Raw genomic sequence first — 288358 nt, forward strand, 5'->3', positions numbered from 1 at the left:
CAACAACAAAAAAAAGTAACACTTCTCAACAGAGGCTATCCAAAGGGCCAATAACCATATAAAAATCTGCTCAACATCACAAGAAAATTTTAAAAGTGATACAACTACATAGTCAGTAGAATGACAAAATTGAGAGAAAGAAAAGAAAAAATTGGTAAGAATGTAGAGCAACCAAAATAGCATAAGCAGATAACATTCTACATTCTTTTGGCACAAATATTCCAGGTTTAATGGTTTGCACCACTGTTGAGCGGGATCTACTAAAATTACACAAATGTCTACTCTGTGATCCAGCAATTCAGGCCTGTGTGTGTGTGTGTGTGTGTGTGTGTGTGTGTGTGTGTGTGTGTGTATGTGTGTGTGTGTGTATATATATATATAAATATATATGCCCAGCTGAATGCATGCACATGTTCATGAAAAAACTTGTATAGCATGTACATAGCATTCAAAAATAACACAAAATAGGAAAAAACCTAAATGTCTATTGATAGGAGAATAATTAATATGTGGAATCCTTACATAATAGAGTAACATACAGTAATGAATAAGCAAACAACAACCTCATGCAAAAATATGATGAAACTTATAAATTCATAGTGAATGGTGGGGAGAAAAAAAAACATAGACTAAAAAATCCTTAACACAGCCAGGCACCAGTTGCTCATGCCTGTAATCCTAACTACTCAGGAGGCTGAGATCTGAGGATTGCAGTTCAAGGCTAACCCAGGCAGAAAAGTCCATAAGACTCTTATTTCCAATAAACCACCAGAAAACTGGAGGTGGTGCTATGGCTCAAGTGGTTGAGTGCTTGCCTTGAGCTGAAGAGCTCAGGGACAGTGCCCAGGCCCAGAGTTCAAGCCCCATAACTGACAAAAAAGAAAAGAAAATAAAAAAATCTTTAACACAGCCTCATGCTGGTGGCTCATATTCTATAATCCCAGCTACTGAAAAGTCTAAGGTCTAATGATCTAGGTTTGAAGCCAGCCAGAGCAGAAAAGCTCATGGGTTTCTTATCTCCACCTAACCAACAAAAAGCTGGAAGTGGATCTGTGGCTCAAGTGGTAGAGTGCCAGTCTTGAGCAAAAAGCCAAGGAAGAATGACAGGCTCTGAATTCAAGCCCGAGTACTGGCGCACACACAAAAGCTATAAGAACTAACAAGTTTAGTGATATCATAGAATACAAAGTTAGCATTTTTAAACCTACAATATTTTTATTTACCAAAATAAAACTGAAACAGAAAATTGTTTTAAAAATTTAGTCAGAAAAGCTGCCCAGGGTGGATGGAGTCTCACCCACAGGTTCCTCATTTGGAACAAAGTGTCTTCTGGGTTTGATGCCCTGTATCTGAGCTTTAAAGTTGTATTACAGACACCCTGACCTAGGAGGTAAGAGGACAAAGGCTGAGCTCTTCTATACAACTCTTCATTATCTTGTGTTGTTGTTGTACCTTTTTTATGTTGTGCTAGAGAACTGCAAGAAAAAAAAGAGAGGAGACCTGCCCTCCAGCCCCTCCAGTGTCTACCACAAGAAACTGGAAAACTACTTGAGCTGTATGAATACAATGGGATTCCTATTCAGCAGTAAAATAAACTTCTAGTAGGTACAGAGATGAACACCCAGATGTTATACTAAGTGAAAAAAGCATGGCACGTTATATTTTATGTGTATGAAGTTCTGAAAAAGATTAATCAAATATATAGCATCAGGGAAGAAGGGAGGGAGGGAAGGAAGGAAGGAACACAACTAGGCCTTAGAATGAGTTTTAGAAAAGAAAAACACAAAAGTCTTCACCTATCATGGTCACAGAGCTGACCCCACCCAGGAAATCCTGTGATGTCCTATGTATAGCTCTGTCAGTAGAGGAATCACATGCATGGAGTGGAAGTGATCTGTTTATGTGTCTGCTGCCCCTCCCAGGCATTGGAACAGGGGGACTAGAACTGTACCTGACATACCACAGACCTTCATTGGGCGCAGAGAAGAACTGGAGCTCAAGAGAAGAACTACAGCCAAGCCAAGCTCAAGGCACTCTACCACTTTGAGCCACAGCTCCACTTGTGGTTTTCTGGTGGTTAATTAGAAATAAGAGTCTCATGGACTTTCCTGCCTGGGCTGGTTTTGAACCCCAGTCTTCAGATCTTAGCCTCTAGGATTCCAGGTATAAGCCACCAGCACCTAGCTATATGATGCATCTTGAATTGTGTCACTCCTTCCATATTTTCACCCCCCTTCAACCCAACCCTTCCCTTATTTTCCTTCATTTTGTGGTATCTACAATGAATCATTGGCTGCATTCTCTCCCCTTCCCTCTTTCCCCTTTCATTCATTTACTTCTCTCCCCTTGACTCCACTTACCTCTTGCAAGTACCCATTTCCTGGTACTTATTTGTTAGGATTTGATTTCATCTTTCTAAAAAATTATACTATTTGAGCTCTCCATAGAGCCTATTATACTTCAGTTAATTTATGTGTAACTTCTTGCACGCCGCCCAGTGTGTTTACTTATAGATTTATAGGTACATTCCAGAAATGAGGAAAAGCATGCAAGGTTTGCTTCTCTGGGTTTAGCTTACTTCATTCACTTAATAAAATGTTTTCCAAGACTTTCCATTTCCTTACAAATGGTACAATATCATTCTTTCTAATGGATGCATAAAATTGCATTGTGTGCAGCCTCTTCTTAACCTGATGAGAAAAGACATTGTGAGAGTAGATTTTCTGAACTTTTGGGGGAAGTCTTAGTCTGACTCTACTATCTACCTCTCACTACCTTCCTAATGGGACATGCAGAGTATCTGCTTCTTTTTTTTTTTCTTTCTTTTTTTTTTTTTGCCAGTTGTGGGGCCTGAACTCTGGGCCTGGGAGGCTGTCCCTCAGCTCTTCAGCTCAAGGCTAGCACTCTACCACTTGAGCCACAGCACCACTTCTGGCTTTTTCTGCTTATGTGGTGCTGAGGAATCGAACCCAGGGCCTCACGCATGCAAGGCAAACACTCTACCACTGAGCCACCTTCCCAGCCCAAAAGTATCTGCTTCTGATTCAACTCTTCCTGCTCCACCCAATCTCAGCCTGGCCTCAGGCTCTGGAACGCTTGGAAAAACTCTGTGCCCAACTCTCCATCATTCAGCAGCTTTTCTACCCTATCTACTCACAGAGATATATTTCTATACAGAACATTAAATGCCACTCTGGAGTATTTGTTAACACTGCTGCCTGCTCCCTCTTGGGTCTTAAAAGGACATGGGACCTTGAGGTCTTTGAAGACAAAGGTGTGTCTTCTCTGTTTCTGAATCTCCAGATCTCAGCCACAGGAATCCTCAGTAAATAGCTATTGAATGGGTGTGCAGATGTCAAAATTCCATCCTCTTCAGGGGACAAGTTCCTGACTTTTAATAGATAAGGTGGCATCCCAAGAACACTATAACCAGAAGTGGAGTTGTGGCTCAAGTGGTAAGGCACCAGTCTTGAGTGAAAAAAGTTCAAAATTGGCAATGTTTCCTACCAAATGTATTTCACTTTTGCACCATTATTCAATTGAAAATCTTCCTGGAGCCATTAGGAAGTGGAAGTATGACTCCAACTGGTAGAGCACTAGCCTTTAGCAAAAAAGCTCAGGGTCAGCGCCCAGGCTGCTCTGAGTTCAAGACCCAAGATTGGTGCGCACGCACACACGCGCGCGTGCGCGCACACACACACACACACATTAAAAAAGAGAACCATCATAGGTCTGACTATATTTCAAAACAAATTATGTTAGTAAATCCCTATGGCTAACAATCAATCATTACCCCAACTAAGATGATGCTATTTTATCAGCTAAGTCCAAAACCTCAGTGGCTCAGCTGGGGATGTTGCTCAGTGGCAGAGCACTTGTCTGGTATGTGTGAGACACTGAGTTCCAGCCCCAGCACAGAAACAACAAAAAAGTCTAATGACTCAATACAGTAGAACTTTATTGTTCATCCATGTGAAGCCTAGATAGGGTTCCTGCTCACAGGATGGCTCCTTCTAGGTCCTAGATTTGCCCTGCCCTACAGTCTTGGCATACTCTGCATTTTGTGCCCCACTGCTGAATGAGCTGTTGTAGGTTCACTTGCCACAGCAATGTGGTTAATTGTTCCAGTTCCTGTTCTTTGTCCTGGTTTAATGGATCACATGGTGTGTGAGCCAAGCAAAGGGGCTGAGCTTGAGTTTGCCTTGTAACTTGTGAAGCTTCTCAGTTAAGTCTTGCCAAGACTACTGAGTCTCTAGCCTCCAGCCTATTAAGATCAAGGTATCACAGGCAGATGTGAAAAGCAGACATTGTTCCAGTCAGGTCATCTCAGCAGCTCCCTGATAATCTTTACATCCCATAGAACCCTATCACTTTTGGTTTTAATCCTGAAGACATATACATATACATATAACACCATCTGTCCTACAGGAAGCAAGCCAATAAAGGTAATGGATGGAAAATTACTTCTTCAGATTGTGCCAATGACAAACAGAAGATACAGTTTTCAGACCATCACTGTATCTTTTTTCTCTCCTAAATTGCATACCACTTGGAGCCAAACTGTGCACTGATGCTGAAGACATAGAAAATGTTTCTTCACATAGACTCTATTGCCATTTTTGTCTAGTAGCTATAATACAAAGCCTTCATTTTTATATATAACATTTTAAGAGCACTAGGAAAGTGTTCTTATGTGTGAACACATAAATAAACCATGGCTTTAGAGCAAAGAAAAATAAGTGGGGTTGGAGGCATGGCTCAATTGGTAGAACATTAACCTATGAGATAAAGTACCAGGCACCAAGTTTGTCTTTGTCTCAGACCTAAAAATAAACAACAAAAAGACATCCTACTAATTTACATGTCAAATAGAATTCACATTCAAGTAAGGACCTAAATAGACAACTAATCAGTGATACTACTTTCAGTCCAGTCCTCAGACCCAAATCTCAGACCCAATCTGGATGCAGATCTTTCCCACCCTCAAGAGGTGAGTTGTCCCTAAACTCGTGAACATCTGTACAAAGCCAGGGCATTTCAGTATCTCCTCACATCCTGAGAGCAAGTGGAAGTTATCCAGTCATTCCTTAACTGTGTCACATAGAGCATTAGCTGAGATTGCTAAGGGACAATACCCAGGCTCTGAGTTCAAGCCTCAGTTCAAGACACACACACACACACACACACACACACACACACACACACACACACAGAAAGTGGGTAGATTGTTCCCACTTTTAACTGCTTTCCCCATAAATTTTTCTTAGTAATAGTAGGTTTAAAAATTAATGAACAAAATTAATATTGATAGATACTAAGAAAATAATGACTATCTGTTTGACAGCCTATTTTTCTTTGTGTGACTCATGCATATATTCGTACCATGCAGCTAGAATTTCTATGAGTTCTTCTTTCCTATTTTGACAGAGGGCATTAATTGTATCAGTGGTTCACATTTCTTGTCATTGATCATCATGGCTTCCTGGGAATTCCTTTCTGGACACGTTTGATCTCTAGCACCAACCATCACCTTTCTTCCCTCTCTCTGCCTGTGGACTTCTTCCCACTTACTACCCATCAAGTAAACTGATGTCCCATCAGATAGGGAAAAGGCTGTGTGACACAATTCATATCTGATCATTAGCACCAGAAGGGCCTTTAGTTTCCTTTTGGCAGGAGAGCAAACAGGCTTTGATGTGAAGGTTGAGTCTAGCCTTTCTGTAACAGCTGCTAGAAAACTGGGTTGGGAAGAGTTTTGAAGCCATCTCCAGGATCTGCTGAGGAAGTTCTGACTAATTAGCCACTAATTTGAAAGTTCTAACTAATTAGAAGGTATAGAAGTGTGCACACATGCTGTATATCCACTATTCCATGCCTAGGAAATATCCTTAAATAAAAATTGCTAGTATTTATTGGGCAACTGTGGCAAGTGCTTCACCCAGATGATCGCATTTCTTTCTCCCACTGGCTGAGTTAGGGATGGTCATTATCAGATGAGAAAACCTGGGCAGACAGAGGCTCAAGGGTGATTTAGACTATACAGAGGCTGTCCAGCAGAGCGCCACATTCTTGGTTCTATACCAGTGATTCTCAAAGCACAGCCCCTGGATCGGCAGACTCAGCCTCACCAGAGGCCTTCTTAGAAAGTAAATTTTCCAGCACTGCCCCACCCTCCAGACTTGCGGAATCAGAAGCAGTAGAGATGGGGCCCTGCGATCTGAAGTACATTCAAGTTTTTCAACTGTTGTGCTGCCTTTTACTCCCTTTCTGTCTCCATCCTTCAGTCTTCCACCTGGTAGAAAGGAAGTATATGACTGGGTGTGGCAACTGCCCCATTGCAGAGGGCAGAGAGGGCAGGATTGATAACCTACTGCTCTCCTAAGTTCACAAGACTCTCTCTCTCTCTCTTTCTCTCTCTCTCTCTCTCTCTCTCTCTCTTACACACACACACACACACATACACACACGCGCACACACACACACACACACACACACACACACACACACACACACCCCTGCTTGGAATCTAGAGAGTGTGGGGACAAAGGTTTCTGGTTTATGACCTGTTCTGCCACACTCCATGCTAGACAGGGGCCTCAGGGGAGTTTCTGCTCCCATTTGAAATATAAACCCAATAGACATTAAGCCTGAAGTTGTTTTGAATAAATACTTTTTTCCCTTCGTTTCAGGTACTGCTTGTACTTTGCATCTATTCCATTCATTCATTCACTGAAATTTGCTGAATATGTCCCTATGCTACCCCCCCAAGTTCAGTGCTGAGATTAACAAAGGCATGGAGCTTCTTTTAGGAAGTCAATGAAAATCTCTCCTTCACCCCTGGCTGTCAGCCCTCTAAGGCTCTCCTAAGAGGTCTTCCAATCTCCAAAAAGAATCAATGCTGGCCCAATAAGCAGCCCCCAGGTCCATGCCCTAAGATGCTTGAATTTGGTACAGTTGTCCCAGATGTTGGGTGTGGGGTTCATGAGAAAGTTATAACTAGGCTTTCAGTGCAGGGCTGGGGCTAGCCCAGGGAGAAGGAAGGAGGCCACCAGCCCAGAAACATGGTCTCAAAGTCCTCTTAGATGCTCCAGGTCCCACATCCTTCCCAAGGGAGGGATGAAAGGAATGAATGAAGTGGGCCAACACTCTCTCAATGATTTATACAGTGTGACTTGATTCTCATACCCCATGGAGCAACACAACAGGCTAGAGTGTTGGTCCCATTTGTCTGATAGCGATGAAGGAAGGCTGAGTCTCCTCCAAGATTCCACAGCTAAGAATCAGATCTCAGCCATTGCAACATAGAGGCCTGGAAGGCTCAGCATGATGGGTCTCTTATAAATACATCTCCATTCCTGGGCCTGTTCATGAGCTCTAAGCCAGAAACCTTTAACTTGCTTCAGCCTTTCCTGGCCTGTTTTCTGTTGCTATATTACCTGAGACTGTGTAATTGATAAAGAGAAGACATTTCTTTCTTATTGTTTTAGAGACTTAGGAAGCCCAAGACCATCTGAGCCTTTGGGAAGATTTGCTGAGGGTACAAAATTTCTACCACAGTGGTGGTGGTGATGATGATGTATGCTGAGACACAGATGCACAGACTCTTCTGAGAAACCTAAATGATAGTGAGTAATTTATTAACTGAGGAACAACTCAGAGAACTACCTGTGAGTTGGTCACACACACACACACACACACACACACACACACACACACACACACACACACACACACACACACACACACACACCTTTTTCTGCTGATTTTGGAGTTTGAACTCAGAGCCTAAGAACTATCCCTTGCTTTTTTCACTCAAGGCTGGCATTCTACCACTTGAGCCACAGCTCTACTTCAGGCTTTCTGGTGGTTAGTTGGAGGTAAGAATCTCATGGACTTCCCTGCTATGGGCTGGCTTCGAACCATAATCAGTAGATCTCAACTTCCTGAGTAGCTAGGATTGCAGGTGTGAGCCAGACAAGTCCCCTTGACAAAGGAGAACTCTGTGGTTTCTAAGAAAGCTAAGTGCTGGCTGGAGTGTCACTCAGTGGGAAAGTACATGCTCAACAGGCTGAGGTTCTGATCCCAGCACTACATACATAAAGAATTCTCATGAGAGAATGCTGATGTTTTCCTGCCCAAGATCAAAGTTTTGGCCATTAGCAGAGCATAAGCGAGTTGCCTCTGCCTTTTTCTCTTCAAATTGCCTAGACAGCTGCTTCTCAATAGCTGGAGAAAAGTTAGTGATGATTTTATTCTTTCAGACAAGCAAAGTCACATACCAGGACAAAGGAATAGTGCTCACAGTTAGTGGCTCAAATAGAGAACTAGAATTTCCAGTGTTTGAAGTTCTGGAATTAATTAAATCATGAGCAATTATTGAAAAGAGAATGACACTGGTGGTTCATGCCTGTAATTCTGGTTAGCCACATACTGAAATTTTGATGATCCAAGTTCAAAACTAGCCAGGCAGACAAACCCAAGAGACTCTTATCTCCAATTAATCAGCTAAATAAATAAATAAATAAAGGAACTTGAACTGTGGCTCCAGTGGTAAAGTGCCAACCTTGAGCAAAAATCTCTAGGTGAGAACATGAGGCCCTGAATCCAAGTCCCACTACTGGGGGGGAAAGAAGGAAGGAAAAAAGAAAAGAAGAGAAGAGAAAGAAGGAAGGAAGAAGAGCCTTTGGGGAGTCTGATAGAATTCATGAGCTAGATGGAGATTAGATTGTAATCTCAGGCAAAGGCCAGCAGAGGGCGATGTTGGAGTATTTTGAGATCCAGGGGTTGGCAGTTTGCATACAACTTGGAAAACCGTTACTCCCAGCAGAGACCATTCTGCTGATGCCATTGAGTTTGAGAGGAAGTGTGGCCAATACTTCCTGCCTTGCTGCCAGCACTACCAGTCCTGCCAGCCTGCCCCAGAAGGTATCTCTAAAGTGGCAACAGAGAAATACCTGCTTTCAAAGGTTGATATGAAGACATTCTGGAATACTTAGCACAGTATCTAATGCCAACAAATATTATTTATCATCATGTTCCTTAGCATGGACCCACACATTATCTGATTGCACACAAATCCATCCTCTAGTCTTTTCCCCTGACCCCTTTGGAAACCAACAATCAATCAGTAATGGAGAAAAGGCTTTCTTGAGGCCTGGAGGCCTGCTGCCTTGTACAGCCGTAGAGTTGAAGTCACACAAATATCAACCTGGGTACTAAGTTAACTCAACAATGACTTCTGGAGCCAGGCATCGGGGGCTCACACCTGTAATCCTAGCTACTCAGGAGGTTGCAATCTGAGAATCGCAGTTCAAAGCCAGCCTGAGCAAGAGAATCCGTGACACTGTTATCTCCAATTAACCACCAGGAAACCAGAAGTGGTGCTGTGGCTCAAGTGGTAGAGCACTAGCCTTGAGCTGAAATGCTGAGGGGACAGTGCCCAGGCCCAGAGTTCAAGCTCCATGATCAACAAATTAAAAAAAAAAAAAAACTTACCCTCTGCAGTGGGTTCCAGACTTATACAGTTTTTGGGGGGTGCTAGCCCTGGGTGTTGTCCTTAAACTTTTGTGCTCAATCATCATAATTACTTTTGTATATATGGTGCTGAGGATGGAACCCAAGCATATACTCTGCTAGGCATCTTAATCTGTCTTCTTTTTTATTTTCTGATCTCTGGGTGTATCTTCTTAGTAGGATATATGGAACTTTTTAGATCATACAGATAATTCTTCACATGATAGAACACAAAAGAATTCATCAATGGGAGGAATGGGGGACTCTGAAGTGACCCAAAGGTTCATCACTAAGGTGATAAACAAAATGCCAGGGGCTGGAGAGGTGGCTCAGTGGTAGAGCGCTTGCTTTGCATGCCTGAGGCCCTGGGTTTGATTCCTCAGCACCACATAAGCAAAAAGAAAAAAAGCCAAAAGTAGCGCTGTGTTTCAAGTGGTAAAGCACTAGCCTTGAGCTGAAGAGCTGAGGGACAGCGCCCAGGACCAGAGTTCAGGCCCCACAACCGGACACCCCCCACCCAAAAAAAAATGTCAGTGGCACATGCTTATAATCCTCGCTACTCAGAGAGCTGAGATCTAAGAATCACCATTTGATACCAGAGGGAGCAGGAAAGTCCATGAGACTCCTATCTCCCAAGAATCACCCAGAAACCAAAGTAGAGGTGTAGCTCAAATGGCAAAGTGTTAGCCTTAAGAAAAAAAGTCTAACAACAACAACAAAACTAAAGGACAGTACCCATGCCTCGAGCTCAAACCCCAGTATTGGGGAAAAAAATTAAATTAAAAATTGTGGTGGATGAATAGTAGGGACAAATGCAGCAGTGTGCAGTAATGGACTAGATCAACAGCTTGCAAACTTTTTCTTACTGTGCACCCCAAATCGATTAATCTACCTTTGAAAAAAATTTCATAAAAATTTATTTAATTTTGCATGAGCCACTATTCATTATATACATTTATTTTAAATGTTATGTGATAGTTATAGAATTTATGGGGTACAGTACAGTATTATAATTCATATGCAATATGAAATTATCAGACTAAGGTAATTGACATAACCATGGTTATGCCCCTACTATTCCAGTTTCACTAATTACAGCGGGGTCTGTCATTTGTCAACCTCTGAATTAGATCTACTATTGCATTAACTAGGGTGTAAGAAACAGAATAAGATTTATAGAACAATTTTTAGCATATTTAGGAAAGCAAAAGCTACACACACACACACACACCAAGGATTCATTTATAGATAAAGCTTTACAGTAAACACATTGAACACATTGAACAGATGAAGAGAAAAGGAAAATAAACTCCAGAGGATTCTGAAAGCAAGGATTGCATCAGTGTGCCAGGATCTGAGAAGAATGGTTAGTCGGCAGGGTCCAACAGTACAGAAAGATGGAGCAGCGCCAACTCGTTTGTTGTTGAGAACCAGGAAAATACTGAGAAACTACTTTGAAGCTGAAAATGGTGTGTTTATAATCTTTTAAAAAGATAAACAAGCGGGGGAGGGAGGATGGGAAGGGATGGGAAGGGTAAACAAAGGAGGACGCTACAATGCTTGATAAGAAATGTACTCACTATCTTGCCCATGTAATTGTAACCCCTCTGTACAGTATTTTCACAATAAAAAAAAGAAAGAAAGAAAACCTCAGTGGAATTATTGACATCACAACAGTTAATTAAAAGAGATTATCTAAAGAAATAATTTGTCTTTACTATTAAAAATAAAAGATTATTTTGCTCAAAAAAAAAAATAAACAAAATCAGTTCCTAGGGGCCAGAGAGGCACTGGGATTGACAGTGGTTGTCTAGCACCAGAGTACAAATTACTTAACTAATTAAATAAAATAAAGGGGCTGGGAAGATGGCTCAGTGGTAGAGCGCTTGCCTTGCATGCATGAGGCCCTGGGTTCGATTCCTCAGCACCACATAAGCAGAAAAAGCCAGAAGTAGCACTGTGGCTCAAGTGGTAGAGCACTAGCCTTGAGCTGAAGAGCTGAGGGACAGCGCCCAGGCCCAGAGTTCAAGCCCTACGACCAGCAAAAAAAAAAAAAAAAAAAAAGAGGTCAAGGTCAAATACCTTTCCATGCAAAATTGGAAAAGAAGAGTATCACCAGAGTCATAGGTGGTACTGAAATCAGGGTTTTAGGCCCCAGGCACAAAATCTAGGAATGCCAACATGCCACTTACCCCCATAGCTAAATCAAAAGACATGGGTTTCTGGCTGCTGGTGGCTTACATCTGTAATCATAGCTACTTAGGAGGCTGAGATTTGAAGATATCAGTTTGAAGCCAGCCTGGGAAAGAAAGTCTGTGAGATTTTTATCTCCATTGAACCACCAAAGAAAACAGAAGTGGAGCTGTGGCTCAAGTGGTAGAGGGCTAGCCTTGAGCACAAAAGGTTCAGGGATAGTGCCCAGGTCCTGAGTCCAAATCCCAGGACTGGCAATAAAAATTTTTAAAAGACATGGTGAAAGTCAGATAAAGGAGATTTACTACATGGAGGACAGCACTCAGCACACACTCAGCCATCTTTTGGGGTACAGGCATTGGCTCCAGGTTAAATAGGGAGAATTGGGGAGAGTAGATGAGGAAAGTCTGCATACTTAAAACAGCCCTAGGTCACAGAGATGACCTGGATGGCCATTAGCTCAGTTTTTGTCCTTAGAGGAGTTCTGGAGAAGTTATTACTTTATTACTGGAATAGGATAGCAACAAGTGGTATTCTAAGGCTTGGGCTGTTTTCTTTAAGACGCTTATAAGAAGACATTGCTTATTTGAGGGGAAGTTTGCCTTCCACACAAAGTGGTTATCACTGAATTGTCTCCTCCTAGAAACAAGTTTACAAAAGGACTGCAGCATAGAATAGCTCAGATCAGAGGGCACAGATCAGACCGATGGGGGAAGCAGTGGTTAATTCTCAGGCCTAGCAAAAACATCTTTTATGTTATCTCTTACAATAGCAGCTACAAAAAAAGGAGGTGGGGGGAAGATTACAAATTTGCAGTGAGGAAAGCCAAGCAGGGAGGCTGGCCAGTGTTCCCACGTGGTGCCAATGGGAAGGAGAAGGTACTCAGGACACAGTGCCCCCAAGGAAGTACTTAAAAAGGAGCTGTTAAGTAAACAGGGATTAAAAAAAAAAAAAAAAGAGTGTCAGGCACCAGTGGCTCATGCCTGTAATCCTAGCTACTCAGGAGGCTGAGATATGAGGATGGGGTTCAAAACCAGCCCAGGCAGGAAAGTCCGTGAGACTCTTATCTCCAATTAGCCACCAGAAAACTGGAAGTGGCGCTGTGGCTCAAGTGGTAGAGCACTTGCCTTGAGCTGAAGAGCTGAGGGACAGTGCCCAGGCCCAGAGTTCAAGCCCCATGACAAAAAAAAAAGGCGCCTCTAACGTGTGGCAGATTACAAGTGTCCTAGCAAGGTGCTTCTTGTTTCCATAGTGCCTAGGGCTCCTGCTCCATGGCTGCTTCTTCCCTTAAAGCTGTTTCCACTCAAACCCTTCTTCCCATAATGCCCTGGGTTCATCAAGCTCACAAGCAGGAAGCAGAAAGCCTAAAGGAGGAGATATGGGAGGAGCTTGTCCTATAAAGCTATCCTCCTAGACTCCTTTTTGGACACCCCCTCCCCCCCCAAAAATGGAGAGTCCTGGCTTTCCTTTCACATCCACATAAACTTACTCTGTTTACCTTAACCACATTCTTGCCTTTTAGCCTTTTTTTTTCTTTTAATCCTGGGGCTTGAACTCAGCCTGGGCATACCATCCTTGAGTTTCTTTTTACCACAACTCCATTTCCAGCTCACTTGTACTCTCTCTTGTTAGGTTTTTAAAAAGAGGTAGCCAAGTAAGAACAGCACCAGCACGCACATGGTATTCAGGTAAGGGGTAGGTTTATTCAGTAGACCTGCTGGGACCAGGCAAGGTTGGCACTCCATGTGGCTGGGAAAGGCCTGGGAATGAGAGAGAGCTGGGAAGAGAGGAAAGAGCTAGAAAAGAGCAGAGAGAGAGGTAAGAACAGCAGCACTCACGTGGTATTCAGGTAAGGGGTAGGTTTATTCAGTAGACCTGCTGGGACCAGGCAAGGTTGGCACTCCATGTGGCTGGGAAAGGCCTGGGAATGAGAGAGAGCTGGGAAGAGAGGAAAGAGCTAGAAAAGAGCAGAGAGAGAGGTAAGAACAGCAGCACTCACGTGGTATTCAGGTAAGGGGTAGGTTTATTCAGTAGACCTGCTGGGACCAGGCAAGGTTGGCACTCCACGTGGCTGGGAAAGAGAGAGGAAAGAGCTGGAGCAGAGAGAGAGCAGAGAGAGCTAGAAAAGAAGAGCAAGAAAAGAGCAGCAAGAGAGCGTCTGGGCCTGGGCTAGGCCTTATGTAGGGTATGGGCGGGGAAAGGTGTGGCCACATCAAATTCAGATGTGACCTCAGCGGATGCAGATGTGACCTCTTCCAGGTGTCCCAGTTGCCTAGGTAACGCAGGTACTGGGTAGAGACTTTGCTGCGAGGAGGGTGGAGTCTGCTAGACATCCAGGAGTGGACCTTACATCTCTTCTCTCTCTCTCTCTCTCTCTCTCTCTCTCTCTCTCTCTCTCTCTCTCTCTCTCTCTCTCTCTCTCTCTTTCTCTCTCTGTCACACACACACCTTCCTTCCTTCCTTCCTTCCTTCCTTCCTTCCTTCCTTCTTGGTTAATTGGAGTGTCACAAAGTTCCCTTCCCAGGCTGGCTTTGAACCAAGATCCTCAGATCTCATCAATTCTTTAATGAGACCAAGTCATTCTCTAGATGGTATAGATCACTCTGTCAAAGTGGCCTGCTGCTGCTACAAGACAGCCATAATCCCTGCTGCCCTCATGATGCTGCCTTTCCACTCCAGCCCTTTTCCAGACAAAGTTGGGCCCCTAGCCCACAGAATCCAGCCCTCAGGCTGCCTGGATACCTTTATATTCCTGATTTCTGAGATTCTCTCAAGAATCAGAACCCAGAAGTAGAGAAAGCTTTTACCATTGGAGCTGAGGGCTGCTTCAGAAGAGGCAGGAGTGGAGTCTGGACAGGAAAGGCTAGGGTCCATTGCCAGCAGGCTGGAGTTCTGAGGAACCGAAACGGTGGCTAGGAGCAGGATGGGCAGAGGCAGACATTGAATGTGTGGCTGAGTCATTCTCTCTCTCTCTCTCTCTCTCTCTCTCTCTCTCTCTCTCTCTCTCTCTCTCTCTCTCTCTCACACACACACACACACACACACACACACACACACACACACACACACACACACACACACACGAGTAAAGCTTGGTTTGCATACTATGCTCCTCAACCAGCTATGATGACATATCCCTGTACTCCTGGCTACTTGGGAAGCTGAGGTAGAAGAAAACACAAATTTCAAGTCAGAGTTTGAAAGTAAGCAAGGTCCTGTCTCAAAGTTAAACACACAAAAAGAGGAGCTAAAGAGTATAGCTTAGTGGTAAGACACTTGCCTAGCCTGGACCAGAAGCTGGATTCAAATTTCAGGACTGTTGAAACAGTCTATACTCTTGTAAGCACCAGGCCAGCAACCAGAGAAGTGAGTAGACAAAATGAGGGGTAAGAAGCATGGGACCACAGGACATAGTTCTCCAAAGGCAGCCAGCCCAGTAGAGCTGTGGCTGTCACTTCAGGGCTAAAGGGTGGTCTTCAGGGCTCCAACTGGTCTCAACTTTGTTAGGTTTTTAAAAAGAGGTAGCTGAGTAAGAACAGCACCAACCACGTGGTATTCAGGTAAGGGGTAGGTTTATTCAGTAGACCTGCTGGGACCAGGCAAGGTTGGCACTCCACGTGGCTGGGAAAGAGAGAGGAGAGAGAAAAGAGCTAGAAAAGAGCAGAGAGAGCTAGAAAAGAGCAGAGAGAGAGAGAGAGAGAGAGAGAGAGAGAGAGAGAGAGAGAGAGAGAGAGAGAGAGAGAGAGAGAGAGAGAGAGAGAGAGAGAGAGAGAGAGAGAGAGAGAGAGAGAGAGAGAGAGAGAGAGAGAGAGAGCATCTGGGCTTGGGCTAGGCCTTATCTAGGGTATGGGCGGGGAAAGGTGTGGCCACATCAAATTCAGATGTGACCTCAGCAGATGCAGATGTGACCTCTTCCAGGTGTGCCAGTTGCCTAGGTAACACAGGTACTGGGCGGAGACTTTGCTGTGAGGAGGGTGGAGTCTGCTCACCATCGAGGAGCGGACCTTACAAACTTATTCATTCATTCATTTACTTATTTATTTGAAACAGAGCAAGTTTATTCAAGAGGGACAGAAGAATAGCAAAGCAGACTCTCCAAGGAGAGGGGAAACCCAGAGGTGGAGATCCCCTCATTTTTAAAAAAGAAGCTAAAAATTAACCATTTATTATTAAACCTTCCATTTGAGTTGATATTTTTTCTTACTTTTAGTTAGATACTTTTTTTCCTCACCAGTACTGAGGCTTGAACTCAGAGCACTTTGGCTCAGCTTGCTTGTTCATGGCTGAGGCACTACCACTTGAACCATGCCTCCGGTACTAGTTAAATTCACTTTTGTGGCTCAGAGGGATGACACATGCCCATAGTTCCAGCTTCTCAGCTCCTGAGAAGCTGAGGCAGGAGGACCACTTGAGACCTGGAACTCCAGACCATAAATAAATAATATCACTTTTGTTTTTTCCAGTCCTGGAGCTCAAACTCAGAGCCTGGGCACTGCCCCTGACCTTCTTTGCTCAAGGTTAGCACTCTACCACTTGAGCCACAGTGCCACTATCAGCTTTTTTTTTTTTTTGTCGGTTATGGGACTTGAACTCTGGGCCTGGGCGCTGTCCCTCAGCTCTTCAGCTCAAGGCGAGCACTCTACCACTTGAGCTACAGCACCACTTCTGGTATTCTGGTGGTTTATTGGAGATAGGATTCTCACAGTCTTTTCTGCCCAGGCTAGCTTTGAACCACGATCCTCAGATCTCAGCCTCCTGCGTAGCTAGAATTACAGGCGTGAGCCATCAGCGCTCGCCACTTTCAGCTTTTTCTATGTATGTGGTACTGAGGAATCTAACCCAGGGCTTCATGCATGCTAGGCAAGCCACATTCTCAGCCCCAACATTAACTTTTTAAGAAATTGCTGGGCACTGGTCATCTGTAATCCTAGCTAGCTACTCAGGAGGCTAAGATCTGAGGATGATGGTTTGAAGCCAGCCAGACCAGAGAAACTCAAGAGACTCTTATCTCTGCTTAATCAGCAAAAACCAGAAGTGAAGGTATGGCTAATGTGGTAGAATGTTAGCCTTGAGCAAAAAAGCCAAGCAAGAGTTTGAAGACCTGAGTTCATGTCCTAGTACCAGCACAAAAATAAACAAAATTTAAGACTGGGGATGTGCTTAGTGGTAGAGCACTTGTCTCTTATCTAGCATGCTCAAGCCTTGGGATTCATCTCCATTAAATAAATAAATAGGAATGAATAAGTGGTTTTAAAGCAAATCGTTAAAAAAAAATAACTATACTAACTAGTTAGAAATTTAGGAGAAAGAAAAATCCTTACCCTATAAAATAGAACAAATTCTAAAGCTAGGATTAGTGCTCAGTGGTAGAGCACAGGCTTAGCAGGCTCTGGATTCAATCTCTAGCACTATATTCAATAAATAAAATTAGCTAGGTGCCCTGGCATGCTGTGTGGTTACAGCTACTGGGGAGGCTGAGGTGGGAAGATTTCTTGAGCTCAGGAGTTTGAGATCAGCCAAAGCAACACCAAGAGACCCTATCTTAAAACAACTAAGGCTGGGAATGTGACAGTGGTAGAGTGATTGCCTAGCATGCATGAGGTCTGGGGTTCGATTCCTCATTGTCATATAAACAAAAAATAATTTATAAAATTAAAAACAATTAAATATATAAACATGAAAAATAAAACCAAAATAAACAGGGGATGTAGCTCAGTGGTAAAGCACATGCCTACCAAGCATGAAGCCCTGGGTTTGATCTCTAGTACCATAGAGAACCAAACAAGCAGGCCTACAAGGGAGGAGGTAGGTAGCCAACATGAAGATTCATGGAGTCCAGGCTCAAGGCCCAATGGCTGCCCCCAACATCTTGGAGACCATCTTTCCCCTTGGCAGTGAAGTCCCTGGAAATCCCAATCTCCCTTGCTCCTTAACAGCTCCTCCTGCCCACATCCTTGTGTGGGGGAAAAGCAGTCTTTTCTGTCAAACCAAAGTGCTTCTGTCTTATAGGCTGGTTTTTTGTATTCATATTGTAAGGTTCATTCCTGGATGGCGAACAGACCCCACCCAGTACCTGCATTACCTAGGCAACTGGGACACCTGGAAGAGGTCACATCTGCATCCGCTGAGGTCACATCTGCATCTGATGTGGCCACACCGTTCTCCTACCTGGTCCCACCTCTTACCTGGTCCCACTTCCCTTTACCTGGACACACCTTCTCCCCCCCCCCCCCCACACCCTCCAGCTCCTACCCTATATAAGCCCTAACTGAGGGCTGGCTAGATGTTCTCTTTTGCCAGCCGTGTGGAGTGCCAACCTGGCCTGGTCCCAGCAGGTCTACTGAATAAACCTACCCCTTACCTGAATACCATGTGCATGGTGCTGTTCTTACTTGACTACCTCTTTTTAAAAACCTAACATAAATGGTGCCGGGACCCGGGAAGGGCTTAAAGTCAGGATAGGTGGGATTCCTCTCCAGTTTTTTTTCCTCTTTTTTTCTTTTTTGTTTGTTTTTCCCTTTTTACTCTGAGGAATACACACAGTTCTGATGGCCTTTTGTGAACCCGTCTGTCTGCTGCAGATACAGCTCATCGATACCATTGCTGGCCTTCACATCCACGTCCACACCACTTCTCTACTCTGGTGAGTGAAACTACTCTCTATGGCTCTCTGTTGCTCAGTCTCTGTCCAGACGTGGAGCCATGCCAGAGAGCTCCTGCGGCCTTTAGCTGAAAGGCAGGTCATCTCCGAAGCTGAGGACGCTTGGTTTGGGGGGCTTGGCCATTTCTCTCTAGAGAGCTCTGGGGGAAGTCAGGACGCCGCTTCTGCCTGGTCAGCTCTCCTTCACTCACCAGACTGACTCTCCTACACACTTAATGGGGTGCTGCAAGTCAATTTTTATGCCATTCTCAGTTTTAAACAGTTTTTGCCACTGCAATGTAAATGGACAGAAGTCTGTTTACTTTCAGGCTCTTTGCTCTCTCTCTCTCTCTCTCTCTCTCTCTCTCTCTCTCTCTCTCTCTCTCTCTCTCTCTCTCTCTCTCTCTCTCTCTCTCTGCCAATCATGTTGAACTTTCCCTATCTCTCTCTTTCTCTTTTGTACAACATTTTGGCTTGTTCCCTGAAGAGTGTGATGCAGGCTGGGTCCCAGAAATCCTCCACCCCCCAGATTCCCTCTCAAAGGCTAGCCATTCTAGATTTGAAAATTGTCAGAGTTTCCATTTGTTCAGGTTTCCGTCAATGCCTCATGAGACTTCTCCAGACTTCGTCCAAGAGACTTGCCTTGTCCAGACTTCATCTAAGGACTCAACACTCAAGTGACAGCTGCTGCCTGCTGCCTTCTCCCAGAGTGGACCACATCTCAGCCTTTTACCCCTACTGTCGACACCCCTTGCCAGCAGGAAGTAGACAGAGAGAATCTTCGCCCTTTTTCATAATTATCAAAAGGCTGGAATGTAAGGTTCATTCCTGGATGGCGAACAGACCCTGCCCAATACCTGCGTTACCTAGGCAACTGGGACACCTGGAAGAGGTCACATCGGCATCCACTGAGGTCACATCTGAATCTGATGTGGCCACACCTTTCTCCCACCTGGTCCCACTTCTCTTTACCTGGACACACCTTTCCCCGCCTCTACCCTATATAAGGCCTAACCCAGGGCCAGATGCTCTCTTTTGTCAGCTGCGTGAAGTATCAACCTGGCCTGGTCCCAGCAGGTCTACTGAATAAACCTACCCCTTACCTGAATACCACGTGGGTGGTGCTGTTCATAACTTGGCTACCTCTTTTTAAAAACTTAACACATATTTCCTGGAATTATTTGCTTTTTGACTTCAGTTTTAAGTATTATCTGTGACAGCAGCCATGTGAGGAATGTGAATCTTGTGTCTTAGGAGTTAAGAGAATAAGTTGGAATGACCAGGTGTGCTGCTTGTGACCGGCTAGCATGGCATCACAGGAGTTAGAATAAGACTGCAACTACCAAATGTGCTGCGTTTTAGAAAGAGAAATCTTTATGAATGGAATCAAAAGGAATAAGACCCCCTCTTTGAGTGGGAAATTTCCATGGACCTCATCAACCTCCTCTAACTGTATCTGCCACTTACCCTGCCCCCAGCCCCACTCCAGCCAGTTGTGATGAAAAAAAAAAAATTGCAAACGTTTGAAAAAAAGTTAAAGAATAGCCCCCTTTCGAATCTTGGTAACCAATTATACTTAGACTGTGAGCCTAATTCCTTGACAAGGAGGAGGGACAGTTTGGACTGGGATCAAAACCTAGCAAACTGCTCTGTCCAATGTGCCTGCCTAGCTCTGGGTAGAGTATTGCACTCTTTTGCACAAAAGTAAATTGCCTCGATGAAATCTCTTGTATTTCTTGTGTGTCTATTCATTTCTGACACTGGAGAATCACTATGTATTTCTAACACTTGGACTCAACCCTAGTACATACAAATCTAATAAGTCAGATGGGCTATTTCCCAGGCTCCTCTAGAGCCCTGTCTCCACCATTCAAATTCCTGGCCATCACACTTGCCTACCAACCAGCGCCAAGCTTTGTTTTGCTTCCTGGGCACTTTGATCTCTGCAGGGTTTCTTGAGAAGGAAGAACAAGACACATTCCTGGGCATGATGAGCTGGCAGTCAGCATTACATAATGAGTGACCCTGGGCCAAGAGATCCGGTGTCTCTGAGGGTGCTGATAAGTCAAGTGTCCAAGTATGCAAATAAAAAAAGTACTAGAATTCCCCCATCAGGATGGGAGGATTTGGGGCCCTGAGGGGCTAAAAATCTCAAGGATTTGAAAGGAGGATTTGAAACTAGTTGCTGGTGGCTCATTCCTGTAATCAGTGCTACTCAGGAGGCTGAAATCTGAGGATAATGGTTCAAAGCCAGCCAGGGCAGGAAAGTCCATGATACTCTCATCCCCAATTAACCAGCAAAAAGCTGGATGTGTGGTGTAGCACCAGCCTTGAGTGAAAAAACCAAGAGAGCCTGAGATGCTGAGCTCAAGCCTCAGTACTGGCACTGGAAGAAAAAAAAGAAAATGAAGTATTGGACTTAAAAAAACTGAGGACCCTACAGGAAAACACACACAGACAGACACACACACGCACGCACACACACACACACACACACACACACACACACACACACACACACACACACAACTCCCCCTTAGTGATCCCATCCATCTACATTATTTTCATCACTTCTAAATACAGTTTCCTTCATACCACCTAAAATGTAGAGGAAATTTTATTATATAGAAATAGTTGGGAAAGCTATTTAGTCCCTGATTGGTTCATTCCTTAATTCAAGTGCAAATAGCCCCTACCCCAACCCCCATCATCAGAAGCAGGTGTCTGAGATGGGGGCTCCCTGGCTGACACACATGTGGCCCCAACTCCAGCTGGGGAAGAAGCACTGAAAAGCCACAGGGCAGAGTCTGGGAGTCCCCACAGATTCTAATCCCAGCAGAATGTAGTAAACAGGGTCTGTGTTGCAATCACCAGCTGGCTGGGCAGTTGGGAAGTTGAGGAGGTCAGAATGTAGGGCTGGGCTAAGGGTAGAAGAGGCAAAGGGCACCAAGAAGCCTGAGCCAGGGAAGAAAAGGAACCTGCCAGTGGGAGAGGGCAGAGAGAAGAAGAAGACTCCAGGGAGATGAGGGAAGGCCAGGGCATGGTGTGTGTGTGTGTGGGGGGGGAATATGTGGGTGGGGGGCTGTTCTCCAAGTTCACACAATAGGAGAATGCTGCACAGCTCAGAAGTGCAAGGCACAGGTGGCAGCCAGGATTATTCCCCTGTGTCTCTAGTGTCTGTCCTACTGTACCCCGCAACCAGAAGCCCCTGTCCCCTCCTACCCTCTCTACATAAAATAATACAGTTTTGAAAAGAAATTTTTTTAAAAATCCAGGCACTGGTAGCTTGTACCTATAACCCTAGCTATTCAGGAGGCTGAGATCTGAATAGTACAGTTTGAAGTTAGCCAGGGCAGAAAAGACTGTGAAACTCCTATATCCAATTAGCCAGCAAAATGGTGCAAGTAGAGATATGGATTAAGTGGCAGAGTACCTGCCTTGGGTGAAAAAGCCACATGAGCCCATGGGGTCCTAAGTTCAAGCCCCAGAACCTGAGTGTGCATGTGTGCGTGCGTGCGTGTGAGCACACACACATACTCATAAGAAATGAAAAGACTTTATCTTATATATATATATATATATATATATATATATGTTTTTATTGTGAAAATACTGTACAGAGGTGTTACAATTACATGAGCAAGGTAATGAGTACATTTCTTATCAAGCATTGTTGCCTCCTCCTTTGTTTTTCCCCATCATCCCTGCCCCTCCCATCTCCACAACTACGATACCCCCCTCCCCCCCCATGCTGCCCCCCCCTTCCAAAAGACTTTATCTTGAGTCACCTGATTGACCAAGGCTCAAGAACTCAGACTCAAGAAACCTTGTCGAATTTCTCTGTGGAAGTAGTTACATGCACATGAACTTTGATAGTCACTGAACTAAAAAAAATAATAAATCAGTTCATTTACCTATTAGATTGCTCGGAACCCTTCTAGAGGCTTTAGCTGTTTTGTTTTGGCTGTCTGGAGGGTTGGGTGGAGGCTAGGAGTCCACCAACCTTAGTTATGCACTGGGAGGGATTTTACTTGGTAGTCCTGAGCCAGGTCCTGAATCAGGTTGGACTCGGAGGTTGATAGTAAATGACTATTGAAAGGATTACAGATAAAGATAACTTTGGCTTAAATAAAAAAAAAAAAAAAAAACTTGTTCCTTGATTTTTTACTTCTGCCCTTTATTATTTTATTTTTATTTAGTGAAAGTGATAGTAAAGTTTATTCAGAAAAGAATGTATGTTAATAGCCTGAGAACAGGTCATCTCTAGGGAAAGATCTTATTTTTGTTTTGGAGGGACAGGATCTTATTATATAGCCCACCTTGGCTTTGAACTGATTACAGGCATATACCACTATACTTGACTAACTTTGTCTCTTGATTTACATTACACCTCTCCACACTCAGAATCAGCTAAGGTCAAATGGTCTGCAGGAGCTTTAGTATGGACATAGCTGCTTCCAAAAACTACATTTCATCCCCTCTACACACACACACACACACACACACACACACACACACACACATACACACACACACACACACATACACACACACACACACACACACACACACACACACCTCACTCCTAAAGGAGAAACCAGTAGCCAGGCCAAGGTGTTCCTTCCCAGACTAAGGTTCTGTATGAATGGGGCCATTCCCTGGCTCACTGGGGGAAGAGACCACCATACTCTGAGCCTCCCAAGAAAGTGGACAGTCAGGACCATAAATCGTTGGGACCAGATAGATAGAACCATCTATTGACACCTGATATACATATTCTTATAGCATTCCTCAACACCAACAGGGCAGTTTCTCTCTAGTGGATAGAAAAGAGGCTCACAGAGGGAAATGTGCATTCAACACTTGGCCATCAATGAACAAACCTTACTGACCAGACACCACTGCAGGGGCTAGCCAGAGGGCAGTGAAAAAGGGACAAAGTCCAGCTCTTATAAACCTTAGTGTACTTAGTGAGGGAAAAAGAAAGCCAGGTGTGATGGCACATACCTGTAGCCCAGCACGAAGGAAACTGAGGCAGGAGGGTGGAAAACTGGAAGCTAGACTGGGATTTTTTTTTTCCCTCTGGCATGGGGCTTGAACTCTGGGCCTGGGTGCTGTCCCTCAGCTCTTCAGCTCAAGGCTAGAGCTCTACCACTTGAGCCACAGCAACACTTCTGGTTTTCTGGTGGTTCATTGGAGATAAGAGTTTCACAGACTTCCTGCCCAGGCTGGCTTTGAATTGTGATCCTCAGATCTTAGCCTCCTGAGTAGCTACAGTTACTGGCATGAGCCACCGGTACCAGCTTGACTGGGATTTTTAGTGAGACCCACTTGTGGAAGGAAGGAAGGGAAGGAAGAAGGGAGAAAGAGAAGCAAAAAGGGAAGGAGGGAAGTAAGAAGAAAGTGAAGGAAGGAAGGAAGGAAGGAAGGAAGGAAGGAAGGAAGGAAGGAAGGAAGGAAGGAAGGAAGGAAGGAAGGAAGGAAAAATCCAAGAAAAAAATAATTTTGAAATGTCAAGTAAGAAGAGGGGTATAGCTCAACGGTAGAGTGTTTGCCTAGTTTGCTCAAGGCCTGGGTTTGATACTCCGAACACTGAGAGGGCATGTGTGTGGAGGATTAGAGAGGGTAGAGACATCAATGAGACCCTGAAGAAGCACTGCAGATGCCAGCGAAGGCCTGTCACACAAGGGCTCATTGCAGAAGCTTCCACAGCAGAGGTAGTTCCCAACCCAGCCTGAGCAGGCCAGTGCGGCTAGAGCCCAATGGAAGACACCTGAAACACCAGAAGAGTGAGAATAGAGGTGGTCTTGCAGGCACCGGCCAGAGCGAAGGGCCTACCACAGGCAGAGGCAAGGCAGCTGGAGAGCGTAGAGAAAAGACATATGGGGGAGAAGCAGAAGGTATAGAACCTGAACTGAGGAGGCCATGAGTGAAACAGAAATGAAAGATTTCATCCTCAGACTCAAGTTGTTACCCCACAAGGACTCTGTTTTTCATCTTTGTCCTTCTCTGGCCTAGACAATAGTGAGTACATAGTAAGTAAATGATCAATCCATGTATTCAATGAATATTTATTGAGCACCTGCTGTGTGCCTGGCTCTGATGTAAACAGTGAACGTGGCAAAGTCCTTGGTGTCTTAGCATTGTTAAAAAATTATGGATCTGGGCTTATTGACAGATTCCTGTAGTCTCTGTTAACAAGGAGACTGAGGCAGGAGGATCACTTGAGTCTGCAAGTTCAAAATATAGCCTGGGTTACATATTGAGATCCTCTTTGAAAAAAAAAAAAACTAGCATGGTGGCACATACCTGCAATTCCTTAAGTGGGCCCAAGAATTAACTACTAATGGGGAAAAAAAAACTTGACATCACTGCCTCCATTGTCTGTCTCGGTGCTAAGCTTTTCTCTCTGTAGTCAATTTTCAATCACCAATGGTTCTGAGAAAGACAGAGTTGATCTATAACATCTTTATGATAAGGCACCAAAAATACCTCTAAAGGAACAGGACCCTGCTCAAAACAAGAACTAAAATAATGATCGATCAACCAAGTCATTATATACAGGCCTATTTCTCTCCTTCTGCCCCCAGCCCAGCCAGGCACCAGTGGCTTATGCCTGTAATCCTAGCTACTCAGGAAGCTGAGATCTGAGGATCATGATTCAAAGCTAGCCCAGGTAGAAAAGTGTGTGAGACATGAATCTCCAAATAGACTACTCCCAGCTTGAGCTGTGGGCTCAAGCGGTAGGGCACTAGCCTTGAGCAAAAGGGACAGGGCTTAGACCCTAAATTCAAGCCCCAGGACTAGCACAGACACACAGGCACACTCGCGCGCGCTCGCACACACACACACACACACACACACACACACACACACACACACACGAACACATACCCCTAAAGTGCATGCCTATACCCCTGAAGATGGCTGAAGATGTACTGAAGTGCTGTGTTCCCATGATATATCCATGCCATGTAATAAATCTCCTCTCTTTACCCTTCACCATGTCTCTTTTTTTGGCATACAGGTGGAATGGCTGGTCCTGACATATGGAACTCCTGGCATTTGGGCCTCAAGTTTAAAACTCTAGTAAAAAGAATGAAGGAAATAAAGAGCAATAAAAAGGGAAGGGGAGGGTTAAGAGGGGAAGAGAGGGGAGGAGCAGAGAAGGGAGAAGAAAAGAGGGGAGGGGATAGGAGGAGAGGGGATCACGTGGGGGCCCTTGTTTTGGCTAAGCTCTTGAACTAGACACCAGAGAACAGACCAGGCTAAAGTCAAAATGGAGTCACCTATGCTAAAGTTCCATGTCACCTGGCTAAAATGAAGCTGCTTTTCTTAGAAAAAAATATTAAAAGAAATAACCAAATTTCCCAAAGTGGCAATTTCAGATTGTGTAACAATGAAGTTCCCTAGCCTTAATCCTTTCAGATAGACCTTAACTTGAAGTAACCCGGCATTAACCAATCAGTTATTTTTCTATCATTCTTCTCCATAGCACCTCACAAGGAAAAGAAACAGAAATGACCAGCCTTCTTTTTGTTTATTTGTTTCTGCTCTCTTCAAACCCTTTTTCTGTCTGTAACACCAATCTCTTCTGCTCAGCTCAATTGGAACTCAAGTTCTGTGGTATAGAATTCAGTTCTGATTTATGGAATGAAGTGTTATCCAATTCCAGAAAGTAAAATAAAGAATTAAGATCATTAAAGAATTAAGACCATTAAACTGTAGTACTTTTTAGATGGACAGAACTTCCAGCGTTAGAAGAAGAGGAGGGAGCTAGATGGAAAGGGGGGAGGGTAAAGAATTCAGGGGAACATTGTAGATGTGATGGTCTTGGTATGCTTCTCTGATCAAGTGACATTTGAATCCAGAATTCCAAGGACTAATGGACATAATGGTGAATCTTAGATGTGGCTGTCTGTTGTTAAGGATTGAAACCCAGAGCTGCACATCCACTAGTCAAGCATTATACCACTGAACTGTACTCCCAGGATAGCTGTATCATGAGGTAAAACTTTTCTGGCAGAGGAGAAAGTTCAAAGACTGAGAGGTGAGAGAACGCTGTGGGCTGACTACTGAAACCAGGGCAGTGTGTTCTGGCCACCTTGGAACTCTTAGAGTAGATTGACCTATATCATCAGACAGGAATGGTCAGAGGTGAGACATGGGGACCACTTCTTCCCTTTCTGTCAGTTCTCTTTCCCCCAAGTCTAGCTAGGAACGTAAGTAGGAATGGAAGAGGGACACACTGGAGAAAAAGCAGAAGAAATCAAAAATAGTCCAGTTCAGCCATGGACTCAGCCCCATCACTCATGCTGTTTTTGTTTGCACAGGTGGGGGCCCACCCTAACATCCCACCCCACCTCCAACCCAGCCACAGACACCTGAAATACTTTCTTCCAGGGATATTCATTTGTGAGCAGATGGCTTCCGCTGAGGAGAGTATTGTGGGTTCCCAAGCCCACAGTCTGAGGATCTTAGCACACACTTCACCCAGAATCCAGCCCTGTGTCTAGCACTTCCTGATGGCCATGGCCACTCACTTCCTCCTTATTTTCCTGAAGGCCTTTCTACTTCTTCAGCCTTCTTGATGACAATGCATATTTACTTTAAGTTCTACTGATTCCAAATTTTTCTGTTCATACGAACAAAGCAATCTATCCCCAAACATGTCCTACCTACCACACATGAAATCTTAGAAGGCACCAGGACATTGAGGAAAGGGGAGAAGTTGGGAGGGGGAAGATTGATGAAAGGGGTGGCAATGATTAAGATTCATTGTATTCATATACTGCTTTTTTGAATGGCAACTAAAGATTTTTTTTTTTTCCTTTTTAGAAAGCATAAGGTGCAGGCTGATTATCTGACAGTTCTTTCTGATGTTCATTATAGGCACTGGGCTTCCTTCCATTAGATGAGATGCTGCAAACTAGGTTCTCCCACAAGGCATCCCAGGCCCCTGGAATGAAGGGACCCCCAACAAAGCCAGGTCCTCCTTCCTGAGAGGCTGGTAGCAGAGGAGGGAGGACCTCTTATTTCCAGCCACCAGAATTTAGGGAGCAGGTGAGTGTGACTACTGAGAAAAGGGGATGGGGCAGGCTGAGCTGGCTAGATCTGGTCAGCTACCCTACACCTTATGTTGGTAGTTCTGGCCTCTAACCCCACAGTATTAATATCTCATCCTCACCTACTGTTTCAGAAATAGAACAACCATCCACGTGGTATTAATACACAATGAGTGTGTGAGAATGTGTGCTGGTACTGGGCTTGAATTCAGGGCCTCCCCTCAAGGTTGGAGCTCTACCACTTGAGCCACAGCTCCACATCCACTTTTTGGTGATTCATTAGAGATAAGAGTCAGAGACTTTCCTTTCCAGGCTGGCTTTGAACCTCAATCCTCAGATCTATCTTGATCTCCTAATCAGCTAGGATTATAGGCATGAATCTCCCGGAGTCTGGCTACAATGAGTTTTTGGCTAGAACTCCTGAACTCCATTCTGGATTAGGGAAGGCTCGGCAAGACCCTCCAGTGTTGGGCCTCCATCTTCCATCTGCCCAGTGCACAAGGGGCCCTCAGACAGTGATAGATTCTGATGAACTTGAGAGTGGAGGTTGAATGCACCGCTCTCACTTCCTGTCTCTCTCCCACGACTGAGGACAGGGTCGTGCAGTCACGGAATAGCTGCCTGCCCCAAAGGAGCCAGGTGACTGAATGTCAGACCTTTCCCTGGAGAGCTGAACGGCAATGGCAACTCTGCCTCCCCCTCCCCAGCCTCCCCCATGCTGGGGATGGAAGCTAGGCCCTTCAGCCTTGCTAGGCAAGCTCCGGCCCGGTGCCCCTAAGCCCCACAAGCACCTAAGCCCCACAAGCACCTTGGGCTGGGCGGGTTGTCCCATTCCCCTGAGGGCCTAGAACACTGCTCAGGGACACTTACAAGAGGCCAGGCACGGTCTGTCACTTTATCTCACTTATTAAACCTGCAGCCCAAGGTCACACACCGCGAGCAGTGAAGGTGGGAGCCTTCCAGACCCGGTCCGTCCTCCCACCCCACTGGGGTGGCCCCCAGTCCGGATGGAATCTGCGCCCCAGAAGTTAGCTCCGTTCTCCAGCTAGGGCTGGGCGGGGTGGGGGGGGCGGAAGGCCGGGGAGGGGGCAGGGAGGTGTCATCCCTCGGGATGGGGGGAGGGGCTGACTCCGTGACGCCAGAGCCGTCCCGGGGTCAGGGCCAGGCCCTAAGCCCCCGCCCCCGTGCCGCCCCACCCCGCCCCCCTCAGCCCCGGGCGGACGGCGGGAGGCGCGCGCGGCTCCGCGGCGGCAGCGACCGGAGCAGCATGACGGCCATCGCCGCGCAGGTAGCTCGGGGGGGGGGGGGCGTGGGGTGCCCGGCCGGGGCGCTGTCCACCGTGGAGGGTGGGAGACGGGGACCCCGCACCCTCCGAGACCCAGCCTGCACCCGGGGCGCCGGGGCCCCTCCGTGCCCAGCCCCTCCTCCGGCCCCTGCTTGGAACCCTCGGGTTCCCGGGAGGGTGCGCGGGGGAGCATCCCGGGGCGCCCGCCTCCCCCGCCCCGCTGCCGCTCTCCTGGAGCCGGCTCCCCCGGAGGCTCAGCACCACCCCCCCAGCGTGGCCCCGGAGGACTTGGATGCTTCTCAGCGACCTGTTGGTCTGGACTGCCTTTAAAATAAACGAGGTGTCGGAGTGGCGACGGCGGACCCGCGGCCGGCGGGCGCCCCGGCCAAGGCGGCCGGGCTTATGTAACCGACGCGCCGCCGGGAAGCGCCGGCTTCCGGGCCCGGGGGCTGGGAAGACCGCGCCCCACAAACAGCTTTGGAGGTGCCGAGCGGGCGGAGTCGCTGGGGGTCCGGACGCCCCCGAGGAAAGGCTCTCCCCGCGCGGGGACGGGGGTGATGTTGGCGGGAACCTGCACCTTCCTGCCCGGCGGAAGCGCCGCGCGCGCGAGCCGCGCGTCCGCCACCCGCCGCCCCGCCGCCCCGCCGCCCCACCCGTCTGGCCGCTTCACCCACGGGCCAAGCGCCTGTCCCGCCCGGTGCCCGAGGCAGGAGAGGCCCCTCCACCACGCCTTCAGATATTCGGAGCCCTTAATAATACTGATAATGTTAGGTACTCTTCTGTCCGTCTGTTATCATTATTATTAATCACTACTATTGCTACTATTATTTTAATCATTATTGTTCTGAGATGCAGTCTTCCTACTTCGCGCACATTGATCTAACGCCTAGGCTCAAGGGATCCTCCTGCCTCAGCCTCTCTCTAAGTAGCTGGGATGGTGTATCTGACACTACACCAATGAGCCATCATGCCCAACTTTACCCATTTCATAGATGAGGTAACTGAGGCCTGAAGTCACTTGCCCACTCACGGTCAGCCAAGTGACAGAATCAAGATTGAGACCCCAGATTCATATCTCCAAAGCCACCTAATCTTTCCCTGCACAACCCTTTTCAGCCCAGAGCCAGAGGCTAGGGTGGGGCAGGAATATCCCTCTTTGTCCCAGACTGAGCTCCGGTGTAGGGCTAGGGAGATAGGGGACTTGGAATTTAGGCCCCGGGTGTGGTCTCTGCCTCAGGGAGGGACACCTGTAAACCCGGAGTAGATAAGGGAGGTGAGTCTTAAATTAAGGGGTGGGAAAGCTTCAAGGTTTTTTTCTGGGGAGGAGAAGGAATTTGTGGCTCAAGAAGGGGAAGAAGTGAACAGGGCTGGGAGAGTTGAATTGCCCCTACAGGAAGGACTTTCCCTAGCACTTTGGCAATAACTTAATTCCCTACCACATTAGGAGATAGGTACCCCTCACTACTGCTAGGTGAGGGGAGGGTGTTAAAAATAAGAGCTGAGAGGCTGGGGATGTGGCATAGTGGTAGAGTGCATGCCTAGTATGCATGAAGCCCTGGGTTCGATTCCTCAGTACCACATACACAGAAAAAGCTGTAAGTGGCACTGGGGCTGAAGTGGTAGAGTGCTAGCCTTGAACAAAAGAAGCTCAAGGACAGTGCCCAGGTCCTGAGTTCAAGCTCTACAACTGGCAAAAACACACAATAATAAGAGCCAAAAACAAGACTGGCTCATGCCAGCAGGGTGGTCCAGACAGATTGAAAAGGGCAGGGGCCTGACTCTTCAGCACATAGTCTTAGCAGTGAAGAGGATGTCCTGACTCAGGCCTGGCAAGGGAGTGTTGGGGAGCAATGTTAGGGATGGGGATGAGCAGGCACCCAAGGTTTTCTCCTTGAGGATGCTGTTGGCCAAGGGGAGCAGGTGAGATCCTGGTTTATGGGACCGACAGAAAGGATCAAGCCATTGCATTCAGTAGCCTTAGAGCATCAAAGAATCTTTGTTTCGTCATCAATAGGGGTCATTCAAGGTCACAGATGAGAAGGAAAACTATAAAGCAGTGCTCTTAGTGGATTTAAGTGATTGCCTTAAAATCATTTTCCACTGAGCTGTTCCTCCCTACCTCTCTGTCCCCCTGAAGATGATTTCAGGCCCTGGTCACTGAAAGGTGACCAAAGAAAGCCCTGGCAGAATAGGGACAAGGTGTCCAGTGGTTTGGAAGGAAGACAACAGTCTGTATCATTGTTACTGATATTATTAATCACTCCTGAGAACTGAGGGCTGCCCATTTGTCATGCATCTTTTATGTATAAGGTCTCATTTAACCCCTGGAGTTTCATAGGTGGTCAGAGAAGCCCTGTTTTGGTGCAGGAGTGGGGAGGGAGGGGAAGGTGAAATGAGATCAGCTTTCTTTTCTTTCAGATCTCAGTGTGATGTCTTTGGACCTGGAGATTAAAGTCCAGTCTGGGCCTTGGATGGGCAGGGCTGAGGAAGGGACAGGATGTACCTGTTTGTCAGTGTTGTGATGTGTAGGGGCAAAAGGTTTCTGGGTCCTGTGATCCTATAACTTGTCTTCTGAGGCCAGGACTGTCCCAACCTCTGACCATATCTCTGGGGATTTCCTTGCTACGTGCTTTGCGGACACGACTTTCAAACTGGTGTTACAAACTTCATTTATATTTATTTATTTTTATTTTGCACTAGTACTCAGGCATAAACTCAGGGCCTTCCTTTCTCCTTTAGCTTTTTTTTTTTTATTCCCTTTTCAAGGATTGTACTCTATCACTTGAACCATACTTCTATAAGTCTTTTTGCTGGTAAACTGAAGATACAGGTCTCTTAGGTTTGTCTGCCACAGCTAGTTTGGAATCTGATCCTTAGGTCTTGTCCTACTGAGTAGCTAGGATTGCAAGAGTTAGCCACTGGCATGGCTAACTTCATTTATAGATGAGAAAAGTTGGCAAATAGGTTAGGAACTCACCTGAGGACAAAGGCCTCCTTGGTTTGTAGTGGAGATGAAGATGCACTATTTTCTGCTTCCTTTGCTTCATTTCTTACCTATAGATCCTCCTTTTCCCCCCCTCATACAATGCAATGAAAACTCCTAGACCTCCATGCCTCCAGCTGGTAGTGGGTCTGTTGTAGCAGAAGTGAGGAGGGGGACTGAAGTGTCCCACTCAGCTTTTCCCACCACCTTCCCCAGTGCTGAAGCTTTCTAGGAATCTGGGCACCACTTGACAGCACAGCCCACACTCCTGTCTGAGTGCTGCTGCCTAGGTAGGTATTCTTGGTGTCATGCCAGCACCTGAGCGGAGATGTAGATCCAAGGTATGCCTAGCCTTTTGGCCAGTGATCTGGGCTCATATCCTTTCTTCTTCAGTAACACTGAGCTCTAACACAAAGGCTATATGGAAAAGGCCTCAGTCAGCATTTCCTAGCTGACTGGATTCCACCCGTGATTCTACTGTCTGAGCAGCTGTCACAAACTTTACTCAGTTTGAGCAAGGGATCTTGGACAAGTCACTTGTCTTCCGTATAACTCAGTTTTCTCATTATACCACCCCCTATGTGGAGCTTTCTCCTCTACCAACCTTAAAGGTTTAAGAAGAGAATGAGCAGGGCTCTCGCTGGTGGCTCATGCCTATAACCGTCACTACTCAGCAGGCTGAGATCAGAGGATCATGGTTTGAAGTCAGCTCAAGCAGGAAAAATTGTGAGACTCTTTATTTCCAATTAGCCACCAAAAATCTGGAAGTAGAGCTGTGGTTCAAGTGGTAGAACCCCAGCCTTGAACAAAAAGATTAAGGAGAGTACAAGGTCCTGAATTCAACCCAAGGTACAGGCAGAAGGAGGAGGAAAAGAATGCTACTTAAACAAGCTTCCTTGTTCTTGGGTCCTTGGGATTGAAATGAAAGTAACTTGAATGTGTGGAAATGTAGGCAGGCAGCCTAAGGAGAACCTGCTTAGTCTCTAGTGCAAGGCTCTGCCTTTCGACCCACAGAAAAGGAGAAAGTCACCTTTGTAATCCTCCTTTGCACTCAGTGTAGGGAGCTCCCATAGTCCTTGATCTCAATTACCCTAGTTCCCTAGTAGCCACTGTTGCATTAGAACTGTTGCGTTTACCTCTCAAACCAGGGTATAACTGTTTCTTGTATATACACTATAAAGGGAGTACTTTAATTTACAACTAAGCAGGAGACTCCATTTACAGGAAGCTTCAGATGGAAATGACAGGTTGCAAACCTGACCTTCCATTTATCTCATGGCTCTTCCTCAGTACCTACTGAATGCAAAGGTCTGACACTGTGCCAAGTACTATCTAGATATAGGAGCCTTGCTCTCCTAGAGGACTTGGTCCAAGAAAAGCAGCTATCATGTCATTCCAAATTGCAGGCAAAATGGTATGTAGAAGCTGGGCACCTACCTATAATCCTAGCTACTCAAGAGGCTGAGATCTGAGGATCAGGGTTCAAAACCAACCTAGGCAGGAAAGTCTGTGAGACTCTTCAATTAAGCACACACACTCACACACAAAAACCAGAAGTGGAGCTGTGGCTCAGGTAGCTGAATGCTAATCTTGAGCAAAAAAACAAAAACCCTCAGGGACAGCACCCAGGCCCTGAGTTCAAGCCTCAAGACTAGTACACACATGCTCATATGTGCACACTCACACATACACACCACAGGTACAGAAAGCAAAACAGGGGTCTCTGTTGGAAAATACAAGCAGAGGACCCACTTTAGGTTGAGTAGGCCATAAATAACTAAAATGGTAACTTTAAACAGACCTAAATAATGGAGAAAAGGATTGCTGGACTTGGTGTTACACACTTATAATCCTCCCTACTTGAGAGGTAGAGATAGGAGGATAGAGGATTGAAGTCCAAAAGTGCAACAGCCTAGATTAAAAAAAAAACTAAAGTGCAAAAGTACTTGAAGCATGGTTCAAGTGGTAGAGCTCCTGCTTAGCAAGCGCAATGCCCTGAATTCAATTCCCCAGTACCGCAAAACCAAAAAAAAAAAAAAAGAGAGTCCTCCAAACTTGGTTAGGCAGGTGGCCAGAGCTGTAAGAGAAGAAAGGTCCAGACATGAAACTATACAGCAGGGGCTAATATGGGGCCTGAGCCAGGTGGTAGGGAGAGAACAGGGAGGCAAAGCTGGAGAGGGAGGCAGACAAATCTTGCAGTGCTTGTGGCAGTGGCAATGTGTCTGCCTCAGTGTCCTAGTTCCTTTGCTTAGTGGATTGGATTGAGAGCAGAGCCTGGATGACATCTCAGGTCTGAGACAGAACCTCACTGGAAAACTAGCAGGGTTAGGGTGCTCAGCACTGCAGGCTGAACACCAAGGTGACTTTGCCAGGCCTAGAAACTGCTGGTGCAGACACTTTGCCTTAGCAGGTGTGGGTGGGGTAGAGCCGGAGCAAGGCTGAAGGGCAAGGTACAAACCTGGATTTTCAGTACTCAGGAAAACAAGATAATGTCTTGCAGTCCTAGAGCAACTATAGAAAGCATATAAACAAGTGGGCTGGGGTGGAAATAAAACTGGTGGTTGTGTCCTGGGGCCTTTACAAGGCCTAGTACGTCTCCAGGCTCTGTTCAGCCCCAGAGCCCTGCCTTCCAGGCACTGTTGTTATGTATACAATGAAGCTAAGGTAGACTGTTTGCTTCAGGTCACTAAAGCCAGACAAGGTTTGCTGGCTAATTTGAGCTTTCCATCCATTGTGGAGAACATAAAGAATGGTAAGAGAATAATCAGTTCCTAGTAAGCACCGGACACTCACTGCAAATGGGGCTATAATGGAGGATACAGGTAGAAAGGTGGGTCAGCATAGGGGTGGAGAGATGACCAGTTCCAGGCTTCCTGTGAGATGGAAGCAGAAAATAGGGCAGCGGGGAGTTGGAAGGCATGTTTGGGGGTCTTTCCTAGAGAAGTGTGACACAGGCTCTCACCGATCCTGCTTCCCATGGTGTCTTTCAGGCTCACAGGGCATTGGCCCTCAAGAGGCCCCACCGGTCCTTCTTTGAATCCTTTATCCGGACCCTCATCATTGCATGTACCGCCTTGGCTGTTGTCCTTTCTTCCATCTCCATCTGCGATGGCTACTGGCTGCTGGATGACAACCGCCTCTTTGGGCTGTGGCACTTCTGCACCATTACCAACCAAAGTGGACCACAATGCCTCAGAGACTTGAGCCAGGCCCATGTGCCAGGACTGGCCATAGGCCTAGGCCTCGCCCGCAGTGTGGCCGCCATGGCTGTGGTGGCTGCCATCTTTGGCTTGGAGCTCCTCATGGTGTCTCAGGTGTGTGAGGATATCTACTCGCGCCGCAAGTGGACCATCGGTTCCTTCCTCCTCCTGGTCGCCTTCATCCTCTCCTCTGGGGGGCTCCTGAGTTTCGTGATTCTCCTCTGGAATCAGGTCACGTTTGTTGGCTTCACCCTGATGTTCTGGTGTGAGTTCACGGCCTCCTTCCTCTTCTTCCTCAATGCTATCAGTGGTCTTCATATCAACAGCCTCAGCCAGCCCTGGGACCAGCCAAGGAAATTCTAGTCCCCACCCCCAACACCCCACTCAGGGACCTTGGCTTCTACAAGAAAGTGTAATCAAGATGGTACCTCTCCAACTTGTGACCTCCATCTGGGATTGAGTGAAACTGTGACTTTGAAGCTTTCTTCTTAGCCACTAAGCTCTGGGTGGTCGACTTGAAACGGTCCAGGGGCTTCTGTGGAGCTAGGAGTGTTCCTGTAGCCACAATCTACAGAGGTTTAGTCAAATTATTAGGGTGTTGTTTCTAAAAGAAGAACACATTTTAAAACTCCTTTCTTGAGTTTTCTTCCTTGGAGTAGAATGGATTTGAAAGCAGACTTGTTTACAGGTAACCAGGCCAGCCACACTCCAGTACAGTTCACACCTGTTTCATTGACTCTGTAGTGGGCTATGGGCTCCTGAGGGTGCCAAGAATGGATTATCCTCCTCCAGACCAGGGACCAATCAGTGCCTCAGATTTCCACACTTGAAGGAATGCCTGCTGGCACATTTTCCTGACTTAGCAAGATTCTTTTAAATATCTTGCTCATAGGTTTTCAAATCATTTGGCTTGAGTTCTCTCTTGCTCTTTATGAGATAACCCCAGCTTCTACCAGCAGATCCAGATCCTTCCTTGAGCCCTCGTTCCATTGGGGCCTGGCTCATTTTTAATACCAGGCCAGGGTGTGTACACACAGGAGCACGTGCATATCTATCTTTTGTAAGGGTTAGATGGCCTCAGGGTACCAATTTTGATCCTAGAACACATTACTAGGAGCACGTATCTGGACCTGCTGAACTCCCCTGGGGGTGATGGGAACTGGCAGACCTTGGATAATGATTAACAGCCATCCTGGGGATGAGGGTTGGTGAAGGGAGTTGGGCAGGTGGAGATTTCCATCCTCACTGCAGATCTATAGTCATTCATCATACTGTCATATTTCCAGTAATTTTTCTGCCCAGAAATAGATACATTTTTTTAGTCTCTGTGCTTTTTCACTGAACATTCCTTCCTGGACTGGCCATATATATCTACCTGATTTTTTTTTCTTGAGATGGTATCTTGATATGTTAGGTAGGTTGGTCATTAACTCCCAGTCTCCTCACATAGCTGAGCTTGTAGATATGTGCCACTATGCCCAAATCCTCTTTATCTCCTCCCAGGTGTAGAGTCATGAGGTTAAGGTTGCCAACATGGAGCCACCAAGATGCAGAGAGTTCCTGGGGATGACCTGAGAAGGTTTTTTTCCCCCACATGGTGGTAGGGTTTGAACCCAGAGCCGTGTGTATGTTGGGCACGTCCACTACCACTGAGCCATATCCCCTCCTGAGAAGTTGTGAGGGTTGCTTGGTCCATATAGGCTATATCTTAGGTGGGAAGGGGGCCAGCAGAAGTCTGTAAAGTACAAAGGGGTAAGCCTTGTCTGCAGCCAGTAGACAGGAAAGATAAGAGATAAGGTCACTCAATCTGGACCTGAACTGCCCTCCCTTAAGCAAGATACTTTTTTCTCTAAGCTGAGTATCTCTGCTTCTCTACAGAATGCTTTTGTTTTTGTAAAAGGGTGTAAGTTGTGTGTGTGTGTGTGTGTGTGTGTGTGTGTGTGTGTGTGTGTGTGTGTGTGTGTGTGTGCGCGCGCGCGCATACATACGCATGTGCATATGTGTGTCAGTACTGGGGCTTTAAATTCAGGATCTAGGAACTGTCCCTTAAATTTTTTTGCTCAAGGCTGTCACTCTACCACTTGAGCTACAACTCCATTTCTAGCCTTTTGGTAGGTAATTTGAGATATAAATCTCATGGACTTGCCTCTCTGGGCTGATTTCAAACCATGATTCTAAAATCTCAGACTCCTGAGTAGCTAGAATTACAGGCATGAGCCACTGATGCCAAGCAAAAGGGTAAGTATTTAGCCCTCTTTTATTCTCCATTGGAGCTAGGGAGCACAGATACTCCAGGGAACGCACAGCCAGGGTGAAGGGTAAGATTCATAGTTCTGAGGAGCTTAGTAGGGAGGGGAGACAGACCCCTGTCCTTTCTAGCCTGGAAGCATGTGTATTTTACAGTAAGGACTCTGGACAAACTGTCACCTCTTTACTGAGTAGCTTGGCAAGTCCTGGGGCCTTGATGAAGCTGTTTTGTTTTTGTTTTTGTTTGGTTGGTTGTGGGGCCTGAACTCTGGGCTTGGGCACTGTCCCTCAGCTCTTCAGCTCAAGGTAGCGCTCCACCACTTGAGCCACAGCACCACTTGTGGCTTTTTTTCTGCTTATGTGGTGCTGAGGAATCAAACCCTGGGCCTCATGCATGCAAGGCAAGCGCTCTACCACTGAGCCAGCTTCCCAGCCAGTGGAAGCATGCAGTACTTCCTGCTATACCACCTTCTCCTTGCCGCCCCCACATCCCACATGCCTCACACCATGCAGGGATTCTACAAAAGGCTAGGGTCCCCATGACTGCATCAGATCAGTTTAAAACCTTGGGCCTTGAAAGCTCTGGGGAGAGCTACTACACCAGTGAATTGCAGGGCTGACAGATGGCATGTGCCTGAGGCCTTGAATTCTCACGGTGTCTGAAACGTGAGCTGAGGGCCGAGAGTTGCCTCCCTCCTGCAGGAAGTGAGCCCAAGTATTTTTCCTCCTCTTGTGTTCCAGAGCAAAAAGACTTGACAAAGACAGACCAAATCTCTTCCCAGGCACCATTTATTCTTCTGCCCACCATGGAGCTCCTACACTGCCCTTCCCAGAAGAGCACTATACACGAAGTCCTGGGCCCTTGTCCTCCCCATGCTGCCCCCAAGTTCCTTCTGCTTGCTTCTGAGGAGTCCTGCACTTGAGGGGAGGGATGCATGCAGTCACTGGAGAGCACAGGGTGGCTGCTGTTGGGAAGATACCTGTCCTGCAGCATGCCTGGCCCTCCCAGCTCCTGGCTTGACCTCTGACCCTAGGCAGTCCTGCCGCAGTCTCAGATGACACTGGCCCTGCAGGTGCTTTGACTCTTGGTGCCATGGATGGGGCCATTGCTGAAGGAGGAGCTGAGGGCCACGGGGCGCAGCGGGAACTCTTGCAGGTGCCACTGTCGCCACTTCTTCTGAACTTCCAGCTGCACCTGTCCAAGATCAGGTGTCAGCATCAGCCAGTAGGCAAGGGCAGGCCTGATACCATTGCTCAGCTGGCCCCTGCTTTCCCTCAGCAACAGCGCACTCTGACTGACAATTTCTATCCCTGTGTGCTGTTGGTACCAAGGGCCCGCTGTACCTTGGGCACTTGGACCTGCCATCTAGTCACATGCATCCCAAAGAAAGGAGTTGGCTTTATTTTCCAAGCTGCCAAGCTCCAAACATCCACATACAACATCTTGGTAGCCAGGACAACTGGGTACTCATTCCAAAGAAGACATCCAGGCCAGCTCAGAATTCATGTGGGGTGCTGGAGAGTGGTTTTATGGACATTTCCTTCACAATCTCTAACTGGAACAGCCACATTTATGAGGCTAGGCTTGATGCTTGACTAATTTCCACGTGAGTGCTGTAAATCAGAGTGTCCACCTGCTACAGAGGCTTCATTTATGTGCCATACAGTGATGGTTTCTGTGTGCCTACAGTTGGGTGATATTACCCAAAAGCTCTGCAAAATCAGAGTTCTGCCCGGTGCCAGTGGCTCTCGCCTATAATCCCAGCTACTCAGGAGGCCGAGATCACAGTTTGAAGTCAGACCAGACAGGAAATTCTGTGAGACTGTTATCTCCAATAATCTACTCAAAAATCTGGAAGTGGGACTGTGGCTCAAATGGCAGAATGCTAGCCCTAAGCACAAAGAGGCCCAGGCCCTGAGTTCAAACCCCAGCACTGGAAAAAAAAAAAAAATCAAGAGTCCTCTAAGAGAGTGCATAATCCCCAGGGAGTTGTCAACCTATTTGGAGACCTGAGAAGACTGAGCTACTGTCAGTACTTCTGAATCTTCTTATGGGAAGACAGGTCAAGTGTTGTGCAGAGACCCAGTCACACATGGAGTGTATAGCACTGCTGTCAGGAACATGGGCTGAAGTTGAGGCCTAAGCTCTTTCCCCATGTTTCCTGAACTTAACTATGGATAACAGTTCCCCAAATGAGGTTAAAAATACTTTCTAACCAGGTGCCAGTGGCTCAGGCCTATAATCCTAGCTAGTCCAGAGGCTGGGATCTGAGGATCATGGTTTGAGGCCAACCTGGGCAGGAATGTCTATGCGATATCTCCAATTTGCTACCAAGAAGTTGAAAGAGGAGTCGCTCAAGTGATAAAGCACCAGTCTTAAAGAAAAAAGCTAAGGGAGATCACTCAGTTCCTAAGTTCAAACTCAGGAACAAAAGAACAAAACCAAACCAAAAAACTGGGCATGGTGGTACATGCTATTAGGCTGTACAGGCTATTAGGGAGGTAGAGGTTATAGGATCTTTATGTATTTTTTTGTTTTTTTCTTTTCTTTTTTTTTTTTTTTTTTGGTCAGTCATGGGACTTGAACCCTGGGCCTGGGTGCTGTCCTTGAGCTCTTCAGCTCAAGGCTTGGGCTCTACCACTTGAGCCACAGTGTCACTTCTGTTTTCTGGTGGTTAATTGGAGATCAGAGTCTCACCAGGACTTTTTCTGCCCTGGGCTGGCTCTGAACCACAATCCTCAGATCTCAGCCTCCTGAGTAGCTAGGATTATAAGCATGAGCCACCGGCACCTGGTTGGTTGTTTTTCTTTTTTGTTGTGTTTTAAAATTTTTTCTTGTAGTGTGTATGTGTGGGTCCTGGGGCTTGAACTCAGGGCCTGAACAGTGTCCCTAATCTTTTGTACTCATAGCTAGTACTCTACCATTCGAGCCACAGCTGCACTTCTGGCTTTTTTGGTGCTTAATTGGAGACAAGAGTTTCACAGACTTCCTGCCAAGGCTGGTTTCTAAGCATGATTCTCAGATTCCAGCCTCCTGAGTAGCTAGGATTATAGGCCTGAGCCACAGTTTAAAAGTCAATGTCATGCCTTTCATCATTCTTCCCCATCCCTCCAAACTCTACCCCTTTCCTCAATTTCTTCATTCTGTAGGATGTACAGAGTTTTATGACTGCCTCCCACCCCCACTTCCTCTCTTCATTGACTTCCCACCTCCTCTAGACCCCATCCCCTCTCCCACATTCAAGTACAGAGGCTGGCCCCTAGGACAAAAGTGCTAGGCCTTCTGAAAAAATAAAGCAGAAAGGATTGGGGGTCGTGGCTAGAGTGGTATAGGACCTGCCCTAAGTGAGAGGCCTTGAGTGCAAACCTCAGTTACAGCTAGTCAACAAGAACAAGAACAAAAACTACTTTCAGAAGCCCCAGCCAGTTTTGCTGAATCAGGATAGGGGCAGCATCTGATGCACACTACCAGCTAACTTTGCTGCTCCTGCTGAGCTTAGACTCCCAAGAGTGCTGCTCAGCCTTTCCCCCAAAGACCCCCCCCCCCCCCCACTGTCCTCTCCAAGAAGCTCTTGCATCTAGACCAGTGGCACCCCAGGACACTCACCTCGCTGTTGAGGAAGCAGTAAAGGATGGCCACGACCAGCCCCTGCCAGAAAGAGCCCAGATTAGTGGAGGTGCTTGGCATCCCTCCCTGGCAGTTGGCCCTAGACTCCTTCCCCTAATCCATTCCTGTAATGTTCTCTAATGGATACTCCAGGTTCCCATGCCCCGTTCTGAACCTCATGAGGTGCTACCTCTTCTGTTCCGTTAGTGCTCTGTACCTATGCTGTCCACCAGAGACTGAGTCTCATTCCCTGTCCCTGATGTTGAGCACAGGGCCACAAACACATGTCATGGTCGTGGGGTAGTTACTGCTGACTAGGACCCCCTGCGTGGGGACCTGACGGGTCATCCAGCGAGGCAGGCCATGGGAACACACTGGGTAATGGTGCCCCTCCCATGTGTCCCCAACCCCACTGTGCGACGCAAGGCCAGTCCAAGAGGAGCCTCTGGACCCAGCATGCTATCATTTTCAAGATAAGCTGCAAGTCTGGAGAGCTGTAAGCATTATGGATGGCTAATTGCACTGAAGAACAAATACGTGGTCAGAACAAACCAGGTCCAGCCGAGCCTGGGTTAGGGCCTGGCCTCACTGCCTCAAGCACAGGGAGGTGTAGCCCTGTGCTCAGAGTCTCAAGTTCCCCAGCCTGGTGAGGTCTTTGCCTGCCAAATGCTTCTGCTCTGGTCTTTGAGCATAATGGTTCCAGGACCCTGGCATGGAGCTCTGCCAGAGGTGCCGCTCCAGTCACAGGTTTCTGAGTGGAGCCGAAGAGCCTAGAGAGGCACAAGAAGTGAAGGGGTCCACCCTGCCCCCCTCCACTCAGGCCTTTCTTACAGGCCTACCTGCAGGTAGTCGGGTGTTGGCCATCCTTCCCACTTAGAGGCTGGTGTGTGCGGCTCCACCTTCTCTCTAGTCCCGCCCCGCTGTGCACTTCGCTCCTTATCACATTGTAAAGAACTCCAAGGGCAACGAACTGCCCTGTGCCCGTGTAAGTGGACAATATATACAACTGTTCAGGAATATTGGCTTTTTGCTAATTCTTAACCTTTTGGAGCTGGGGCTAGAATCCAGGATCTCATACATGCTAAGCATGAGCTCCACCACTGAGCTCCAACCCCATTTCTCGACACTGGCATTTTAATGAGTTAGTGGTAAAACTAGAAGAGACTTCAGGCATCAATGAGTGCTATGAAGGACAAGGACTCCTTGAATGGCAGTCGTGCCTACACAGGGCTGTGGTTCCCAAATTGTGCAGCAAGTTGGGAATTTTAGAATTCTCTTTGCCTTGTACTCTACTCCTAAATCCAAAGGGAGGGAGCATCAGTAGTTTATCTTTTTGTTTTTCTTTCTGTCTCTTTCTTTCCTTCCTTCTTTCCTTCCTTCTTCCTTCCTTTCTTTCTTTCTTTCTTTTTCTTTCTCTCTTTCCTTTCTTCCTTCCTTCCTTCCTTCCTTCCTTCCTTCCTTCCTTCCTTCCTTCCTTTCTTTCTTTCTTTCTTTCTTTTTGTCAGACTTTGAAATGAGTCAAACTTGGATTTTCAGCAGAGCTTGACCTTAGTATGGGATTCTGAGTTTCTGTTTTGCTCAGTTCTCACCAAAGGGTCAGGCATTGTGATACTCGACTATCATCCCTGCATTTGAGAAGCTCAGCCCAACGGGATCAAAAGTTCAAGACCGACCTAGGTAAGACACTGTCTTAAAAGAAAACACTTTACTAAGCCCTGAGTGAGAGGTAGGTACCCCACTTATAGGAAGGGACCATTGTCAGGTTTTCCAGCAAGACTAGAGCTGTGCATTGTTGTAGCTAGCTGTCAGTGTGACACTGCTACCTGTGTCTCAGCCCAGGATCATCTACTCTAGCTGTCCTGGGGCCCAAGAACACATTCTCATTGTTCAGGGGGAGGGCAGGAGCTTTCGCTGAGGAAGCTGTGGCCCAAGCACATTTAGGGCAAGCCTCCCTCAAGCAAGCAAACTTACTAAATCTGAGTTACATGGCCGTGAAAAATGGAGATGGCAGGATTTTAAAGCCATGAAGAAAAAATTATGTGGGACATGTAGAGAATTAATGAGTATAAAAAATGATCACATCATGGTCCCAGTTGATGATGTATGTGTGTGTGTTCTCTAGGATCAAACCTAGGCCATGTTCATACTTGGCAAGCACTCTAACACTGAGCTTTTTTCCCTTTTGCTTTTTCTTTCTTTCTCCCTTTCCTTTCCCTTCCTCCTTCCCTCCCTCTCTCCCTCTCTCCCTCTCCCTCTCTCTCTCCCTCTCTATATTTCTTTCTTTCTTTCTTTCTTTCCCTCTCTCTCTCTTCCTTTCTTCCTATTGTATTTATTTTTCTCTTTTAAAATTTAACTTTCCCAGTTATCTACAATAAGCAAGCATTATTTATATAATCAGGAAGAGTTAATGCATTTCATTATATTCTCTAACTCAGGACCTTATACTTGCCAGGCAAATACTCTTCCACTGGACTAAATCCCTAATCAAGTTAATGCATTTCAATTTTTTTTAAATTTAATTTTATTTGTGAACATACTGTACAGAGGGGTTACAATTACATGGGCAGGATAATGCGTACATTTCTTACCAAGCATTGCAGCCTCCTCCTTTGGTTTACCCTTCACATCCCTTCCCAGCCTCCCCCCTCTCCTCAATTTTTTTTTTTTAAGTACATGATAGCCAGCTACCAGTGGCTCCTGTTTATAATCCTTACTACTCAGGAGTCTGAGATCACAAGGATAGTAGTTCAAGGCCAACCCAGGTAGAAAAAGTCTACTGGACTACATCTCCAAATAATCAGCAAAAATCAGAGCTAGAGGCATGTTTCAAGCAGCAGAATGCCAGTCCAGCAGCAAGCTGAGCAAGCATGAGATCCTGATTTCAAACCTCAATACTGACCAAGAACTAAAAAAGAAGATGAAAAGTATAGGATTGTTACAGACAGTGCTGTGATTGTGTGTTCTTTAGTCCTTTGGCTGTTGTTTGTTGTTTGCCTGGTACTTGAACTCGGCCTGGGCGCTGTCCCTGAGATTCTTTTGCTCAAGGCTAACACTCTACCACTTGAACCACAACTTCTCTCCGGCTTTTTCTGTGATTAATTTGAGATAAGAATCTCACAGACTTTCCTGCCTGAGCTGGCTTCAAACTGTGATCCCCAGATCTCAGGTTCCTATATTACAGGCATGAGTCACTAGTGCCCGGCAGGCCCTTGACTTTTTAATGATTGAGATAGTCTTACCATGCTCACCAGTATAATTCTACTACTCACTTATATGGGTGGAAGAGATTTTTCACATATAATGTAAAATATGTATATTGTGCCTCTGTGTATTTTATTCATACATGTCCATATATACACAAGAACATACATGTATAATACTGTAATGATTTTTTCAACACTAACAAAATGTGTTTGCTTTTCTCTTGACATTCTCCCAGAGAGAAGTCATGTGGCCTTTGCTTGGATAGTCTATGGCCCTAACTTAGAAGGTCAGAAAGCCCTCGCTCAGGTGGCAAAGCAGATATGAATTTCCAAGCACTCTCCATGGTCACTGCCTGGTTTTCCAGGTCAAGTCCTTCCTCCAGCCTGGACCTCAAATCCTTCAGCTGCTGCATGGGCCATGATGAGCCCAGCTTCCTCAAATGCTACATGAGGCAAAGGAAAAGTCATAAAGACCTGGGTGTCTCCTGCCTATAATCCTAGCTACTCAGAAAGCAGAGATTGGGGGGCTGGGAAGGTGGCTCAGTGGTAGAGCACTTGCCTTGCATGCATGAGGCCCTGGGTTTGATTCCTCAGCACCACATAAGCAGGAGAAAAAAAAAAAGCCGAAAGTGGTGCTATGGCTCAAGTGGTAGCGTGCTAGCCTTGAGCTGAAGAGCTGATGGACAGCACCCAGGCCCAGAGTTCAGGCCCCACGACCGCCCCCCGCCCCCCCAAAAAAGAAAGCAGAGATAGGGAGGATCTAAGTTTGAAGCTAGCTAGGGCAAAAAGTGAGCAAGATCTCATCTCAAGAAAAAAGCCTGGAGCCTGACTTATGCCTGTAATCCTAGCTACTCAGGAGGCTAAAATCTGAGGATCATGATTCAAAGCCAGACTGGGCAGGAAAGTCCATGATATTCTTATCTCCAATTAAACACCAGAAAACCAAAAGTAGAGCCTTGGCTCCAAGTGGTGGAGCACTATCCTTGAGCAAAAGCGCTCAGGGAGAGCACACAGGCCCAAGCAAAAAGGAAAAAAGGAAAATGCCTGGTTTAGTGGTGTGCACCATCTCAGCTATGTGGGAAGCTGTGGGAAGAAGGTTGCAGCCTAGGCTGGACCCAGACCAAACAAGGTAGGATTCTAGCAAAAAAAAAAAAAAAAAAAAAAAAAAAAACCTAAAGCAAAAAGGGGTTGGGACATGACTCAACTGGTACCTGCCTAGCAAGCAAGAAGTCCTAAGTTTAAAACCCAGTACTGCCATAAGAAAGGAAAAAAAGAATTATGGGTAACATAGGCAAGAGGCTGGGTTCTCTGAACGTGAGGAGCTAGCAGGGAGTCTCTGGACACAGTAGGCAGCCTGGGTTAAGTCTGCAGGAATGGGGAGGAGTGGGGGAGGGACAAGTCTTGAAACAAGTCTTGTGTCTTTGCTTTGGTTACTAGGGAGATTAAATCCAGATTTATGACCCACCTGTCTGTGGTACTTAATCAGATTGACTTCTGCACAGGCATCAATCTGGCTTTTATTCTTTTTTTTTTTTTTTGATTCACTAAATCTTCAGCTACTGTTTGTTTATTTGTTTGTGTAAGGGGAGGATGTCCATGTTCTTCCTGAAAGAATCACAATTTGGGGGGAGGAAATAGCTATGAATAAATAATATAACACTCCACGGTTTTGAAGATTTCTAATACTCCCTCCTGTCTGAACAGGTTTTTCATAGTTTTTGTTTCAACCTCACAACATCCTGGTGAATTAATAGGTATACATATATATATATATATATATATATATATATATATATATGTACACACACACACATATATACACACACACATACATTCTTATATCAAGGTACTGAGGTTTGAACTCACATCTGTCCTCTGCCACCTGAGACCTGCATCAAGCCTGGCCTTTCCACTGATTATTTTGGAGTTCTAATCTCACAGACTTTAATGCCATGGCCAACTTCAAACCTTGATCCTTTAGATATCAGCCTCCTAAGAAGCTAGGACTATAGGCATGAGTCACTGGTTCTCTCTCTCTCTCATATTTGTATTTGTAATAAGTTGCAACTGCTCATAGTTTTAAAAGTAAAGTCATTCTGGTTAGAAACCCTACCAACCTCTTGACACCAGGCCCCAGTTTCCTTTTCCTCTGGGCAAATGTACCTTCTCTTAACTGATTCTAGAAGCTGTTGTTGCTACTGCTTGTAGTAGTGGTGGTGATGATGATGATAGTAGACAATGTATCTTTGATCATTTTTTCTGAGCATCACAGTAAGAAGACAAGGATTTGCTCTCTTTCAAATGTCCTCCCCTAAGCCTTGCCTTCCTATGCTCTTCCAGGACACATTTGTGGTATTGTGACAATTTGACATGCAACATGGTGTGGCTGTCCCAGTCTCTAGATTTCATCTCCCGCCCCCATTTAACTGATGGGAACTGTGGGCCCACTCAGGTCCCAGTCACATAGTACAAGCAGGTCCTGCCCCGTGTCCCTTGGATTTCTGCCAAATGACGCAAAACCCTTTCCAAGTCCCTGATTTCTCCCCGTGGTACAGAGAGCTCCTCTTTTCCTTACCTGGAAGGAGCCCAGGGCCAGTTCAAAGAACAGCTGGACCTCCATAGCATCCTCAGGGGAGAAGGCGAAGACGATGTAGTGGATGCCGAACAGGGGGATGAGCAGGAGTGTGGACTTGGCCAGGCGCCTGGGGACACAGACACACCAGAAGCTCTACATCCCTCTAACCCTCTCTCCTCATCTAAGGGGAAAATTCAGGGCCTCTTGCTTAGCAGCAATGTGTCCAAACACTGGGGGGCTTCAGTTTTTTGTTTTCCTGTCTTAATTAATTTGTTTATTTATTTTTGAGTGTGTAGCAGGATTGAAGCCAGGGCTAGGCAAGCACTCTACCATTGAGCTACATCCCAGCCTGTTTGCATTTTATTTCATAGATTCTTAACTCCCATACACCTACCATCTAGACCTGACACTCACCAAGCCATGACCAGTCCTCAAAGTTTCTGATCGCCTATCTCTAAGTAATGCAGTATAAAAAATATCCATGCAAGGAATTTGTTTATAAATTAGATTCCTTCCTTCCTTCCTTCCTTCCTTCCTTCCTTCCTTCCTTCCTTCCTTCCTTCCTTCCTTCTTTCCTTCCTTCCTTTGCCAGTCCTAGGGCTTGAACCCAGGGCTTGGGTACTGTCCCTGAGCTTCTTTTGGTTAAGGCTAGTACTCTACCACTTGAGCCACAGTGCCACTTCCAGACTTTTCTGCTTATATGGAACTGAGAAATTGAACCCAGGGCTTCATGCATACTAGGCAAGCACTCTACCACTAAGCCACATTCCCAGCCCAACTCTGTGTCTAACAATGATCAAAGTTAGCTTTCTTATTAGATAATTGTAAGATGGGTGCCAGTGGCTCAAGCCTGTAATCCTAGCTACTCAGGTGGCTGAGATCTGAGGATCTCTGAAGCCATCCTGAGCAGAATAGTCTGAGACTCTTATTTGCAATTAACCACCAAAAAATTAAAATGGAGCTGTACTAGCCCTTAGCACAGGACCAACACACAGGCCCTGAATTCAAGACTAAGGAACAATATACATATGCATGCACACACATGCACCCCCTCCCCCCTCACACAACTATAAGGAGGAGTGCTTGTATTGTCTTCTTGGATTAAGGTAACCAAATTTAGTAAATAAGAACCCAGAGAGGCTGAGAAGGTGGCTTAGTGGTAGAGGCCCTGGGTTCAATTCCTCAGCACCACATAAACAGAAAAAGCCAGAAGTGGCGCTGTGGCTCAAGTGGTAGGTAGCTCGCCTTGAGCTGAAGAGCTCAGGGACAGCACCCAGGCCCAGAATTCAAGCCCCATGACTGACAAAAACAAACAAACAAAAAAACAACTCGGAGAGGGATGGGGATATGGCTTAGTGGCAGAGTGTTTGCCTAGCATGCATGAGGCCCTGGGTTCGATTCCTCAGTACCACATAAACAGAAAAAGCCAGAAGTGGCACTGTGACTCAAGTGGTAGAGTGTTAGCCTTGAGCAAAAGAGGCCCTGAGTTCAAGCTCCAGGACTGGCAAAAAAAAAAAGAACCCAGGGAGAGGAGGAGGTAAGGGGGCATGGAAATGGAGGGACAAATGGTAAACAAATGCAGCAGTGATACTCACTAGACACTATGTGGAAAATTAACACTCCAAGTTGTGGGTTGGGGATAGGAGGGAAAAACAGAAATGTACTCTTTATATCTCACTTATGAAGTGGTAACCTCTCAGTTTATCACCATTTTTTGTGTTTTTGTTTTTTGTTTTTTTTGTTGGTTGTGTGTCAAACTCGGCCTGGGCACTGTCCCTGAGCCTCAGTTTACTTGCTTGGCTGGTGCTCTATCACTTGAGCCACAGCACCACTTCCAGTTTTCTGGTGGTTGATTGGAGATAAGAGTCTCACGGACTTTTCTGCCCAGGCTGGCTTTGAACCGTGATCCTTAGAACTCAACCTCCTGAGTAGCTAGGATTACAGGCGTGAGCCACTGGGGCCTGGCTGTATATCACCTTTATAATAACAATAAAAATATTTACAAAAAATCCTAACCAATCAAACAAACAAAATAGAAACCAAGTGTTGCAATAGCTCATGCCTGTATTCCTAGGTTCTGTAGAGACCACTATCTAACGATCTCAGTTTGAAGGTAGCTCAGGCAGAAAAATCTGTGGCACTCTATCTCCAATTAACCAGCAAAAATCCAGAATGAAGATGTGGCTCAAATGGCAGCACCAGACAAACAAGTAAAGTGAGCTCTGAATGCAAGCTCTGGATTCAGCCCCCCAAAATGAAGGAAGATGAAGGTGGAGGTGTGCCTCACGTAGCAGAGCATCCGTCTTGAATGGGAACAATACAGGGTGCTCAGCAAAAAATAAATTAAAAAAATACAGGGGCCAGTTATGTCTGAATTTCAGATATATACCAGATAATTGGGTTAGGGGACTAAGTCCTGAAAAACTATTTGTTGTTTACCCTGAATTCAAATGTACCTACACAATGTGTACTTTATCTTCACTGTCTGGAGACGAAATGGAGATGATCCATAGATGCAGTGAGGAATGACACAGACAAACTCTACCAATGACCACTTCTCAAAAAGGCATCATAGAGAGAGCCTGTGTAGAGCCTTAATTTGTCTTTAACATCTGTTACAGGCTGAATTGTATCCCCTTCAAATTTGTATGTTGAAGCCAAGTTCCTAGTATTTTAGAATGTGAATGCAGCCATTAAAGAGATTAAGTTTCAAGGCCTGTGTGAGGCACCAAACCAACCTACCAGGGTCATTTCTTTTTTTCTCTGGGGCTTGACCTCAGGGCCCATCCTTGCACTTTGTTTACTTAAAGCTAGCACTCTACCATTTGAACCACAGCTCTTCTTCTGACTTTTTGGTGGTTAATTGGAAATCAGAATCTCATAGAATTTCCTGCCAGGACTGGCTTTGAATAAAAATTTTCAGGTCTCAGTCTCCTATAGGCATGAGCTACAGTCTCCTGAATAGCTAGGATTATAGGCATGAGCTACAGGCATCCAGCTACCAGTCTTTATAAGGAAAGGAAGTGTGGACACAGAGGTATGAAGGGTGCCAGTGCTCAGGGAAAAGAACATATGGGGTCATAAGGAGAAGGTGGCCACCTACACATGCAGGAGAGAGATCTCAGAGGCACACCAACCCTGTTCTTAGCCTTCCAGCCTCCAGAACCAGGATAGAAAAAAAATTTCTATTGTCTACACCCCTAGTCTGCAGCATTTTGTTAAGACCACCTAAGGAAGGGGACACATCACTCTTGAACATCTTAAAGGTTTCAAATATTTTGTTTGTTTGGTGCTGTTACTAGGGCTTGAACTCAGGCCTCAAAATCTTGGTTAGCTTTATCACTCAAGGCTGGTACTCTCCCAATCGAGCTACACCCCCACTTTCAGCTTTTTGCTGGTTAATTGGAGACAAGAGTCTCTGATATATGTCTGTGAGCACTGGTTTCTCAGATCTTGATTTTAACCTTTATCTGAGATCTTAATCTCAGCCTCCAGGGTAGCTAGAATTACAGATGTGAGCTCCAGGAAGCAGGTGATTTTAAGTGTTTTTGAATCACACACTCGCCTTGAACATATGATGAAAGTCCGGGTCATTTTCCCCTAAATACTACACAGATTTGACCAGATTTGGATCAAATCCTGCAGCCCATGCAGACCCCACAAGGGTCCAGCCTCTACCCACATGCTTCCCATCAGAGGCTTCGTAATTTCTCTATCCCATCATAATCAGATACACTCCCCCACCATCCCAATTACAATGTAAAACTGGGCCTCCCTTTTCCAATTTTAACTGGCAATCAATCATTGAGCAAACAGTAGGTGCTCAGTGAATGTATGCTGACTGATGACTGGCTGTTTTAGCATCTCTAGGTCTTTGCCTGATACTTACTTGTACTGGTTCATTTCACTTCCTCTTGTTTCTTGGGTTCTAAGTTTTCTCATTAGGATTCTTAGAATGTTTATAAAGAAGATGAAATTGATCTGTAAAATACAAGGCAGAAGAGGGGTTGAAGGTCTCTTGCTTTCCCTGATATCTTGTGGACTTTGGGGTGGGAAAGATATTGTGGAAACCACATGGAGGACAGCCCATTCCAGCTGGGGCTCCTGCCTCAGAGCCCCGGTGAAACAAACCGTTCAGAGCCATGGCTGGAAACCGCAGCCATCTTACCCCCAGCCAAGGAAGCTCAAGGGTTTGCTCACTTGGCAAGCAGATTACTGATTCTTCAGGCTTGCAGGGTTTTGTGAATCTTGTAGGCTGAGATTGGGAGACACACCATTTGAAGTCAGCCCATACAAAAAGTTCTCAATTATTACATCTCAATAGAAAATGATGGGCATCATGATGTGTGTCTGTCATCCCAGCTAGACAGTAGTTGAAAGTGTAAATAGAAGTACTGAGGTCCAGGCTGGTTTAAGCAAAAAGTTAGATCCTATCTTAAAAATAACCAGAGCAGCTGGGTGCCGGTGGCTCATGCCTGTATTCCTAGTTACTCAGGAGGCTGAGATCTGAGGATCACGGTTCAAAGCCAGCCCGTGAGAAACTCCAAGAGACTCTTATCTCAAATTAACCACTAGAAAACCGGAAGTGGTGCTGTGGCTCAAGTGGTAGAATGCTTGCCTTGATCTGAAGAGCACACAGACAGCACCCAGGCCCAGAATTCAAGCCCCATGACCGACAAAAACAAAAAACAAAAAAACAAAAACAAAAAACAGAGCAGTACAGGCTGGAGATATGGTTCAAGTGGTAGAGTACCTGCCTAATAATTATTAAGCCCTGAGTTCAAACCCTAGTAACTGCTTTTAAAGCATGTAGGCATGAACTTAAGATTTTATATATCTTTTCTTTCTCTTCCTCTTACCCACTACCTTCCTGTTAATTATTTTCCTCCCTTTGACACAGGGCTTGTGAATCTCAGTCTGGCCTCCTGCCTTAGCTTTCTAAGTGCTGGGATTATAGGCATGTATCAACACATCTGGCTGTCCTTTTAAATTTTTTCCTTGAGCTTTTAAGAAAGTTAAAAACTGTTACTATAAAGTTGATGTATAGAGGGATTATAGTTACATAAGTCAGGCACTGGCTGTCCTTTTAAAAAATACATTTTGAGCCAGGCTTTGATGGCTCATGTTTGTAATCCTAACTATTCAGAAAGCCGAGATCTAAGGATTGATGTTTGTCTTTTTCTTTTTTTTTTGGTACTGGGGATCGAACCCAGGACGTTGCACTTGCTAGGCAAGTGCTTTGCCACTGAGCTACATCCCAGCCCTAAGGATTGATGTTTGAAGCCAGCCAGGGGAGAAAAGTCTCTGAGACTCTTATCTCTGATAAACTACTCAGAAAAAGCCAGAAGTGGTGCTGTGGCTCGAATGGTAGAGTGCTAGCCTTGAGCATAAAGAGGCTCAGGAACAGCACTCAGGCCCTGAGTTCAAGCCCCAGGACTGGCAACACACACACACACACACACACACACACACACACACACACACACACACACACACACACACACACACACACACACACACACACACACACACACACACTTGTGCCTGGTGCCTATGGCACATGCCTGTAATCCTAGCTACTTGGAAGGCTGAAATCTGAGGATCACAGTTCAAAGCCAGCCCAGGCAGGAAAGTCCAAGAGATTCTTATCTCCAATAAACTAAAAACAAACAAAACTGGAAGTGGAGCTGTGGCTCAAGTGGTAAGAGTGCTAGCCTTGAACAAAAAGAAAGTCAGAGACAGTACCAGGCCCTGAGGATCAGCACAGACACACTGAAATATATTTTGTAATATGTATTTTGTGGGAAACTAGAAGAGAGGCTCTTGAAAGCTCCAAATACATTTTGATTCGTGTATACAGTACACATGAATTGTATGCATGGTGAAATAGTACACTGATCCCTGCTAATATGTACAATGAACACCGATCAGATCAATCAAATAAAACAAACACAACTTCTACTTTGTAGCCTTTTGCATGAATTCTAGTGTTTCGTTTTGTTTTTTCTTTTAGAGGAACTCAGGCCAGGTGGGGCTGTATAGTTTTAGGACTCTGCAGGGGATAGTCCCAGAAAAGAGATGCAGGAGTAACTGCAGCATGGGAGGGTCAGGGGCTCCTGACCTCTGCTCTTCTCCCACCCCCAAGCCAGTCAGTCAATTTGTAATGGGCACTTCCTGTCAACTCATTCCTCAGCCTTGGGCACAGAGATGTTAGTTCCAGCCAAAGAGCTAGACCTCTCCTCTGTGTGTCCCTCTAATCTGCCCCCCACTCTGTTCCTTTCTACACAGCTGGGCTATAGGACTCTTCACCCTGGTTTCAGAACAGACTCCACTAAGGCCTTAACAAAGCTCAGGCTCAGGTCCCTCCCCAGAGCACAGAACTCTCATCTCTACCGATTCATATATGTTTTGTTTTATTTTGTTTTTTCCTGTCGGCTCAGCTCAAGGCTAGCACTCTTCCACTTTGAGCCACTGCTCCACTTCCAGTTTTCTGGTGATTAATAGGATATAAGAGTCTCACAGACTTTCCTGCTTCATCTGGCTTTGAACCATGATCCTCAGATCTCAGCCTCCAGAGTAGCTAGGATTATATGCTTGGGCCTTTGGGGCACGGCCTATCCAAGACCTTTTGTGCTCAAAGCTAGCGTTCTACACTTGAAGTCCAGCTCCACTTACAGGTTTGTGGTAATTAATTGGAGATAAAAGTCTCAGACTTTCCTGCTTCCTCTGGCTTTGAACCATGATCCTCAGATCTCAACCTCCTGAGTAGCTAGGATTATAGGCGTGAGCCACCAGTGCCCTGACTATCAATATTTTTTTATTCATTTATTAATTTTGTGCTAAATTGAGGCTTGAACTCAGCCCCTTGCACTCTTTTACCTTTTCATTCAAAGCTGTCACTCTACCACCTGAGCCACACCTCCACTTCTGGCTTTTTGCTGGTTACCCGGAGATAAGAATCTTAATGAGCCTTTTTGCCTTGACTGGCTTCAAACACAATCCTCAGATCTCAGGCTCCTGAGTAGTTAGGATTATAGGTATGAGCAGTGGGCACCCAGCTTCCTATCAACATATTGAAAGCTTCCAGGGAATGGAATTGGCATACAGGGTTGAGTAATCTCTATGCCGGGGTCATTCTTGCATCTGTTTCCTGAGCTTGTCCCCTTCAGTGTTTTAAAACCATAGTCCCACTTGGCTGTTAACCATTCCTCACCATCCCACTGTCCCTTCAGGTTAAGAGCTGAGATTTTCCAGGTGCTAGGGACTCATACCTGTAATACAAGCTATGCAGGAAGCTGAGATCTGAGAACTGTAGCTCAAAGCCAGTCAGAGCAGGAAAGTCCGTGAGACTCTTATCTTCAATTAACCATCAAAAAAAGCCAGACGTGGGGCTGGGAAGGTGGCTCAGTGGTAGAGCCCTGAGGCCCTGGGTTCGATTCCTCAGCACCACATAAGCAAAGAGAAAAAAGCCGGAAGTGGCATTGTGGCTCAAGCGCTGGAGCGCTAGCCTTGAGCTGAAGAGCTGAGGACAGCGCCCAGGCCCAGAGTTCAGGTGCCACAACCGGACCAAAAAAAAAAAAAAAAAAAAAAAAAAGCCAGACGTGGAGATGTGGCTCAAGTGGTAAAGCACTAGCCTTGAACAAAAAAGCTCAGGTACAACAACCAGGCCCAGAGTTCAAGCCCCAGGACCAGCACCCTTCCCCCCTGAAAAAAGATCAGAGATTCCAGGACCACCTGCAAGCCTGTGGCTTATCCCTCCTGGCACTTTTGTCCCATAGGCTACCAGCTCAGCAGAAGATGGCCACTTACCAGGATGGAGAGGATCACAGGACCTCGAATGACCCACCAGATGGTTGCATTGGCATTGATGTCCCAACACCTATGGGAAAGGGACAGACAGGCATTGTTAGGAGGGGAGAAAGAGGCTGACCAGCAGACTCTGAGGTTCCCTGAAACAACCCTCAAATGAGGGCCTCATGTCTGTAGCCCTGAGTCCCCACCTTCAGTTCGCCATTAGAACCTGCCCCTTGCTGGTGCTCAGAGCACTCTTGGGCTGAGGGTTCTGTCACTTGATGTTGCATCTGAGGGAGCCTCAGAGCTCAGGTACCTAATCCCAAAGCCAGCTGCTGTCAGGATTCACTTGGTCACACGGTGGCAGACTCAGTTGCCAACCCAGGTAGACATCAGCCAGTAAGATTTCTGGGTGACTGGAGCATGACCTAGATATCTGGGACATGGATCAGGTGTGGTGGTTACCTGGTCACGAAGAGCACATGCCTGGTCCAAGGCAGCCGCAGCTCTGTTCCAGATGGTTTTTGGCACAAAGTATTAGTATTTTACTAATAGATTTTTTTTCTAGAAAGACTGAAAATTCCAACTTAAAACAATAATTATTTTAATTTCTTTAAAAGACAGAGTCCTGCTATGCTACCCCTACTGGACTGAAACCTCTGAGCTCAAATCTTCTTGCCTGTGCTTCCTGAGCAGCTGGGACTCCAGGCATGTGCCACCACAACCAGCCAGGATTTCTTTCTAATTGAATTAGCCCATGTGAAAAATTAAATGGGGATAAGTTTGGCCCAAAAGGCCCATTCAAGCCTCCTCGGCACTAGTCTACTTATTAACCTGCTGTGACATTCTACCCTTGAGAAATGGACTTCATCAATCACACTAACTCGCCACTTCCTTGGTTTCTTTCAAAGTGCTCAGCACCTGGCTCCTGTAGAGAAGGTTAGAGCTCAGGTTTGTCTCTCTCATTGAGGCACAAGAGTTGAGAATGCTTGCCACTGCCCTTGCCTGTCTGGCTCTGCAGGGCTTTTCCACCTTGGAAGGGTAGGGGACAACCGGCTGCTCCTTCCCTGTACTTCCTCCACCGGCAGCACCTGCCTCAGGTGCTATCTGGCATTGGATGTAAGCATGGCTAATCCAGTGGGCAAAGCAGTCAGGGAGTACAGAAATCAAGGTGTGGCTCATTGGCCGACTCATCCACCTGGAGACTTACCCAGGGGGCTCCAGACACCTCACCTATCACCTCTAATTTGAGTGACAGACATTTCCCAAGAAGCCCCCATAGAAGTATCTATGCTGTTTGAAGAAATGGATGATGCCAAACATAGTCAGCCCTCAGGACCCACAGGGGGTGGTTCCAGACCCCTTTGTGGATACCTAAATCCACAGATGTTCAAGTGCTTCAATGCCAAATACATATCACCTATGCACCATAAACTAGAATTTATCTCTGAATGACTTATAAAGGTTATGTAATGCTGGCTATATTGTATTGCATAGGCAAAAATAACAGGGGGTAGGCCTGTACATGTTCCATACAGATTTTTTTTTTTGGTGTTAGGTTACCAGACCCCATCAGGCCTTAAAATTTGCCATTCTCCTGTCTCAGCCTCCCAAATGCAGAGACATTTTAAACAAGATTTATTTTCCATTTGAGGTTGGTTAAATTTGTGTGTGCAGAGCCAGTGCTACAAAGAGCCAACTACATGCTCTTGTTACCTTTCAACAGCTTACCCAACATCTTCCAGAAAGTACCTGGTGAGAGCCCATAATGCAACAAAAATGGCCGGAGAACCTGAGGGGCAGAAATGGTAGGAGATCTTCAACATATATACAAGTATTGGGATTATGGGTTACCCCAGCCCAGGTACTAAGCAGGTGCCAGGCTTGGTTTCCATGGAAACACTTTTGCCATCCTGTATCACCATGGAGCTGCATGTTTCAAAGGTGCTGGAAGCTAAGACTTAGTGGAAAAGCCACTGGGGGTTAGGTCTGGGCCGGAATCCAGAGGACCTCTGAGGACAATGAGAGAAGAGACAAGATCCCCCTCCCCAGGCAGGTCCTTGGAGCCATGGAGGCAGTACTGGTGCTACCCTCTTGAAATGCAAAGTACACACGTTTATGGGGTTTGGCGTAGGAAACCAGTTGGTGGAAGAAATATTGATTTTATTAAGCTATTGGTTTGTAAAAGCTCAGCAATCACTGCTATATTTATCTAGAAACACAGTTTGGACTAGAGAAGAGAAACTACCACTGAATTTAAAAGATAGAAGACCATCTCCTAATTTGTGGTTAAATGTGGCAAATTGAACTTACACATTTATTTCTATATTCCCTCCATCGAACATGCTATATTTATCTAGAAACACAGTTTGGACTAGAGAAGAGAAACTACCACTGAATTTAAAAGATAGAAGACCATCTCCTAATTTGTGGTTAAATGTGGCAAATTGAACTTACACATTTATTTCTATATTCCCTCCATCGAACATGACAGTAAAGAAATAGAAATGGGGAGTGGAGGCTAAGGGGCAGAGTACTTGACTAGCATGCGTGACATCCTGGGTTCCATCTCCAGCAAACAACAAAGAAATGGTATAAGGCTATAAGCACAAACACTGGGAAGGAAACAGATAAGGGACTAGATGGCAACACATTCAGGAACATTGGCAGCTGGCAGACTATTATATTATCCTAACTGCTCAGAAGGCTGAGATCTGAGGATCATAGTTTGAAGTCAGCCTGGGTAGCCAAATCAGAGAGACTCTTATCTCCATCTAACCAGCAAAAATACTGAAATTGGAGCTGTGGCTCAAGTGGTAGACTGCCAAATTTGGTCAAAGAAACTAAGCAAGAGAGTGAGGTCCTGAATTCAAGCCCTGGTACTGGTAGACAAGAAAGAAAAAGCAAGGCAAGAAGGAAGGAAAGGAAGAGGGAAGGAAGGAAGGAAGGGAGGGAGGAAGGGAGGGAGGGAGGGAAAGAGGGAGGGAAAGGGAAGAAAGCTGGCAGAGGGGTGGTAACTGACATCCCAGGGTGGAGAAAGCAGAGATGCAAGGGCCACATGGGGCAGTGCTGCTTTGAATAGGTAGGGGGAGGGTAGGGGGGGAGTTTAAGGGCCAGTCACCATGTTCCTTAAGAGGTAGGAAACAATGGGACTAAGATGAAGGATGGTTGAAAGTGTAAATAAGAAGCAGATAGCCACTCTTGGTGGCCAACACTACCCTTAGGAGACCAAAGATGTATCTGTGTATCCCAACCGAGCTTATTTCCTAGGGGAACTGAGACAGGGAGGGTTTGTCTGGGCTTCCAGCCAAGTAGAGGGAAGAAGTGGGTGCTAGCATGACCACTGGGTGAAGTTCCAGCCAGTACTGCAGGCATTTGCCACACAAGGCTACTGAGCACCTGCCATATGGCTGGTCTCAGCTCAGGTGTGCTGAAGTGCAAGACAGATCTAAGATTTTTGAAGATTTAGTATTAATAAAGGAATATAAATATCATTCACTGAATACACATTGAAATGGTACTATTTTGCTTATACTGTTACACAAAACATATTACTTTTTACTATTTCTTTTCTATGTTTACTGTGCCTACTGAAATTTACTTACTTTTTAAAATTTCATTTAAAAACATGGAGTAGTGAAGATAGAACCTAGAGCCTCACATGTGCTAGCCAAGTGTGCTATAACTGAGCCACACCTCTAACTCTATGTTATTATTTTTGGGGGGGGGGGTCCGGTCGTGGGGCCTGAACTCTGGGCCTGGGCGCTGTCCCTCAGCTCTTCAGCTCAAGACTAGCACTCTACCACTTGAGCCACAGCACCACTTCCGGCTTTTTTCTTTTTGCTTATGTGGTGCTGAGGAATCGAACCCAGGGCCTCAGGCATGCAAGGCAAGCACTCTACCACTGAGCCACCTTCCCAGACCTATGTTATTATTTTTATTAAGACATGAGAATTCACTATATTGCCAGGATGGTCTCAAATTCTGGGTTCAAGTGATCCTCCTGCTTCTGACCCAAGGAGCTAGAACTAGAGGTGCACACCAGGCCTTTTAAATTAGACATGAGGCTCACATTCTGTATCTAATGGATATTCGGCTGCATGCCGGATAGTTAGAGCTCTAGCCCACTCTAATGGCTGAGTCTATCTCTACTCCAGACTCTTACTCCCGAACTCCAGGCAGGAGATTGGAAGATTCTATTTGGAGGTACAGACAAAGGGCCTAGAGTTAGCAATATTGGGACACCCTCCTCCTCTAATCCACTGGCCACTTCCAGGCCAGCTCCCTTGTGACAGGGCCCTCTCCCCAGAACTTTTGATTGGCTCTGAAAAGACTCATTCTTAAATATGGACAGACAGCTAAGGTCACTGACATCTGATTACATAAAAGACTAGGAACAAAACAGAGAAGAGGAACTAAGAGGAAACCAAGTGGGGAACAGAGGGAACTTGAACAAAACAACTCTAGGGAATATCATCAAAGAGACAGACATGATTGCGTTTATATGATACAGACAGGAAGCTGTGAACCAGGAGCAGTCAGAGAGTAAGAAAGAAGGCATGGACTATAGATGACCAAATCAAAAATTCAGTCAGTGAGTTGAAAAAATAAAGACTAGGAATCTCCCAGAAAGTAAAACAAACAAATAGAAAATAGTGGAATGTAAAGTAGGAAATTAGAACACTAGGGGTTTATTCCAGGATGTGCACCTTCTGACAAAAAGAAATTTTGGATAGGAAAGAATAATAACTGAAGGGAAACAAATGATCCTGCAGATAACACAGGAATGCTTCTAAGAAAGGAGGATTTGAATTTGCAGATGAATGGGCCACCATGGGAAAAAAAAAAGATCTCCATTGGCCCACATCCCTGTGACATTTCAAAACAGAGAAGATTCCATGTTTTTAATTAATTAACTAGTTTTTGGTGCTAGGAGTTAGACTCTGGCTTTGCATATGCTAGATAAATGCTCTGTCAGTAAGCCACACCTTCAGCTCTGGCATCTGATATGTAAAAAGTTAGTAAAAGGTTCAAGAATTGCATGCATTTCCCACAACTTCAGATGCCAAAACACAAGGCTTTCAAAATTCTGAGGGAAAATGTTTTTCAACCTGATGTTCTATGCACCAGTAAATGACAACTTAGAGGTAAAAGTGGAATAAAGATATTTTCAGATATGCAATATGAAAAAATGTTCCTTCCAGGGTCCTCTGTGTCAGACATGTCCTGGAGGATGTGCTCCAACAAAGAAGTAAACCAAAGAAGGAGTCAAGAAGTAAACAAGTTTAGCTGTGCTGTCAACTTTGGAAAAAGTATCCCAGTTTACCATGTTGAGTTGGCATTGTACAGAAAGTAATAGTCATATTGGTCTAGAAACATTAAACTTAATTTTTCTATTTGTACAGGGGTAAATGCACTGTATTAAATATGTAAGATCTTATCTACATGGGTTTGATTATAGAAACTAATAAAGTATTCTCTAAATAAAAAACAGAAGAACATAGGAGTTGTAGAGAGGGATGAGGAGAATTCTGATTGATGTGGGCTTTGAGCTTAGTAAGTGATGCTCCAAATTGGGCACTGTTCTGATAATATCAGTTGTATAATGCAAATCCTAGAACTCTGGGACTGCTAGTGATTGCAGATGACCATTAAGCTCCACAAGGCCCTGTGGGCTGAGGTTATGTACTAGTCAAACTGACAAGGTTCAGAAGCAGGATACTGTAGTCTGTTCTGCCAGCTAAGGTGGCTCTCTGCTCATCTGATGGAAGACAAGACCCTAGGATATAAGGATTTAGAAAAGCAGAAGAGTCAGTGGAAGGCATTCCTAGCATGGAGCTTGTCAATTAAAAGCACCTGGAAAAACCAAATGAAGCTAATGACTGGGGCCCATGACTATTTCTCTGTAAGCCTTTGAGTCACTCACAGGAACTTTCTGCCAAGAGCTTAAATGTGTGGAGATGGATGGATAGATGAATGGATGGACATGGTTATAAGTGGATGCATGTATGGATAAATGGATGGAAGGGAGTGGACATATAGATAGTGGTTGACATATAGATAGTGGTTGATCAGACTGGTGTGTACACAAATAGGGTGGATGGATAGAGGATGGATGGACAGATGTTAATTGATGAATGCATGATATGCAATACTATTTAGGGTGGAGTTCGTTTTCTCTTCGAATTAAATAATTAAGAAGGCAAGAAAGTGTTTAAAGGAAACTGAGGACATTCATTTAAGAGTGAAAGGAGAACTGGGAGCAGGTGGCTCATTCATACCTGTACTCCTACCTACTCAGGAGGCCGAGATGTGAAAGCATATGGTTCTAATCCAGCCCAGGCAGGAATGTCTATGAGACTCTTATCTATAATTAACCACCAAAAAGCCAGAAGTAGAGTTGTGTCTCAAGTGGTAGAATGCTAGCCTTGAATGAGAAAGTTCAGGGACAGCACCCAAGCCCTGAGTTTAAGCCCTAGAACCTACACACACACACACACACACACACACACACACACACACACACACACACACACACACACACACACACACACACACTCATAAGGAAAGAAGGAAAAAGGTAGTAACAAAACAGTCCTTCCAAAGAGTGGGGAAACCCAAGGTAGGTATAGACAATCTTTTTGTCTGGGCCTGCCATATATATGACCTTCCTTCCCCTTCCTCTTGAGGGAGTGCATTTTCAGTTTGATTGATTATAACCAGTATCCATGCACGCTGGAGTCTTTTCTGATTGGACGTCCCTCCTGGCTGCCTGAGCCTGGACGTTCCCTTCTGATCCCCCAATCCCTTGGAGCACAAGCTTATCTTCTTCCACCTTTCCTTTTGTAAAGTGCATGTGTCAGAGTATTGGAACCTGCATGGCCTGATGGGAACAAAGCTTTTTGTGTCATTGTTTCCTGCCATATTAGCTGCTTTCCCAGTTGCTATTTTCTACCCCTAATTGCATATCAGCTAACTTTCTCTCAGGCAGATATATGGATATTTGTTGATAGTAGAGTAGGAGTTAAAGGGCTTTGGATATCAATAGGCCTTGGTTTGAGGCCTGTGTATAGTGTGAGTTGTATATATTGTCTCTTCTCTGAGCTCTCTGAGGGACTTGTAATCTATACAGTGCTAAATTCAGTGCCTGGCACATAGTAAGTTCAAAAAATGAGAGTTGTTGATATTTTCCTTGACCAGAAAGGAGGCTGTCTTACAATGGTTTCCTCTCTTTCATAGAAAACTAGTTCCTGATGGCCTTTGGGAAGCCATGTGGTTTGAGTGACTTGCACAAATCAGCCTTCTGTCAGGTTTCTGTAATTGGTTCAAGGATGTATATGTGATTTAAGTGGTCCAATCAGAAGGAGCCTCAAGTTGCAGGGAATGCTACCTTGTTTGTTTCTCCTTTCCCCCAGTGCTGGGGATCAAATCTCAGGCATCTTGTTTTTCTTATTGGGTCTCGGCACCAAGAAAACTGTATTCTGATGGCTGTTGCTGGCAGACAAATGGGAGCCCCAGCCCCAGGATAAAGCTGATGTTACAAAAAGCAAAGTACAGACAGAAAGAAACAGTGTTAAGCTGATAGATGATTCCTCTTGGAGAAAGTGAGTGATCTCTAGATTTGTCAGTTACTGGGCCAATTAGTACTTTATCTTATTTTTTTACTCTTTGGTACAGTACTTTTCACAGCATGAACTCAGGATCTTCAGCTCTCCCGTAACTTTTTTGCTCAAGGCTGTCACTCTATCACTTGAGCCACAGCTCTACTTAGGAGTTTTTTGCTGTTTAATTGGAGATTGAGTCTCTTGTCCATCTGGGTTGTCTTGGAACCATAAACCTCAGATCTCAGCTTCTGGAGTATCTAGGATTACAGGCATGAGCCACCAGATCCCAGCCAATTTCCCTTATCTTTAAAGCATATCTGAGCCAGAATTTCTATCCCAGCAGTTGAGAATATCTTGCTCCAGAAAGGAAACCAGAAAGAGGACACATACATGGATTGTCTGGAAGATAAAACATTCAGTGTTGGTTTAGAACCAAATTATAAAAGGCTTTAGATGTCAGAAATTGCACCTAAATTTTAGCTATTCCTAACCATTTGGTAGATAAGAAAATTGAGGCCTGAAGGGTTCAACATCAGGCAACTTGTGGAGCTTCTGACCCTCAACTGGATGCTCCTTCCTATACATCTAAGAGTATTACACCATGGAGAAACATACCCCATCCAAGGGTGACAAATCCTTGCAGGCACTTCTTTTCTGAGAAGAAGGAAATGGCCAGGAGTGTGTGAAGGTAGAGGCCTTCCACCAGCAACCAGGCATAGTTGGCCATGATGCAGTACTGGAAGAAGATCATGACCAGTTTACAGCCCACCTGGACAGAAAGAGGCAGGTAAGCCCAGACTCGGTGATGGGGGTGAGCCCCAAAGAAAGCAATCAGATGCAACAGGAGGCAGGAGGCAGACCACAGAGACCTCTGGTAATACGAGGAGGGGCCAGAAGATAAGTCTCCTGACATTCAACCTGTGTCTCTTATTCCATCCTGGAGAGACATAGATCCTATTAGAAGCACTTCTCAGTCTCACTCAGAAACACCACACAGACACATGGGTACATGGGTGCATGGGCACTTGTTTCCCCACCTCCTCCCTGAACCAGGAGCACTACAAACAAATGTGAGAGTGGTAGGAAGTGACAAGCACTTTGGCTATACCAATCTAAAAAACAAAACAAACTCCTCAATTTCTCAGCTTCCTTTGTGGTTATGTGTGATCAGATGACATAGCCAATATTTTTCCTTTGACCTACCTTCTTGCCCAGTACATGAAAGGAACCTAGAGCTGGAGCAGCCATATTTGCAATCATGTGATGTAAAATCTGCAGTCAAAGGTCTATATTACATTTATGGAAGAGTAGAAAGAGGGGAAGGTTATGTCCTCTACAATACCTCACTGTTTACTTCTAGATTCCTATCTGGGGGCTGCTTATATGAGCAACTATCCTTATCTGTGGAAAACACTGATGAATTACTCTCTGTTATTTGCAGCAAAAGAGATTCCCCAGATGACACAGAGTTAATGTAGTGGGCTAGGGGTCACCTGGGCATTTGAATTTAGCAAACTGCACAAATCTGTATATACAGTCATACTGGCACAAGCTCTTGTTTGTTTGTTTAAGTCAATCCCAATCCTTTTCAAACTTGGTCATCTCACTTAAAAAAACAAAAATCAACCTCAATCTTCTCCAGTCTTGCTCATCTGTCTACAGCTAGGAGCTGACAGGAGTCTGCGAAAGAGGAGTCTCATTTCGGCTCTACTGCTAGAGTGGCTAATTCATTCCTGGACGCTGGAGTTAAAGACAGCCCCACCACTTCCCAACAAATACATGACTCTGGCTTTGTGTTCTGAGCGGAATCTCCCAGAACTTCCAGCCTTGGCCCCTTTCCCCATCCCCAGCAGGAACCTGGGGGAAGGGCAACCATGTTACACGCTCTCCAGAGTTGGGCTGGGGAAGGGAAGGCAGGCCCGATGGTACCCCAGGACACCCAGGCCTGTTACCCGGTGGGGATCGCAATAGGTGACGTCATCCGAGGAGAAGAGCACAGCATCCTTGATGAAGTTGGACAGGGCCCTCAGGATGAAGGACACGAACAGGTGCATGTGGATGTAGTTGCGGGTGCAGTGCAGCCTCCTGCTGGGGAGAATGCAGGGCTGCCATGCCACAGTGGGAGAGGCTGACGCGCAGCCAGGACCATGCATGCGCAGTTAGTGCACTAGCGCAAAGGAGGCCCTGTCAGTCGCTGCAGGTCATGCCTCTCTGTTAGCAGAGAGCTCACCAGGGCCCCAGGGGTCCACAAGCGTTCTAGGGGCCCAGAGCATTCTGTGGAATACTATGGTTTGGAAATAACTGGCAAGGGTTGTAGGGACAACATATATTCTGTCCTAACCTACAGTCCTAATCTCCAGCCCCAGAAAGTTTCCTATATGTGTAAGACCCGATGTTACTTGTTCCCCTTCTTCTGGCACTAGGAACATGACTTTTTATGAAGAATCCTTCCAGTTCCAGATAAGGATCGACTCCACCTTCCTTGCTCTCAGGACACACTTGACCAATCAGACTGCTCCATCCCTGGTCATAAGGATTGGCTCAGAAATGGGTATGTGGTCTAAGGTGGACCTAGACTCAGAGACGAAGAGGATTTTTGCTCTGTTTTGCTGAGCTGTTAGAATGTGCTCCTGAGGCTGGTGGTGGTTGATATCTCTTCCATCCCTGCAGAGAGGCAGGCCGAAAATGGTGCCAATGCAGAGCAGAATAAAAGAGAGTGCCAGACCCAATGAGCATCTAGCCATGCCTAAAGCAGGCATCCCGACTGTGTCAAATACACAAGTCAGAGCATCTTTGTTTTCTAAAGCTGTTTCATAGTGGAATGCTGTCTCTTGCAATTGAGACTGACTAGTCTACCTGTAAACGGGAGGTGATACCTATTATATATTTTCATTATCATACAATAATACCTAGTATATAGAAATAATGCATGTAAAGCAACTGGGTGCACTGGGGCCTCGGGAATGTTTAGTAACTGTTGAATGAACAAAGGAACAAATATGGGAATGAATGCTGCCACAGGAACTTCCCTGTTGCACCACAGATAAGCTTTACATGGAGAGATGACAAAGCAACTCACCCAGACTTTCCTCTTTCTCTCCTGAACAATTAAGATGAGACCTAAAGCCAGTGCCCAGGGAGGGTTGTGGAGATGGAGAGCTACCAGCATATTCTCACCGGAAAGCACACAGGATGCTGAGGGCGGCCAGGAGCATCACCAGGGAGGAACTGTAGCCCACTGTGTACATGACCTTCAACTTCAGCAGATACTCGTGCTGCAGAGGAAGACACAGATCAGCCCCACCTGGCCATGGCTAGCTCTTCTATGCCTCAGTGAACCCATTCAGGCAGTATGAGCCCACCAGCCCTGTATTCTGTTCCCATACCAAAGGTGTGAATTCACACACTCAACACATCATAACCCCTTGGCTTTAGTAAAGTTCTTAGGGATCATCCAATGCCCACTTAGGTTTCTCCATCCTATGTGCAAGTCCCTAACTCACTTTCTGAATTCAAGTCTTTGCTTATGCATATCTCTAGAGACTCCCTACCTCTTGAGAAAGGTCATTTGGTGTACAACAGCACAAAGTATTAGATTTTTCTGGTGTGAAGTTAAAACCAGCTACCTTCTATACTGTATCTGGTGATAATTTTATGTTTTCTGGAGCCACTTACAATGAGCTGGATTTGTTACCAAGATTATATAGAAGCCTATAGTTTTCCAACTCATCTTTGGATTCATTTTCTATGCCTTTAGCCTCCTTCCACAGTCCTCTACCATCACATTCGGCTCCAATCTGTCAATGTTCTTCAAGAAGACTCCCAGAGCCTCGTAGCTGAAAAGCTCTAGGCATGTTCACTGACCAGGAAGAAGACGTGGGGGCCTTCACCTTCCTTCTGCAAAATGGGGATAATTAATCTACCCTACTGGGTTTGCTGGAAGAATCAATAAGATATCAAGCTATCTAGGCAAAGCCTGACATTCAGATCTCTTCTAATCGGGTGATGAACTCTACCATCCACCCTGTACCCGTAAGAGCTGGTATGAAGTCTGAGATCTGAGGTAGCTGCTAAACTCTGTGGCCTGCTCTCAGTTACACTGATGGAGTGCTGTGAGCAGCTGGCCATGCTGGAATGTTGAGAGTGTTGTGACCAGTCTGGGTGTGTTATTTTAAGAGACACATTAATAAGCCAGACACTTCTGGAGGACAGTGATTGTGTCATCTGAGCAAGGCATGAAAAGTTCAGGTATGTTGTACTCAGAGGGGAAAACAACTTAGGGATGAAAAACATTGGTATGACTGACATGGAGACAAAAGGTCAAGATTTTGTGTAGGAGCCTCAGTGGGGAGAAGTTATATGAAAGTAAGTAGATGTTGACACAGAGAAACCAAAGTTTCTTTGGCGGCAAGAGGTGACCTTCAACATGATGGCTGCTATAGGACACTGGCCTGACTCCTTTCCAAGAAGGCAGGAGCCACTTCTCAGGGAGGAAGGGATTAGACCTTAAGGGAAGTGACTTGCCTTAGGTTAATTAGATTCCTAGACTAATTAGATTAGATTCCTAGATTCCGTAGATAAATGGTCCCTAGAATTTCACACACCAAAGACGTGTGAGGTTTCCGAAAGCTGGGGGCCAACATGTCATCTTCTAATCTTGCCATATCCAAGATGAGCTCCATAGCGGGCAACACCAGTATCATCCTGGGGGTGCTTACCGCAGCCTGTAGGCATCTGAGGGGACTGGGGTGGACATACAAGGTGTACACAGGCAGGTGTGGCTGAGGTCACTGCCACCAGATGACCTCAGCCCAACTCTCCAGACTGCCTTCTGTCTGGAGGGTCTGATCCAGGAAGAGTCCTGCTCCCAGGAGTCCTCGTGTGACCCTTGGCCCTTCAGCTCTTGACATCTTCAGCTGTCCATTGCACCCCCCTTTTCATCCCCCCTCACCGAGAACTTGGGACCCAAGAGCCCCCCTGCCTATCTCTATTATAAACCTTGGCTGTGCCACCCCTGTCTCAAATCAGTTGGCAGCAAGAGTTTCCTGTAAGGGGCAGACAGTAAACATTTTAGGCTTTGGGTGCCATGCAGTCTGTTTCGCAACTACTCTGTCCTTGTCATCCAAAAGCAGTGGCAGGGTACAAATGAGCTTGGCTGTGTTCTGATAAAACTTTATTTACAAAAAACCAGGATGGACCTGGCAAAAAGGCTATAATGTAGTAGGCGTAACTAAGGATGCTGAACAGAAAAAGTGCACCTCCTAGGAAACACCCTCCTTAATGGGAAGGCAGCAGAAGACGAGAACAGAAAACTGGTTCTTTCAGAGGCTAACCTTGGTTGAAGCCCCATGTCTGCTACTTTATATGCATGTTCCTTCCCTCCTCCAATCCTCAGTTTCCTCATCTGCAAAATGGAACTTCTCCACGAACATATGAGCTTTTGTTCAATTATGTTCAAGAACTTTCAGGCTTATTTTGATATCTAATGTCATCCTCCATCAAGCAGCTGACCCGCTACAGACATTCCGAACAACAAATGCTTTGGGGAGGGGTAGAGGGTGCTGAGGATTGAACCTAGGGCCTTGGGCACAACAGCAAACATTGATCAAGCACTTTGGGGCTGCCTGACATCGTGCTGGGCACTGGAGAGCCTGGAAATAATTAACATTCCTTCTGATTTGTCACTGCAGGAACCCTACACCTAGATTCAGACTTGGCCTATAATAAGTGCTCAGTAAATGTTTGTTAAGTAGACAAATTCCTTTGAGGAGCTCACATTTAGGAAGAGGGATGGAGCCACACAGCAGACACTGGACATTTGAACATGACATGACAGGTCATAGTCAGGGGCCAGCTCCCAGTATAGGAGACCCTTTCTTGGGGAGGGGAAGTGAAGGCTGGACCACAGTGAAATGCTGAAAGCTATATACAATTCTGTGAGGAAAAGAGAGGAGGGAAAGTGGTGTTGGGACAGGAGGCCCTTGTGGGAGGAAGGATGCAGAGTATATGTGAGCTCTGAGAGACTGGGCTGTCCTGGGAAGGGACATACTTGGGCTGGACCTTGACAGGGACCCCTCCGGGGAGCATCTGGAAATCCTGAAGAAGAGCCACTCACCTTGAGATCAGAGTGAGTTTCCTCTTTTGGACTAGACCTGTCCCGCACCCAGCTCTGTCATTGCTTGTTAGAGCCGGAGGCTTTGTGGGCACACATTTATTGAGAAATCTCTATAGCCAGGAATACATTTCTGCATATCCATAAATCAACTCACTCAGGTTTCTTGACCAGCCTGTGTGGACAACACTATAACCCTCATTTCCAAGATCAAGAAACATTGGGCACCAATGACTCATGCCTATAATCCTAGCTGTGCAGGAGGCTGAGATCTGAGGATCACTAAGCCAGCCCTGGAAAGGAAAGTTTATGAGACTTATCTCTAATTAACCAGCAAAAAGCCAAAAGTAGATCTGTGGTTCAGGTGGTAGAGTGCTAGCCTTGAGCAGAAAAATCTCAGGGACAACTTTCAAGCCCTGAGTTCAAACTCCAGGACACAGACATACACAATCACACACACACACACACACACACACACACACACACACACACACACACACACACACACATACACACACACACACACAAATATATACATATGCGCTGAGGCACAGAGCAATTAGGTCCTCCCCAGCCCTACTGAGATCAAGTCTGGATTTCTTTTTTTCTTGTCGGTGCTGGGGCTTGAACTCTAGGCCTGGGTGCTGTCTCTCAGCTCTTCAGCTCACTTGAGCCACAGCGACACTTCTGGTTTTCTGGTAGTTACTTGGAGATAAGAATCTCACAGACTTTCCTGCTTGGGCTGGCTTTGAACCGTGATTCTCAGATCTCAACCTCCTGAGTAGCTAGGATTACAGGCTTGAGCCACTGGCACTGGGCAAAATTCTTTTATTTTTTAATATATATTTTTTATTTTAAAGATAAAGAGGGGTTACAGTTACATGAGTAAGGTGATGGGTACATTTCCTATCAAGCATTGTTACCCCCTCCTTTGTTTTTCCCTTACCATCCCTTTCCTCCCCACCTCCCCAAATCCTCCCTCCCCTTCCCCAACTCTGATTCATCAGCCTGGCTCTGAACACTTAGCATCCAATGGCACTTCTTCCAGTGTCTTGAGTAAATCCCTACAGTCTTGCAGTGTTATTTGACCCTGCTCATAAGGCCTGGGGTCCTCTTTCACTTCCTAGTTGATAGACCCAGGCCATGAAGCAGACCATTGAACTCCAGGTGGCCAGGGCAGGTGTGGGGCTGAGGGCAGCCCTCCAGATCCTTAGCTTTGATCCTGGCTTCCCATTCTCCTTAAGACCTCCCCAGCCCCCACCTACCCCCCTCCCAGCCCAGAATCAGCTTACCCGTTTATCATTGGAGGAATCATTCACGTTGACCCCACAGGCTAGGTCAGGCCTGGGGAAGGTTTCTGACCAGCCATCTTGGGTGCAGTTTCGGAACAGGGACCCTGTGGGTGTCAAGGTCCTGCACATGAACACTGACATCGGGCTGAAAATCCATGGTAACATGCAAAAAAAAATCCATGGTAACATGCAAACACCTCACCCATTTGGTGGATGGGGAAAGTGAGGCATACAGTACCTACATAACTTGCCTAAGACCCCTCAGTAGGAACTGGGGAAGGAGGATTCAAACTCTGGAATTCAGACTCCAGGGCCCTTACTCTCCCTCAGAGGTGGTATACTAATCCCCTTTCTTATTCTCTTGACCCCAGGTCCTGCCACCATGTAACAGGAGGGAACTGTGTGAGAAAAAGCATTCTTTTCTGTCAAACTAAAATGTATTTGGTATTGTGGACTGATCACTCCTGGAATTATTTATTTACTCCAGTTGTTAACTGTACTGCTTGTTACCAGCTATCCATGTTGGGTGTGTTAAAGAACTTAAAAATAGGGCTGGGAAGGTGGCTCAGTGGTAGAGCGCTTGCCTTGCATGCATGAGGCCCTGGGTTCGATTCCTCAGCACCACATAAACAGAAAAAGCCGGAAGTGGCGCTGTGGCTCAAGCGGTAGAGTGCTCTCCTTGAGCTGAAGAGCTGAGGGACAGTGCCTAGGCCCAGAGTTCAGGTCCATGACCGGTTAAAAAAAAAAAAAAGTTAAAAATAATAAACTGTAATTGCTAAGTGAAAAAAGAAAAGAAAAGTAAACCTTTGACAGGAATTAAAGAATGGCCCCCTTTCTAACCTTGGCAATGTATTACACTTAGCCTGTGAGCCTAACTCCTTGATAAGGAGGAAAGAGAATTTGGATTGGGAGAAAAGCCTAGCAACTGCCTTGCATGGACTGCCTGCTTAATTGTAGGTAGAGTAATGTCACCGCACCCTTTTGTGCGAAAATCAATTAATTGCCTTGATTGAAATCTCCTATATCTCTTGTATGTACATTCATTTCTGACGCCAGAGAACCATGCATTTCTAACACCTGGAACATCAGGGTGGTTGGTTAGGATGTGGCCACTCATACAATGAGCGCTGGTCAGGCTCTGTGGTTATAGCCCAGCTCCAAGGAAGTTTTCTTTTATCCCCAACCTCACACCCTGCTCACCTGGCCTTTTAGAAGCCATCAGAGTGAGGGCCACCAAGATGGACCCTCCCAGACAGCTGCCTTTCACAGATGGATGGAATTATTAGTCCTTTAGCCATGACAACAAGCTCTCTGTGGAGACAGCTGCTATTCTGGCTGCCAGTCCCAGCTTGGGGCTGCAGGCTGACCCTTCTTATCCCATGGGAAGTGGGTATCCTGCCCCCAGGCCTAGCCCAGAGGGCCCCCCCACCTCCTTGGAATTGCTGGACAGAAAGCCAATGAGTGGGACCCCTGCTGAGCTTCTGGTAGAGAAGAGGGAAGATATGCCCATTGCAGCTATGTGTGTTTGTGCATACTTGTACATATGCACATGTGTGAACACATGCTTATGAGCACATTACTGGGGATCTCATTCATTCAGGGCCTCTATGCTGAGCCCTTAATGGAGCTTTTAAAGCCAGAGCCAAAAACATGGAAAGGAAGCTGCCAGGCAGGAAGGAAGGCTTGCAGGCCTGAATGGCTTGTTGTATTCTGTGCTCCGAGCTGCCAAGGAAAGCCAGGATCTGGCTCCCCAGTGCTGGCCAGTATGCCAACCATCACAAGGTGAGGGCACAATCATTGAGTCCCTGTGGATGGAAATCCTGCTTGAGGGTCCCTGACAGCCTCAGCTGAACCTGGTTTGCTCTTTTCCCATGGCCCCATGAAGCTAGGCTGCCTGCCACTCAGAATTCAAGGATAAATGGGTTCCACTGAGCTGGAGAGGCCCAGCTAGATGGCTGTTCTAGAACCAACCATTGAGCTCAGCACTTTATGTTTGGGTTCTGATCCAGCCACCATAGTGCCTCAGTGAGGGGAGGGATGCCTGCTATACAGACCAGAAAACTAGTTTTGGACTCAGTGCCAAGCTAGCATGTATCCCATTGCTTTGGTCCTTCTACCTGGCCCTTTTGTGTGGTCCTAGAGGTGGTTTCTAGTTCTGGGATACTGTCCTTTGGACTCTGGAGATGCCCAGCCTCTGAAGGCTTGGGGGTGCCTGGAGTACAGGCTTAGAAGCAGCCAGATCAGAATTTGAAGTCCAGAGCTAGCTCTTGGCTATATGACCGCACATGCATGTGTCTCAGTACCGTAATAGGAAGTACCCTCCAGGGGAGAGGGAACAGGACACAGGCACAGGACATGTCCAGGTGGTGCCAGCACAGAATGTCACAGTATTAGACCAGGGCACATATTCCCCTTGGCCTTTCCAAAAGGGGGAGGAAATGGGTAAGTCATGGAGTCTTGAAGTTCAAGGGAGGAACCGGAAGTTATCAGACAGCGCATGCCCAGAGGACAGCTCTGTGTGGGCTCAGCCAGCACAGCCTATCTGTCTGTCAGTCTGAGGCTTCTCTTCATAGACCCAGCACTATCCCCAAGCGATCTGCATGTGACCTAGGCTTGTACCCAGAGCTGCTGCTAGGACAGAGCCCCAACTAAGGGAGCCACATTGCAGGACTGCCTGAGGTAGGGGGTTTCAGGGGTGTTTTCGACCCCCCCCAGTTCCCCTAGATTTCATTCCTAATAGGTAAGAGGTCCTTATACAGAGACCTACCTCCTCCACACACCTCGCTCCTCCCCCTTCCCCCATCAGTGCCTGCTCCCAGGGAGCTCTGAAACACACCAAGTGTGTTTGTGTATGCATAGACACACAAATTAGGAAGGAACTATCCAAGACTTTCATCTGGTTCTCAGATCTCTTGGTCCGGAAAGCTAAATGACCCATTGCTACTAAGCCAGAGAGAAAAAAGGTCCAGGGTAACCAACGCTGCCCAGAAATGTGTTCTTTTAAAATAAGGAATTCTAGAAGACCAAGTATCCTTTTAAGAATCAAAGGAATGTCTCCTAGGGGAATTTTCTAGGCCTGGCATGAGAACTATCCAGGGCAGAATGCAGCCGGCAGTTTCTCCAGTCACAGGGACGTCGATCTGGCCCAACCCATATGGGAGTGGGAGTGGGGTGGGGGTGAGGGTGGGGTGCCTGGGAAATCATTTATTTATGAATCACTTCTAGAATTTATTTCTTTTCGCTCAAAACGAAAGTTCCACGCCAGGTGCCAGTGACTCATACCTATAATCCTAGCTACTCAGTATGCTGAGATCTGAGGATTAGGGTTCAGTCAGTGCCAGCAGGACAGTACAGGAAGCATGGCTCAGTGTAGATATGCAATCCTGTAGCGACACCATGTGGTAAGAAGATGAAACTGCTGCAGAACAAGGCATAGGGAGCCCAGATGTCCATCCTCAAGGCACTCAGACAAAGACTTGTTCAGTGGGTTTTAATCATTTCAAGGATGAGGGTCTTAATAGGGGAAAAAATGGGCTTCTAGTTAGTGATGCCGGAAGAAGTTCAGAAGTGGAGAGAGACATGACAGGCTGGCACACAGGTCAGCCTGGGGCCACATGTGCTAGCTCCTCCTGCACGGTCTGCGAGGATAGGAGGGGTTGAAGAAGAAGGCAGCTTTGTTCCACCAGGAACTCCGGGCCATCATGTGCTGCCTTCCTTCCACAGAGACAAGAGCAACAGAGCCAACCAACTACAAACTGAAACATCCAAAACTGTGAATCAAAATAAACCTTTCCTCTTTGGGTTGAAACTTTTGCCACAGTAATAGAAAGTTGATTAACATAGTCTCCATGGTCACCCTTCCTTGCCTGGCTTTGGAAGACTGATGGGCCCTGGGGTCAAATCACCCATTCTTTGATTTGTTCTTGTTTGAGTGCCTCATTGGTTGACTGTTCCTGCCCTGCTTGGGTGATGGAGAAAGCATCAGAGCCAGGCCAAAGCAAGGACCCCATTGAGAGCAGGGGCTATTGAACCTTCCTTACCTTCTGTCAGGATCACCCTGACTATAGGGCTAGAGATATACTTGGACCATGACCTCAAAGACAGAGCACCATATCTGAAAGTAGAAATCAAACTTGATTCTTAGTTTCTCCATCTATTTCTGTGAGTGTTAGGTAAACCTCTCTTAGTGTCAATTTTTACTACTAACTTTGTTTGTGTTTGATATTGGGTAGACCAGGTCTCATTATGTTCCTGCCTCAGCCTCATGAGTGTTGCGATTACAGGTGTGCACTACCCCACCTGACTATTTTTATTGCTTTTGTTTTTGTTTGCCAGTCCTGGGGCTTGAACTCAGGGCCTGGGCACTGTCCCTGAGCCTCTCTGTCCTCAAAGCTAGTGCTCTACCACTTGAGCTACAGTGCCACTTCTGGCTTTTTCTGCCTTTGTGGTACTGAGGAATTGAACCTAGGGCTTCATGCATGTGAGGCAAGCACTCTACTACTAAGCCACCTCCCCAGCTCCTATTTTTATTACTCTACAGAGTTGGAGGGCTAGTAGGTGAGGAGAAAAGGTATGTGACATGAAGGGATATTGTGATGACTTGAATGAGCTCATGTGAAGATCCCTGGCATGTGGTCAGCCTTTAACCAAATTAGTAAATTAAGAAAATCCTCACCAACTGCAGCTGACCTCAGATAAGGAGTCGCCATGAGGTCAGGATTCTCGAAAGATCACAGTTTATATCAGAAGGGCCTGGAGGAAGTGAGCCTTCTGAAGGTGAGCTGCTTGGTAGCCTCCAGAAATGGAGGAGGGGTGTTTAGAGCAAGGCTGAGAGGGCAGACACATGGGAGGGGGCAGGGAGAAACAATTACAGCCCTGATCTCTGTGTGTGTGTGTGTGTGTGTGTGTGTGTGTGTGTGTGTGTGTGTGTGTGTGTGTGTGTGTGTGTGTGTGTACGCGCGCACGCCAGTACTGGGGTTTGAACACCAGACCTGGATGTTGTCCCTTAGATTCTGCACTCAAGGCAGCTCTACCACTTGAGCTATAATACCTCCACTTCTGGTTTGGGGGAGGTTAATTGGAGATGAGTCTTATAGACTTTTCTACCCGGGCTGGCTTCATACAGTGATCCTAAGATCTCAGCTTCCTGAGTTGCCAGCTCCTGGCAGGGCTAGTTGATTTTTGTTTTTGTTTTTGACACCTTCTCCAGGACATTACCTCCTACCCCCTTCCTGTGGACCCTGAGAATTGAGCCTCCCACATGCCCAAGCAAGTCTCACCCCAATTATTTCACCCCCTGTGTGTCCCTACATCCTGGTCTCCTGCCTCTGGGCTGAGCCAGCATCCAGGGACTTCCCAGGGGGGCTCTCTTCAGGCCCTGGGCCTGGGTACCGTTTCTGCCGGTGAGCATCTGGAAGAATCTGGGGCACTCCACTTCCACAATCTGTCCTGGTGCAGATGAGGGCCAGCAGCTCATGTTGTCCCACAGCCCCTCACAGCCTGTGGGAAGAACCACAGCACAAGACTGAGACGAGGCACGAGCCACGGGCAGCCCTTCCCCCACCGCTTCCCACCTGCTTCTCCCCCAGGTCTCATCAGATAATTCCTAAGTCCAACTGAGGACTGACTTCTCAAACGTCAACTTTTTGTTTGTTTGCAGAACTTGAGCTCAGGAGCCAATGTTGTCTAGTGAATGCACTTATTGTTTGTCTCTTCTGGGCCTGGGACTGTGACATTAAATGGTAGAGATGGAGAAACAAAGTCTCTCATGGAGGCTCACAAAGGCCTCAAGTTATGTTAAATAACTTATAGTACTGGGACTCACTCCTGGCTGTTCCAATCATGGTGCACCCTGGATCAAGGACTCAGGGCACCCCCAACGTGTACACAAACAGGCCTACGTGCAGGGAGTCCCAGGGAATTGGTCTGGGTGGGCCCCAGCCAATATCATGTGAAGCTTTTCAAGTAATTCTAAAATGATGAGAAGACTTGTCCCATTCATCTTGAACTTCAGATTCTCTTTGGGGGCTCAGACCAGAGGTGGAGACTGAGAGTGGGTGTTTCTCACCAGTTCCTGCATGGTTTGGCTGCCACTGGTGCCGGACCACACTGCCCGGCCCACTAGATCAGTCACCACGGCAGCTCACAGTGCTCTCCTTGAAAGAGCTCACAATGGCCCAGGAGAATAGACTCAGAATAAAAGTCATAAAAAATGAAAAATGCCCAGCAGCCAATAAACTCCTTTCCATTTGTTTCTTTTCTATTTTTAAAGTCCCCAGCAGAGCATCTGTCCCAAAGCAAACACACAGCACCCTCAACTTCCTATCTCCAGCTTTGGGGGACAGAAAGAGGGCTCTACAGGCAGGTTTAAGGAAGGAGGAAGGGTGACCTGGGTGATCAGGGTGGCATCTTGGCTATTTCCACATTGCCCCAGCCTAGCCCATGCCTGGCACACAGTCTTCTGCCAGCTGGGAATTCATCCCATGTTCACCCTCCAGACCCTCCATTTCTCATCAAGCTCAGATGCCCTCACAGTATCCTTGAGGCTGTTTCTGGAGCAGTGGGACCGACTGCCATGATGGGGCCAGGCTGGACTGGGCCATGGAGATGACAGGTGCTTTTCCACGCTGCTCCTGTTACCTGCTGAGGGTGAGACCAGCAGGGAGCCTGCAGCTCTTCCTGCCCTTGCCCCAACAGTGACATGTCCTCCTGTAAGTCACTCTTTCCTCCACCTGGGGACCCTCACAGCTATCTCCCAGGTACCTCTCCACCCTCTCCACCTATCCTTCTCTTCTTCAAGACCCCGTAGTGGTTCAGGACAGACTCTGCACAGCAGCCTGTCTGCAGCTTCATTGCACCTCCTTTTACCTCCCTCCATCCTCATCTGCCAGCCCCAGGCCAGCCATGGGTATGCCTGGGATGCTGTCCTCGGCTTCTCCATTGACCTGATGTGTAGACTTAGGTCCAGAAGACAACTGCTCTCCCTTGTGACTGCTGCACTGCACACAGCAGCGGTGGTTGGGCAGAGACTGAGCTCACTCAAGTCCTCTAGGGCTTCAAAGGCATTTAAACCCATGCTGCAGGCACAGCTGGAGCCTGGGGCCATTGACCTCTAAAGCAGGGAGCATAAGCCACTCCAGAACGCACAGACTGGGGAGGAGTGAGCTCCCCATCACTGAAGATATTCAAACAAGACTGGGAGAAAAGTCAGGTGCTGGATGGAAGCTGGAATACAAGGAATGAAGGATCTTCCTAATCCTGGGACTGAAGCAGCTGTGTCCTCCGAATAGTCTGTGCATCTCCCACCCAGCTCCTGAGCACCAGGGGACTGGAAGCTAAGTCCTCCCTTCCCGGTGACTAGATGACCTGTAACCCTCTCAGGAAAGTCCCCATGTGCACCTCAATCCCCCACACCCCTGGCATCTCTCTGTCTCTGTCTCTCTGTCTCTGTCTCTGTCTCTCTGTCTCTGTCTCTGTCTCTGTCTCTCTGTCTCTCTGTCTCTCTGTCTCTCTCTGTCTCTCTCTCTGTCTCTCTGTCTCTCTGTCTCTCTGTCTCTCTCTGTCTCTCTCTGTCTCTCTGTCTCTGTCTCTCTTTCTCTGTCTCTCTCTGTCTCTCTCTGTCTCTCTCTGTCTCTCTGTCTCTGTCTCTGTCTCTGTCTCTGTCTCTGTCTCTCTCTCTCTCTCTCTCTCTCTCCCTCCTCTCTAATGGAAAATTCTTCTTGGGAAGGTCAAGGTTATCAGTCACTCAGTCATTCCCAACTCAGTGGTAATGAGTTTTATTAGACTGGATTATGAACTATAAAATGGTCAAGATTTTAAAGCTGAAGATCTGGGCTGAGTCCTGGTGATATGGGCAATCTTAGGCCTCTCAGAGATTTAGTGGCTCATCTAGAAAATGGGGAGGGTAATAGTGCTGATGGTACAATTTTTTTTTTTGGGTCCGGGCGTGGGGCCTGAACTCTGGGCCTGGGCGCTGTCCCTCAGCTCTTCAGTTCAAGGCTAGTGCTCTACCACTTGAGCCACAGCGCCACTTCCGGCTTTTTTCTTTTTGCTTATGTGGTGCTGAGGAATTGAACCCAGGGCCTCATGCATGCAAGGCAAGCACTCTACCACTGAGCCACCTTCCCAGCCCCGGTACAATTATGTTTTGTTGTGGCTTATTTTTGTTGTTGGTGGTGGGTGTTTTGTTTTTTTGGTCTTGAACTCTGGGCTTGGGTGCTCTCCCTCAGTTCTTCAGCTCAAGGCAAGTGCTCTACCACTTGAGCCACAGCACCACTTCTGGTTTTCTGGTGGTTACTTGGCAATAAGAGTCATGGACTTTCCTGCCCAGGATGGCTTTGAACCGCAATCCTCAGATCTCAGCCTCCTGAGTAGCTAGGATTACAGGCGTAAGCCTCCAGTGCTCAGCAATGGTACAATTATTTTAAACACTAAAAACTTTGCAAGCATGGTACTCAGTAGACACTAATGAGGAAAATGAACTATGCAACTTGTGCACAGGGATGGGAGGAGGAAACTGGGAGAAAGAGAAGGAAGGGGTGACATTGTCCAAAGAGAAATGTACATGATCATTACCTGACTTATGAAATGGTAACCCCTCTGAACATGTTAATAATAACAATAAAAGTATATTTTGAAAAAGAAATAAAAGCTGCCTGAAATGTTATATAAATTAAGTTTACTTCTACAGAATGAGTCAAGGTCCGTTGGGCTAGGAGGGGTTGGGCAGAGGAGAGCCGTGGGCAGTTGAGGGTCCCAGGTAAGGGAAGAGAGAGGTATGGCAGCACCAGAGTATGAGGAGCTGTGGGATCCAGCAGGAGCCAGCATGTGTGAAGTGCTGATGCCCACATACCGTGGATGACGCTAGAGACCCTTGCTCCCAAAGAGGGAAACAGGCAGAGAGGAAGGGTTATACATTGTATTTTGATGCCCAGAATTGGAACTCCAATTTGCAATTAGCAATTTGCCAGGAGCTGGGAGAGGAAAGGAAGGGGAGCAGATCCTTAGTGGACTTGGAGCTTTATTGAGGGGTGATGAGAATGTTTTGGAAGTAGAGAGAGGGAGTGTTTGCATAGCATTGTGGGTGCACAACCATCATGGGATTGATTGTGCTTACAAACGTGTGGGTGCGCTCGTGTGCACACGCACGAGTGCCTGTGGTACTGGCTCTTGAATTCAAGGCTTTACATTCTGGCTTAGCTTTTTAGCTCAAGGCTGGCACTCTGTCACTTGAGCTACCCCTCCACTTCTGGCATTTTACTGGTTAACTGCAGTTAAGTCTCTTGATTTGTCTGCCTAGGTTGGCTTTGAATTTCAGTCTTCATATCTCAGCCTCCTGAGGAGCTAGGCTTACAGGCATGAGCCATTGGCACCTGGCTGGGTTTGTACTTTTTTTTGGTCTTGGGGCTTGAACTCTGGGCCTGGGTGCCGTCCCTTAGCTTCTTTTGCTCAAGGCTAGTGCTCTACTACTTATGACTTTTTCTGTTTATGTGGTACTGAGGAATAGAATCCAGGGCTTCACACATGCTAGGCAAACACTCTACCACTAAGCCAAACTCCCAGCCCAAGATTGTACATGTTTAAGTGGCTGATTTAAGGTTGTATGAATTTTACCCAATGAACAAAGTTCAAAATCATTTAGGCCTGTTTCCTGCTACTCAGGCTTGGATTGGGCAGAGCCAAGAAGAAACAGGGCTGGTGTGCTCTCACTTGAAGGTGAGGGCACCGAGCCTCAGGCAGGACCAGAGTCTTGCTGGAAATCACATAGTACCTAAGTGATAGCATAGGACACAAGCCCAGGGCTCAGTCTGCAAGACTGCCACCACCCTTCTTCCAGAACAATCTTTCCCTAGGGAGAGCCAGAGCCCTTCTGTCAGCCGGCTGTGAGGAGGGTAGTAGCTTCTATAAACAGAGTAATAAATATCCCCTTGAGCAAGCCATGCAGCTATTAGGGTGACCCTGAAATGTTCCCACAAAAGCCTGGAATGGCCTTGGCCAGTGAGCCCAGAATAGCTGAAGAGTTAATTTTTTATCTGTGAATGGCACTTCCTGCAACTTGTCTGGCTTTCCAACATTAACCTCCTCCCCAGGGAGGACAAGCAGTTTAGCCATTAACCCTGGCTCCCCGGGGGTGAGACCCCCACCCCTCCATGGATCAGGGCCAATGGAGGACCCTTTGGCTGAGCTCCCAGGGGACCCGCTGGGTGCCAGGCCTGGGTGAGGAGCACAGGGCTGAACTTGATCCCAGAACCTCTGTTTCAACTCCTCCAGGGTCATGTGTAAGACTCAGGACATGGTCCTGATGAAGATCTCCCCAACTGCTCTGCCTGCATTTCCTGACCACCCCCCCCCCACATACACACAAAAGGAAAAGCCCCTGTAAGAGTTGCAGGAATTGAGTCTACTCCTTGCATCGTGGAAGTCTGGAGGGCACCTGAAGTTTGTAGGAGACCCCAGCCAGCAGGATCAAGTCAGAGGCTGAGTCCCGATGCATAGAGCTGGCTCAATGCTCTTGTGGGCGGTCCAAGGAGAACCGGGGCTTCATCTCTGCCTGCCTGAGAGCAGCTGGGGGCATTCACCGGTGGAGCCTTGGCTGCCTCCAAAGCCATGCTTAACTCTCACTCTTCCCTGGACACCAGATCTCTTGCTTTCTCCTTGCTTTCTTCCTGCTCTCCATTGAGTTTCTGCACTTTATTAATTCAGTAAGTCAGTCAACAAACACCCAGTGCTTGGCCTGTACAGGCTCACTGTCAAGCACTGGAAAAGAAGAGAGAAGCAGCCCCACTTCTATCTGTGGTCCCGTAGGGACAGTCAGGCAAACTTATCTTCACAGTGCAGTGCAGAGATGCCAGGAGGAACGGAGGGTCTTACAGGAATCAGAGGTCAGCTAGACCAGAGGAGTGATAGGCATGCAGGGCATGGTTTCTGGAGGTGTCTAAAATGGCCAGTTATTGGCAAACTGGAGAAGAGAGGGAATGGTGTTTTGGCAGAGAGATTCATACGTGCAAAGGCCAAAGGCATAGAAGGAAAGGGTAGAATTGAGAAACTGCAAGCCATCAACTGAGTGGTGGTGTCTGCTTTCATTTAGAACGAAATAGAATAGCAGAGAGACGCATGCTTTCTTTCTCTTTCTCTTTCTCTCTTTTTCTTTCTCTCTTTCCCTTCCTTCCTTCCTTCCTTCCTTCCTTTCTTTCTTTCTTTCTTTCTTTCTTTCTTTCTTTCTTTCTTTCTTTCTTTCTTTCTTTCTTTCTTTCTTTCTTTCTTTCTTTCTTTCTTTCTTTCTTTCTTTCTTGGTCATGGGGCTTGAACTCTGGGCCAGGCGCTGTCCCTCAGCTCTTCAGTTCAAGGCTAGCGCTCTACTATTTGAGCCACAGCACCACTTCCAGCTTTTTCTGTTTATGTGGTGCTGAGGGATCAAACTCAGGGCCTCATGTATGTGAGGCAAGCACTCTACCACTGAGCCACTTTCCAAGCCCAAGGATTTTTTTTTGCCAGTCCTGGGGCTTGAACTCAGAGCTTGGGCACTATCCCTGAGCTTTTGCTCAAAGATAGCACTCTACCACTTGAGCCACAGTGCCACTTCCAGCTTTTTCTGTTTATGTGGTACTGAGGAATTGAGCCCAGGGCTTCATGTATGCTAAGCAAGCACTCTACCACTAAGCCACATTCCCATTCCAGTAAGATACTTTCAACAATCACATTTTTTTTCTATTTGATTTGAGAAAGAACTGGAAATGGAAGTTGTTTTCCACTCTACAGGCGCCCTACCACTTGAGCCATGCCTCTAACCCTGTTTTTTTGTATAGACTTGAATTCAGAGCCTTGAATTCTTTCTTGGCCTTTTCACTCAAGGTTGGCCCTCTACCACTTGAGCTGCATTTTTGCTAGTGAATTGAAGACAGAGTCTCACAGACTTTTCTGCTTCTAACTGTGATCCTCCAGGTCTCAGCCTCCTGAATAGCTGAGACTGACAAATGTGAACCACTAGTGGTTGGCAAACAACCAGATCTTAAAATAGCCACCCCTCTCTTCTTGGTGTGACCTGAAGTTTTTCCACCATTTCTCCAGAAGCTCAGCCATCTAGGCCTTCTCTCTCAGAGCAGCCTATCATCAGAGTTTTGGAAGGAAGAAGGCAGCTGTACCCTACACCAGCTTTGAAGATGTCTTACTTCCTCACATGGTAGACACAGCCTTTGCGGAGCAAGAGACCTAGGCAAATCATACACTCTCAACTGTGCCCCTAAGCATGTGAGAGTACATAGAGCCTTTGAGCCAATAGGGGGAAAGGAAGGCTCAAAGGCAAGGAGAGTCTGTCCCAATGGCTTCTGCAACGTCCCCCCCCCCCCCCCCCCCCCCCGCCAATCTGGCTTCTTTTGGCTAGGAGTGCCAGTGCTGGAGCCTCTCCCTTTCCCTCCCCACCCCCTCTCTCTGCACAGCCTCAGCCTCTTCTGCATCCAATACACACAGACAACACTCCCAGCCTCTAGCCCAGTGTGGAGAACTCAATTCCGTGTGTCTAAACCTAGACTTCTGGTTTGAGTCAAGGCTTCAACCTGCAAGTCTCCTGGGAAGAAAAAAAAAGAAAAAAAGTTGACTTCTCCCTTCACAGTGCTTAACCTCAGGACTGAGAAGGAAGGATGGGTACCCTAGCAGAGGACCTATGCCAGGCAGCTGGAGGCTGGAGGAAGATAGCTTCAGGGGGAAAGCCATTGGTGTTCAGATGTAGAGGTGATGCTTAGTGATGCTCCAGGCTCAAGAGCTAGCATGAGGCAGCATCTATAAGGCAACCTATATGAAGGACCAATGTGAGAAGGGCTCTTTTTTTTCTTTTTCTTTCTTTCTTTCTTTCTTTCTTTCTTTCTTTCTTTCTTTCTTTCTTTCTTTCTTTCTTTCATCCTTTGTGGGGCCTGAACTCTGTGCCTGGGCACTGTCCCTCAGCTCTTCAGCTCAAGGCTAGCGCTCTACCACTTGAGCCACAGCACCACTTCCGGCTTTTTTCTGCCTATGTGGTGCTGAGGAATTGAACCCAGGGCCTCATGCATGCAAGGCAAGCACTCTACCTTCCCAGCCTTTCTTTTTTTTTCAGAGATTAGATCACCACTGCCAGGAAAGGGGAAAGGAAAAGAAAAGGGAAAGTGTGTATCTCCCCAAAACCTGGATTCACAGAATAGCACAGAGGGATTGTATATTGCACATGTCCCTCTGCGTCAGAGTGACTTCTGGCTGATATTTCATAGGTCCCAGGGTTTCTTCAGGGTTTACAAGATACAGGTAGCTCTGAAAAATCATCCTTTTATCACTACTATTTTCATAAGAACTGAAATGTTTTTACCTCTCCAGGCCTAGTGCTGTGACTGGGAAATCTGCATGGTTGCAAGAATCTAGTACAGGACTGGGTATGTGGCTTAGTGCTTGCCTAGCATGCATGAAACCCTGGGTTCAATTCCTTAGTACCACATATACAGAAAAAGTTATAAGTGGTGCTGTGGCTCAAGTGGTAAAGTGCTAGCCTTGAGCAAAAGAAACTCAGGGACAATGCCCAGGCCCTGAGTTCAAGCCCCAGGACTAGCAAAAAAAAAAAAAATCTAAAATAGCCTCAGTCACTTCAACAGATTTGATCCATTTCATGGAGTAGTGGAAATGTCCACCTTGTTATGTTGAAGATATGAAGAGATATTTTCAGCTTCCCAAAGGGAAGACTTGGGAAGCTACCTCTTCTACTTCAATGGGGGGAATATTAGTTCCTAATCTATAATTAATTTGGATACAAGATAATATTTGACTTCTAGAGTCTGATTTTTAAGATAGGGTCTCATTTTTTCCCAAGCCAACCTTGACCACGATCCTCCTATTTACACTTCCCTCCATACTGGGAAGAGGGGCACATGCCATGACATCCACCTATTGGTTGAGGTAAGAGTCTCTCAAACTTTTTTGCAGGAGCTGGCCTCAAACCATTACCCTCCAGATATCAGCTCCATGAGTAGCTTAAATTACAGGTGTAAGCCACTGTGCCTAGTTTACCACATATTATTTTACCCTACCAGCTGGTAAGGTAGCAAGACTTTATAAGTGCTTACAACAAAATATCATTTATTTCAATTGATCCAAACAAATGTATCTTTTTTGTTAATCTTGAAGATTTGTTCATAAAGACAAATTTGGGGGACATACCAAGATATCTATACTCATTCACTCATTCCATACATCAATTTCAACTAGAAAACAAGCAAAAAGCTTCTCTGTTTTACTTATAAGATGTCAATTTCTAGTCACCCTGTATGTTTATGAAAAAAATAACAGCCTTCTATATTCAGAAGATATTAATGAATTTGTTTACTATTGAGTCATCTTTCTAATGATGATAGTTTGGTTACAGTTTATGCCTTTTTTTAAAGAAAACTTTGTATAAAACTCTGTGTAAAAGAAAATGTCTCACTCTCTTTACATCTGTCCATATAAAAGTACTCTCATCCATCCACTGCTGTATTCTGACCTGTTTAAAACCAATTTTTGTGCTTGTGGAAAACCTGGTCTCTTGGGACTTAAAAGTGAATTAAAACTGCTCATAAGTAAACAAAATTGGATATTAAGTTCTTGTGCTCATTTTAGCAACAGTAATAAATTATTTAATTTCAGTGAAAAAAAAGTAACTGAACTTCTCTCCCTGAAATGTCTGATTGTCCTTTATTTCTTGGCACTAGAACTTGAACTCAGGGCCTAGATGCTGTTGCTTAGCTTTTTCACTCAAAGCTACCACCTTACTATTTGCACCACAGCTTAAACTTCAGCTTTTTGCTGGTTAACTGCAAATAAGAATCACAAGGTCTTTCCTGCCCAGGCTGGCTTCAAACCCTGATGCTCAGAGCTCAGCTTACTGAATAGTCAGGATTACAGGCGTAAGCCACTGATGTCCCCCTTACCCTTTATTTCCTCCTCCAGTTGCTAAAGGTAAACATGTGGCTGGAGACATATCGTATTCTCCCTCCTTTACCTCGTCCCCACCAGTTCATCCCTGAGTCTGCCCAATATTGCCACCTAACAGCCTGCTTCCCTCCCCTACCTGCACCTATTTTCTTGGTCCTGATTTTCCCAGTGCCTGCAACCTCACTGTGTACTGAGGCCCTATAGCTCCTGTAGCCCCTATCCAGGCTTACCTGTGCCCCAGCCCCCTGCACTAGACGTGAAGGTCTGTGAATGTTGCTTCCTGCCCCCACCTCTGACCACTGGAGAATGGTGGCTATATCCTCCAGCGCCTTTGCTTCAAGGGGCCTGTGGATGCAGTTCCTTCTACTCACAAGCCTCAGGGATAGGTTTGCTTCCTTCCTGCTCAATCTCAGTTGTTTGTTGTTGTTATTGTTGTTTGTTTTTGTTTGTACAGGTACTGGGGCTTGAACACAGGGCCTTGAGCTCTCTCTTGGCTTTTTTTTTAAATTCAAGATTGTGCTTTATCCTTTGAGCCACAGCCCCACTTTCAGCTTTTTTTGCTGGTTGATTGGAAATAAAAGTCTCAAGAACTTACCTGCCTGGCTTGGCTTTGAGCTGTGATCCTCAATCTTAAGTGTTCTGAGTAGCCAGTATTACAGGCCTGTACCACCAGCACCTGGTTCTCAGTCTCAGTTATTATACTCCTGATGATTACCTGTTTCTGGGGACCCACAAAAAGACACCCTAGCTAGTCCCAGTGATGGCTTGCTCCCAGTGGGTCCCCGAACTTCTTCTTGTCCTCCAATCAGGGGTCCTCACTGTGGTGAGGGCAATCTTTCCCTCACGCAGACAATCACAGTACTAGACTCAGAGGCTCTCCAGGGCTCTCTATCTCCCTTTTAAGATAAAAATCCTCCAAGTGACCGAGGAGATCCTGTGTGCTGTGGCCTTGTGGCTGCCTCACATCTGTTCCTGGTAGCAACCAGGGCCACTCAGATCTGGGTTCAAATACCACCTTCTTCCCCAGTCTCAGGCAGAACACACACTCCTTATTTATCTCATTGTCATTTTGTATAGACTCGTAATTAACTGAGGCATGTCTCTCTCCTGCCCATAGTCAGAAGAACTAAAGCATACTCCTTATGGTCCAGCCTTCTCTTCCTTCTCCGGGAGCTGGCTGTTATAAGGCAACTACATGCATAGCTAAAAATCCCACCTTCAGCTGGAAGCCAATAGCTCAAGCCTTTAATCCTAACTACTCAGAAGACTGAGATCTGAGGATCATGGTTTGAAGTCAGCTCTAGCAAGAACGTTCATGAGGCTCCTATCTCCATTTTTAAAAAGCTGCAAGTGGAGATGTGGCTCAAGTAGTAGAGCATCAGCCTTGAGCAAAAAAGCTCAGGGATAGTGTTTACTTAGGCCCTGAATTCAATCCCTAGGAATCCCCTTCCTTCCTCCCCTACACAAATAATTTTACCCTCCAGCCTCCATTGTAGACAGGATGGTCCGGAGAGGAGAGGTAGAACCAGAAGCCTCCTGGACTTGCAGGAAAGCTTGGTCCCTCAGGATGCCTTATCATCCTTCTTGATGCACAGAGACTGTCCTCTCCTCCCTGGAGGTGCAGCAGCCATTGTATCACCAAGAAGTCAAAAGCCACACATGAAATTAAAGGGCAGGGAAATCTGAAATATCTGACAGCTTGGAACTTTACACCAGCTCTGGGCTTTTTTTTTTTTTTTTGCAGCACACAACCAAGAAACCCCTATTTGGTGAAGGATCTGCTCCCAAGCATTCCTAAGCGATGGGTGGGGTCTGGGCTGGCTCACTTGCCTCATGTTCTGTCCTCTAACATCTTCACCTGATACCAGCAAACATGAAATCAGTGTTATCTGAATGAATGCTTTTAATTCCATAGTCATCTCTTAAAATAGACACAGGGATAGAGGCCTTAGCAATAGAGACATTAGCGATTTGTTGAAGATCACAAAGCCATCTAAAAGACTGGGTTTCTTTATTTGTCCCTTTACGTCCCTTTGTCTTTTTAAGTTGAAGTCAAATAATATATTTTAAAGTCAACCATGAACCATGTAACTCATACAATTCAGTGGCATTTGGCTCATACATAATCTAATGCTATACAGCAATCACCTCCATCACATTTTGAGATATTTTCACACCCCAAAAGGAAGCCCTGGATGCATCTTGCAGTCTCTCCCCCGCTGACCCCAGACAATCCCAGTCAACTACAAATCCAATTCCTGTGCTAGTGGATTTACCTAATCTGGACATTGCACTGAAGTAGAATCAACATGTGGTGGCCTTTTGTGTCTGGCTTGTTTCACTTGGCACCAAGGTTTACCTATGTTGTCATGTGCATTAGTATTTCATCTCTTTTTAAGGTTGAATCACAAGCCATTGTGTGCAATGATCCCATTCAAGGTGTTCATTCATCCTTCATGGACGTTTTAGATTGTTCCCACCTCTTACCTGAGATAACATGCCTGCTGTGAACTTTTGGATACCAATGTTGGAATTCTTGCGGAGTGTCTTAATTCTATACTCTTAGCTGAGAATGGCAAGGAGGAGAACTTAAGAAAGGGAATGATTTTATCCTTCGTGCTTTTTTGAGGGGTGGGGGTGCTAGGGATTGAACCCAAGACTTTCCACTCGCTAAGAAAGTGCCCTACTGCTTGAGCTATGTCCCCAATTCTTTCGTTCTTAATTTGTTTTTGATATAGTGCCTCACTAACTTTCCGCCTGGACTTGAACTCATGACCCTTCTACCTCAGCCTCTTCAATAAATAGCTTGAACTGCAAGAGAGTATCGCCAAATCCAGCTTTCTATGTTGAGGTGGGTCTTGAAATCTGTTTTTGCTCACACTGGCCTGGAACCACAGTTTTCATGATCTCAGCCTCCAGTAGAGTTGTGATGACAGGCATGAGCCACTGGTACCTGGCTTTTACATACTTTATCTCATCTATTGTTAGAATTCTCATCCATTCTATAGATTAGGAGAGGGAAGGTTAAATCATCTGCCTGCAGTCATTCACAAGTATGAGACCTCAAGTTTTCCAAGCCCCACACTGAGTCCTCCTCCCACCCTCATCTAAATCATGAAGGCAAGAGCATGCATGTGAGGCATATGACCTCACAGTTTCTACAAACTCTCACCTTTTGCACATGAAGAAGCTGGTGGTAAGAAAACACTGGCTAGCTAGGTACCAGTGACTCACACCTATAATCCTAGCTACTGTAGAGACTGAGATCTGAGGATCACAGTTTGAAGCCAGCATGGGCAGGAAAGTCCATGAGATTCTTACCTCCAATTAAACAGCAAAAAGCCAGAAATGGGGCTGTGGCTCAAGTGGTAGGGCACTAGGAAAAGCTAAGGGATAGAACCCAAGCCCTGAATTCAAGTCTGAGTACTGACATAAAAGAGAAGAGCGGATGGAAAGGGAGAAGGGAGAAAGAGAGAGAGGAAAGGTGAGAAAAGAGGGGAAAGAAGAGAGGAAGAAAGGAGGGGAAAGGGGAGAAAGGGAGGAGAGAAAGGGAGAGGAATGGTCTGGCTCTCTACACAGGTCCAAGACAGGAGTGGAGATGCTAGCTCCTTCCTCTGTATAGACCATTTATGGCCCCAGGTGATTGAGTGAGCAGTACTGGATTTTCCCCCAATCTCCAACCCACCCTGGCCTTGAATTCATGCTCCCTCATCCCATGGCACTGGACACGATCCACTTGCAGAATGCACCTGCGTTGAGGCGGGCCTCATACCTGGCACTGGCAGCTCCATGCTCGCATCCTCTCTGTCTCTGGAGAGCTCCTGCAGGCACTGGGTCTGCTCCTCCTGCATCACATGTAGCACATCACACAGGCGGGGCAGGGCTCCAACCTGTAAGCCCAAGCCAAGGGTGTCACCATTGCTACTCATCAATCAGATTAGCTCACGGGGATTCAAACACGAGGAAGGCAGAATCCAAGGAGTTTGGGGGCAGCTATCATGCTCACATGACCTGTAGTCTGTCCACTATAAAGCTTGCTCTTAGGTTTATCAAGAGTCTCAAGTTCAAAAAGTAGTTTGTTTCTTGGGCACCTTATTATGAGTTTATAAGACGTATTTTATTGCAGTCCAGCTGTGCAGCCATCTTAGTTTTTGAAAGCTTGTTTTTGAGTCAGGCAAGTTCATTGGACCCCACACTCAGCCGCTGGTGTTCCACTGAAGAAAGCCCAGACAATGGGACCACAAGGATGAAGGGGACGGGGTGAGAAGAGGGGCTGGCTCACATCCTAGCATCCTCGCTCTTCCCAAGTTACACTCACTGCACAGCTCTCCTACTTCATTGGTGCCAGAGACTCAATAAATATATGAATAAATGAATGAGCAACTGAATGGACAAAGGAATGAATTCCCACTCTTGCTACAGATATGAGTATGTAATTTTAATATTATGGAGCCCTTCGTAATACATTAGTTCATACAGTACTTTTTTGTTTTTAATTTCTTATTGTTATTATAAAGGAGTTACAGTTACATAAGTCAGGTAAAGCATACATTTCTTTTTGGACAATGCTACCCCTTGCCTTACTTTCCCAGTTTTCCCCTCCCATCCTGACATACGAGTTGTATAGTTCATCTAGTTTCACATAGTGACTAGTGACTGTCACTGCTTCATTTTTTTCACCATTTGTCCCTCCATTTCTGTGTCCCCCCTTATCCTCCCAAAGACAGATTGAACAAACAAACAAGACACAAAGAAAACAAAAACAACAAAGGGAAAAAACCTCTTGTTTCCATTTTCTGGTGTTCATTTGGATAAATAATATATAATCAGAGGCACAAAGGCATTGTGTCTTAGAATAGGCTCCTTTGGTCTTAAACTGTGTGTGAATGCTTCAAGTCTTGAGTTCATACAATGTTCTTATATATGCAGAGAAGAAAACTGAGTTTTATGGTGATGGGAATGTAACCAGGGTAGCATGCTCAGAATCATGAGTGGTCTATCTAGGCTGGTTTTGAACCATGATCCTAAGATCTCAGCATCTTGAGTATTCAGGACTATAGATGCCCAGTTAGATACAATCTTTTTAATGCATATAAGCACCCTATATCAGGAAATGTATTATTTGGCCAATTAGCTCTACTTCCGAAAGCCATCTGATATGTGGAGAAGGCTTTTAAGAGCAACTTTATTGATTGATTGATTGATTGATTGATCTATTGCTCGTCCTGGGGTTTGAACTCAGGGCTGGGGTGCTGTCCCTGAGTTTCTTTTGTTCAAGACTAGCACTCTACCACTTAAACCACAGCATCAGTCTTTTTCTGAGTAGCTTATTGAAGATAAGAATCTCATGGACTTTGCTGTCCTGGCTGGCCTTGAACTGTGGTCCTCAGATCTCAGCCTCCTGAGTAGCTAGGATTACAGGTGTGAGCCACCAACCAGCACCTGGCTAAGTTTGTATTTAACAGGAGGAATAAAGACAGGCTTCTATGTCAAGAAAATGGGTCAGATATATATTTTATTACTTGAAATAAACACAAACACAATCCTAGATATTACAAAAAACAATAAGAAGATTTGGAAAGGTGAATCTGAGAAGGCAGGTTAGCTAGAGTCCTCAGGGCTGGAGACTGATAATCTAGTGACTTCTGCCTTGTATGTCATAGCACTGGAGCTGAAGAAGCCAACCTTAAGGAACAGCCACAAGGTACAAACCAAAAAAGCCCCAACCAAAGCCTGCTCTCACTAGCCAAAGACAAGACAGAGCTCTTGCCAAGACAGAAGACTTTTCCATACAATCTTCTTACTCCAGCCAAACATCCTTCCTCCCCAAAAAGGCCAAGAGGGAATCCAGAACATCCCTTTTTCCCCCAAGAGCAGGACTTGAACTGGATCTCTGAAGCTTTCACTCATTGGCTGGCACTCTACCATCTAGCCACGCCTCCCAACCTTTTCACCAGCTATAACATGGAACTTAAGCCTTGGTGATGTTAGGGGTAATGTGTATGTTTCATGGGGCCTACAAACACTGGCCAGGGCAGAGTTAGAGAGGTCAAATGGGCAGCTAGAACTTTCATCCTGTTCTGTGGTCATGAAGTGTCAGTGGCTTGTAGTGTCAGTGGAGATGATTTTCTGCCCCAACAGAAGCAATGATGTGCTCCTCAGCCCTGAGGATGGTGTCAGAGGAGGCCTCATAAAGATCTAGGACTTTCTTGTGGCCATGAACCTTGCAGTGTCGATGGAGACCATGTTGGCACTCTCCCCCTCCCCCACCACCTGTAACTACCAGCACCCTTGCAGGTATCAGATGACTCAGAATAAGAAGCTAAACTTCTATTTCTATCTCACAGTAAGTACACAGCACCCACCCACCCCTCCAACTGTCAAAAAATTAAACAAGAGTTTAAAATAAAAACCAATCTCAAAATGTAACATTCATCATACTGAGAGCTAGCAGGACTTCAGATGTGTAGAAATACAAGAAAGATCCCAGTGCTGATGGTTCATGCCCATAATTACAGATACTCAAAGGCTGAAATCAAAAGGATTGTGGCTTGAAGCCAGCCTGAGAAAGAAAAGAAGCCACGAAAGTGCTTCTATGAAACATCTAGCAAAATGCTGGAAGCATGGCTCAAGGAGTAGATTGCTAGTCAAGTAAGCAAGCCAAGCAAGCATGAAGCCCTGAGTTCAAACCCCAGTGTCTCAAAAAGAAATGAAAAGAAAAAAGAAGTAAGGGTAAAGGAAGGAGGGAAGGATGGAGAGAAGAAAAAAGGAAGGAAGGAAGGAAGAAAAAAGGAAGGAAGGAAGGAAGGAAGGAAAGAAAAAAGGAAGGGAGATAGGGAGAGAGGGAGGGAGGGAGGGAAGGTAGGAAGGAAGAAAGGAAGGAAGAAAGGAAGGAGAAAGAGAGATTTCAGCAGAATCAGTGAGTAAAGTTAGAGAAGAATCAAATTGAAAATGACAACAATTAAAATTATATGCTAGAATTGAAAAAGACAATAATCAAAATTAAAAGCTCAGTATATAGGTTTAACAACAGAATGGGAGTAGATGGGAGACACAGTAAGAATTAGTGGGACAGAAGGCAAAATAGTAGAAATTATTCAATCTGAACAACAGAGGGAAAAAACTTAATATAAAAAATAAAAGATTTCCCCTCTATACGGTATTTTCACAATAAAAAAATAAATAATAAAAATAAAAGATTTTTTTAGGAACTTGTGGGAGATATATAAAAATCTAATGTTTACCCCTTAAGAATTTCAGAAGAGAAAGATGGTGCTGCTAAAAACATGTTCTAAGAAATGGCTAAAAAATCCCAAATCTAGAAAGACACATATATTTAGGTTCAACAAGCTGAAAAATCACCAAAAAGATTAAATCTAAAGAAATTAAAAGCTCAGAAAACAAACATGAAACACTAAATATCAGAATTAAGCCATTGTACATCAACAATAACACTAAGTATAAATGGTCAAAATATATCAAGTAAGGGCTGGGAAGTTGGCTCAGTGGTAGAGCACTTGCCTTGCATGCCTGAGGCCCTGGGTTCGATTCCTCAGCACCACATAAGCAAAAAGAAAAAAGCCGGAAGTGGCACTGTGGCTCAAGTGGTAGAGCGCTAGCCTTGAGCTGAAGAGCTGAGGGACAGCACCCAGGCCCAGAGTTCAGGCCTCATGACTGGACCCCTCCCCCCCGCCAAAAAAAATATATCAAATAAAAGAGATATGGTGCATAATAGTTTAAAACACAAACTATGGGTGTCTACATGAAACTTAAATGGCAAAATATTTAACTAAAATTATACATAAGCAGCTAAAAGCCTTAAAAAAAGATAAGTAATCCAGATGTTGACCAAAGAAATCAAGTGTGACTATATTAATATAAAATAAGGGTGTAGAGCCAAAACAATAACTATACATAGCAAAGGACATTGCATAATTTAAATAGACAATAAAAACCACACAGCAATCTTAAATGTACATGCACTAAAAATAAAGCTTCACAATATGGGAAGCAAAAACTGATAAAGAGACAAATATACAACCTTTGTTTCTTCACTGCTTTCTTAACAAGTGGTAGAACTACTATGCAGAAAATCAGCAAGAGTATAGAAAAATACGATCAACCAACACAATACACTCAACATTTACAGAATAATTCATCCAAGAACAGAATACACATTTTTATCATGTGCATGTGGAATATCTACCAAAAAGAATATATTTTATGCCATAAGATGAATCATGACCAATTTAAAAGAGCTAAAATCATATAGGAATCAATGACAGAAAGAAAACAAACAGTACAGTCTCCAAACATTTGGAATTAAGCAACAAGTTTCTAATCAAAGCACAAATTCAGTATGAGAATCAATCAACATAAGCCACCATATTAGCAGGCAAAGAAGAAAAGTCACATTATGTAGAAAAATTGTTTACCCATTCAACAAAGTTCAATACCTTCTTGTGGGAAAAAAAACCCAAACATTCAGACAATAGAAATAGAGGGGAACTTTTCTCAAATTGGTAAAGAACATTTTCAAAAATTTGCTAAACCTTTCAATGTTGACCAACTGACTGTTTTTCCTTTAGGCTGGCATGAAGGTAAGGATGTATGCTTTCACAATTTTCATTATAGTACCAGAAGTTCTAGCCAGCACAATAAAACAAGAAAAATAAATAAAGGCATAGAGATTATAAAAATGGAGCACAATTTCTACATGATTACCTATGTAGCAACCATTGGAATCAACAAAAAAAAATCTCCTAGGACACAGAAAAATGTTCAGCTAAGGTCTTAGATTGTAAGCTTATTTAGCTTATACAAGTGAGTGCATAGACACCAAATTATCACTACAAAGCTTCTTTGTTTTAGCCCACTTTGTGCCACTCCAGCAAATACCTGAGAAAAATCAACATATAAAGAGAAAGGGTTGGTTTTGGTTTATGGTCCTGGCTGTTTTTGATCACGAATGATTGGGCATTTATTGCTTTGGGTTGGTGACAATACCTCATGGCAGGAACACATCATGGAGCAACCCATTCACTTCATGACAAGGAATGAAGAGAAGGAGGAAGATATGGAATCTTCTGGCCACCCCTAGTGATCAGAAGACCTCCGTCTTGGACTACTTAAAGCTTTGCCACCTCACAATAGCACAAAGTTGGAGACTAAGCCTTGTAACACATGAGATTCTGGGAAACATTCCAGATCCAAACTAGACAATACTTAGAATCATTTACTTTTTAGGTAGAAATCTAGCAAATGTACAGATTTATGTGTTAAAACTTATATAATGCATATGAAAGAACTCAAACACCCAAATAAATACAGGGACATTCAGATGCTTCTCAACTTGCATTCTCTTATAAACCTTTTGTAAATGAAATGACTAGAATTCAAACTACAGTAATGCATTCAACCTACTGAGCACCCCGGCTCAGCTACACAATGCACACTAGAATATTAGCTGTTTGTTCTGATGACAACTGGGAGCTAAAACTCATTGCCACAGTCCAGTGTCACCAGAAAGGATAGTACTACCTAAGGCAAGCCTGGGAAAAGATCTAGATTTGAATCCCAATGTTTGCTACCACTTTCACACCTATGTAACGCCAGACATCAAAAATCTAATCACCCTAACTGGAGGACTATCTGTCTAAGGCCAGAAGTAGAACTTCTGGATTATAGAGTAATGCCCTACTTAATTTTTTGGAATCCCCAAAGCACTTTCAACATCAGTTATACCATTTCATAGTAGGGTTCCAATTTCTTCCTGTTCTTAACTACATTTGTTATTTTTCTGTTGTGTTTGTTATTTTACATTGGCCAGCCTGGTGTGTACAGTGGGTCATTCAATAGTTCTCTTAGCTGTATCTTTCCAATGAAATGTACTAAAGCAAGGTCATTACTTCCTTTACATGGGTCCACCACCATACAATGGTATTCTGCTGAAAGACGGGGCCTGAGGTTCCCAAGGGATGATCAGAGGAGAAGGATGTCCCTTGGGATGGTTGGGAGTGGCTAGATACAGCATGCTGCTCAGAGGAACAACGTACCTGAAAGATACCTTGTTGGGAAGATGTAAAATAGGTTATCTAAATTAACCTAGAGAAGGGGAGGAGAGGTCAATACATGTGGATACACACATATTCATTTATGCACACATTTTATATACTCACTAAAAGTATTAAGGAGAACAACTCAAAATTCAGTGGAGAAAAAATAAATAGAAGAATCAATAACTTTATGTAAAATATTTCTCTAAAATAAGAGCAGTTCATTTAAAAGATTCATTTATTTTATTTTATTGTTTGTTTATTGTACTATGCTTTAAACTCAAAGCCTTCAAGTCTCTCTTGGCTTTTTCACTCAAGGCTGACATTCTTCCACGTGTGACTTATTTTCTGGTTAATTGGAGATAAGAGCTCCATTTTGGGCTTTTGTTGTTGTTGTTAATTGAAGATAAAAGTGCCACAGACTTTTTTGCCCAGGCTTGCTTCAAACCTGATCCTCAGATCTCAGCCTCCTGAGTAGCAAGGGATACAGGTGTAAGCCACCAGTGTCAAGATCTGTCTCTCTCTGTCTTTGTCTCTCTGTCTCTCTGTCTCTCTCACATACATACACACACTCTGAACTTGTGTTAGTATATTTGTTTCCATTTATTTGTACAAGTGCCAAAGAGCTGTACCAGCTCTCCAAAGGCAATCAATTCCAGCTCCTTTTAGTTGTCTTTTTTCTTTTTTTAATCTTCACATTTCAAAATTAGGCTTTAGATTGAACTTTCTTGGTTAATTGAAGATAAAGATTTAGATGTTTTAAAGTATCCTTATAGATTATATGCACTTGTCTTCATTCAATTTTTAGTGAAACAAATGTTCAGTATTTAGAATGGCTTCTTTTGACTATGCAATATTGTTGGCTGCTGAATCGCATCACATAAAATGACTATGTCTTGTACGTTTTTTTTTCCTGCATGCTATTTTATTTGATTCGTTTCTGCATATCTGTGGCTGATTTTTCAAATATTCCCAGCACTGACAGAACACTCTAAGTCTTATTTTCTTTTCTTCTGGGCACCTTTCCCCCAGGGTCTTCCTTCTCCCTGCTCAACCTGCACTCTCTCAGCTGGTTAGTTCTGGGTGCCCTCTACCCTCATCTCCCACCTGGAGTCCTGTTTTCTAGGTTCCATGTCCTTTTCCTAGGTTTGCACTCTGGCTTTACAGAAACCCAGAATTCTCTAGCAACTCTCTAAGAAAGTATGCACATGGCAAAATTGGTTAACTACTTTTAGAAAACTAAAGCTAGATCCTTATATATCACCCTGCACCAGAATCAACTCCAAATGGATCAAAGACCTCGGAGTCAAAGTAGACACTCTGAAAACATGACAGGATGGAATAGGAGAAACCCTAGGTCTCCTTGGCACAGGCCAAAATTTTCTTAATAGAGACCCAGAAACACAACAAATCAAAGAAAGGTTGAACAAATGGGATTGCATAAAATTGCAGAGCTTCTGCATGGCAAAGGACATAGCTAGCAAGATCAATAGAAAGCCCACGGATTGGGAGATCTTCACTAGCCATACAACAGACAAGGGTCTCATATCTAAAATATACCTTGAACTCAAAAAATTAAATCTCCCTACAACAAATCTTCAAAGAAACAACTGCCTAATAAATAAGTGGGCCAAAGACTTAAAGAGAAACTTCTCTGAAGAGGAAAGAAGGATGGCCAATAGACACATGAAGAAACGCTCAACCTCTCTAGCCATAAAAGAAATGCAAATCAAAACAACATTGAAATACCACCTCACCCCAGTTAGAATGGCTATCATCAAGAACTCTAATAACAACAGATGCTGGAGGGGATGTGGACAGAAAGGAACCTTACTGCATTGTTGGTGGGAGTGTAAACTCGTTCAACCACTTTGGAAAGTAGTATGGATGTTCCTCAAAAGACTCCACATTGAGCTCCCCTATGACCCAGCAATCCCACTTTTGAGCATCTACCCAAATGTTCACAAACAAGACCACACTAAAGCTACCAGCACGACTATGTTTATTGCAGCCTTATTTACCATAGCTAAGATATGGAACCAACCCAGATGCCCCTCAGTAGATGAATGGATCAAGAAAATGTGGTATATATACACAATGGAATTCTGTGCCTCCATCAGAAAGAATGACATTGCACCATTTGTTAGGAAATGGAAAGACTTGGAAAAAATTATATTAAGTGAAGTAAGCCAGGCCCAAAGAAACATAGGTCCCATGGTTTCCCTTATTTGCAATATCTAGTATATGTCTGAGTCAAGCAGAAAAGGTCAGTTAATTTGATGTTAGGGAAATGAACCCTAAGATATGTATTCAAATGATTTTTTTTCTTTTATGCGATTGTTTCTAACACATTTATAAGATTATTTCTTTGTTGCTTTGTATGTCCCTCCCCCACGGTATAACCCCTGCTTTCACTGTATTTGATGTTGTTATAATTTGTGGAGGGGAAGGGAAAAAACAAATCATTTAAATAGGGATACAGGTGGACCCATTGCAACAATGAGACGTACAAGCCGTTATGTCAAAAACGAACTTTACAACTTTGGGGGGGAGGAGGGTTGGGTGGGGGAGTGAGGAGTGGACAGGATGGGAAGGGGAAACAAAGGAGGAGGCTACAATGCTCGATAAGAAATGTACTCATTATCTTGCCCAGGTAATTGTAACCCCTCTGTACAGTATTTTCACAATAAAAAAAAAGAAAGCATGCACAGTGACAACCTTTTGAATCTTTGCTGAAGATTAATTTGATTAATGTGAAACTATTTATTTGGATAGAGAATTCTAGGTTGAAATCATTTTTATCCCCAGTTTTGGAGGCATTACTCCCCTTTCTTCCTATGCAGTTTATAACATAGCCAATTGTGATTCCAAACTTTTTTTTTTGCTGTGCTAACACTCAGGGTCTGGGTGCTTGCTGTCTGAGGGCTTCTTTTGCTTAAGACTAGCATTCCTTGAGCCACATTTCTGCTTCTGGCTTTTTTGTTGTTGTTGGTAGTTTTAGTGAAGATAAGTCTTAAAGACATTCCTGCCCAGAATGGCTTCAAACTATGACCCTCAGATCTCAGCCTCCTCTGAGTAGCTAGGCTTATAGACTTGAGCCACCAGCACCTGCTCTGATTCCAAATCTTTTACATATAATTTTTAAATTTTCCCTTTAGAACTATTTAGGATTTTTCTTGGTTTTTAGTTTCTTCAGAATGTCTTATGGAAATGATTTTTTATTTGTTCACTGGTTGGCTATTTAGTGACCAATATGGGCTTACATTTCTGGGAATTTAAAAGGTATTGTTATTCTATTATTCTATTATTTTCTCCCTTCATCTTTTATCTATTGACCTAGATGCATGTTGGTTGAATAATCAACAATTTAGACTGATCTTCCAACTCTATTATCTTTTCCTGTTATTAAATTAATGGTACTTTTTTATTGTGAAAATACTGTACAGAGGGGTTACAATTACATGGGCAAGATAATGAGTACATTTCTTATCAAACATTGTAGCCTCCTCCTTTGTTTCCCCTTCCCATCCCATCCTCCCCCCACCCCCCCCACCCAATTCTCATCCCCCCCCCACCAAAGTTGTAAAGTTCATTTTCGACATAACGACTTGTACATCTCATTGTTGTAATGGGTCCACCTGTATCCCTATTTAAATGATTTGTTTTTCCCCTTCCCCTCCACAAATTATACCTACATCAAATATATGAAAGCAGGGGTTATACTGTAGGGGAGAGTAATGGTACTTTTTATCTTTATCTGCTGTCAAATTAGTGGTATTTTTTTCTTTGTAATCTTCTGTCTAGGAGCTCTCTTACCTGTGGAACTAAATGTTACCTTTGAAGATAAATGATAACTTTTTCATGCCAGTCCAGGGGCCTAATTGCTACCTCTGAGTTTTATTTACTCATGCTCGTTCTCTGCCACTTGAGCCACTGCTACACTTTTGGATTTTTTTTTGGTGCTTAATTGGAGATAGGAGTCTCATGGACTTTTCTGTGCAATTGGCTTCAAGCTGCAATCCTCAGATCTTAGCCTTCTGAGTAGGTAGGATTACAAGTATGGGCCACTGGCACCCAGGTAATGGTCAACTTTTATACATTCAGCTTCCAAGAAGCCATTGTCATTCTCAGATTTCCTGTTAATATTCTTGTTTGTTGCCTGATAGTTCTATGATTAACATTCATCATCCAAGTTTTAGGGTATTTTTACAGTTGGTAGACATATTTTAAGAGGTATATTCAGTTTATGAGCTAACAGACCCTTTCTATGAAGAAGTCTCCAGCTCTGTGCTGGTTGATTTATGCTGTGTGGCCTCATTTTACAGATTGGGCCCAAGGAGAATGCCTGATCCTGTTTGGGATAATCTATGGCCTTTAGGTTATCTAGTACTGCAATGGGAAGCAAAGTCAATGTCTCCTATTCATAAAACATGCACACCTGGGAGCTACAGGCCATCCATAGAATGTGCTTTAGAAAACAACAGAATAATCCACTCCACAGAGGCAGAGAATAAGGGAGGAAGCAGGTCATAGAGTTCTGTTAGCTATGACAATGTTGATTTGGGGCTCCTAAATCTAAAATGCCAACATGCAGGATGACACATAATAAGAATAAAATTCTGAAGAACGTGAAGGGACTTAATGTCATTTTTTTTCTCTTCAAACTTCATAATGCAGCTCTCTGCCTTCCAACTGGAGACAGGAAAGAAATTGTTCCAGGGAGGATAAAGGAAACAATCCTATGGTTTCTCTTTACAGAGTGAAAAGTAAGAAGATGGAATTTGCTATGGTTTTTCTCAGCTCAAAACACAAAATGTCAGCCAATATTTATTATACCACTGCATACCTCAGCAGCCTGCCCAGCACTGAATCACAGAGGCATATGGGAAATTGTTCCTGCCCGTGAAGCTTAGCGCCCAGTGTCCAAAAGGGTGCAGAGAAGCCAATGGCCAGTGTGTGATGTAAGTGCCCTAAGAGAGAAAGAATTGGGTGGGAAGGCCTCTAGGGGAGGGTGTGGGGCCGGGGTGAGAGGCAAGAAAGGTGATTCTTGAGAGACAGCTGGGGAGAGCATAATGCATCCAGATAAAATGGGGGTAAGGAGCAAGGGCTTGAAGGACCAGCATGTAGGAAGTTGTGGATATAATAATCAGTAGGGACTCTGGCAATGGGGACCCCCCAGGAGGTGACTCCACCCTTTAGAAGTGAGGACTCTCATGCCTAAGAGCAATGTCTCATGAACAGATATCATGAGATATCACATGGAAGAGGCAAAACCCTGAAGCAACAGACAGTAGACTGAATGTGAGGAGAGTGGAAGGGACTCTGACCCCCATGCGTCAGATTTGGGTTACTTGATAACTTTGAAAATAGTGAAAGCACACCTATAATCTTAGCTTCTCAGGAGGCTGAGATGTGAGGATGAACATTCAAAACCAGCCAGGGCAGGAAAGTCCAGGAGAGTCTAATCTCCAGTGAATCAGTAAAAAAGCCAAAAGTGGAACTGTGGTTCAAGTCGTAGAATACCAGACTTGAGCAAAAAAGTGAAAGGACAGTGCCCAGGCCTTGAGTTCAAGCATCAGTACTGGCTTACATGCCTCCTCCCACATATACACAAGATAAAAGAAAATAATGACCCAGGTGTTGGTGGCTCATGACTATAATCCTAGCTACTCAGGAGTCTGAGATCTGAAGATCACAGTTCAAAGCCAGTCCAAGCAGGAAAGTCTGTGAGACTCTTCTCTCCAATTACCCACCAGAAAAGCAGAAGTGGTACTGTGGCTGAAAGTGGTAGAGCACTAGCCTTGAGCAAAAGAACTCAGGGACAGCCACCCAGGCCTGAGTTCAAGCCCTATGACCACCCCTTCCCCCCCCCAAAAAAAGAAAAGAATGAAATAGGACAAGTGAGAGAGATTGAACTAACTAAAGGAAGTTTGGATGGTCGGGATAACAGTACTGCAAGCAAAGTGAGGCAGGTGAGGAGCCAAAGATAGAGTTGGGAGAGTGGGCCTTGTGGAGCTGAGAAGATGCAGTGTGAGGAGAAGCAGAGAGGTGAACAGAAGCCAGGAGTCCATGTGCCGCAGAAGTCAAGGGAGGATAGTACATCAGGTGGGAACACCCAGCATTGAGTGCCTGTGACAGGCTGGGGTGCCAGGGCCCTCTGCCAAGGACAGCAGGTGTATGACTCCTAGATTCATGTTAGTATTCATAATGTCCCTTCTCTGAACCAAACTGGGTGGTGCTATGGCTAAAGTGAGTCCCAAAGCTCACATGCTTGGAACCTAATCCCTGTGCAATAATGCAGATGAGTGGGATGATTTAGAGACTAGGCGGGTTCTACTTGTCTCATGCTCTTCTGCTTCCCACCAGGAGATAGCACAATATGAAGGCTCTCAGTCTCAGACTTCCCAGCTTCCAAAACAGAACTACAAGAAATCAATCCCTATTCTGTAAAAACTATCCTGTCTCAGATATTCTGTTACAGCTGCACAGAAGAGTCTAAGGCACATAAATGCTTGTATTTTTTTTCCTTTTCTCATTGCTGTGACAAAATACCAGACACCAATTAAAGGAGGAAAGATTTCTTTTCACTCAACAGTTTCAGAAATTTTGATCCATTATGGTGAGGAGGGCAATGCAAAGCAATTTAAATCATGTGGCCAGGAAGCAGAGAAAAGGAGAATACAGGGAAAGATACAGACCCACTTCCTCCAACTAGCCTCACATCCTTACCAGTTCCCAACAAGGCCATCATATTATGAAGCATTCAAGGAATTAACCCATCCATTAGGTCAAGTTCCTCCTGACCTAATAAATCATCTCTGGAAATGCTCTCGCAGACACATACAGAGGCATATTTATTGATACTGTAGGGGTTTCTTAATCAAGTTGATAATGAAGGTTGGCCATCACATTGTCCTAGGTAGGACCAGGACTGAGAAATGTCCAGTGTGTATAAATGGCAGACTGCTATGGGAAAAGTTATTCAACATCATCAATCCTTAGGGAAATGAAAATCAAAACCGCAATGAGATTACCATTTTGTATGGTTATTAGAAAAAAGACAAGAAATAACAAGTGCTAGAGAGAATGTGGAGAAAAGAGAACACTTCTACACTGTGATGACATGTACATTGTTGCAGCCACTATGAAAATGACCCATAAGTTCCTCAAAAACTTAAAAATAGAACTGCAATGTGATGCAGAAATCTCACTGCTGGATCTACTTGAGGTAAATGAAGTCAGCACCATTCCACCATGATATCTGCATTCTTACATTCATTACAGCAGTGTTTACCATAGTCAAGATATGGAATCAATGTAAGTGTCCATCTACAAAGGAATGGATTAAAGAATGGTATAAAACAATGGAATATTGTTTGGCTTTATAAAAGAAGGAAAGTTTGCTGGGGGAGATGGGAAGGGATGGGAAGGGGAAACAAAGGAGGAGGCAACAATGCTTGATAAGAAATGTACTCATTACCTTGCCCATGTAATTGTAACCCCTCTGTACGGTATTTTCACAATAATAATAATAGTAATAGTAATAGTAATAGTAATAAAACAGAAAAGAAAAGCTCAATGACAACACCCAAGCCCTGAGTTTAAGCTCCAGGACAAAAAATAAAAGTATCAACATTGCAACAATGACAAGTGATCAAGTTTAGAGGGGAGTGTACAGCATGATGAGTACAGTTAATAGTACTCTATCATGTACTGGATATTTGTAGAGAGTAGATTTCAAGGACTTTCTACAACACACAGCACTAATGAGAGACTCACTCTGTGAGTGATAGACAGGAGTCAGGCTGCAGTGTGAGAGAATGTGAGACCATGAGCATGAACTTGTCTTCCAAGAGCCAGCTACCAGGGGGCAGATGTGGGGCTCTGGCAGGAAGGATAGACAGAGCTGAGGGAGAGTCGTCTACCAGATCCCTGTTGTGGAATTGAACGAGCTGATGCATTTGATGAGAAAAAGGTAAATATTGGATAAGATGGCTGTCAATGTGTCATCTGAAGAAGGAAAGCCCTGAGGATGGGTATGGGATAATGCCATAACTTGAAAATGGTGCGTAGACAGAATGTTTGTGTCCCATCTCCCAGCTAGACTCAGGAATTGAAACTCCAATCCTCAATGGGGCTATATTTGGAGAAAGAGCCTCTCATGAGGAAATTAAAGCTAAATAACATTATAGAAGCCTGATCCTAAAGGATTCATGCCTTTACAAGAAACAGATCCCAGCAATTCTCTTGTCACACTACTCAGAGGTGCTCACGGGAAAGGCTGGCGAGGACAGAGCGACTGCCTATCAGCCAGAAAGCCATCCATTGAGTCCTCAACAGAAACTAGCCCCTGCTAAACCTTGATCTAGACTTCCAGTCTTCAGAACTAAGAGAACATAAGCCTGTATTGTTTAAGCTAGTCTATGGCATTTTGTTATGACAGCCCAGCTGCTCAGGATGGATGGGAAGGAAGAGAATGGAGAAGACAATGTAGACACATCCATCAGGGCAGGTTGTTGATTAGAGGAAGTTTATCCATAGTTCTTTGATTCTCAGGAAATGAGAGGAAATTCCATTTGCTGCAAATGAGCATACAAGTGGCAGGTCAGGAATGTGAAAAGACAGGTAGCCACCAGGCACACCTCAGAGAGCCATGTGCCCAGAATAGTCTCATTTCCTCAAGTTTGCACAGTACTGAGCAGCCTTGTGTTTATAATAAAAACAGCATAGATAGGATTTGAGTGTTGTGGGTGTACCTTGGGCTGAAGGACATCCCCAAGCCTGGGTGAATGTCAGTGAGAGAACTCCCAGCATTCTAAAGGGATGGAGGCTGGTAGCCACCGGCGGGGCCACTGGAGGGGGTGGCCATACTCATGGAGCTCTAATCTTAGGGAATACACTTTCAAAAAGGTATTCTTAGCCCGGTCCAGTGACTCAAGCCTATAATCATAGTTATTCGAGAGGTGAAGATCCAGAGATCACTGTTCAACATTAGCCCAGATGTACAGAAGTTTGCAAGACTCCATCTCAATCAGTGGCTGGACACAGTGGTGCACATCTGTCACTCAAGCAACAGAAAGAAGCACAAATAATAGAACTGTAGTCTAGGCTATTTCAGGGAATACATGAAGGCTCTGTCTTGATAATAACCTGTATACAAAGACTGGGAGCTTGGATCAAGTGGTAGACTGCCTGCTTAGAAAGCATGGAGGCTTGACTTCTCTTAAAGTGACAAAAGACCCAGGAAAATCAACTTACAAAGAAGAAAGATTTATTTTGGCTCAAAGATCCAGAGATTTCACTCTACAGTCACTTGACCTTGCTGCTTTGGGCCTATAGCAGCACAGCACATGCTGGTGGGAGCCTATGGCAGAGGAGGCTGAATAATATCTCATGGTAGCTAAGGGGAAGGGGCTGGGATTCCAATATTCCCTTCAAAGTTTTCTCTCCGTGACCTCATTCCTCTCATTTGACCCCCAATTCTTAACGATTTCTCCATGCCCAAGTGCCACAAGCTGGAGACTATACCTTCAACACACTGGGCCTTTGCAGGACATTCAAGATGCAAATTATAGCAATCTGTTTCCATCTTTGGACTCAGATTCCCTGTCACCAACACCACTGCTCCAAATCTAACATGTAACAAATTCCTGATGATGTATCTCCTCAATGTTCAAGATTGTGGCTCTACCTACTCAGGGGCGATTTTGTCTTCTGCCCACAGAATATTTGGCCATGTCTACAGACATTTTCTATTATCACAACTTTGGAGAGAGTCTTCTGACTTCTAGTGGATGGAGGCCCATGGATGCTATGAGGCCTTGTACAGTGCATAGGACAAACTCTTCCCCCAACAGAGAATTGTTTAGCTCAATTGTCAACATTTTCAAAGTTAAGACAAATATGCTTGAAGGAAAACTGCCCATTTGAGTTCAAACTTAATGAGTTCAATGGGGTGAGTGTGGCAGTTTGCATGAAGCTATGGATTAAAAGGCCGTGGGCGACTCTTTTTTCTATTGCATGCACATTTGTGTACAATTTGAAAGAATGATTGCCTTCAGGTATGGTCCTTCATTACTTGTTGCTGTGGGCCACAGTTTAACACAGTTTCCATGGATGCAATCATCATTTCACTCATCTATCATTCATTCAAAGTTTCTTTTTCTTTATTTAATTTTTTATTGTTATTATAAAGGTGATGTACAAAGGTTACATTACATGAGTCAGGTAAAGAGTACATTTCTTTTTTCTTTTTCTTGTCTTTTCTTCCTTTCTTTCTTCTTTCTTTCTTTTGTTGGTCATGGGGTTTGAACTCAGAGCCTGGGTACTGTCTCTGAGCTCTTTCACTCAAGGCTAGTGCTCTACCACTTTGAGCCACAGTGCTACTTCTGGCTTTCTGGTGGTTAATTGGAGTTAAGAGTCTCATGGACTAACCTCCCCAGGCTGGCTTTGAACCTTGATCCTCAGATCTCAGCCTCCTGAATAGCTAGGATTACAGGCATGAGCCACCAGCGTCCAGCAAGAGTGCATTTCTTTTTGGACAACATCACCCTTTGCACCACTATCTCCCAGTTTTTCCCCTCCCAATCTCCCAGTTTTTCTCTCCTATTCTCACCCAGTCACTGTCTAGTGAATACCACTGCTGCATTTGTGTACCCTTTACCCCTCCATTTCTGTTCCCTGCCTTACCCACCTAAAGACAGATAAACAAATAAGACAAAAAGAAAAGACAAGAAAAACAAAACCAAAAAAGCTCTCTTGTTTCCATTTCCTGGAGTTCATTTCAATAAATATTATTTTATATGATCAGATGCACATAGACATTGCCATTTCTGTGTGCCTCTCTAAGCGTATCTTCTTTTGATCTCACTGTGTGTGAATGCCTCAAATCCTGTATAATTTATCATGTCCCCATGTATTTTAGGTCTAGCTTACCCATATGAGAGAAACAGGCACCATTTGTCTCTGAAGCTCAGAGTTTCTTATGGAAGTCATCAGAATACTTCACCTCCTTTTGCCATTACTGTATTTTGGTGTTCACTTGAACAGAACCCTCTGACATCTCCAAGTATGGAGAAGCAGAAATGTGAGGGAGAGAAATAAGTGACTTGATATCTATCCCTGCAAGTAGGCAGATGCCTATGGTCTCCTTCAACAGGACACCAAATAAATTTTTAAAAATCTTTGATAGCATCAAGATTCAGTATTTGGCTGTGTATAAGTAGCTCACACTCACAAGGCTGAATTCTAAGGATCACAGTTTGAAGTCAGTCCCAGGAGAAAAGTCTATGTGACTCTTATCTCCAATTAACCAGTAAAAAGCCAGAAGTGGAGGCATGGCTCAAGCAGTAGAACACCAGTCTGAGTGAAAAAGCCAAGTGAGAGTATAAGGCTCTGAATACACACACACACACACACACACACACACACACACACACACACACACACACACACACACACACACATTTAATATCTTACCATCCAGAATCACAGAATGAAGCATCCAGAAGGAAACCACAGCTTCAGCAGCTGAGGAATACTTCAACCAAACTATCAATGCTGCTGTAAATCTATTAAAGGAGTTTGCTACCATGAAGTCTGAAGACACATGCCCACAGGTCAAACCCCATAAAATAACATGGAGAGCTGTCCCCCAACAATACAATATAATACATAAGTATATGAAATATATAAGATCATATAGTTCAGGTTATATCATTATATAGTCATATGGTTCAGATACTAACACACTTATCATCCATGAGCATGTAAGTACCTAAGTATATGATAAGTAAATAAAAGGAACCTGACAAGCAGAGCTAGTCAAAGCTCTCATGCTGAATTGTTGATGTCAGAGATGTCCTCTCTGTGTGTCTCAATCTGCTCATTTATAATATGAGAGAATCAAACCATACTACAATGAAGCATCCTTCTAAAACACAGTGACAACTTGAGCTAAGCAAACTCATTTTCCCCTGTACTTCCTGAGTCCCCTTGGCATAGAAACACAAGTTCAACCTGAGTTCTGAAGCCTAGGAATGAGTAAGAGAGTCTTAAGATTACTGTAAATACCTAAGAAGAAGGCTGGGAGGTACCTAGGGAAGGAGCTATTGCTCCTCCCCCTCTAGCCATAGAATAACACACTGTATACAAATACAAAGCTGTATTTGGCCTTGAACCAGCCCAGCATCTTGCATAGTGCAGGAAGTTCAGACTAAAGAGTGTGTGTTCGTACTCTAACACCTTGCAAAACAGCCCTGCCACTGATGAGAAGAGGCTTTTGGGTACTGTGGGAGCTGGGCTTGAGCCCCCAAAGTGCACCTTTCCAAGCTATGGCTGTGGAATGCCTTGGAGCTGCAGAAAGAGGGGCAACCATGAGTGTCCGCAAGCTCATTATCCAGGAGCAACTTTTTTCCTTAAGATCAAACTGGGGCAGGCTAAGGGCAAACACAGCTGCCAGGTAACAGGAAGAACTTGCCCAGGATAGACTTGGAAGACTCAAAATTGGCTCCCCAAGCACTTTTTCCTGAAGGCTGCTCAAAAGAATGCAGAACTTGGGGACCAGTTTGGAATGCGAATGGGATGAGATGGGTCTGGTTCTGAGGTGAGATGCCGCCTCCCACCCAGCCTTGACCCCTTCCCTGTTCCTTCCATCCTACCAGTCTTGTGTAGCAAGCACAAAGCCCAGGGGAAGCCCAGCATTCCTGACTTCCTATGGGAAAGAAAGACAAATCACCCACCCTGTGACCTCTTTTCTCTTCCAGTCTCTTCCTGGTTTGTGGGGAACAGCTTCTCCCAGGAGCCCACAGACATACACATGCAGACATCAGGAAGACAAATCCCACAGGAGCGGGGGTGGGGACTTGCACACTGTCCCATCAGAGACCCAGACGCTCAGCCAGAGCTCTCTGAGATTTCCCCATCTGCAGCCCCGTGCGTGCGTGTGAAAATGTCAAGACTTGGGGACAGACGGATGTGAGTCCCCAAGCTCTTTTTCGGACAAGAAGCAAGATCCACATCGCTACCACCACCATCACCCCTCTTTGGATCCTTAGGCTTCTTTGTCTGCACACGACAAGGGTGACACGAGAGTGATTCGGAGGTTTCAATGAAACCCTGGAGGGCCGGGGTGCCCAGCACGCTAGGCGCTGCCAGGGATGGCTCCACAGTTTCCGTCCATGAGGGACCCAGAGGCGCAGCTGGAGGAAGAGCAGAGGCAGAGGGCAAAGCATCTACCCCAGAGCTGCCTCCGCCCGGTGCCCCTGGTGCCCACGATGGCTTTTCCCCCTTTGAGGTCCCCCCCACCCCTATTCCCCGCAAGGAGCTGATAGAGATCACTGTTGAGGGCAGAGCGGGACTCTCCTCTGCGGAATTTCTGCGCTCCCCAACCAATCCACCCCATCCCGCATAGGATCCTAAAGGAGCGAGACCCTTGGGCACCAGTCCGGGGAAGGTGTGGGACTCACCGTGCGTGCGGCGCCGGAGAGCAGCACCAGTAGCAGCACCGGCACCCGCAGCGGCGGCGGGCAGGGGCGCATGGTGCGCCTCGCTCCTCCCCGACGGTCGCTCGCTTCTACGCTCTGCCTGCACTGTAATTCAGCGTCCAGCGCGGCACCCCAGGCTCTGGGCGGCCCCCGATCCCCGAGCAGCCATAGCTAGACACCCCCCGACCCGCTGAGGTCTTCAAACGGCAGTACTTCCCGGACCAGGTGCTATGGTAAGGACTCAGCTCGGTCTGCGCGCCGCCACCCAGTCCCCTATGGGGGTGATGAGGGGGGGAGGCGGAGGCAGAGGCGGAGCTGGCAGGGAAGTGGGGGTGAGGGCCCTGGAGAGGACAACAAACATCAGGCGCTGCCCAGCCTTCAGGGCTGCAACCCCTACCCCCACCCCGAAGTTCACAAGAGCATTTCCTTGGCTCTGGATCCTAGGGACCCAAGCCACAGCAGCTCGCGGGGTCCAGAGCAGCTTATTTATTTCAAGATAGGGTCTCCACTTAGCCTAGAGCTGACCTCGAATTCATGATCCTCCAAGATGCTGGGATTACAGAAAGGTGTGGGCCACCTGTTTGAGCCTCAGTATCCATTCACGTTCCTAATAATGTATCGAATGCAACCTAATCGGTAACCGAAAGACCCAGGGACTCAGTAAGCGCCCACCCACTGTGTGTGTTCTCACCGGGAGGGGGTGGTGTGGGGTGTGACAACGACCTTGAACTTGCTGATTTCCACTTTGCCTTTCTTCATCATTCAAGTTACACTCACTTATTCCAGAAATTTCCTGTCACCTACCCTCCATACCAGGAAGCCTTTGGTGATCAGGTGAGATCAAGAGGGTCTCGGTATACCCAGGCATTTTGGAGCTGTGCCTATGAAGAATTACCAGTGAAGCTCAGTGACACTTGTTTTCCCTGGGACGCTCTGTAGTAAATACCAGGCAGATATTCGCCTAGCCTGCTTAGCCTGCATGCCTCTCGGTGTTCCCTTATCCCGGAAGTTTGCTCTTACCTCCTTAGTGCAAGGTCCCCCAAATGGCTTTTCTTTTATTGGAGGCGGGGGGGGGGGTGCTGGGACCTTCCTATGTGAGTGTTCCACCACTTAAACCACTCTTCTAGCCCTTTGTGCATTAGTTATTTTTTGAATAGGGTCTCCCATTTTTACCCAGTGACTCCCATCCTAAAGTTAAACGCTTCTCTTAGCTAGGATGACAGGTCCACACCACTGGTGCTGCGTATTTCATTGGTTGAGAAGGAGTCTCACCAACTTCCCCCCCCCCCCCCCCCCCGGCTGGCCAGGAACCATGATCCCCACCTCTCCACCACCCAAGTAGCAAGGATTATAGGCATGAACCACCATGCCTGGATCTTGTAGATCCTTTTTTTTTCTGTCTCGCTCTGATGTCCACTCCCTTCCCTCTTGCCTCTCCACGTTTCTGCCCTCTCTCCTAGGCTCTTTGAGTACATCAGCTCATCAAATTCCCCCAGGTGATGTCCACCAAAAGGAGTGTGGAGGATGGCGGAAGACCCACTACGTGGCTGCCTGCTTGTAACTTGGACCCAGAGCTTAGCGCTTGAGCCTTGTAAGGGGTCTCTGATCAGGCTGTTAAGCAGTGGTATTAAAGTGGCTCCTCAGCAGCCTTCCTTCCCAGAAGAAATTTGTTAAGTAAGGTTGGAAAATCGCTGCAGAAATGGAGGGCTGATTTTGGAGCATCCTCATAAACACCATCTTAAAATGGGAACACAACAGGTGTTGGATCACATTTGGAGAACTGGCATGAGTTCCGCCCTCCTCTCTCCTGCTTTTGACAGTCTCCTTCCTACAAAGAACTACTGTGGGTCAGACTGTGATGGATGGTGAAGTGTTATACTGAACAGCAACCATCCCTAGATGGCACTACTTGATGAAGATAAGATTATGGAAGAACAAATGGGACCATAAATACTGCGATGCCCTTGGGAGGTAAGAAATCTTCTAAGCTTCATTATAACCCTACAAAGAGGGGGCATCTCTGTGATCTTAATTTCCTACATTGGCTTCTAATCTCTTTCTCTTAATCCCACTACACAGGAAAGTCATAGCCATCAGAACACTATTAAGTCACTAGGTTCTCCTAACAGTATTTTAAATATTATCCAGGGATGGGAGTATTTATGTCAGTTTTAGGGTGAATTTCTCCAGTGGCTTTATGTAGACACTCTAGAGAGGTAGACAGTAAAGGTAAGTACAAAAATTGAATTAAAAATGTTCTTGGTACCAAAAGGGTAAGACATCTTTGCTCCTTTCCTTTTGCCTTCAATATATTTTTAGGAGACATACACCCCAGATGTGTCTCTTTTAAGAGAATCTTAAGATGTGAATCTTATCTTAAGATATGTGACTCTTTTACAATTTCTTATCAGTTGTGCATGCTCAGAGGGCCATTCCCCTTGAGAGCATCTCCTTAAAATGTGGGTAGAGAAGGAGGGTTTATAAGGACAAGTTTGATGTTTACCATTTATGAAATGGGTTCATTCTTTGTTGAGAGGATTCACCATTGGCTTGAGATATTACCTCTTTCTCTCTCCTTCCCCCCTCTCTCTGTCTAAATTATGTTGCTCTTTTTATTTTCCGACAGCAATAAACCCTTGTTGGAGAACTAATGTTCACTGAGCACCTGCTCAGTTCTGGATGCTGTGCTAAGATGATAGAGGTCTGAGAAGTTGTCTTGGCAACCTCAGCTCCATACACAAAGTCCACATGGTAGCATTCTACCCCTTGGAAGCCCCAGTGTCACCACATAATAAATCAACCTTTTATTATTTATTGTATTTGTGAACAACAGCAGAATGTAAAGTGGGTCACATCTCAAATTGTAGTAAATCTTACGAGAACACACAATAAAAGCTTAGTGGATCCATACATCTGTTGACTCCTGTCAGTCCACATGCATGCAGTTCAAATGCATATGAATAACAACAATTGTATAAAAATTTGTCTTACAAGTTCCTTGACAATTGTTGTTTCTGCCTGTTCATCTTCCATTTCTCCTTCTGATATAAGACCTGTCCCTGCTCCACTTTCATGTCACAGGAGAAGGAAAGTTTTTGGTTGGGGCTTTCATAAGGAGTCCAGACCTGGGCAATGAGAGTCACCATGTACCAATCAACTAATCACATTGATTGGCTCCGGAATGAGTATATGACTGACCCTGAACCAATAGGAGTGGCACCAGCAAACCCTGTGTGTTACCATTACCACCAAACTAATAGCAAAGATGGTGATCTTTTCCATGGCATGCGGAGATCTTGCTGAGAATAAAGCTATCTTGCACTGAAAATAGGTGGAGAGAGGCGAAACCTGAACATTAACATCCACCATCTCAATATAGTCAAGCTGAAGCCTGTCACCCCCACTTCTTTTCTCTCTGTCTGCCTGTCTGTCTGTCTACCTGTCTGTCTTTTTGTTGTCTGTCTGTCTGTCTGTCTGTCTGTCTGTCTGTCTGTCTGTCTGTCTGTCTGCCTCTCTCTCTCTCTCTCTCTCTCTCTCTCTCTCTCTCTCTCTCTCTCTCTCTCACACACACACACACACACACACACACACACACACACACGCACACACACACACTTTAACAATTTCCATCCTATGACTGGAATTGCTTCTGAGGAAGGAAGGCTTCCTTTAGGAAATGCTATCTGCATTTCTGGGACTAGTTTGGGATAGTGGGAGGAAGGAGAGCACTGGGAAGGGAGATATTGGTTCTTTTGGGTGTTTGAGTCTAAGGTCTTCATCAAATGACCACGCAAGTGGTGCTCTGCCCCTTTGGGAATGGAATAAACCACACACGAGACCAGCCCATCCTTGAATGTCAGCTTTCCTGAGAGCAGAGCTAATGTATTATTGATGAGCCATAAATAATGGGGTAAGTGATTTGCTATTCAGTCCTGAAGTACAAAGGTGTAACACTGACATTTTAATGAGGTTTTTATGGCCCAAGCTTACTGTTTATACTCTGAAAACATGGAAAGCTTTCTCAAGAAAGTTCCCCTTTACTTTTCATATTTTCCTCCTCTATTTGTCAGCATCCTTTTAAATACAGATATGAAACATTATAGTTAAAACAGCAAATAAAAAGAAACAAAACTTTATCTGAAGAACAGTGTTGCTTACAAGGGCTTATCTTCACTGGACAAAGCATAGAAAAATCAGGTGTACGCTAGTCTCCCAGAAGTTTCCCCCATTCCTTCCCGGTCAGACATTTGACATAAAGCAAAGGATGGATTCAAGTCCTGACTTAGCTACCCATTAACCTTGTGATCTTGGTCAAGTTACTTGAGTTCACTCAGCCTCAGTTTCCTCATTTGTGTAATAGGGAAATTAATATTCCTCTTTTAGCATTAGCATGAAGTTGAGAATAATTCAATACACTTAAGTTGTTGGCCACAAACCTTGTTCAGGCTCCCACCTGACAGTAACCATGTGGCACTAACTAAAAAAGATGGTTTTCTCCAGTGGAAGCCGGGAGTTGGAATACACTTTCCTTATACTTTTTCATGTCTGACTTCTTATCCCAGAAATACACTTTTGTGTGTGTGTCAGCCCTGGGGCTTGAAATCAGGGCCTTGAGCTCCCTTGGCTTTTTTGTTCAAGGCTGGTACCATTTGAGCCACAGCTCTACTTCCATCTTTTTGTTGGTTAGTGGAGATAAGAGTTTAATGAGCTGTTTAACAAAATGAATACCAAGAAGTAGAAATGTGTTTTGAGGGGAGAAAGGGGAGAGGCACACAAATGGAGGGAGGGAAGAAGAGTGAGCAAATGCAGTCATAAATTCAGTTTACATTATATAAAATGAATTATGTAACAAGGATAGAGACAGAAGGGGGAAATGGGGGAGAACAAAGGAAGGAGGAATATTAATCAAGATGCTCTGTTCTCATTCGTTAACTTGTGGAACTGTAACTTCTTTATATAACTAATTTATACTAAAAGTTTTTAAAGAAAAGAATCTCATGGACTTTTCTGGCCCAGGCTGGCTTCCAGTCATGATCCTCAGATTTCGACTTCCTATTTAGCTAGGATTACAGGCATGAGCACCAGCACCAGGCAAACTATTTTTATTTTTATATTATTGTTTCAAGTGACCTGGTTGGAAATAATTTGTTACGAAATAATAGTCAGCACAGCATGTTTAATATTTTTATTAGCTCACTCTAGTTATATGAGGAGTCTGTTGTAATATTTCCTTACAAGTACACAATGTATCCTATCAACCTCATCCCATCTATTGATTTCCCCATTCCACTCTCTCCTTCCTAAAACAATTTCCTTGTTCTATTTTCATACATGCTAACAGCTGCTTCAGCCATATTCATTCCCATTCACCTCTTTGTTAGCCTTCCCTCTCCCATCGTCCTCAACAGAGCCTGTTCCACTTTGCTGTCCATCATTTTTCCATTTTTTAATGTGTGTTAATTACACCAAGAGGTTCCACTATGGGGTTTCAGACATACATGTACTAAACTAGATTCTCAAATTAGTAATTTCTCTACTAGTTTCCCAAACCCCTACTGATCAACGTATTTCATTGATTCTTTTTGTGTGTGTGTGTTCAGGTCCTGGGGCTTGAACTCGAGACCTAAGCACTGTCAATGAGCAATTTTGCAAGGCTAGCACTCTACCACTTGAGTCATAGCTCCACTTCCAGCTTTGTGTGTATATGTGTGTGTGCACACACTTGACTGTAGATACGTGTTTTATAAACTTTCCTGCTTGTGCTAGCTTTGAAAGCATTTTGGTTCTCAGCTCCTGAGTAGCTAGGATTACAGGCATGAACAACTGGTGTTCTGCTCATTAAGCCTTCTGTTTTGTTTTTGTTTTTCGTCAGTTGTGGGGCTTGAACTCTGGGCTTGGGCGCTGTCCCTGCACTCTTCAGCTCAAGGCGAGCGCTCTACTCCTTGAGCCACAGCACCACTTCCGGTTTTCTAGTGGTTTATTGGAGATAAGAATCTCACGGACTTTCCTGCCTGGGCTGGCTTTGAACCATGATCCTTAGATCTCAGCCTCCTGAGTAAGCTAGGATTACAGGCGTGAGCCATGGGCGCCCGGCTTCATTAAGCCTTCTGATAGCATAGGTTTTTTTTATTCTGTAAAACAAAAACAATCAACAACACAGCCAAATGACAAGCTGTGAAAAACTATAATGGTTATCACAGAAAAAAAGGTATGTCCTGAGATCTCAGGACATTGGTTCAAAGCCAGCCCAGGCAGAAAAGTCTGTGAGACTCTTAACTCCAATTAATCAGCAAGAAGACAGAGTGGAGTTATGGATTAAGTAGTAGAGTACCAGCCCAGACTGGAAAAAGCCAAGCAGGAGCACAAGACCCTGAGTTCATGCCTCAGTATAGCGCGCGCACACACACACACACACACAGAGAGAGAGAGAGAGAGAGAGAGAGAGAGAGAGAGAGAGAGAGAGAGAGAGATTGATGTCCCTAATATGTAAAAAGTTCCAATTCAATAAGAAAAAGAACAAAAATCTAATTGGAAAAAATAGCTAAAGGTATGGACTCACAGTGGATGAACCACAAATGTCTCCTATACAAATGGAACCAGGCTCATTGCTGCTTCTCTTGAGAAAGGTGAAAAACAAAGGCACCATTGACATACTACATTTTACCTACCACATCAACAAAAACACAAAAGTAATGCAATATACTTGTAGGTAAGCTACAAAGAAACAAAAAATTATGTATGTATTACAATTAGGAGTAGAAAATATTGCAACGCTCAGAGAGGATACTTTGACAAGTCATAAATACCACAAATTCTCCAAATAAAAGTATTTGACTAATGCACTTACACTCTTAGGACTTTTCATAAAGATACTTCACACATATGTGAATGGATATATGTATAGTGTTGAAGAAATGATATATACATGTGTGTGAATAGCATTACTTATAATAGCACATGATCAAAAGCAATTTAAATATCCAGCAATAGAGACTGGGTAATTCAATGATCAAATTTTATACATACATAGAAAACAATAAGGTGGCACCTTATATACAGATACAGAACAATCACCCAGATATATTTTTAAATAAAAAAGAAGTAAGATAAGAAATTTGGGTTCTAAAGAAGGTCTTGAAAATGAAATTGCTTGTATCTGAGTAAAACATATCTTTAAATGATAAATATGAATTTGGCAACAGTTACCTCTGGGAAAGGGAATTTGATGACTAAAGGGCAGAATCAGGGGGTTTTTATTTTATTCTTTGAATTATAAATAATGACTATATTAGCCATATCCCAAGAACATATACACACATATTACTTCAAATGAAGAGGTTTTGGGACACAATCACTTGTCTACAGTGTTCACACTGATGTATACTCAGTGGTGAATGGGTCAGTCAGCCAGCATTGTACATAGTGGAGGGAGACACATGTCAAAGACACAAACCTAGCAGCTGTGATTGCAATGTGTATTCCTAAATTTCACATATTAAGAGCATGTCCCAAGGTAATGGAATTAGGAAATAGAGCCTTTAGAGATAAAAATAGGTAAAAATGGAATTAGGAAGTAGAGCCTGTAGGGATATAAATAGATGAAAAGGGCAGAGCCCCCATGAATAGATTAGTACCCTAATAAAAGAGGAACAGAGGGCTCTCTACCCTTCCTTCCAGCATGTGAAGATGCAGAGGGGAAGGAAGTCTCATCTGTGAACCTAGAAGTGAAATCTTACCAGACATGGAGTGTGCTGGTGTCAAGCTTGTGCTTCACAGCCTCCAGAGCTGTGAGAAATACACTGCTGTTGTTTTCTTTTGTTTTGTTTTTGCCAGTCCTGGGGCTTGAACTCAGGGCCTGGGTACTAGCCCTGAGCTTCATTTGTTCAAGGCTAGCACTCTACCACTTGAGCTACAGCGCCCCTTCTGGCTTTTTCTGTGTATGTGGTGCTGAGGAATCAAACCCAGGGCTTCATGCATGCTAGGCAAGCACTCTAACACTAAACCACATTCCCAGCCCAACTACTGTCGTTTTTAAGCCACTCAGGTATTTTGTGACAGAAGCATGAACTAAGCTATGAAGGGAGAGAACACAGTTCTGCGAAAGCAGAGCCTGACTTAGAAGGAAAAAAGCCCCTATGAGGCAGGAATCCTTTCACTAACTAGGAATTAGTCAAGTTTCAAGTAATTAATTGCTGCAGTAGAGGTTAGAACCAGAAACCATCTTATATCACACAAATCAGAAATTAAGATGGGACTTGATTAGGCAGTAAAAGTAGTCAGTTCCAAGGGAAGGGGATAAGACCCCTACTTTTCCCCATGAGTAGTATCAGAGGATCTGCAGCCCCTCTAATTCACCCAGCCAGGCAAGGGGGGGGATGGACCCAGGGTAGCAAAATGAGGACAAGATGGAAGGGAGGGCCAGCAGCCAGCCCTGAAAATGTGTTAAAAAGGTTCTGGACTTTATGCTCTGTATAATGTGAAGCCACTGAGGAAGTTTAAATGAGCAATTTAATGAATGGCTCCTCCTGTATTACTGAAGCTTGTAACAAGCTATGGTAGCTGTGCCTGTATGGTCACACTTGGTTCATTGCATTCGCTTGGTAGAACTGGACTACCTTTGAGTCCTGCCCATCGTGAATGCTAAGTAGAAAAAATGTGTGGAATGCACACATGAGTGAATTAAGTAATTGGTGATCTGAAAGCCATAACTATAGGGCACCCATTGGTTCTATGAGTCTCTAACTTTAATGTGCCTATGAATCTACTGGAAAATCTTATTAAAACACAGTTTCTGATTCAATAGATCTTGGATAAATCTCACATCCATAGCAAGCTCCCAATGGCCTCAGCTCACACTTCCAGGAGTGATGATTTAGAAATCAGTGTCTAGGGGCTGGGAAGGTGGCTCAGTGGTAGAGCGCTTGCCTTGCATGCATGAGGCCCTGGGTTTGATTCCTCAGCACCACATAAGCAAAAAGAAAAAAGCTGGAAGTGGTGCTGTGGCTCAAGGGGTAGAGTGCTAGTCTTGAGCTGAAGAGCTGAGGGACAGCGCCCAGGCCCAGAGTTCAGGCCCCACTTGAGCCATAGGAAACCACCGGTTTCCTGGTGGTTTATTGGAAATAAGAGTCTCATGGACTTTGCTTCTTGGGCTGGCTTTGAACCACTATCCTCAGATTTCATTCTCCTTAGTAGCTAGGATTACAAGTGTGAGCCACCAATAATAATAATAGAGCTACCTGCTCTATTTAGATATTCTAAGGAGATGGATGTATTATTTCTCTCTGATGGGAAATACTTATAGATGTGACCTGATACCCATTAACTAGTGTACAGAAACAAATATCTCATGATTTGAGCTGGGGTGGCAAAGTTTGGAACTACAAGAAACATGATATGCCTGTTCTCTGAAATCTACAACTTTGTTGGGACAACAAAACAAAAAGAACAGAAGCAGTGCATTAGATAATCAAATGAATCTTTTCACTCCCTTAGCCAACAGTCACTGAGTAATCACTATGTACAAAGAACTGGGTCAAGGGCTGTAAGAAATCCAACATAAGGTACAGTGCCCTTCCCCTAAGAATTTGCAGTTTAAGACACATACACAAATAATTATGGGTGCAGCCTGTAAAGAGATAAGCATTAGAAAGATATAAAGCAGGTGGAACAAATGGTTATGGAAGTCAGGAGCCAGAAAAAGAGTCCTTCTGGCATGCAAGGTTTGAAGAGGGAGGTAGGTGAATCTTAATTACTGCTAGCATTGAAAGATGAGGAGGAGGCCAACACCAGTAGCTCATACCTGTAACTCTAGATACTCAGAGATCTGAGTTTGAAGCCAGCCCAGGCAGACAAATCTATCAGACTCTTATCTCCAATCAACCAGCAAAAAGCCAGAAGGAGGAGTGGCTGGAGTGGTAGAATGCCAGCCTTGAATGGAAAAAGCCAGGCAAGAGTGCAAGGCCTTGAGATCAAGTCTCAATACCAAAATAAAGGAGAAAGAAACAAAGAGAGGAAAGAAAAAAGGAAAAAAGAAAGGGTAGGTAATGAAAATAGTGAAGAAGGAGGGATTCAAGAATTTGAAGATGGACAAAATAAACATTTCCAGTTAGTAGGCAGAATACATCCAGCACCAGAGATGATCATGTAGGAAGGCAGGGAGCCTCACTGGGTACCTGTGATAATCCCTTAACATAGAACCATAAATAAATAGTCAAGTCATATAGGAAGGAGAGAGATAAAAATAATTCCTGAGAAGAGTGAAGTTTGAGGCAGCTTTGTAAAGACACATGTCCATGGATTAGCAGTGTGGAATGCAAGAATGAGAGACAGGAAACAAGCCAGCTTTCAATCTTATAACCCATAAATTTCAGCATCAAGGACAGAAATTGTTTCTTCAGTGGAGAAATTAAAGAAACTATAACAGCAAATAGTGGAAGTTGTTTATTGATTTGCCTAAAAAGCATGCCAATTTATTTCAATGTGTGGGGTTTACTTGATCTGAATTTTGATTCAAACTGGCACATTGGGGGAGGGGCAGCAGGAGGATGGGCCATATTTTGGAGACAATCGAGTATAGTAGTGGATTTTTAAATATGATAAGATATGATTATGATTTTAAAGACTTCTTTTTTTGGCGGGGGGGGGGGTCCGGTCATGGGGCGTGAACTCTGGGCCTGGGTGCTGTCCCTCAGCTCTTCAGCTCAAGGCTTGCGCTCTAACACTTGAGCCACAGCGCTACTTCTTCCTTTTTGCTTATGTGGTGCTGAGGAATCAAACCCAGGGCCTCTGGCATGCAAGGCAAGCGCTCTACTACTGAGCCACCTTCCCAGCCCTTAAAGACTTCTCTTAAGGGAGTCTTTATGTATTAGAGGCATATCCTGAAGTATTTACGGATATAATAATGTCTGGAATTCTCTTCAAAATAATACAGTGAAGAACAGGTAGAGATAAAACAAGATTACTCATGATCTGAACATGGTTGAATGCGGATGCTGAGGTTTATTCTACCTTTCTATGTATTTTATGAAACTTACTATAAAAGTATTAACAACAACAACAAAGCAGGCTCTAGGGGTAAGGAAGCTCAGAGATAGTGCCCAGACCCTGAGTTCAAGCCCCAGGGCTGGCAAAAGAAAAAAGCAGGTGTTGGGGCGTGAGCTCTGGGGTTGGCCCCCACTGCAGTGGTAAGGTCCCACCCCTACCATCCTCCTTTCTGCCGTGTTCTGCTCTTGCAGGTTACCAGTTTAGGGCATCTCCCGATTTTCCTCTTCTCCTCCGGAAATCTACTAGTTTCCCACACTATAAGATGTTCTTTCTATTCTTCCACAGCTCCCCAAGACTGTCCGAGGCCCCAGAGTTACCCACAACCTGCTGTCCCCAAACCGCGGCCACCAGTTTCCCCCCACGCCCTGGGGGCATTTGGTCGCGTCCGACAGCTCTCCCGGAGAGCGCGTCTGTGTCGCCATGGCAACGCCCTGAGCGGGTGCGGGCGCCCGCCGAATCCCGCCCGGGAACCCTCTGTAGGAGTCCCCGGACTGGGTCTGGGGCGGCCCTAGGTGGACTACGTGTCTACCACCGAGCTGCTGAGAATCTTGAGCCCCAGGCAAGTGTCCAGCCGAAAATCAGCCAGGGCCAGGTTGGACAAAAGGTCGGGCTCCAAAGGGTCAAACGAAGATGCAGTGATGGATGGTTGTGGGGTCGACCCCCAACTCTTGGCAAGGGATGGGGTGACAGGTCACTGAAGGAAAGAGGCCTTCTGGCTAGGGAGAGACTCGGTAGAGGACAGACAAGACAGAGACTAAAGGTATGGGGGGGAGGGGACGGTGGTGACAAAGTTCAATGGTGTGGGCGAGCTGGTATGAAAACTGTTTAGCTGCAGTACTGGACTGGAGTACAGGCAGAGATTGTGTGAGACTAGGAAAGGGAGGACCTACAAGGTGACTTTGGGGGCAGGATGTGAATCAAGCAGGTGAGGTAAGTGGAGTTGGCAGCCTTTGGCCATACTAGGGAGAAGGGATGCCAGGGAGAAGGGGTCAGCAGAAATTTGTTTCAGAAAGTGATTGTAGAACATTTTCTGCAATGTATTCATTCTATTTCCCTTAACAGTGCAGACACATGAAAAAATGAAACACAAACATTCACACATTCGATTTCAACCCCCTTGCGCGCACACACACACATAGTTAATAGTTATGGAAGCTAAGGAAATGTGGAACTTGTAAAATGTTATTACTAGACAATAAATTATAGGGGCTGGTGAGTAATAGAAGCAATAATTACTAAAGAAGGTTAAGGGTGTTGGGATCAACTTCATGAGGAGCATGGAATTTTAAATGAGTATCAAGGGAAAGCAAGTCTGACCCATAGTATGACTTCCTAGAGCCACAAAGGTCCTAGGAATGTCCCCAGGCCTTTGTAGCCTCCCTACAACTCCCCTTTAGTAGCAGAGTACTAGGGAAGGGGACATAAATGCCAGTGTCCTGAAAAATTATTCCATATATTAAAGAGATCTTCAAATACCTCTAAGAAACAGATTTAGATTACTTCAACATTTTTTGGTGCTTATTTGACTAGGCAAGTCTTTATTTTTCCTTTTACATACCTAAGAAACATCTCAGGAGAACATTTTGGGGAAAGCTGTTAAAGGACAATGCCACTGGGGTGGGTTATGATGTGTGGCATAAAAAGTTAATGGAAGAGCCATGAATCTTTGTGTGGAGAGGAATGGCCAGCAGACAAGAGGTAGGAAGGACTTGAACCACAGTATAATAGGCAGAATTGAGCAAGCATATGCATGTGGTTTCTCATAAATGATTTTGCTGTGCTCTCTTCTCCCTAGGAAATAAACTTTGGCTCTAGAAAGAAGATTCCATTTTCCATAATAAAATGGCAGCAGTGAAAAACCCTAGCCAACAGCAAAAGAATGCAGAAGAACCCTGTAGTAACCTATCACCCATCCTTTTGAAGAGATTGGTGGAGGAGCCCAAGAGAAGAGGAGAAGTTCCTAATCACCTCCTGGAATCCAGTAAGTAGTTAGAAAACAGATTTTGTGAACAGCTCCCATCCTCCCAAGGGATCCAACTCCAGAAGGCAGAATGGAAAAGTTGATGCTGATTTGTCTATATCATTTTATAGGTTCCTAATAGGTTTTTGTTGTTTTGTTTTGTTTTTGTGCCAGTACTGAGACTTGAACTCAGGGTCTTGGCAGTGTCCTTTAGTTTTTTCACTCCAGGCTGGTGCTCTACAACTTGAGTCACAGCTCTACTTCCAACTTTTTGGTTAATTGGAGATAAGAGTCTCATGGACTGACCTACCTGGGATGGCTCCGAACCATGCACAATCCGTAGCTCTCAGCCTCCAGAGTAGCTAGGATTGAAGGTGTAAATCACTGGTGCCTTATAATTACAAACAATAGTTCTATTTAGATCTAGCCACTTAAATGATGTATTTTTTATATTTTTTTGTTGTAAAGATACTGTACAGAGTGGTTACAGTTACATGAGTAAGGTAATGAGTACATTTCCTATGGAGCATTATTACTCCCTCCTTTGTTTTTCCCCTACCATCCTTTTCCTCCCCACTTCTCCAACTTCTCTCCCCAACCCTCCCACCCCCCAACCCCTGCCAAAGTTGTAAAGTTCATTTCAATATAGTGTCTTGAACATCTCATTGTTACAATGTGTCATCCTATATCTTTTTTTTTTTTTTGTCAGTCATGGGGCTTGAACTCTGGGCCTGGGCGCTGTCCCTCAGCTCTTCAGCTCAAGGCAAGCACTCTATCCTTGAGCCATAGCACCACTTCTGGTTTTCTGAGTGGTTTATTGGAGATAAGAGTCTCATGGCCTTTCCTGCCCCGACTGGCTTTGAACCCCAATCCTCAGATCCCAGCCTCCTGAGTAGCTAGGATTAGAGGTGTGAGCCACCACACCCATCTTACATCTTAGAAATGTTTTATTTTGGTGACTCTTGTCATCCTAAGATGTGTTAAGTAAAAATTGTATACTTGATCATTTGGGTGTTAGAAGGAAAATAATAGTTTTATATCTACTCTGTAACCTTAAAACAAAAGTCATTCTTTTTTTTTTTTTACTTTAAAAAGTTATCCTTGGGGCTTGGAATGTGGCTTAGTGGTAGATTGTCTAGCATGCATGAAGCTCTGGGTTCCATTCCTCAGTACCACATAACCAGAAAAGGCCAGAAGTGGTGCTGTGGCTCAAGTGGTAGAGTGCTCAGGGACAGTGCTCAGGCCCTGAGTTCAAACCCCACAACTGGTAGATAGATAGATAAATAGATAGATAGATAGATAGATAGATAGATAGATAGATAGATAGATAGATAGATATAGATATAGACATATATCTATAGATATATCTATCTTTAAGTACTTGTACAAAGGGGCTTTAATGCAGCATATCAGTTTGAGTACAATGGATCTTGATCAGTGTTATACCTTCCATTGTTCTCTCCTATCTCTCCCAACCACAAATTCTTTCAGCATATAAAAATCACTAAATAATGGTCATTTAAATCACTTTAAAGAAATGCTATATAATAATCTACAGAGATCATCAGTCCCCTGACCCACCACCCTCTAGCCCTTTAATTTGGCCCCAAGTTGATAGCAGTGACTGCTATCAGCAGTTATTGCAAAGGAAATATCACAGTACTTTCACGCCCACTTCAGATGTGTCACGATCATGATGAATTGTGGGGTGGGGGTCTCTGTGGCTCACAGGACTTAGATGCAGCCAAAGACAAATGGTTATCATTTTGGGGAATTAGACATTCCAAGGGCAGCAGTTTAGTATTCAGAATCAGGCACATACAGGCCTGATTTCTTCTCCCAGCTATGAGGAAGTTGTTTAGCTGTGACCCTCACTCTCCTACTCCTCATAGTGGAAATAATAGTTCATAGCACTAATGTGAGGATTATAAACAAACATTTGCAGTGCTCCACCTGACACAAAGCAGAAAGCATGCAAATGAAAATGAGACAAGTTCCAGAGCCTTCTCCACCTGTCTCTGCCCTGCCCAAATAAAGATCTGAGCAAAGTTTTATAGGTTGAACCCTTATATGAGCTCAGCTATTTTAATATTGCTCTTAAAACCTTTTTTTTAAACCACTCATATTATAACAAAATAATCCAAGGCTTTACTGTCCACAATGATACTCAGAGCTTTAAGATGTCTCTATATCACCTTGTAATGTGGTCTAGGCAAGATCAAATAATAAAAGTTAAACAGATAGTAATAAAATGCAACATTTGGTATTTGGATACTGTGAACTGGGTATTCATTACACACAGTAAATAATCTTAGTGTTAGAGCAAAGACAAAGTGTGTGGTCTTTACCAGTTGGTATTTTATTATAAAATCATGTACCACATGAATGAAGAGTGAGTTATTTTAATAACTAATAAGTATGCTATAGATTTTTGTGGTGATGGGAGCGTCTCCCCAGGAGTGCTCAGAAGTAGAGGGAGAAGCATTCAGTTCAGTTAAAGTTCAGTTTAAGTTCATAATTAATCCTACTGACAGCTGTATCCAGTGTCTGAAATTTTGTTGTGCTTAAAATGCCCTAAATGAAAGACAGTCCATGTTAAGAGAGCCTTCATTAATTTAATATTCCCTCTGGTGTCTCATGATATACTTATCTCCCTTGCTTTTACAGAGGTTTATGCCAAGCTTGTGAACAATAAGATCATCCAAGCGAAGCCTGGCATAGTACATTTTGGAGGCTATCAAGTAGGAAAAAAGCACAAGCAGATTCTGGTAGGTGCTTTTTTTGTCTGTTTAACTGTTTAGGGTTTTTGAGATAGTCATACTAGTAGCCTAGGCTGGCCTTGAACGTGCAACCTCCTGCCTCAAGCTCTCTGAGCATCAAGATTATAGGCCTGGAACACCTCACCTGGCCCTCTGATGGGTACTTTGGAAGGGGGATAGTTAATCATGGTCATGAAATGAGATGTCTTTGCACTCATAATGAGATGTCTTTGTACTCATAAACAGCTCAAGTTCTAGATCAGAAGTTTAAGAAAATCTAAAGCTACATCAGTGTCCTCGGACACGTTTTCTTCCACTGTCAAAGGCTCCTCCCAATAGTCTTTCTAAATACTTTGCCCTATGGTGGGGCTGGGGACTGATCCAATTTGATCCTTATTGTAGCTCTGTGCCGTTTGTATCTCTTAGAGATGAAGGAGAAAGGATTCCAGCACATAGAGCACATAGAGCTACCGAGTGATCATGACAGAATTTGACTCTTGGGTTACCTTCCTCCAAACCACTCTGGTTTTACCACCACCAGGAAAAGGGGTGTCTCTTTCCTAGGTGTTCTAGCTCAGACCCTTTTAACCTATTTGGATCAGATACCAATACCTGAATCAATCGTTCTGGTAAGGGAGGATTTGCAGAGGTCTGCCAGGTAAAGGTAGCTCTTCTAAGCAGGATCTAGGATAGAAGAAAAAGTGGGACTTCAAGCAGCCAGGCTACAGGAGGTTTTCCGTAGAACTAGATGAAGGACCAGACCTGCCTGGGTCTTCTTCCTTGAACTGAATGCTGACCAGCCTGTCTCTCATGGTCCTACTTGTGCTTATCTATGTGAAAACATGCCCAAGCCTTTACATTAGCTCCCCTACCTCAGTGACCTCATGCAGTCTCCCAAAGTCACACTGGACAGTACATCCCAGAATTTCTCCGTAATGGGCTCTGGATCTGAGCTACACTAGCATCTGAGCCAAACTAGCATCTGAGCCAAGTTGGGGTGGGAAAGTCTTCACCTTGTGTGCATGTGTGCGTACGCGCTCGCGCGTGTGTGTATGGAAGCTTAAACTTAGGGCCTTACACTCTTGCTTGGCTTTTGTGCTTAAGATTGGCGCGCTACCACTTGAGGCACAACTAAATTTCTGGCTTTTTGGTGATTAATTGGAGCTAAGAGTCTCTTAGATTTATCTGCCTGGGCTTTGAATCTCAATCCTTATATCTTAGGCTCCTGAGTAGCTAGGATTACAGACCTGGTTATAGCACTGGTTCCCAGCATCACATGGGCTTTTGGGATTGTCTTTGTGTGTAACAAGATGTGTGTGTGTGTGTGTGTGTGTGTGTGTGTGTGTGTGTGTGTGTGTGTGTGTGTGTGTGTGTGTGTGTGATGCTCTTCTGACCCAGCCTGATTCAGGACACTGAATCAGAGTCACTTTAGGACATTGACAAATGGTGAAACTATCAGGGAGTGAAGGATAGTTTCTATGAGGCCATCCTCAGTAAAGGGAACAGTGTCCACAAGGCCCTGCACAATGAAGTGGGTAGAGAGAAACAGCTCCTAGGAAGCTTTCATTCTTAGGAAGTGGATGAGGGTTTAAAAGTATGGTTAGGAAAATGTATATACAAGATGCAGAACACCGGAATCAAATACAGTGACATCAGGGGTTGTACTATGGGGGAAGAACATACAAAGAAACAAAAATATTACATAGTATATTTTAAGTATATTAAAAAGAACCACAACAAAGATAAAACCTTTTGTGTCCCTATCTTGAGGTTCATTTCACTTAGCATCAGGTTATATGGTCATATGTACATAACTTTTGACCTCTTCTGCTTGTCCTAGACATATAGTAGTTATTGCAGGTAAGGGAAACCATGGGACCTATGTTTCTTTGAGTCTGGCTTGCTTCACTTAATGTAATTTTTTCCAAGTCTTTTCATGTCCTAACAAATGGGGCAGCGTCATTCTTTCTGATGGAGGCATAGAATTCATATATCTATCTCTATCTATCTATCTATCTATCTATCTATCTATCTATCTATCTATCTATCTATATATATATATATATCACATTTTCTTGATCCATTCATCTACTGAGGGGCAGGGGTTGGTTCCATATCTTAGCTATGGTAAATAATGCAGCAATATATATGGTTGTGTTGGTATGGCCTTGTTTGTGATAATTTGGATAAATGCCTAAAAGTGGGATTGCTGGGTCATAGGGGAGCTCTATGTGGAGTCTTTTGAGGAACCTCCATAGTGCTTTCCAAAGTGGTTGAACAAGTTTACACTCTCACCAACAATGCAGTAGGGTTCCCTTTTGGCCACATCCCCTCCAGCATCCGTTGTTATTAGGTTTCTTGATTATAGCCATTTTAACTGGGTTGAGGTAGAATCTCAATGTTGTTTTGATTTGCATTTCTTTTATGGCTAGAGAAGTTAAGCATTTCTTCATTCCAGTGTCCTGCATCTTGTATATACATTTTTCTAATTTGGGGAGGGGAAGGGAAATAACAAAATGCTGAAATAAGGATACAGGATGACCCATTGGAATAATGAGATGTACAAGACAGTATCTTGAAAATGAACTTTACAACTTTGGGGGGGTGGAGGGATTGGCAGGAGGGGAAGGAGGAGTTGGGGAGGTGGGGAGGGAAGGGATGGTAGGGGAAAAACAAAGGAGGGTATAGCAATGCTGGATAGGAAATGGACTCATTACCTTGCTCATGTAACTGTAACCCCTCTGCACAGTATATTTACAATAATGTATATAAAGAACAAAAAAAGCGCTTAAAAAAAGCATGGTTAGGAACTTTCCCCACCAACCAGCAAAAACAGCTTTCTAGAATCTACTTTTTCTTGATGAAGTTTGCAGGCTGGGTCCTAGTGGGATAAATCTAAAATATTTATTAATAATAATCACTTAATGTTTACAAGCTAAGTAAATATAAAAGGCTAAGATAAGATTTTACTGCTAGCTCTTGACTATTATTTATCGAAATGTAAGTCACATCCCACAAAGTCTCCCATTTATAACATAAATACAATTCAGTGATTTTACTAGATTTATAGGTTTGTGCAAATACTGCCAAGATAAAAGTTCAAAATATTTTTTGGGGGAGGGAGGTGTTGGGGAGGTGAGGAGGAAGGGATAGTAGGGGAATTACAAAGGAGGGAGTAACAATGCTTGATAGGAAATGTACTCATTGTCTTATTCATGTAACTGTAACCTCTCTGTACAGCATCTTTATAATAAAAATATTTTAAAAATTGAAAAAAAACTCAGTAAAATAAAAATTTATCATTCCCAAAATAATCCCTACACCTAGTATCAGTCACTCTCCATACCCTCATGACACACTAGGCAACTGCAGGTACTTCCTGTCTCTATGGATTTACTGATTCTGGAAGTGCACACAGCATGTTGTCTGTTGTGACTGGCTTCACACAGCGCAGTGTTTTTCATGTTCATACACCATGTAGAGTAAGCTAGTACTCTATCCCTTTTAAAACTGAATACTATTCCACAGACTACATCTTGTTTATCTGCTCATCAGCTGGTATACATATAGGTTATTTCTATTTGGGGGCTATTATTAAATAACAACACCACGACCACTCATGCACATGCATGTATGTGTGGACATATTTTTAATTTGCTTGGAAGTATGAAATTATCATAATACATGGAATAAGTGCTATTAAAAACCATAAATTTAGGCTATATAAATTAGAAATTTATTCTCTCACAGTTCTGGAGGCTAGAGTCCAAAATCAAGGTGCAGGCTGTACTCCTTCCAGAGGTTCTTGTGGAGATTCTCCCAGTTTTGGGTGGTCCTGGGTGTTCTTGGCTTGTGATGGCATCACTCTAATCTCTGCCTCCATCTTTACATGGTATTTTCTTGTTTACCTATGTTGTCTCTTTATTATTATTATTTTTTGCCAGTTCTGGGGCCTAAACTCAGGGCCTGAGCACAGTTCCTGAGCTTCTTTTACTCAAGGATAGCACTCTACCACTAGATCCACAGCACCACTTCCAGCCTTCTCTGTTTATATGGTACTAAGTAATCGAACAAAGGGCTTCATGCATGCTAGGCAAGCAGTCTACCACTAAGCCACACTCCTAGCCCCTGTCTTCTCTTTTGCTTTAAAATGAATACTTGTCATTACACTTAGGGCCCCCTCAGGTAACCCAAAATGACCCCATCCTAAGATCCTTAATTTAATATCTAGAAAGACCTTTTATCCAATAAGATCACATTCACATGAGCCATAGATGAGAATGGGAACATATCTTTTTGAAGCCACTATGTAGCTCAATCAAGCTTTATTTGCATTTCTATAGTGACTAATGGTATACTTTTTCATGAGTTCACTAGCTGTGAACTGGCCAAAACACATGAACTGACTTCACACAGCCACTTGAGAACCAATTCTATGAAATACTGTTAGCTTAGGAGCACAAGAGTACTTACTGCCCTTTCTAAATTTGAGTTCTTCCTTCATATCAGTTACTTGCATGAAATGTGATAATTTATATGAAAACATCTGCAGTTAAACCTTTCCTTGAGAAGAGGTAGTGTTAAAGGAGGAAACACTGGCCATTTTGAGCCAGGCACTCAAACAGCTTAGCTGCTCACGAGACTGAGATCTGAGATCTGAGATCTGAGATCTGGTTTATAACCAGCCAAGACAAGAAAGCCCATGAGACTTTTATCTCCAATTAACTACCAGAAAACCAGAAATGGTACTGTGGCTCAAAGTGGTAGAACACTAGCCTTGAGCAAAAAAGCTTAGGGACAGTGCCCAGGCCTGATTCCAAGCCCCACAACCAACCAAAAACAAACAAAAAGGACTGGCCATTTCCTTAAAGAAATGTTTATTCAAATCCCTTGTCACTTATCATATGTGTGACTTACAAGTATCTTATACCTGTCCTAATTCTCTAGACAGTATCAAATATTTATTTTAATAAAGTCCAATTTACCCATTTGTTCTTGTTATTTGTGCTTTTAATAACAAATTCAAGGTCATAATGATTTACACCTGTGTTTTCTTCTATGAATTGTAAACCTTCTCAGTAGACATGATATAAAAAATAAACTATGCAACTTGTGGGCAGGGATAGGAAGGGGAAGATGGAGGAAAGTGAAGGAAAAGGTAACATTGTCCAAAAGGGAAACACACTTATGAAATGGTAACACCTCTGTACAAAACTTTAATAATAACAACAAAATTCTATTTTGAAAAAGAGTCTTATCCTTTTAGTTTTTAACTTTAGTTTTGTAGTTCTCTTTAAGTTTTTGTGTATTGTGTAAGATGAAGGTTAATTCCAATCATTTTCATGTGCCAGTATTTTTTGGTTGAAAACTAGTTTTTCCCTATTAAGTGTTTTTGACAGTCTTAGTAAAAACATCAATGGACTGTAAGTGTAAGAGTTTCTTTCTGGGCTCTCATTTCTGCTTCACTTATGTGCACATTTGTCCTGATGGCATTGTAACACTTGATTATTCTCAGTAAGTTTGAAAACTAAAAGTTGCAAGTGCTCCAACCTTGCTTTTCTTTCTCAAGATCATTTTGACTATTCTGCAATTGTGCCAGGAGTTGCATTGAATCAATTTGGGGAGTATCATAATATTAAGCCACAAATGTCATTTATTACACTTGTTTTATTGCCTTTCTCACTAACTCTGGGCTATTTCCCACTTGTATAGGGTAGGAGCCTAACCTATTTTAAAGTAGACTTTCCCTAGAGTCACAGAAGGCCTATTTGGCTTGCTAAGATCTTCTAAAGAATGTTAAGAAATATTGCCATTCTCTCTATGGATGGCATTTATCAGAGTTAATAATTAACTAGTAACTTAAAAAACTACCATACCAATCAAACTAGCAAATAAAGAAAAAACTAAACAACATGGCTGGCATTCTATTTACTTTTGCTAAGTACAATGTCAATGGTTCCAATAATGTTACCAAGTTAAAAATTCTTTGCCCTCTATGATTTTAATCGTGTTAATACTAGTTTTTCCTAGTATTCATCTCCAATGGAACATTTTTTATTAGTTTCTCTCTAGTGGGGCTCTACTGTCTGGTGTATGTTACCATGTTTTGGGTTTTCTTTTAATTCCACAGGGCATCCACCATGTGGCAAAAAGTGAAAGCAACATGGGGAATGTTAAAGTGAACAAAAAGTCCTTTAAATCGTTACACATACACACACACATACACACACACACATACACACACACACATACACACACACACACACACACACACACACACACACACACACACACACACACACACACACCCCAAACAACTCAAACATGATACCAGACAAGCAAGGTGGTATAAAGAAATGAGAAGAAAATGCTCTCTAAAAAATGCCTTGCCACTCACACAGGAAAATATAAAAATGGGAGTGTAGAAGAGAAACCAGGTAGCATAGCCCACAAGCAAAATGAGAGAAATTCAGGGCACAGAGGAGGACATGGAAAGAGGTTCTAGATGAGCAAACACATAGTGAACTTGGAGGCCACTCGTTTAGGTTGGCTGTAGGACTAGGGGAAAGCTGGGAAGTGTGGCCTGGGATAAGCCCAACCTGAACATAATTCAGATACTAAAGGAAGTTAAGGATGAGTTTTTAAACAGAACAATGATAGACTCAAGAACATTCAATCAGTTTTGTGGAATTTTACACATGGTTGAGGTTCACACCCTTTGTGTGTGTGCGTGCACGTGCACGTGCACGCGCACACACATGGGCATGTACACCCATCCTGAGGCTTGAACTGAGGCTCTGTGTGCTGTCCCTTCACTTTTGTTTCAATGCTAACACTCTACTACTTGAGCCACAGATCCACTTCTGGCTTTTTGTTCATTAATTAGAGATAAGAGTCTCATAGCTATTCTTGCTGGTTTGGCTTCAAACCTTGATCCTCAGATCTCAGCCTCTCGGGTAGCTAGGCCTACAAGTGTTGCCACCCGTGCCCAACTCAACCTTTTCTTCCATTGTTGTCCTTAAAGGAGACATTAATGAAAAGAATGAAACATGAAAGAATGCAATTTTCTGAGGTAGTTAAGTTTTGAAGGTCCCACATCACTGTAATATTTGAGATTGTTTTGCCCTCTCAGAAATCAATTTTCAGTTCCCCTGTGGAGTCTTACTGGCCTTGAGAATGTTAGGGAAACACAGGAAGGAGTATGACTTAGTTATTGAACAGATACAAAGCCTCTGTTCTGCCTCACTCTGCTGAGAACAGAAGCCAAGTCTGCCGCTCATATCATTCCTTTGTACCTTGCACAATGTCTAACACACAGAAGGCACTCAGCAAATACTTGTGAAAGAATCACACTGAACTTACTTGCCGAGACTGGACTAACTTGGTAGAGACTAACTTGGTATGAGTGCCAAGTAATACAGTGTAAAGTCTAAATGGCCACACATTTCTATCAGGCATTAAAACAGAAATAGATAAATGTACACAATGACTTCATCGTAATAATATTATAGGAAGTATTGAGAAAGCCAGTCTCCTATTTCTACCAACAAAGTTAAGAGGAAGCCCAAGGCTATTTCCTGGAGGTTCTTGCCAAACAAGGGGAAAAATACAACAACTCTGCTTTTATCTTGGTTTCACCACAGGAAACTATGTAAATTGCCCAGGGATGGGATGATTGAATGTGTGTTTAAAACCACAACAAACTGTTTATTAATGTTTGAAATTGATCCAGATCTTGCATTCATGTTGAAATCTGTGCTTCGATTTACTTTCAAATTTGAATGAATGCTCCTCCATTTTCTCAAAACAGAGACTCCTTACATTCTCCCTCTCCTTGCTGTGGAAAGATGTTGTCTGGGAAATTATATTTATTAAGTAAATAATCCATCAATTTTCCTAGAAGACAACCAGTGCTGTGTTGCCAGCTCAAATAAAATTATTAGCCTTTAAAGCCTTATTGTAAAAGAGTGAACATTTCCTTCTGGATTTGTAAAACAATAATATTAGTTTTTAACTCCATACGACAGCCTTTAAGGACCACCTTTCCCCACAGCAGGAGCTTGCTTCTCAAAACTAAGACCATGAATTTCGATGGCTCCTATGTAGACATGGAAGGGAGGGAGAATCAAGACGACAAACATAAACACAGCTCCTGTTTCTTGGGTACCAATTTCTCTCTATTGAGAAGAATGCAGTATATGAGCAGAATGTATTTTAAGATAAAACATCTTCAAGATCATACAGAACTGCTGGAATTTGGCCCCAGATCCCTGAATAAAGACTTGACCTCCTCTAGAGAAGTTGGCAGCCACTGAATGGAAATCCCCACCCCCCACCCCAACCCCCGCCCAGCTTGGAGGCTGAAAATGTTGTGTTTGGAAACATACTGGGATAAATGCTTTGGAGTAAAGATTACACCCCACCCACACTAGACCAAGACTTCCTTGGAGGCAGACTCATTTTTTTTTCACTCCAGTCCAGAAGCATAGACCTGTATTTAGGCCCCAGGTTCAAACTCTAGGAGTTCCACATGTCAGGTCCAGCCATTCACCCCTATTGTAAAGGGCATAGAAAGGAGATTTATTACAGACCATGGGCAGCCATGGGAAGATAGTACTTCAGCTCATCTTCCACTATCTTCAATGTACGGACATGAACTATTGGTTACATACACAAGGAACTGGAGACAGAGGTGAGAGGGAGATACCTAATTATAAAATCTGTTCAAAATATGGTCTGGTTGATCATTGGTTTCGTCCTTGTTTGGGGAGGGGCTCCAGAGAGGTTGTTACCACTGTGATCACTGATCAGGGTAAACAAGTCCTCACTGCCTGCTGGATATTCTTTCCAGAAGTTCTATTGTTCCTTCCAGACGGTTTCTGTTACTTTTCACAAAGATGCATCCATCAGTCCTGTCCCTAGAACCTCAAATGATTCCAAAGTATCTGCAGAGAGAATGCCTTGAAGACACATAGAAAATGGAGGCAAAGATGCCAAGCTTATTTTCCTCTCCTTTGAGGTAATTTGTAGACCCAAATAAGGAATCATTGCTTTTCAGCAAAATCAGTACCTGTTACAAATCCTGCAATTGCATATGGAAGGGAATGTGAGGAGAATGAAGGAAGGGAAGTAAAGAGAGCCCTGATCTCTCTATCTTATCCCTGTAAATCCCAGGTCATGGTGAGGCATCTTGATGTGTGATTGGTGGGTGCTTGTTTGTTGTTTGTTTGTTTGTTTTTGGTGGAAAGGAGACATCCTGTAAAACAGAAGAAAGACCTGAATCTCATTCATATTGTGATCAATATGAGCCTCCCAAAGGATGCATCCTGGGGAACAGAGCCAGGGAAGGCTAGCTCCCAGGGGATCAGGGATCCTAGGGGATCAGGGATCCTGGACGATCCGGGAGTCCACTGGCATCCTGAAACAGAAGACAGGGTAAGATTGTAGGCAACTTTATCTTGCCTCAAGGGCAGTGCTGGGTTACTCAGGTTTTGTTATGTTTTCTAATATTAATTTAAAATACACTTTCTTGTGGGGGTTTTTTTTGCATTTTTTAATAAGTTTTTTATTGTGAAAATACTGTATAAAGGGGTTACAGTTACATGAGCAAGGTCATGAGTACATTTCTTTTTTTTAATTTTTATTTACTTTTTATTGTGAAAATACTGTACAGAGGGGTTATAATTACATGGGCAAGATAATGAGTACATTTCTTATCAAGCATTGTAGCCTCCTCCTTTGTTTCCCCTTCCCATCCCTTCCCATCCTCCCCCAACCCTCCACCCAATCCTCCCCGCCCCCACCCCACCAAAGTTGTAAAGTTTTCAACATAACGACTTGTACTTCTCATTGTTGCAACGGGCCCACCTGTATTCTTATTTAAACGACTTGTTTTACCCCTCTTGTGTTTTTAATAATGATTTCCCCACCCCCCCCACCCCCCGCTTTTAGTTGTAAGTGGAAAGGCAGGAATACCATTTTATCCCTGGAAAGATATTATTTTTAACAACCTAAAAATAAAACCAATTTGCTAATACAGCATGAAAGGAAAGAAAGATGGAGCATAGTTTGGTTCCTGAGCTTCCCTGATGTAGGAGACAGTAAGAAGCAGTGGAAAAAGCCTGAGGCAAAGTCTAGACCCAACCCCTGCTTTGAGCAACACCACATCACTGTGTCTTCTAGTAAATGGCCTCTCTGTTCTCAGGGGTTCAGACAACACAATCTTTAATAGGACAAAAACATGGCTAATTATAGCGAACCATGGTATTTGCAACTCACAGCAGAGAACTGAAAAATGAATAGAATCTCTAGTCTTTACAGTGTGTTTTGGGAGTCAGTTTATGAAGCCTTATTAGTGTTCCAAGTTCATTTATAAAGCTTTTTGGGCACCAGGGTTGTTGTTTTTTTCTTTTTTTGTCTCAGTGTCCTTGTCCAAGCCCAAGCACAGAAGCACATATCTGTACTCTCAGCTACTAAGGAGGCTGAAGCAGGAGGACTGCTTCAGCCCAGGAGTTCAAGATCAGCGGGGCAACATAGACTGCCTCAAAAAAGGGGGAGGGGGAGAAGAGGTAGGAAGAGGAGGAGGAGAAGGAAGAAAAAGAGGAGGAGGAGGACAAGAAGTAAAAGAAGTCATTGCTTGCAGAATTTTTCTTCCCCTACCATCACTAAAGTCCAGTCACAGCCTTTACTGTCATCTACCATGTGGAATTGTGTGCCCAGCCCTTTAGTCTTGCATACTCTCTTTTCCATCAGATTTTCAGTTGAAGTTAAGGACCTAAGAGAGTTTGAGTCCTCTGAATGTTAATGGGGGGCGGGGGGGGGGGCTTGAGCTCAGGGCCTTGTTCTCTCACTTGGCTTTTCCCCCTCAAAGCTGGCGCTCTAACACTTGGACCACACTTCAGCTTCCAGATTTTTGCTGGTTTGGGGCTGGGAAGGTGGCTCAGTGGTAGAGCACTTGCCTTGCATGCCTGAGGCCCTGGGTTCGATTCCTCAGCACCACATAATCAGAAAAAAAAGCCGGAAGTAGTGCTGTGGCTCAAGTGGTAGCGCGCTAGCCTTGAGTTGAAGATCTGAGGGATAGCGCCCAGGCCTAGAGTTCAAGCCTCACGACCGGACCCAAAAACAAACAAACCAACAGATTTTCTGGTTCATTGGTGATAAGAGACTCTTGGACTTTTCTGCCTGGGATGGCTTTGAACTGAATCCTAAAATCTGTCTCCTGAGTGGCTAGGGTTACAGGCATGAGTCACTGGCACCTGGCTAAATGTCATCCTGAAGGACATTGGGCATTTGAACTTCAGATTCTTATATCCCTTCTGTTTGAGGGTCGAAATATCAGGATAATTATTTCCTGATAATCTCTGTATCCCCATGAACCCTTCTCTAATCTAGAAGCCTAGCAGCCCCCATCCTGTGAGCATCACTGAAGTTCTCCGAGTACCACTCTATATGTGGTATGGACCTAGATGAGGACCCTCAGCATCCACAAGGCACAGAATGTCATTTCTGTACTTCCAGGGTACAAACCAACACAAATTCATACACCCTTGCTTAATGTATTGTCTTTGCCAGATTACTTGTAAGTAAATGGTGATGATAAAATCAGCTCTCCCTGGACACCTAGCTCAAGGCCTTTATGGTCATGTTCCCATGCTTATCTTTTTGTCACATCTACCAGGTCTGGGCATCTGTCCAGAGGTGGGTCTCACAACCTAAGGTCCAGAGCATGATAGCCCAGTATACCTGTCTCCCTCTCTCTTGCAAGGACAACCCTGTGGGAACCCCAGCCTTCACCTAGATTGTCTCTCTTCTGCTGGGCCTCTTAGAAATCAAGAAATTCCTGGGGAGCTTTTATCTTTAGGCTTTCAGCGTATTAAAAATAAAAGATAGCTCACAGCTATAATCCTAGCTACTCAGGAAGCTAAGATCTGAGGATGGAGGTTTACAGCCAACCTGGGCAGGAAAGTCCAAGAAACTTTTATCTATAATTAACCACCAAAAAGTCAGAAGTGGAATGGTAGAGAATTTGCCTTGAGTGAAAACAAAACAAAAACCTGAGAGCTAGTGCTCCGATCCCAAGTTCAAGCCTCAGCACTGGTACAAAAAACAATAACAACAAAAAAAGTAGCAAAACAAGGTTAAAATGCTTGCACTTTAAGAATGTTCCCATGTAAGAATAAGAACTTTTATCAATACCTCACTTCTGCTCCAACACCTCTAAAACCTCATCAAGAGCTAAGGTCTGAAGTCTAACTTAGATTCCCCAGGAACACAGAGCGTTGGGCATGGGCCTTCTGGAGGAGCAATGTGGGTGGAGACTCTAGCCTACACTTTGTAAGCCAAAGGCCTCTTATTCCCCAGTTGGCCCAGAGGAAGGCCAGATCCTCAGAACCCAAAGTTCTTGCTCTTCTCTCAAGCAGAAGAAACTGATTCATTTCCTCAAGTTCAGCTAAGTTGACCCCCGTTAGGCCTACCTCACAGAACTGACCTGCTGCTGCCTGTCCGTAGGAAGTTGACCCAGCCATATAACTTCTCCTGATTCTCCTCCCATCTCAGAGCCAGTGGCCTATAATTAGAGAACCCATGGGAATCGATGGCTGCCCTCTTAGTTCAGGCAACTCAGGATCAGAATTCAACAGATAGCACAAACTGAGGAATATGGGAAGGACCATAGGGGATTGGGAAGCTCTGGTACCATTCCAAGGAGGGAGACACTAGGCATATGGGCATATTTTCCTATTCTTAAATGATGTCTGATCTTTTGAAAAGTTAAAAATAAGTTTTCCCTGCCAGGCACTGATGATCCTAGCTGATATCAGAAGATCAAGGTTTGAAGCCAGCCTGAACAGGAAAGATTGTGAGACTCTTACTTCCAATTAACTACCAAAAAAAAAACACCCCAAAAAGCTGCAAGTAGAGCTGTGGTTTCAGTGGTAGAGCACTGACCTTGAGCAAAATAGCTCAGAGACAGTGCCCAGACCATGCATTTAAATCCTAGGACTGGCGCACACACACACACACACACACACACACACACACACACACACACACACACACACACACACACACACACACACACACACACACACACACACACACACACACACACACACACACACACACACACACACACACACACACACACACACACACATTGTCTTCTCAAATCCTTTTAGAGGAGGAAACAAATGAGATGAATATGCATATAAATAAGACAATTTCTTGACTCTAAATGCATCCTTTTCTTACCCAGCACCTGGTCAATGTTTCTGACGAAGACACACACGTGCATATTTTACCCCCACAGACCAAATTCTTTCAAATCAGCTATGAGAAGAAGGTAAGTGTCTTTGGGTCATCCACTGCCATTCCCGTAGTGCTCTCTGCTGGGTCGTGCTTTTCTGTCTCTGGCTTGCTGGTTCCAACAGCATCCCACTTACCTTTCAGGAGCACCGCCTCGTCCCTGGCTTGTCTCTCATGATCACTATTACATTTTCTCCAAATGAGTGGCGATACTATTATGATTGCATCCGTGTTCACTGTAAGGTAAGTTTCTTAAAGTTGCTTTTTTTTAAAAATTAAGATTGGCAGAGGGACCCATTTCCTCCCAGGAAGAAAGCAGGATGGGATTACGGGTCAGGGCTAATTCAGTCCAGTGCCAGGTAGTCTCTAAGTAGCTTGTCTGACTGGTGTGGAAGGTACTGGAAGGCCGGTTGCATGCATCCTGACTGGGAAGGTGTTAGGCTGCAGGGAACCTGGGAGACTGCTGCAGGCCTGTCAGAGCCTATGCAAATCCTCCTCATTTCTCCTGTGTTTCTGGGCTTTCATGAAGGCTTTTGTCAAATAGCATCAATGTGCTCCTTTAAGAGCTGAGCTAGAACAATAGCATCTGCACATACTATGATTATAAACACTGGTGACCCCAGATATCAAGAAACACATCTTAAGAATATGACAAATGACTGTTATGTTTTGGAGCTTCATTTAAAAAAATCTAAAAATAAAACTCGAATATTTTTTAGAAGAACTATTCAGTACCCAGCAGAATAGGGACCATGTAGAGAAATAGGAACCATTTCCTGTCTCTGGTATTCATGCTGATAATGTTACTTTATATTCATGCAGTACTTTTCAGTTTTTAAAAGCTGTAATCTGTGTGTGTGTGTGTGTGTGTGTGTGTGTTATTGATTCAAGGGCTTGAGTTCTGTGCTGTGTAGTCTTATTCAGCTTTTTTGCTTATAGCTGGTGCTCTACTTGAGCCATGTCTCGAATTCAACATTTTGTTAGCTAATTGGAGATAAAGTCTTACATACCTTACTGCATCGCTAGCTTTGAACAGAGATCCTTCAGGTTTTAGCCTCCCAAGTATCTACAATTATAAGCCAGAGCCACCATGCCCAGCTCAATTTAATTCTTAAAGATGCCTTTGAGGGAAAGTATGATTATCACCACTTGGCAAAAAAAGAAACAAGACTGAAGAGGTTGAAGGTCTTGCTCAAGGTCATGTAATACGCAGAGCAGGATATAGGTTTCTGCTGCTTCTTGCCAGCAAATGCTTACTATTCTGAGCTTTGTAGATCCAACAAATGCAGGCTAGTTTCTTTCTCTCTTAGATCACTAAAGAGTGTCTTCTATATAATTTTTAATAGAAGACAATAGTTTATCATCTCTAGCTGCCTTGGGTAATAGTGAACATTGTTTAAATGATATGTACTTAAATTTTTCTACACTTGGCTTATGGTGAAGACAACTCAGTATTTCTAATGTGATCTAAGCACTGAAGTTTCTTACAAAATTGACCAAAAACAACATCAGAAATATAGCATCTACAAGTTTCTCTTCAGAAATTACAGTTTTCAGAACAACAAACTTAATTCTTTTTCACTCATTAATTTTAGGGAGATGACACCTTGCTTGTTCCTATCCATGCCTATCCTGTCATGAACAACCTGGACTTTCCCACATTTATAAATCTATCAAATGTCCTTCTTGGTGAGAGGTGAGTACTCAAAGTGAACCAGCAAAGTGTCATAGGATGTGCCAAGATAAAAAAGGCATAAAGACACGAACTTGTGGTTTTTTCCTAGTGGAAATTCACTGTTCCACTTGAATTGGACTGAACTTACGGTTACAAAAGGCAAAACAACACAACACAAAACAAACCAAGTCAAAAATTCAAGAAACTAAATACGCTGGGACATTTAACCAAATGGTACAGGGACTTCTTCAGGCACACTGGGCCTAGAGGTTAAAGTCAGTTTGCAGCAACCCAACTCTCTCCATGTCCAGGGATATTTTTATCTTGTGTTATTTTGGAAAAAAAAATTTAACAGTCCTCATCATGAAGCCAAGAGAATTAATGAAACTAGTTTGGAATCAAGAGTGACTGGAAGGCTGAGGAGGTTGGCAGGATTCAAGCAAAAGTCCAGGACTGAGTCTCATTGGACCAGCATGGGTCACATGCCCTTCCACTAACCAATCTGCATTGAGGTAAAGGGATGGTAAAGCCAAATCTCAGATTCTGACCTTATTGCTTGGAAAATGGTTGATGATTTCAATTATATGTTAGTGTGTATCTCATTCTTTGAAGAAACACTCAGGAAATATCTATTACCAAGTATAGTACTATCTGTCTCTAGGTATGTGAGGGACATTGAAACTGAACAGCTGGATCCATATATATGGTCATATCAGAAGTTAAAATATTGAAAAGCTCAGTCTGGGCTTTAGAGCAGGATCCTGTCTCAAAAAAATATTGAATTACATCTGTACTATTTATATTGTCCTGGGTTTCCCATCTCTGCATCCAAGATACTTGTGATTCATCAGATAAGGAATTCAAACCAGCAGTTTAGGGGTGGGATAGAGGCATCCACAGAACCTGGCTCCAGCCCTAGCACCCCTCTGGCCAGTTGCTGTCTGGGAATTGCTGACTGGCTGGCATTTTCAACATCACCCAAGGTGAAAAGATGACTAGACAGAGGCTATGGTCCTGAAGGTCTCTGAGTCCAGTGAGAACAGGATCTGTTGTGAATTTACCATACCAGAAACTGAGACATACATAGGGTTTATGTGAGCCAGAAGAGGAAGCACTCAGCCCTGACTCAGAAATCTGGAGTTCTCACTGTGCAGGAGGTGACATCTGGGTTGTCCTGAGAGGATCTCATGAGCTATGAAGGTCATCTACCAAACCATGAAGCAGCAGAATATCAAGCATGTCTTACAGGTGATGAAGGCCCTTGAGGGGTTTTAAGCCATCAGTAGCTGACAGGCACTAGATAGCCACTTATACAAGCAGTAGTGTCAACAGGCTTATTAGGTCAAAAGCAGGGTAAGTGAGTTAAAGACAGCATTGTGGTGGGTGTTTTGCAAGACATTAAAAAAGAAATGCTCTGGGCACCTGTGACTCATGCCTGTAATCCTAGGTACTCGGGAGACTGAGATCTGAAGTTATAGTTCAAAGCTAGACTAGGCATAAAAAAGTCCATGAGCCTCTTATCTCCAATTAACCACCTAAAAGCTAGAAGTGGAGCTGTGGCTCAAGTGGTAGAACACTGGCCTTCAAAAAAAATAGTAAAGGATAGGTGCCTAGGCCCTGAGTTCAAGCCCCAGTACCCACACAAAAAGAAAAAGTAATAAATAAAAAACAGACTCATTCAGTTTGAAAAAGAAGCAAATGAACCCTTTTGGTGGTGGTAGAAGCTTATGACCAATGCATATTAGCTTGAAAGGCTACTTTTTTTGAGTACTACCTGTTATCCTTGAGTGAAACTCCAGTTATACCTGGAGCAGATATTTTGGCTGAGCTGACTTGCTGTTCTTTTCTTCTCTATCCACACACCTTTCTCAGTGTCTGATTCACCATTCCTGTTTGCTTTCATTCTAAAATGACTCCTAGGGTTGGGGGCATGGCTCAAATGGTAAAGTACTTGCCTAGTATGGGCAAGGCCCTAAGTCCAGTTCTCAGTACCACCAAAAACAAGAACGAACACACACACACACACACACACACACACACACACACACACACACACACACACACACACACACACACACACACACACACCTCCTTAAAAACTAATATGGCCAGGTGCCACCAATGGCTCACACCTATAATCCTTAGCTACTTGGAAAAGCGGAGATTAAAACAATCATAGTTTGAATTTAGCCCAAGCAGACAAATTCTTATGAGCACTTCTGAATCCATTGCTGGGTATAGTGGCAAACCAGGTGTTTGGCTGAGACTGAGAGGATTGCAGTTCTAGACCAGTCTGGGTAGAGAAGCCCTCAAGACTTCATCTCTACAAAGAGGAGCTGGATGTAGTGGCCCATACATGTCATCCTAGCAACAATGTAAAGCTTAAAGTAAGTGGATCACTGCTAGGGTACCTGCAGACCAGGAAACATGACCCTACTCAAAAAACAATCAGCAAGAAACAGGGCTTTAGGTGTGGCTCAGTGGTAGAGCACCAGTCTCATAAGTAAGAGGCCTTGAGTTCAAACCTTAGTACCACAAAAGTAAAAAGGATTGTAAAGTAAATGAGAGTATACATTATCTTTTTTACACTTTAAAGATAAGACATAGCTCCCCTGACAGCACAGTCTTTAGTCTGGCTAGTTTTTGAACTTTCCACAAATGGAATTGTATAATGTGTAAGTTCTTTGGTAACTTGCTCTTTTCAGACCACATTATATTTTTGTGGTTTGGCCACATACACTTGTAAAGTATGGTTCACTGCTGTGTAGTATACCCTGTGTGAATTTATACTTCGTTTCCTCCCTACCACTGATGGATTGTGGCTTGTTCCTACTCACTGTTGCTATGACAACATTGCTCTTGTCCAAGGCCTCTGGGGCACAAGCTCTGGAACTACACACCCAGCCCTAGTGCGTGAGATTTCTCATTTCCCTACATCATTGCTAACAATGGTATTATCAGCCTATCCCATTTTGTGTGAACTATATTTTTGGCCCCGTGCCTTTTCGTGTTCTTATTTGTTTTCCCCAAAACATTTGAGCAGAACTCTTTCCCAGTAATTTCTCCCTTCCCCTCACAACATGTCCTGGGTTCACCATCTTCCTGTCAGATTTAAGTGGTCTCTACAGGGACTCCAAGAATAGCAAAGATAACTCCCTCTTTGCAGGACCTGTTCAGCATGCATGGTGAGGCTACACAGTTGTTTCCTGCAAGTAGAAAATAGAGAAGCGGCGAGGAATAATTTACTTCCTACTTCATTCATTCATTCTTTTTTTGGCCCACAAATTACCTTTAGCTTGTGTCATAAGCCAGGATTATGAGCTGAGAAAAAAATGGTTTGTTAAACTGGAGGGAACAATACGCCTTGAAATACAGACATCAATCTTATATTTTTAAAACAAAAACCTGTCACGTCCTCAGGGCCCTTCCCCAAACTATTTTGTATATGGTGCCATTCATTTGTAATCAGCATGGAAATCTCAGTTAAACAGTTTATTTAACTGAGTTATTGTTTATAATGGTATACTATTTTTATTTTTAAAAAATCTTTCAAAAGATAAACGCACTACTTTTTTTTCCCTCCAAACATTCTGGCAGCAGCCAATGCCTTCCCAAGATTTTATGTCCTTCACTGAGAGCAATATATAACTGTTCAAGCCTTCAATGCTTATTCAACCCCAGGCTGAGCTAGTAGTACACTAGGTGAGTTCATGAAAGGACTTTTACCTATGAGTTCTGGGCCACCTTGGGGTTGAAGGTGTCATATGTGTGGGTTGTTTATTTATCATTCATTTTATTCACTCATTTATTGAATGCCTGACATGTAACCATCACAATGTTCTGTCTTAGTTTACCATTTTGTTGCTTTAACAAGCTACCTATGTCTATGTGACTTATAAAGAACAGAACTTTAGCTAGGTGCTGGTGGTCACCTAGCTACTCAGGAGGCTGAGATCTAAGATCATGGTTCAAAAGCAGCCTGGGAAGTCTGTGAGACTTTTATCTCCAATTAACCACCAGAAAACCAGAAGTGGCACTGTGGCTCAAAGTGGTAAAGCTCCAGCTTTGAGCAAAAGAGCACAGGAACATGCCTAGGCCCTGAGTTCAAGCCCCACAACTGATCAAAAACAAAAACAAAACAAAATAAAAGGACAGAAGTTTACTTAGGCTTATAGTTCTAGAGGTCAAAAATTAAGGCACCAACAATGTGGAAGAAATGTAAGTCAAGGGAGCCCTTAGCTTAATCTACTTCCACAAAATTAGTTCAGTCTTCCAAGAGCAAGAATTCACTAATGACCAAGAAAATTAACCCAGTCCTACAAAAGGTAGCAGTCTCTCACAAACAATCATGTTCTTAAAGGCATCATCTCCTGACTCCCCAACTCAAATTTCAAACTGAGTTTTGGAGGAAATGAACTAGATTCCAGCCACAGCAGGAACCAAGGGTATCAAGATGATTATGACCTGGTACCATGTCTAGATGAGCAGTCTCTTCTAACTAGGTGTATTCTGGGACAGATATTCTACCCAGCTTGTGAGAGGTGAGCCAGTCGAGAGGAAGAGGGGAGCTCAAATAAGAGTTCTGGGATAATATGTCTGAGCTGAGTTTTCAGAATGTTTAAAGTGTAGCTAGCAAAGAAAGGTGTGGAGGAGAAGAAGATGGGATATTGTAGGCAGAAATAGGATAGGTCAAAGCTAGGTATCGGTGGCTCATGCCTGTAATCTTAGCTACTCAGGAAGCTGAGATCTGAGGACCATGGTTCAAAGCCAGCCCTGGCAGAAAAGTCTGTGAGATTCTTATCTCCAATTAATCACCAGAAAACTGGAAGTGACACTGTGGCTCAAGTGGTAGAGCACTAGCCTTGAGCTGAAAAGTACAGGGACAGCACCCAAGCCCAGAGTTCAAGCCCCACAACGAAAGAAAGGGAGGGAGGGAGGGAGGGAGGGAGGGAGGAAGGAAGGAAGGGAGGAAGGAAGGAAGGAAGGAAGGAAGGAAGGAAGGAAGGAAGGAAGGAAGGAAGGAAGGAAGGAAGGAAGGAAGGAATCGCATAGAACAAGGTGGAGATGGGAAATGCCCAGCACATTTGTACCTTTGTAGACTAACTAGACTTGTGTTCCAGGGGCCATGGCAGGGGAGGTAGGGATACAGTTGAGCTAGAAGGCCTCATAGCTTTGCTGGGGAGTGTTAGCTTTCACTCTGAGGCCACCTCTGCAGGTTCAAGCAGAAAGATGGCACATTTTACATCTGAGAAACAATGTACATTAACATTTGAGAAACCTCCCTTTGACGGCCCTGTGCAGTAGGTTGAAGGGATGGTGACCAGGTCTACTGTGACAAGCCTGAGGAGGATTCTGAGGGGCACACAGAGGTTGTTATTGTCCAGGGTCACACATACATCATGATTGGAATTCAGAGCTGTAGGGGGCTATAAAGATGACATCATATTGCCTTCTCATCTTTCCTGTTCACTGTAAATTACCCAGATTGTGATTCTCTGAAAGAGTAGTCTAAAACAGACTGAAACACATTTACACCTTTTCAAAAGTTCTATTAGAGGTCTGAGAATGTGGCTGAGGGGTAGAGTACTTGCCTAGCATGTATGAAGCCCTGGGTTCCATTCTTCAATAACATATACGCAGAAAAAGCCGGGAAGTGGTGCTACGTCTCAAGTGGTAGAGTGCTAGCCTTGAGCAGAAGCAGCTCAGGGACAGTGCCCAGACTCTTAAGTTCAAGCCCAGGACTAGCAAAAAGAAAGAAAGAAAGAAAGAAAGAAAGAAAGAAAGAAAGAAAGAAAGAAAGAAAGAAAGAAAGAAAGAAAGAAAGAAAGAAAGAAAGAAAGAAAGAAAGAAAGAAAGAAAGAAAGAAAGAAAGAAAGAAAGAAAGAAAGAAAATAACAAAAGTTCTATTAGAGCCAGGCACTAATGGCTCATGTCTGTAATACTAGATATTCAGGAGGCTGAGATCTGAGGATCATCGTTTAAATCTAGCATGGGAAGGAAAGTCCATGAGACATTCGAATTAACCACCGAAAGTGCCAGATGTGGAGCTGTGGCTCAAATGGTAGAGCACTAGCCTTGAACAGAAAAAGCTAAGAGACAGTGCCCAGGCCCTGACTTCAAGTTCCAGAATACATTCTCTCTCTCTTTCTCATACACACACACACACACACACACACACACACACACACACAAGCACGCACACGCACTCACACACACACACAGTTGTATTAGATATAATTTATATATTATAAGGCTCACTAATTTAAGATATACAATCCACTGTTTTTTACTATGTATATCTACCACTATAATCAATTGTAGAATATTTTTATTATCCCCCGAAAATATCTTATACCCACTCCCCATCTCCTGCTCTCCCAACTACTCAATCCCAAACAAACTCTAATTTATTTTCTGTCTTTCTCTGAGTTTCCCTGTTCTGGACAGTTCTTGTAAATGGGATCCTATATTATGAAGTCTTTTGTGACTGACTTTTTCCATTTAGCAGAGTGTTTCAAGAGTCATTCATCTTTAATCAATATTTCATTCTTTTTCATTGATGAATAATATTCCATTTTATGGATATAGCATATTCTATTAATCTGTGTATCACTAGATGGATATTTCTGTTTCTTCTACTTGGGGGGCTGTTAGTAATGTTGTTGCCATGAACATTTGTAGCTATATATATTTTTTTCTTTTCATGTTCTCTTTTTTTTATTGTGAAAATACTGTACAGAGGGGTTACAATTACATGGGCAAGATAATGAGTACATTTCTTATCAAGCATTGTAGCCTCCTCCTTTGTTTCCCCTTCCCATCCCTTCCCATCCTCCCCCCGCCCCCCCCACCCAATCCTCCCCGCTCTCTCCCCCCCACACACCCCCACCCCCGCACCAAAGTTGTAAAGTTCGTTTTTGACATAACGACTTGTACATCTCATTGTTGCAGTGGGTCCACCTGTATCCCTATTTAAACGATTTGTTTTTCCCCTTCCCCTCCACAAATTTTACCGACATCAAATACAGTGAAAGCAGGGGTTATAACATGGGGGAGGGACATACAAAGCAACAAAGAAATCATCTTATAAATGTGTTAGAAACAATCGCATAAAAGAAAAAAAAACATTTGAATATATATCTTAGGGTTCATTTCCCTAACATCACCTTATCTGACCTTTTCTGCTTGACTCAGACATATACTAGATATTGCAAATAAGGGAAACCATGGGACCTATGTTTCTTTGGGCTTGGCTTACTTCACTTAATATAATTTTTTCCAAGTCTTTCCATTTCCTAACAAATGGGGCAATGTCATTCTTTCTGATGGAAGCATAGAATTCAATTGTGTATATATACCACATTTTCTTGATCCATTCATCTACTGAGGGGCATCTGGGTTGATTCCATATCTTAGCTATAGTAAATAATGCTGCAATAAATATAGTTGTGCTGGTAGCTTTAGTGTGGTCTTGTTTGTGATCATTTGGGTAAATGCCTAAAAGTGGGATTGCTGGGCCATAGGGGAGCTCTATGTGGAGTCTTTTGAGGAACCTCCATACTACTTTCCAAAGTGGTTGAACAAGTTTACACTCCCACCAACAATGCAGTAAGGTTCCCTTCTGTCCACATTCCCTCTAGCATCTGTTGTTTTTAGAGTTCTTGATTTTAGCCATTCTAACTGGAGTGAGGTGGTATCTCAATGTTGCTTTGATTTACATTTCTTTTATGGCTAGGGAGGTTGAGCGTTTCTTCATGTGTCTATTGGCCATCCTTTCCTCTTCAGAAAAGTTTCTCTTTAAGTCTTTATCCCACTTATTTATTGAGCAGTTGTTTCTTTGAGGATTTGTTGTTGGGAGATTTAATTTTTTGAGTTCTAGGTATATTTCAGATATGAGACCCTTGTCTGTTATATGGCTAGTGAAGATCTTCTCCCAATCCTTAGGCTTTCTATTGATCTTGTGTAGCTATATTTTTATCTGGAGGTATGTTTTCATTTTTCATTGGATATATTCCTAGGAGTAAAATTGCTCATTCATAAGATAACTCTGTATTTAACATTTTGAGAAACTACTAGTGTGGGAAATGTATGAGATCTCCAATGGCACATATATTCTTAAACTTCTAAGTAAAGCAACCATTTCTACAGCTGAAACAATAACAAAAAAATCCCCCTCTACATGGTAAAGAAATGCAAAGCTGATAGAAAAATAGAAATTCAGCAAAAGGTGAATTTAGAAGAATATTTTCCCCTTTACATGTTGTTTCCTTGGACAAAAACATCAGAAACTGTTGGATCTGTGTATAATATTACTAGTTTTGCTTCCCTTCTATGGGTTGCTTTTGGGAGAAGCAACTGTGGGCTGGGGCATCTTTGAGCAATGGACAACATTTCCGTCCATCTACAAGGTCATGTAGCAGACTGCTTTGCGTTCATCAAGCACATTTTTCAGCAGCTGGATCTGGTGCTTATAAATTTTTCACATTGAGATAAAATGCCGTATGGACCTTTGCCAACTACCTATAAACAACTTTGGTAGCTTAAGATCTGCTGAAGAGTACTCTGACAGTGTCTGTAAATAAGGAAAGCTTGCATTCCAATTCCTGTCCAAACTCTCCAAGTCGAAGAGGCCATGGGGACTTGAAGCTCCCCTCCCCTTCTGTTGGCTGGAGCCACTTTGTAACTAGATAAACCTAACCACCCTGACTTGTGAAAGTCAGTGATCACTCAATACCTCTAACAGTATGGTAGATAAGATTCAGTGTTATCCTTCGATGTACACAAGGAAATACAATCATGCTTACATTAGACACAAAAATTTTATATCATTCCAACCTCGTGGTTTTGAAAAGATTTATTCACTCTGTAATTCCTGCATCTGTGTCTTTCTGGTACCAAGTAAACAGAACTGGAAGCAAAGCCATTAACCATTCTTCTAACAACCAATCTTCCTTTGCAGCAAGCTGACTCAGATGACCAGTTGGCTAGTGTGCTATAGACAAGTTCCTGTAAAAAGTCACCCAGGAGAGGAAGATGGAAAACCAGGATACAATCCATTCTGGAAATGGGTTGATGGGCAAGGCAGCCTTGAGCTGCTGCAGCAAACAGAGCCCAGGCACAGCTCAAGGCAGCAGAGACTCCACAAACTGCAGGGCCTGACAGCCTTGTTCCAAAGCCAGTGGACAGTAGTTTCTAGGATGTTGAAGTCACAGGCTTAGGAACTTACTGGTGGTCTTTCTTAGGAGAGAGACTCATGGTTCATTTGAAAAGTATAGAGTATGGGCTGGGAAAGTAGCTCAGTGGTAGAGTGTTTGCCTCTCATGCATGAGGCCCTGGGTTTGATTCCTCAGCACCACATAAGCAGAAAAGGCCAGAAGTGGTGCTGTGGCTCAAGTGGTAGAGCACTAGCCTTGAGCTAAAGAGTTGAGGGACAGTGCCCAGGCCCAGAGTTCAGGCCCCATGACGAGAGAGAGAGAGAGAGAGAGAGAAGAGAGAGAGAGAGAGAGAGAGAGAGAGGAGAGAGAGAGGAGAGAGAGAGGAGAGAGAGAGGAGAGAGAGAGGGGAGAGAGAGAGGAGAGAGAGAGGAGAGAGAGAGGAGAGAGAGAGGAGAGAGAGAGAGAGAGAGAGAGAGAGAGAGAGAGAGAGAGAGAGAGAGAGAGAGAGAGAGGAAAGTAACCAGGATCAGACTAGTATGCTTTAATCTTGGCTTTTACAGCATCTAGGCCACATGGAAACATGCATACCAGAACTAACATTTCCAGGGAAGTTGGGGGTAAGCGTATGCCCAGCACAGGTGGAAACCAAACCAAGACTCACACTGTCCAACACTGAACCAGTTGCAGTGGGGGTGAGCGTATGCCCAGCACAGGTGGAAACCAAACCAAGACTCACACTGTCCAACACTGAACCAGTTGCAGTGAAGCCAGAATGAAGGCATTTGGAGAAGATGGACAAACTGCTCTTCAGGAGGAGTTCCTTTAAAAAAAACATTATTGTTATTATAAAAGTGATATACAGAGAGATTATAGCTACATAAATCAGTTAATGAGTACATTTCCTTTTGTCCAGTGTCATCCCTCCCAGTCCCTTCCTCCCAGCTCCACCAGTTGTATAGTTTGCTTTCAACAATGTCCAATGAGCCCCACTACTGCACCTTTTCACCCTTTTTCCCTTGGGTTCTCTGTCCCCCACAAAAGACAGACAAGCAAATAAACCATACAGAAAGAAAAGAAAACAGAAACAGCAACAAGAAAAGAACTCTTGTTTCCATTTCTTGGAGTTCGTTTTGACATATATATTATTTTATGTGATCAGAAGCACACAGGCATTGTGCCTTTGTGCTTCTGCTCTAAGTGTCTTCTTTTGGTCTCACGGTGTGTGAATGTATAGAGGCTTGTATAATTTATCATAACCCTGTGCACTTTAGATCTAACTTCTGCATATGAGAGAAAACATGCTCCTTTTGTCTCTCTGAGCTTGGCTTACCTCACTTAACATGATTTGTTCTAGGCCCATCCATTTCCCTGAGAATGACATAGTATTATTCTTTCTAATGGCTGTGTAAAATTCCATTGTGTACTAAATACCACATTTTTTGGATCCACTCATCTATTGTAGGGCATCTGGGCTGTTTCCATATCTTGGCTATTGGGAATAGTGCGCCAGTGCAGGAGGAGTTTCTGAAGGCCTCCCTATTTGAAAAGATTTTTTTAAAATTACATTTTCATGTGCTTCACTCATATTGGTACATTGGCTTGAACCCAGGGCCTTATACTTGCTCAGCTTTCTTGCTTGGCTGATTCTGCCACTTAACCATGTCTCCAGCCTGGGTTTTTGTTAGTTATTTTGGAACTCGAATCAGACTTTTCTGCTCTGGCTGTCCACAAACTATGATTCTCCAAATTTCATCTTCCTGGTATATTTAAGGTTACAGACAAAAGCCACCAATGCCTGGCTGAAGATTCTTTTTGTGTTCCAAATTTCAAAGTTGATTGAGGAAGCAGCAGCATTTTATGAATCAATCTTAACAAGAGTGACTTAAGCTTATGGACAAACATTCTCTATCTACCCCCAACCTAGGTCTATAGAACAGCACTGACCTTGTTATCCAATATTGTTATATAACCTCTGTCCCTTAACAGCAGCTTGTATTTTACAGTATGAACAAGTTTCCTAAATTTTCTTAATTTAACATTCTTTTGTCCAACAAGTATCAGTCTATTCATCCTGACCCAGCCTTCACTTACAGTTTTAGACAGAAAAGAAAATCTCCTAACCTGTAAAGTATACAGTTGAATATTAGTAATAGTGGCGGGGCATAAATGGTTCTCTCTTTCATTTAGAAAAAATGGATACCAACATGAGCTAGCCAACAAAGAGAACACTGGATAGAGACTTGGGTTAGCTTTTATTATTTTTGTGGGTATATGTGTGCTGGTTGGTACCTGGACTTGAACTCAAGGCTTTGCACTCTTTCTCAACTTTTTCACTCATGGCTAGTGCACTATTTGAGATACAGCTCCAGTTTGATCTCTTTTTTTTTTTTTTTTTTTTTTTTTTTGCCAGTCTTGGGGCTTGAACCCTGGGACTAGGCGCTGTCCCTGAGTTTTTGTGCTCAAGGTTAACAGTCTACCACTTGGGTCAGTGCTCTACTTCTGGTTGTTTTTTTTTCTGTGATTAGTTGGAGATAAGAGTCTCATAGACTTTCTGCCTGGACTAGCTTTGAACAGTGGTCCTCAGATCTCATCCTCCTATGTAGCTAGAATTTATAAACCACTGATACTCAGCTAGCTTTTATTCTTTTTTGTCTTTGTCACAACATTCCTAACTTTTGGCTCCAGAAGAAATCCAGGAGAAGAACCTAAAAGAAAGAAAGGAATTGTTGACGTTATAAAAGCCTAGCTAGTTGTTAAAAGAACATATTCTACTTTTGAGTTCTTCTAGTTTATGTAAGTTCTCTCATATATGTATACATGTGAATATGTATATATGTATATAGAGAGACACATTTATGCACATATACATATATATGCACAAAAACACATGCACACACATATATGTACTAAGCAGTAGCAAACTTTACACTACCATCAGAAAAAATGCCTATGAATGAATTCTAATTGTAATGTTTATTAATACAATGTAAGGCTCAGGTGTGGTGGCTTACATCAGTAATCCCAGCTACTTCAGAAGTGGAGAGTGGAAGAAATTTGATTTGGGACCAACTGGAGAAAAAAATTAGTGAGATCCCATATCAATCCATAACCCAGATGTGTGGTGCCTCTCATCCCAGCTACTCCCATAGTAGGAGGATCTCAGTCCAAGGTTAGCTATGCAAAACCTTGAGGCCCTATCTGAAAAACAACTAAAGCAAAAAAGGGCTGGGTTATGGTTTAAAAGGTAGTGGGGTTTTTGTTTGTTTTTTCAGGGTTCTTTTGTTTTTTGTTTACTGTTTTTGTGCTGGTCCTGGGGCTTCGAACTCAGGAACTGGGTTTTTTTGCTCAAGACTACCCTTCCACCACTGAGCCATAGTTCCACTCCAGCTTTTTTGGTAGTTAAGTGGAGATAAAGGTAGTTAATTAGAGACAAGGGCCTCACAGAGTTTCCCACCCAGGCTGACTGTGATCTTCAGATCTCAGCCTCCTGAGTAGCTAGGACTACAGGTGTAAGCCACCGGCACCAGGTGTGGTAGTATCTTTGCCTAGCAAGTACAGGGTCCTGAGTTCAAACCCTAGTACTACAAAAAGGTCCATAAGGTAAGGAATGTCAGTGTGTACCCAAAGTACATCCCTAGGAGTGCAAAGGGAAGCTTCGTGGCTGGCTTTTGATCCGGGAGAGTCACCCTACATTAAGACTTTTTGGTGGCCCCACTTGCTTGACTAACATAGCTGTTATCCCCTCTCAGAGTGCACTTACAGCCATCTCCCCACCCCCCATACTACTGCTGCTAGATTGGTGGTACCTCCACACACATACACACAAATGCACACTACACAGTGTGCTTCATTTAATACTTGTCAGAATATTCAGAATGACATAACTAGCCATCAGTCAACAGAATTGTGACTATAATTTCTTAAACAGATGTGTTCTATTAAATATGCTCCCAATTTCTCACCCCAGATTCTTGAATACTACAATTTCAAATGTATTTGAGTTTAAATGGCTTTGCTTTGAAAAAAAATTGTATTCCATCAGAGTGAGCTTTTTGTTGTAATAACAGATGGTGGGCAAGCCACAGGAGGTGGTGGGAAGGAGTGGCAGGCTGGCACCGGTTCCCGACTGTGTGCTGGGCCACATGCTGTCGTGGTCTATGTAGCTGAGAGGAAGTGTGGTTTGAATGTAGTCAGCATGTGGTTTCTTTTACCCCCATTCTAGAAGCAGCAGCAGCTGTCAGTAGCGTATAGTGTGGCCTGGAATCTTCCCCCCAGCAAGGGCTGTGTTTTCCTCAACATAAAAGCACTGGGACTGCAGAAGGTCTTTATCTGCCCCTTCATCACCTTGTGTATCTGCCCCCTTAATCACCTTGTGCTGGCTGCCAGCCCTGCCACCAGCTCCTCCTGTGCTTTGGGCTCCAGCCATAGGCCCTGTTTCCCCTCCCTGCTTGGGAGTCACTCAAGAATTTCATTCCTTATCCCATCACCCTACCCTGGAGAACCATGAACAGTCAGTTCCTATTGAATGAGATACTTTTATTAATATTCTCCTGTTAAGTGATATTACTATTAGGATTTTTTATATTTCAATATTCTATATTTTTTAAATTTCTGTCGGTCGTGGGGCTTGAACTCTAGGCCTATGTGCTGTCCCTCAGCTTTTTAGCTCAAGGCTAGTGCTCTACCAGTTGAGCCACAGCACCACTTCCAGTTTTCTGGTGATTTTTAGAGATAAGAGTCTCACTGACTTTCCTGCCCAGTCTGTCTTTGAACCGTGATCCTCAGATCTCAGCCTCTTGAGAAGCTAGGATTACAGGCATGAGCCACCAGTGCCTAGCTCAAAATGGTAGTTTTTTTTTTTGCCCGTACTGGTTTTTTTTTTTTTTAACTCAGGGCCTAGGCACTGTTCCTGAGCTTCTTTGGCTCAAAGCTAGCACTACCACTTGAGCCACAGCACTTCTGGCCTTTTCTGTGTATGTGGTACTAAGGAATCAAACCCTGGGCTTCCTGTATGCTAGGCAAGCACTCTACCACTAGGCCACATTCCCAGCCCCAAGGTGGTAAATTTTGAGAGAGTAGATTTTGTTTGGAGTTTGGTGATGGGACCTTGCATGCATGTTAAGCATATGGTCTACCACTTGGCTATATCCCTGGCCCTAAAGGAGTTATTTTGAAGCATGAACAGACTATACATTACCTCCACAGATGACAGATGTCATGGCACCCACTCTTCTTTTTCTGAATTTAGCAACTGTCTAACCCCCAGAGTAATGCCTTAGCTACTTCTACAAACTATGGGAGGTCACCTCATTGGAGTCAGGTTGTTCATAGTGTTGTCTCTAGCATCCTCCTTTCCCCAAACTCCTGGGGCAGCAGATGGGGCAACTTTACCAATTAATAAGCAAAGAAGAAATTGAACTCAGCAAAGAAGGAGCTCTAAAGCCAACCTACCTGAGCTTCAATTCCCTTTGCTTCTAATATTGATCTAAGCTTAGTCTGCAGTGTGAGTACTGTTTCCTAGCTGTAAAAATAATTAAATGCCTATTGTTTAAGAAACTCCTTATATACATTTATTTCTTGTTTGGCAGTACTTAGGACCTTGTGGCTTGCACTTGAGCCACACCTCCAGCCCTTTTTTGCTTTACTTATTTTTCAGATATGGTCTTGAAAATTTGCCTGGGGTCATCTTCAAATTATGTTCTTTCTACCTATGGCCTTCCATGTAGCTGGGTCCACAGGCAAATACAACAGCACCCAGCTCATTGGTTGAGATGGAGACTGGCTAACCTTGCCTTAACTGGTCTCAAACTGTGGTCCTTTCTATCTCTCCAGCATAGTTTGGGTTACAGGAATGCCCCATTATGCCTGGCTTCATTTTTACCTTTATTTGACTAGTTATTGTGGAGCATGAGCTTACCTTGCTTCTGGATTGTGGTATCAATCCTAGTGAAATAAATTGTGTCTTTGAAAACAAGATAAGCAACATAGGAAAGTTCAAAAGTGCATAAATGATCTTAGATAAAAGAGCATTCTTTGAAATTTGAAACATAAAATACCTTCAGTTTCTCATGTATTTTGAAATTATTACCTATTTGTTTGAATGGGAGAAAGTCTAACTTACCAGGCAATTAATAGTGCCTCATTTCCTTCCATTATTTTAAGTTATATTGTGAAGCTAGAAGTTTATATATAAAGGCTAAATATAAATAATTGGCCAGCTCTCAAACGTCTTTCTTTTTCTGTGTATGTATGGCAGAGCTTGAGAGGAAGTTATCAATATATAGGAAAAAGTTTGAGGATTTGTCTCATCTCCTAGCTACTCTGGGAAATTTCTACCATGTTATCATACTATAGTTCTGACTACTCAGGAGGTTGATGAGTGGGAGGATCACAGTTGGAGGCCAGCCCAGGCAGGAAAGTTTATGAGACCCTCTCTCAAATCTAACTGGTAAAAAAATAGGAGGTCCAAACAACAAACATTTCTCACAGCCCTGTAAGCCATGATGCCAACATGGTGAGATCTGAGCTTCTCCCAGATGGGGAGAGACTAGTGGAGGAGGAGTATTCTGACCCTTCTTACTTTTAAAAGGAAACTAATTCCACTGGGTGGGGGAAGCAGGCACTCTTATGGCCTCATCTAAACCTATTTGTGCCCTACTCCTCTCATGGGAATCAGAGCTTTACCTTGTATGGGGAAGACAGCAGTCCAAAACAGGATCTTACAGGATCTTATCCTGTTTGTTAATGAAAGGAGAAACTTTCCAGAAAGGTCAACAGATGAAGCACTGAAAGATCAGAAGAGGTCGAGAGAGTTCTGTATGACCTACAGGGAGCTGCCCTTTAATGTTGGGGATAAAAGTAATATGGCACCTGCTATACCATATTATATCTCTGGTAGATTAGCTCAGACTCTGGCTTTAAATTTCTGGCTTTAAATCACACTTCACCACTTTCCAGTTGTGACTTTGGACCTCCCTGTATGTCAGTTTTTCTTTTTTTTTTGGGGGGGGGGTCCAGTCATGGGGCCTGAACTCTGGGCCTGGGTGCTGTCCCTCAGCTCTTCAGCTCAAGGCTAGCACTCTACCACTTGAGCCACAGCGCCACTTCCGGCTTTTTTCTTTTTGCTTATGTGGTGCTGAGGAATCGAACCCAAGGCCTCAGGCATGCATGGCAAGCGCTTTACCACTGAGCTACTTTCCCAGCCCAGTTTTTCTGTAAAAGGGGATGATAATGGTACTTACCTCACAAGGTCAAGAGGGTTACATATGCACTATGTATCAAGTAGTGCAAGGCTAAGACATATTAAGAACTACTGTAAAAATAAACAAAAAAACTTCAAAATAGTCAAATTAAGATACCAAATAGAAATAGATGAAGTTATCATTGACTGAAGGAAAGATGGGATGAAAGAGAGAATGCTCTTGGTCTACATTTTTTGTAATAAACCACCCTAAAACTAGTAGCTTAGAAAAACAACAATCAAGCTGGGCATCAGTGGCTCACACTATAATACTAGCTACTCAGGAGGCTGAAATCTGAAGATAAAGGTTCAAAGCTAACTTCCACAGGAACTCCAAGAGACACTTATCTCCAGTTAACTACCATAAAAGCCAGAAGTGGCAATGTGGATCAAGTGATAGAGTGCTATCTTTGAGCAAAAAAGCAGAGGGACAGTGATCAGGTTCTAAGTTCAAACCCCAGGGCTGGTATAAAACAAAAACACAAAAAGAAAAATAAAACAACAATCACTGATTTTGCTCATGTGTTTACAACTTGGGCATTGCTTGATGGGGAAAGCTCATTTTCTGCACTTTGTAGAGTCAGATGAGTTCTGCTCAAAATGGTACCCTCATATGCTGGCTACTATTCAGAAGTTCAGTTGGTCTGAGACCAAGAACCTTGGTTCTCTCCTGGTAAGGTCTCCACAGGCTGCTTGAGCTTCCTTACAACATGGTGATTATGTGCTACAGTGAGTATATCCAAAAGGAAGTGAAAAGTTCCAGTTGTTAGGCCTTGGCCTTAAGAAACAGGCACACTGTCATTCCCTTTGTATTGTATGAGTTAAGTAGTAGTGAACAGAATTCAGAATGTAGGGAAACGAAGTTAAATTGTACCTCTCAATGGAGAGATATGAGAGTTTAAAACTTATTTGAAAACTCTTGCAATGTGCAACCCCAAAGATTGTCTAGACTCTGGATTGTTTCAGTAGTCTTCCATACTTTTGGAAGAAGATGACAATATGTGGATAGTCACTGTTGCTACATCATTTGATCTGTGAATGGTTCCCACATCTATGAGCAGTTGACAGAAGAAAAGTCCTTGAAAATTGACTTAGCCCTCCAGTAAGATTGTTAGTTCCAGGCTTCAGTTGGCATCCATAATGTGCCATAATTGTCTGTGCAGTGGGTCATCTTACTCATACTTCTCTGTAGAAAAACTTCCCTTTATCTTGGTGGTATCCCCCTCAAGTTTTATGCAAACATAATAACTTCCGATTAATTCCCAGTGGTTTATGAACATCATCTTCCAATAGCTAATATTTGCCATGCTTATTGTCCCTAACCTTCAATTCTACAGAAAAGGAACTAAATTCTATTATGATGAGGTGGCCTGTCTGTTCTGCTCATTAGACATTGAAAACATTGAATTAGAGCATATATTTATTTGATTTCAAGTTCTCTTCGATAGATCACAGAGCTTTTATTCTCTAAAAACAGAAGGAACAAGAAATAAATTTGAATTTGTTTTCTTAGGTTTACTTTCTGAAGGTAAATTTATGCACTATTCTATTAGTTATCAATTTGTACATGATCATAATATAAAACCTTAATGTTAAGAAGATTTGGGTTGGCTTTATTTCATTCAAAAATAGGGAATAATTCTTTAAAAGTACTTTTATCTATTTTTGTATACAGCATGCAATGGTGCTTAATAGCATTATTGATGTTTAATAAAGTAACAGGGGTACAAGTTGTGTTGCCTCCAAAAGTACTAACTTCTACTTGCTCTCATGTTGCCTATTGTCTGCTTTTCATAAAGTTTAGAACTTTAATTTCAATTCCTATTGCTTCTGAAGAATCACAGGTCTGTTTTTTGGTTTGAGTTTTTTGTGCCAGTATTGTGGCTTGAATTCAGAACTTGGGTGCTGTCTCTTAGCTTTTTCACTCAAGTCTGGCACTCTACCACTTGAACCACACCTACACTTCTGGCTTTTTACTGGTTAATTAGAGATAAGACTTTCAGGGACTTTGCTTCCAGGGCTGGCTTTGAACTGTGATCTTCAGATCTCAGCCTCCTGAGTAGTTAGGATTACAGAAGCCACTGGCTTCTGGCTATATTTAATAGTATTTAGCAGTGGGAATTCAGTTGAAATCTTTTTAATTCTAGTCAGATCCTAGTACAATTCTGTTTCTTCAAATATGAAAAACTAAAACTAAGGTTTCTATCACCTAAACTTCCCCAATCAGAATTAATCTAGAGTGTCCTGGTATGGTCCACATTGGGTTGACATCATGACAGGAACAGCAGCAAGGAGAAGACTAGCTGTCCCACTGCAATCCACAGAGCTCATACTTTTGTATTTCCTCCCAGATGGTGGCACTTGGAATTTGTACCCTTAAGGAATTGTTTGTTTTTCCAGACTGGCTAGTGCATTGAGAACTTGGCCTCTTATAATCACCATTGAACAAATATCTTGATGCCATTTTACTAAGCATTATCAGTTAGAAAGCTCATTGGAAACTGGGTGTTTATCACCAATGAGTAAAAGCCCTGAGTAGGTTTGTTAGATTTTTTTTTCTTTTTGGATTGTTTGTTTTGCTTCAGTTCAGTTCAGGAAAATGCAACCATGCACCTTTCAGTAGAGGAGCCCTGAGCACCAGATGTACCTTGCTGGGACAGCCCTTATCAGATCCCTAGGGCACTGATCCAACGGCCACAAAACCCAGTCACTGTGAATGCCCAGCCTAATCTTCAGAGACCATGTAGGTACAGTTTCATGCCTGACATTGACCATTACCCAAGGCCTATGGTCACCTCCATGGGCCCAGGGAGCTCGTGTGCTCTGCAGTTACCATTCCAGCTTTCTCTCCCAGCTTCAGTGGAACAGCGGATGCTCATTGGGAACCGAATGCCTGATAGATTGAATCTTGAAAATATAATGGCCTTTGTATATTTTGTTTAGCTCAATTAGGAAGGCTCCCAGAGAGTTGTGCTTGACTGGAGACCTCTAGCAGAGCTTATTTTAAGACTAGACTTAAGGAAAAACCTACATAGGGTGCATCCCATGTGAATTGAAGAAAAGACTCTGAGCCTTTCTAGAGTTTGTATCAGAACTGTAGGGCCCTTAGGAAGTGTGAGTGGACCTATCCCCTTCTGGGGCTCTTATGCCCTTTCCAGAGAGCTATCATTTCATACAGCTATCATTTCATCATAGCTAAAAGATCATTTTGAAAATAAACACAACTGGTCAGGTGCTAGTATCTCATACCTGTAATCCTAGCTACTCAGAAGAATGATATCTGAGGATCGTGGTTTGAAGCCAGCCCAGAGAAGAAACTCCTTGAGATTCTTATCTCCAATAAAATACTCAAAAAAGCCAGAAGTGGTGCTGTGGCTCAAGTGGTATAACTCTCGCCTTGAGCACAAAGAAGCTCAGAGACAATACCCAGGCCCTGAGTTCAAGCCCCAGGACCGGCAAAAAAAGAAGGAGGAGGAGAAGGAGGTGGTAGAAGAAAACAAAACACCATTGAAAATTAATTAGAAAAAGGACATTGACTGGTAGGCATCAAGTGATCTCTGCATTCAGAGTACATGTCTGTCAGGCCCATTAGTGACATCTGGTCAGGATGAAGCAGAGTTGAAACTGTACAGCATCTCTTCTACCCAGATACCTAGTAGTGACAAATAAGCTATAAAAGACACCTCCAGAGACATGAATGCAAGCTCAGAAATAAGATACACAACTCTAGGGAGCAGAGTGAAGCCACAGGTCCCAGGTTATAAAGCAGGTAGTTGGGAGACTTGGGTCACTCTCATGGTGACAGGGAGGTCATGTGTCCTATTAAGTCAGGGAATTAGCACCTTGCCTGCTTCTTGAAGCCAGGAGAAGACTGAGGTGCTCTTACTTCGCACTTCCATGAGAGAAAGCTGGCAAACCTCAGCTGACCTGTGTCCAGGCCAGGATCTTGTACTCAGCATAGACAGGGAAAGCAGAGGGCATGATAATCATTTTATGAAGGGTGGTAAGCCAGGCTGCCTGCTGACCCAGTGACTGAAAGCTTGGTTGCCTGAAAATAGTTGGAACCCTGGTTGGAACTCTGATATACAGTCATACAACTAAATACAAATTTCTTATCTGCATTTATCAGAAAACCAGAAGTGTCATTTGTGGTTCAAAGTGCTAGAGCACTAGCCTTGAGCTAAGGGATAGTACCCAAACCCTAAGACCAACAACAACAACAAAAATATTAAATCCTTTTACTCAAGCTTGAAAATTCAGATTTCAAAATGTATGCATAAGCTGGCCACTGATGGATCCCACCTGTAATCCTAGCTACTCAGGAGGCTGAGATCTGAGAATCCATGCTTCAAAGCCAGCCCAGGCAGGAAAGGTCGTGAAATACTTATCTCCGATTAACTAGCAAAAAGCTGCTAGTAAGCTATGGCTCAAGTGGTAGAACACTAGCCTGTATTAGAAAAAGCTAAAGGACAGCGCTGAGTAAGAGTTCAAGACCCAGTAACGGTGCAGGCACAGACACACACACACACACACACACACACACACACACACCACCACCACCACCACCACCACCACCACCACCACCACCACCACCACTACCACCACACCACACCACACAAAGACAAACTCCATCAGCATAAAATTTAATTTAATTGAATATAATGGATTATTTACAACAGTGTGATACAAATTTTAAATAGGCACATTAGGATCTTCAATGAAATAAATGGAGAAAACTTCCATTTAAAAAAATATCAAGAAATTTGTGAATTGCAAGATTGCCTAATGCCAGTCCATTCACATTAAAAGCTTTGGAGAAACTAGGAATAGAAGAAACATTCCTTAAAACAACAAAGGCTATATCTTACAGATTAACCATACTAAATAGGGAAATCTAAAACCATTTCCCCTAAAATCAGAAACAAGGCAAAGATGCTCACTCTTTCCACTCTGCTTCAATATAGTTCTGGAAATTCTTAGCCAGAGAAATAAGGCAAGAAAAGGACACAAAAGGGATTCACATGGGAAAAGAAGAAATTAAACTATCCCTATTTGCAGATTACATTATCTTATACCTAAAGGACCTAAAAAAAAAAAAACTTCACCCCCACAAACTCCTAGAGCTGATCAACCACTTCTGCAAAGTAGCAGGATACAAAATTAACCCACAAAAATCAGTAGCCTTTCTGTATGCCAACAATGTACAAGCCGGAAGGGAAATCATGAAAGCAACCCATTTGCAGTAGCCTCGAAAATATATAAAATACTTGGGAATTAACCTAACCAAAGATGTAAAGATCTTTATAGTGAAAAACTATAAAAATCAGAAGAAATAAATGAGAGGAATTGGAAAGACCTTCCATGTTCATGGATAGGTAGAATCAATATTGTAACAATGGCCATACAGCAAAAAATGATATATAAACTCAATGAAATCCCCATCAAAATCCCAATGGCATTCTTTACTGAGATAGAGAAAACAATTCAAAAATTCATATGGAACAGCAAAAGCCAAAGCAATTATAGGCCAAAAAAAACAAACAAACAAACAAAAAGCACAGAGCCATAATAACAAAAACAACCTGGTATTGGTACAAAAATAGACCTGAAGATCAATGGAACAGATTAGAAGACCCAGAAATAAAACCACATACTTACAGTATCTGATATTCAACAAAGGAGCCAAAGACATACAGTAGGGAAAAAAAACATAGCCTCTTCAACAAAAACCAGGCATCTATATGCAGAAAACTAAAAGTGGATCTCTACTTGTCACCATGTACTAACATCAACTCAAAGTGGACCAAAGACCTCAATGTCAGACCCAAAACTCTGAAACTCCTGAGAGTAGGAGAAACATTAGAACTTCTAGGTACAGGCAGGAACTTCCTGAATAGAGTCCCAAGAGCACAACAGATAGGAGAGAGACTTGACAAATGGGACTACATTAAAATAAAAAAAGTTTCAGCACAGCTAAGGACATAGTTGCTAAACTAGAAAGACAACCAGCCAATTGGGAAAAGATCTTTACCAGTAATACATCAGACAAAGACCTAATACCCAATATACACAAGGACAAGCTTAATATACCTATTAAAAAATGGGCAAGGGAACTAAGGAGAGACTTTCTCAGAAGAAGAGGTAAAAATGACAAAGAAACACATGAGGAAATACTCATCACTGGCAATCAAGGAAATGCAAATCAAAACAACCCTGAGATTCCATCTCACCACCGTTAGATCAGCCAACATTTTGAATTCTAACAAGTGCTAGCGGGGATGTGGGGGGAAAGGAACCCTATTGCACTGCTGGTGGGAATGTAAAGTAACACAACTACTCTGGAACACAGTTGAGGCTCCTCAGAAAACTAAACATAGACCTTCCCTACAACCCAGCCACACGGCTCCTAGGCATCTAGACATCATGAACCAGGATATAACAAGGACACCTGTACACCCATATTTATTGCCTCACTATTCACTATAACCAAAATATAGGAACGACCCAGATGCCCATCAATAAATGAGTGGATCAAAAAATGTGATACCTATATACAATGAAATTTTATACAGCCATGAGAAAGAATAAAATAGTGTCATTTTTAGGGAAATACATGGAACTAGAACAAATCATATTAAGTGAAGTAAACCAGGCTCAAAGAGATACATGGTGTATGTTCTCTCTGATATGTGGAAGTTAGATCTAAAATGCACTGGGATAATATGACAAATTACCCAGGATTCGAGATATTTCCATACAGTGAGAATAAGAGAGGACAGTCTTAGGAGAGAACCACAAAGGAGCCATACCCAAGTGCCTCTCCATATGGATATAAAGCATATACATACTGAAACTAACTCCAAAGATAAGGAAACAAAGGACCTTTTTTACATTTGTTTTTTCTTTTTCTTCAGATTCTGTGTTTTTTACCTTATATATGGTATATTCATGTGCCAGTCTGTGGGAGGGTGAAGGGAGGGCCCAGAATCTGAGGGAAAAGGGTGAAAAAGTGCAGCACTGGACATTGATGAAAATGAACTAGACAACTCAGGGGTGGAGATGGGAGGGAGGGAATGGGAGAGAATGAAGGAACAGATGACACTGTATAAAACAAAATATACTTATTGCCTGACTCACGTAAATGCAACCCCTCTGTACATCACCTCTATAATAACAATAAAGTAAAATTTAATATCTAAACAAATTTCACTGGTATTTATTTTCCAAATGTTGTTCCTTGGGTGTGCTAGCAGACATGAAATCCCCAATGGGGGCAGCCCCCATTAGATTTCTTTCAACCAATGCCCAAGTACCCTATGTTTCTGGTACAAAAGATAGAAGGTTACATGGAGATTTCTTTTCAGTCCTTGTGAGATGGACACTATTTAAGCTTATCGTCCAAATTTACAAATCCTGTACTACTCCAGGAAATTTTAGAAAGGCCAAGTAGACAAGTAGAGCCAATTACAAACCTTACAAGTACAAAATGTAGACATTCAAATTTAAAAGCTCAATAGATGAAATAAACTCAATAGAGATAGAGAAAAGAACCAGAGGCTCACATCTGTAATCCTAGCTACTCAGGAGGCTGAGATCTGAGTATCGAGATTCAAAGCCAGCCTGGACAGAAAAGTCCTTGTGAGACCCTTACTCCAGTTAACCACTCAGAAACTAGAAGTAGCACTGTGACTCAAGTGGTAGAGCGCTAGCCTTGAGCACAAAGAGACTTAGGGACAGGGCCCAGGCCCTGAGTTCAAGCCCTACAACAGACAAAACAAAAAGATTACTAAACTCAAAGAGGATACCTGTAGAATTTCATGTAAAATATAGCAATTAGAATAGCAATGAGAATAATTTGAAAAGAAAGGAAATTAAGGTCTATGGAATCTAAACCAAGATGCTATAACATCCTTGCTATGAAGAAAAATAACCTTTCATTTTGTTTTTGTTTGTTTTGCAGCAATTCCTATGTGATCCCCTTGCAGTGCAGCTGCCCTGTGGACTTTGAGTTCCACATCACCTTACTTCAGGCTCATCGGGCCTTTTCTATTGAGCCAATGTCAGGTGAGAAAAGTCTTGACATCAAATGTCCACTATCCTTAGAGGTATCAGGTTAAAGGCAGGATTGGGAAGTAGGTCTCAGATTCTAAAAAATCAAAACAAAATTAGTCATATTGAATGCATTATCCTATTTTCAAGTGTGTAACAGTAATAAATTTCACACATCTGACTTCCAAAAAGGTGGAATTAGACACATGCGATAAACTGGAATTGGACACTTTTAGCTGATTTATAACATTCAGATAATTTATAATAACACCAAGTTCAGTTTCTTTCAAGGTCTAAACTTGAAATCAGAAGTTAATCTTGTCTAATGCTAATGTTGACTCAACTCAATTTCAGATATATTCTAAGCTTTCAGTATCTTAGGGGAAGAGACTGATGAATTTTTCTTGTTTGAGGTGTGAACAACCTGATTTTTTTAACATATTCTAAAGAACACAGATTGTTACACCTTGAAAATGGTGGGTTTTTTTTAATATTTGAAAGGGGCTGGGAAGGTAGCTCAGCGGTAGAGTGCTTGCCTTGCATACATGAAGCCATGGGTTCAATTCCTCAGCACCATATAAGCAGAAAAAGTCAGAATTGGCACTGTGGCTCAAGTGGTAGAGCACTAACCTTGGGCTGTGGAGCTCAGGGACAGTGCCCAGGCCCAGAGTTCAAGACCCACAACTGACCAACTGACCAATACACACACACACACACACACACACACACACACACACACACACACACACACACACACACACACACACACACACATTTATATATTTGAAAGTGACCTTTCATACCAGAAATGATTCCTGCTTCCCAAGTTCTATTTCTTGATATTTGGTATTTAAATATTTGTCCTCAGTCATTGACAGTGAATTAAAATTATTTTGTTTTAAGCTTAGGGTTCATTTGTGTACAACTCTACCATTAGTACAAGTACCTATTATTCCAACAAATGAGTGTATGGAGCAGAAGCTTTGCCTTATCTCTGAATAATTAAGTGAATATAAATTATTTTTAGAGAACCAAGAACTATTCTGAGAATTTTAAAAATATAAGATATTGCAAAAAATTGACTTCGGTTCTCTTTCTAGAAGGAAGAGTTCATTATTTTCAGCTATTTGAACCCTAAAATAGAAGGAAATTGAGTAATTAAAATTCAACTGGCAAGATATTTTAGATATGCAAGTATCTATTGTTTATACTCTCGTAGTAAACCTTTTGTTAGTAACTAACACTTTGAGTAACACTATACAGAGAGAGATGTGCACATTCTTAGTCTATCTACAGCCACTCCAGGTTCACACTTTATTCCTGTTCTTCAACCTCTCAGTAGTAAGTGACCAAGATGGGATTTGAACCCACTCACTGTGGCTTCCAGATCTATGTATTACCTTGTAAAACACAAGTTAAATTTTTACCTGATCTGAGAAGTTATAAACCTATGCCCTAGGAGGCATGCAGGTAAAGTGAGCCTCCCTCTTGATCTTGGTTTTTACCTTGTAGAGAATCAGGGATCTCAGCAAGAAAGAGAAGGTCCCACTGTCACACGTGGGCTGCCTGCTGTCACTGGAGTTCTGGGATTGTCTCTGTGAGCCACACGCAAAGACAGATCAAGAAAAATCTTAGTGAAGGATCTCAAGGTCACATCGAGCAGCTGGTTCATTCAACAGTGCTGAGGTGGGACAAGGTAGGGTTAGACCAGAGCCAGATGAAGGGTTAGAGCAGAGCCAGATGAAGGGTTAGAGCAGAGCCAGATGAAGGGTTAGACTAGGCAGTGGCTCCAGATGTGGACCACTTGGAAAGCTTTCAAAGCCCAGAGACTCATCCCTGGTCTTTTGGATTTAGTAATTTGACAAGGCTTGATTTTTCTGTACTTTCAACAAGTCTAATAGGAATGATGTTAGAGTATGTTTGAGAGTTACTGGGATAGTTTGACTCTTACACTTTTCCAGGTGCTCTGAAGTTCTAGTAAGTTCCACAGATGGAAGGGAGCTTCTAAGTCTTGGGATCAACTGTGTTTGATGGGGGCTTGTTTTTACATAGGTTAATACACAGGGTCACTAACTGGGTGCAGACAAGAGGCCAGGAATTCATGATGTTGGGATGAAATATTGCCAGATGTGAGAGCCTGAAGTAAACTAGGGAGATAAAAGGAAGAGAAACTGGAGAGTTGATAGTCTTGCTAAACCTCTAAAAATTGGTGTCCTAAGGCCAGAACAATTTAACCAAGGGGGTTTTGAAATATAACCTATTCAGAACCCAAACACTCCACAGGTCAGCATAAAAGAGTGTTGAGCAGAGATCACTGGTCTCCTTACATGAACACTTAACAAAACTAAGCAAGACTTACCTGGAGCATTCAGGTTGTGCAATGCACAGGTTTACAATCCAGACAAGTATGTGACTCCTGACCTACTTTGGTCTAATCCATTGGATAGCTTTTCAGATTATTCTGAGACTTCATGGCTTGTGTCTTTAATTTCTCCTTTAAATGAAATTACACTTCATTTAAGGACATTGTTTCAACTATCTTTGGTATCCCATTGTCTAAACAATGTGTGGGATATTCATATTCAATTGGATTATAGTATAAATCTTCTCTGGAATCTAGATGCATTATCTATGTTCTATGCTTCTCAGGCATTTTGCAAAATGTAAAAAAAAAAAAAAAAGTTAGCTGAATGCCAATGGCTCAAGCCTGTAATCCTAGCTACTTAGGAGGCTGAGATCTGAGGATCAAAGTTCAAAAACAGCCTCAGCAGGAAAGTCTGTGAGATTCTTATCTCCAATTAACAACCAGAAAATCTGAAGTGGCACTGTGGCTCAAGTGGTAGAGCACTCACCTTGAGCTGAAGAACTGAGGGATAGTGCCCAGGTCTAGAGTTCAAGCCCCAACAACAACAACAAAATACTTAATTCCCTGAGTTTGGCACAGTGACCCCAAATCTTAACACATTGTCTACTTGCCTGCTTAGCATCCTTAAGATGCAGGTGTGCACCACAGCTAGAAGTGCTCACATATGAGAAAACTGGGCTTCAGTGACAAATCTAAGCTACACTGAGGAGCTCCTGAAAGACCAAACAAAAGCAGGACATTAAGTCAGGCTGAGTGTCCCCAGAGCTGTTCTGTCCTACATCCTGTGCAGCCATGGTGGCCTGGGACCAATGAAATGACACCAAACACACCCTTCTTGGAGCCCTTCCTCTGCAACCCCAGACAAGCAAAAGCTCTGCTAGGATTTATCAACAGCTTTTGCAAGGATAGTTTTAAACAGGGTAGCTGCTAATTTCCTAAGAAAGGCTTAGAGAGATTAAGTGGTTTACCACTTATCCCACAGTTAGTGGAACCCTAAATCTTAGAACTTTCCAAACAGTCCTTGGTAACAAGTCAAGCATGTAGATTGGATGGCTTTTTGACAATGCAAAGAGAAGAAGCTGTACTTTGTGAGATGTTTAGAGGGAAAGTTGTTTTAAAATGATGTCCATATTGGGGCTGGGAAGGTGGCTCAGTGATAGAGCGTTTGCCTTGCATGCATGAGGCCCTGGGTTCAATTCCCCAGCACCACATAAGCAAAAAGAAAAAAGCCGGAAGTGGCACTGTGGCTCAAATGGTAGAGCGTTAGCCTTGAGCTGAAGAGCTGAGGGACAGCGCCCAGGCCCAGAGTTCAGGCCCCATGACTGGACCCCCCCCAAAAAAATGATGACCATATTGACGATCCCACTTAAATGTGAAGTTTAAAATTTTTGATTTCGTAAAAGTAGAGTGGGATAGTGGCTGCTGAGGCTGGAGAGGGGACTGGGGACTGACTGGGGACTGTTACAAGTTGCAGTCAGAGAAATGAGTTCCCATGCACTGTGGCACAGTGGGGTGACCAGTCAACAGTAACAACACTGTACACAACAGTCAACATTGTACACTTCCAAAGAGCTACAAGAAAGGATTTTCAATGTTTCTGTACAAAGCAGTGATGAATGTTTGAGGTGATGCATGTGTCAGCAGCCCTGATGGATCATCATACAACTTACATGTATCAAAACACTACAGTTAGACCATTGTATGTCCATTAAAACATACTATGCATGTATAAAAAGAAGACCTTTTTATCAGCTACCTTAGCCTAGACCTCATTCCTCTAAAAGATAATGTGATTTTTTTTCCAACTGGCCATACATTTTGGGGCGAGATGGGGCAATATAGGAGCTTGAACTAGGGCCTCTAGCTTTCCCTTGGCTTTTCATTCATGTCTGGTGCTGTGTCACTTGAGCCATAGCTCTACTTCTGACATTTTTCTGGTTAATTGGAAATAAGAGACTCACAGACTTTTCAGCACAGGCTGGCTTCAAATTGCAATCCTTAGGTCTCAGCCTCCTGAGTACCCAGGATTACAGGTGTGATCCACAAGCACCCAGTGAACTGGCCATATTTATATGCATATTTTATTCCATTGTAATCTAGGAACAGCAAAACACTATTTCCTGGTGGTGGCTTCATTTATGGTTATTTTGTGCTATTTTCTTTTTTTTGGTAAGGATTATTATTTTTATTTTTTATTTTTTTATTGTGAAAATACTGTACAGAGGGGTTACAATTACATGGGCAAGATAATGAATACATTTCTTATCAAGCATTGTAGCCTCCTCCTTTGTTTCCCCTTCCCATCCCTTCCCATCCTCCCCCCTCCCACGATATTTTCTTTATAATAGTCACTGTAATGATCAACTAGAGCTTTAGAGTTTTCTTGGCCTTACATTCATTATTTATTTTTCCTACATTACTTGGGCTGGCCTTGAATTCCAGATCCTCCTGTCTCAGCCTCCTGAGGGCTGGGATAAAGATGTGCACCATACTTGGCTCTGTTTTGTTTTCAAGTTTGGTTCTCACCCTGTCTCTGCTTCCATTCTCCCTGCCCTATGGTTTAACATTATTCCTGCTTAGGCAAAGCATAGCAAACAGAAATGGATTGCAGACGAAATTGAACTACAGCCCTAAAATAGTGATTTCAAAATACAGTTAGTATTTGCATTAGGCAGCAAAAGATTTCTCGCTTACTATGACTGCAGGATACCTCCACAGCTGTCTACGACGGACATGCAGCCACCACCATGCTCTGGTGAAGGAACTGTGCTGGCTACCCGCACTGCTAATGGAAGAAGTGGTTTTCTCTGGTTGCCTGGACTATGTCTCCACAGTTTGCTTTATATATTAGCTCTTGGCTGGAACACTTAAAAATAAATCAGCCAGCGCACAGCAAACATTAATCCTTGCTCCAGACTTGTTTTTTTTTAAGCTAATGAACTGTAGCAGAAACAATAGAATGTTCTTGATCTCAAGCCCCCGAGGAACTGTGGGTCACACAGAGTATTTTCTAACCAATTGGGTGGTCAGGCATATGAAACTGTTTTTGTTTTTGTTTTGCCAGTCCTGGGACCTAAATTCAGGGCCTGGGACTGTCCCTGAGCCTTTTTGCTCAAGACTAGCAATCTATCACTTGAGCCACAGCACCACTTCCAGCTTTTTCTGTGTATGTGATACTGAGGAATCGAACCCAGGGCTTGATGTATGCTAGGCAAGCACTCTACCACTAAGCCACATTCCAAGACCATGGGTAGTCAGGTATATGGAGGCCATTGTACCATGGGGAAACCTAGGCTGGCCTTCAGAGCTGATTTCTTCAGCCAGGCTCTGGGTTTGAGGGTGATCAGTTGGTATCATTAGCTATTTTGATTTTCATATTCAGGAAACATAAATACCTATATTTTTCACATGTGGATTTGTCGTGTGTGGAATCCAGAAAGATAGAAGTTCTGGGGAGGGAGCTACTTTGAGGGATGATAGTCTGGGAGTTTAAAGGCTAACATATTAGATAGAATACAAATTCTATAGAGCAGGTGGATATTTAGGAAAGGATGGAGGATATCCTGGGGGATGGAAAGGCAGGGGCTTGTCTTATAAGGCATGGGTTGAAGAAGACATTTGGGTGTGGGCCTATTCACACATCTAACAGTGTTTACTGAGCTAGAAAGCAGTGGTAAGCAGATGCCTGCCTCCCTAAAACTTAACCCTTAGCCTGGAGGAAGGAAGACTGCAAGAGCTCCATCTCAGGGAGTAGGAGAAGCACCTAGGAGAGCAGGAAGCAGCATTCCAGGCCTAAGGACCAGCAAGGGCCACGACTCTGGGCAGCAGGAGACAGAGCATGGGGATTCGAGGGAAGGCCATGCCCTCCTCACCTATCTTCTTCAACATATCCTCCCAGGGGCCTTTCCATCCCAGTGCCCTGCTCTGTTTTTCTTATTGATATTCATGATCTGGCTCTGTGTTTCTATTCATTTGCTGCTGCTTGTTTGCTAGCTCCAGCTAGAATGTAAACGCCCTAGATATGGGAGCTTTGTGTATTACTATTGCTCTAAGTGCCAAGGACACAGTAAGAACTCAATAATGTCTGAGTGGCTGCATGAGTAGCCTCTGTAGTTGAGCATAGAGGGAAGGAAGAGAATGGTACAAGGTTCAGAGAAGAACAGAGCAAGGAGGAGGAGCGAAGGTCAGGCAGGAGGCAGGAATGGAGCAAGGGCTTTTCAGGCCAATGGCAAGATAAAGGTCTCATCAGGGAAGCAAACCAGAGTTTCTTTAATGGAAGTCAGGAAGAATATTAGCCTCCTTGTACCCAATACATTGATTTTCTGTCTAGTTTTCTTCCTGCATCTGTCAAGCAATTATAATGATCCAAATTTCAAAAGAAGAATAAGATACTATGGTGTTTGACTTTGGAAGGAACAGCAGTTTATCCTCAAGATTTGAAAGTAGAAAGCTTGGACTGTAACTCAGTGTAAGAACCTTAGGCCAATATGGGACAGGCCCTGGGTTCTATTCCTAGCACTGAAAAAAATAAAATAAAAACATGTGACAAGAGAAAAACCACTCAAAGACAGAAGGAACTAAATTATCTGGACATAAGCTTTTAGATTATATCCCTGGCTTTTCCTTGTTGTTTATAGAATTAATCTTCAATTCTGGGAATGTGAAAACTGGAATTGTAACAATTCCTGTTTGAACCATTAACTCAGATTGAGTTAATTAGGTCATTTTGACATAATCAAATAATTATTGTCCAAGATTAATGTCATGAATTGATCAATAAGATCATACAGATCAATAAGCATACAGAGTTGATTCATGCATGCTTAGTGAAAGAGCTCCATGGAAATCATAGAAATATTTGTACTTATCCTGGAAGGAAGGATTTTTGATATGTTGCCTGACTCTTGGCACTTGGCGAGAGGAGAGAGTATCATGTTGTTTCTCCTTTTATTTCCTCAGGAATCATTCCAGCCAATGGGAAGATGAATGTTACCATTACGTTTACGCCCTTCCAGTATGGGACAGCACAAATAAAAATGCAGTTGTGGATTTCACAGTTCAACTCTCAGCCATATGAGTGTGTCTTCACCGGAACCAGCTACCCCAACATGGCCTTACCGTATGGCTTCTGGGGAATGTTTTCCTTAATTCTTAATGCTTCTCCAAAACCCCATCTTTCCTCCTTCCACTTTGTGACAAAAATGCCAGTGATGTAGTTCAGTGATAGATCTCTTGTCTAGCCTGGGCAAGACCCTACATTCAACTCTCCAAACCACAAAAAAAAAACCTTATTTTAAATAATAAACCTGACATTAAATAGGCTTTAAAATAGTTAAGCATAAGGTCCAGTGCCAATAGCTCTTGCCTGTAATCCTAGCAACTCAGGAGTCTGAGATCTAAGAATTATGGTTTGAAGCCAGCCCAGGCAAGAAAGCTCACGAGACTCTTACCTCTGATCAACCACCAAAAAAGCTGGAAGCAGAACTGTGGTTCAAGTAGTAGAGCACCAACCTTGAGTGAAAAAACTAAGCAACAGAGCCCAGGTCCTAAGTTCAAGCTCTAAGACTCACACACACACACACACACACACACACACACACACACACACATACACACACACACACACACACACATACACACACACGCACGCACACCACCACCACCAACAACAACAACACAACAACAACAATAATAATAGTTATGCTAGTGGCAGAGTTGTTTCTACACAGGTGATTCTGGATGATATGATGACAGAAAGGGGACTTTTGCTGGTCATTGCAGATGTGCTATTTAGGTTAGAGCCATATTCACGCATTACTACCTTTCCAAACGTCTAAATCACACAAAGCCATAAATAACGATTCTAAAATTTTCACACAACATTCCTAGTAATTGACTTAGTGCCTTGTGCAGGATCTGCTGCAAAGTCCCATGGCTTTGGCACCCCAAGCAAAGTAAGTCCTGTATATCAAGTGCCATCCCATAAAGAAGAGTAAAAACATGCCACACACAAGGGCTTAAAAGGGCAGCGGGGGAGAGGCGGGCTTGAAGATGAGAGCCAGGTTCCCTAGCTATGTGGAGGCTGAGACTGGATGGATTGTACTTTGAGGACAACTAGGTAGAAAAGGTCATGAGATCCCCTTCTCAACACAAGTGCGGTGCATGCCTGCTAGCTGAAACGGAAAGCCTAAAATAGGTAACTTGCAGCTTAGGCATGCACTTAGACAGGAAGCAAGACCCTATCTCCAAAATAACTAACACACAAAAAATGGCATGACTCAGCAGTAAGAGCATCTGCCTAGCAAATGTGAAGGCCTAAATTCAAATCCCAATACCACAAAAAAAAAAAAAGAGTGAAGATGTGCAATGGGATTGAGTTTTAGTTCATAATAAATCTTTCCTGAGCTTCCATTTCCATTTGAAAATGAAGCTACACTTTTTTTTTTTTTTTTTGTGCGTTGTAGGGCTTGAACTCTGGGCCTGGGCACTGTCCCTCAGCAATTCAGCTCAAGGCAAGAGCTCTACCACTTAAGCCACAACACAACTTCCAGTTTTCTGGTGGTTTATTGGAGATAAGAGTCTCACTGACTTTCCTATCTAGCTAGCTTTGAACCGTGATCCTCAGATCTCAGCCTCCTGAGTAGCTAGGATTACAGGCATGAGCCACCAGTGCCCAGCTGAACTTACACTTTTTTTGTAATAAGGAATAGTATTAATTTTTCTTGTGTCAGTAGTAAGTGTCTTTCACCATGTCTGCTCATATGTGGCCATGCTCAGATGGCTTTCTCAAAGATATCCCAGGATGACTTCACTTTTATATCCTTTCATAGATATGTTCTTGTTTATTTATATTAACTTTTTTTGTACTGGTCCTAGGACTTGACCTCTGGGGTTGGGTGCTATTACTGAGCATTTATGCTCAAAGCTAGCTCTCTACCACATAAACCACAGCTCTAATTCTGGCTTTTTTGGTAAGCTATTTGGATTTAAGAGTTTCATGGGCTCTTCTTTCCCAGGCTGGCTTCAAACCACAATTCTCAGATCTCTGCCTCCTGAGTAAGGAGGATTACAGGCTTGACCTGTCAGTGCCCATTTATTTTAATTTCTTAATTAACTTTTTTGGTGCTAGAGATTGAACCCACATGCTAGTCACTAATCTACAACTGAGCTACACCTCCTGTCCTGATGTGATCTTTTCATAAGAGCACTGTATAGTAGAAGCACCTTACAAATGCAGTCATATACATTTCTAGACTGTGATGTTTTAGTTTCCCAGTAGGGCTCCTTCTTATTTAATAAATGCGAGACATGTATCACCACAGCTGCCTGACTCCCCAAACTTGGAATGGTACTAATCGCATATAAATTCTACCACAAAGGAAAAATAATTAGACTAGCCACAACATTCTCTCAAATTAACATAGACTGCTTTCTTTCAGTTTGGGATGTGTGATAGACTTACTCATGTCCTAGGTTTGGCCCTATCAATATCCATATATAACTTTATAGTTTACCACGTTCTTCTGTGTGTGTGTGTGTGTGTATGTGTGTGTGTGTGTGTGTGTGTGTGTGTGTGCATGCTAGCCCTAGGGCTTTGAATTCAGAGCCTTGCATTTTTGTTTAGCTCCTTTTGCTGAAGGCTACTTGGGCCACACATCCACTTACAGCTTTTTTCTGGTTGATTGGACATAATAGTTTCTTGGGTTTGTTTGCCTAGGCTGGGTTTTAAACTCTAACCTTCAGATCTCAGTTTCCTGAGTAACAAAGATTACAAGCCTGCCCTACCAGCACCCAGCCAAATCTATTATATTCTTAAACTCCTTCAATTCCATTGCTAGAACTAGTGATTAGAGTTCTTTGAGATACTGTTTTGTTCTGTTTTTGATCCTCTCAAAAGACTTTTATTATTCCCCACATTTACAGCAGGGTGACCCCAGAGCTCCATGTGAGCTGGATACTGAGCAGACTCAGTCCCTAGCTAGGCTCTCACCGTTGTACATTGGCTCATATCAGTCAGCATGTTTTCTCCCATGCCATCAACATGAAGGGTGCTTCTTACAATGGTGGCTGTAAGTTGAGATAAGAGAGAGTTGCAGCCAGGTGCTGGCAGGTGCACACTGACAGAATGAATCCGTGCTAGAGTCTCCTTATCCTACTTCTATAGTGGCATAGACAGCAAGGGTATCACTTTCTTGCTTAACAACAGGTGTCACCGCGAGCTTTTTGGACCACCGTGGAGCTCTGTATAGTGTGGCTTCAGCATGGTTTCTACATGACTATTCCCAAAAGCAGTTTTCAGAAAAACAAACCAAACATGACTGTGTCTTTCTTTGAAAGATCTGGCTACCAATAGTAGGCATAATTGTTCTTTCACTCCTAAGTCAAAGTAAGTGTTGTTTTTTTTTTTTTAACATAAGCAATTAGGCTGTTGAAAACCTACAATCCAGAAATGAACTGTACTAAGCCAAGACAGCATCTTTTAGTATGTCAAATTCTCTACCATCAAATTCTTTTTTTTGGGGGGGGGGGTCCGGTTGTGGGGCCTGAACTTAGAACCTGGGCACTGTCCCTCAGCTCTTCAGCTCAAGGCTAGCGCTCTACCACTTGAGCCACAGCGCCACTTCCAGCTTTTTTCTTTTTGCTTATGTGGTGCTGAGGAATCGAACCCAGGGCCTCATGCATGCAAGACAAGCGCTCTACCACTGAGCCATCTTCCCAGCCCCATGAGACTTTTATTTCTAGTAAACCAGCAAAAAGCCAGACGTAGAGCTGTGGCTCAAGTAGTGGAGCTCCAGCCTTGAAGGATAGTACTAAGGGACAACACAGGCGCTGAGTTCAAGCCCCAGAATTCTACACAGGTACACACACACACACACACACACACACACACACACACACACACACACACACACACACACATCCCTAGAGTTTATTTTCATATATATTAATTTAATATATATTTTACATTATAGATTAGAAGAATTTAAAAGATTAAATGTTCTTTCTAATAAAGTAAAAGTTCCTCCAGAAAAAACAATGATGCATGTAAATTTTCGCCGGTTACCACCAAAGACAGTGCCTCCAAAGTTGAAGGTAAAGTGGGCAGACCCTCAGTGTCACTGATGGGAGGGAAGAAGGAACAACCAGAGGACTCATTTCCTGATTGTTCCTCAGGAAATTGAGTACCAAAACTTGAGGTTTCCAGCTGACCTATCAAATCCATTTGCTGTGGCAACTGTTCTGAACCAAGAACCAGGAAAACTGAAGATTAAAGAATTAAGAGAAGGTACCAGTTGATCCAATGATAAATCAGCCCCTGGGCAAAATATGAGCAAATTGTTTCTTGTCACATCCATTATTTATGAGCCATAAAACTTAGATTCAATTGCTGTTTGGCTTTGCCACTAGAAATTTGTCTTCCTCTTGCAAATGCATTTCATTTGATTACTGGTACATCATTGCTTGTTTTCTTCTAGTTTTGGACCAAGGCACTGAGATTTCCAAAACAAAACAGATGAAGGAGGCACTCTTTGAACAAAAAGTCAGACAGGATATCCAGGAAGAGACAGAAAATCATCTTAAGTGGTAAATATTGGGCAATTATTTGTGTCAAGTGATTGCATGATTGTTTTCAAGGAATGACCTTTAATGCATTAGACATAATGAAATATAATAGTTGATGTCCTTTGGGGAATTTGATTATCTGGCCACCCACTGGTCTTTCTATTTCAGAATGAGTATCTATCAGGAATAAATTAATATGATCAAACCACCCTGTCTCCTAAGTGTGATCAGACAGTGCAGAGGCGGGTGAACTGTGGGAGGGGCTGGGACCCTGACTCTTGCTCTGAGCAACACCCCCAACTCAAGGACAGATCTGGAGTGGTTCTGGTACCTCAAGTCTTACCCCATCGCCTCTCACCACCTCATGAGCCCCTCTGCCCCAAGAGCCTTCTGACGAACCTAGAAATTCTAGGGGTGGATGGAATGGGGTGGAGTCCTGTTAACACTCAGATGAAAGAATTGTTGTTCTTCTGGGGTCAAAATGGAAATTTTCACATTTTTTTAAAGCTAGAACATACCAGGCCTAGCTACACGAATGTATGCAGAGAAAGTACATACACTTCGTTTTTTCTTTTCTGAGTCAAGTTCTCACTATATTTCCTTGAACTCTTAGGTTCAAGTGAGCCTCTTGCCTCAATCTTCCAAGTAGCTGGAACCACCACACCCAACTCTAAAGTAAACTTCAGAAACTCTCTCTCTCTCTTTATTTTTTTTCTTGGTGGGACTTGGGTTTGAACTCATGGCTTGTGCCATGAGTTAGATAGACAGATATTCTACCACTTCTTTTATTTTTCCCAGTCCTGGGCCTTGAACTCAGGGCCTGGGCACTGTCTCTGAGCTTCTTTTGCTTAAAGCTGGTGCTCTACCACTTGAGCCACAGAGCCACTTCTGGCTTTTTCTGTTCATGTGGCACTGAGGAATTGAACCCAGGGCTTCATGTATGCTAGGCAAGCACTCTACCACTAAGCCACATTCTCAGCCCACTTCCTTTTTTTAAAAATAGAACCTTTACTCAAGGCTAGCCTCAGACCACAATCTTCCTGACCTCCACCTCTCAAGTAGCCCAGATTATAGGCATGAGCCACCACACCTCAAGGAACTCTTGAACTGAACTAAGAAAGACACCCCTGGAAATTGTCCCTTAAGGGTTGCTTGACATATCCTTGCCTCCATGCTTCCTAGACACACAGGAACACACCCTGACCTGGAAATTCTCCATAGGAGGCATTCACACCCTAAAATGGGAAAAATGGCTTGTTTCTGGCAGAAATTCCTTCCACTTAAATCATCTTGCCTCATTTAACTGGCCTCAGCTTTAGTACTCCAAGAAACTAAAGGGTTTTACCTTCACAAATTTTCAAGGTTCATCCACTTCATGGCATATATTAGTACTTCACTCTTGTTGAAGGCTGAATAATATTTTAGTTCTTCCTTCTTTTGTTAGTGGACAACTTAATGGTTTCCACTTTGGACTACTATGAATAATGTTGCTATGAGGATTTCCATTCGAGTTTTTAATGTGCACATAGCAGCTACATTCTCTTGGCCATATACTTCAGAGTGAAATTGTTGTATCAATGATAACTCTATATTTAATTTTTTAGGAGATACCAAGCTGTTTTTCATTGTAGCGGCACCATTTTACATTCTTACCAGCAATGTTGGAGGGGTCCAGTCACGCCACATCTTCAGAAATATCTGTTACTTTCCATTTTAAAATTATTAGTATTATCATAGACACCCCAGTCTGTGTGTGGTAGTGTACATGTACAGGAAATTCTCATGGACCTTCCTGTATGGATTGGCTTTGAACTGCTATCCTTAGATCTTAGTATCCTGAGTAGTTAGGATTATAGGCATGAGCCACCAATGCCTTGCTCAGCTTTCTTATCCTTTCTTCCTTCCTCCCTTCCTTCCTCCATCCTTCCTTCCTTCCTTTCTTCCCTCCCTCCCTCCCTCCCTCCCTACTTCCTTTCTTCTTTCCTTTCTTCATTCCTTCTTTCCTTCCTTCCTTCCTTCCTTCCTTCCTTCCTTCCTTCCTTCCTTCCTTCCTTCCTTCCTACCTTTCTTCTTACTTGGGATTGAACTCAGAGCCTCACCCTTGCTAGACAAGCATTTTATCACTTGAGCCACACTCCAGTACTTTTGCTTTTCTTAGTTTGTTTTTCAGATAGGGTTCCGAGCCTAATTTTGCCTGGACCAACCTCATACCACGATCCTCCTGCCTCCACCTTCTGAGTATCTGGGACCACACTCATGAGTCACCATGCCCAACTTGAGTATGTTTTCTGATGGCTTCTGGAAGTTGGCTTTTTTCTCCCCCAGGCAGGTGCACCTTGGTAAAGAACCTATGTCTTTTAAATTTAGAAAAGAGTTTGCTGAGGAGTGGCAAAGCTTATGGAACAAATATCAGGTCAGAATGACTGCTAATTTTATAGCCTTTGTTTCAATAAATGATCTGAGTCCCTATTATATATAAGATGTCAAACCAGGAAAAAGAAATTGTACAATTAGTTGGGAGGGGAAAGAGGCTGACCATAAGCAAATTGCTAAGTATAGGTCTCACTTGGCAATACATGTTCTAATAGAGACACTGATAGTGAGTATTATGGGGGAATTGAGAAATCAGAGAGAAGAGAGAACGTCTCTAACTAGCGAGCTTCCTGGAAGACATGGTGAAAGTTTGAGAATGAGTGAAAGTGGAGGGAGGGCTCAGATTCAAGTTGTTATTCTGGGCAAGAGGTGCATCTGTTCCACGGAACATGAAGACCAGGGATCCCAAAGCCAGATCCAAATGACAGTCCCAAGTCAGAGTTTCTCAGAGACTCTCTCCAGAGACCAAGGCAGTCCCTGTAAGCCCAGGGGCAGGAATTGTGAGACTGGAACACCATGGCCTGACCAGGACATGGAGGTGGTATTTACACACAGTGCGGGTGCAGATATACTGGGGCCAGGCCGTGATGGCTGAAGCACAGGACATGCACGAGGCAGAGTGGGCTCAGTGGGGCTCTCTGTGTAAGAGCTTTGAACTTTATTGGTCAGACTTTTGAGACCATCACATACTTTATTAGTCATATCAAACTGAGTTACAAAAAAAAAAAAAAGGCTTTAACAGCAGGAGGCTGTTCTAGAGATCAAGTCCTTGGGGTGCTGGCTTCTTTTGAGTCCTCTATTGGCTCAGCGATGGTGGTCTTGCAGTGAATGCTCACAAGGATATTGAAAACCAGTAACATCTGGATCAGGTCCTTTGTCTCTCTGGTCTCAATAAATGGTTTCCATGGATTTAGAAGGAGTAAAATAGCCCAGGTTTATCAGAGAACTAGATAAGCAGAGCTCCTGCTAGATAGGAGGGGTCCCAAGGAAGGGTCCTGCATGGTTGGAAGTAGAGGGTATTGTTAATAAGGCTGATAAGATGACAGCTAGATGACTCTCAAGATCACTGGACAGCCTGTGGGCCATTATCCGTCCCCAGACCCAATTAGAGGCTGCACTAGTTCTCCATGGCTCCTGTAGTCCCTCTGATTAGAAGCCCATTCCAGCACACACCTCTGGGGTCCAATGATTTCATTGTTCATGTGCAAGTCTTCTAGCTTCAAAGCATGAGTCCCAGAAGCCATAGTAAGAGATACAGAGTCTCTTTGGGAGTGGGGCTTTGCCCTAATTGTCTAGTCAGGCTTCTTTCCTACTCTTACAAATCTCTCCTTCATCCACTACAACATTAGTCATAAGTTGATCAGGACACTCTAGGCCTCCCTTTAACTTAACCACCTTTGAGGTACTGAGGCATCAACATATAAGTTGTGGGGGACCCAGCTCACCCCTGTAACATGCTGAAGCTTAGCAATGTGATTTTAGGGAACTAACTTGGTGTTCATGACTAGGAGAAATGAGGGGAAAACATGTGTCTTGCTAAATATCTGATTTTTGCTTAGATTTTAGTCAGCCTAGATGTTTGAATGAATGTCTTATTTTCTTTTTTTTTAAATAAGGAAAACAAAAGAATATAAAATTACTGTATTGGCAAATCTTTACATTCCAGGAAAGACACATATGAACTTCCTGTTTGTCTGTGTTGTTCAGATTCTTCACAAGCTACTTTCAAAGCATAGCATAGTATTTTTTGTCACACCCTCTGTGGCATGCTGCCTCTCTTAGAGATGGAGGTGACAGTGAGTGACATGGTCAGGTGAGGTGAGCATGAAGGCTCTGATGGCCAGCATGTGCAGACCAGGGCAGTTGTGCCCTTAAGCAGGACAAGGGGTAGGACAAGAAGTGCTCCAAGGCTCTGGAATGAGGAGTAACATGTACTGCAGGGCTGCACATCTGGCAGCCAAGACTCACAGATAACCACTGGGAGGAACACTTGGAGGCCACAGGGGCAGAGTCACAGCTGGATGGCACAAAGGATGATGGGTTTTTACTCATGGCAACCAATGGGGACATTACCTTCTGAATGCTCATTTGTTCATCACAAAATACCACTTCTCTTTATTCTACCTGACAACATTACATTGTCAGTTTTAGTTTACTCTTAATGATGGTGGGGGAAAAAGAGTCTGGGTCTTTCCTCATGAAATCTGAACTTGAGGGCCACAGACCCAAACTCCGCTTCCAGAACTGTGAGAATCAGACCCAGTCAGCTCTCCACCCTGATGACAGTGACACTCCCACCTTATTTCGATCGGTTTTTGCTTTTGTTTTTATTTTGTTTTGTTTCGTGTACTGAGCTTTAAACTTGGGTCTCCTGTGTGCTAGGTAGGCACTCTGGGTGCTCTACTGCTTTGAGTCATATCCTCAGCCTCCTTTTGCTTTAGTTATTTTTTTCAGAGAGGGTCTAGATCTTTTTGCCCAGGCCGACCTTGGACTTTGATCTTCCGGCCTCTGCCTGTGGAGTAGCAAAGATTACAGGCACAAACCACCATGCCCAGCCCTCCTCCTGTGTTATTTCTGAGTAGGGTGTTAATGTGATTCTGATGAGAATAGACTCTTTTCAATTACATCCTTAGACATGACTGTGAACTGTGTACAATTGGTTTTTGAAGTTATCCAGCAAATAATAGAACCCACAGAGTCAAAAAGTAGTGTAGTGTTCACAGCCCTCTTTCCCTTGAAACCAGCATGTGTAGGCACTGATCCAGCTTAACCTGCCCTGTTGGGGTCACCTGTGGCTCCTGAAATTAGAAAAAGAGGCTCCAAGGTCCACTAAGAATTCAGGAAAGGAGGAATTTCCACAGGAATTTCCAGTCTAACTAGCGCAAAACTGTACCAGGATCTCTTTATACTGAGTCTGCAGTGGACATATTCCTACTTGTGTAACTTCCTGAAACTTTTCCTGGGGATTTTAGTGCCTTGGAAATAATCATTTCCAGAGATATCTACCACTAGCTATTTAAAAATGAAAAAGAAGGTCTCAGCTTTGTGCTTCTAAAAAGCTCCTTGCATTTAAACAATAAAGAATTATAGCAAGGATTTAAAGTCTCTACCATTCACAACCATAACTCCATGGGTAGGCTTGAGAGATTGTTCAATAGGTTTATACCAGTTTTGAAGATAAATAAGTTTTACGGATCTGTCTTTAACATTAATATTGTTGGATGATTAAAAATCCAGCTAGATAAAGGAGATCCTATTGTGGAAGAGGAATTACAACGGCTCAAGACAGAAGTTAACCAAAAACGGGTAGTTCGAGATCTACAAGATGTAAGTGACTTCCCTTTGCTTGGTTTCTAATTATCAGCAATTCTTAAATACTTTTTTCTTAAATGCTTAACAGTTTTGTGTGTGTATACACACACACATGCGCACATGCATATGCACCATTACTAAGGCTTAAACGCTGGGGCTCCTGCTCTTCATTAGCTTTTCACTCAAGGCTAGAGCTCTGACGCGAGCCATATCTCCACTCCTGGCTTTTGACTGGTTAGCTGGAGATAGATTTTGTCTGCGTAGAATTGCTTCTGGAACCTCAATCCTTGGATCTCAGCCACTGGAACCCAGCAAATGCTGAAGATTTTTATAGAATTTCCTTCCCCAAGAGATAGCTGAAAACTTCTCATGTATTTATATTTTTGAGTGTTTTTTTTTTTTACAATGCATTCTCAAGTAGAGCATCAAAACTTGTACTTAACGTTTCCCTTGAAATTGCCAACATCACAGAGTGTGGCTCCCCATTTCTGCTCTTCCACTTCCTTTTCTTGGTCTCCACACCTGTCTACAGGTTCTCCAGTGGGTCCCTGACCTCTGCTAACAGGCTTCCTCCCTTGGTGGAAAGAATGCCAGAGTTATGGTTCCAACTTTATGGCAGAGATGAGACCCAGGACAAGTCTGTGAGCTATGAAACTATAAAATTGAGATATAGTAACCTTCACATCTAATCCTCTGTGGTGCAGCATTTTCTGGTTAAAACTCCAACTTCTAGCTAGGTGCTGATTGATCACATCAGTAATCCTAGCTACTTGGGAGGCAGAGATCTGAGATCACCATTTGAAGCCAGCGCAGGCAAGAAAGTCCATGAGACTCTTATCTACAATTAACCTGCAAAAAACAAACAAACAAAACAAAACAAAAAGGAGCTGTGGCTCAATGGTAGAACATCAGCCTTGAATGAAAAACCTAAGCAAGAGAGTGTGAGGTCCTGAGTTCAAGCCCTAGTACAAGCAAAAGAAGGAGGAGAAGGAGTGGGGGGAGATAGAACGAGAGAATGAAAGAACAAAAGAAAGAGGAAAGAAAGAAAGAGGAAGGAAGGAAGGAAGGAAGGAAGGAAGGAAATACTCTCCAACTTCTTACTTTAACAATGAAAACATTTCTTCCTAATCTCTTCAGTCTGGCTTCTCTGTACTTGATTTGCCATACCTGAATTCTTGTTACCTTTTCTCTTCCTCTACCCACGAAGTCTTACCAGTAGCTTTCTGCAAGGCCATAGCCAAGTCCAATTTCTGGATCTTACCACTGACTAATTCCACTGACTTGCATTCATAGCCTGCCCCTCCCCCTGCCCTTCTGTAGCCCACTGCATAGACCAGCTCCAGACCCATTCATGTCTAGCTGACTGCTTCACTTGCTGTATTCCTGCTCAGGAACTACAGAACCTTAGAACTGGGCTTGCTCTTCTCACCCCTGCCCCTGGCATCATCATCTCTCCATTTATTCTGTGACCTGGACACACTGCTGTGGAGTCTCAAAAGCAGCAGTGGTATCAGGCATGCAGGGCTGGGTAGAGCCATCTCCCTGTCAGTTCATGGTCCACTCTTCTTGCTTCTGGAGACAGTGCCAGCTCCTCACACACAGCTGTAACGTTCCTCTTCTCCCTCAGCTCACCAGTTTGCTTGAACTGCCCTAAACCAAACAGAAAATTCCTTAAAGCTGATTCTTATCTTCCACTGTTGGCCCCTTGGATGCTGTGTATACTTCAAGTGCTTAATAAGTACTCAGTCAGTGGCAGAACAGATAGGAACTGCGCTGGGGATGAAACTCTCTTTATTTTGTGCTTCAGTTAGAGTTAGAATTTAAATGTCAGCTGTGTCTATGTTTTATATTCACAGGAAATCCTGGAATTTCATCCTAATTTTGATCCATTTATTAATAATACTTGGAGCACCAGGTTCCGGGCACAAGTACGATTTCAACAAGCAGCACGCAAGGTAAGTGTCAGCACCACTGGAATTTTTATTTGTTACTTAGTCATCAGCATAAGCAAGTCAAACAATGAGGATTTTATCTTATTTTACTTTTGTCTGTGTGTGTGTGTGTGTGTGTGTGTGTGTGTGTGTGTGTGTGTGTGCGCGCGCGCGCGCGCGCGCGCGCCAGTATAGGGCTTAAACTCAGGGCCTGGGCTCTGTCCTGTTTTTTTGGTCATGGGAGGTACACTACTACTTGAATCATACCTCCACTTCTAGATTTTTGCTACTTAATTGGAGATAAGAGTCTCAGAGGGCTGGGAAGGTGGCTCAGTGGTAGAGCGCTTGCCTTGCATGCCTGAGGCCCTGGGTTCGATTCCTCAGCACCACATAAGCAAAAAGAAAAAAGCTGGAAGTGGCGCTGTGGCTCAAGTGGTAGAGTGCTAGCTTTGAGCTGAAGAGCTGAGGGACAGCGCCCAGGCCCAGAGTTCAGGCCCCATGACCAGACCCCCCCCCCCCAATAAAAAAGAGTCTCACAGACTTTTCTACCCTGGGCTGACTTCAAATCATGATCCTCAGATCTCAGCCTCCTGAGTAGTTAGGATTACAAGTGTAATCCATCCACACCTGAAGTAGAGTCAGTGGGTTGTATAAAGGGATTTCATTTTGAATTATCCATATTCCTACAATGTTCCTTGGTTACCCTATCACCCTCCCTCATCCCCCTGCTCCTGTCCAGATCAATCTCATCCAGCTTCATTGTTCCATTCGCACCCATGGAAATAAAGTGTTTTGCCTACACTCACCCCTGCCACCCTCTCCACTCCTCCCTGCTCCCATCAACATCCCATTCCACCCAGGACATGATTCACATCCCTGCCCTTTGTATTTTTAGGATATGCTAATTGTTCAAAGGAGCTTCCCCATGGTTTCACACGTGCATTTATATAGTATTTAGTGTTGTTTAATAACATCTCTATAGAAATACAATTCACTCTTCTAAAACCTTCTGAAGGTTTCCCATCACAATGAGAGTAAAAATGCAGCCTTTATTGAGGCTCAGAACTCTCTGTCTTTCGCTCACTATCCTGTCTCTTGTCACTCACCTTACTTCAAACCTCACCTCCTCACAGAGGTCTTCCCTCATCCTTGCTCAGAGGCTGGACACTCTGCTCCTAGCCCACACATACACACAGAGGCAAGATACCTCTTCGCTCTTCTGTCTCTCTGGTGGATGTATAGAGTTGAGCACAAAGTAGCCACCTCATAATCGTTGTGAGATGAAGGTCTTGAGAAGATAGAAAGGAGTGCTAATCACAGAACAACTGATCCTTCAGACCATAGTTCTGCACACAGAAAATGCCGGTCTGAGGCTGCACCATTCTGATGCAAAGCTTAGTGGTGCACAGTCAACCTTGCCTCTGTCTTCATCCCAAGCTACAAAATCACCCAGGTAGCCAGGCACCGGTTGCTCATGCCAATAATCCTAGCTACTCAGGAAGCTGAGATCTGAGGGTCTAAGTTCAAAGCCAGCCCAGGCAGATACCCTGTTGCCCAGGTCATGAAGTCTCACAGCCTTCATCTCTAACACTGTAGAACTCTCCTTGTGAATTCTTAGAGTGGTGGCAAAATTAAGAACTTAAAATAATGAAATTTCTTTCCAATCTAGATTTTACGAGAGCGACGATTACACAACATGTTGAGTGGAGTTCATGAAACAGACAAAGATACTATCCAAATGAAAACATTGTTTACACAAGGTAATGAATGTGTAGCTACAAGGAGCAGAAGGGCTTAGACCCATAATCCCTCTGGTCATGATGTTTCGTTACAATGAAGTTGGCTATGGAGGAATAAAATATTTTCATAAACCACATGTATTCATTTCTCATTGGTTCTGTAAAAAGCCACCACAAACTTGATATAACACAGGTTTAGGATATCACAGGTCTAGGGAGCCAAAGATTAAAATCAAGGTGTCCTCAAGCTGCTTTTTCTGGGGCTTTATGGGAGAATCCATTGCGTTGCTTCTGCTAGCTTCTTTGGGCTCCTTGCAGTCCTTGGCTGGTGGACCCTTCCTTACATCACTTGACTCTCTGCCATCAGGCATCACATATCCCTTTCTGACTGACCCTCCAGTCTCCTCCTTATACCAACCTTATGGTTTCATTGAGATGCTTAACTTAATCCCCTCTGCAAATTTCCTTTTAATCACATAAAGTAGCAATCCACATCCCCAGGGAATAGGCTATAGACCTTTCAGTGCTATTACTCCACCTTTCATGTGTCCTAAGTCAGATCTCTATGCCAGGTTTGGACTAATAACCTGCCTGGATAGTAATGAACAAGTCAACCAACCCATCCCACATGGAGGTGCAAGGACTGAGGAGTCTGACCACACTTGACCTCTTGTTTTGTACCCTTGCTTCATCTTGTCACTAGCAGGATAAAGATAGTTGTGGTATATACTTGCTGATTGAATATGAATGTGATAATTCCATAGCCTAGCATTTTAGGCAATGTTTTTAAATCTTACACAGTGTTTTGCTTTTTAAAGAATTTCAGCCCAGAGGTAGAGGTGTTGCTCAAGTAGTAGAACATCAGCCTTGAGCAAAAAAGCCAAATGGGAGCCTGAGGTCCTGAGTTCAAGCCCCAGTACCTGTACACAAAACAAAGAGAAAGAAAGGATGGGAGGGAAGAAGAAAGAGAGAAAAGAAGAGAGGGAAGGAGAGAAACAAAGAAGGAGGGAAGGAGAGAAGGAGGGAGAGAGAAAAAGGGGAAAAAATTGAAGAAATACCTGTTGTGGGGCAGGGAGTAGTAGAACATACCTATAATCCCAGCTACTCAGGAAGCAGTGATCAGGAAGATTACAGTCCAAGACCAGCCAAGGCAAAAAGTTATCAACATTCCATCAATAAAAACTGGATGAAGTGGCACAGACCCATCATCCTATTTGGGAAATGTAAAAGAGGAGTTATTAATATAAGATTCTCTTTAAAAAAATAACTAATGAATAAAGGGCTTAGCAAGTACAAGGGCTTATACACAAACCCCAGTACTGGCCTCCTTAAAAAGATGTTTAAAAGATAAATAGTTTTTGAAACAAAAATAAAATGAATTGTGTGTGTGTGTGTGTGTGTGTGTGCGTGCGCGCGCGCGTTGGGAGCTGCCCCTAAGCTCTTCTGCTCAAGGCTAGCACTCTACTATTTGAGCCACAACCCCATTTTCAGCTTTTTTTCTCTTTTTTGTAGTTAATTGGAGATAAGTCTCACAGACTTTTTGGCTTGGGCTGGAATCAAACTAGGATCCTTAGATCTCAGCCTCCTGAGTAGCTAGGATTCCAGGCATGAGACACCAGCACCCAGCCAAAATTAAATTCTTTTTTTAGGGAGGGGGTCCGGTCATGGGGCCTGAACTCTGGGCCTGGGCGCTGTCCCTCAGCTCTTCAGCTCAAGGCTAGCCCTCTACCACTTGAGCCACAGCGCCACTTCCGGCTTTTTTTCTTTTTGCTTATGTGGTGCTGAGGAATCGAACCCAGGGCCTCAGGCATGCAAGGCAAGCGCTCTACCACTGAGCCACCTTCCCAGCCCAGCAAAATTAAATTCTTTAACACTAGGAAAGAGTTGAGAAGAAATTAAAAGGGAAATGTGTATTATGTGTATCCTTTATATGGTTTTGTTCTTCATCCACAGGGAAGAAACCCTCCAAATACTTAGAGGAGCCATCCAAAGAGGAAGAGCTTAATGGTCGGTCCTCACTACAGCTCAAGAAAGTGCTGCCTTTTGCTTTCCCATTCTACAGACCCCCCAAGGGTTCCAATGAGCTGGTGGGTGCAGTTCAGTGGTGGGGGTGGGACATGCCTGATCACGTGGGCAGATTATTGGAAAAGCCTGACCTCAGTCCCTTCACAAGCTCCTCTGAGAGGCTCCAAAGGAGACCTGCACCTAAGGAAGTATGAACAGTAGGAAGTCTAGAAGCCATCTGCTGTCTGCTTTGCTCTTGGCTCACCCCATATACATAAGTAATGCAGGCTAGGTCCTCCCCTATCTGGAACCCAGAATAGGCTGCCCTGAAACAGTGCCTCAGAAGCACAGAAAATGCCCTCCTGGTTCAGGGAGGCAGGCTCTGATCAGCTGAGCTTTCTGCTGCCTGTAAACAGGAGGCCAAAACGTGGGCAAGGCCTAGGGCTGGCCCCAGCCTCATAAGGAAGGGGGTTATGGGTGACACATTGTATCTCCAAACACTAAGACAAAGGGCAGGGATGGCCAGGGTTTGTGTCTGACACATCAAGTGGCAGCTGTGGTTGTTAGAAGAGCTACTTCAAAATGGAACTGTCCATGGACTGTTTTAACATATATGAAAGAGACACTTAGCCGCCTTTTCCAGAACACTTTAACCTTTCCTCTCTACTTTTCACATTGTAGGCTCCTGATGGCCTTGGACTGGTCCCAATTAAGGCTTCAGATGTTCAAGTCAAGCAGAATTATGCATTCTTCAAGTTACAGGTCAGACTGGTCTTCATAAAATTAGTTGAGTTTTTCTTTTTTTTCTTTTCTTTCATTTTTTGTTTGTTTGTTTGTTTGTTTTGGTGCTAGTGATGGGAATTGAACTCAGGACTTCACACTGTCTCTTGGCTTTTTCACTCAAAGCTGGCACTCTACCACTTAAGACACAGCTCCATTTCTGGCTTTTTGATGGTTTATTGGAAGTCAGAGTCTTATGGTCTTTCTTGCTTGGGATGGCTTTGAACTGTGATCCTCAGATTTCAGCTTCTTAAGTAACTAAGATTATAAGCATGAGCCATCAACACCTGGCTCTTTTCTTTCTTTCCTTCTTTCTTTCTTCCTTTCTTCTTTCTTATGGCAGTACTGGAATGTGAACTTGGGGCCTTGTGCTTTCTAGTTAGGAGTTCTACCACTTAAGCAATTTCACCAATTCTATTTGAGCTTCTTAGGAAGTAAACAAAATATTCTTGAACTTGGGGCTGGGAAGGTGGCTCAGTGGTAGAGTGCTTGCCTTGCATGCATGAGGCCCTGGGTTCAATTCCCCAGCACCACATAAGCAGAAAAAAGCCAGAAGTAGCACTGTGGCTTAAGTGGTAGAGTGCTAGCCTTGAGCTGAAAAGCTGAAAGACAGCACCTAGGCCCAGAGTTCAGGCCCCATGACCGACCGAAAAAAAAATTCTTGAATTTGAATTGCATTATTCCATTAGCTTTGTCCTACTTTGTATTATACTGAATGGCATGGTGTGTATTTTTCTGCTATTATCTAATGGTATGTTAGAGGTATCCCAGGTTCTCATTCCCCATGTGGTGGCTAGCAACCAGGATCTTTACTCTGTGGGTATGCCATATCTTATAATTAGGTGAAGTAGCTCCACTACATCTATTAGAAACTTCAAGATAGCTAGGCACTGGTGGCTCACACCTGTAATCCTAGCTAGGTAGAGATCTGAGGATTGTGGGGCAAAGCCAGCTGAGGCGGGGAAGTCTGTGAGACTCTTATCTCCAATTAACTACCCCAAAAAGCCAGAAGTAGAGCAGTGGCTCAAGTGGTAGAGTTCTAGCCTTGAGCACGAAAGCTCCAGGACAGTGCCCAGAGCCTTAGTTCAAGCTCCATGACTGGCACAAAAAAAATAGAATAAAGAAACTTCAAGACAAAACACAAGATGGCATTTAACAAACCTTAGTCAGCCTTTCTTGAGGTATATGACCACTTCTGATTTTGAAAACAGAAATATCCTGTAGCTGAGCACCAGTGGCTCACTCCTGTAATCCTAGCTACTCAGGATGCTGAGATCTGAGCTAGACTGGGCAAGAAAGCCCATGAGACACTTATCTCCAATTAACCACCAGAAAGAAAGAAGTAGAGCAGTAGCTCAAGTGGTAGAGCACCAGACTTGAGCAAAAAAGCCAAGCAAGAGTGTGAGGTCCTGAGTTCAAGCACCAGGACCAGCACCCCCCCCAAAAAAAAAGTGTTTTGATGTATGTCTACTTTAAGCTATATGTTAAGAGAAAGACATCATGAACTCTGCTGTTGTGAAGACCAGAATAGGATTCCAGCGGGCTCAATGTCTGTCCAGCACTTGTCCACATGGAGAGAGACCACAGTCTACTGGCCACCTCCTGGTGCTTGGTCACTTTTGCCATCAGACCACTGTGGTTGAGAGGCCCATCCCACTGAACAGTAATAGGTCCTTAAGAGGGTGTTCAATCTGTTGTCTTTTTTGCATTCCCCAGGTTCCTCAATTGTACAAAATTAAGGGATACAAGCCATTCTCTGTCCATTCTTCAAACCACTACATATCCCAAAAGCTTGCTCGAAACCTGAAACAAGGAGCCGAGGTGACAATATCCCCCTTCAAGAATTGCCCTTATCTTTCTTCTCTTGTCCCTCTATCAAGACTAACAGATGCTCTGGTCATTACCCAGGATGAAGTCACTACCATCAGAGCCCTGCCAGACCAGGACGCCACGCAGCTCTCTGGAAAGCCATCCATCTTGAGTATGAAACCGCCTGAGGCCTTGGCCATGAGTCTAGAGTATGATCCACTGTATATTTTCGTAAGTAACAACTGGCAGAAGTCATGTGTTCCTTTATTTCCACCCTGACCCATCCAAAAAAAACACCCAGAAGTTTTAAGGAGATTATTTCTTTCTCATTGGAATTTCAAGTGTTTGACTTTGTTTTGTTTTGTTTGTTGTTGTTATTGTTTCAGTGCTAGGATTTGAACCCAGGGCCCTACTCATGTTACATCAGGACTCTTATCACTAAAGTATATCCTAGAATTTCAAGTGTTAAATAATATCTCACCTTGGAAATTGTTTCTCATTTATTGTTTGGAGCTTATCAGTATTGCTGTCTTTTAATAATTCCAGCACTTACTTTGGAAGTATTTAAGGTTTGGACTCAGGACCTCATATTACTAGGCTGGTGCTCTACCACTTGAGCCACATCTCCAACCACGTCTTTTTTTTGGGGGGTCCAGTCGTGGGGCCTGAACTCTGGGCCTGGGCGCTGTCCCTCAGCTCTTCAGCTCAAGTCTGGCGCTCTACCACTTGAGCCACAGCACCACTTCCGGCTTTTTTCTTTTTGCTTATGTGGTGCTGAGGAATTGAACCCAGGCCTCAGGCATGCAAGGCAAGCACTCTACCACTGAGCCACTTTCCCAGCCCCTCCAACCACGTCTTAACCGTTTATTTTTTAGATAAGGTCTTGCTTCTCACTTCAGCACATCTGAGCTATGATCCACTTACTTTAAGCTCCCTGTCATTGCTAGGATAATAAGTACATACCCTCATGTCCAGATTCCCTTTGTGGGAATGGAGTCTCACAGACTTTCTGCCTGGGCAGGTCCAGAACCACATGCTCCCAATCCCAGCCTCCTACACAGCTTGGGATAATAAACATGTGCCCCTGTACCCAGCTATGTGTTAGAGTGGAGGTCTGATGAAATTTGAGCCTGGCTGGCTCAAATTGCAATCCTCCCAATCTTAGCCTCCCAAGTAGCGAGGACTATAGATGTGAGCCATTGATGTCCAGCTTAGAATTTGTTTTTATGATAGTAGCTTTATAATCTTTTCTACTTCTGTGACATAAACTTGTATCTTTTCTATGATGTATATCTATAGGCCAAAGGAAAAATTAGAAAGTATTTAACTGAAAGTTTTTTTAATTTAAATTAATACAAAAAATGGTAGGAAAGTCAAAGCACTATACACTTTACAATAGAAGAAAGGTCTCGAATTAGTGTCCTAAGTTTACCTTTTAACACATTAGAAAAAGGAGAGACAGAAGAAACCCAAACTGATCACAGATAAGAAATTACAAGGATCTGACTGAAAAAAAAATGAATTGTTTTAAATAGAAAAAAAACTAGTCCTATGAAAATAAAGTGAATTAATATCTAACCTAAATGATCAGGGAACAAATCACGCAATATCAGAAATGAGAAAAGGGATAGTAGCATATATTCTACAGATATTAAAAAGATATGTTTATATTATGAACAACTTTATGCTCAAAATTCAACAACCTGTTAAATGTGCACATTATTTAGAGGCACAGACTGTGAAATGTTATTCAAGAGTAGATAGATAACCCAAATAGCTCTATGTCTGTTGAAGAGATTTAATTTATAGTCAAATTTTTTTCCACAAAGAAATCCTCAAGACCAGAGGCCTTTAGGAGGATTTTATAAAAGTTTTAAAGAAAAAATAATGGCAAACTCTTCTGGGACATAGTAAAGAAACTAGTACCTTCATACTAGAAATCAGTATTGTTCTTGTAAACATTACTGTAAGAATAAAAGATAAAACAATACTCTTTTCAAATATACATCAAAAATTTGTAGCAAAATTTTAGAGAAAATCTACCATGATTTCAAAAGGATAATGTATCAGAAGCAGGTAAGGATTTATGCCAAGAAAAGTCTAGTTTAACATTCAAAACTTAATGTAACTATATATTAAGAGTAAGAAGGAAGCCAGGCATCGGTAGCTCATGCCTGTAATCCTAGCTACTCAGGAGTCTTAGATCTGAGGATCGCTGTTCAAAGCCAGCCCCGTCAGGAAAGTCTATGAGACTCTTATCTCCAATTAACCACCAGAAAACCAGAAGTGGTGCTGTGACTCAAGTGGTAGAGTGCTGGCCTTGAGCTAAAGAGCTCAAGGATAGTGTCCAGGCCCAGAGTTCAAGCCCCACAACCAACAAAAAAATAAAAAAGACTAAGAAAAGAGAAGGGGTGGGTGAGGAGCCATGGGTGACAATGTTATCAGACACTTTGTGTTCATATACTGTTTTGTAGATTGGGAACTTCTTTATAGAACTACTTAAAGATAATAAAAATATTTTAAAAATAAGTACAGAAAAAATGGTGCAACATTCATTCCTGATAAATACCTTCAGTGAGTGAGAGAAGGGATCTTTCTCAACCTAATGAGTGACATCTATTTAAAACTACAGGGATAACATGAAAATGAATGGTAAGGGACTGAATGCCTTTCTCCTAAGTTCAAAATAAGATAAAAGTGTATGTTCTTATCTGCTCCTAGTAAAGATATTTTAGACTGTAACTACAGACAACGCAACAAAGCAAGAAAAATGAAAGGCATTCAGAATTGGAAGGAAGATGTAAAACTATCTTTATTCATAAATAAAATAATTGAATATGTAGAAAGTACAATATAACCTACCAAAAAACCTACTAAAATTAACATGTAAATATATCAAGACTGCAAGATGTAAGCTCACCATACACAATCAATTATATTTCTACAAATTGGCAACAATAAAATTGAAAATTTTAAAGTCTTATTACTAAAAAAAATGTAGCATATAAAACATTCAGGTAATTCTAACAAAAATGTATAAAACTGATACACTAAAACTTGTAATAGATTGTTGTGGGAAATCAAAGAAGATCTAAATAAGGGGGGAAAAATATGTCACATTAATAGGTTGGAAGATTTAATATTATTAAGGCATCCTATCTCCAAACTAGTCTAAAATTTCAGTATTATCCCAGTCAACATAAACCCAGAAGACCATTTTTAAAAGAAATTGATAGGCTTACTGTAAAATTCATGTAGAAATTCGTATCTGTCCAAAATGACTTAGAAGAATAAAGTTCAAGGACTTACACTATCTCTCTTTATTGTACACTTGCATAGAAATAAACAGGCTAAGGCTTCCTCAGGGGTAGAATACTTGCCTAGCATGCAAAAGGTCCTAGGTTGGTTCCCCACACCACAAAAACAAACAGAAAACAAAAACTGGAGTAAAAATAAACAGATCAATATAACCTAATTTAGAATCCAAAAATATATTCATTGAAGAAAAAGTAATTTTCCACAAATACCCATAGAATATTTGGATATCCACTTACCAAAACTTAAAAAATAAAAGAACTTCATTCTATATTTCATGCATTATAAAATTAACACAAAACAAAAAATACGTAAATTCCAAAATTATAAGACTTAAACAAAACAAAAGCACATAAGAGAGCTGGTGGCTTACACCTATAATCCTAGCTACTTGAGGATTCACTACATTTGGGGGTTAAAGTTTGAAGCCAGCACAAGTAAACAAATCCAGAAGATTCTTATCATTGTTTAGGCAGCAAAAAGCTAGACCTAGGAGACTTTTCTCTCTGTTCAGGCAGAAAAAAGCTAGAAGTGGAGCTGGGCCTCAAAGTTTTACTGTCAGCCTTGTACAAAAAAGCAAAGCAAGAACAAGAGGCCCTGAGCTCAAGACCTAGTACCAGTTTACACACATACACAAACACACACACACACACACACACACACGCACACGCATGTATGTGTGTGTGTGTGTGTTTAGTACAAAACATAATCCATGAATGCAAAAACATGGATTTTGTAAAAAAAAAAAATTTGCTAGTTAATTTTTACAAAACTAAGATTTCTGCTTTCCTAAAGATACTGTTAAGCTAGGCTTCAGTGGCTCACATCTGAAACCCTAGATACTCCAGGCTGAGATCTGGAAGATCAGCTTCTAAGCTGGTCGAAAAGTCCATGGGACTCCATCTCCAATTAACTAGCAAAACCCTGGATTAAAGGTGTGGCTCAAGGGCTGGGAAGGTGGCTCAGTGGTAGAGCACTTGCCTTGCATGCATGAGGCCCTGGGTTCAATTCCTCAGCACCACATAAGCAAAAAGAAAAAAGCCGGAAGTGGCGCTGTGGCTCAAGTGGTAGAGCGCTAGCCTTGAGCTGAAGAGCTGAGGGACAGCGCCCAGGCCCAGAGTTCAGGCCCCACGACTGGACCCAAAAAAAAAAAAAAAAAAAGGTATGGCTCAAGTCCTAGAACACCAGTTTAGCAAGTACAAGGTTATAAATTTAAACCCTAGTAGTTTCACACACACACACACACACACACACACACACACACAAAGACAGTGTATTGGAGCAAATGTGAAGAAATTAGAACTATAACAGGGATGTGAAATTGACCAGCCCAGACAAAACATTACTGAGACCTTATCTCAACAAGGAAACTTGAAACTGGGTATGGTGGTACATATTTGTAATTCTAGGGACTCTGGAGGCAACGGTAGGAGGATCATGTTCCAAAGCTGGCCTCAGATTCAAAACACAGGATCCCATCCAAAAAGTAACTAAAGCAGGAAAGGGCTAGGACCATGGCTCAGGATCCTGAGTTTAAACCCCAGTATTGCCAAACAAAAAGTTTAGAACATCTGAAGTCATCTATAGAGGTAGTAGATTATTGGCTGCCTGAGGATAGGTGGGTAGATGAGTATGAAGACACAGATAACTTAATTGTGTCATTTATTGTATACCAATTATAGATCAACATAGCAGTAAAAGAAAGAAAAGAGACAAAAGGAAAAAGAAAGGAGTATAGGTGACAGGCAGCAAAGCATCATATAATGACGTGTTGGGATGCTATCTGTGTATGAAGCCTGGAAAGAGGGTAAGTGACTCTAGGGAGAATTGTATAGACAAGCGGACTCTGTGCACGAGCAAACAGTGCAGATGAGAGAAGGGAACACTCAAGAGACACAACGTTCAAGAAAAAAAAAAAAAAGAAGACAACTATAAACTCCAAGACGAAACTATCAACTAAAAATCCATTCATATATTCAAAGTCAGAAACCAAACTAAAATTAGGAGTGGTTTTTAAAGAGTTGATAGAAAATGTAAAAATGGAATCCATCTGGCTATTATAGCAGAACTCCACTCCAATGGTGATTCAAGAGTCATAACTTTAAACTGGGCACCAGTGGCTCATGCCTGTAAGCCTATCTACTCAGGAGTCTGAGATCTGAGGATCGCTGGTCAAAGCCAGTCCAGGCAGGAAAGTCCATGAGACTCTTCTCTCCAATAAACCACTCAGAAAATCCGAAGTGGTACTGTGGCTCAAGTGATAGAGCACTAGCCTTGAGCTGAAGAGCTGAGGGACAGAGCATAGGCCCAGAGTTCAAGCCCCACGACCGACAAAAAAATAAAAAAATAAAAAAGTAGTCACAATTTTGAATTGGGGGAGGGGAGAAGAGTTGCTAAGGATGCAACCCAGAGCTTTGGTTGCTTCCTGGCATGATATTAAACCTTCACACACAAAAACCTATAATCCAGGTCTCCAGTTGTCCTTCCAGAAAAGTAATCACATAGGAAAAAAACAAAGCAAAACAAATGCTACTTATTAGTCTTCAACTTTAGAAACAGCCAGTGAGAAGAACATGAAATTCTTAGCTACAGTTCCAGATTATGAGTTTCATTTCATCTGAAGAAACATTGAAATACTCAGTTTAAAAACAGTGAAACAGGGCTGGGAAGGTGGCTCAGTGGTAGAGTGCTTGCCTTGCATGCATGAGGCCCTGGGTTCGATTCCTCAGCACCACATAAGCAAAAAGAAAAAAGCCAGAAGTGGCGCTGTGGCTCCAGTGGTAGAGTGCTAGCCTTGAGCTGAAGAGCTGAGGGACAGTGCCCAGGCCCAGAGTTCAGACCCCACAACCAGACCCAAAAAAAAACAACAACAGTGAAACAAAGCTGGATGCCAGTGGTTAACACCTGATTTGAGGCCAGACTAGACAGAAAAGGGACTCCGTCTGTAATTAACCAATAAAAGACTAGCCTGGATCTGTGGCTCACTGGTATAGCACCAGCCTTGGGCAAGAAAACTGAGTGAGTGCAAGCCCTGAGTTCAAATCCCAGTACCTGAAAAAAAAAAAGAAGGCAAGTAATGGGTGCTATGTGCATCATTTCAAGTCACTAAGGTCATTTGCTCAGAAGAATAAGATAATTTTAAAATTGGTACAAAGGAGTTTGGAAGGGGTATTGTATTCTTGAGCCAATATTTACCTTGCATGGTAATGACTTAATAGGTGCAGTATGAGGTATATCATCAAGAAATAGGGGGCAGGGCTAGGGACATGACTCGAGTGGTAGAGCACTTGCCTAGCAAGCATGAAACTTAACTTCAATACCCAGTACCAGCAAGAGAGGAGGAGGAAGAAATGGAAAAGAATGAGGAGGACAAGGAAGAGGAGAAAGAATGGAAGAATACGTATAGTAAGAATAATGTTTCTGGGCATTGGTGGTTCATGCATATAATCCTAGCTACTCAGGAGGCTGAGATCTGAGGATCATGGTTTGAAGCCAGCCAGGGCAGAAAAATCCATGTGAGACTCTTATCTCCAATTAACCACTCAAAAACCAGACATTGGGGCTGTGGCTCAAAGCAGTAGAGCAATAGCCTTTGGCAAAAGTGCTCAGTTACAGAGCCCAGTCTCTGAGTTCAAGCCCCACAACCAACGAAAAAAGAATAACATTTAGGGTTAAAGTCATGACCATCAGAGGCACAGAAACCGGTGGGGGAGGGGGGAAGGAAGGAGGCAGAAAGGAGGAGAAACAGCCTCTGGGATATGGGGACAGCAAACTCTGCTTGTCATCATAACCACGTGTGGCCTGGTGAGCCACTACCAGATACATGCAGTACTTTGAGGAAAACTAAAATTAAAATTGTCATGACCTCTTAACTCTAGCAGTGGCAGCCACCCAGGGGATCTGAGGTAGAGAAACTAGTGAAAACAATGTTATCACCATTTGCAGAAAAATCTGCATTTATTACACTTGGCCCAAGGACATCCAGCTTCTCCTCATGCCTCAGTCAACTAGAGCAGAAGACACTCCTAAAGGCACCTAGTAACTTGCCCTCCCTTGGCTACCCCCATGGAGTATGGCCAGCTCATTCCCATGGCACTGTCTCCTTATATATGTCTGACTCACTGAGGTGTGGCTCATTCCCACATTACTGTAGCCATTGCAGACACCCTCCAGGGTTTCCGTCCCCTCCCCACCCTCCTCCTCCACACCTGGACATTCAGCAGAGAGTCCCCTGTGAGTCTTTCCTTTAGACCTCATCTTGGCCCCAGACCCTGAATCCACAGTCACTTCAGCATTCCTGACTTAACAGCATGCCACTTCTGGGCCCTCCATACCTTGCATCTGGGAGTAGAATGTCTCCCCAGTTTGCTCATATTTAAATTGGGGGTGGGAGCATTTGGCTTTTGGCATTTAGATCAAGTTTGCCTTACTAAGGTGGAGTTTGGGAGTGTTTTCAATTGCTAAAAAAAAAATGTTTGAGACAAGAGTACAAGATTTGTTGTACAAAGTCCAGAAAGGATATTATTTGAAGGTCCTCTATTTTAGTATTTTGATAAAATTGCTCTGCACCTCAATTAGTTCTTCAGAATATTAGTTTTAAAAAAATTAAGATCTCCCTTCAAACCAGATACCACATCCTCATGGAGCCATCCTGAATTAAAACCACTACCACAATAATGTTAAATGTTGGCATTTCCTGGTATACCAAATGTCATGGCTTTTGTCATCTCTTTAGCGTAGTTTCTAAGAAGCTATTTTTGTTTTCCGATCCAAAAGCTTATTTGCTTTCTTTTTAAACCTGCTTGCTAATTTAATAATCCCCTAATTCATTGTAAGTAGAAGCAAATACTAGAAGCCATTGTGAGCTGTGATTTCAGTTTCACTTGATTCCACTGAGAGTAAACCCAAATGGCATGTGAAGAGCTCTTAATCTGGAAAAGTGGCAATTCTGCATGATGAGGACATCTTAAACCATAGCCACTTGAAGAAGCCTTGGGTCTCCTGCTTCTCCTTCTAGACAGCTTGACATGGAATCCCAGAGTGTTAGCACTCTCAGGAGCCATAGGGAACACTAGCAGATGCCTGTCCTAGGCCTGACATGGAGATGGGTAAACAGAAACCTTTTCTCTTCTGCAGAATCCCAACCCAGGATTGTTTCCCATGAAGCACCCACTGACCTACGCAGAGACTTTGATGGATTACCATGTGTGCTCTCACCCCAAGTACAAGTTCATGCAGGAGTGCCACGAGGGGTCCAGCATTCCACTCACCCAGAAGCAGTTTCTCCATCACACGGTAAAGCCCTCTCTCAGCTCACTGACAGAGGTGGTCTGGGATTCAGGGAGGCGATGGGGATGAACCTGGAGGACCACAGCTACATACCAAGCAGAGTGATGGCACCCCTACTAGGCTAGCCCTAAAAGAGCAGCAGGGAAAGCAGGACATCTGTGTCTCATGCCTAGCTACTGAGGAGGCTGAGATCTGAGGTTCATGGTTTGAAACCAGCCGGGACTGGAAAGTCCATGGGACTCTTATCTTCAATGAACTGCCAAAAAGATGGAAGTGGAGCTGTGATTCTAGAAGTATGTCGCTACCGCCTCGGCCGGTAATGACGACGCGACACCGGACTCTTCTCTCCGCAGTTTATTCAGGACCTTTTAGTAATCTTCTGACCCCAACCCCGGGGAGAATTCCCCACAGCCTTAAATACCCGCTGGGTAGCCAACCCTGATACGCCACGTGGGAACCGCCAATAGGTTCAGGTGCGCGGAAGCAAGCCAGATTCTTTGCCTTAGCCATATCAGGAGTTGTTTACCACGAGAGCACTCGCCATCGGGAAGGCGGAGGGCGGAAGCCGGCGCCATCTTCCAGGTGCGGCCTCTCGCAGCTCTCTACAGAAGTACAGTGCTAGCTTTGAGCCATAAATCTCAGGGAGAGTGCCCAGACCTGAAATCCAAGCCCTAGGACCTGCACATACACACAAAAAGCGGCAAGGAAAAAAAATGCCACCTTTGTCCCATCCACACTAAAACCAACTCTGTCCCGTCCACCCAAACACAACCTTGTCCAGTCCACACCCACTTCTTGTTGGCTTTTGTCAATACTTTCTCTGTTGTCCCTGTAAAAGGAATTGTCCCCTTACTCCTACCTCAGCCACAAGATTCATATCCCTCCTTGTTCTGACCTCCTCGTACTTTGATCCCTACTAGTATAAAAATCCCAGTGTACACAGGGGGACGGTGGGACAAATGAACAGAAGTGGCTACAAAGAATTCCTTCCCCCATAGGATACACCTGACCTGAATATCTAGAGGCACCTCTTGAAAATCACCTCAAGACCCCTCAGTCTCAATAAATCTCTAACTCTGATCATGATCTCAGCCTCACTTCCACCAGCTCTACCCCACTGCCTCCTCCATGTGTTATCCACATGCATTGTACACAGAACTTGACTCCCTCCTTCTCCCACTCCCCATAGCTAACCGGTCCACCTCCCGAATTACAAGGGCCCTCCTCTAGTCTATCCCTGGGCTCACCACTGCTGCGATTGCCCTCCATAGGAATCTTCCATCAACACAAATCTGATCCTGTTGGTTCTGACTCCAAAGACCTCTGTGGGCTTTACTGCCAGTGGGAGCAGCTCCAAGTTCACTAGCTTGGCCCACAAGGCCTTTGGTGACTTAGGACCAAGAACTGGAGGATCTTGATTTAAAAGGGAGCCACAGAGAGTGCTAGCCCAGCCTAGATGTTTGAAAAGATATTAAATAACCTGAAAAGTCCAAGAGACTCCATCTCCAATAAACCAGGAAAAACAAAGGCTGGAGGCATTGTTCAAGTGGTAGAGTGCCAGCCAAGTACCAGAATACACACACACACACACACACACACACACACACAAAATGCTGAATGAATGAAGTCCTTCCTCCTTCTCATGTGGCCCTATACCTATTGCTGTTACAGGACATTATCCCTGGAATCATGCACTGGAAGAAGTTCCAGCCCGTGGTGCTCTCCTCCATGCCAGACCCTTCTAAGATAGAGCCCACACAGAGGTAAGCCGTGCTAACTTCCTGTCTCCCAGGAGGTCATTAATCCCACAGATTACAGAAGTTAAATCATAATGCTATGTCAAATTAAACTTTGCAAGTGTGAGTTAAGAGATGTTTGCAAGTCAGAGAGATGGGATACTGTACTCTTGATTTTCCTATTTTGAATTCATCTTAATCAAAAAATTGTCAAATGAATTTTGTCTTTTTTTTGTCAGTTGTGGGGCTTGAACTCAGGTACTGTCCCTGAGTTCCTTTGCTCAAGGCTAGTGCTCTACCACTTTGAGACACAGCTCCACTTCCAGTTTTCTAGTGGTTAATTAAAGATAAGAGTCTTACAGGCTTTCTTGCCCAGGCTGGCTTTCAACTCAGATCTCAGCCTCCTGAGATTAGCTAGGATTACAAGTTTGAGCTACCAGCACCCAGCAAATTTGTCTTAAGCAAAGTTGTCTTATTACACTTTTGAAAAAGTGGCGTTAGGGGCTGGGAAGGTGGCTCAGTGGTAGAGCGCTTGCCTTGAAAAAGTGGTGTTGCAGTGGCTAATTGACAAGTAGCACTTCAGCGCAGGTAGACAACTAAACAGTAGAATTCGGCTGAACTATTCTTGGTCTATTTTTTAAATTGCCAAGATTAGCCTCCTGCACCCTCCACACTCAGTTCCAAAGAACCCACTTTTCTCTCCATTTATAGGGCCCCACCTACACACACACACACACACACACACACACACACACACACACACACACACACACACACACACACACACACACACACACACACACACACACACACACACACACACACACACACACACACACACACACACCCTCAGCTCTATACACAGCCTGGAGCTCAGCCTCAGATACAGAACAGATAGGTGAAGATATTGTTGAACCACAAAGGAAGAATTTAGTCTAGATACAGTTTTGCCAATCCAGCTATTTAGTATCTTTTCAAAGCTCTAAGATAAGCAGCACCTACTTTGGAGCCCTTAAACTTCTGCTATCAGCCCATTGTCTTTATAAATGTAGCTATTTAGATACTGGTGCCTGAATGTGACTAGGGTCCCACAATGATTTGCAGCAACCATCACCTTCTCTTTCAGTGAGGACTCATCACTGAGATGGTCAGAAAAGCTGAGCATTGCCACTGACTGAGATCAGCAGACCCCCCAACTCACACCAGTGAGCTTCAATCCTCTGGCTTGAACTCTGGGCCTGGGCACTGTCCCTGAGCTGCTTTTGCTCAAGGCTAGCACTCTACCACTTAAGCTACAGCACCACTTCTGGTCTTTTCTGTGTAAGTGGTACTGAGGAATGGAACCCAGGGCTTCATGCAGGCAAGGCAAGCACTCTACCACTGAGCCACCTTCCCAGTCCCTCAATTGTCTGGCTTAAAACCATCAAGAACTACTCCACACATGCAGGAGCTGTGGGGTCAGATGTGCTCCTCTACTACTCTTCTGAGACAGGGGATGAGGTTTGTTGTAAGGGCACTTCTTAGCCTTGATTTTTTTTTAATTTATACTAGGTGATGATCATTGTGATCGTTTGTCCCTTCTGAGACTCGGGCTGGGGTTTGACACCAGTGTGAGGTGGGAAGAACGTGGATATGTCATCTGACTAGGGTGTTAGAGGTGAGGCCTCTGGGAATATTAAACAAAATCATCAAGGTGAAGCCCATGATTAAATCCTGGTGGCCTTAGATTAAAAGCCCAGTGGCTACTCACTGTCTGTCCTTTGCTATATGATGACCTAAGCCACTGAAGAGCACTGACAGCAAGAAGGCTGTCGCCAGATGCAGCCCTTCAACCTTGGACCAGAATAATGGGCCAAAGATCTTCTCTTTGTATATTACCCGGTTCATAGTACTGAGTTACATTAAGTCAGCCACTCCATACCCACTGTCTGTCCTCCTATAGGTATGTAAGGTCTTTGGAATCTAGCCTGTGACCCTAAGACACTTGATTTGACTTTTTCCTTCATTGTCAACCAGAAAAGTTCCCCTTGATATAAGGTAGGTGCAGCTGAACTTCCAAAGTCGTCTTTCTTTGTGTCCCCTTTCGAGGTTACCCCTGGTGCTTCTCCGTTCTTCTCTATGCCTGGAGATAAAAAGCATCCAGCATGGGACTGCATTGTTCTCTCCCAGTTATATATTCCCTGCTTCCTTGTCTTCTCAAACTCAGCATCCCTGTTCTTTATTTAAAATAAAGAATCTCCTAAATTGGGAGTAAATAGTAGAAGCGTAGAAAGCAAGAGCCTTGGCATCAGAAACCTGCCTCAGATATTGATGGCTGTGCCCCCCAGCTCTCTGCAATTGGGTGAGTTACTTTCTTCCTGGAGCTCCTTGAACAATCATTTCCTCACCTGTGACATGGGTGAAGCGTCCTCACCAGACTGCTGTGAAGACTTAAATTAAATGCTCATGCAAAGCATCTAGTATCTTGCCAACTGCATGCATTGGTCACACACTTTTCCACAATCACTGTGTTGCCACCAGATGGCACCAGCACTGCCACAAGAGACTCCTTTTAAAGTGTACTCATTACCTCACTCATGTAACTGTAACCCTCCGTATAGTATCTCTACAATAAAAAAAATTAAAAAAAAAAAAAAAGAGACTCCTTTTAACTGGGAGCTGGGATGCTTCAAAACTGACCCATGCCAGTGTGTGCCTGCCACTTTTCATTACATGGGAGACGATGGATCAGCAGGATAGTGGTTCCAGGCCATGCTTGGAAAACAAGTCCTTGAGACTTCATGTTAACAGAAGAAACTGGGCATGGTGATGTGCACCTGTCATCCCAGCAATGACAGAAAGCCTATACTAGGTAGATCAGCTTGAAAAAGGAAGAAAGACCCTATCTCAAAAATAACTAGCACAAAAAAGGACTGGAATCGTGGCTCAGTGGTGTCTTACAAGTATGGGGCTCTGAGTTCAAATGCATTACCACCAAAGAAAAAAAGAAACTTTAAGTGGCTGAGGGTATAGCACAATGCTAGAGTACTTACCTAGCATGCTCAAGTCCCTGGGTCTGATGCCCAGAACCAAAACCAAAACACTTGACCCATGCTAATACTAAGCTGAGTCTGAATCTTTGGAGCCCGATGAGGGCTCATCTCCTGCCTCATACACAGTGCCCTCTTGCGGTGTTCTCACATAAAGGAGGATGAAGGCAGTTCTCTGGGGCTTCTCATCTGAAGGCCCTAATCCAAGTGAGTGCTCCACCCCATAACCCAAATGCTTTCTAGACCTTCTACTCTAACTACAATCACAGGCTCATTGGGGGTTGGATTTCAATGTATGACTTTTGGGAAGACACAAACATTCAGCCTATAGAAAGTCCCTACACTTCCATTAATGATTTTTCAATCTATGCCCATTTTGCTTAAATAGATTACCTCCTATTACTTATGAGATTTCTCTTGTACCCTGAGATTTATCTGCATATTATTAAAATATGCAATATGATTGCTTAGCATTTATATACTCCAAGTTCTTTTTGGATTTATTTATGTTCATGAGAATCATCAAAGAGTTTACTGGTTTCTTTACTCATTAGTAAATCAGAGAGAAAGCAGAAAAAGCAGTAAGTGGTACTGTGGTACTGTGGCTCAGGTGTTACAGCACTAGACTTGAGCTGAAGAGCTGAGGGACAGTCCAGGCCCAGAGTTCAGGTCCCATGACCAACAACAACAACAACAACAATTAAAAAAAAAAACAGAAATGGTAGTAGATCATACTTGTAATCCTAACTACTCAGGAGGCTAAGAGTTTGGATTGTGGTTCTCAGCCAGCCCAGGCAGAAAAGTCTGTGAGACTCTTATCTCCAGTTACCTACCAAAAAGCTGGAAGTAAAGCTGTGGCTCAAGTGATAGAGTGCCACTTTGAGAAAAAAGGCCCTGATTCCAAACCCCAGTACTAGCACAATGAAAGGAAGAAAGGAAGAAAGGAAGAAAGGAAGAAAGAAAGAAAGAAAGAAAGAAAGAAAGAAAGAAAGAAAGAAAGAAAGAAAGAAAGAAAGAAAGAAAGAAGGGAGGGAGGGAGGGAGGGAGGAAGGAGGGAGGGAGAGAGGAAGGAGGGAGGGAGGAAGACAATTACCTAAAGACAGTGGTTTCTAGGCTTTCAGAAACAATTTGAGAACTAATTTAGGGTTATCAGTTTTACTTCGTCAGGTAAGGATGTTAATTTAAAACCATCTACCACCATAAAATTGAAAACAATATAGTTACACCAGGAAATGACTTAAGAGCAACATGGTTTGAGAATATATAATTAATTCATTATGCTTCATGAAACCTCTTGGTTGTTGCTGTTCCATTGTTCTAGATCAGGTCTCTGGAGAATGGCCCAGGCCCCGTTCTCTCTCTTCTCAGCTATCCCTTCAACTATATGTTCTACAGTTTTTGTGGGATCTTCAATTAGAACCTGAGTTCTTTATGGTGAAGTCAGTAAATAGGGCTGACCTCTGAGTGGTGGAGTCCAGTATCCAGGGGCATGGTGTGCCCTGGTTTGCATATCACCACTGGGGTGCCTTTGTATCTTGATCTCTTCTATATACAAAGCCAGGTTACAAATACACATTTAACAGACACACAAGGACACATATACACACGTGTACATACATGTGCATATGATCACACATAGGTGCCTATTTTAGAAATCATAAGTCTACACCAATTCCTGTCCACATTCAATAAAGTGGGGCTGACTTTCCACCTCTCCATGTCTCCATCTCCTCTCTTCAGCACTGCAAAAGTCCTGGCTGTAACACACTTGTTTCCAAATATTATAACCCATTAAAATAGCCTCAGAATGGTCTCGTGCATAATCAGTTTAATAACGAGACAAAATAGAGTTCAGATTTATTTATAATTCTCCCCCTACCCTCACTCCACTCTGATACCATATTGTAAGTCACTTGGGTCATCTCTCTCTCTCTCTCTCTCTAGCTATATCTCTGTCTCTCTTTTCCTTTCTTTCCCCCTGTTGTGATTATGAAATTATTTGTTTCCATTTGCTTGCTTGCTTTTACTTTTGTGTGCCAGTCCAAGGGCTTGAACTCAGGCCCTGGATGCTGTCCCTGAGTTTTGTTGGTTTTTTTTTTCTGCAAAGTTAGCACTCTGTCACTTCAGTAGTTGACTGGAGGCAAGAGTTTCATGGATTTTCTTGTCCATACTGGCTTTGAACCACAATCCTCAGATCTCAGCTGCTTGAGTAGCTAAGATTACAGGCATGAGCCAAATAGTGTTTGGCTCCATTTGCTCTTGATTAATTTCTCTTTCTTACTGATTTAATTTTATCTTTTCAATAAATAGAACACCAACTTGTTTGGAGTCTTCCAAAGTAAGAGCTTCACAGAGACATACTCAGGGAAGCGCCCCTCCCTTCCACTCCTTCCTGAGGATGGGCTCCATTTAGTCTTCCAACTACCCTTCCTATGTTTCCCTCTGTACACTTATTGTCCCTTCTTTCTTATATAAAAAGTGCCACTCTAAATATGTTCTCCTGCGTTTGCTTTTTTCGCAGAATAGTATCTCTAGAAATCTGCGCATGTTAATTCAGAGACACCTTCCTCATTCTATTCCATCCTTCAAAACCATGATATCGCAGATTGTTTTTCTTTATAACCATCTGCACACTTGCTTGGCACAGGAACAAATAACATCATCAGTCTTTGTGTGTGTGTGTGTGTGTGTGTGTGTGTGTGTGTGTGTGTGTGTGTGTGTGTGTGTGTGTGTGTGTGTGTGTGTGTTTATATTAGGGCTTGAACTCAGGCCCTCTCATACTTGCTTAGTTTTTTCACTTAAGGCTGGTATTCAACAACTTGTGCCATAGATCTATTATCCAGTTTTTTGGTATAATAGTTAGTTGGAGATAAGTGTCTCATGAACCTTCCTGTCCTGGCTAGCTTCAAACCTTGATCCTCAAGTCTCAGCCTCCTGAATAACTAGGATTACAGGCATGAGCCACCCGTGATGAGATACAAGTTCTGTCTTCCTCAGAGGCTTACCTGCACACAAAGGAGTCCTCAGTGGCTCCATTATCCATTCCTGCCCCTGCCTTACCTTCAGCAGACAGCCTTTGCCACATATAGGAGGAAGACATTTTCCTACTGGTTGTACACAGGTGTCAGTGTTCATTTGCTGTGCTAGAAATACCTCCCACAAAATTGTTGAAAACTTTTATCCACTGATACCCTTTCTCTTTGCTGTTATTTGTTCAGTTTTTATTTCTTTAGTATCATTTTTAAAGTTTATAAGAAAGAAGCTGCGACCCAAACCAACAAGTGCCCATTCTACCATCTAGAAACAGAACCTGCTACCAACTTTTAATATTACAATAGATTGTGTGTATGTGTGTGCATATGTGTGCATGTGTGTGTGTGTGTGTGTGCGCGCGCGCGTGCATGTGCATGCCAATCCTGGAGCTTGAACTCAGGGCCTGTGCACTGTGAGCATTTTGCCCAAGGCTAGCACTCTAACCACTTGAGCCACAGCTGCATTTTCAGCTTTTAGTACTTAATTAGAGATAAAAGTCTCATAGACTTCCTGCTCCAGCTGACTTCAAACCAGGCTCCTCAGATCTCAGCCTCTTAAATAGCTAGGATTACAGGCGTGAGTCACTGGCACCAGGCAGGATGTTTAATTTTATATTTTATTTTATTTTTGTTGGTGCTGGAAATAAAAGCTTTCAAGACTCTTGTTCTCCCTCCCTCTCTCTCTCTTACACACACACACACACACACACACACACACACACACACACACACACACACACACACACACACACACACACACACACACACACACACACACACACACACACACCCCAGATCCTCTTTTGATTCTGTTTTCACACTCCAGAAAACCATCTTATTTGGAAGCATTCTCCGAATCCAAAAAAAAATAAAATAAAATCCATCTAAGTTTTCTAGCTTAACCAATGTAGCATAAAGTTTTAGATATTCCAATTTGTGTTTGTTCATTTTCTGTTACTATAACAAAATACCCAAGACAGACTAACTTTATAAAGGGGATACAGGGGTCTGCTGGGGCCTCCTGTGCTCCCTGCATTTGCTTTTTCCAGAAACATGGCTAGGCATTTGCAGGGAAGGAGGCAGAGAAGTAGAGGCCTCCCCGTGATAATGCTGAAGGGCTGTAGACAGTCACATCAAGGCTGCTATGACTGGCAGTGTGATCATTTTTCCTTGACTACGTGTGTGATTTTTTTCTCCCTGCAGCTATGATTCCTACAACTCAGCTCTGCTTCCCATTGGTGTCCCCACCCCTCTGGAAGCCTTACCAGAAGAAGACAGACTGGAAACAGCTGAACGGTATTTCATTTTATTCTCTGCCTTTAATCTCTAATGTGGTCTGTTTGCCAAAAATACACTCCTTGTTGAGAGGGAGTTCGGAACAGTTCAAAGGACCTGAGTTTGCAACCCAAGTAGGTAAAGCTAATGCCCAGCAGTGCCATTCTGAGGAGGTACTCAGCTAGTATTTGACTCCAAAGTCTAAAGCCTGCTGATAACTATGTACTCAGGGAGTTCAAGGGAAGGGAGAACAGAGGGAAGCTGGTGGGCAGGCGAAGTCATGTGGACTTGAGTTGGTCTGTGAAAGATGTAAGGATCTGGATAGTCAAGAACTCATAAGGCCAGAAACAAAAGGCTTGGGCTTCATATTACTTCTTGGCAGCCAATAGCCAGTGAGCAGACATCTTTGACTCTCCTGCCACCATGCCCATTTAATCTAATACTAGAGACCCAAAATGGGCAATGTGAGTCAGGCAAAGAATATGATCCCAGGGCAGCTTCTCCACCAGGAGCTCCCAGGCCATTGCCCTACTTGCAGATGCCTCTAGAATACAACCATTGCTTTCTCCTTTCTAAAAATATGCTTAGCTCTTTATAATATCAGTACATAATTTCCAGAAGAAAATAACAAGTTCAGTATTTTTCATCAGGTTCTATTAGGCAAAAGTAAAATCAAACTAAAATTTCTAGCATAATTAAGCAACATAACAAAGTTTTAGACATAACAATTTGTATTTGTTTGTTTTCTGTTACTGTAACAAAACAGATAGTCAAGAAAAGCTAACTTTATTTAAAAGAGAGGGAGAAAGAAAGAGAGAGAGCATTTCTTAGCTCACAGTTCTGGAGGCCAAGGGGCATGGTGCCACAGTCAGCTCAGCCGTGGGGAGGACCAGCTTCATGACAGATGGCACCACAGTGGTAGAAGCATAGGCTTGCACTTACAACAACTTGCTCTCACAAAAACTAACTCAGGGTCCTCAAAGAACTACCTTAATCCCTTCTAAGGGAAGAACCTTCAAAAACTTAATGTCCTACCTAATGACATCTTACCTGGCCAAATGGGGACCAAGGCTCTAACACATGAACCATCTCTGGGACAAATCACATCCAAATTATTGTATCATCATAGAGTGTTCAAGATGTTGCATACCATAGTGACAAAAGGTTATAATTTGTAGATTCAAACCTCCCACTCCACCACTCACTCTCCACATCTTGGGCAAGTGACCACCTCCCATTGCCTTGATGACTTCATCTTTAAAATGGTATAACTCCAGAAAGTGTCCCATGGGTGGCTAGGAAATATGATGCATGTAAGGCCCCAAAGTTTATAAAGTCTTTTTTTTTCCTTGGTTCTGTACCTGAAGATCCACTCTTTACTTTTGTCCTATAGGAAGGGGACACTTTGAGTCTCAACTGTAACTCAGAGTAAGTTCCCGAAGCCTTTTCAGAGTTCAAGTTTGGGGGACAGGGATAAAAGACAGAAATGAGAAGACTCCTAATCTAGTAACAAGGCCCTGGAAAGTATGAAAAAAGGAAGAATAAGAAGCTGAAAACACTCAGCCAGCTTTAGCTAGTTTCTACATGACTGGAGCAGAGTGTTGAAGAGTCTAGATTCTGATCCCCAAGTGCCCAGTTCTATGTCTGCCTGCTTGTTCCTGTGTTTGCTTCTGGTTCCTTTGCTAGTGACAGTTACATGATGCTATAGTTTGGATCTAGTGTGCCCCCACTAAGGTCATATGTTAAATGCCTAGTCCTCAGCTGGGCACTACCAGGAGATGGTATGACCTTTAAGGGGTGGAACCTAGTGTGAGGAAGTTAGGTTATTGGCAGTGTGATCCTTGAAGGGCATTTTTGCATCCTGGCATTCTCATTCTCTCATTTTCTCTCTCACACTCCTCTCTCTCTCTCTCTCTCTCTCTCTCTCTCTCTCTCTCTCTCTCTCTCTCTCTCTCTCTCTCTCTCTCCCCTCTCTCTCTCTCTCTCTCTCTCTCTCTCTCTCTCTCTCTCTCTCTCTCTCTCTCTCTCTCTCTCTCTCTCTCTCTCTCTCTCTCTCTCTCTGCCTTCCTCCCTCCTTTGAAGCTGGCCATGAAGTGAATAGGAGCTCTTGTCATGATCCTAGTGGGCCACCACAGCCCAGAGTAAGAAGACAAGTGGCCATGGACTGAAACCTGAGAAACCATGGGCCCAAATAAAACTTTCTCCTTTTAAGTCGATTGTCCCAGGCATTTTGTCACAGTGACAGAAAGTTAGCTGAAATATATGGGATTGTTTTGACTTGACATGAGAAAGGGGAAGTATTCTGAAGTATAACAAAGATAGAAGGGTTCGTTTTTCTTTGAGATTTAAGGTTCCTAAATAAATTGTTCCTGGTCTCTGGATAAATATGCTCATTTCACCAGTGAAGTTCTCATTATTTAACTCCTGTCACTTTTCAAAATGTTGTAAACACTCACTTATCAATATATTCTTGTGCTTCTCAGGCATCTAGAAAGATTCTTAAATCTGGCTCAGTGAGACAAGTCAGGCTAAGCCAATGTATTACTCACAGATGTCAGCAAGGATAAAACAGCTGAGGATTCAGACAGAGTGAGCTGGTCCTTCAAGGCAGAAAGCTCCCCGGGGTGGTGGTGTCACATCTGTATGAGTCGCACAAGCACTGCAGCCGAGGGACCTGGCAGCGCTCCTACCCCTGAGTGGCTCGGGAATCCCTGAGCCTGAGCATTGCAGAATATACTGTGTTGGGAGGAGCAGGCCACAGCCTATTTGTAATGGACTTTCTCTCCTTTCCTGGGGATGTGGCAATGTCAGCCATTCTGCCCAAGAGTTACAAGCAATGATGTAGATATTATCCAGAATGATCATCCCAAGCGTTGAATTTTTTTTAAAAAAAAGATTAAATCTCTGAAGTCTGCAACAAATAATAAATTGAAATCCTAAAAGATTAAAATTGAAGTTATTAATGTCCTGAAAGACACAGTTCCATGAAAACCGAAAGATGGGGTAAGGGAAAAAGCCAAATTCAGGGGACAGGACTGGTTATGTAGAACAACTATAACAAAAACATCAGGGGCATTTCACCTGATGATATTCAAGGTGCTTATCATGAATTAAAGCCTCAATGACCTGAAGAATGCATTGATGTTACTGACGAGTTTGAAAACAGTTCTGTGGTGATAGAAGAAGCAACTAACAACAACAGAGTTACTGTTCAATCACTGCTGTTCTTTCCAGCAGGTCAGTGGTCTGTAGGTAAGTGTATGGGGACTGGCTTTTAATGCACAGAAGGCAGGAAAATATCATAGAGAACACTTGTGACAGTATATATGGAAACACAGAAGAACTTCTAAAAGAGTAGCACATAGGAAATGAATGTGAAAACATTTGAAGAAAGCCATGCCCTGAAAGAAAAATCAGTTATTCATTGCCAGCCAAGATTTCAAAGTACTGTTAATGATTATGAAAGTTAACCAGCTCAAACAGCACCTCTGCTATTTTTCTCGTAATCTATCCATATACTGTATCTTTGTAGGTGTGCAATTTTCCTTGCCGATTTTTTTTGAGGGAGGTGCATTTCCTTAAGAAGGGTTCTTTTTTTCTCTCCTCTTGAGTTTTATTTTCATTATTTTAAATTGTTAGTATTTTTTCCACAACTGGCTAGCCTGTGTGACTTATATTCACTTTTTTTTTTGGTTGTAGGATTTGAACTCAGGGCCTGGGTACTGCCCCTGAGCTCTTTTGCTCAAGGCTAATGCTCTACCACTTTGAGCCACAGCACCACTTCTGGTATTCTGGTGGTTAATTGGAGATAAGAGTCTTACAGAGGGGCTGGGAAGGTGGCTCAGTGGTAGAGCGCTTGCCTTGCATGCATGAGGCCCTGGGTTCGATTCCTCAGCACCACATAAGAAAAAAGAAAAAAGCCGGAAGTGGCGCTGTGGCTCAAGTGGTAGAGTACTAGCCTTGAGCTGAAGAGCTGAGGGACAGTGCCCAGGCCCAGAGTTCAGGCCCCACGACCCAACCACAAAAAAAAAAAAAAAAAAAGAGTCTCACAGACTTTCCTGCCTGGGGTTGGCTTTGAACTGCGATCCTTAGATCTCAACCTCCTGAGTTGCTAAGATTACAGGCATGAGCCACCAGTGCCTGGCTTCACCTTAGTGCTAACACTGGAGTTATAAATAAGATTTTTTTGAGAATCCTGTTCTGTTTTATGCCTTCTTTTACATATTGGAATTGGTGTGAAATTATTTGAGTGATAGCTCATTGTCACAGCATTGACTCTGGTGTGTGTGTGTGTGTGTGTGTGTGTGTGCGCGCGCGCGCGCACGCGCACGCGTGCGTGCATGTGCATCATAAAAGTGTCTAAACTGCTAAGCAATGGGGGCTCATGCCTGTAATACTAGCTACTCTTATCTGAAGATCAGAGTTCAAAGCGAGTTTGGGCAGAAGAGTCCATGAGATTCTTTTTTTTGGGTCCGGTAGTGGGGCCTGAACTCTAGGCCTGGGTGATGTCCCTCAGCTCTTCAGCTCAAGGCTAGCACTCTACCACTTGAGTCACAGCACCACTTCCGGATTTTTTTCTTTTTTGCTTATGTGTGCTGAGGAACCGAACCCAGGGCCTCAAGCATGCAAGGCAAGCGCTCTACCACTGAGCCACCTTCCCAGCCCATCCATGAGATTCTTATCTCCAGTTAATCACCAAAAAGCCAGAAGTGGCGCTGTGGCTCAAATGGTAGAGTGCTGGTTTTGAACAAAAAAGCTTGGGGACAGTGCCTAGGTCCTGAGTTCAAGCCCCAAGACTGGCACACACACACACACACACACACACACACACACACACACACACACACATACAGTCAAACCTTCCTCAGTAAACAAAGAGATGTTGTTTTTGTAACAAGTGCGTTTGTGAAAGATAATATTACTTGAACTCCCAGCCCTTTGGGTCACCCCACATGCAGGGTGAGCATGTTACAGAGCTAACCAGTTTGACCCAAATACTGTCTGTATTTCAGTTGATCTCAGTTATAAGGTAAGTGCACACAGTTGTCAACAGTAAAGATATGTCCCGACCCGCAGGACGTCAACGAGGGCGGTGAACCTAAGCGAGAAGGAATGAAGGGACAAGAGACATGAAGAATGACAGCAGGACAGGGATTCTGATCAAGCTGCAAATTTTTATTTTTCACACAGGGGTATTTATATGCTTGGAATAAGGAAGCTTTTGCATTGGCCGTTAAGGAAGCTTTTTCATTGGCCAAAGCAGCTGTAGGATGTTTGCTTAGGGCAGGGTGAAAAGGTCGGATTCTGTAAACTCAGCCTCAAGATGTTCCAGTCAAGCCTATCATGTTGAGAGACTCTCTTTTGGCTCCCCACAAAGATATGTATTTATACTGTTTGCTTTTTGACCTGGGTCCTTATGAATATGGATCATTTGCTCTCACTGTTACACCCATGTGACATTAGTAGATCTGAGGGCTTGTACTTGGGAAATATTTCCCATCTTATTTTTGTAGTGTGTTTTGTCATATTTTGTGTTTCTTTTTTTAACATTTTTTATGCTTTATTGAAAGTTGACAAGTACAACAGTTAAATACAGTGACACCTTACAACTGTGTAGAGAACATGCACAGGAACATATGCATATAATTACTATACAGGTCATAAGCAGAAACTCCTAGTGGGAAATCCACTCAGCTAGGACTGATCATTATTCCAAGTATTCGACCAGCTCAAAGGAAAGACTGCAGTAAAGAGGGATTCACTTCAGGATATTCAGCAGCTACATTTCAAACTACACAAAGTGACCAAACTATACCAAATTCTTAAAATTTCTTCAGGTGTGATTTTTTTTTGTCATGTCGCAGTTTTTATGTTGATCTCTCTAGAAAAGACAATCCACACCTCTTCAGACAGCCAATGAAACATCTAAATTTCAATGTGTACAACCTAAATAGTAGTTACAGTCCTCTATTGTATAAAATAATTCCATTGCATACACAAATATACAATAAATAACACAACCTTCATAGAAAGATAGACTAGGACCAAGCTACCTGTCACCATTCGTCACTAATAGTTTTGTGTCATCCAATGTTTCAGAAAAGAGGTACAGTACTATTGTGTGTGTGTGTGTGTGTGTGTGTGTGTGTGTGTGTGTGTGTGTGTGTGTGTGTGTGTGTGTTTTATGGACTTTGTTGACAGTCGTCAACTTGTACAATGACTGCATCCACCCTCATTTTAGTTTGTCTCTGGCCTCTCTTTTAGTTCTTCATGGGGGAGGAGAGGAGAATGCAGAGCCCAAAGTCCAGGAGGAACTCCACACTTCCTAGCCCCGTGGAGCACAGTGTGCAGGCAGGAGAGAGGACTGTTGGAAGGGGGTAGGCAGCAGGAGGGGATGGAAAGGCACACAGCTCCTGAGCATCAATTAAACCATTCCTCAGATATCTGCCAAGCTGCACTGGAAACATCATTCTAATTCTCAGATTAACCTTTAATTCACCCAACTAGTAAATTTCTTCAAGTCAAAAGCGTGTGAGTGTTTAATACTGGAAAGAAGAGATAATGGCATGTATCAGTCTCACGTCTCTTTTGCAGTGAGCAATGAAATGATGTGGAGGCGGATTCTCCCTAGCATATCTTCTTCTGTTCAATTCAGACAGCAGCCGTCAGTTCTTCATTCTGCCGGACAGTTGGTCCTAAGCCCTTGGATGCTGGCTTGGCTGGGGGGAGGGAGGCGTTGTGTGGTCCCTTGTGGCTGCGTGGTAGCAGGAGGGGAGCCAGTCTACAGCTGGGCCTGAAACTGAGCAAGCTGCTCAGGACTGGCCAGTCTTCAGCAGACTGTTTTCCTACTTCAGCTGGGAATTTTTTCTCTATTAGTTCTTTGATTTGCTCTTTCATCAAATCTTACATCCAATGGCTTTTCACCAAATCCGTAACTTGCTGGATTTTGTTGTCGATAGCTACCACACTTGCACCAGAGGAGCTATTGTCAAGTCTCACAGAGGTGTTTTCAGTTCCCAGCAACGATGACAAGAAAGAGATTGAAAGTGTCTCAGTTGGTACACTCCTAGATCCATCGCCACTGGTCTACACCATTGGAATTTCATAGAATTATAGCCAAAAACACCCGCGTGGAAAAAAGAAAAGGGAACACGGGCAGCTTGTTTGAGCTGGAGAAAACCTGGTAGCTTTCTGCAGCCCAGGGAGAGCAAAGACAGCAGGGCTAGTTTAAGGAAATCCTGCTCCTAGGGTTTGGCGATCAGGAGATGGGATCCCAGAGCTGCTAAAACCTTCACTCAGCTGCTGCCGGCTGCACTAGCTCCCATATTTTATGTTTCTTAAATAAATCCCCTTTAAAAATACAGACAGGTGGGGCTGGGAAGGTGGCTCAGCGGTAGAGTGCTTGCCTTGCATGCATGAGGCCCTGGGTTTGAGTCCACACCACCACATATGCAGAAAAAGCTAGAAGTGGCACTGTGGCTCAAGTGGTAGAGTGCTAGCCTTGAGCTGAAGAGCTGAGGGACAGCGCCCAGGCCCAGAGTACAGGCTGCATGACTGAAAAAATGTGTGTGTGTGTGTGTGTGTGTGTGTCTGTGTGTGTCTGTGTGTGTGTGTGTGTGTAGAGAGAGACAGAGAGAGAGAGAGAGAGAGAGAGAGAGAGAGTATGGGGCAGGACTTGGTGGCTTATTCCTGTAATCCTAGTGACTCAAGAGGCTGAAATCTGAGGATCGCAGTTCAAACCCAGCCTGGGCAGGAAAGTCCATGAGACTCTTATCTCCAATTAACTACCTGAAAACCAGAAGTTGAGCTGTGGTGGTTCAAAGTGGTAGAGTACTAGCCTTGAGCAAAAGAGCTCCACATTCCAGGACTGATTTTATTATGCCTGTCTAGCAAGGACAAAGTCTTGAATTCAAACCTCAGCACTACCAAAAAATTGGTGAAAGTTTTAGGTAAGATAATCCTTACCTGTTCCTCCTTTTGGAGAAAAGATAGAACATGATAACTGGATTTCCCATAATAAATAGCACGTGTCTCTGCATAATCAGGACTTGCAATTCCCTGGATGCTCCTGTATGATTTTTTTAAAGACTTTTAGCTAGGCACTGGTGGCTCACTAACCCTAACTACTCAGGAAGCTGAGTTCTAGAGGATCATGGTTTGATGCCAGCTCAGACAGAGGTTCACTAGACCCCATCTCCAAAATAGCCAGTAAAAAGCAGAACTGGAAGCATGACTCAAACAGTAGACGACAGCCTAACAAGTACAAGGCCCTGAATTTGAACCCCAGTATGGCGCCCCCCAAAAAAATCCTTGAATTTTTGTTAATTACTTATTTCCAGATTTATTTTCACTCATAGTTTGAGAGGTTGCAGTTTATAGTGTGCAGACAGGGGTGTGTGGCAGAGACTGTTCATTGTATCACAACCAGGAGGTAGAGAGAAGACCGGAAAAGACAGGAAAAGGCACACCAGCAGCGAGTGACCCACTCCCTCCAACCAGGTCCAATCATAGTTTCCACTATCTCTGAATAAGGCCGTCAACTTTTGAATCCATCTGTGAGTTAATTTGTTAATGAAGTCAGAGCTCAGCACTCTGGTCCAATCACTTTCGGAAAGCTCACCTCTGAACCTTGCTGCTTCAACACAAGAACTTTTGGGGGATGGCTCCTATCCAAACTGTAACAGCCCTGCTCTAAGCAAACTACCAAAAAGTTTTTAAAAAATGACCTGGATCCTTGGAAATTCGTTGGACTGTTTAGAAATACATTGTTCGATTTTAAAACAACCATAGACTTCGTGGATTTTATAGTTAGTTATTGGCTAGTAGATTGTGTGTGTGTGTGTGTGTGTGTGTGTGTGTGTGTGTGTGTGTGTGTGTGTGTGTGTGTGTGTGTGTGTGTGTGTGTGTACGTGTGTATATCCCAGTACAGAGACTTGAACTCACAGTACAGAGACTTGAACTCATGGACTCACACTCCCACTTGGCTTTTTTTTGCTCAAAGCTTGTGTTGAACCATTTCAATCACACTCCCATTTCAGGCTTTTTTTGCTAGATAATTGAAGAGTAGAGTCTCATGGACTTTTCTGCCCACGCTGGCTTCAAACCATGATTCTCAGATCTTAGCCTCCTGAGTAGTTATGATTATAGGCATGAGCCTATAGGTAGGTCAGCTACAATTTTTATTCAAATTCTACTGTGGCTAGAGTACATAGGCTTAAAATGATTCTTATCTTTTGAAATCATTTGATGCCTCTTTATGGACAAGACCTGGTATATTCCATCAACTGTCTCATAAACATTTGAAATAAATCTAGAATATGTGACCCTATCTTCAAGGACTTTTTTTTTTTTACAGTCATAGAGTTTGAACTCTGGGCCTGGGCACTGTCCCTCAGCATTTCAGCTCAGGGCTAGCGCTCTACCACTTGAGCCACAGTTTTCTGGTGGTTAATTGAAGATAGGAGTCTCATGGATTTTCCACCCAGGCTGGCTTTGAACCATGATCCTCACATCTCAGCCTCTTGAGTAGCTAGGATTACAGCGAGAGCCACCGGTGCCCAGCTGAGAAGGTGGCTCAGTGGTAATGAGGCCCTGGGTTCGATTCCTCAGCACCACATACGCAGAAAAAGCCAGAAGTGGTGCTGTGGCTCAAGTGGTAGAGCACTAGCCTTGAGCTGAAGAACTGAGGGACAGTGACCAGGCAGAATTCAGGCCCCATGACCAACTAAATAAATAAATAAATAACTATTCCTACCATTGTTTGCTGTTAGAAAACAATCTGTAAGTCTTATGCTTCTCTGAACATAGATTCAACAAAAGTAGATGCAACTAACATTGAAAGCCACAGGAATGCATGTCTTAAGTGATCACAATATTTCATTCTATTTTTTATTTCAGAAAGGAAAAGCATTTCCCACTCAACATCTTCTTCTACATCTTCTTCTTTTCCAGGGAGATCTGTGAACATAGCATAGAAGTTGTATTGACTCCAGAAATGATACGAGCAGAGTTCCCTATGTTGAGTCCTAAGGATGCCAAGAAGGAGAAGTAAGTGGTTCCTTTTGGCTAAGAGGTAGCCTTGGGCAAAATTGGTCTTGCAGGAAGTACAAAACTGCCATGATATCTGAATCTAAACATCTCAGGCTTTGAAGGAGACATGTTTTCCATGCTTCAAATTTTTAACTATATTTTATGGACAATAATCATCTTCAAATATTTGGGGGCATGGAGGCCTTTAAAAAGTGAATCTAGGGCTGGGAAGGTGGTTCCGTAGTAGAGCGCTTGCCTTGCATGTATGAGGCCCTGGGTTCGATTCCTCAGCACCACATAAGCAAAAAGAAAAAAAGCCAGAAGTGGTGCTGTGGCTCAAGTGGTAGAGAGCTAGCCTTGAGGTGAAGAGCTGAGCCCAGGCCCAGAGTTCAGGCCCCACCACAGGACCCCCCCAAAAAAGAAAAAAGTGAATCTAGTTTTTTCATTTGCTTATCATACAGTGTCAGAGATGGGTTTATTTCTTGATAATAGCTGATTGAGTTTAATTTAATATAAGAAACCCAGGCTCTGGAGCCAGACAAGAACTGGGGCTGAATCCCAACTCTACCAAGTTATCTCTTCCCTGAACCTCAGTTACCTTGTCTGTAACTTGCTGGGGGTAGGGGTGGGGGTGGGGGTGGGGGTGGTAACTATCTTTCACGGAGCCCTTCTAAGAATTGAACAAGATGCCAAACATGAAAAAAATGTTCTTTCCTTCACCTCTACACAAGGGGGCTGGTGAATAAAGCAAGCATCATGCTGTTAAAAATTATAGCCCAGTGCCAGTGGCTCACACTTGTAAGCCAAGCTACTCAGGAAGCTGAGATCCAAAGAATTAAGGTTCAAAGCCAGACTAGAGTAGAAAAATCCATCAGATTATATCTCCAAAGTTACCAGCAAAATCCAGGCTTGAAGCTGTGGCTCAAGTGGTAGAACCAGCCTTGAGAAAAAAAGAGCTAAGGGACAGCAGACCCTGAGTTCAATCCCTAGTACTAGCACACACATACAAAAAAGTCAGAAATACTCTGCACTGCCTTATTCATAAAGATGAAAGACCAGCTAATGCTGTGACTAATTTCTCATTTCACCTTACACAGAAATTAGCACCGTAAGGGGTAAAGACCCTAGAGACCTGACATTTTAAGTAGCTTGCACATGCTGGGAAACAGGTACAGCTGAGACTAGAGGCCAAATCTGAAGCCCTGACAAGCTGAGGGCTCCTACTGATTAGTCAACTATTACTAACAATAGCTAAAATCTTATCTATATTAAAACAAACACTCTACCCACATGCTGCGGCTCATGCCTATCATCCTAGCTACTCAGGAGGCTGAGACCAAATCATTTTCCTGATCCTGGACCTGAACTCAGGGCCTGAGCTTTTTCTCGTAAGACTAGTGCTGTCACTTGAGCCACAGCACCATTTCCTGCCTTTTCTGAGTAGTTTATTGGAGATGAGTCTCACCAACTTTCCTGCCCTGGCTGGCTGGCTTCGAACTGTGATCCTCACATCTCAGCCTCCTGAGTAGCTAAGAGAACAGGTATAAGCCACCAGTGCCTGGCAAACCCTCCAGTCTTTAATGGAAGTGTTAGATGTTGTTGGGTGCATTGTCTGTTTCATTAATTACCTTTGTTTTCTGATGTTCAGAGAAGTGAAAGACCAGGCACAGTCAGCGGAGAAGTCAGGAGAGAAGGTACTGGAGGAAATGAAGAATCTGCAGGGCAAAGCTCTCAACACATATCTGATTCTGCAGTAAAAACCACCATAGGCCAGCTCCTCTCATCTGCTTTTGCTGGGGCCCTTCATGCCAATTTACATTCTGACCTCTTGGAATTAAAGTTCCTAGAGACAAAAATTGAATGTGGATGGATGTATATAGTTAACACTTTGTTTCTTTCTGAAAATAAAATGTCATTAGTTTGATGGCTAGGTGAGATGCTTTTTAGCCCAAGACTTAAATGCAATGACAGTGCCTTTCAGAGCAAGGTATGTGCCACTGTTAGGAGGGTCCTAGAGCCTGATGGTTGTTTAGGGCAGTCTTTTGCGGTTTGGGACCCAGGGCCCAATGTAGGGTAGGTCTGGGGAGGGGGCTGCTCCTCCATCTCTGCTCAGAGCTGGTATCATTGACTTTAGCAATGGCAGCTGCTCCCAATAGGAGTAGCACTGGTGTGGACAGTGGCTCCCATGCGCTATGCCATTCACATACACTGGCAAAGGGGGACTGAGCTGGAATGGACATTGAAGGTGATTAGAATAAGCAGGCTGATTTGAGAACCACTGGAAAACACCCCCATGGTAACTCCCAGAAGCAGAGAGACGGGAAGTCATTGCAAAGGGACCAGGAACAGGAGTTGGTAAAAAAAAAAAAAAAAAAGCTCCTTTGATTATGTTTATTTATTCAATCTTAGTGTCTCTATAAAGGGAATAATAGCTAAACTACTTCCTGTACAAAAATCACATTTACTGCCAGGCACAGTGGCTCACTTTTATAATCCTGCCTATTCAAAAAGATGAGATCTGAGGATTGCAGTTCAAAGCCAGCATACACACAAACATACAAAAGCTCACATACATTTACTAACTAGATTACAGTATTTATTCTTTTGGACTAGCTAGCTTCATAGGATACAGTCAGAATACAGTTGTCCAGTCATTTAACATAGTTTATTTTTCTTTCTCTACTCCCATCAGTGTGCTTGAGTTATGTTTGAGAGATGTATATTTTGTTTGAATTCTGTCTTGAGTTCCTCCACATCCTAGTTGTTTTGTTTGTTTGTTTGTTTTATTTGTGTGTGCTAATCCTATGGCTTTAACTCAGGGTCTGTGGGCTTTCCCTTAGCTGTTTTTGCTGAAGGCTAATGCTCTACCACTTGAGCCACAGCTCTACTTCCAGCATTTGCAGGGTAGTTAATTGGAGATAGGAGTTTCACAGACCTTCCTGTCTAGGCAATCCTCAGATCTCAGCCTCCTAAATAGCTAGGATCATAGGCTTGAGCTACCTATGCCTGGCCCTAGTTGTTTTTGTTTGTTTGTTTTTGTCAGTCGTGGGGCCTAAACTCTGGGCCTGGGTACTGTCCCTCAGCTCTTCAGCTCGCTCAAGGCTAGCACTCTACCACTTGAGCCACAGTGCCACTTCCAGCTTTTTCTGCTTATGTGGTGCTGAGGAATCGAACCCAGGTCCTCATACATGCAAGGCAAGCGCTCTACCACTGAGCCACCTTCCCAACCCCCCTAGTTAGTTTTAATTATTCATTTATTTGAGGAGACCCTTACACAGAGGCACACTCAGAATGAGAATGCTGCCCCTCCCAATTATCCCCATCTTAACACTGTGTTTATACCCTCCTTCTGTGAGTGAACAGCCTCTTTAGTTTGGCTTATCCTTCTCCAGGTGATGTGTGTGTGTGTGTGTGTGTTTGCACTTGCATGCACATGCCAATAATGGAGCTTCAACTCAGGGCCTCCTCTGCTGTCCCTTGGCTTCTCACTCAAGGCTGGTACTTTACCACTTGAGCCACAGCTCCACTCCCAACTTTGGTTTGGGTGATTAATCGAATAAGGGTTTCACAGACTTTCCTTCTCAAGCTTGCTTTGAACCTTGATCCTCAGATTTTTAAGTTTCCCAAGGACTGAGAACCACACTCTCCCCTTCACATCTCTTTGCCACATGCCCAGTCTCTAGCTTTCTAAGGCCTAGTTTACCAGTAATTCCCTAAGCATAGACCACTATTCACACACTGAACCTTTTCATATGTCATTCCCTGAGACTCAACCACCTCTACCTTGATGCCTTCCAAGCTTTTACCTAGTCTCTGCCACAACATTGCCCCAGCAATACTTACATATCCAAACCTAACACTACTTCATTCATGCCTCACTCAGCAGCCTGCAACCATCTGTTTCTGAACCCCTAGCTAATTCTACCATCCCTACCTCCCTTTTTCCTACTGCCCAATATGGCAGTGACCTTTCTCGTTCAGTCCTTTTTATGTGACTATGAGCTTGTTCACATGTCCATGTATGTATTTTTATGCCATTTCAGTTTTCCCATCTTTAGACAAAGCCATTTTTTTGTTGTTGTTGTTGTTATTTCTCTCTGGGCCTTCTAAGAGCCATGCTATATAGCAGTGTGGCCCTTAGAAAGATTGTATTTACTGTATTGGGGGTCTGGTGTCCCCTGGTGGACACCATGGAAAAGTCCTCTCATGACTCCCATATGAACCAAATGGACTTTCAAATAAGATTGTTGGTCAGTGCTTTTCTTCCCTTTTCTAGACCACATTAACATGTAAAACCACAGGGAACCCTCACCTGTACTTCCTTCTGCCAATCAATCCCATGGGGAAAATTTCTTCAGTGGCCACATAAAGTTTGGAGGCTCTCTGTGAGAGAGAGAGAGAGAGAGAGAGAGAGAGAGAGAGAGAGAGAGAGAGAGAGAGAGAGAGAGAGAGCCCTTATTCAGGTCCCAGAGTAGGCTGACAGAGTGGGGATCTTGGGAGCTGCTAGCCATCTTTCTCTTGCAGTCACTAGATTATCACAAAGGTCCCTTTCTAAGAGCCAAGAGATTGAAAACCAATGATCTTTTTCCCAAGGACTTTTCATTTGTATGTTTTCAGTGATCTTCACAACATTCTGAGATATGCAATCACTACAGGCTTTGAGCTTAGGACCTCAGAGTTTCAAATTTCAGACTTTTTAGGATTTTGAAGTATTTGCACATACATGATGATACATTGTATGGATAGAGCCCAGGTGGCAACATGAAATTCATTTATATTTCATATACATATAGCCTGGCAGTAATTTTGTGCAAGACTTTTAGTGTAGTTGAGATGACTCTGACAAATCACGTGAGACCAGGTATTTGTTGAATTAAAGAGTATAAAAGACCTGGGCACCAGTGACTCATTCTTCTAGCTATCCAGAAAGCTGAAATCAAAGTTCAGAGCCAGCCTAGGCAGACAAATCAAAGAGACTCTTTGCAATTAATCTGCAAAAAGCCAGAAATGGAGGTGTGGCTCAAGTAGTAGAGTGCCATTCATGAACAAAAAAGCTAAGCAAGAGTAACAGGCCCCAATTCCAACACACACACACACACACACACACACACACACACACACACACACACACAGTGTATAAAAGAAATATGAGCCAGAAGCAGTGACTCATGCCTGCAATCCTAGCCGTGTAGGAGGTAGAGATTAAGAGGATCACAGTTCAAAGCTAACCTAAACAAAAATGTTCTTGATGCCAGGTGCCAGTGGCTCATGTCTGTAATCCTAGATACTCGGGAGGCTGAGATCTGAGGACTGAAGATCAAAATCAGCCCAGGCAGAAAGTCCCTATGAAACCCTTATTCCCAATTAACCACTCAAAAACCAGATATGGTGGTGTGGTTCAAGTGGTAGAATGCTAGCCTTGAGCACAAAGAGGCTCAGGGACAGCACTCAGGCCCTGAGTTCATGCCCTACAACTGACCAAAAAAAAAAAAAAAAAAAAGTTCTTGAGCTCTCATCCCAGCTTCAAAAGAAGTATAAATAGGATGATCATGAGATCATGATATAGGCCATAATGCCATATGGGCACATAAGACCCAATCTGAAAAATAACAAAGCAAAAATAACTAAAGTATGGGTGTGACTGAAGTGATATAGCACTTGTTTAGTGAACATAAGGTCTTGAGTTCAAATCCCAATACTACCAAAAAAAAAGAAGAAAGAAATTACATTTCATGCTTATGGATGCTTATAGAATACATGTTATAGGGAAAATAGAAATTGAACCTAATAGATGAATTTAGGAATCCAGAACATCAAAGGACATGAGTGTCATCTAGCCCAGCCTTAGTGGATATGATTGTGCTCTCTATAACTGTAGTAGCTCTTAAGTAGGTAGAAATGACAGCAATGGTTTCAAGGGATGGTTGTGAGGTTAAGTGTCATAATCACCATAGCATGGTGTGTAATAGTTACTAGAAAATAGCAACTGTTAGTTATTCTTGTGATCATAGCATTTGTTGAGAGTGAAGCTCCATCCTTCTGCATTTACCCTCTCCACCTCCACCTACCCATCTCCCATCTTCCAAGAACTAAATTGGGGTCTGAGCACTTGAGATAACTTTCTAGGTGGTGAAGGCGATGAAACACAGCACTGAAGCTTCAGGGAGGATAGATGGGTTCAAGTTAGTATTCAGAGTGGTGAGGTAGGGGCAACAGATTATGGACCCCTTAGAGGCAGGAGAATAGTGAAGGAGAGTCTTTGTTGGGTCTTTTTGTCCAGACCTTATAGCCTCCTCCTCCTGGGTCAAACTGCAGCCCACTCCCCTTCTCTCAATGGCTTACATCATAGAGAGGGGTCTCATTCAGAGGAAAGGAGACGCAGTTCTCCTAGAGGACACCCTGCAGGAGCCCCTTATTCAGGAGCTCTGAGGACAGGTGCAGCCACTGACGACTCAGTATCCAGCCCCCAGCACCCCACTCCTTCTTCTGCCTTCTGTGCCACTCCTGAGCACATAGTGAATAGAATGTAAGTAAGCATGCAAGAGGGGCATTTGCACACCCATGTTTATGGAAGCACTAGTCACAGTCTAAGATGTGGATTGAGAAGATACGATATGTGATATATATATATAGTTACATAATAATGTGATCTATAACATGATGTATGTTATATGATAATGATATATGTCACACTTTCTATATACTATATATGTCACATCATATAGATCACATTTTATATGTAATGTGTGATTACATATGTACACTCACACACACATACTATGAAGTATTATTCAAGTGTTATTCAGCCATTGAGGAAGAATGAAATTAGGGCAGTGGGACTTAGTGATCCCTCCTCTTCCTCTCATTTCACATCCCAGCAGCTCTGCTCCATGCGCTCCTATGGTTGTGTGCTGCCTCCACACATGCCCACCTGACAATGCACTGAAACCTCCAAAACTCAGTTAACATAAACATTTTTTGTTTACAAAGGTGGATAAATGAAATTACATCATTTGTAAGAAAATGGATGGTCCTGGAGGCCATGTTAAGCAAAATAAGCCAGATTTAGAAAAATGTGTGCCTTCTCTCATGTGAAAGCTAGATCTAAAGAAAAAGAAATGGGCGTGAACATAAATAGGGAAGGATTTGGGGGGGAGGAACTAGTAGGAGGTAGGAAGGCAAAAAGATGAGGGGTGAACGAATGAGTATATTCCATACTCGTATAGATGTGTCACTACAATGAAACCTCCAATATTCTAAAAGCATTATGTGCTAATCAAAATATAGAACAGATAAAGTACCTTAACAAACAAGCAAAAACCAGACAGGCACTGGTGGCTCATGCCAGTCATCCAAGCTACTCAAGAAGCTTAGACCTGAAGATCATAGTTCAAAGCCAGCCCAGGCAGAAAACACTGTGAGAGACTCTCTCTCTCTCTCTCTCTCTCTCTCTCTCTCTCTCTCTCTCTCTCTCTCTCTCCCTCACACACACACATACACACACACACACACACACACACACACACACACACACACACACACACACACACACACACCACAAAAGAGTAGAAAATAAGAATCATGAAAATGAAAGCACAGCTGGGGCTGCAGAATGAGATGTGTCATCTAGGAGTCATAGAATACATGCTTGTATACAACATAATATATAATGCACATGGCCTGGTAAAATTAGTAAGAGGTAATATATATTATGACCATAAGGGAAACAGGTATCTCAAAAGATACAAGAAAAATGTATCCTATTTAAATATCTATGTGCTCAATTGAATTAAATTGCAAAAAAAAAAATATGTCCCGTGACATTTAAAAAAATTTCTGCTTCTCCTTCTAATGTGTCCTGCTGTGTGGTCGCCTATGCTATTAAGCCAAGTGATTGTGTGTGTAGACCCATATCAAGCATTGAAATAGAAACAGCAATAAGAGACCTCCCATTCAAGAAAAGCCCAAGACATGATGGATTCACAGCTGAATTCTACAAGACCTTCAAAGCAGATCTCACACCAATACTTCTCAAACTCTTCAATGAAACTGAAAGTGAAAGCTCACTACAAACAAGCATTCTATGAAACAAGCATAACCTTCATCCCACAGACAGGGACTCCTCAATGAAAGAGAACTATAGACCTATTTCTTTGATAAACATTGAGCAAAACTTCTCAACAAAATTCCAGCAAGTCGACTTCAGCAATTCATTAAAAAATTCACTATGATCAAACAGGATTCATTCCAGGGATGCAAAGCTGGCTCAATATATGCAAGTCAATTAATGTAATTCATCACATCAACAGGAGCAAGAACAAGAACTATATGAACATCTCAATAGATGCAGAAAAAGCATTTGAAAAGATCCAGCACCCCTTTATGATGAAAGCTCTGGAGAAACTAGGAATCCATGGAACATTCCTCAATATAATAAAGGCTGTGTATGCCAAACCTACAGCCAGCATTATACTTAATGGTGAAAACCTGTAGCCATTTCCTCTAAATTCAGGAACAAGGCAAGGATGTCTGCTCTCTCCACTCCTCTTCAATATAGTATTAGAATGCCGAGCTAGAGCAATAAGGCAAGATGCAAAAACATAAAGAGGATCCAAATAGGGAAAGATGAATCAAACGCTCCCTCTTTACAGATGACATGAACCCACTCCCAAGTTACTCAAGCTGATTCGAAACTTTGGCAAAGTAGCAGGGCATAAAATTAACCCTCAAAATCAGTGGCTTTTCTATATACCAATAATGAGAAGAGCAAGGCTGAAATCAGGAAAGCAACTCCTTTTGTAATAGCCCCCCAAAAAATAAAACACCTAGGAATTGGGCTGAGAACATGGCTTAGTAGTAGAGTACTTGCTTATCATGCAGGAAGTCCTGAGTACCATTCCTCAGTACCACATACACAAAGCCAGAAGTGGCACTGTGGCTCAAGTGATAGAGTGCTAGCTTTGAGCAAAAGAAGCTCGGGGACAGCATCCAGGCCCTGAGTTCAAGCCCCAGGACTGGCAAAAAATAAAATAAATGCCTAGGAATTAACCAAAGAAGTAAAGGACCTCTATGATGAAAACTAAAAACCTGAAAAGGGAAATTAAAGCAGAACTAAGGAAATGGAAAAACTTCCCATGCTCCTAGATTGGCAGGATTAACATTGTGAAAATACTGCCAAAGGCTATCTACAAATTCAATGCAATACCCATCAATATCCCAACCTCATTCTTTAATGAAATAGAGAAAGCAATAAAAAAAATTCATATGGAACAATAAAAGACCCCAAATAGAAAAAACAATGCTGGAGGAATATCAATACCAAACTTCGAACTATTATTACAAAACAGTTTGGTATTAGCACAAAAACAGACCTAAGGACCAAGGGAATGGAACTGAAGACCCAGAAATGTACCCACTGACCTATAGCCAACTAATCTTTGATAAGTAAGCCAAAAAATAAGATGGAAGAAAGACAGCCTCTTTAGTAAATGGTGCTGGCAAAATTGGTTAAACACCTGTAGAAAACTAAAATTAGATCCTTATATATCACTCTACACCAGAATCAACTACAAATGGATCAAAGACCTTGAGGTACAAGCAGACTCCCTGAAAATACTGCAGGAAGGAATAGGAGAAACTCTAGGGTTCCTTGGCACAGGCTGAAATTTTCTTTCTTTTTTTTTTGGGGGGGGGGGTCCGGTCGTGGGGCTTGAACTCTGGGCCTGGGCACTGTCCCTCAGCTCTTCAGCTCAAGGCTAACACTCTACCACTTGAACCACAGCGCCACTTCTGGCTTTTTTCTTTTTGCTTATGTGGTGCTGAGGAATCAAACCCAGGGCCTCATGCATGCAAGGCAAGCGCTCTACCACTGAGCCACCTTCCCAGCCCCCTCCCCCCACCTCTCTCTCTCTCTCTCTCTCTCTCTCTCTCTCTCTCTCTCTCTCTCTCTCTCTCTCTCTCTCTCTCTCTCTCTCTCTCTCTCTCTCTCTCTCTCTCTCTCTCTCTCTCTCTCTCTCTCTCTCTTTCTCTCTCTCTTTCTTTCTTTCTTTTTCTTTCTTTGGTGGTCATGAGGAATGGTGTTATGGTTTAGATAAGTGTCTCCCAAAGGCATGGTCCCTATCCTGTGGCTCTGTTGGCAAGTGGTGGAGCCAAGTAAGGAATTTGGGCTTGGGGATTGCCCTTAAAGCCGATATTGGGACAGTTGCCTCTTACTGCCTCCATTTCCTGGCCATTCTGCCATAAGCAGCTTTTCTTTTCTTTTCTTTTTTTTTTTGGGGGGGGGGGTCCGGTTGTGGGACTTGAACTCTGGGCCTGGACACTGTCCCTTAGCTTTTCAGCTCAAGGCTAGTGCTCTACCACTTGAGCCACAGCCCCACTTCTGTCTTTTTTTCTTTCTGCTTATGTGGTGCTGGGGAATCAAACCCAGGGCCTCATGCATGCAAGGCAAGAGCTCTACCACTGAGCTACCTTCCCAGGCCCCCGAAATTTTCTTTTCTTTTCTCTTTTTTTTTTTCAAAAGTGCATTCTATTTTATTGATTAACTGAAATTTTCTAAATTAATACACAAAGCACCTGAATGTGGTCCTCAAATACAGTTTGCCAGTGAAAGGAACCAGAGACCTTTGGAACAGTATCTGCTTCAATATCTTAGGACAAGGAGAATAAAATGGACCTAGAGTATCTCTCTCTCTCTTTTTGCAAGAAAGAAAGCATGCTTCCAAGACTATCCAACACAATGTTTTATTATTTTTGCTTTGTTTTGTTTTGTTAAGATGGGGTTTATATAGTCCAGACATTAATTTTTAAAGCAATGGTTCTCTGAAGAGCCACCTAGGCCTGTTTTTAAAAAAGATAGGCCAGCACAGTGGTACACACCTATAATCCCTATACTCTGGAACTTGAGGCAGGAGACTACCAGTTTGAGCTAGTCTGGGATAAATAGAACTATATGTATTTTATGTTCAAGTTTTTGGTCTGCATCACAATTTTGTCATCCCAGAAACATGAAGAAGCACAAGTAGGAGGATCGAAGTCATGCCTGCCCAGTCATATTAAGATCCTATCTTGAAAATGACCAAGACAAAAAAAGGGACAGGAGGTGTGACTCACACCATAAGTGAGCACCTGCCTAGCAATTCAACCCTCCATACCACTGTATATATATATATATATATGTATATATATATATATACATATATATATACATATATATATGTGTGTGTGTGTGTGTGTGTAGTTTTTATATAAATAGTTTATATATATATATATATATATATATATATATATATATATATATATATATATATAGTTTAACCTATAAACTTCCAAATATACCCCAAAATAAAATATGGTATAATGGAGACCCCTGAACCTTTCCTTCATGGATCTAGCATTTCATGGTTGGAGGCATGGTTCAGTCAATGAGTGAAAGCACCAGATACTAAGTTCAAGTCCAGGTCTCAGACAAACAAACAAACAAACAAACATGGGCTGGAAATGGCTTAGCGGTAGAGTGCTTGCATAGCATGCATGAAGCCCTGGGTTCAATTCCTCAGTACCACATAAACAGAGAAAGCCAGAAGTGGCACTGTGGCTCAAGTGGTAGAGTGCTAGCCTTGAGCAAAAGAAGCTCAGGGGCAGTGCCCAGACCCTGAGTCCAAACCCCAGGACTGGAAGAAGGAGGAGCAGGAGGAGGAGGAAGATGAGAAAGAGGAGGAGGAAGGAAAGAAAGAAAGGAAGGAAGGAAGGAAGGGAGGGAGGGAGGGAGGGAGGGAGGGAGGGAGGGAGGGAATAAAAAGAAAAGGAAAAAAAACTAGCATTTAGTCAATGTTGTTTCATCTCATCTATGCCACTATTGTTTTCTTGTTAATTTGGTTGGTTGTTTTTTCTTTTTTCTTTTTTCTTTTTTTTTTTTTTTGGTCCGGTCGTAGGGCCTGAACTTTGGGCCTGGGCACTGTCCCTCAGCTCTTCAGCTCAAGGCTAGCACTCTACCACTTGAGCCACAGTGCCACTTCCGGTTTTTTTCTTGTGTGGTGCTGAGGAATCGAACCCAGGGCCTCTGGCATGCAAGGCAAGCGCTCTACCACTGAGCCACCTTCCCAGCCCCAAATAAATGATTTTTTTTTTTTTTTGGTTGTGGGGCTTGAACTCTGAGCCTGAGCACTATCCCTCACTCTTCAGCTTAAGACTAGCACTCTACCATCTGAGCCACAGTGCCACTTCCTGGTTGTTTTTTCTTTACCACCTATCCTCATTACCCTTTGGTTTTGTTTTAACTAGAATAAGTAGTAGACATCATGTCTTTTCACCTAGAAATACTTTGATTTATATCTCTCATAAGGATTTTTTGGTTTATGAAAACTCAATGCCATAACCCCTCCTGGAAAAAAAGCAATAATTCACTAATATCACCAAATATGCAATCTATATTCAAAATTCTCCAATTGTCTCAAAAGTGTCTTTTTACTTTAATGCAGAGCCAAGCAAGCCACATACATTTATCTTCTGCCTTTCAAGTATCTTATTCTTTCTTCTTTTTTTTAAAATTTGTTTTTGCTGGTACTTGGGGCTGTAAGCTCTTGCTCAATGATTTCACACAAAGCTGGTGCTCTACCATTGAAGCCATACCTCTACTTCTGGCCTTGCTTTCTGTTCAACTGGAGATAAGAGTCTCACAAACTTTTCTGCTCACACTGACTTTCAACTGCAATCCTCGGATCTCAGCCTCCTAAGTACTAGTATTACAGGTATGAGGCACTAGTACCTTCTGTAGTTTGTATGCTATGGATTTGTTGAATAAAGAACATCATTTGCCTGTCCATCCTATATTTGGCTGAGGCTACACGGATTTACAAAATATCTGAGCAGCCAATTTTTATGTCAGAATGAGAAGAGACCTTAATACTAATAGCCTGATGATATCAATTGTATTGATCATTATGCATTCATGAGCTTATGTTATCCCCACAACAATGCTGGGAGGTAAGTAGTATTGTCATCCTTAGAGAGGTTAATTTGCCCAAGGTCACACAGCTAGGGAAGTTGTAGAGCCAAGATCTAAGACCAGGCAGTTTGGCTCTGGTGTCTGAGGCTCTTCACCATAGGAAAGCTTATTTGTGGTCACTGACACTTTCCAAGGCTAAGATTGAAGGAAGACCCAGACCAGAGCTTCCTTTTCAAGACAAGCCACTTCAAGTGACCGCTCATATTAGCTATATAATGAAAAACCTAGGCCACTATTTTCCTTGAGAGGCATTATGATCCCCATTTTAGAGATGAGGTCCAGAGAGGTAGCATCCTTTACTGGAAGTCCCCCTGTGACTCAAGCAAGTTCACTTTTTCTGGGCTGCAGTCTCCTTAAGCAGTGATTTTGAACCGGTTTCTGAGGCTCTACCTGAGTGAGCCAGGACCTCTGTCTCACCAGCTTATGACTTCACAGGAGGCTACAGGGCCAAGTCTGAGACTGGCCTCAGGATGTCCCCATGGGATACTCAAGAAGCACAGGGTTAGCTGAGAACAGACATGGTCTGACTGGCCTGTCTTGATTGATACACTGCAGTCAATTCTGTGATAGGAAACGCTGCCCAGAGAGAAATACTCAGGGACACAAAGCCCTCCTACTCCAGTGCATACTAGTGTATACTCCTTGCTCAAAGCTCCTGGCCTCATTTTTTTCATCTTCAAAATGGGGATAATCTCTTCCAAGGATCAGTAAAAAAAACTTTTTCTGCAAAGGGCCAGTAGTATTTTATGACTTGCTGGGCCAGACTGTCTCTGCCCCTGCCACTCTGCTCTACAGCTACAACCAGTAAAGGAAATAGCTGTGACCAGCAGCCAAGGTCACTTACAAAAATAAAGTCGCTAGTGGGGTTTGGCTTGCAGGCAAGCCTATTCCTGACCTACCTCACATTACAGCTGAGGAAAAGGTGGCAGATGCACTGTGTACTGTGCAGCGCGGGCACTTTAGAGCAGCTGCGGGGCAGCTTATGCCTGTAATTCTAGCTATTCAGGATCTGAGATCTGGAGGATTCCCCGTTCAAAGCCAACCCAAATTCCTCCAAAATAACCTGCAAAAAGCAGAGCTGGAGGTGTGGGCTAAGTGGTAGAGAGCCAGCCCAGCAGGCCGAACATGCCAATTCAGAGCCAGTGGGCGGTTCCACCAAGTGGGCATGGGCGTGGCCGTCTGATTGGGCGAGGACGGAAGGGCTGCGCCACAGGCCGCCTGGGGACGCAGGCGGGGCTGTCGTTCCGAGGTTCCGAGGTTAAAGGGGACTGCCAAGGTCCCGGCTCCTAAGGACCGCCCCCAAGGACCTCGGTTTGGAAACGGGCCTCCGGTGCTGCCCTGAGCGTCGGCTGGGTGACACGTCCCCGCGCCACACGAAATATCCCACGGGTGCGGCGCCCCGCCGCTTCCGGACCCCAAGAACTGGCAGCCGAGCTCCGACCCGCCCTTCCACACCGCCCCCGACCCCACCGACTGGGGATAACTTCCGGTCCCGCCCCTTTGGAGCTCCGCCCCCACCGCCCTTTACGGGTTAGCGGAGGCCCAAGCCACGCCCTAAAGGCTCCGCCCCCCAGCGCGCAGACCGGCGTGCTTTGCGGCCGTCCAGCGTGCTGGTTCTTCGTGGGGGCTGCGGCTGAGGTGAGCGCGGCGAGCGGGGCGGGCGCCGGGTGGCCTGGGAAGCCACTCTTGGCTCCTAGATTCCCGGCGGGGTCGTGTTCGTGCGACTGAGTAGTCCTAGGGCCCCCGAGTGGAAGTATGGCCGGGACCCATGGCCTCCCAGGTCTCCGCGGCCCGCCTCCCAGGCGATCCCCGAGCTCGCCTGGGCGCTGGCGGGCCGAGGGGCTCGGGGATCTGGACGCAGACCTCCAGCTTCCGGGTTGGGAAGCATTGCAGGACTGCGGGGACGTGGGCGGGAGCTCCGAATTAAAGTGGGCGGAGCAGTTAGTTACCCTGCATTCTTGTCTGCCACCACACCTTGCTCAGTAAACACTGCCTTTCACAGATGGGAAGACGGTGGGTTTCAATCATAGTTAATTGGGATCATTAGTGACATTCACTGACGAAATAGTAGAGCATTTCTCAAAAGTAACTGTCAGACCAAGAAATGTACTCATTGCCTTACTCATGTAACTGTAACCCCTCTGTACAGCATCTTCACAAGAAAATAAAGAATTAAAAAAAAAATAACCTGCCAGAAAAGGGGTGGGGTAGGAAGGTGAAACCGTATTAGCTTTGAGTTGATGCTGAGAGAAGTTGACATGCTTTGTTGTTGTTGTTGCCAGTCCTGGGGCTTGAACTCAGGGCCTGCACACTGTCCCTGAGCCTTTCTACCACTTGAGCCACAGCGCCACTTCCGTCCGTCCTTTACTGTTTATGTGGTACTGAGGAATGGAACCCAGGGCTTCATGCATGCTATGCAAGCACTCTACCACTAAGCCACATTCCCAGTCTTTAACATGCTTTTTGGGGGGTGGCTCTCAATTTTATTGTTTTTGGCTAGTGGTCTGCCACCAGTCCAGTATTTTACTGGTTCATTGGAGATAGTGTCAGACTTTTCTGACCTAGTAAACCATGTCTTCTCATCCCAGCCTCCTGAGAAGCTTAGATAACAGATGTGAGCCACTAGCACAGTGTCTTGACATGCAGTTTTTTCCACTATTGTATGTGATTTAGCATAACAAGTTGTCCAAAATGACAAGTTTGCTATGGACATCCCTCAGTCTATAACAAACACTGCATCTGTGTTTGCTGGCTAGGCTTGCTACAAGAAAGTACCACAGACTGGATGACCTGATCTGCAATGTATTTTCTCACAGTTTTAGAGGCTAGAAGTCCAAGACCTAGGTATAGGCAAGTATGGTGTCACTTGAGGCCTTTCTCCTTGGCTATTAGATGGTCATTTTCTTCCAAGATGCTCCTGTTCCCTCTGTGTGTTTATGTCCCAGTCTCTTTTTATAAAGGCACCAGATTGGATTAGAGCACATCCTCATTTTCCTTTCCTTTCTCAAGACCCTAACAACAGCCATAATCTCATATACTGAGAACTTGACCTTCAATATGTGAAGTTGGAGGGACACAAATCAGTTCTTACACTGCCACTTTGGGTTAGAAGTGTGGTAATAGAACATTTGATTAAAGTGGTCCTGAGTTCAAATCTCAGTAACACACACACACACACACACACACACACACACACACACACACACACACACACACACACACAAGAGATCCTTGTCACTTCGATCCATTTGCTTAACCTGTCTGTACGTCAGATTTGTTGTGTGTTTTTTTTGTATCCTCAGGTTCCACATCTAGAGATTTGACCAGTCACAGGTCCCAAATATTTGGGGGGAAAATTATCCATAGGTACAGACTTCTTTCTTTTCATTACACCTTAAACAATACAGTAGAACAACTTTATGCATAGCATTTGCATTGCCTTAGGTGTTTTAAGTAATCCAGGGATGATTTTAAATACATGGAGAATGTATGGAGGTAATACATAAATACTAAACCATTTGTGTAAGACTGTAGCATCTGTGAATTTGAGTTATATATAAGGATGCTGGAACCAATCCCTTGCAGATATAGAGGGACCACTATGGTGTGTGTTGTGTGTGTATAAATGTATATATATAAATACTTTTTTTTGTTTATTAGGAATAATTGTTTAAAATTGTTTATTACCTAATAGTTTATTCAGCATTATTCATTAATACAGCTGGTCCTTCATAACCATGGATACATCCATGGATTCAACTAACCAAAGGTTGAAAGCACTTATTTTTTTCCCTTGCAGTTAATCCTTAAGCAATGGGAGATAAACATACATTGTAGTTGACTGCAACCAGGGACAGCAGGACGGGATACTGGAGCTGAAGAAACAAGAAAGGAGACAGAGGATAGAAGAACAGGGTACCAGGGGTCCAGCATTCACTGGCTTTTGAAGCCCTAGCTCCCATAAGTGAGTTTATTTGTTTAATTCAGTACAGGAAAAAAATTACTATAGGTGGTACAGAAAACAAGCTGTTAATCTATCTTGTGGTTACAATCATTAACATAAACCATAATTTGTATACATAGTAATAACTAACTTCCTATAGCTAGGGAACAATGAGAAGTGGTGACCATAACACAAACATTCATCTTATTCCCATTGTCTCGTGTTATAGGGGCCAATCAACTGTGACTCAGATACCATCAGGTCCAGTTAAGTTGTAACATACATTTATCTTGCCTTGCCTGTTTTGACCTTTCCAGAGTCCAGTTCTCAGGCTTCTGAGTACTGAGAAGGTGGTGTTCCAACCTGTTAACCTTTTCCTGATCTCAAAGCTCAGCTCCAAAGTTCCCAAAAATACATGCTGCATTTACATTAGGTATCAGGTATTATAATACTCTAGAGATGGTTTAAAGTATATGAGAGAATGTGCATATGCTTCAAACATCAACAAACTTCAAAGCAAAGGAGCATCTTGTATTTTAGGACTTGCTTGGTCAGACAGTCCCTGTCCTAGCTATTCTGTCTTTCTATCAGGAAAGCAGCCACAGACAACCTATAGTTTATATGCCAATACTATGCCATTTTACACAAAGAACTTGAGCATCCTTTGCTTTTGATATCTACAAGGTGTCCTGGAACTAAGCTGTTACAGATCCTGAGGGACAACTCTATAGGGAAAGTTCTCAGAACTCTGTGTAGCATATAATAAAGTGTTCAACAAGTTAAACATGGGATGCATTTTTAGGTTAGTGATCACAAGCTTCACTGTAGGATGAATGGTGGGTAGAATGAAGCAGTTAAGTACTTGATGCTGTGCCCAGTCTTGAGAATAAAAATAATAACTACAAGCCAGACACCAGTGGCCCATACCTGAAATCCTAGCTACTCAGGTGGCTGAGATCTGAGGATCATGATTTGAAGCCATCCTGGGCAGGAAAGCCCATGGGATTCTTATCTCTAATTAACACACACACACACACACACACACACACACACACACACACACACGAAGTAGGGTGGCATTGATCAAAAGAAATGTACTCATTCCTGATTTATGAAATAGTAACACTATATCACCGTTATAATAGCAATTTTTAAAAAAGGGCCAGAAGTAGAGCTGTGACTCAAAGTGGTAGAGTGCTAACCTTGAGCAAAAACTGCTCAGCGACAGCATCCATACCCTGAATTCAAACCCCAATAGTGGCACAAAAAAGTAAATATTATAGCTATTATCAGAAGGAATGTCTGCTTATGCCAGACACTAAAATACTTCTAAATACAGTCATTGTATTACTTAAGTTAAAAAGGATATGGCCAGTGGCTCATGCCTGTAATCCTAGCTACTCAGGAGGCTGAGTTCTGAGGATTACCAGTCTTAAGAAATCTGGGCAAGAAAGTCTGTGAGACCTTATCTCCAATTAACAACCAAAAAGCCAGGAATAGAATTGTGGCTCAAGCAGTAGACCACTAGCCTTGAACACAAACACTCAAGGACAGCACCCAGGCCCTGAGGTCAAACCCTAGCATTAGCACCAAAAAAAAAAAAAGGAAAAAGGATATGGGCATCTGGTTGTGGATGAGCATGCCTATAATTCCGTCTATTGGGAGGCTGAGGCAGATGTTTTACCTGGGTAATTTAGCAAGACCAGTCTCAAAATAAAATTTAAAAAAAAAAAACAGCTGGGAATTGTAGCTCAGTAGTAGAGCCTTTGCCTGGCAATTGCAAGGTCATGGGTTAATCTCTAGTACTAGAGGGGAAGAAGGAGGAAGAGAAAATAGCCTTGAAGGATGTTCATTCTGCAAGCAGAACTGGAAACCATTGGCTGACTTCTCTTTCTCTTGACCAGGTTGTCACCAGCGACAATACTAATGGCTGGTCCCCTGTGGAGGGCAGCAGTCTTTATACAGAGACATAGGACAGCTCTCTTGGTGGGTTCCTGCACAGGCCTGTTTGGAATTCAAATTTCATACCACCTGTGCCCAGATCCCATGGTCCGGTGGCTCTACCAATACTGGCCAAAGGGCCAGCCAGCTCCACTCTTCCCAGAACTGCAGAACCTCTTCCAAGAGGTGCTCCAGGACCTGGGTGTCCCATCAAGCCACTCCTACAAACCCTTTACTACCTTCATCTTCCAGCCTCTGAGTGCCGGTTTCCCAAAACTCCCTGCTGGGGCTGTAGTGGGCATCCCTGCCATCTTCCTGGGTAACCTAGTAACCACTGATCATCCAGTCATTGTACATGGGCAAAAAGTGGACTGGCAAAGCCCAGCAGGCACTCGGCTAAGAGATGCCTTGACCTTGTCCCATGGTGCCCAGAAATTCGCCTTGGCCAGGGAGGTGGTGTACCTGGAGAGCAGTGCAGCTGCCCTGCAGGCTGTGCCAGCCCCAGCTTGCCTGGCAGGAACCTGGGCACTTAGCGTGGGTGCTAAGCATGCCCTAGGGCTCTACGGAGGCCCTAGGAGCTTACGAGCGGCCTTCAACATGGCGGCAGCATTGGCAGGCTTTGTGGTTTACGCCTTCTGCACAGACTCTCTCACTCATGCTCTGGAAGGCTGGCTGGACCGTCGCACAGCTTCCCTATCTCCAGACTATGCCCGCGGTGGAGTTGAATTCTATGAGAAGATTCTATCTGGCAACCTGGCCCTGCGCAGCCTTCTAGGCAGGCATGGAGAAAAGCTGTTTGCACCCAGTGGGAACATCATCCCTAAACACTGGTTCCGCATCAAACATTTACCTTACACCACTCGCCGGGACTCTGTACTGCAGGTATGGAGGAGGACACTGAACCAAGGGCACTCCTGAGGAACCCCTCACCAGGACATTCCTACCTTGCCCGGGTACCTGAGAAGATCTTTTTTTTTTTAAATTAATTTTTTTATTTTATTTTAATTTAATTTTTATTGTGAAAATACCGTACAGAGGAGTTACAATTACATGGGCAAGATAACGAGTACATTCTGAGAAGATCTTTGATGCCTCTGCACCCTTAGCCCAAGGTCACAAAAATGTCAAACCGCAGTTAGTATAGATCCTCTCCTTGCCTACCACTTACAGACTTGGTGACATTAGACAAGTCCTTGTACGATCTGAACCTTCCTTTCCTCAATTGTAAACTAGGGAGAAGACAACTACCTCAAAGAATTATTCAGTTGTGTGAAACCATGAGCAGGAGAAGGGCCTGGCAAACAGCGCCCTAAATAAACAAGGTGTTGCTCCTACTTGGTCTTTGGGTTCTAGTGGACTGTGGAAGTCAGGCTATGTCTCACCACCAAAGATGATTATAGTATGTCAACTCCTGCAACAAACAACCATCCGTCTACCTATCTGTCAAACCCCAGTTCCTCCATGGTAGAGGTGAGAAGATTTAAGAGATGAAGATGTGAAGTTAGCCTGAGGCTGCTTTAAGGTAGAGCCTTATGGTTAATGTGATCAGTAGGGTCCTATGGATGCAAATGGCACACAGAGAGAAGGGAAACCCCAAAGAGAGGTAGGTGGTAAGGAAACCAGGAAAGCCCCTAGACCTGATAAGAGTGAAGTTAATGTGGCAGGAGCTCTGCTTGTAGGTAGAGGAAGGAGAAAAAAAAAATGCAAAATAACCTTTACTGTGACAGTCCAAAGCAGGCAGCCTTCCCAGCCACAGAACATGATCAGGGATTGCAAAGAAGAGGTTCAGTGGGGGAAACTTAGAGGAGAAGAGTAAGTCATTCCAGGTAGAGAGGTGTGCACATGTTTCTACTGAACATGAAAGGCCACATGGACCACCTATTTGGCTGGAGAAATATTACTTGGAGTCTGGACATACTAGGCTTCTCACCACTCCTCACTACTGCCCTATCTGTTCTTAATCTTGGCAAGAGCCAAGATAGCAGCATCAGGCATTCCTGCAGATCTGCCCCAACAGTAAGGTAAGGGCTAGAGGCTGGAGATGTGGAAGATGTTCCAGTGTTTAAATATGACTAGTATAATAGGTGTTTTGCACCAATTATACTAGTCATATTTAAACACTGGTGCATTTACTGTTACTGAAGTTGTGAAATTGACATAATCATATAATACTCTTAGTGACATAAGATGGCTGCCAGTGATTTATGGACTTACTGTTCTTGACTTTGTGTAATCTCCCCATGCTTCCTTTAGTTATAAGTAATACAATATGGCAACATTGAGAGTGCTGTAGTTTCAATCTGGAATGTCCCCTGGAATGGCCTGAGTGTTAGATGCTTGGTCCCCAGGGTAGCACTTTTGGGAGGTGGTGCAACCTTTGGGAGGTGGGAGCTGTGGGGGATCATTGAGTTATTGAAGATATGTCCTCAAAGGGGCTAGTGGTACCTCAGCCCTTTCCTCATTCTCTCTGCTCCATCATGTACTTCCACCTTGATAGGCCACCTTACTTACCATGGACCTAAAAGCAATAGGGCCAACTATATAGACTGTAAGCTCCAAAACTATGAGCCAAAATAGCCTTGTTACAATTGAGTATCTCAGGTGTCTTTTTTTCTTTTTTCTTTTTTTTTTGGTTGTGGAGCTTGAACTCCGGGCCTGGGAGCTGTCCCTAAGCTCTTCAGCTCAAGTCTTACCAGTTTGAGCCACAATGCCACTTCCAGTTTTCTGGTGGTTAATTGGAGATATGAGTCTTAGACTTTTCTGCCCAGGCTAGTTTTGAACCATGAACCTCAAATCTCAGCCTCCTGAGTAGCTAGGATTACAGGCATGAGCCACTGGTACCCAGTTCAGGTGTTTTTTGTAGTAAGCAAGGCTATCAGAGGGTATGCCATGATTAAGTTAGAAAATATTGTGACTTCCTAGCAAACTGCTGTTTTTATGAAACAAGTTGCCATGCTAGAGAGGCCCAGGTGGCAGGAAGCGTGATAAGGTGGCTTCTGATCAGTAGCTATCAGAAAACTGACCTCCATCCAACAGCCCACAATGAACTGGATCCTGCCCACAGCCATATGAATTGGGAAGAGAATCCTTACCCAGACCAGCTTTCAGACAAAGCCTCAGCCTTAGCCAACCTTTTTATTGCTGCTTATTGAGAACCCCAGAATCAGAGGGCACAACTAAGGTGTGCCTGGATCTTGGCCCCATAGAAATAATGAGGCCATAGGTAATAGGTAAATACATTACTACTTGATAAAATGTTTAGAAAAAAATGTGACTTAAAAAAAAAAACTTGTAAGCATCACAAACCTATATATTTTGGTCCAGTCACTTCAAGCACAGAAATTAATCATATGCCTATAAACCAACAGAAATTAAATAGTATGTGTTGAAAGATGTATTTAAGAACATTAGCAAGCTGGGCGCTGGTGGCTCACAACTGTAAACCTAGCTACTTAGGAGGCTGAGATCTGAGGATCACGGTTCAAAGCCAGCCACGGCAGGAAACTCCATGAGACTCTTATCTCCAATAAACCACTAGAAAACCAGAAGTGGTACTGTGGCTCAAGCGGTAGAGCACTCGCCTTGAGCTGAAGAGCGCTAGGACAGCACCCAAGCCCAGAGTTCAAGCCCCACGACCAACAATAACAACAACAAAAAGAACATTAGCTATAAATACATTTATTTTTATTGTGTGTGTGTGTGCGCGCGCCAATACTAGGGCTTGAATTCAGGGCCTGGACTTTTTTTGCCCAAGACTGGTGCTCTGTCACTTGAGCCACAGCTCTACTTCCTGCTTTTTGGTGGCTAATTGGAGATAAGAGAGTCTCAGACTTTCCTGCCTGGGCTGGCTTCAAACCACCATCCTCAGATCTCAGCCTCCTGAGAATTACAGGGATGAGCCACTGGCACCTAACTAAATACATTTTTAATAGAAATAATTAAAAGATTGGACAACAGTGACTCAAGAAGTTATGAATTGTGTTTAGCCACTAAAATGTATACTGATAAACTGATAGGAATTTGTAGAAATATAAATAAGCCAGGCACTGGTTGTTCATGCCTATAATCGTAAGTATTTGGGAGGCTGAGTTCTGAGGATCACAGTTTGAAGCCAGCTGGGTCAGGAAGATCCATGAGACACTTCCAATTAACCACCAGAAAACTGTGGCTGAAAGTGATAGAGTGCTAACCTTGAGTGAAGAAGCTTAGATACAGCATCCTGAGTTCAAGTTCCAGCCCTGAGTTCAAGCCCCACAACCGGCAAAAAAGATATAAACATCATATAAAATTCTTAAAAATATAAAGTGCTACCTACATACTGATTACAAGGACATAAACTAAGCAAGAAATTCACAGTCGGAAGCAATGTTATGGTGGAATTTTGAATAATTCTATTCTTAACATGCACACACATGCATTTGTATAAAGTCTTGCTCAGTGGATCCTGGACCTTTGCTTTCTTTTTGCATCAAGGTGACAGATTCTGCATCCCTGCTCTGGCTCTGCATTCTTGGGGTGTGGCCAACCTTCTGTCTGTAACTGTGGCAGCCATGAAAATGTGCTCCTCAGACCTGCTGGGGGAGCACACTTGACTGACAGCCCAAGCTGTTGTTTCTCTAGCTCCATCACCACATTCACTCTGAGGCCATGCCTTTGCCCCCTGCTTTTAGCCAGTGACCACATGGTAGCCATAATCCTGCAGGTGAGCAAATGACCTAAGAACTCCCTGTAGTCTGGGAAAGCCTTTCTTAGAACCCTGATATCTGTGACCCTTCTCCTCCCTCCCCCTGCCTCTTCCATGTCCCTTCTGCCTTTTCCTTCAGGTATTTTTACCAGTGCAGCTCTCATTCACAGATTCATGTCTTGGTGGTATCTAGGCACAGAGAGCCTCAATTACATCTTTCGCCGTGCAGGTGTAGTATGAGCTTAAGCTGAGTCCTACAAAAGAGACTGACAAGCACACCTGCAGTGACATGAGATCAATGCCATGAACTTATGTGAGGAAGCACTGGAAAGGGCAACTAACAACCTGTAGTGGCGGACAGGGAGGTGCTAAAACCCCAAAGGGTGAGTGAAAGAATTCATACTAGTAATACCCAGTATGTGAATGAGAATGATGCTCACATATCAATGCTTTACATATATTTACTCATCCCCACAATAGTCCCACAGTCTTCTGTTGTATTCTGAATGCTTATGTCTCTCCCCCTTTCACACATTGAAACCCTGTCCTCCATGTGGCAATATTAAGAGATAGGGCTATTAGAGGCAGAATGGGATTAGTGTCCTTAGAAAAGAGGACCAAAGGAACCCATGTGCTTCCACCATGCAGAGACACAGAGAAGACACCATTTATGAGGAGCATATCCTCATCAGACACCAAATCTGTTGGCACCTTGATCTTGGATTTTCTATCCTCCAGAATTGTGACCCATACATGTCTATGTTTACACATGACTCAGCATAGGGCATTTTGTTATAGTAGCCCAAATAAACTAAGATATCACCATTTTACAGAAGAGGAGATCAAATCGTAGAGAGTTTGAGTAGCTTCCTACCAAGCAGTGTGGGGCACCAGATCTTAACGCAGGCACTTTAGCATCTTTGTTCTTACCACTATCACGTTAGCCAGGTAAAATGGGCCAGGGGAAGAACCCAGACAGAAGCTAGCAGTGAGATGGTTCTTACAGCTCAAGTCAGTTCAGGTCCAAAAGGAGACTAAACACACAGTGCTCCAAATGTCATGAAGAACCAGTGGCTGTCTACATCGTGACAGGGACTGACTTGTAGGAAATAAGGTCTCTGAAAAGTACATGAATAGGGGCTGGGAAGGTGTTCATGGTAGAGTGCTTGCCCTGCATGCATGAGGCCCTGGGTTTAATTCCTCGGCACCACATAAGCAGAAAAAGCTGGAAGTGGCGCTGTGGCTCAAGTGGTAGAGCACTAGCCTTGAGCTGAAGAGCCAAGGGACAGCACCCAGGCCCAGAGTTCAGGCCCCACAACCAACAAAAAAAAAAAAAAAAGAATAGCAGCTCTAAGGAGCAGCCCTACCTGCTAGAGGTGGGATTTGCATCTCACTGGAGAACTTAGGGTGATGAACCACTTCTTGCTGCAAATTCACCCGCTGAGGTAACAAACTAGATATCCACTATGTACATACTGTCATATAAAATGATGCTCATTGAAATGAACTCCAAGAAATGGAAACAAGGTTTTTATGGTACGTTTTTTCTTTTTACATTCGTGTGTTGCCTTTTGCCACTTTTTTATTTCTGTGTCCTTGGTTTTATATATAAGTTTATGTAATTTGGGAAGTTGAAGTACAAACAGGACAAAGGGTGAACCAATTCAGCAGTGATACTAGACACTATATTGTAAATGAAATATACAACTTGGGAGGGAAGGGGGTCTGGAGGGGAAAAACTGGGAGAAAAATGAGGGAGGTGGGGGTGACACTGTTCCAAAAAAATGTACTCATTGCCTGACTTATATAACTGTCACCCCTCTATATGTCACCTTTACAATAAATTTTCAAATGCTCAGAAACTGATGTAAAGACACCGAAAAAGATGCAGAATTAGCTGTCTACAGAGAAGGACCTCACCAAAGCTCTCCAATGCAAACCTCCAAAGAGATGCCAGGGCAGCTGCCAAGACAGGACACTAGTTGGCTAGATATGCACAGACAGTTCACAACATGCTTATTAATGGTGTTTGCTTTTACCAGCCCAATCAGGTGGGTACTACTTACTTGCTCAATGGCTTGGTTTTTCCAAGACTAAATCACTGTCAGTGTTGAATTTTCCCTAACTGTATCATATGAAAAGGCCATGGTACTCACCCTCTTACCCAGCAATAGACTGCTGTTTTTTTCAGGGCCCTGAGCTTAAGCTCCCTAAATTCATGTCAGAGGTGAACCCCAGCAGATTAAACCAGCCAGATCCTTTGTCATCCTCTACTTGAAGCAGTCCTGCAAGCCTGGAAGTGCATGTCTTTGTCAAATTGCTAAGGCAGGAAAGAACTGGAATCAGAATCCTGTGAGAAAATGGTGGTGGGGAGGGGAGTGTTGCTGTCAATGCCTCTGTAGACAGCCTTTGGCCTTGGAGCCAGACCATCTGAGTTAAGATCCTGGCTCTACAACTTAATGCTGATGGGTATATTAGCCTTCCTATGCCTCAGTTTCCCCCACATGAAAGTGCGAATAGTGACCACAAATAACATTTCCAAAACATCTTGAACAACGCCTAACCTAGAGTTATGCTGGAAGAAATTGAGCATAATTTCTCTTCACTGGCCACTGCCCAGGGCACAGTTTTCAGGAAGTGACTGAATCAGAGCTGGCTCAACATTCACTTTTGGAATCATCTCAGGTGACTGGTGTGAGTCAGGGTTGGCAGACTGCCCTGCAGAGCATTCTCAAACTTCAGCAGAGTCCAGTTTCATTTACATGTCTGGCTCCATGCTGGCCTGGGACCCCTTACTAGAGCAGCAAGAATAACAACAGCCATCTCTGTTCGTGGTGGTTGACAGCCTCGATGTTCAGCATTGTTTGTTCACTGTGTGGTTCAGTTGTGACAGCTCAGCACACCTTTCCCAGGTGCCACACAAGAGGAGAAGATACCAAGCCTGTCAACCCCAGACTTGTCCTCAAAAGGCTCCCCCTCCCCAGCACCTTCCGGCATTGCTCCTAGTTGACACTGGAGGGCACCCTTGGCCATTGTTGTTCAGGTCCGGGCCAGCCAGCTGGGCTTCTGCATTGGTTGGCTTTCCTGGTCCATAGAGCCCAGCGCTGGAGGTGCACTCCCGCCTCTCCCGTGCGCAGATATCCAATCACAGCCCCCAACCCTAGGTTTACCTCAGCGCCTCCTCCCGAATTTAGAAACCTGCAGCCTCCTCCACCTTCAACTCCTGTTGTATCCATTCTGAATCGGCCCTGAAGGCTCCCCCTGCCAGCCAAATGGATGTCAGGCACCATCTGTTGCCTAGGCTCGGGGCAGCTGTTGGGAACATGCTTCCATACATATGAAGTGATTTTGTTTTGCCTCGCGATCAGAGCCTCAGTCGAGCCAAGAAAGATTTGCTAAATTGTCGGGGGTGCGTGAACCTGAGGAAAACGAAGTGACTGGTCCAAAGAACAGGATAGAGAGGCCTGGGGACAATCGAGGAGGAAGCCTGGACTGTGCGCCTGCGAGAGGGCCAGGCCCAACGTCCTATTGTGAAATGGAGACCAGATTGGCCCTCCTCAGGGGTGGGAGACTTGCCCCTTGGTGCCCCACTTATCTGAATCTTCCCCTCAGCTTGTTCTGCCCAGCCACAAGTGGAAACTTGGAACAGCATTACAGCATCTCTCATGGTAGCTCCCAGTAGTGGAGCAGCCCCAGTGGCTCACTCCTGTAATCACAGCATGCAGAAGGCTGAGGCAGGAGGATGGAGATTCTGGACCAGTCAGGGCTATATAGCAAGGTGGGGGGTGGGGGGAAGAGTGCGAAAGGAAGGAGGGGAGAAATGGAGAGAGAAAGGAGAGCAGGTTGAGGAGGGGAGGAGGAAAGAAAAAAGAAAAGCAAGGATTTGTCCCTGGGTCCAGATGGGAAGTAGCAGCTCAGAGAAGCTAAGTAACTCACCGGTGGCCACTAAGTAGTTGGGGCTGGGCACGGATGGAATCCTTTGTGTGTTCTCTTCAAGGCTATAGCCTCCCAGGGGAGGGAGGGAACTTAGCCACAGGCAAAGCCTCCAGGAGACCGCAGTGAGCCCCACCCATGCTAGAGGCTCTTAGAGAACAGATAGGAAGCAGTAGCACCTGGAGCACAAGGGACACAGCTTTATCCTCCAATAATTCTGACCCAAGGTCTTGTTCCTCCAAGCTGTGAAAGTGGGAGAGTGAAATTATATCAGCTTTGGGGAAAGCAAACTCTAAACACACACACACACACACACACACACACACACACACACACACACACACACACACTTTGGGGAAAGCAAACTCTAAACACACACACACACACACACACACACCCCATCACCATCACCACCACCTCCACCAAGCTGAGTTACCAGACCCCAGGCTGGCCCCAGGACAAGAAACCACTCTTCCACAGCTTCTCCCTCCATGATTAGTGGGTGCCCCAAACTCTGAGCTCACTACCTTGAGATAAGCCAGCACTATGGTCAATGTTCTATAAATGCCCGAAGAGTAGAGGCCCTCAGACCCAGGCAGACCCTTCTGAGGAAAAGGGTTTCCACCTTGCCCAAAGCAGAGATCTCTTGCAGGAGAGAAGGGTAGATAATGCAGTGGAGCATAGTGACCCTTCACCACACTTACAGCCAACCTCCATAAGGGAGTCACTCATACTGCCTAGACCAGTCTCAATGTGGTCACCAAGCTGGAAATGGGCTATGGAGTGGCTTGTTAGCAAGGTGAGAATTCTGCTCCATGGAGAAACCCCTAGGCCAGTGCCAGCTGCTTGCCACCAAGCCTTTCTGGAAAATAAACACCAAAAGCTGATCATGCAGCACTAAGCTGCAAAGATAGGTGTGCAGCCCCTGCCTCTGTGTCTTGCCCCCTTGCTTTCCTCGTGGCAGGAACAGAAGCTTAACAAAAGTGACAGCCTTGGAATATGAACAAGGAAATGGAAAACTCCCATTTCTTGGTTTTCCAGCCCTCCCCCCACCTTTCACACCCATCATTGACAAGCCAAAGGCAATGCACAGATGTAAGGAGCTGTTTTTCATTTGTGTGCTTACAGGCTCACCCCTTGGTTCCCATGACAGCCTGGCACACTGCATCCTGCACTTCCACACGAGGCTCTGTCTGGCTCCTTGTCTGGCTCTCCTAACAGGGCTATGAATGGCTGGCAGACAGGGCTGAGGCTGCCTTCCCAGATCCTGGGCGCCTGACTGGGCACCTGGGTGGACACAGGTGCTCAGTGACTGGCAGGTGGGAAGGTATGGCAGACTGATCAAAGAGAGGAAAGGAGATGCCCAATAGAGTGAGGCCTGGGATGGAGATGCCTGGCCCAATCCAAAAGCATGTCCTGAGCACCCCTGTGTACAAGCCACAGTGTGGGGCTCCAGCGAGAAACCCAGATGTGTATGGTGCACTTACCAGTTTATAAACACGGAGTACTCTGATGAGGTAAACGATGCCTCAAATCCTGTTTTGACAGTGAGTTTATACAATTTACAAGAGGATTTGCATACACGATAATGCCCTTGGACCATTAGTCTTATTTGGGGTCCTCAGCCCCCGCTGGGTGGCCTTGGGGCCTCAGCATGCTGGTTTATAATAGAGAGGGTCAGCTCATCACCCACACACTCCTCGCATCACCCCACCTGGCCTGCAGGCTAGAACTGGTTCATTTGCTGAGTAAGACTTGTGGAGCTGCCCTGAGTCTGAGGGGAGGCACAAGCCTAGGGGTAAGCTGGACAGGGAGGGACCCAAGGCTCCTCTCTGCCTGCAGAACATCCAACAGGTCTAGACCTGTGAATAAATGCAGAGGTGGAGAATGGGCAGCCTGCATGGGGGACGTGTCCAGAAATGCCAGCTGCCAAGAGCCTGTGAGCTAAAACTGGTCATCCGAGATTAAACCTGAACCAGAGAAAGGGTGTCACTAGGAGTGTCACTCCTTAAGGTCATTGTGAAGAGCACTGTCCCTGGCAAAGACTACATCTGGGGACAATGTCTGTGGAAGGCACAGCCAATGACTCGCTAAGTGAAGCCAATGCCACGGTACCTGCCAGTTTACTTGTGTTGGGAGCTTATATGACCCTGTAGCAAGTGAAAGTTAATGAGGAGCAGTGGTTAATGGGGAGAGTCCAGGCAGGCATTAGGTTGGGTCTTTGCACATCTATTCTCAGTCCTCAGGATTATACTCCATTAGGGAGACTTGGCTTGATTTGGTATGTTGTGATTTGGAGAATCAGGAGCTAAGTATGTGTCAGTACTTGGCCTTGAACTCAGGGCCCCATGATCCCACTTGGCTTGTTCAATCAAAGTTTCAATCTAAGTTGGTGCTCGGCCACTTGAGTCACTACTCTGTTTCCCTCTGTTATTTTGCTTGCTTGTATGTTTGTCTCATACTGTCTCTTTGTTCCTCTTTCATGAACCTTTCCTCTTTCTGGCCATTTGAAGATTTTTTTGTGTATGTGAAAATACCGTACAGAGGGGTTACAATTACATCAAGCATTGTTGCCTCCTCCGTTTCCCCTTCCCATCCCTTCCCATCTCCTCCCCACCCCTACCCCGGCCAAATCAAGATTTGTGTGTTTTTTCTTATTTGCACACATTAGTTGTACAAGGGCGATTTTATTGTGATGTTTCCACATATGTATACAATATATCCTGAACAATTCTTATTCTCCCCACCCCACCCCATTCCAATGAAATTTCCACAGGTCTCATTGTTCCATTTTCATATGTCCAAATAACTACTCAACGATATTCATTCTCACTCATACTCATCACCCCTCTGCAGCCACAATTCCCCCAGGTTCTCCTGTGCTGAGGGCTGCAGCTAGAGGGAACCTTCTTCCCAAAGGTGCTCATGGCCTCCTCCTCAGGGGCCATAGTCATACTGATTGGCCCTCAGGAATGAGAGAGGCTGAGCAGAAGTGGAGAAAGAAAAGAGGGCAGGAAGATGTGATGGGTGATATTTCAGAAACATGAGATGACACTCCTCTCCCCAACTTCCCTCTCCTCCTTTTTGCTTCTCCTTATTTAAGCTGACCAGCTCCTCAACTTAGGAAGAGGTATAACAGTGGGAAACTGGAAAAAATCATTCTCCCTCTCACCTGAATGCGGAAGCTAAAAAGCTGATCTCACAGAAATAAGGCCCAGAATAGTGGTTAGCAGAGACTAGAAAGATGTGGAGGCGGAAGAAATCAGTTGGTTTATGAGTTGATGACTTATGGGTACAGGGTGCAGGTGTGCAGGAGGAATAACTTCCCATGTTGTGGCCTAATGGGATAATGGTGGTTGATACACACACATACAATGTATATCTATATGTGTATATCTGTGTATATATGTGTGTGTATATATCTCACTATATATGCATATATATAGTGATGCTAGGACTTGAAGCCAAGGCTAGACAAGCACTCTGTACACTCTGTATTTTGCAACATGAGTGATGGTCTCAAATTGATTTTGTTCTGATTTTTTTTATTTTTTTGCTTTTGAGATAAGGTCTTCCCTACCTTTGTCTTGGCTGGACTTGAACGTGAGATCCTCATGTCTCTGCATCCCAAATAACTATGAGTACAGGCATACTGGCTTTATATCTTTTAAACTAACTAGTGGAGAGAAATTTGAATGTTCCCAAAACAAAAAATTACACATGACATGGGTGATAGATATGCTGATTATTCTGATCAGATTGTTACATATTATATAACACATTGAAATATTGTATTGTACCACATAAATAGAAATATGTCAAATTGTATCCATGTATATTTGTGTGTACATGTGTATATAATATATGTCATATGTTATAATAAAATACATGGGAAATATGTTATATATATATATATATATATATATATATATATATATTGTGTGTGTAGTTTCTTTTGTTTTCTAGTCCTTTGGGGAAACAGAAGTCACTCCATCTTGGACAAGAGACCTGGGAAGACACAGCAGAAAAGCGATGCTGATATTTCCGGCTCAGGCCAAACTCCCTGGTGCTGGGAGAAGAGATTTGGGGAGGAAGAGTTGAAAGGTCATCAGTAGGCACAGCTACCCAGCTGAGCCCTTGGGATATGGCAAGACCCAAGGGGGCAAGTTGAGTGTGAGAGCAAAGGTATTCTTGCCCCATTTACCTGGGAGGCACCAGGTGTGGGGGGGAGGGGAGCTGAACAGAACCCTCCTTAGCTGTTCTTCCAGAAAATCCAGGACCCTTGGGAAGTGAGAGGGCCACAGAGGGAGTTGTATGAATCCTAACAAAACAAGTACAGGAGCTCCAGCATGGGAAGCATGCATGGAGCCTCTCATGGGGACTCACTGGCTGGTAGCAGGATCCTGAGCAGGTGTCTGTGACAAGAGAATGAAGCAGAGTGGAGGCTGCCCATCTGCTCTGGCTTGGCACTACCTAAGAGTTCCATTTGCCTCCACCTCCAGCTAGGTCATCATCCCAGGGAGAGAGCAGGGGAACTCAGCAATGATTGAAATCAAGGCACTACAATTTCTAGGTGTTCTGATAGGAATGCAAAAATGAGAGCAAAGTAAAGTGAGTTTTCTTATTCCTTCAGAATTAGAGTCAAGCAAGGAAAGAGGATATAGAGATTACACTGGATAGTTGAGTCTTCCTGGAGGAGGTGAGGTTGAATCAAACTGTTATTTTTGTTAAGGATGCCAACTCAAATTTTTTCTACTGTTGGACTCGTTCTAATTAAGACAGTTGTCCATTACAGGTGGGTGAATTTAAGCATCCTTGGGTGCTCCCTGCAGTGGGAACTTTCCAGGGAGCTTCTCATAGCCTGAGTGGCATATGTATGTGATCTGCATAAACTGGCTAGGGGCAACTTCCTGCAGATACCCTTCTGACCAGCAGAGGGCATTAGGTCTCTGTGACCCAGGGCATAGTGGAGAAAGGCAGACGGTATCCCAGTGTTGAATGTCTCCTTGCATTCAGTAGCTTCCAAAGGAGAGAGAACTTTTGCGAGTGTTTACTTACCCCTAGGTTTCCATTCTCTCTTAGAATTTTCCTTTAATAGTTCTGCTTGGGCCGGTGCCAGTGGCTGATACCTATAATCCTGGCTACTAAGGAGGGTGAAATCTGAGAATCATGGTTGGAAGCCAGCCTGGACAGGAAGGTCTGTGAGACTCTTATCACCACTAAACTATCAAAAAAGACAGAAGTGGAGTTGTGGCTCAAGTGATAGAGTGCTCAAGTCCCACACACAAGTCCCAGGATCCGCTCACACAAAGATGTTCTGCTTGCTGTTCCCCAAGCCCTTGTAACTGGGCAAAAAAAAGGCAGGCACTGATGGCCCATGGTGGTTTCCAGAACCCTCTTAAAATGCCCAGGTGGATAGAGCTTCTGGTGTTTCTCTCCTGGATTCTCAAAGTCTGTGAACCAAAGAGACCACACCAACTGAGTTACATAAGATAGCAAAAGGCAAAAAAAAAAAATAATAATTATGGGCAGAGATATTTATTGCCCTGGGCTGGGAAGGTGGCTCAGTGGTAGAGCGCTTGCCTTGCATGCCTGAGGCCCTGGGTTCGATTCCTCAGCACCACATAAGCAAAAAGAAAAAAGCCAGAAATGGCGCTGTGGCTCAAGTGGTAGAGTGCTAGCCTTGAGCTGAAGAGCTGAGGGACAGCACCCAGGCCCAGAGTTCAAGCCCCATGACCGGACCAAAAAAAAAAAAAAAAAAAAGATATTTATTGCCCTAATTGTACCAATCCAAATATCCCCTAATGTTATTGCTACTAATTACAGTAAATCACAGAGCCACCATAGTAATTCATTAAGAACCCTGACTTCAAGGCCTTGAGTCATATGTAATGTACTAGGCATCTCTATTTGCTCTTATAGAGCATCCTCTGCCCTCTGTCCTCCAGGATTGCTGACTCCCATCCTCTATCACCCTGATGGCTTTGTGTCTGGCTGAAAATGAGTTGAGCCAATGAGAGACCCCAGCTGGAGAAAAAAAGGTGGGAGGAGAGCCAGGTACCAATATGTCTTCTCCAATATGGCTCTCTCCCTACCTCTTGCCTCCAGGACTACATCTCTGGCTGGGCATCCATGGTCTCTGTTACCACTCTTGTTTTTTTAGGTAGTAAGAACTTCTTGCTATTGCCAGGTGCAAGTCTGGGGTGCTTCAGCCTCTTCAACTAATCCTTCTATTTATTTATTTACTTACTGTTTGTCAGCCATGGAGTTTGAACTCAAGGTCTGAGCACTGTCCCTGAGCTCTTTCACACAAAGCTAGTGCTCTATCACTTTGAGCCACTGTGCCACTTCTAGTTTTTGGGTGCTTAATTGGAGATAAAAGTCTCATTTTTCTGCCCAGGCTGGTTTTGAACTGCGATTCTTATATCTCAGACTCCTAAGTAGCTAAGATTGCAGGCTTGAGCTACTGGCACCTGGATTCCTCAACTGATCTTAAATAAGTCCACATCTCTGTAAGTCATGCATCACTCAAGGGCTCATCTGAGCCATTAGGATGGATGTCATCTCCAGCCAAGACTTTGAGCTTTTTACCTATTAAGTAAAAAGAGAATACAGGACTTTGTGCAGGGGAAAGGCTTGATGTTTGATCTACATTATTTCTCTGAAGCCTCCCAGCAACACAGAGGAAGGCAGATAAAAGGAGTGTTGACACCAGGTTCAAATTTAGAAAGTGTTTGAAGGAAGGGCCTAAAAATGCCACTCTGGAAGAAGAATATGCAAGCAAAGGACAAGGAATAGAGGCACACTGGACCTCTGTTGCACTTAAAAATTACCTTAAGGTACTACCACATTGAATTTTAAATAAACAACTCTGTTGAGAATGTGCTTTCATGAAGAAGAGGAAATGAGAAGGCTGGAAAGAGGAGAAGAGACCTGCAGGGGAGGAAGGCAGCTTGATAAAGTAGGCCACATGAGCTCAGATGGCCTGATTTTTCCCTAAAGCCAAATTCTCACCCAGCTTAGAATAGGAGGAGCTGACTTCATTTCCTAGAATTTCTATCCATCCATGAAATACCTCTGTTTTTCAATCTGTGAAGTGGTTATATGGCTCTGTAACTGATGGATCATTGTGATGGTTGATGGAATCAGTGGGTAACATACATGGCCCTGTGCCCAGGTCATGGTGCAACTGAGTAATTCCCTTTCCTATACTCTGCAGTCACATTCATTGCTCAGTCTGCATGGCAAAGGAGGAAGAGGGTATAACAAAGGACTTACAGTGCAACATGAATGCACTACCCTCCCCAGGCCGGGCCCAAGGTGGGTTCTTCATGGCTTCCTCTATGATCTCACTGATCCTGGGCCCAGCCTAGTTTGGTCCTCTGCTTGAGGACTCAGAAGCAAAGGACATCCAGCTGCTTGTGAGTGGTATCAAGGTTTGAACTCAGGGCTTTGAAATTGCTAGACAGATGCTATACCACTAGCCACCTACTCAGATCATTTTGCATTAAGTTACCATTTTTTTACGGCAGTACTGGGGCTTAAATTCATGGCCTTTGACTCTTCCTGGGCTTTTATGCTCATAGTTGGTACTTTACCATGTTAACCATGCCTTTAGTCCAGTATGTTACTGATTAATTGGAGATGTAATCTTATAGACATTGAACCTATTGTCCTTCAGGTCTCAGCCTCCTGAGTAGCTAGGATTACCGGTGTAAATTGCCTGTATGATTACAGATATTAAATTACTTGTCAGAGAATGTCACATTTTTTGGTCTCAGTAGAGCCCCAGTCCTAGATCTTCCTACCTATGCTTCCCACATAGCTGAGAGTACAGTTATGAACCTCTGCCCCCAACCAAGGCTGCAGTATTAGCTGGAGACTGGACCCAGCTGTTCTCAGCATGTGGGCAAGTCTGTGCTAATGATTAGCCTTAAGGACTCCCAAGTTCCTAAGTCTCCCTCACTGAAGATGTGGGCAAATTCCTTGCTTTAGGATTATAGGTCTGAAATCCCTGGTTTGCCTATATCTCATTGCTACAAGGTCACCAGGAACTTCAACAGTACTGAGAAAACAATCATTTTTAGCTGGACACATTGTCAGCTGAAAAAAAAATCAAAGTTCTATTAGTAGGAAGATGAGGAGATGGATTTGGGGTAGGTCATCAGCAGGACCACTGTGGGAAATGAGGCCAAATCTCCCTGGTTTGTCAGTGCTGATGGCTCTGCAGCCACAGCAGTTGCTGCTGTCTGGGCCCTCGTTGATGCCACACAGACACAGGGTTGAATTCACTAGAAGGTGTTATCTAAAATGCTAGGTCCTTTAAAGATGGCAGGGGTGGTGCCTCTGCCCCAGAGCCATGTCCATACCTCTCTACAAGACAAAGAGGTCTCCATGGAGAGCCTCAGGAAATGAGATGTAAAGTGCAAACTTCACTCTGAAGGAGAAAGCTGCAAACATCTTTTTAATGTGCAAACATACAGGATGGTGTGCTGCCCTAGGCCTATCTATATCTGCCTCCAGATCCCTCCTCTCTGCTCTGTTAAAGGCTGGCCCTGAAGGCTGCAGTTGATTGTTGACTGGTCTTGGTCAATAAGGAGCATTAGCAGGAAGCAGGAGATTAGGACCAGGAGGAAGGAAGAAGTTAGCCCCCACCCCTCCACAGCCTCCCTTGGACAGTATCCCACTGACTTACTAGACTCCAGGACCTGTTCACAAGGCCTATTATGGCCTCTGTCCCAGGGACAGGAGCTTCTTGCCCTGCCCTCCAGCCAGGGTTGGTGGTGTCTGAATTCTTTGTTTGGCTCCTGAGTCTTCTGACTGCTATAGAACCAATGCTCTGCCCGAGTCTTTGGCCTTAAATATCCTCCAGTGGTTCTGTCTCCTAGTTAGCTCCTGACTCATGCAGACAGCACAGTAAACACTCAAACACCCATCACTTAGCCTGAACAATGATTACCATTCTGTCACATTCACTTCATCTATTTTTGTTTTTATGGAAAAGAAATTGCAGACATCATAGTGTTGCTGAACGATTTTTGTGTGAATCTCTGAGAAACAAGGATAGTTTCTTACATAACAAGCATGCTAAGTGCTTCACACCCGTGTTCGTGTATTAACCCGCCCAACAAATTTAGCAAAAGTTCATTATAGTTGTCTGATACCGGGTCCATGTCCAAATTCTCCAAAATGTTCCAGATGTCTGCTTTGCAGCTGGCTTATTTGACTCAGAATTCAAACAAGGTCCATGTATTGTATTTGGTAGATATGTATCCTGAATTCTGTTCTGTCTTTTTCCTTTGTTCACTTTGGGAGATTAAACTCAGAGCTTTGTGCTTCTTTTGTTTTCTTGTTTGGTTTTAAGTGATACTGGATATGGAACCCAAGACCTGACACATGTTTAAGCAAGCATTTTACCACTTGAACTACAACCCTGCACTACCTACTTCCTTTCCTCCAATGCTAGGGCTTGACCAGAATCTTTCCAGTGCTGGTCCAGGAGTCTTAATCCTAAACAGTTCTCCCACCAAATGACAAGCACTCAGACAACCTCCATCACCATACCACACACATGCACATACAGCCCACATCTCTCTCTCTCTCTCTCTCTCTCTCTCTCTCTCTCTCTCTATTTCTCTCTCTCTCTCTCTCTCTCTCTCTCTCTCTCTCTCTCTCTCTCTCTCTCTCTCTCTCTCTCTCTCTCTCTCTCTCTCTCTCTCTCTCTCTCTCTCTCTCTCTCTCTCTCACACACACACACACAAGCATACTGGTCCACTGTGTGTGAGCGCCTAACACTTCTCCCAGAGCCCTGGAAACAGTTCCCTCATCTTGTGGCCCTTTGCTCCCAGGCATAGACTTCCTCTTCTGATTCTGAGCTGCTACACGCATTTCTTTACATTTGTTTGGGTTTCCCAAATACTTTGTGACTCCACATGGAAGCAAGAAGGAATTTCTTAATGACTCTCAGTCCAAAGGGGATCATTTATGTTGTTGTTGTTATGGGGCTTAAACTCAGGGCCTGAGCACTGTCCCTGAGGGTTTGCATTCAAGGCTAGCACTCCATTACTTTGAGCCACAGCACACTTCTAGTTTTCTGGTGATTAACTGGAAATTAATTGGAGATTAATTGGTGTCTCATGGACCTTTCTATGTAGGCTAGCTTTGAACTGCAATTCTCAGACCTCAGCCTCCCTGAGAAGCTATGATGATAAGCATAAGCCACCAGTGCCTGGCTGGTTTTATAATTTGCATAAATAATACATCACCATTCATCTTACAGATGGAAAACAGAAAGCCAGGGAAACTGAATACTTGTCTAAGGATGCCCAGTAAGGTGGCAGCAGAGCAGGAATCCACAGATGGTGGGCCTCCCACTGGGTTGTACACCTCATTTTTCAGCCTTCCTGAGGCACCTGGCACTGTGCCATGTAAACAGTCACCATGTTCCTGTGCCTAGCATGGAGATTTCAGCTCTGTGTAACTGTGGTGGTTGAGAGATAGTTTTTGACAGAGATCGGTAGCTTCCTGCTAAAAATCCACCCACCCCCTCACCTCCCCCCATACTCCTATCCCTTTGAATTGTCAGGGCCTGTTTGATCCCTGGAAGTACCAGAAGTCTTTGATAATTGCTGATAGGATCATGTGGCTATTGGAGGAAAACAGATGTAATAAGATAATGTCCCAATGTGCTTTCTAAACCCCTTGAGACAGAAAGCAGACTCATGGCTACCAGGGCCTGGGGAGGAGTCACAGGGTGTGACTGGTAGGTGATGAAATAGAGGTGGTGAAGATGTTTTGGAATGATATGGAGTGGTATGAAATTACTAAATGATTAATTTTCTGTCATTAATTGTCTGTGGATTTTACCACAATAAAAATAAATCCACTACCCTTAACTTCATCTGTATATATGCACACACATGTGCTGGTCTCTGGGCTTGAACTCCAGGCCTTACGCTCTCATTCAGCTTGCTCATGGCTGGCACTCTACCACTGGAGCTATAACTCTAGCCAAGAATTTTTTTTGTGCCAACACTGGGCTTGAACTCAAGGTCTGAGCTCTAATCCCTTAGTTTTGTCACTCAAGACTGGTGTTCTGGGCTGGGAAGGTAGCTCAGTGGTAGCATGCTTGCCTTGCATGCATGAGGACCTGGGTTCAATTCCTCAGCACCACATAAGCAGAAAAAGCTGGAAGTGGTGCTGTGGCTCAAGTGGTAGAGTGCTAACCTTGAGCTGAAGAGCTGAGGGACAAGCGCGACAAGTACCCAGGCCAGAGATCAGGCCCCATGACTGACCAAAAATAAAACAAAACAAAGACTGGCCTTCTACCACATAATCCACAGTTTTACTTCTGGCTTTTTGGTGAGGTAAGAGACTCACAGACTTTTTGGCCCAGGCTAGCTTTGTACCACAATCCTCAGTCCTCAGCCTTTGAAGGATTATGGATGTCAGCCATTGGTACCCAGGTTTGGCCCAGCATTTTGATGGTTAATTGGAGTCTCATAAACTTTTCTCTGGCTAACTTCAAATTGTGATCCTCTAGGTCTCAGCCTCCAAGTAACTAGGATTATAGCCTTGAGCCAGCCACCCCAGCTCAAACTTTTTGTTACTGGCAGTACTAGGGTTTGAACTCAGGGCCTCATGCTTGCTAGGCAGAAACTCTTGCCACATGAGCCATCCCTCCCTTCCCCCCTCCCCACCCCCTTAACCTCTTTAAATATCCAAGCTTAGCTCTTCTAGACCCAACCACACCCTCGCCTTGAAACCACCTCAGATTATGTAGGGGGAAGAGGAGGTGCAAGGGGAAAATTTACTGATATCAAAGGTGAGTCTGGGGTTTCCTTTCTTCAGTCCATAGAGACACTACAGAAGAATTGCCCTTGCAGATGGCAGACTTCTGTACAGAGCATACTCCTGAGCTGGAGAGAGGCTGTGGGTAGGGTAGGCTGGAGACTGCAGGCAAGCAGTTCACATGCTAGCTAGTACCCATCATTCCTGGGATGATACATCTCTTTGGTTATTCCACCATGACTCTCACAGGACAGGAAACTCTGGCAAGGTCCTCTAGCTGTGAGCAGGAAGAAAGTGAGGGGAAGAAAATGGACTCCCAAAAGCATTCTCTTTTGGGAGATGGCATTTGGACAATAGTGTTCTGAGAACAGCCATTGAATGGTCTCCAAACCAATAGAGGAGGAAGCTGCAATCATGCACCCAGAGAAAGTCAAATGGGAATCTTCCCTCACCTTCCCCCCCAAGTTTCCAAAGACAGGAAAGAAAGGGGCCAGAAGAGTAAGGGGAGAGAGGAAAAGTGATCCCACTCTGCCTACCCCCATACTCTGCTTAAAGGCTGGCTGATTTGGGGCCAGTACAAGCTGTGGGCATTATATCTGATCAATTCAAGATGAAGCCTAGATTCAGTAAGTTATGGGAACTGCCACAGGTTTTACTAAGGGTAGTGAAAAGAAGATTTAGTACCAATCCTCCCAAAAAAACTGTGGATAAAAAGACAGCAGTACGTGTGCTCCATGGAGTTCAAACTGTTAAAATATTTAATCTGGGTCTCATCTGTAAAATTCAGGCCATTATGCCTTCCTGTTGGGTGGCTGGGACTGTTTGGTGCAGTAATGCTTGCCAAATACCTGGTGCTGAAGTGGACAATAAAGCGTAGACACTACAGTTTCTCATCAAATTATATAAATATTTTTGGCTGTGAGTGTGTGCATATGTGGGTGTGCACACATGCACACACACACACACACACACACACACACACACGCACAGGTACTGGGGCTTGAACGCAGAGTCTGAGCACTTCCCCTTAGTTTTTTTTTTTACTCCAGGTTGGTGCTTAAGTACTTGAACCACATCTCCATTTCTGATGTTTTGCTGGTTAATCGGATATAAGGGTCTCATGGACTATTTTTGCCCAAGCTGGCTTCATACTGCTATCTTCAGAACTCAGCCCCCTGAAAAGTTAGGGTTGCAGGTGTAGATAGGAGCAGCTGCTTTTAGACAGCAAATGACCCCTCCAAACAGAATCACACATATCATGGGCAAGCTGATCCCCAAAAGAAGGCTCCCTCTCCCTCTTTCTCCACTTAAAATAAGGTTTCTGCCTCCTTTCCCTTCCCTCTAGGTGGTGGGAGGCTCTTTTCCCATGAACTCCTAATTCTCCTGTACATTTTACTTTAGATCTGCTAAGAAAATCATTCAGCTGATTCATAGCTGTTTTGCAGATTTCATATTAATAGATAAGAGTCTCTCGGATTTGTTTACACCAAGTAGCATCAAACCTCAATCCTCAGATCTCAGCCTCCCGAGCAGCTAGGATTACAGGTGTGAGCCACTAGCACCCAGCTTGGCATTCTTATTGTCCTTTCCCTTTCTCTCACCCTGCTCACCGTTACTCCGTCCCATGGGACTGAAGAATATTGAATCTCATTTCATTTAATCCGCACCACTAGACTAAGAAATGGAAAATATTGTCCCCATTTCAGAAATAAGGAGTCTGTGGATCAGAGGAGTGATTTGCTGAGAAGCCATCATGGGAGACCTGGGGACAGGCTTGCTCAGCTCCAAACCACTCTCTGTCCAGGCCTGGAAATGGAGCCCCAGTTTCCCTGTTGGGAGTTGGAGAATGAGGTCAAGATGAGACAGAAATCGCTTCCACTGGAGACAACTAAAAAGGTACTTCCCAGATGGGGAAGCTGAGCCTGGCTTTGAGACAAATGGGTGCTCACTAGGTCATGAAGAGGGATGCTGAAAACTTCCACCTGAGGGGGAGGAAACCATAAAAGAAGGGCCAGGGCAGGGGCAAATACAATAGGGACAGGATGAGGAGCAAAGCAAGATTGGGTGGAGGTTCTCTGAACATTTTCTCTCTCAAAAATTAATTAATTAATTAATCAATCCATTCATTTGATAATGCTGAGGATGGAACTCAGGGCTTTACATATACTAAGTAGGCATTCTACTGGTGAGCCATATTCCTAGCCCTGCAAGTGTTTGTCTTCTACAATTGTTTAAAAGGGGAGTGTGTTGACATCAGTGGTGTGCCAAGGGGTGAGGGTAGAGTGAGGGTAGAGGCAGTGATCTGCCTTCCTACAGGTAATAAGATGCAGGTATGATGTTCATAGAGTTAAAAAAAATAATAATAGTACTTGGAATGGTCCTTCCAAAATCCCTCTGTGGACATTTTGAGCCCTACCAGGTCTCTATTTGGAGATAGAGTCTTTAGGACATAGTTAAGATTAAAGAGGTCAGCCGGGGGCCGGTGGCTCACACCTGTAATCCTAGCTACTCAGGAGGCTGAGATCTGAGGATTATGGTTCAAAGCCAGCCCGGGCAGGAAACTCCATGAAACTCTTATCTCCAATAAACCACCAGAAAACCGGAAGTGGTGCTGTAGCTCAAGTGGTAGAGCGCTTTCCTTGAGCTGAAGAGCTGAGGGACAGCGCTAAGGCCCAGAGTTCAAGGCCCACGACCGACAAAAAAAAAAAAAAGATTAAAGAGGTCAGGTGTCAGTAGCTCATTCTTGAAATCCTAGCCACTCAGGAGGCTGAGATCTGGGGATTACGTTTCAAAGCCAGCAGGGGCAGGAAAGTCTGTGAGGCTCTTATCTCCAATAAACTATGAAACCTGAAATGGAGATATGGGTAGAATGCTAGCCTTGAGCAAAAGAAGCTCAGGGACAGCAGCCAGGCCCTAAGTTCAAGCACTAGGATTGGCACACACACACACACACACACACACACACACACACACACACACAGTTAAAGAGGTCATAAAAATGTCATACAAGCAAGATCTTGGTTGCATTGGTTAGTGTCCTTGCTAGAAAAGATGAAACCAAGATGGTTTCTCTGTGCCATGTGAGTACACATGAGAAGGCAAGAGTCTGCAAATCTGGAAGGAGCCAGAACAGGGAGAAATAAATATCTATTGTTATGGCATACAAAATTAATTTTCTATAAAAAATAAAATTACTTATTCTTGTAGCTAAAACTACTCCTATCACACCCTTTCTTAGTACATCACTATGAACATGACTCTTATTAAGACCAGAAGCTACACTGGAGGTAGAGCTTGGGTAGAGTGCTTATTTAGCTTGCATAAGGCCCTGGGTTCAATCTCCAGTACTGAAAAAAAATTACAGAAATTATTTGGGTATAATGGGGTACACTTAGAGTCCCAGCTACTAGGGAGGCTGAGGCAGAAAGATTCCCCCGGACTTAGGGGTTTAGGCAACATAGCAAGAGCCTCCTTCAAAGACCAAGATTATTACTACCATTAGCAAGAGTCAGCTTATATAAAACCTCAGTGGGTAAATATCGTAAGTATATCGACAGTAAGCTGCATTTATGTGGTCTAAAATCTATCATAAATACTACTATGTATTATTTAGTTATGTAAACACAAGACTTGCTAGACAAATTAGGCACTAAATTTGAAATAATGTTTTGTTTTTCTTGTGGGGAGAGTCGGAGGTGAAAACAGAACCATGGATATTAATATCTCCGTTCTTAAGCCAGTGGTTCATAATATCCATCATATTATTCCCCATAATTGTTGTGTGTTTTAAATGTTTCATTTAAATGCATACCAGTCAGTGAGGAGCCTGCTATCTTGTTCACACTGGAGCAGGCGCACCTTTAGATTCACTTTCTGTTGTCCAGGAACTTGATCTCTTTCAGACTGGAAGCAGGACTTAGCCTGGCACAATAGGAGTTCCAGATAGTTTAAGATGTCTGAGCCCAGGAGTGATGGAGGACAAAGTAGAGAATCTCATCTACCACACTGGCGAACTTGGCTTTGTGGGAAGAGAGGAGCAATGAGGACAGACCAAAAGCCAAGAAACAGGGAGACAGCGTGGCACTGGAAGTACACAAGTGACCAAGAGAGTGGGCTCTGTGGTAGTGGGAAGAATGTGCAAAGGAGAGGGGAGTGATGAGGCAGAAGAAATAGGGGCGAATCCAGCCCCTGGCTGTCTGCTATAGGAAGAGAATCTGCTCTAGCCTGAGATGGAGTTTTCCTGGGTAAAAATGGAAGCAGCCAATGATTGCTATTTATAAAAATAACTACAAAGGCTTAACAACCCAGAGAGAATGCTGAAAAAGTAAATTGAAGGCTGTTGGGAAAATGCTCAGTGATTCTCATCTTCAAAGCATTTCTGAGACATGAGCTCATAAATTCTCCTTCCTGAGCCCTGAGAGAAATACAAGGAAGAAGGACAGTGGGGGGCGGGGGGGGGGAAGGGGAGGAGGGGAGGCACAAAGCATGGGTGACCTCCCCACAGGACCAGAAGTTGTTAGCATGGATGCTTCTTCATACCTCCCCTCCACCCTGTCTCTTTACAGGTTTGGGTATGGAGCAACAAAGGTGAGCTGGCCACACCAGCAGCTATGCCAGGTCATTGGGAGTCCCTGGAGCCTTCTAAGATCCAGGTAACAAAGAAAAATGGCAAGGAGGTGGTAGCCCGGCTACTGGTCTGGACCCAGAGCCCCAGCTGAGGCACAGGGGATTTCACCTGGAAGTCAGAGCAGGCAGAACCAGCAGCAAAAGAAGGGTTGAATGGAGATTGCACGGAGGAAATGGAGGGCAGCAGGCAAACAGGAAGACACCCCTACACCTGGAAAGAGAGCCAAGAGCCTGTGTTGACCTCCCACATGCTTTAGCAGGAGTTAAGGCTGTTCCATTGAGGAAGTACCTCTCACCCAGCAGCAATGATGGGATCTGAACCCAGTTTACTTTGCCTAATGCTCTTGCCCCTGACAACTCCTCCTCATCCTTCAAGATTCAGCGTGTGGAAGTGTTCCCTGACTCTCCCAAGAGGGAAAGAGGATTTAATCTTTTCTTTTTTGTCAGTACTGGGGCTTGAACTCAGGGTTTGGGTGCTGTCCTTGAGCTTTTTTATGCTCAAGGCTAGTGCTCTCCCACTTGAACCACAGCTATACATCCAGCTTTGGGGGGTTAATTGACTTTCCTGCCTGGGCTGGCTTTGAACTGTGACCTTCAGGTCTCAGCCTCCTGAGTAGCTAGAGCTACTTGTGTCTCAGCTTCCCCCTCCACCCTCCCTAGCCCAGCCAGGAAGTAGCTCCCTGACTGCTTGTAGTTGGTGCTCCCCAGAACTTTGCTCATCTGGGTCTCCTGCCAGGTGACCCTTAACTGGCAGAACCTTGCCTTTCCTTTTGTCTTAGGTCAGCCTCTCAAGGGAACAGGGGGAGTAGTAAGTAGTAAGGTTGTGTTAAGCAGCTGAGATTTAGGTGGCCCAACATTTACTTTAGGTGCAGTGGTCAGTGGGCTCAGGACAAAGATACACTATACGCATGTTCTGGTTTGTAACAGAAAGGGCTGAGTGTCTGAGTTCCAGGTACCAGGATTCATCAGTGAGAAAACAGAGTATGGAGCTTGCAGTCTTCTAGGACTGTACACAAATCATCATGGTAATCCAGAGCTAAGGGTGCAGCTTAGTGATGGTGAACTTGCCTAGCATGTGTGAGGTCCTGAGTTTCATCTCTTGCACTGCCCACAAAATAAAGAAAAATACCCACAAGGTCATCTTAGAAAGAGTTGGGTGCTGTGAGGAGAGTAAGACAGGGACCTTCAAGGAGGTAAACAAGCCAGGGTGAACAAGCCTCTCCCAACACAGCAGTCCCTGGAATTAAACTTCCAGGGCCATGTGGACCTGCTGAGTATTCCAGTCTGCTTACTGTTCAGCAATGGTGACAATAGAGTTCTGCTCTATGAAAATTATACCCAGCTCTGAAAGCATGGCTTCAGCTTTATGGCTCTGCATATTTTCTCCAGCCTCTGTGATGAAAGATGATTTCATTGCCTTCAACAGAAGGCGTATTTGTGTGTGTACATATGCTTGAGCGAAATTTACTGAAAAGATGTGGGTACGAGACCAGCTGGCAGCACGCTCCACGCCAGGATCCTCCCTTAACAATCTGCCCAAGTGTTCTAGTTTGCAATGCTCCAATCCCAGCCAGGAGAGATGAATGTAAAGAATGCACAAGGACAAAGTGGCACTCACCTAATAGCACTTAATGCCTCTAAAGGAAGGGACATCTGGGCCAATGAGAAGGAAATAAAGAATTTGCAGGAAAGTTTAAGGGGTTTGGTCCACAGCATAGACTGCACATTCAGAAAACGGAAATGCTTAACAACATTATGGGGTCTCTTCTAATCTCTTTATTTTTTTGTGCCATTACTAAGGCTTGAACTCAGGACCTGGGTTTTTATTCCACTCAAGGCTAGCACTTTACCACTTGATCCACAGCTCCACTTCTGGCTTTTGGGTGGTTAATTGGAGATAAGAGTCTTATGGACTTTCCTTCCCCAAGCTGACTTTGAACCATAATCTCCAGAAGTCAGCCTCCTGAGAAGCTAGAATTACAGGTGTGAGCCGTTGGTGTCTGCTATAGTCTTCTTCTAAAGGGCTATTTTCTAAGGTCTCAAATGTTGTGCCTGTTCATTAGTAGAATTCTTACCACTTTAAAATTTTGGTTGATCTTTAGGCATGTAGAAGTGATAGAGTTTTGAAATACAAAATCTCAATTGAGATATTATGAATGTGTTTCCTCATGCTTTACCTCCCTCTTCCCATTTTCCCTCTCTTTCTTTGGGCTTAATTGTGTGTGTGTGTGTGTGTGTGTGTGTGTGTGTGTGTGTGTGTGTGTGTGTGTGTGTGCAATACTGGGTTTTGAATTCAGGGCCTCTTGCTTGCTAGAATGGCACTCTACCACTTGAACCATGCCTGCAGTCTAACATTTGGTTGACTAATTGCAGTCAGAGTCTCATGGAGTTTTCTGCATAGGCTGGCCTTGATCCACAATCCTATAAATCTCTACTTCCTGAGTAGCTAGTATTATAGGCATGTGCCATTAGTGTCCAACTTTTCTCCTTCCTTTTTCCATCACTTTCTCTTTTTGGTTAGTATGAAAGAAGTCAAGATAACAATAAACAACATGCCAAGAGGCAGGATAAGCTAGAACCTGAAGCTGAGAAAGAAGGAAACAGGGTACTGTAGGCACAAAACTGACTACCTTAGCTGGGTGCTTGTGGCTCACACCTGTAAACCTAGCTACTCAGGAGGCCAACATCTGGTTTGAAGCCAGCCCAGATAGGAAAAGTCCATGAGATTTTCATCTCTAATTAGCTACCCCAAAAAGCCATAAATGGAGCTGTGGCTCAGTGGTAGAGCACTAGCCATGAGCAAAAAAGCTCAAGGACAGTGCCCATGTCCTACATTCAAGCCCCAGGACCAGCACACACACAAAAAAGTGACAGCCTTATAAAGATATCCCTATGCTAATGCCCAGACTTAGTATTAGTGTGAAGGTTAAAGATGAGATTAGAGCTACTAATCTACTGGCCTGAAGATAGATTATATAGGCAGGCTCAGTGTGGCAACTGGATCCCTGCAAGTAGGAGAGGCAGAAGACAGGGTTAGAATGACATCACATGAGAAATAGCTCCATCTGCCCTTGTTTTGGAAGATAGAGGAAGGTAAGAAATACAGGCGGCCTCCAGAAGATGGAGCAGTCCCAGAGATTACACTTGCGTTATCCTAATAAGATGGCTCAGAATGAGGGTTGATCACTCCAAAGATCAGCTATTAGATTAGCCAGCTAAACTTTTAAGACAACCTAACCTCCAGAAAGAGGAAAGGAGCTGGAGATTGAGTTCAAACATTTGGCCAGGGGGGGAGGGGGGAGGCTGGGAAGGGATGTGAAGGGTAAACAAAGGAGGAGGCTGCAATGCTTGGTAAGAAATGTACGCATTATCCTGCCCATGTAATTGTAACCCCTCTGTACAGTATGTTCACAAATAAAATTAAATTAAATTAAAAAAAAACATTTGGCCAGTATTTAACCAATCATGGCTATGTACTGAAACCTCAATGAAATTCTGTGGACATTAAAGCTCACTAGAAGGTCTTGGTTGATGAATATATTGACTTACTGGAAAAGTGCTACACACTTGTATCTCAATTCCACAAGAAGGTCCAGAAGTTCTATATCGGGGACTCTCTTTAGGCTTTGTGCCATATTACTGACTTACAACCTTCATAATAAAATCTTAAGTATAGGATTTCCTAAGTTCTTCAAGACATTCTAGTGAATTACTGAATGTGAACATGTTATTGATCAGTTTGGCTGCTCTTCTTGGATGGAAATAGTCACTAGATAAGGGTAGTCCTGAACTGTTGAGTACCAAAGCCTTATGGGAAAGCTGTAGGCTATGGATCCAAGCTTTAGAATACAGAAGTTTATAGCTGTAGGTGCTCAGGTTAGGGGCCTCTTGCTCTAGGCTTTGACAACCAGAGATCTGGCACTCAGCAGCTAGTGCAATCCTCAGCTCTTAGCAGAAGTTAGCACTGGCAGCAGTGCTAAGCTCCAGGGGCCAGGATCTTCATCCTCATCCTTAAGAATGACTAATATCACAGCTCTCAAGTCTTGAGTGTCAGTACCTTAGCCCTCTAGAACTTCTAGAACTCTAGAATTTCTTTCAACATCCAGGACCTTCCATCTATTCTATTTCACAGCTGATAGTATATTTCACAGCTTTCAGACTTCCACAGCCTCAGCTTTTGGAAACTTCTTTACCTCAGTCACTACCTTTTGCCTCTTGCCACCACCATTACCACCACTGTCACCTCCTCATAGGCAAGAAAAGACCATTTTTGTGGAGCCTTTTTATTATACCTCATATTTCAGTGCTACCCAGAGTAAAGTCTTCTAAATCTAGTGCAAGTTGACTGGAGTAGTTGTGACTGGAGCAAGGCTTCTAGGAGCAGACATTGTGACCCCCGCAGCTGAGGTTGCAGTACTTCTTGTAGCCGAGTGTAGTTTTCATGAGGCTGTGTTCAAAATGCTGTAACAACTCAAACTGCTTGGTTCACAAACTCTCCCTACTCTTGTGAAGCTGGGATCAAAATTCTTCTAATTGTCAAACTGAACTGACCCCCAAAGGGTCAGACCCTCAAAGGTTTAACTTATTTGAAAGAAAATCAAACACAAAAGAGTATCTGCATTAAAGACCTACCGTTAATATTAACATTCTTAGCAGTGTTTAATAATTAACTCCTAACAGAATAATACTCGGGGAGAACTGGGTCCTTCTCATCTGTCTCAAGGAGACTTTGGGAACTTCTCAGATTTGTAGCCAATTGGGCAGAAATGCAAATAGTCTGGGACCTGATCTGTTGTTGATCCTAATAGAGCAGTTGAAAGGGTCTTTGTAGAGTCTGTACTAGCCCACGATGAGATCTGCATTTGGATTTGAGAAAGTATATCATAGAATACCATTTGGTATCACAGCAGTTGACATGAGCAAAGTCAGCTTTCCCTAGTCACAAAAAAAGGGCTGTCAGCAACAACGTACTTACTAGTTTATAACCAGCAAAAAAAGAAAGAACTTTCCCCAAATTTGAACTCGATGCCAACTTAGGTCACCTTAGACCTAAGACAGTTACCAGTACAATACCACATTGATTGGTTTAAGCCTAGATATTTTTAAACCAAACCTCTGGTAAATACAAGGGATGACTGTGTTTGCCTTGGATTTCAATCATCCTACCCCAAGGTAAAAAATGAGGTCACTGTCTCTTAATCCAGGCATTTAAAGGAAAAAACAAAGTTGAGGTTTTGTTAACAAGGGAAGATGGTATAAGTAAGCGAAGCTGGGAAGCTAAGTAACAGTATGGTACCACACCAAAAATAAGGAATTAATTTGAAGGCAGGCACTGGTGACTCATGCCTGTAATACTAGCTGCTACTCAGGAGGCTGAGTTCTGAAGATCACAGTTTAAAGCCAGCCTAGGCACAAATGTCCATAAGATTCCATAATTATTGCCAATTAACTACCAAAAAGCAGGAATGGAGCTCACTAGATGTGAGCAAAAAAGCTAAGGGGCAGTGAGTTCAAGCCTCAATACTGGCACTGAGAAAAAAAAAGAAAGAAAATAATTAATTTGAATCCCAATGTCAATATTTACCAGTTATGGGTATTAGGAAAATGGAGGAGAAAGGAAAAGGAAAAGGCCAAACTCAATTCTCAACAGGCTAGACTGTTTACTGAGGTACAGGGAGGGGCAACAAACCTTCCCATGGGAATGGAGATGGTGTAGGGGGATGGGGTTGGAGTTGGGCTTTTATGATGTCTAAGCAAGGAGACAGAGGTTATCAGAAAGGCTATTAGACTGAGGGTAGGGGTGGGGGGCAGGGAGGCTTTGGTTAGGCCCACCGTGGAATGTTGATGGCCAGGCTTAGTGGATTGTCCTGCCTGCATCAAGCACTGGACAGGATTATTTATGAAAGCTAAGCAAACATGCATAGTAAAATGCATAATGCCTGACATAGGCACTATGTGCATGAAGAAATGCATAGTATGTGACATACACAGATGTATAATTGAAGGTATAGTGTCTAACACATAGTAAGTGTACAAATACACTCCCTTCACTCCACCTCCCTTAGATGCTGAGTGTGGCCCTTTCATCTCTGATTAGCCTCCATGGTGCCTGGCACATGGTGAACATTTACTAGCTGCTTACTAAATGAATAGACAAGCGTGCATTCCTCTGAGTAACTGGACCTTCTTTCTTCTCTCTGATACTAAAGAATTATGTGACTGTGTAGCCCATTCTGGCTTAGACACTGGGAAATTTTTAGGTAGCCAAATCTGAATTTCAACTACAGCTATTTGGCCTGCATTGTCTACACATCTGTGCCCTCTTTTATCTGATCTTGATATTCTATTCTGTTTTCCTTGGGCCCAATTCTCTATCTCCTTTTGTTTCGGTTTTCCAAGCATCATTTTATTGAACACATCCTTAGTGTAAAGACCTGTGTGTGTGTGTGTGTGTGTGTGTGTGTGTGTGTGTGTGTGTGTGTGTGTGTGTGTGTGTGTGTGTGTGTGTGTGTGTGTGTGTGTGTGTGTGTGTGTGTGTGTGTGTGTGTGTGTGTGTGTGTGTGTGTGTGTGTGTGTACAGAGATGAGGGAAAAAGCAACAAAAAGACAAGACAAATCAAATCCTGGCTGTAAAATTTAAAAGCCACTGAAGACACATTGAAGCCCTTTCTCCATTAGCAAATGAATTCGTTCCCAGGCTGGCCTGAGCGACGCCCCGGTCTTTCCATCAGGCTTTGTTCCAAGGGGGTGGGGAGCCAAGGGGAATACTGAGGCCTGAAAGACGGCTGCGTAAAAAAGGTTTCTTTTAGAGGCAAGCCCGCATTGCACAGTTGGCAACACTAAGTCCAATGCTCCCCCAGCTTCCAGGGGGGAAATGAAAGACATTCCCCCAGAGCTTCCCTTCCAGACTCTTACAGCTGGAAGGGCAGGGGAGCCAAGTTCCGCCCTTTTCAATGCAGGTTGTCACTGGGATGCCAGGAACTGCTGATAGATTAGCCAAGCAGCCAACATGAGAAACAGGCCCATCACGCATCTTTCTGCTTATCCATCATTAAATGCTCCATTTAACCCCAAAGAACCTGACTTTCTCTTTTTACTTCTGCCACAGCTCAAAGAGGACACAGCTAATGAGAGAGTTTTTTTCTAATAACAAAGGGAAGTAAAAGAAAGAAATGCAATTGCTGAATGGGCTTTCATTGGTAATTCTGCACCTGAGGCTGTTTGTACTTCATAGAACTTAAGACCTGGAAGGAAACTTGGGAACTCTGTAGAGTCACCTCTTTATTTCACATAGTGAGAAGCAGACGCCCAAAGAGGTAAAGTAATTCTCCCAAGGTTATACAACTGGGTAAGGGCAAGGGCAAGAACTCGCCCATAACACCTGATTGACTCCTAATCTATTTGCTAAACCATATGCTTACTCACAAACTCTTGTGAGAGATTTAATGGTCCCAACAGTTGATGCCCTTCCTGAAGGGCAAACTGCAGCACAGCCTCACTTCTATGTGATTTTTAAGCCAACAACTCGTATAACATAATGAGAGAGGTCAGTTTATTTTTTCTTGTCATACAGAATAAAACAGTTTACAGGCAGACATTCCCTAACTCACAAATAAGCTATGCACTAACTGTGTTTGGAATTTGCTATTTCCAATCCAGGATGTATTTTCTTCCTGGGAAATCACATGATGGAGCATGGGTAGAACCTCAGGCCTGGTCACAAAAGGCCAACTTAACCCATACGTAACCACAGCAGAGTCAAGAAAACCCTTCACAGTGTTTCCATAGGGGGAAAAATACATTCCAAGTTTCCAGTGGGCATAGTAGAAACTAGCCTAGTGGGGTCCCAATGGGAAGACTCCTGTCCCCAAGGAATCTAGTGAAGCTAGGAGATTAGGCCAGATAAAAGCCAGAAAGCTATGGCTTAGGGGTAGAGGGTATGCTTAGCATGTGTGAGGCCTTAAGTTAGATCCCTAGTAGCAGGAAAACAACCTCTACCACAGTAACAAACAACAGCAAAAGTGAAGCAGTGATACAGAACAAGGAGATGGGTGTGAGCTCTGGATAGAGACAGAGGCACAGTCACCTCTGCTACTTAAATAACTGGGCAACTCCTCAACCTCTCTGAATGTCAGAAACACAAGGATGATGAGGCTTCACTGGCAAGTTATAAGGACAAAGGAGGACCATGAGTCTAAAAGGCCTACCTCAGAATGGAGCCCTATGTCAACAGAATATCATATTAAGTGCCGGCTAGGCTCTGCACTTAAGAGGTGGAATTGGGGAGGGCAGGATGATCTTGCCAGAGCCTGATGGGCAAAGGTCACCAAGGAACCCTCAGTTTGTAACTCCAACTCCTGCCCCTTAGGCAAGAGAAGCAGCAGCAGCTATGGTCCCACCCTAGGGACCACAGCTGAGACCCTGGGTGGGGGAGCTACTCATGCAACTCATTACAGAGAGGCTGCACCCGCAGCGGCATGCAATCCTAAGCAGCCTGAGTCTTCCCAATGCCCTCTGTCATCCTTCCTCCCCAGCCCCTTGGGACACTCTTGACATCTCCCATAATGCTCTGGGCCATTTCAAGTTTCATTTCTGTGACCAAAATGTCTAGTCCAATGTATGTAAAAGTAAATGTTGCTAAATGTGAAGCTTCCCAACTTGTACAAGTAGAGGCCTGCTTCAAGCCTGGAAGCTTTATGTAGGGCCAGCGGGGTGGGTAAGGGGAGACTATTAACATTCATTGTTAGTTCCTTCTCTCTCCTGGCCCCACCCCAGCCCTCAAACTCAGTCCAAAATCCAGTTCGTGACTCTCTGAGGTTAGGCGCAGAGGGAGAAGGGTGGGGAAAGAGAACATTGTAGCATGGCCAGCATTTAGTCCCTGGGGTGTCTGGTGTACAGGAGTTAGTGTGGTCTGGGGTCCAGAGCTTCTGGGCAAAAACCTTTGAAGCCTCTTGTATTGGAGTGAGAAGGAAACAATAGAGCCTTCCCCAAGCATATGGAGCCCAGCTGTCCCAGTTTTCTCAGGACTAAGAAGTTTCCCAGGGTGCCAGGCTGCTGGTGTTAAGTCAGGACAGGCATAGGCAAACCAGGAGTCATTAATGGCCTGGCCCCAGTGGGATGAGCACCTCACACTATACAGCCATCTGCCCTAGAATGCTTTCTGATAGCTTCTCAGCCCCGAGTGACAGGGCAGGCCCTGCTTAGGTGTTCTGTCTCACCCTAACCTAAGGATACAATCACTTGACACTTTCTAAATTCTTTTCAGGACATCTACCTAATCTGAGACTCAGCTGCTGTACACAGGGACAAGATGAATCTGCAGCATCGTATGAATCTTGAAGTGGAAGGTCCCACTGAGTGCTTGCTTACTAATAACTTAGCAGACTCTCAGCAGAGCAACTGTACAGTGTAAGTGGCGATCTGGGTTGAGAATCTTATCTCCTCTATCTTGACTTTGGTTTGTGTTACCTTGCTGGTTTAGTCTGGGTTGTTGTTGTTGATGTTGTTGTTATTGTTACCACAATAAAATACTTTGCTCACAGCTCCAGGGATTCAAGGGTATAGTGTCATCAGCTTGGCTAGGCTCGGTAAGGACTTCCTAATAGATATCATAGTGTAGGAGCACATGTGAGAGGAAAGTCCACACAAGATATTGAAAGCCAGAGAAATATGGGGTTCCTGTAACAACTACATTAATTTTCCCTATTTCTTCTGAAGTGCACTGCCAATAACCCAGTGACCTCCCACTAGACCAAATGCAGGACCAAGCTCCTGGCCCACGAGCCCTTGGGTTCTCTCCAACCATAGCAGCAGCTTATGAATCATTTCTGTGCCTCAGTTTCCTCACATGTGAAATGGTTACCTATCATTGGTCATGGAACCTACCTTAGAATGATCTGGAGGAGTACAAGAGTTAACTCATGTAACATTGGCCATGAAAACTGCAATAAATGTCAGCCTCTACCAAGAAATTATTGTAACAAGCTAGGACCATGTTAAAAACAACTTGAAGGAGTTTCAATCCTGCTGCTGGCAAATTTTCTTAAGTTTTTTTTTAAATTTTAAAGCAAATGGGTAAGTTGGTGCTGGGAAAGCTACCAGAGGAAGAGTTTCCACTCACACACTGCTGGTGACAGTATAAATTTATAGTCTCTTGGGGAGGTCATTTAGCAACAAATTTCAAAAGGTCTGAAATGCTTTTGACCTAGCAAGTCCACTTCTAGGAATTTATCCTGAGGAAATACTGGAGAACTGGCTAAAGATTAATGTGTAAAATCGTTCATTGCAGCACCTAAAACAGAAGAAGTCTGGAAGCTATTTGAATATCTTATAATAGGAGAGCAATTAAATTTTTTTATGTATACAATGAAATAGCATACAATTCTTACAAATGATACAGTACCTCTGTATTGTTGACATGGAAGAGGCTTGTGATAAAGTATACATTATTGTGTGTGTGTGTGTGTGTGTGTGTGTGTGTGTGTGTGTGTGTGTGTGTATGTATGATACTGGAAATGGAACCAACATTCCTGAGCAAGCTAGGGAAGCATTCTACCACTGAGTTCGTTCCCAGCCCTAAAATGTATATTTAAAAATAATACATAGTCCAGGTTTTTCTGAATATGGGGATTTTAGTCTAACTGAGATTATATCATATATATTGCTTTGTTTTGCTTAACATTATGTAAGAAACATTTTGTGCCTTAATAACAAACTTTCTATAAACTTCAAAGGTAATATTACCCATCAAGTTGACACTTCTTTTATTTTTTTGGTCAGTCATAGGGCTTGAACTCAGCCAGGGTGCTGTCCCTCAGCTCTTCAGCTCAAGGCAAGCACTCTACCACTTGAGCCACAGTGCCATTTCTGGCTTTCTGGTGGTTTATTGGAAATAAGAGTCTCATGAAGCCAGGTGCTGGTGGCTCACACCTGTAATCCTAGCTACTCAGGAGGCTGAGATCTGAGAATTGCAGTTCAAAGCCAGCCCGGGCAGGAAAGACTGTGAGACTCCTATCTCCAATAAACCACCAGAAAACTGGAAGTGGCGCTGTAGCTCAAGTGGTAGAGGGCTCGCCTTAAGCTGAAGAGCTGAGTGACAGCGCCCAGGCCCAGAGTTCAAGCCCCACAACTGACCAAAAAAAAAAAAAAAAAAAAGAGTCTTATGGACTTGCCTGCCCAGCCTGGCTTTGAACTACGATCCTTAGATCTCAGCCTCCTCAGTAGCTAGGATTACAGGCGTGAGCCACCAGCACCCGGCTTCAAGTTGACATTCTTGATTAAACAATCAATTATTTATTGTTGGAGCAGTTTATTCCCCACCCCCCCCAAAAGAAATTTAGGGTATTATAATTAACATTTTTGCATATACTTATTTTATTTTTAACTTTAATATTTCAGAATCAAATTATTAGACCAAAGTGTAGGAATGTATGGGAGATACAAATACATGTAAGGCTTGTAACACATATTGACAAACTGCTTTCTAGAAAATATATATCAACTCAAACCAAGATTTGGGAGTTAGTGCCTATTGCGTAAGTACAATTTGTTTATTTTTCTCTGCAAGGAAGCAGAGTCCGCTGCTAATAGGATGTTTCTCCCAGATTTATTGTTCCAACTGCACAGATGACCCTTATAGTATCTCATCTACCCATTCTTATAAAATCTGGCAGTTTCTGATTAAACTGTGCACTAAATTCCACAGACATGGAAAGAAAAAAATGAGGAAAAAAATGGTTTGGTTCTAAGGAAAAAAAAACACATTTAAAGCATAAATAACTTATTTAATAGCTCAATTTAATAAAGCAGAGGGAATCTTACAAATATATTGACAAAAGGATTTGCAATCTTGAGGTCTGGCCATAAAATAGAGACACTAACAAAGATAACACGAGGTAAAATAAACAGAGATAATAAGTATAAACATAAGGTAGGCCACTGGAAGGACATTAACCAATTTTAAAAAACAAAAAGCTCTCACTTTTTTTCTTTTTTTCTTTTTTTGCTTAAGGCTGCTGGCACTCCACCATTTTGCCAGACCTCCTCTTCCAGTTTTTTGGTGGTTAATTGGAAAGAAGACTCTCACAGACTTTTCTGCTCAGGCTGGATTTGAACTGTGATCCTCAGATCTCAGTCTTCTGAGTTGCTACGATTTTAGGAGTGAGCCAAGTGTCCCTTTTGGGAAGACTCCAAGCATTCTCCCTGTCTTGTTACCCACAGCTGGTTCCCAGGAACCACACACCTTTGTCCTACTGGCCTCTGGGGTAGTCCTCCTTGGCCCAGTATACATGTTCCCCTGAACACTTTAAAGGCCCAGGGAAAGCTCCTCTGAAGCTTTTTCCACATCTGTGGAAGAGCAATAGGGAAAATGGGAGCACACAGCTCTGTCAATTCTCTCCAAGGAAATCTATTGCTTGTTCACTCACAAGCTAGGAGTGGGTGAGGGGTAGATGAAGAAACTTCTATACATTCTGAGCTTGTCATGCACAGGGTCATAGCATCTCATCAGAGTGCCTGCCCTTGTTCTCTCCCTTATAAACCTCTTCTGAATTTCGAAGATAGCGAAGAAAATCCTTTTTAACATCCAGCTGTTCTTCTTCCTGCTTTCCTTTCTCTTACATTCTTTCTTTCATTCCTTCTCTCTTTCTTTCTTTTCTTTCTTCATTTTTCTTTCCCTTTTTTATTTTTTTATTTCCCTTTTTTATTTTACCTCGTGTTATCTTTGTTAATGTCTCTATTTTATGGTCAAACCTCAAGATTGCAAATCCTTTTGTCAATATATTTGTAAGATTCCCTCTTCTTTATTAAATTGAGCTATTAAATAAGTTATTTATGCTTTAAATGTGCTTTTGTTTTCTTAGAACCAAACCGTGTTTTTTTTTTCCTCATTTTTTTTTCTTTCCATGTCTGTGGAATTTAGTGCAGTTTAATCAGTCATGGGGCTTGAACTCATGTCTGGGTGCTGTCCTTGAGCCTTTTTGCTCAATGCTAGCACTCTATAACTTTGAGCCACAGCATCATTTTCGGTTCTCTGGTGGTTAATTAGGGATAAGTCTCATGAACTTTCCTGCCTGGGCTGGCTTTGAACTGCAATCCTCTGCTCTCTGCCTCCTGAGTAGCTAAAATTATACACACTTTGGGGTGGTTAATTAAAGATAAGAGTCTCATGGGGACTTTTTGTCCAGGCTGGCTTTGAGATCTCAGTCTCCTGAATAGCTAGGATTTATAAGCATGAGCCACCAGTGCCCAGCTTTCATTTTTTGTTTCAGTACTGGAGCATGATCTCAGGGCTTGTCATTGTCCCTTAGCTTCTCCACTCAAGGCTGGTACTCTACCACTTGAGCCACAGCTCCACTTCTGGCTTTTTTGTAGTTAATTGAAGATAAGGGACTTGTCGACTTCAAACCTTGATCCTCAGATCTCAGCCTCCTCAGTAACTAGGATTAGAGGTCTGAGCCATAGCTCCACTTCTTCTGAAAGAAGTCCTTTAGGGCAAGAGGGGAAGAGGAAGAGGACTCTATGTAGACGGAACTAGGTGCAGTCAGGATGGGCTTCACAGAAGAGGAGTTGCCCTAGCAGTCTCCACTTAGGGCTGTTCAAACTTTAAAGTGCTATGAATCCCAAGCAGACTTGGCTGTGGTAGATCTAGGCTGAGGCCCCATAGTCTGCATATCTCCCAGCTCTCAGGTGTTGTCCTTAAATTCACTGTATAGAGAGGAGCTAGAAGGAATTGCCAGGCCTTTGGGGAGCTGGAAGGGGCTGGTATCACAGGAAAATCAGACTGATGGAAGAGCAAGTGTGAATTCAGAGGAGATGTTCATGGCTGGGAAAACCCTGCCTTGATGGGTTCAGCCTGTAGGTCAGGTACTAAAAAAGACTAAGTCATACTGGTGGAAAGGGAAAAAGGGAGTTGCCAGCTCATGAAGTTCCAGAAGGGTCCCTACTATGCCTGGAAAAGCTGGAACAGGAAAAGCAGGCTAAATGGATTCCATTTATGTCAGTTCTTGTAAAAATCACTTTATGAGCTGGCCTCCATAGCCTCCTCGCACAAAGACATGCAAAGAAGGGATTATGCAATGCATCTGATGGCTTGACCACAAAGTGCCTGTGACAGACACATTCAAGCCTTGTTTTGCACAATACCCTGTTAGCATTGACTTACTGCCATTCACAAGACTCTGTGTCCCCACTGGCACAGGTGATGTGAGTCACCTGGTAAAGGTTTACTGCCTCAGACTGATACCTAGCATAAGGCCAACAAATCCCATTGCTGAACCTAACTCTGGAAGGCAAATAGTGATCCCCCTTAATAAATCCAGTTTCAAATCCCCAGAACCTATGAATGCACAACCTAATGTGAATTCCAATCTACAAAAAGGACAATGCAAATGTGACTAGGGTAAGAACTTTGACATGGAGAGATTATCCTGGGTTATTTGGGTGGGCTTCATCTAATCACACTGGTTCTATTAGTGGAGAACCTTTTCCTGTTGCTGGAGAGAAATAAACACCAGAAGAACAGATGCAGGGTGGCATCTTGAACAGGGACATTATTTGTAGTTCCAGGGATGAATGAAGACAGCAGAAGCTCTGAGAAGGAGCTAAGGGGCTAGTGGTAGAATGCTTGCTTAGCATGCATGAAGACTGTGTTTGATTCCTCAGCACCACATAAACAGAAAAGGCCAGAAGAGGTGCTGTGGCTCAAGTGGTAGAGTGCTAGCCTTGAGCTAAAGAAGCTCAGGGAGGGCTGGGAAGGTGGCTCAATGGTAGAGTGCTTGCTTTGTATGCATGAGGCCCTGGATTCAATTCCTCAGCACCACATAAGCAGAAAAGGCCAGAAGTGGGGCTGTGGCTCAAGTGGTAGAGTACTAGCTTTGAGCTGAAGAGCTGAGGGACAGCGCCCAGGCCCAGAGTTCAGTCCCCATGACCGACAAAAAAAAAAAAAAAAAAAAAAAAAAAGCTCAAGGATAGTGCTTAGACCCTGAATTCAAGCCACAGTAAGGGGGTGAGGGGTGAGGTAGGAGCTAAGGAGCCAGCAGCAGACAGCCAACAAGGAAAAGGAGACTTCAGTCCTACAGGCTCATGGAACTAAATTCTACAAGCTGACAAGGAATTGAATCTGCCCTAAAAAGGAACACAACCCTATAGCCATGTGAGACTTTTGTCTGGCCTGCAGAACTATGTGATACTCAATTGTGTTGTTGTTGAGTGTCTGTGGCACACGCTGAAAATCCTAACTACTCAGAAGGCTGAGATCTGCGAATCACTGTTCAAAGCCAGCCCAGGCAGGAAAGTCTATGAGATTCTTATCGCCAATTAATCATCCTCCCCAAAAATGCTGGAAGCAGAGCTGTGGCTCAAGTGATAGAGCACTAGCCTCAAGCTGAAACCGCTCAGGGACAGCACCCAAGCTGAATTCAGGCCCAGGATCAGTTGGTAAATTTGTTGTGATTTGTTGGAGGCAGTAGCAGAGCACAAACACTTTGCCCAGATTGTCTTTCCCCATCCTTTTCAGAGGAAGGCTGCTAGAACCAGCTACCACAAGTTATTGCCCCTAAAGGCCAAGTGCTCCCAAGAAGAGCTTGCTTTTCTTTTCTTTCTTTTTTTCTTTCTGAGAACAATGAGCTGCTTATAAGCCTGGGAACGGGATGAAAAATCTACTTTGCCAACCACCCTGAATCTAATGGGTGTGCCACAGGAGTCAGGTTGGTCTTGGCATCTCAAGGGCTTTCTGTCCTGCCCTTTTCCCCATGGTTCCCTGAGTGGTTCATTTGACGTTTTAACTTTGTCCAGAAAGCCATCCCAACTCTTGTGGGAGGAAAACTGTACAGACATTGCATGTGGTAGCCACATGTCTCCCTTGGTGGCTTTGGGGAGGGACCCTACCCAGATGTCACCATGGTCACCTTCAACAGCTCACAGAACTGTTAGAACAGGAAGAGATTTGGGAGTTGGTCCAGTCCCAGATGTCTCAGTTACATGGAAGGAGGGAAGAACACAAAGGACAAAAGAAGAGAGCTGAGGTCAACTCTTTCCCAGGGGCAGGCCTGGCCACAAGACCCCAAGGGATGACATGACACTGAAATTAAGAAAGTAAGGAAGGGTGAGAGCTACAGGAAATAGCCCAGTAGCCAAGAGGCATTCTTGAGGGCTGGCAAAACAAACAATCAAGCTGGGTGCCTATCAGAGGTCAGCAGTCAGCACCAGAGTCAGCAGCTCAGAAAGTGGGGGGAGAGGACCATTGATCACCTCTGTGCATCCACCCAGCAAGAGGTAGGAGGACCCGATGGCAAAGGATCTAGGTCATACACCAGACAAGTAGAGCTGCCTAGATTGAAAACTGAGTACATTACTGTTATCACTGCCGTGTACTCTCACAAGTAGCAGCATTTGTTCAATGCGCCCTCTTTCTAGTACATAATTCATGCAAACAAATTCATAAAAGCCAATCTGTTTTTTAAGCAAATAAGAAAAATTCGACTTCCTTTCTTTCTCTTTCCTCTCTCTGTCTCTGTCTGTCTCTGTCTCCATTTAAAACATGATCTTTAAGAAGATACATCTTAGGGACTCTGTCCCATTTCTCCCATCTCCAGTCAACCCCTCACAAGTCTGCCCAATCCCTATGGCTAGGGTTCATGAGGTGAAGAGAAACAATTACTGCTGGATGAGAACTATGAGCTCAACTACTCTCAATTCTTCCTCTGGCCACCCCGTAGCTTTGAAATTTCCAGCCTTCAGAGAGAGGGGAGGGGCTTTGCTGACACCTTGTATTTGGACGGCTGATAGTCAGAAGTATACAAGAATATATTTCTGCTGCTTTAAGAACTCAGGCCATGGTAATAAGTCACAGCAATCCTAGGAAGGTATTGCACAGTTGTCCCTTGGTATTCATGCAGGACTGGTTCCAGGAATTCCTTAGACGCCAAACTCCATGGATGTTCAAGCCCTTATGTAAAATGGCATAGTGTATGCACAGAATCTAGGCACAAATCCTTAAACTTGAAATTTTCTCTACATTATTTATAAACCTAATACAAATGTATTTCCCATGTAAATAGTTGTGCTACTGTATTGTTTGGAGGAATCATAAAAAGAAAAAAATGTTCACAAAATACTAACTTGTTCATGAATTAACAATCATAGACAAATGCATACTTTTTCTTTTGGGGTTGATAAATGAAGGTTCATTATGGTGCCCTCACCTGTGGGGATTTGGGTACTTCATGGTGGGGGGGGGAGAGGGGGGGAAGGGGCGGGCAGGGGCGGGTAGGGCAGGAGGTTGATTTCCTCCAAAGGACAAAGTGGAAAGTGTTGGTGGCAGAGTAGCCTTGATAATAGAGTTTGAGGACCCCAAAGAGGATACCACCCCACTCTGCCTGCTGCAGCCCCTTTTAAGAGCAACCTCAAAATCCCAAAGAACTACCATTGCTAACAGAAGCATTAATTACTTGAACAATTTGTCACTATTCACCTCCCCTCTGTGAGATCAGGAATCCAATTAGATGGGCCCTTCAACTATTTACACCTCTTCCCTCTCCAGTCCTACAGACTTTCAGCTTAACATTAGAATCTGCCTCTGGCTTCCTCTTTTTTTTCAGGATATGTTAGTAAGCTTTCTGTCACTATGACAAAATATTGGACATAATTGTCTTATAAGGAAGAAAGGTTTATATTTTAGCTCACAGTTGCAGAAGTCTTGCTTAGTCTTATTGCCTTGGATCTGTGGTATATGGTATATCATAGCAGGAATGTGTTGTGACACAGGCCTGTTCTCTATCTGGGAAGTAAACACCCAGAGAGGAAGGAGTTGGGGTTTCAATATCCCTTTCAAGAACACACATCGATGACCTCTCTTTTACTAGGCCCACACTTCTAAACGGTTCACCACCTACCAATAGTGCCATGGGATGGTGACCAAGATTCAACACACAGCTTATTTTTATTTTTTCCTCTTTATTTTATTTTATTTGTGATGTGTGTGTGTGTGTGTGTATGTGTGTGCACGCGCGCATGCATGCGTGCGCGCACACACACATACACGTGCTGGTCCTGGGACTTGAACTCAAGACCTGGGCATTGCCCCTGGTGAGGTGGCATTCTGCCACCTGATCCACACCTCCACTTCCAGAATTTCAGTGGTTAATTTGAGATAAGGGTGTCACAGAGTTTCTTGCTGTGACTGGCTTTGAAACGCAATCTTCAGATCTCAGCCTCCTGAGTAGAAGTGTGAGCCACCAGCAGTTTTCCTCTTTGGTTCAGTAAACCTATGAATAATTCCAAACCAACTTGACTTGAGCCTCAAGGTCAGGACAGAAATCCAGCTCACTAGTAATGCACTTAGAGATTTGGTCCAGTCTGCAGGGGACAGCAGCAGACAACACTCACCCTGGATGAGTCCAATCACCTGCTCCTTGACACAACAGAAGTTCTACCCAGGCCCTTGAACAAGGCAGCCTGACTTTCCATCACTAGGGGTCTCCTAATAGCAGCCCCAGGCTGCCCATCTTCCTGAAATTCATCCCACTCCTGCCAAGTCACTTTGTACTATTTCATAATGATTAATAATGAGTCTTTCTTTCCATGCTGCACTATGCCTTTTCAAGCTGTGCATTCAAAGAAAGAGTTTGGCCATCTGCAATGGACCTGTGCGGAAATGTGGGGAAATGACCATGTGTTTATTTATGACATCCATTGTTAGCTAAGAATATCCAGGTATTCTAATAATGGAAGTACCAAAAAAGGAAAAAGGCCTGGGTGGTGGGAAAGATGCTGGTATCAAAGTCAGGACAAGCCTCACAGCTAAGTTAAGAGACCTTGTGAAGGTTTCTTTTAGTTCTTGTGGCCTCAGTTTCTTCCTCTGAGGAAAGTTAAATGAGCCAACAAGTACTTTTGCAAGTACTCAAAAGAGTATAATGATAATCTGATGAGAGAATGTGTTTGTGTCTCATATCCTCCCAGACACAAAGGGACCAATGAATCCATATAAACAGATGTTATCATCTTGTGCCTCTCACCTGCGGGCACAGGGACACACACACCTCCCATATAAATTTCAATAGAGATATTACTTGGGTCTCTTCGGGATATCTCAGGAGAGTCTCCACTCAATCCTCTCTCCAGTCACTGCCTAAGAAGACCTTCACTACAGCTACCATGTGCCCTAGTGAGGAATGAATCACAGTGTTCTAAAAACTGCAAAACCCAAGATGTATCAAAATGGTTGAGAGAGACAGACAGACAGAGATAGAGACAGACAAACAGACAGACAGACGGACAGAGAGAGAGAGAGAGAGAGAGAGAGAGAGAGAGAGAGAGAGAGAGAGAGAGAGAGAGAGAGAGAGAGAGAGAGAGAGAGAGAGATTCCTGGAAGCTGGGACATGCCCAGGAATGCAGGAAGGTCATAATTCAGGTTGGGCTCAGGAGACTATTACTACAGAAGGTGAGACATTTGGCTGAGGGGTTTATGCATGGGACACCTCAGAACCTCAGACATGTATTATCCTCTTCATTTTACCAGGTCACACAGGTGGAAGTAGTAGTAGTAGTAGTAGTAGTAGTAGTAGCAGCAGCAGCAGCAGCAGCAGTAGCAGTAGCAATAGTAGTAGCTAGTAGAACCACGAGGTGGACATTTGTCATATGGACTGCTAAATCATTAGATCTATTCTGTTTTTTTTTTCTAGAAATTCCATAGTTTTTATCTTGTATTTAGGTCTATGTCCAACAAGTTAATTTTTGAATATATGATATGAGGTAACAACCCAGATTCTTTCCTTTTGTATATGGATATGTAAGATACTTCCTATGTTCAAGAAACAACAAGGTAAGTGGAAAGACAGTTGCCACCCACTATGGAAACCAAGCAGAAGGAGGAAGCTATTCCCTTTTCCTACTTTCTGAGGCCTTAAAACTTTGACCCTCTTGGGAAACAAGCCAAGGCACAGGGCCAATCAGGCAGCAAAACAGGTGGCTGTAGAGTTGGGACAATTCATTACATCTGACAGTATTCTAGTAAACTAAGGGATGGAGTGGTGGCAACAGTGAAAGAGCCTGGAGGTCAGATGCTCTAAATGATCAGCCTCACGGAAAGGCTTGGAAGAAAAAGGACCACACACATGAATTAAACATTTAGATAGGAAGCTTCCCGCTGGGTAATGGGTTTCTACCACCTATTGTTCAAAGATCTGTACTCAGTCATAAATTCTTTAATCCTATATAGTCTATGGATGACCACAGTCATGAACCCTGGAATTTTAAAGCCAGTAAGGACCTTAAAAATCATCTAAGTTACTTGTCTCATTGTATAAATAATAAACTGATACTAAGGCAGGCAGGGTTCCCATAGGGCAATGCAATGACAGAGCTGGGACTAAAAAGAACTTTTCTCTTTACTTTGACACTATTGCATGAAAAAAGATGATAAATGCCCAAAATGTTAGAAGGGAATGTCTCTTACACAGGAGAGGGTAGCTATTAATTGATTAAGTCATGTTAGGGCTAGGGGGTCACTTCGGTGATAGAATGCTTGTCTAGTATACATAAGACCTTATATTTGAGCCTCAGCCACTGAGAGAGAGAAGCAGGAGGAGAAGCAGGAAGAGGAAAGGGAGAAAAGAAGGGAAGGGAAAGAGAGAAAGAGGGAGGGAGGAAAGACTCAAAGTGCATATTACAAAATCATCCCCCTAAAATGTGGCCACTCTGCCACTCTTTCCTGTGTTCCTGTTGAGAAACTTCCAGTTAACCCTACCTCCCAAGGTTCCTTGACATATTTCTGAGGCCCATATCAGAATGGATGAAGCATTTCAGAGGTGTGCCCAAGGGTCTTCTCCCATGCAAATGCTTTCTGGCAGTTTACTTGGCATTCGTAGCATGTTCCTTGGGGAAGGAGGATGTGTGGTGCTATGCTGGAAATGCTGTGCTGTAGTATTATCTTGTAGATAGTCATTCCATTTAGCTCTGGGAGAGACAGGTTGCTGAAGAAATTCAACAGACGATCTAATACCTCTACTCGGGTGTCTTCACACACATAGGCAACCATTCCAAGTACAATTTAGGGGAAAACTTCCCTTCTCCATAATATTTTCATTTGCAAAGTTTAGTTTGTATGCAATGCTCAATAATCAAATCAGAGTAAATAGTTTCCCGCTCTTCAAACATTATCATTCTTTTGTAGTTGAAGCCTACAAACTTAGCTCTTCTCCAAAACTACATTTCCTTAAGAAACCCTGAAAGTGAGAGTACATTGACCAGCTCCCCTCAGAAAGTTCCACCATTCCAGCAGGACTTCCCCAAACTCTTAGCTTTGTATCCAACTGGAGAGCTTAGGTCCAGCCACAGGTGATATGTTGTATGAATCTTAGGAAGAAGGAGGTTGCTTGGTTCATAGAGCTGTGGACAGTTTTGCATGGTCCATTATGGATGCAGAAAGCAAGAGTGTTAATTTGACCACATGTGTATAAAAATAAACATATGATTTGACAAAGTACACAGAAAACTTCTGAAAAGAAGCCACATGAAACATCATAGGGTTTGTTCCTGAGAGCCAAGAGTACAATATCAAGGAAGGAAAGTCAGTGGAGTTTTTGTTTGTTTGCTTGTTTTTGCATTTCAATAAAAACAGCTCTGCAATTTTACATTAGCATTAATAACAAAAACCAGGAGTACATGTTACCTTCGTGACACAAAAAGAGAAACTAACATTTTGAAAAATCCAATTTCCCATTGAACAATGAAATCTATTGCAATTGTGATAAGAAGGGAGGAAAGAGAGATAAAGGAAAGTAATAGAGGGGGCGAGATTGATATGGTGAATTTTATGCATGAATGGAAAAATCACAATGAAACCCTTCCTTTGTAAAATGAATGTGTGCTAATAAAACTTAATTTAGAAAAAGTAGTGGTGCTAAGAAATATGTACTACTTTCCAAATGATTCTACCATTCAGCCAAAATTGAGGGCTACTGAATCAAGGCATTCAAAGTCTCTAATAGTATATTTTCCAGGAAGCAAGGACTAGTATAGAGTTATTTCATACAAATCACTCCATTGGACAAGCCTCTGGAGGCAGGGCATGTAAACAAAATTGAGCAGAACATCTAAGTAGTGTATTTCATGGAGAAGTGGGCACCTCAGGGATAGCCAGAGGGCAATACGGTTCACATTGAAGAAGTCCAGAAGAGCCAGGAAGTAGCTCTGCAGGAGTGCACTTGTCTAGCATGTGTGATGTCCTGAAATTGATCCCTAACACTGAGGGGATGGCGGAGAGGAATGTAGAAGTCAGGCCAGACTCACATGGCTAGCCTTAGAAGTCCCCAGAGCCTGCCCTGCTGGCTCCCTGGCCTTTATCCTTCCCACCACCAAGCAAGGACTTGTAACCCACAGGCAATTCAGATATTTGTTTTATTTGGAAGTCTCCAAATTATGTCTTAAAATAATCCTGGAGAGAAACATCTGGAATAAAACCCACAGACTACTTACACTAACCAAAAGAGAAAGGAACAAACCCACTCCATCAATGCTATTCTCAACCCCAGGAAAGACATGAATGAGAGGAGGGAGGAAAAAAACAAACTTTTAAATATTTTTTTTAAAGAGGGTGGAGAACCTGAGTGTGGGTAGGTCTGGGAGCATTTCGGAAAGAAAGAAGTTTCATTTCAGTACTTCTGAGACTTTCTCAAAAAAAAAAAAAAAGTAATTATTGTGTGTGATTCTAAATTATACACCAGAGTTAACTGAGAAATATTGCATAAAATTGGTAGCTAAATTCTCCTTTTCCCAGCTAGGGATGGTGTCCTAACAACTCAGCAGGATGACGTGGAAGGCTCATTTGAGCCAGGAGTTCAAGACTAGCCTAGACAACATAGGGAAACTTCTTCTCAGTAAAACATAGATAGATAGATAGATAGATAGATAGATAGATAGATAGATAGATAGATAGATAGATAGATAGATAGATAGATTGATTGATTGATTGATTGATTGATTGATACATACATACATATATACATACATACATATATACATACATACATATATACATACATACATACGATTTATACAGACCTGGCTAATACTCCAAGTCCTGCCTCATATTCTAATGAGTCGCAGTTGTTGGGTTTTTTTGTTGTTTTTTTTTTGGTCAGTTGTGGGGCCTGAACTCTGGGCCTGGGTGCTGTCCCTGAGCTCTCTAGCTCTACCATTTAAGCCACAGCACCACTTGCGGCTTTTTCTGCTTATGTGGTGCTGAGGAATCGAACCCAGGACCTCATGCATGCAAGACACTCTACCACTGAGTCACCTTCCCAACCCTCCAGGGTTTATTCTGTGGCTAATTACTCAGAGTGGGACTGGGTCCCTGTCACTTGTCTTCTCAAAGCATGTTTTTGACAGATGTGGTTCTGAACAGCTCAGTTCTGACTTGCAAAAGGAATGACATCTGCAGGAACTTTTTCCAAAGCTCTAAGAAGGCTATTACATGTCAGCATGGGGCGGGACTTCTGCCTCTCTGCTTCTCACAGTCTCTCACTGTGTAAAGTAAGGCATTTGAACATTGCTTCAGATTAGCATGTCACATTGCTTTCATTTTGTGGGAAACTCAAAAGAGGAGCACTTGTAGCTGCCACTAAGATAAACTTGACTTTTAGCTGGAGCAAAATTCTCCACACTCACAGTATTTACCTAGTTCTCCTTGGGTTAGATTTTAGCCTACTTGTCAACAAGCAGAGGTATTCAAGGATGACTTAACAGATGTATCTGGTGTGTGCTTCATGTTAATATACACGACCTTCTACTACTTAGTCTCAACTGCATGAACACTTGGAAACTACTCCTCAGACAAACAGAGGGAATATATGTACAGTCTTTGTAGCTCACTCCTGTGGTCTGCACATTTCTTTAGGGCAGGGACCACATTGTATCCATTTGTGTAAATCCAGCCTGTGGCACGGTGCCTGATATTGAGAAGGCTAAGTTAGGCCAATTACATAGTGGTGGGGTTAGAGCCCTTGGTTATTTCCTGCTTGAAGCAAAAGTGATCTAGAATAAGTGCAGCACTGGTAAAATACCTACCAGGGATAAATGCCTACTCCCTCCTAAACAGGAACCAACATGGTAGGGATGAAGTAAGGTAGGGACTGGCAGTATTTTAGAAACATTCAAATTGTTTGAAACAACAGAGCATCCCCCAAATGACTAAGCTGGAAGACTATGTGAATTTGAATGTGTAGATTCTGGTATGATTGGAATAAACACAAACACACCTTATGGCTACCATACTCTTAAGCAATACATAGTCCCTCTTCCCTATAAATGAAATGAAGATACAGGTCCAGTTCTCTCCTATTTTGGTTGATATGTCTTTCCCAATTCAGACTACATCTAATTAAGAACAAAAAACCATCACCATGACTCATGATAAGATACTAATAATGTTTTATAATTGAAAAAGAAGCATAGCCAGGTGTAGGGGGCTTACATTGTAATCCTAGCTACTCAGGAGACTGAGATCTGAGGATTGCAGCTCCAAGCCAGCCCCTGCAGGAAAGGCTGTGAGACTCATACCACCAATTTAAACTGAAAAAAAACTGAAGTGGTGTGTGGTTCAAGTAGAACATTCAACTTGAACTAAAGAAACTCAGGGACAGAACCCAGGCCTAGAGTTCAAGCCCCAGGACCGGAGCGGGGCGGGGGTGGATGGGGTGGAGAAGTATATGTATATTGAAAATAAGTCAAATTATACAATAAGGATAAAGTCTTTTTTTCCCTCCTTCTCTCTCAAAAATCTATTCATGGACATTCTTCTATACAGATCTAATTCACGTTTGTAAAGGTCATTGTTTTTAGCCTTATAAATGTGTGGTGGATCCATGTACATATCCATGTACATACACATATATACATATAAATATATCTATTAATATCTATTATTTTTATTATCTATTTATTTTGGTCAGTTGTGGGGCTTGAACTCTGGGCTTGGGTGCTGTCCCTGCACTCTTCAGCTCAAGGCAAGCACTCTACCATTTCAACCACAGCGCCACTTCTGGTTTTCTAGTGGTTTATTGGAGATAAGAGTCTCACGGACTTTTCTGCCCAGGCTGGCTTTGAACCGTGATCCTCAGATCCTCAGATCCTCAGATCTGAGTAGATAGAATTACAGGCATGAGCCACCAGCACCCGGTCTATCTATTATTTTTAAATGATTGCATTTGAACAGGAAAATAAAATAATAGGCTTTGTTGGGAGGGATACCAGAAGGAGTGGATACATGAGGATAAATATGGTCAAAGTAGTTTATGTGCAATGTGAAAACAAAACAGGCTGAATGGGAAAGGAAGTAAAGCAGAGTGATAGAGAGGGTAAGGTTGATTGGAACATACTCTGTGCATATATAGAAATGTCACAAGGAAACCCCCTTTGTACAATTAAGGTATGTTAATAAAAATCATTTAAAAAGGGGACTGTGAATGTTGCTTATAGTAGAGTTCTTGCCTAGCATGCATGAAGCCAGGGGTTCGATTCCTCAGTACCACATACACAGAAAATGCTGGAAGGAGTGCTGTGGCTCAAGTGCTAGCCTTGAGCAAAAGAAGTTTAGGAATATAGTGCCCCAGCCCTGAGTTCAAGCCCCAGGATTGGCAAAAAAAAAAAAAAAGAAAAAAAGAAATCATTTAAAAAATAGAGTCTGTAAAATATCTCCTTCCCTTCCTTATTATCCAAGTATATAAAATATTCATATGCAAAGATTCCAATAAGAATATTTGGTAGGGGGCTGGGAAGGTGGCTCAGTGGTAGAGCGCTTGCCTTGCATGCCTGAGGCCCTGGGTTCGATTCCTCAGCACCACATAAGCAAAAAGAAAAAAAGCCAGAAGTGGTTCTGTGGCTCAAAGTGGTAGAGTTCTAGACTTGAGCTGAAGAGCTGAGAGACAGCGCCCAGGCCCAGAGTTCAGGCCCCACGACTGGACCCAAAAAAAAAAAAGGGCTGGGAAGGTGGCTCAGTGGTAGAGCACTTGCCTTGCATGCATGAGGCCCTGGGTTCTATTCCTCGGCACCACATAAGTAAAAAGAAAAAAGCTGGAAGTGGCGCTGTGGCTCAAGCGGTAGAGTGCTAGACTTGAGCTGAAGAGCTGAGGGATAGCGCCCAGGCCCAGAGTTCAGGCCCCACGACCGGACCCAAAAAAAAAAAAAAAAGAATATTTGGTAGGGGGCTGGGAAGGTGGCTCAGTGGTAGAGCGCTTGCCTTACATGCATGAGGCCCTCGGTTTGATTCCTCAGCACCACATAAGCAGAAAAAGCCAGAAGTAGTGGTGCTATTGCTCAAGTGGTAGAGTGCTAGCCTTGAGCTGAAGAGCTGAGGGATAGCACCCGAGCTCAGAGTTGAGTCCCCATGACTGGCAAAAAAAAAAAAAAAAAAAAAAAAAGAATATTTGATAACTCCAAATACTGCAAGCCCAAAATACTCTTGGAGAAATTTTCACTTTGTTATCACAATATTCTTACATCAAGAATATCTTAAGGTGCTTTCACTTTTTAATTAGCACATTTTAATTATGCAAAAGGATTTCATTGTGTATTTATTTGTTGTATATATGTATATAATGTGCTTTGATTAAATTTATCCCCTCTACTATTCTTTCTTTCTCTTCCCTCCTTCTTCCTTCCTTCCTGTGTATATGAATGTCTGTGGTTGTTTCTCTCTCTCTCTCTCTCTCTCTCTCTCTCTCTCTCTCTCTCTCTCATGTGCTAGTCCTGGGGCTTGAACTCTGGGTGTGGGCCCAGTCCCTGAGCTTTTTTTTTTCTTCCCTCAGTCATGGGGCTTTAACTGTGGGCGTGGGCACTGTCCTTCAACTCTTCAGCTTAAGGCAAGCACTGTATCTCTTGAGCCAAAGTGCCACTTCTGGTTTTCTGGTGGTTAATGGAGAGAAGAGCCTCACAGACTTTCCTGCTCAGGCTGGCTTTGAACCCCAATCCTCAAATCTCAGATCTCAGCCTCCTGAGTAGCTAGGATTACAGGTGTGAGCCACAGGTGCCCAGCTTGTCCCTTAGCTTTTAGCTCAAGGCTGTGCTCTACCACTTGAGCCACTGTTCCATTTCTTTTCTGGTGGTCAACTGATGTTGAGTTCTAGGGAGTTTTCTGCCCTGGCTTCAAATTGCAATCCTTAGCTCTTAGCTTCCTGATTTGCTAGGATTATAGACATGAATCTGGCTTTACCATTCTTTCCTATCCCCTTCCACCACTACCCTTTTTTTTCCCCACAATTTTCATTGGTTTCATTATTCTGTTTTATATATGTGCATAAAGTGCTCCATTCATATTCACCCAACACTCTTCTTTTGCTCTGCATCCAACAATTTCCTTTAGGTCTAGAAGATGTTTCCTCCTCTTCCTTCTCCTCCTCCCTAATAATGGGAATTGAACTTGCATATGCTAGGCAAGTGCTTTACCACTTGAGCTGAGCCCAATCCTCATTAATAATTAACAGTATGTTCCAGGATTGTATGCATTATCTCATTTGATTATGTTCCTCACACTTTGTAAGCCTTAATAATCCATTTTAGTGGTTGAGTAATTTGCCTAAGAATATAGGCAAATAAGTTTGCAAAGCTCCAAAGCCTAGCTTCCTTCCACCAAACTAGTGTTTCCAACAAAGGACCAGAGTCTGGCATTGTTTGTGTGCATCTCAGCTGACAGGTGGAGCAGAACAAGAGGCCTGAGACTGTGAAAGCATAGAGAGCAGTATCTGGCACCCTATAAGCTCTGGACAACTGCTGCTGCTGCTCTGCCACCACCCCCAAAGACTCATGTTGAAATTTGACAGCTATTGTAGCAATGTTGGAAGGTGGAGCCTTTAAGAGATGTTAAGTAGGATTAATGCCTTTCTTGAAGGAGTTCTTGTTCTACAGCAC

The 288358-nt window shown here is 43.8% G+C and overlaps 4 protein-coding genes and 1 non-coding gene across 12 annotated transcripts; 4 read left to right on the forward strand and 1 right to left on the reverse strand.

Moving 5' to 3' along the window:
* Positions 1-28620: 28620 nt before the first annotated feature.
* Tmem37 (transmembrane protein 37) lies at positions 28621-36205 on the forward strand. The gene is made up of 2 exons (XM_070021845.1): positions 28621-28699; positions 34670-36205. The coding sequence occupies exons 1-2, from the start codon at positions 28679-28681 to the stop codon at positions 35240-35242; spliced, it is 594 nt and encodes a 197-aa protein (XP_069877946.1). The 5' UTR covers positions 28621-28678; the 3' UTR covers positions 35243-36205.
* Positions 36206-37903: 1698 nt separating this feature from the next.
* On the reverse strand, positions 37904-108014 carry Sctr (secretin receptor). 4 transcript variants are annotated; one of them, XR_011371784.1, is made up of 14 exons: positions 107757-108014; positions 88008-88125; positions 74702-74809; positions 69311-69414; positions 65084-65181; positions 63859-63991; positions 62522-62675; positions 56034-56094; positions 54321-54390; positions 50401-50492; positions 46512-46638; positions 45402-45541; positions 40734-40775; positions 38282-38321 (listed from the first exon to the last, which is right to left on the reverse strand). XR_011371784.1 is itself a non-coding variant. In XM_070021858.1 (13 exons), exons 1-13 carry the CDS (start codon positions 107826-107828, stop codon positions 38178-38180), a joined length of 1302 nt encoding a protein of 433 aa, XP_069877959.1. In that variant the 5' UTR covers positions 107829-108014; the 3' UTR covers positions 37904-38177. The 4 variants fall into 4 exon arrangements, 3 of the variants coding, with proteins under 3 accessions (XP_069877959.1, XP_069877958.1, XP_069877961.1); XM_070021858.1 differs by lacking the exon at positions 45402-45541 and having other exon boundaries at positions 37904-38321; positions 56055-56094; XM_070021857.1 differs by lacking the exon at positions 45402-45541 and having other exon boundaries at positions 37904-38321.
* An 11260-nt stretch (positions 108015-119274) lies between these two features.
* Positions 119275-218390, forward strand: Cfap221 (cilia and flagella associated protein 221). 3 transcript variants are annotated; one of them, XM_070021846.1, is made up of 24 exons: positions 119275-119376; positions 120613-120798; positions 123445-123545; positions 136789-136875; positions 136983-137081; positions 138434-138534; positions 162869-162972; positions 170282-170441; positions 174295-174415; positions 174497-174608; positions 174799-174907; positions 177212-177299; positions 180497-180586; positions 182428-182526; positions 184172-184262; positions 186195-186328; positions 186927-187007; positions 188742-188846; positions 188934-189065; positions 197286-197444; positions 199110-199201; positions 206439-206531; positions 216462-216557; positions 218188-218390. In XM_070021846.1, exons 2-24 carry the CDS (start codon positions 120660-120662, stop codon positions 218294-218296), a joined length of 2502 nt encoding a protein of 833 aa, XP_069877947.1. In that variant the 5' UTR covers positions 119275-119376; positions 120613-120659; the 3' UTR covers positions 218297-218390. The 3 variants fall into 3 exon arrangements, with proteins under 3 accessions (XP_069877947.1, XP_069877949.1, XP_069877948.1); XM_070021847.1 differs by lacking the exon at positions 119275-119376 and adding an exon at positions 119407-119577; XM_070021848.1 differs by lacking the exons at positions 216462-216557; positions 218188-218390 and adding an exon at positions 209627-209707.
* On the forward strand, positions 214453-214587 carry LOC138826654 (U8 small nucleolar RNA). Its single transcript, XR_011371790.1, has one exon. It is a non-coding gene; the product is annotated as a U8 small nucleolar RNA (small nucleolar RNA).
* Positions 218391-231122: 12732 nt separating the features above from the next.
* Tmem177 (transmembrane protein 177) lies at positions 231123-236760 on the forward strand. 3 transcript variants are annotated; one of them, XM_070021861.1, is made up of 3 exons: positions 231123-231180; positions 233342-233506; positions 235390-236760. In XM_070021861.1, the coding sequence occupies exon 3, from the start codon at positions 235412-235414 to the stop codon at positions 236342-236344; it is 933 nt and encodes a 310-aa protein (XP_069877962.1). In that variant the 5' UTR covers positions 231123-231180; positions 233342-233506; positions 235390-235411; the 3' UTR covers positions 236345-236760. The 3 variants fall into 3 exon arrangements, with proteins under 3 accessions (XP_069877962.1, XP_069877964.1, XP_069877963.1); XM_070021862.1 differs by lacking the exon at positions 231123-231180 and adding an exon at positions 232888-232908; XM_070021863.1 differs by lacking the exon at positions 233342-233506 and having other exon boundaries at positions 231138-231180.
* The last annotated feature ends 51598 nt before the right edge of the window (positions 236761-288358 follow it).

Source organism: Dipodomys merriami, unplaced genomic scaffold, assembly GCF_024711535.1.
Source record: "Dipodomys merriami isolate MVZ:Mamm:240054 unplaced genomic scaffold, mDipMer1.0.p SCAF_146, whole genome shotgun sequence".
In the NCBI taxonomy this organism is placed as follows: Eukaryota; Metazoa; Chordata; class Mammalia; order Rodentia; family Heteromyidae; genus Dipodomys; species Dipodomys merriami.

Bases quoted from the DNA above. Each gene is read 5' to 3' on its own strand.
- Tmem37 (XM_070021845.1), top strand. From the start codon at position 28,679: ATGACGGCCATCGCCGCGCAG. The intron at 28,700-34,669 runs GTAGCTCGGGGG...GGTGTCTTTCAG, and splicing joins TGACGGCCATCGCCGCGCAG to GCTCACAGGGCATTGGCCCT.
- Sctr (XM_070021857.1), bottom strand. From the start codon at position 107,828: ATGCGCCCCTGCCCGCCGCCGCTGCGGGTGCCGGTGCTGCTACTGGTG. The intron at 46,639-50,400 runs GTAAGTATCAGG...CTGTGTCCCCAG, and splicing joins AGTGAAATGAACCAGTACAA to GCGCCTGGCCAAGTCCACAC. The intron at 40,776-46,511 runs GTAAGGAAAAGA...TCTTTCTGGCAG, and splicing joins TGGCCCTGGGCTCCTTCCAG to GGGCTGGTCGTGGCCATCCT.
- Cfap221 (XM_070021846.1), top strand. From the start codon at position 120,660: ATGGCAGCAGTGAAAAACCCTAGCCAACAGCAAAAGAATGCAGAAGAA. The intron at 138,535-162,868 runs GTGAGTACTCAA...TTTGTTTTGCAG, and splicing joins AATGTCCTTCTTGGTGAGAG to CAATTCCTATGTGATCCCCT. The intron at 184,263-186,194 runs GTAATGAATGTG...CTTCATCCACAG, and splicing joins GAAAACATTGTTTACACAAG to GGAAGAAACCCTCCAAATAC.
- Tmem177 (XM_070021861.1), top strand. From the start codon at position 235,412: ATGGCTGGTCCCCTGTGGAGGGCAGCAGTCTTTATACAGAGACATAGG.